This window comes from Marmota marmota, unplaced genomic scaffold, assembly GCF_001458135.2.
Source record: "Marmota marmota marmota unplaced genomic scaffold, marMar, whole genome shotgun sequence".
Classification (NCBI taxonomy): Eukaryota; Metazoa; Chordata; class Mammalia; order Rodentia; family Sciuridae; genus Marmota; species Marmota marmota.
Window position 1 is genome coordinate 491139 of NW_026000169.1, and position 288358 is coordinate 779496.

At 41.2% G+C, this 288358-nt stretch overlaps 1 protein-coding gene and 1 pseudogene across 2 annotated transcripts; both read left to right on the forward strand.

The window, feature by feature from the left end:
* Positions 1-26402: 26402 nt before the first annotated feature.
* On the forward strand, positions 26403-156712 carry Etv6 (ETS variant transcription factor 6). 2 transcript variants are annotated; one of them, XM_015498269.2, is made up of 7 exons: positions 26403-26532; positions 107345-107509; positions 119521-119655; positions 134022-134567; positions 147295-147437; positions 148801-148901; positions 152660-156712. In XM_015498269.2, the coding sequence occupies exons 1-7, from the start codon at positions 26496-26498 to the stop codon at positions 152763-152765; spliced, it is 1233 nt and encodes a 410-aa protein (XP_015353755.2). In that variant the 5' UTR covers positions 26403-26495; the 3' UTR covers positions 152766-156712. The 2 variants fall into 2 exon arrangements, with proteins under 2 accessions (XP_015353755.2, XP_048643152.1); XM_048787195.1 differs by lacking the exon at positions 148801-148901.
* A 21171-nt stretch (positions 156713-177883) lies between these two features.
* LOC125611781 lies at positions 177884-178831 on the forward strand (annotated as a pseudogene).
* The last annotated feature ends 109527 nt before the right edge of the window (positions 178832-288358 follow it).

Here is a 288358-nt window from a genome sequence, read left to right on the forward strand (position 1 = left end):
GGTGGACATAATATCTTTATTTTATTTTCATGTGGTACTGAGAATCGAACCCAGTGCCTCATGCATGCTTGGCGAGCGCTCTACCTCTGAGCCACAACCCCAGACCCTGTCCTGCCCTTTTAAAAAAAATCTTATCCCAGAATGGTACCAGACACTTAGTAGGTGTTTGGAGAAGATTTATTGCATGAACACTGTTATCCTACAAATCAAGCTGATTCCTTTCCCCATCAGGGTTCCCTTCTAGTTCTTCATCCTGTTCTGGCTTCTCCTTGAGTGACACATTTGTAATAGCTTCTGCTCTTTTCTTCCTCCAGCTACAGGGTCACATAAACCCAGATGAGGTGACATTGTCAACCATTTTAAAAGTGTTTTTTTGTTTTTTTTTCCAATGCCTGCCACCTGGACCACTCATTAAAATCTTAATAATAGGTAAACCTTGGGACAAAGCGTGGTGTCCTTGAGAACCACCAGGTAGAGTGCAGGACCATGGGAGGGTGGGGCTCACACTCCTGAGTGCCCCTGAAGGGAGAGCAAGCCCACCAAGACCACCCTGCATTCTCAGGTGGGATTGGTGCTGGCTCCTTCCCCAGCTCCCAACATAAGGGATGCTGCACATTAGTTCACGTCATTGTCAGGTATTGGCCAGTCACAGTTGGTTTAAACTCCCAGCCAGTACCTCTGGATCATAAGCAGGTCAGCTGCCCCAGTCTCTGGTTACTCTTGTAGCTCAGGTTTCTCACTGACAGGTCCTGATAGGAGCTGCTTTTGTACAGTTGATGTGACCAGGGCTTATACAAGGTTGAGGTTTCCACGTGCAGCCTTTTTGGCAGGCAGCTCTTAGAGAAAGGGAGTATATTCTGATGGTTTGGAAGGAAGCTGTGAGGCATTTTCACGGGTCTTTAATATTTGGAGCCAATCATGGAGTGGGGTCTATGCCCATTAGCCCTAGGAGAGTTTATATTCAGGGGAGAATCTGTAAACTATGTGGTGTTTCAAGGGTCTATTTTCTCATTGTTTCTTTTTGCTTACCCTATGGCTGAGCAGGAAATAAACATTGATTGAAGGTCTGCTATGCACCAGTTACTCTGCTAGATATTAGGGAGGATGGAGAGTAGGATAGAGAGAGAAAATCTAGTCCTTAAGAAACCTTTGTTATGCTCTATATCAATAGGGGCTTGGGTTGATGACAGGAATAAAGAGTTGGGGGAGAAAGGGGGGCAGAAAAATAATGATAAGCCTTGGAGAAATAGGCATAAAGTATTAACTAAGAAATTTGTTGCAACAGTTTCTTAAGATATTTGTGATGGATGTGTATCTATATATGGAGCTTGTCTGGCTGTGTGGTCCATGCATGAGACCCTTGCAAGTTTCCCAAACCTCTGACTCAGTGCTTTGTATTAGCATGAGACCTTCCTTAATATATCACAACAAGGTTTTGGGTAGAGGACAGTTCAGTATCTGTACAATTAGATCTTATAATCCTGCTGTTAGGTTTTCTAACTTCTCATTTGGGAATATTGGCTTTTCATGACCATTTTTGTTAGTCCAAAAAAAAAGAGGCTGGGCTGGGGCTGTAGCTCAATGGTAGAGTGCTTGCCTAACACATGTGAGGCACTGGGTTCAATCCTCAGCATCACATAAAAACAAATAAATAAAATAAATGTTAAAAATAAAGAAAAGAGGCTTATCTGGCTCATAATTGCAGTGGCTGGAAAATTCAAACAACATAGTGACTACTGACCCTCCTCAACCCAGCCACATTACAGCATGATAGAGGAACAGAGAGGGAATTGGCCATTTGCGGAAGGGACCAAGGTGTGGAGTGGATAAAGGGAGGCCACTCCACACCTTGGTCCCTTTCGCACATGGCCAATTCCCTCTCTGTTCCTCTATCATGCTGTAATGTAGCTGGGTTGAGGGGTGTCACTAGTCACTATTCATGAGTGTAGAGTCCCATAACCTAATTACCTTCCACACCTCTTAAAGGTTCCCCATTTCAACACACCACACTGAGGACTCTGCTCCCAGCACATGAACTTTTGGGGAATGAACCATGTCCAAACCATATCACCATGTATTTCTTTTATCATAAACTGATTATCATCCACTTCTCTGCCTATTTTCCCGATCATCTTCCCCTCGAGTCACGGGACATCTTTTCTCCCGGACCTAGTCTCTGCCAGGAATCGACAGGGAGTTGTTAAGACTTCTTTTTCTTTCTCTTTTATTTTCTTCAACATCTAGTATAGTGCTACATACTTGGATGTCATGCTGTGAATATGTATGTGAGTGGGTTGGTCAGAATTCAAAATTTTAGTTGTAAGAAAATTCTTTTGTTTTGTATTATGGATGGCTTAAAATGATAAAAGGCAGTGACAAAGACTTGGCAGTCCTGAGATTTTCTTTGGAATGGCATTTGTTCTAATAAGTTTTGACCCGTTTTGTAACAGGTTAGGATGGGATTTGCCTTTTATCTATTATTTCAACAAAGTGCACTGATGTTCTATCTCAAAGGCAACATATATATTTTTGAAGTTTCAGAGAAATCTTCTCAGAATGAATTATGACTCCCCTTTTACTCCACAGGATTCACATATGTGTCCTATACACTCTTACTTGAACACATATTATTTGGAGTATTAGTTACCTTCCCATCTGACTCCTTCTAGTTGTCTCAAGGGCAGGTAAGTAATTGTGTCTTACCATTTCTATATTCAATAATACTATGTCCAAAGTACCTCTTGTGTTTGGCTCATGGTATGTACTCGAGAAATGATCAAGTGAATGGATAATTTGGCTTAGAGATTTTCACGGCATTCCAAATGGCAGTGGGTATGTTTGGAAGAAGAGACACAAGGAGCCAAAGGGGTAGAGGAGAGAATAGCTGTTTCCAGAGCCCACAGTCTCTTCCCTAGAAAATGTTACCAGATCTTACTGGGTGTAGGGAAATGATCCACTTGTTCAGTAGTCTAGATTGGAGTTATTTGGTAGGTACCTACTGTGCACATAGCTCATACAGTGGATAGTAAAGACTTAAGTGATATGATTCCTTCATAATCTAGGTGGGGAGATAATATGACAACATAAGTAATTAAAAAGTACAAATCAGTTCAGGATTAAGCACCTGGGGAGTTCAGCTAGAGGGGCAGAACAATATCTCTCATGGTCTAGATGTATACAATATCACAGTAAGAATTTTGGCACACACCTGTGGCTTTCTGTAATCTGCACATATTTCAAGATAGGCATCTCCACCCCCAATTTACAGGCGAGGAAACTGAGGCCCAAGGGCAAATCACTTGCAAAGTCACACAGCTAGCACAGCTAGCACGTGTCCTTGCCAGGATCTGAACCTGGGTGTATCAGCTCAGAGAAAGGGGACACACAGTGCTTTTGCAGTCAGGGCAGAGACTTTGTCTATGCTGTGTATGTTGTGGGGCTTGGTAAGCTACGGATGGGCAAAGGGAGAAGAACTCCAGGATGCAGAGGCCTGGAGAGTTGGCCTATCCTTTACATGGCTATAAACACCACCCAGGACAGACAAGCTGTTGAAAGGGGAGTTTGTCCGACTCTCCCATAGAGAGCAGCACAGAAGAAACCTTACATAACAGCCATGCCCTGCATCCTTTGAATTCCCAGGCAAACGAATGGCACATCTCACAGCCCCAGCTTTTGTTGTATAGGTTAAAACTTGTGTCTTGGGGCCCTCTCCTTGTAGTGGCAGTGATCCTGGGAGCTCGCTGTTCTTCATGGTATCTCTGTTTTCCATTGCCTTGCTCCTCATCTCCCTCCTTGGTTTCACTTGTGAAGTCACTGAGAGGAATTATAAAGACAGGGAATAAGAACTAAGAACAGCCTCAGGCTTACTTGGAGCTAGTTTTGTGTTGAGAGGCCTGATTGAAAGTGTGAGGGAAATGAATCAGTGATATCCATCCTTCTAAGTGAAGAAAGCCTGATAGCCGTGTTCAAGCAGGCTGTGTCACACATGTGGGGAGGAAGCCCAAGTGTGTACAGGGTGCTGTAACCACATGTCCTCTGAGGTGCCAAAAGAGGTGACCCTGGTAGGAGAAAGTGGCTCTTCTTCCTGCTAAGGAAGGTGGTGAACTGTTCTTTGGGGGGTGGTGTTTATGCAAAGCTTCTCTTCCTGTCCACTCTTCTTTCAAGCTGGAAGCACAGAAGAGTAGATTAAGGAGGAGTTGTGCAATTGCTCACATGAGATGAGAGCAGTCTACCTGAGAATAGTCTGTACCTTAAAAAATCAGATTCATTATAGAGGAGGCAGGTCTGGCTTGAGGCTGTCTGGAGATCCCCTTTAAGCTGACGTTTACGGCATTAGCTTTACTTGTGAATTGCATATACACATTTTTTTTGTTAAAGGAACCCATTTAAACTTATTTATTTATTAAATATTTAAACTACTTTAAAAGATTTTTTTAAACTGTGCTTTTTATTTTGTTTTTACATAATAACTAACTTCCTCGCCCTGATTTCTTTAAGTCTTTAGCCTATGCCTAGATGGTGGTTCCATAATTATCAATGTTTATTTATAATTTCATGTTCTGTTTTTAGCACTATTTAATATAAAAATCGTATAATGTAATATTATATGTTGAGCTGTATAGCTTACAGAACACTTAAATATACATTATCTCTCATTTTTGATGGCTTAATGACATTGAACTGAAGCCACAGTTTAAAGCTCTCTTTCTAAATTGGGTTCTGCTCAACTGTGAGAAACCATGACAGGCAATATGAACTAGCTTTAGCCCTATCACTGTTTCCTGCTCAGGCAGGTAAAATCTGCTAAAGAAAAGAATGGTTGCCAAATGGCCAGGTGCGCTAGTTCACAGGGGCAGCTGTTGGTTGAACTTTGCCCATGCTTTCAGAATTTTTCTCTCTTCTTCTGGGTGTATTCCTGAGTATGCTCCTGTGGGTGGGAGCACTGAGATGGAAGCCTGTTCAGAGGCTTTGTGTCTTTCTCTGCATAATCTGTCTGAAGGTCTGCAGAGCTGTTAGGCAGCCATCTTGGAATGGGTTGGGATTGGGTCACAGTGTAGTAAGTGTGTGCTCATACTTGATGAATTGAGCCTCCTGGGATCTGAGATGGTTGTTCCCTGGGTCACTTTGAATGCAAAAGGAGAGGTGATAGGAGTGGCCAGTTTGCTAGCACTCTTTGGTGTGACTGTCAGCTGTTTGATGATTTCCTCCTTAACCTTGAAGCAATCTCAATATGACTGACTCATAGTATGGGGAAGGTAGTGCCCTTTGCAATCTTGACCTTGGTTAGTTATCATCTCGACCTCTTGGGGATAAAAATGTGCTGAGGGGTTACTGTTTCATGAATTCTTCTTTCTACAAAATAACTGGTATCTTTTAAGAATTTTATTTTATTTTTTTTTTACCTTGCATGTCTGAAGTAGAAGGCCATCTCTTTTGTAGTGAAAGAATAACCATTTTCCCAGGGTATGCTGGACTTGTGGGTTAAAGCAGGAAGACCAGCTGTCCTGGGTTCTATACTAGGTTTTTTGATTTGTGAAGACACTATTTAATTTCTCTCTACCATGTTTTCTAGATCCACAAAATAGAAAGAGAAGTTCATGACTGTTTATGTGTTACTGGAAAGTGTGCAAGTGAAAATTACTATTGATACAACCACAGGGCTTGCATTTTATTCCCTCTGGAAAGAGGCCAGCAATAATGATAGAAACAAAGTGCATTCGACTTTGACCTTACTTCTGATAATGCTTCCCTCACAATCCTTAAAAATATACCCCCTCATTTAAGAGTGTAACAGCAGGCATAGGCCTTTGGGATTGTAGTGAGAAAACCTTATCCCTTTCTTGTGTCCTGATATTTCAGCATTTTAGAGGCGTTTGGAAAGAAAAGTAGCAGAAAAGCAGCATAACCTGCTTGACAAGTCTTGGACAAACAGAGGAAGTCCAATAAGGCTCTGGTCTGGGATTGCCACACTCAAAGGAGCCTATTGTATTGTGCACAAAGGTGCAAGTCTCCAAGGCCTTGGAACTCTCCATCTACTGCAGCCCAGGCAAGAGCTGAGTTTAACCACTGTGGGCTCCTTGGTGAGGTGGCCCTTTCACTGGGTAGACGTTGTCCCTGCTCTGCTAACCCAATACCCACTCCTCTCAGCCCTTGAGACTTCCACTTACAGGTGCAGATGATGGTGTCCGCAGCTCTCCCCACTGTAGAAGGTGGGTGAGTTTGTGAGATAGATTTGATTTTCCTCTTTTGCTTTGGAAGATACAACAGGCAAGCCTTTAGAGAAGAAGCAGAAGGAAATAAAGCCTTTCCTATGATTCCTCAAAGGGCTACCATTTGCCTTTCCCCAGAAAATTACTCAATAGTATACCTGTAATGCCTCTAGTATACCAGAGAAGGTCGAGAATGCCTTTCCCAGACGTGTACAGGGTGCTATAGGATGTTTCTGTCCATAGGGCCGGGGGCACTCTCCCTGAGGACCCCCTCCTTGGCTTCACATCCTTCTGCCCTAGTCAGGGCCTTGCGCCTCCAGTGTCTTGGTGACCCAGAAAAGGAGAATGTGAGGCTGGCTTTGTGAATGAGAAGGGCTGACAGCCCAAGTGACAGGTGATTTGTAGGCTTTTCTGTTAGGGGCAGGCAGCTCTTTCTCCACCGCAATAAACAGAGTCACAAATAAGTCCAACAAGTCAGTTTTGATCTTTAGGAAACAGTGATATAGAATATAAAAATATATTCTTCTTAGTCAACGTTGTATTGCCAGCACTTAGCACAGTGCTTAATAGAGAAGCGTTTTTGATTGAATATGTAAGTAGAGGGATGACACATGAGCACTACTTAAGTGCAAGTTTATCTTTTCTAATCAGATGTTTCTCTGCTGGCCCAAAATTACATGTAACAAGAACTGAGGAGGCTTGTGGAGAAAAATGAGTGTTGTTTGTTTCTCCATAACTCTGCATAAAAGCAAGAGTCTGTTAAATGATTAGAAGTCTTTGGAGATTTTGAAATTTCCCACTGTTATTCTTAACAGAAGCGAGAGAGCATTTTTTTTTTTTCTTCTACTTTCTTGGCCTATAAGGAAAAGCAAATTTCAGAAAAACATGGGACGGAACAGGAAGTGTTCAGAGGTTTAGTCATACTTGTTAGGTATGAAAAAGCCCCACTGCGTTCTCATATTGTTTCTTTTATGGACTTAGCACTTCCTACTTTGAGAATACCTTCCTCCCCAAGGGCTCAAAGCCCTTTATAGTCATTAATCTTTATCCTGCTTCTTTTCTGAAGCGGAAAAAAAAGGAAAGAAAAAAACAAAACAAAACCAGAAATCTTAACTACCATTGCACTGGTGTTTTAACAGCTAAATGCATGATACCTGTCTGGGTTCATTAGCTCAGCTGAGAACACGGCCCTACTGAAGACAGGGTGACCAAGTTGTTTCATATTCCCTAGAGTTTCGTGGTTTTAACACCCAAAATCTCACATCCCAGGGACCTCCCCTAATTTCAGACAAATCAGGATGGCTGGTCACCCAAGAAGGTAACCAGTTTAGGAAGCTCTGCATAAAAAGACAATATTCCACCCTTCAGTTCTGACTTTCAACCTGGCCAGCTACAGTAGAACTGACCTAGACAGTAGCATGGGAATAGCTTGGTGCAGCTCTTAAATGCCGAGTGGTAGAAGACTCAAAGCACAGGGTCCGGGAATGAGGGAAATTTGAGATAAATAGGAGTATCCCTAAGTAAAATTTCTGGCATCTTGTGCTTCATCTACCCTTCTCTCTCTCTCTTTTTTTAAAATATATTTTATTTATTTATGTGGTGCTGAGGGTCGAACCCAGTGCCTCACACTTGCGAAGCAAGTGTTGGACCTGAGCTATAACCCCAGCCCCTACCCTTCTCTCTTTAGTACAGTGTAAAACAAAAAGAGGAACTGATAACTACCTGATTTCTGAAACAAGAAGTGTGATCTCAGATACTTCTGTTGGTCTCAGATTTTTCATCTGAAAAATGAGGATGCTGGTCTCAATTTCGAAGACCTCTTCCTGCCCAGACTTACCATGGGGAAAGAAGCAGGAAGTAAAAAGCAGGAGAAGTTAAAAGAAAATGGACTCCCTCTCCTTCCTTCAGCTCTGTGCAGGAAGAGGACATTTTCCTTCCATTTGAATAAACTTTTAACACACTTAGGGTATATTTTGCATCTGTCACCTTCCACCAGTCCTTTCCCACCAGCATACATGGGGTTTTGAAACCTACTTTTTGGTGCTGGGGCTGCCCTGGTGCTGCCACCTGCCATGCTGGACACCAACGTCCCTTCCCCCTTCTGCCTCCAGAGGACCTAGGATGACCCTTGCTGTTCGGACACTTTGCCATTGGACACCATCTATTGTTCAGATCACCTAATCCCTGCTTTGTAATCATCTTGTTAAATGCTACGACTTTGAAAAACATTTTTTAATACATTTTCTGCCATCTTCCCTAAGTCCACGGAGCCACTTTCATTTGGCCAAAGATCCTTCCTTCCTTCTCATTTTGGGAAGAAAAGGTAGAAATACCATAGCTTTGGAATCGGACATACTTTGCTTCAAATTCTGTGTGGCATTGGAAAGCAAGTTCTGTAACCTCACCAAGGCTCTGTTTCTCCCTTTGTAAAACAGAAAGGAAGAACTCCTTGAGTCTCTGGCACATAGAAGTTGCTCAGTACACTATTTTACCTCATTGTAATCTTTAGTTCTTCCCCTCAATTCTCACTGTATCATCCCTCTCTGTTTAACCTCAGAGGTCATAGGAAAGGTGTAAGCTTATAGAAAAGGTAAAGGAGAGTGAGTGGGTGATTATGAATCATTACATCAGGTTTTCCTCCTTACAACTCAGCCATGTTTCCCCTGTATGGTTATGGAACTCAACTATAAAAGAGGTATCCTTAACAAAGAACCAGGAACTTCAATGAACTGTGTTTATTATTAGAGTAATGCAGACACCTTCTCTACACACACCCCCTGCACCCCACCACTCACCTCCTATGCTCAACAATGCTGAAGAGTTGATTTGCCAATCCAGGTGAAGCTGATGCTGACAGATGGCATACTACACTCATTGTTCTATCAGACAGCAGGGAAACCTCTGCTCAGCAGATGACTTGATGTCTTACCTGTAGCCACTAATATGTTAATCAAAAGAAGCAAATGCCTATTCTCCCTTTGGGTAGAGCATGGGTAATGGTGTTACAGAAGTTGCCTTGAATTATTCCTCCTTGAATATCTACCCAAACCAGGATACCTAAACCTGGCAGCAACCGCTTTTCCTGTTCGGCTTCTTTATAGAAATCGGGCCTTTTGATTTCCATTTACCCATTTATCCTATTTTTTTCTCCTGCTTAAAAACAGATAATTTGCAGAGGAGCTTGAGAGTAACTTAAATTCTGCAACAGATAATAGTTTTACATGAGCATTGCATTGTTTAATTACATAGTCCACTATGTAAGTAAGTGATATCTTGAATCTGGCACTGGTAGAGTCACTAAGCCATCTCAGATATGACCAGGTCAAAGTAAGACATCAAGTGCCAGGGCCAAGATTTAAAATGAGCCTGGGTGCTTCCAAACCACTGAAATGAAACTTGAAAAGTTTTCATTCTTCATCTTCTACTTAAGAATGGGGGAAATGTCTTGTTAATTTATGGCGGATGTCCCAAACGTGGAAACGTAGCCCATTTTAGTAACACTAGTTCCTGTTTCTAAACCTTCTTCTTCCTTCCAGTTCCACCTGTGCCAGGGTTAATCTGCTACTTAATCCACCCACCCCTCTGTAGACATCTGTGGATCCACCAGCGTTCACAAGCCAGCTTCTGTTAAATGCACCTTCGCCTCAGCCTTACATAGAAAGGGGGTCGTGAACCTCTGATTGAGTAAGCCTTTGCCTTCTTGATGCCCATATAAATTAGAGCTGTGGAAGTTGGTCTTTGGAGTACTTCTAAGACTTTATCAGTGATGAGGTCAGAGTTTGTCACCTAAGGGTTTCTGAGTGGTATGGGGTAGGACTGAGAAGCAGGAAGATGTCCGTGTAACTGATGTCTCCTCCAGCTTTTCAAAAGCCCATCACCTTAAAGGACCATTTAACTGAATTGTACAACCATTGCTCCATATAGTCAAAGAAAGGACCAAGATTTTGTTGCCAGTAGGCCCTAGGTTACAAACCTGGCTTGTCACTCATTAACATTGTGCAAGTTATGTAACATTGCCAAATCCCAAGTTTTTGATCTTTAAAATGGAAATCAAAATGTCCTATTTATTTGATTGCTGGGAAGTTTAAATGAAGTAATATATCCTCTCATCACTTAAAAGTTGACAATAGATGATAGTTTCCTTTCCTTTCTCCTTAATATATTTTTTTAATTAATAAGTTCCTTAAATAAAATAGAGATTATTCTTTTCTTATTGATTTCCATATTCTCAGCACCTAGCAGTATCAGGCATATATTTGTTGAATCAAAGAAAAATATTTTATAAAAGTCTTCAGATCATTTGTTCATTTATTTACCAAATGATTATTGATGATCTGCAGTGTATCAGGTACTGTGCTCAGGTGAACACAATCATAATCAGTGTCCTCTCTTTGTTAGTCTAACTGGAAAAGACACATTACAGAGACCATTAGCATAATGAACAACTTTGATCCTTGAGGTGGGATTTAAGTTTTGGAAATAGCTGACATCATTTGTTGTCAAGTCTGACAAGACTTGTTCATGTTTTTGGTCAGAAATGGCAATAAACAGTTTTCTTTAATTGGTTATGAAAGTTCTAAGAAAGGTATTTCTAAAGTTTTTTTTTAATTTTTTAAAAATTGTATATAGACTTGATGCCTTTATTTGTTTTTATGTGGTGCTAGGATCAAACCCAGTGCCTCACACTTGCAAGGCAAGTGTTCCACCACTGAGCTACAACTCCAGCCCTCTGAAGTACATTTTAAGGAACAGTGGCATTATTGAAATATGTATAAATGCATTATGAAGTTTCTCTCCTGAGAGGCAGCAGACTTAATGGGATGGGATCATAGTAGGCAAGATGTTTCAGAAACTTGGAACAGCTTAGAAGCCTTAAAGATCAGTTAAAGAACTGAATAATAGGGCAGATAATTGCCTTTCCTGGACAGGATGGTGGTTGGTAGTACTTCCTGGTTTTTTGGTAGATGGTTGAGCTTCAAATCTTGTTAATAAGTCACCCAGGTGATCCTAAGTGAGAACACAGAACAAAAGATGAATTTGTGTTGTCAATATTTTTTGAGTGAACATTTTTTTTTTTCATATAATTCAGTGAAACTATCACATGAGGAGGCTCCTTCATTCCATAAAAGCTCAATGAGTGACCACTGTGAGTCCTGTTCTAGAGGTGAAGGGATATGGCATTGAACAAGACAGTCAAGGCCCCGCTCATGCTGAGTTACTTCACATGATGGCCTACCCTGCAGGGTGTGTGGAAGAGCCTAGGGCTCCTGTGTTGTTTGTGGGTATGAGAGGCAGATAAAGATGAGGTTGACCCCCAGTGGAAATATCAAATATCCAAACTCCTGTGAACCATCAACAGGTAAACAAGGAATTGGGAAGAATAAGACTTAGATCCAAACCACACTTAGATCCAGACTTGCCTGGTCTGCTAAGGCTGGGCAGGCGTTGGCAGAGACTTGGCCCAGGACACGCCAGGCTCCTGAATGGAGCACCTGAGGCTGAGTCCAGATGGCAAGGGATCTACCTGTGTAAAGCACTGAGCCAGGATGCTAGTTAAAACCCTGCAGTCAGTTTTCTGAACCTTTTATGAACTAGAGGGTTTTTATTAACAGTGGTCAAATGTAAGCAAGATTTTTGTTTAGGTTTCAGGATTCTCAGGGTCATAGACTTCTGTTCCCTTTGTGTTTTCCTTATAATCTAAAAGTGACATATCCAAGGCCAGTCTCTAAAAATTAGATAGAATGATTTTTCCAATCTGAACTGAGAACAATACTACCCATTCTTCAATCTCACAGGGACTTAATGTACATAAAGGGTAGAATGTTATCATGCAGTAAGACAATACACATTAGGTTTCTAAAGCACTTGACTGAAAGAGTGGAGAAGGGGAGAGGCATTTGCCTTTGAACCTAGGTCTGAAAGAAATGGAAGCTGTTGCTTAAGAATAATAGGTCAGGGTTTGCATTTCCCTTTTTCATGTTTTGACCTTATTTAATTTACTCAAAATCTTATCAGTCCACCAGCATAGTTGTTTCAATTTCATGATGATGATCCAAGGAAACTGAGACTCAGGTGGGTCCACACCCCTTTAGTTTTAGAGGGAAGAATCAGTGTGGAGGAAGTAATAAGGGTGTTTGTTCAGGCTCATACTTGTATTGTTTTTAGTCTTGAGAGGAGGGGGAAGTTATACTGATAATGATGGCTAGGACTGGTGAAAGACTAAATGCAAGAATAAATGTAAGGTAAATCTTAGAGATTGGTTGTATGGTGGGGGCGTATCTCATCAAGGGTCCTCCTGTTGCATTCTTCCTGTTCAGTGTCATAAGGCTCCTGGGCTCTGAGTACAGAGGGCAGGTGGAAAGTGCCCCGTTCCCTTATCCTTCTCTGTAAGTGGCTTCCGGTTTGGAGAATTCTAATGACTATTGTTAAGAGAAATGAAGAAGAGGAACATGGATTATGCGTAGTCATTGTCTATCCAGTCTAGGATGTTTCTGAAAAGATGGGGACAGGGCTTCCTCTTGTAGCCCCCACTCATCCTTGTAGGATGCTACAGTAGGATCTAGCCTGGGGTGTACAATAGGGTTACCATTTGTACTGGAAATGGCTAGTGCTGCCAAGAAGTGGAATTCTTTATGCAATTTTAATTAAATTTAATTTTAAAACATACTCAAATCAGTTATTAAAGAATATTTGCAGTAGCCTGGGTATGTGATTTTGCTATTTCAACTGTAAATTTTATTAAATCACTATGGGTCAAATGTTTGTAGTGAAAAGCTATTGTTCAGTTGGAAATGTGATGTAATGCAACTAGATGCTCACTTTCAGATGGTTTAAAAAAGGTAAGATCTCAGTAGTTTTATGTAGTGATTAATATTGAAAGAATATTTGTACTATATTGTATTTAGTGGAATGAATTACTTAAATCAATTTTACCTTTTTTTAAATGTGATGAGTAGAAATTGTTAGGTTGCACGTGACTTGCGTTGTTTCTATTGGACAGTGCTAGTTTATACAATGCCTGTGGAACTATCTGGAGGGGCAGCCAGACTTTCTAGGGAAAGTTGCTAGACTGCAAAAGCTAGAGAATCATTTTTCCTCTTCTATTAACATGCTTTTTTATGTGGATGGGTTTATGAGAATTGAGGGTTGGAAAATAGGTTTTAATAAGAGCAGGTTAATTGAGAAGATAGCTCTGCCTTGTGTTAATCAGAATGATTTTCAAGTGCATTTTCAAGCACTCAGAAACCACTGATTCTCCTGAGAACAAAGAACTACATTAGTGCTTTGTCATTTGTGTCTATTTGATCCTTTCACCTTTTCTCCAGGCAGAAATCTTGGGGACTGTCAGCATGGGTTTGATCTGTTGGTGCAAGGAATATAAAGTAATCCAACCAGAGGGGATTTCCATGATGTTGAAGGAAATACCAGCCCTTCTCCAGCTCCTGTTTCAACCCTGAGTGATGTTCAGTGTCCCTCCTTCAGCGTTTTGTTAAACTTTGCAGATCTTTCTCTTTGTAGATCCCAGTCACTGGCAGCTACATGTTAGGCCTGTTGGTGAAGCCCCTGGTGAGGTGTGACTGGTGTGATACAGCCTGCCGTCACAGCTTGGTTTGCAAGTTGCTTTCTGAAGATGCAGAGAGAATTACAACCCACTCTACTCGCTTTAACACCCAAGTGAATTTCAGTTGTTAAAGCCATATTCATGCTACAGTCCTCTCAGTTTAGAACTGAATTTTGCTTCAAGAAAGAAGAGATAAACTACTGATAAAATCAGGATACTTGGAAACTGCTGAAAATTTTGTTTTATAGAAGAACTTAAGTTTACAGTGGCTTTTTTTTTCTTACAAAGGTTTTCCTTAAAAAAAGAAAGAAAGAAAGAAAGAAAGAAAGAAAGAAAAGAGTAAATAAATTGCCTAGGTTCTTATGTAAACTACCCTTACCCTTTAAAGCCAATTTGTGTACAGACTTAATCATGAGGAACCAAGAGTTTAAAAAATGTTGGGAGTGAGGTTGTGGCTCAGTGGTAGAGCACTTGCTGAGCATGTGTGAGGTACTGGGTTCCATTCTTAGCACCACATAAAATAAACAAATAAGTAAAATAAAGTTATTGTGTCCTACTACACCTAGGATGTTAGCTCCATCCTGAAAGTTATGTGGTTTATTCAAGTTTTTTTTTTTTTTTTGTATTGGGGATTAAACTCGGGGGCACTTAACCACTGAGTCACATCCCCAGACCTTTTTAAATATATATTTTATTTAGAGACAGGGTCTTGCTGAGTTATTTAAGGCCTTATTAAGTTGCTGAGGCTGGCTTTGAACTCCCCAGCCTCCTGCCTCAGTCTCCAGAGTCGCTGGGATTAACAGCATGCACCACCATGTCTGGCCTCATTCAAGGATTTTCTTAACACTTCAGCCTCAATTTTTACCTCTGTCAAGTCAGTCTTGTGTTAGTTTCTATGGCCTGACTCCTACTTGTGGAGAGGATGTGGAGGCATGTTTTAATTGAAGGACTTTAGGCTTGGCAAAGAGCCCTTGCAGACTCAAGGTCTAATAGTTTAGGATTCTAAGTTAAGAAGTCAGCTGCTGGGGGTGGGGGGCGGGGTTGAGCATTGAGAGTGCTAACCATTAGAATAGAAAGGTATCTTGGGGGAAAAGATGTGTCCCACTGGCCACTTTAAGATGGCACAGGTAATCTCTGTAGCAGCCACCTTGGCGATCGTTCCCCTCACCAGGAAACAGTGGCTTTCCAGTCACCAAAGCTATTTGATGTGGGTCCTGTCTTCAGCAGGAGAAGGGGTCCTGGGGCCTGAGAACATGAAGACTGACACTGACCCTTCTGGGAGGGAGTGCAGGCCAGAGGGGGATGGGTTTCATTTCCTCTCCCTTCACCTCCATTAACCTGTCCTCCTGTCACACAGAAGTACAGCCAGTGCTGAGGATCAGCCTTCTGTGGTGGCCACAGAGGAACTCCAGAGGCAATTGGGAGAGAATAGGAACCCCTGCACTCACCTGTGTGGAGCAGTGGTTCATATGTAGGTCAGGTAGTCACCATTCAGGAACTTCCTGTATTACACTGATTACTGTTTTATGCTTAAAGGCAGGACAGTGGTAATTTACTCAGGAGGGAAGGACAATTAGCAAATTGATTAATAAGGTTTCTAAACTCTATTGTGAAAGAGAATCATTTACCATATGTCTTGATTTATTCTATTTTTTTTTTTTTTATGTTTCGTTTTAAGATAGTGATTCTCAACCTTGACTCTACATATTGGAATACCTAGTAAGTTTAACAATTATTAATGCCTGGCTCCCAACCCCACTCTGATTTACTTGGATACTGGGATTTTTTTTTTTTTTTTTTTTTCAGTTTCTTGGAATAAGTCTGACCTGTATCTAAGGTTCAGAATACCTGATTCAAAATGTGTTTCCTAAATTGTTATCTGATCCTGAGTCCCTGAAGTATGTGGAAATTCAAGCATTTTTTTTTTACATGTAAAATGAACTATTAGTCTCCACAAGGCAGCATGTAAGTTTCCTTATTATTTCAAGCTGCTTCATAGTTTGTTACTCACCCTTGCAGTCACACACACACACACACACACACACACACACACACACACACACAGGCTCTTGTATATTGCATTCTCATTCTCGGTTTACTTTTTTGAATATTAATGCCAGTGGAATTTTCATAGTAATGCTTGTCAGCAAAACTTGTTTTCGTTATTAGTTAACTAAAAAACAAAACTCCCAGGTCTTTCTAACCATGACCACAGTGAAGGGGGAAGAGACCTTTTCTGATCCAGAGTCTTGTGTCTAAGAATCAGGGAATGTCTGTGATTTTTTTTGGACATGTCTAGGTAGAAATGACTTGGTGAGATGGTTATTACTTCTGGAAAATCTAAAAACAGATGTGCAGCACTCCTGATCAGTGTAGAAGATGGTCTGTATGTTACTTTTTAGGGTCATAGAGCCTGGGAAGAAGTGAGGAGATAAATTCTGTCCTCGTTTCTTAGTTATATGGCAAGGTCGTTGTCAGTCTTCACTCTTGTTTTCAATTAACTTAATTTCCCATTTTACACCATTAATACAGGTGTAATTCTTAAAGCATGCATTGAAAGTAATGCTTCATGAGGGACTTCTCAAATTCCTGACATAATCATGCCTTGTGTTTATGGAGAGCCTTTGATTTAAAATATGGTACAACCTTCATCCCATTCATTTTTAGAATAACATGGCGTGACAGAAGAGGCTGAGTATCATCATTATTGCGGTTCCTCAGATAGCAACACTAGATGTGGACTCACTTATTGATTGAATTTGTGCTTGTTTCTCTAGGTATAGTTTGCAGGGCTTTTTCTTTTCTTTTTTTTTTAATATTTACTTTTTAGGTGTAGATGGACACAACACAATGCCTTTATTTTTATGTGGTGCTGAGGATCGAACCGGTTCCTCCCGTGCTAGGCGAGCGCTCTACTGCTGAGCCTCAATCCCAGCCCCTGCAGGGCTTTTTCTATTTATTTTTACTTCTCAGTTCGAAGTAACCCAGGAGATATCTGATAGGTGTAGAGCTAGGGCATCTCTTTAGTTTGACCATGGTAATGGTTGCTACTCACCTTCTTCCTGCTCTCTGCCCTGTGGGTGGGGGTGGGGGCATCAGGGCCTTGCAGGGTTTCATTAAAACAGCTCCCCAGGGGCTGCCTAGAGCCTGGGCCAGCACTACAAAGCACACAGCATCTTTCCGCATTACTCTGGATTACCCACATTTGAATTAGAATGCAAACCTTTTCCCCTTGCTCTGCTGTCTGGTCTTTAAAACCTAAAGTTTCTAATTAGGCATGGGTGGTCCACTTAAGCAATAAGCATTTTGAAAAGATAAATCACAGCACACACAAAAAAATCTTTTTCCTTTTAAAGGAGGTCTGACTTGCCTCCCTCAACTTTTTTCTACCACCTCGCTGGGATTGTGGGTTTGAACCATAGCTTCTCTCTTTCTCTCTCTTCCTTTTACCAGACTTCCAGGATATAGGAAGAAATAAAAAAGAGCAGAGCCCAGAGTAATGCTATAACCGAAAGAAGAAAGCTATTGGAGGAGGTGAGGGACTTACCAGGCCAGATAAAGCAGGTGAAGGGAGGGAGGAATTCAAAGCAACCCTGGAGGCCATCCTGGTCTGTAGGAGCCTGACCTTCGACCTCCTCTCTGCTCAGGTTTTCAGTCCCATGAGTCCCAGGGGCAGCTCCTGCCTCCAAGGGCATCACAGTGATGTACAGGAGCAGTCCTGTGGCAGTGGGACATGCCTGGAAGGTCTCTCTCATTTGTGGGGAGAAATTGAGAAGCTTTCTCTAATGGCGCCCTTGATGCAAGTAAATGGCAACTCTCTCAGTTCATTACTTGTTAGCCCCAGGCAGGGACAACGCAGATTGGCTAATCGTAATAGCCAAACCATTAAAGGGAATAGCATTAATGGAGGAGAAAACAGCTAATAAGGAGCTGCACTTGGCCACTTTGTTTTGCCAGGGATACAAACCGCTGCTAATTTAAGTACCTGTTCCTTCTGCTGCTGGAAACAGTTGGAAAGAAAGGATTCAGTGACCCTCTTTTAAAAGGCAGATCAAAAACCTAGGGACGTTTCTGGGTAAATCCAACAGCAAGCGTTGATTTTTCCAGAGGTACACATGATGGTTTGGTGTAAATGAAGCCACACCACCTTGTCCTGAAGTGAAGCTGTGACCCACCGTGGATAGCACTGGCCTGGCGTTCCCAGGAGTGGTGATGTGGTCTGCGGAGCTCAAATGAACCATGCTTTGAGCAAAAGCCACTGTCTACATCATGGCAGGGATGAGGGGTGTCATCTAAGGTTGTGGAATGGAGGGAATTTAATTTTCCCATGCAGGTCTGAAGCTTGTAACCTTGCTTGCTTGTGCCTCAGCGCTGGGTTCCAGCCAAATGAGCTAACCATCCGTGCATCCTTAGAGCTGGGCCAGCTCCAAAGAACTCCCTGGAAACTACAACCTGGCATTAAAAGGAATCACAGCTTTAGATTCTGCTTACTATTCATGTCAGAAATGTCTGAGAAATTCAGACAGAGGGAAAAAAACTCATGGCACTTCAGGAGTGGAAAGGATCTTAATGAAAATGTTTTAAAGTTGGGGCAATAAGAAATCTGTTTGAGTTTTTTTGCTTTGGTAATCCCAGTTCTAGAAACCAGTGCTTTTTCAGATTATATTTGATGGAACTCTAGGACATGGAGGGGACTTGGGAACTCACTGGTAGAGAAGGGGGCCTGGTGTTCATGTTACATTTGGGCCTGCCCCACCCACACTGTCATTAATAAGTTTTGCCTCACCAGGGTGTAGAAGGTTGTACAGAAGCGGCATCTTGGATTTCTAAGGAGCCTGCCTGAGCTCCTTCCCTGTGTGGAAAGCCCTTTAGAGTAACCTTCTCCCCTCCACTTCAGTTGGCTTTGGGGGACTTTAGTTGCCTTTGGAGGCTTCAGCTGTTAGGCTTTTCTTCTGGTACACCCGTCTGTGGCTGACTCTGCTCTCTTTGGGTATACAGGCGCTGTGGTTTGGATAAGGGTCTCCTTAAAGGCCCATGTGTTTTAAAGCTTGGTCCCTGGAGTGATGCCATTGAGAGGTAGTGGAACCTTTAAGAGGTGGGGCCTAGTGGGAGTTCTTTGGGTCATTGTGGGTATGCTCTCAAAGGGGAAAGTAGAACCCTAGTCCCTTCCTCTTTTTCTCTTTTGCTTCCCAGCCATGAGCTGAGTGAGTGGCTTTGCTCTACCATGTGCTTCTACCATGCTGTGCTGCCCAAAGCAAAAGGCCCATTGATTCTGAACTGGAGCCTCCAAAACTGTGAGCGAAGATAAACCTTTTCTCTTTATAAATTGATTATCTCAGGAATTTATTATAGTAACAGAAAGCTGACTAAAACAATAAATAAGCCTCAACTTTTACTTTTACCTGCCCTTCCAATATTTAAAGGCATCTCTGCAGACCCTTTAGTTTTTCTGCCCCACAAGCCAGGTATATCATCAATGCCTTCATTCATCTTTCATTTGGGAATGTGCATCTTCAGGGTGTTGATGGAGCTTTGCTTGGACTGTGGCCATTGCAAATTCTAGAGGTGGACTCCATGGCTTCTTGGCACACTGATCTACCCACTATAGACACCAAATAAATGTTGACAGGGTCTTTTCCTTCTCAGTGCTTCTATTTATCTCACCTGTACATTTAGATTTGCTGCCCTTAGATAAATGGCAAGAGTTGAGTAAGGGAAATGGTTTCTTGTTGTTAATATCCAAGATGAGATTTCTGTCCAAGGTAAAGTTATCGTTTACACAAGTGATCTTTAAATGTCCTAGTGGCCCTATTGATTGTGTCCTGCAGTAAATACACATCCTGGGATGAATTCTGATGCTCTCCTGTTCAGAGGTTGAAACAACTTTCCCATTCATCATAGTTAGTCCCTTTCCTTTAGCTAAATGCATTTACACCCTCCATCTATTCTCTTTGTGAGATAAGCAACAAGCTGAATAAAGTAGACACCCTGGTTTAGGCAGCTCTGCTGAGTGACCCTCAGGGGCCCAGGTGGAATTTCAAGAACAGATTCAGAGCCATGAAATATTCCAAGGTTGCTACAGTTCTTACAAGCTTGAACTTATCTCTTGGAATTCCCCATGAGCTGGGAAGCCATTGTTGACTGGCCAGCATGACTTAAATGCCATTTCTTATTGCTCCTCTTTATTAAAAACAGTTCAGAGGAGTGGAATAAGACTATCTGTACCCAAATACCAGCCGGGTCATGAGCTGGTGTCTGGAACAGGTTGCTTGAGCCCTGTGATCTTCTGGTCAGGTTCCCTACTGTGGAGTGGAGACAAGGATGCCTTCTTTGCCTCGTTTTTTTTTTGTTGTTGTTGTTGAGGCCCCTAAGGTCTCCACAGAAAGCACAGACCTCATCTTCCCTTAATGCTAAACTCCCTTTTCTGGTTGTTACAATGTCTATGCTTTCCAACTAAGATTAGGATGTAGTCTGAGTGGTATAAGTATGTATATATGAGTGCTCATACATATTTACCGGTAAAATGACACCGGATCTTTTGGGGGGGACCAGGGATTGAACTCAGGGGCACTCGACCACTGAGCCACATCCCCAGTCCTATTTTATATTTTATTTAGAGATAGGGTCTCACTGAATTGTTTAGCACCTCACTTTTGCTGTGGCTGGCTTTGAGCTCTTGATCCTCCTGCCTCAGCCTCTCGAGTCGCTGGGATTACCAGTGTGTGCCACCATGCCTGGGGAATTTTTCAATTATTTATTTATTTGCAGTGCAAGGGATCAAACCCAGGGCCTTGGATATCAGGCAAGTGCTTTGTCACTGAGCTACATCACCAGTCCCTGCACAGAATTGTAAATTTTGGGGCCATCATGGAAATCCTTAGGACTTATAGTTCTATAACTTGCAATGCCTCGTACAGGCCTGGGCTTATCGCGAATACAAAATGAATGTTGAAGTATTTCTTAATCATAGGGAGGAAGAAGTCTCAATGACCTTTTACAGCAAGGCTTGATTGCAGGGCCTGTTGCTAATGTTCTTTTTCTTTTCTAAACCTCACTGTGCATGGATAACAGATCTGGATAAAAGGAAAACCTAAGATGCTTTGATTTAATTGTGCTGTTTGGCAGATGCAATTCACTGTCTTCTGATTTTAGGATGTCCCTGGTCCAAAAGAGGAGACAAGGGACTCCTTGCCTTGTTTATTTCAGCTTTAAACAAGAATCCACAAATGTAAGGTCCTGAAACATTTTCATAAACTTACAGAAAAAGGGCACTGGAGAAACCAGGCTGGAAGGAAGAGCCCTGGCCTAGTGTTGAGTGTGGTTTGTCAGGTGCTCCCTCTCCCTGAGGGCCATTTGGGTAGCCCAGGGAGGAAGCTCCAGAGACCAGGAATGTGTTTCCCAACCACCGCAATTTCAACAGGGCCCTCCCATTTTCTTCCCGCTGAAAGTACTGATATACATCCTGCAAGCATCTTAAAAAACATTTTGTTTGAAAAAAATTAATGACAGTCTCCTGAAAGATATTTTTCTCAAGAGGGACCCTGGACACCAGGAAGAAAGTGAAATTGGATCCCTGGTTTAGGCATCTTCTAGAACCTTCCTGGGGTGGGAAGAAATCATCACAACTTTACTTCTGAATCTGGTCTTCTACTTCAGAACTTTTGTTTGAATACCTGGAGTATTTTTCCTCACCCCAGATCTTAGGGTATACTGTTCCTTTCTGGGGAGAATCCAAAAATTGATTATCTGTGGCCACATTTGCATCTTTTCTCAAGTTCTTTCTTTCACTGAATTTTGGGGTGGACAAAATATTCAATGAATTTCTTTTTCCAGTGAAAGACATGGACTCTCAGGAGCACATTAGTTTAGGTTCTCATGTCTGTTTGCATCCATGATGCCAAAAACCTAGAATACAGTGCAGGCAAATTTCTGCTTATTCAGTGTTTTGGTAATGAGTAGATATAGCTTGTTAATAAAGGCTCACTTAATGAAAACCTGTTTAATGAAAGCCAGCACCACCACCTTGGATCATTCTCCAGCCAGAAGAGTGTACTTGAGAAACTGTGTGTCCAGACATTAATTTAGTAAATCTCAATAAATAGCCTCCCAGAGGAGAGATTTCTTCTGTTCAGTCTATACAGGTTGATGAGAGTACAAGCCTCAGCTTTGCAAGCAGCTTTCCTGAAAACCTTCAGGGTGAGAAAGTCAGCCTCCCCTCCCGGGTAGAACGGGTAGAACGTGGCCAGTGCAAGCACTCTCTTTGCTGCCTGCTGTTTCCCATCTTGTCTGGGTTGCAGCTTGTCATTGCAGTGATGGGACACCAAAGTGCATCAGCATGGCAGGGCTCCTGTGGCATTCTTATCATACCTCTGTGACACTCTTCCTCCTCAGGACTGCCTACACAGGCTTCAGAAACCAGCATGGGGGAATAATCTGGGCATTTATAATGGGGATGGGGCAATTTCTAGAAATGTTTCCTAAATCAGGACATCTCGGCTCTTCAGTTTAGGAATCTTTGCAATGACCTGCAAAACATCTTAGTGGAAGTACACCAACTTTATTTCTGTTTGTCTCAATTGCCAAAATGCTTTATTTCCAGAGAATTAGTATTTAATTAACAATAAACTCCCAAGTTTCCCAATCCTTCAACCTAAAGGGTCAATTGTACAGGAACAAGTACATAAATGTCCTAGGGGGATCCTTAAGATATGTAGAAGTTCTATACTGAATAATTTTGAAAAGGAAAGACTATTTTGGTGATAATATTTTTTCTGTTTGGCTCTTCCATAATGTGCAGTCTGTGGTGGGGATGCCATTCCCCTGCTGAGCACAAAAGTGGTAAGCCTTGCCAGGTGTGGTGGCACATGCCTGTCATCCCAGCAGCTCTGGAGGCTGAGGCAGGAGGATCATGAGTTCAAAGCCAGCCTGAGCAAAAGTGAGGTGCTAAGCAACTTAGTGAGAACCTGTCTCTAAATAAAATACAAAATAGGGCTGGGGATGTGGTTCAGTGGGAGAGTGCCTCTGAGTGCAATCCCAGGTACCCCCCAGAAAAGAAGGGGTGGTAAACATGGTGGTTTACATGGGAGTCACAGGTTCACAGGTTGCTAGGTATTTAATATGAAAAGAAGCATAATTAGATGGGTACCTATCATTGGCCTTCATGGTTTGGAGAAGGAAGGAGGAGAGAAATGTAAGTCATTTTGAATTTGGTACCATTTGAATTTGGTACCATTCTATACCCTTTGCTTAAAATTATTTTTTCTTTTCTGAGCTTTGAGCTATTCTCTACCTCTCCTTGCCACTGTCCCTATAGGTATTGCGATTACCCTCAGAAATTGCAGTGCGTTTGCTTCTGTTCAGCCAGTTGGTTTAGATTGGGTTTACAAATTTGAGAGCAGCCTGTTTTACTTACGTTTTTCAGCATCTAAACAATAACATAACCACATGACTGCATCTTTAGTCACATCATTGACCTACACCTGCAGTTTATGCCCCTACAACACTCGAATGCATTAATATCACTGTCTGCAGCATTTTAATTTAATTAGAGCTGTGTTTATAATCCTCCTGGGAAAATCCTTACTCCCTTCTCCCCCACCCCATGTTAAAATAAAGCACCTCTGGTTTTCATCTGACTGACAGTTTGCTTTAGAGGTGAGTGTGCTGTCAACTCTACCTAGCCCCCTCTTTTGTTGGGATCAGACCAGAGAAGCAGTTGTGAGAATAGAGTTCCCTTTCTTTGGGACATTGGCTGTTAGTCTCCCTGAGTTCCTCTGTCTAGCTGTCTCCATCTGAGCAGGTGGTATTTGTATGATTTTTCTAATTGCTGGTAGTGTGCTGATGTGCCATTATAGAAGATAAGTACATGGTTATAGTAATCAAATAAAAAATGAGGACCACTAGAGAGTCGCAAAGAGAGACAAAAGGAGTTAACTCTGCAGTATGGGATTCCCAGCTGTGTGTTCTCTTCTCAGAAAAAAGTTTGTGCACTGGGCAACATCCTTCCTGGGGTCCCCTGGGGCTCTTTTGTCTGCTGAACCCAGGGTTCCAGTAGGTTGTGTTGGCTGCTGGCAGATTGCTTGAGGTTCTAGAAGCGCATTTTGCTTTCCTCCACATGGTCAAGATAAACTCTCTTCAGTGACTGACAGATCTCTTCCTTGAACCTTTTAAAAAGAGCTTCCTGCTCTCAGCTTGCAGGTTGCAATCCTGACTTTCACCATAGTGGAAGCTATCCTCAGGAATGAGTGGAGTTCAGGGTCACAGTTGTTCAGTCTCTGGCCTGCCTTCTGTAGGTTTCATTATGAAATAGTTCAGTTGTCTCTTACAATTTCTTGGATGGGTATGGGAAAGGATGACATAACATCCAGGCAGGTGCTCAAGTGTGCTATGTCAGTGTAGCTGTGAGGTGAGGGAACCATGTAGAAGTAAAAACTCTTCCTAAGAAACTTCAGGGAAATGAAGGCACAAATATAATGTCGCAAGCCAGCACCTAACACACTGCAGAGGTGAAGCCTCCCTGGATTCCTATCAGTAGGCGGGAGGCAGATTTCCCAAGAAATAAAGTAGAAGTAATTTTGAGGACTGGGCTTCTCCAGCTTGTCCTTGATGGAGTTGAGGAGGCAGGGATGAGCTGGCCTGGTTTTCATAGACAAGCTAGAGGACCTTGTTTCTCCTTGCTTTAAGGGAAAATTAATTGTATTATGAAATACCATCCTCTCTATTTCTTGTACTCATGCCATGCCCTTTGGAGACCCTTTGGTTGCACAGTGTTTTCTTCACCAACTGTTTCGCTTCTGCAAAAACCATAACAAAACAGAAAGCTACTTCTGGGAATAAAGCTAACAGCAAACATCTACATGTATGATGAGATTGGGGGATCATGTGAGGGTGGAGGAGAATGGAGAATTTAGAAAAAAAATTAATCTAGAAAAACAGATTATGTTTGAAATGCTTAAAAGCACATCTCACCTAGCAAAACCCCTAAATAAATTTAATGTTTCCCATACATGTGATTATGTATCTTTGCCTCTTAAACTATCCTAACACAAACACCAAAAAGTGTAACTCCTCCTTAAGTTAGAGTTGCTCAAACTATGTGTGATATTTGATAAAGTTCGAGAAAAGTGAAGTTGACAGTTTTGCCTCTGGGTGACCTTTCATAAGACATCTTGATTGACATAAAAATCAAATCTAGGATATTTGGGCCTGCCCTGAATTAACAAATTCACCAGGAAACTTTAAGATGTATGTTTAAACAGAAATATTCCACCCACCCTAGTTTCTGCTAGTGGATGCCTTAGGGAAGGTGTAGCAATTCCATCTGGAAATTGCAACAATATGTATATATTCATTTAAAATTGAAATTTCCTGCCACAACCACCAAACTTTCCAGGCCATGAGCAGAAGAGAAGTTTTAATTTGGTTGTAGGGTCAGGGGACTCCCCTGCTTCCCTTTGCACATTTGAAGAGATGTAAAATGTTGAAAGAACTATCCTTCCAAGAAGTAAATACCGTCTTCACTTTACTTTAATCTAGGATTTTCTTTTGCTCCTGGTTTTTAAAATTTTCATAATGGCATCTTACTGGTCTTTTCATCCCAACTTATTTTTGGACTTTGTATGTCCTACTTTGCCCAGTTAAACCGCAGAAGCTAACGGAAGTTATGTTTATGTATGTGACTGCAAGTCAAACTAGTTGGTGTGTAGATCTGAGATGCAAATTGCACTACTGTTCTATCTGAATATACTAGTTGGTTTCTTGCCATTATTTGCAATATTTTAACTTCAAACTAATAATAAAATAATCCTTCACACCCATCCAGTTTCTTTTAATTGATCTAGCAAACACTGCTCATTTGAATTCAAATGGTGAAACTACTGAAGCCCCTCCTACTGTCATTAAGCATCTTCATTTAAATAATGCTTTCCTTAGTCCAAATAATTCTTTGAAGATGTATGAAATATTTTAGAGGGAAAGGAAATACAGATTCTGATGGGAAATGAAGGAACAAAGAGACACCTACTAATTCTGCAGATCATTCTCTCTTAGGAAGGAAGAAATTAAATGTTGGATATTTTTGGTTATGGTTATTGTTTTGTGAGAGAAAGATGATAGAAAAACTTTGCTCATAGATTTATTAACAAAACCTAGGTCTTTTTAGCCATTACTTTCCACTTCGCCTATTTAATATACTCTTACTGGATCTGAGTATAGAATCATACTTTGATTAGAAGCTGGAGTTATCGCCAGAGAAGAGGAAATGTGGTGTTAATGCATTGGTGACATTGATATGTGACTTGGAAAAATAATTTTTGAGAGAGTTGCTTTTAAGCTATTCTCTTGGACTTTTTTCTCCCCATTTGCTCACCTGTGTCCCTCCTCATTACCTGAACAAACCACAGGGGTGCACATCTGTTGACCTCAGTCCAAAGAGCCCAATCAATATTCAACCTTTCCTGCATTTTTTTATAAACCTCAAATGTGAAGCATCTAAAGGACAACTTATGAACCAGGTGTTCCGAATGCCCCACCTCCCTTTTGCTTCCCACACCCCTGGGTAGTTTCACACCTCCATTCCAAACTTTCACTGCCTTTTTAACCCCCTCGCCTCTTCCTGCCCTTATGTTTAACAGCAGGAACGAATTTCATATACACCTCCAGAGAGCCCGGTGCCGAGTTACGCTTCCTCGACTCCACTTCATGTTCCAGTGCCTCGAGCGCTTAGGATGGAGGAAGACTCGATCCGCCTGCCAGCGCACCTGCGTGAGTGTCGGCTGCCAAGGGAAGGGGAAGGACAGACTGACAGCCAGGCTGCTGGACCGCACGGGGCGGGGGAGGCAGAGGGCTCCGAGCCATGGAGGGGCAAACTCTGGGGTCGTTTTCACAGGACTCTGCCTTGTTCGCTTTGGTTGCTTTGGAATCATTTGACCCCACCCCATAATGGCCATTTAAAGTTTGAGATTCTTGTCACTTATTTCTCAGTGTATTTATTTCATGTCTGATGATATGTCAAAAAAAAAAAATATGGAAATATGTACTATATGGCAGAGTCAATTCAGTGTCCTAGGAGGCAGATTATTATTGTTATGCCATGTTTATCTGTATTCCTAGATTCACCTACTCCCCTTTAAAGTTTTCTTTGATCTGAATGAGGCTTAGTTTCTGATTCACTCACTTCACTCCCTGCTTTGCTTTTAAGCTGGTGCTCTCTCTTCTTTGTAGACTCCCCCTCCCTTCTTTTCTCATGGCGGGTTACATTTTATATGCTGATATATGTCTTTTCCCTGGTCCCCTCTTTTCTTCTACTCTCTGCTTGGGTTTGCTTTGCCTCAGCAACTTTAGTTTGTAGTAGTTCCACCATCCTCTCCCAAATCATCCCTACTCCTTGCCTCCACCACCTTCCATCTGAATTTTCAGCTGCAACCTTGGCAGACATCGGGTCCAACACACCTGTGCTGCTGATGCCAACCTCCAGAGCATTGACATCTGCCAGTTCTGTTTTTGATCTGTCTTTCCTGTACTGCCACTCAGTCCAGGTGATAAAATGTGATTGGGGCAACTGGAGAAAATGAATCACGTGATTCCCACCCTGATCGTGGTATCCAAGAAAATGCCACATTCTCCGGCTTGGATGATATCCTGAGAGCACAAGTCCAGGTTCTGGAGGTTCCTGGGGACAACTTGACCCTTCCCTAGTTGATTCCCAGTGACATAAATGGTGGTACGGTCATGCTGGCCATCTCTTTCAGGCTATTCTCCTTTTGTTTCCATCCTTCCTCAGAAGGTTGCTTACTAAAAGTACAGAAAAATAAAACAGGAAACAGGGGACCCAGGCTCTCCTTTTCTCTCTCTCTGATAAATCAGAGAATCAGATGACTGATGCTAGGGGTCCTGGGAGACATTGCTGGTTTATCCCTTCTGCCTACAGTGAGGATGGTTGCTGGGATTTTTGCAAGGAACTGGCAACATGAAACTCCTTCCCCTCTTTAGTTTGCTGTGTCTGTTGGTAATTACAAAGTTGCTGCCTACTGTAGTGTAGACATTCCTGGATAGAGAGGTAAAGGACACAGCCCCATTCTACCATCTTTTCCTCTACAATGAACTTTTAAAAAGGAGGTTGGAACTTTAAAGGCCATGGTCTTGACTGTGGGCACTGTTGTCCTAGTAGACTGGAGTTTTAGGGCACCGTTGCAGCGGACAGAACTGGGAAAGAAATGGTGGGCAGACAATAGCAGATTTCTCTCCAGATAAGCCCCTATGCCCAGTATATTTACCTCAGGAATATTCACTTCAGGGTAGAACATACTCATGCCATGTAGGCAGAACACTTCTACCACCTAATCTCATTCATTTGTTCATTCCATTTGTAATTACTGATTATCTGCTTCTAGGATCAGGATACAGAAACAAAGACAGAAGACAAAGCTCCCTGTTCTTATGGAGCTTAAATTCTAGTACAGAGAGAAATGAGATAATGAAAATTGTCCCAAACAAGCTGAGGTTTCTTTCATAACTTTGTATTCTTATATTTTGCAACATCCCCCAAGGAGGCCCTAACTCATGGTTCACCTCTGAATGCCTTTGACATATGTAAGCTCTTTTGCTGTGGAACTCTCTCCCTAAAAAGTTATCATGGTAAAACAAAGAAGCAGGCAAGCAAATAGACAAGCCAAACCAGCAGTCAAGAGGTCTTAATTCATAGTGTTCTGCTGTTTGACTGCAGTCAGTTGTTTAACTCAGTTTCCCAATCATGTGGGACCACATTTGGAGTAGAAAATATTTAAGATCCTTACTATATTTAAAATATGCAGTTCTCATATAAGCTTTCCTTCTCCTTGGAACCATTTCTTCAATACCAACACGTTAATTTCTTCTAGTGTCAGTTCTTTCATTGAACCACTTCTGTGCCACTTACCAGTAATTACTTGCTCCCAGTATATGCCTAGGATACAATCATAATAGCTAATAACTGTGGGATTATCCTGTTCCTGGCGCTGTGAAATTCTGTATATATAAATTATTTTATTTCATTCACGCAATGTAAGGTGGGTCTTCTTTTATCTCCATATCACACATAAGGACTTAGAGAATTTAAGTAATTTTTTAAGGTTGATTGCAAAACTCATAAGAGATAAAGATTCAAACTCAATTATGCCTGATTCCAGAGCCTAGGCTTTTATCCATTATGCCACCATATAAGTATGTGTTTAATAAATATTTTTGAAGATGGGTGGATGAATTCAGGGATGATACTTGGCTAGACTTATGACTGATGTGGCCACAACATTGGTTTATGGCTGGAATCCATTCTAACTTGTTCTGTCTGTTGCTGAGTAGTTTGCATATTACCCTTGGATGGACATGTGCCTGGATCCTCACATAGACAATCATCCAGCTGTAGCACATTACTGCTGACTTTGGTGCATAATCAGTAGTTCGATTGTGGATTCAGGTTAGGATAATGGCTTTGCCTGAATGTATACTCTGGCAGTCTAACTTTACATATCTCTCCTTGGTAATCCGCATGAGTCCCTTTGTGATACCATGGCCCCAACATCTGGAACAAATCCTCTGAAAGTAGAGGTTCCCAGGCTCTTGCTGTTTGCCCTCAGCTGGGGCTTTCCGAGCAAGGCCCAGCTTCCTTCGTCCTGTTCAGGACTTGACTGCTTGTCATGCTGTTTGAAAGGCAAATAGAAGGTTAAGACTGGGGCCACACACTTGAAGATGCATCCCAGCTGAGTTTCCAAACCTTAGTGAAAATAAATATTCTAACAGGGGAATTGGGTTATTGCTGTTTTAATCTGGGATTCCAGACAATTCCCAGTGGAATGCTCATGGAAAGTACGGGGAAGAATCTGAAAGCCAAGACAGCAGCAGGACATTTATGGTATTACTGGGTTGAAAGCATTTTTAGCTGCTTGTTTTAAAGAGATACTCACCAGACTGGGATGGCTCCAAGTGGCTTTTTTTCTCCATTTATCACTTGATCTCCAGATAAAGCCTCTCTCTTACCTTTTTTGCTTTCTTTCATTCTTAAATCAAAATCTTATCCTTGGAGAGAGGAGGGCAGAGATCATAAAAGCTAAGATTCTCATGCAGAGTTTCTCACCAGTTTGTTCTGCAAACACAAGGCTAAACCTAAACTGAAGACACAGCGTAACAAATTAGCATGCTATTGAGAAGTAGAAAGTGATGCTCTCCCTTTTATTTGCCTGTGATAAAAGCCAAGTGATAAATGGAGCATTGTGTTAAGTGGTGATTGTGAGGGACTGAAGGGATGGTGGGGGCAGTCTGGCCCTAGGGAAGGAGAAGAGTCAAGGGAAGAAGGGCCAGGCCTATCATGCTGGACTGACTCACTGCCCAAATTTTCAGGATGGTGCCCTTCAACAGTCCTGCAGCAGAGCTCCGCTGCTCACTAGGGGAGCAAACACAAGTATGTTTGCTGAGAAAATAGAAAGGACATGACTTTTTTCTTCTTCTTTTATAAACTTTTTTTTTTTTTTTTTTTGGTATGCTTGGAGGTAGAAGGGCTGAAGTACAACAATTATAGCGGGCAGGTGAAAAAATAAGTTCCATCCTTTAAAGGGACCATCAGCCTTCCATCACAGCTTGAGAACACTTGAAAGAGCAAGGACCCCTCAAGGGTGCTCAGTCAAGGTCACTCTTGACCTTGCAAGCTGAGGAGGGCTATGGCCTGGAGAACAGATGCTGTTTCCCCATTCTCACCAGGGGCCTTGCTGTGTGAGGGAGGGACTTTTTAAAATTCATCTGTCCAAAGGCTACCTTCTTCTAAACTTGTGGGGAAGTAGGTGTTAAAGGGAGCAGCAAAAGTCACATCATGAAGTAGTGGCACCTTGCTTAGGGTAAAGATTCTGTGTCAGTCAGACCAAATACCTAACATAAGCAACTTAAAAGAAGTTTGGCTTACAGTTTCAGAAGTTTCAGTCCATGGTTGGTTGGTTCCATAAGTTTCTGGGTCTGGGGTTGAGGCAGCACTTCATGGTAGGCAGTGCATGGTGGAACAAAGCTGCTCACCTCATGGTGGGGACGTGAAAGAGAGGAAGAGAAGGGTTTAGGGTCCCAATAACCCCTTCAAGTGCATCCCCCTCCCCAATGACCTTGATTCCTCCTACTAGGCCCTACTTTCTTGAGGTTCCAGCACGTTCTAATAGCTCCGCAGACTGGCAACCAAGCCTTTGGGAGACTTTTAACATCCATACCATAACATGCTTGCAGTATGTTAACAGGGACTCTGTTTGACACTGGGCCTCCAACAGTGATGCCGATGCCAGGCAATATGATAACAATGTAAATACATTTCAGATATGAAGCAGAATTTAAATAATTAAATATATTTATTTTAAATTTCTTTTAAACATTATCATCCCACATCCAATTGATTTAATCACATCTAATCATAGGAGTATTATGCCATTGGCCCAAAGACTGTATCTTCAGTGTCCGTTTGGCCTTCTAAAATATCTGCAAATTGATGATTAAAAATTGAGACCCAGGACTCATTCATCATATTTAATAGGGTTACAGTTTACGATGTTGTGGGTTAATAAATAGTCGTAATAGCTGCTGGGAGTATTCTAGCATCATAACACCAGAAATAGTCCCCTGGCTCTCCTTCCTTTCCTTGTGAATCTTTCAAAATTCTTAGATTACTACTCCTGCTTGTGTGTGTTTAATAATTTAATTCAATGCCTTCCTTTGGATATGTTACCTCACTGCTCACTCATCCAGCCGTTTTGCATTCTCAGCAGAGTAACTGAATTTAAGACAGACGTGTGATAAGCAGAGGTATATTAGAACTTTCACAGAGAGAAGGCACTTACACAGTGCCTCTGTTTTACTTGACTAGAGCCACAGTTTTGTATCTTTGTAAGTTATGTTTGTTCTCAAGAAAGAGACATTGGAAGCTAAATATAACCATAGTATGTTTTATGTTGTTGTAAGTAACAAAATGTGTTCTTACCTAGTATCTCATTTAATCATGTGACAGTCTTTGAAGCAGGTGTTATGGATCCAATTTTATTGAGGAGGTGTCTGTGGCCCAAGTAAGTAAACTAAATTGTTCAGGTTCACTAGCGTGTGAAGGATCTAATGTGATTTCTACTTCAGAAAATCACCCTCTAACTTTCTTGGGAGAAGACACGTGGGCAAAGTCTCATGAACTTAAAAGTTAAAGTGCTGCTGACTCTTGGTGTCTAGGCAGCAGTGGGTGCAGGACAGGGAGCAGCAAGGTTCTAGAGATGCTACTTGACCATTAATATGTGCTGAACCTCCAACAGGCCCACATCTACCTTTCAGTAGGAAGGGGAGCCTTCTACAATGAATAGTTTATTCTGGTTTTACTTGTCAGTTACTATAGCTGCCCTCTCTTTATATTCTTGTGAGCTCAGGTTGAAATTCGATTTATCTCTGCAGCCAAAATGACAGGGCTGGTAGTAAAGGCTTTAGAGGACCAGCTTTCAGAATGGAGCTCAACCAAACACCACCTTCAACAGCATTTCACTGGGTTTGACCTCCTGGCAGCAGGGGGCCACTGCTTCTTGAAGTTTCCAAGTTTAAAAAAAAAAAAAGAAAAAACATGTTAGCGGAAGTCCAGATAGATCTGACTATGCTTGAATTTAAGGCAGCCTCTATCTCTTAGAAAGATGATTTAACATTAAATTAAGATAATTTAAGCCTCAAATTAGCAAAATAACATCTACTGAGGAGGCTTTCTCATCAATAGCAGAGCTTATATGTGTGACACCTGGCATGATGCCTGTCACGCAATGGCCAGATAACTCACTAGAGCTCCATTTCAGTTTCTAGTGCTGATGATAGCCAATTTGGAAAGTGGTTTCCCCATATTCAATGGCCAAAGGAAACCTGCATGTGCCTATGTGTCTGCTTCATTAAAGAAAAGACCTAGAGTTCTGTCTACATAGAGTCGAACCTGATTTTTCCAAGTCACAATTGAAGCAAGCTTATCTTACTACTGCCTGTGACAGCTGTGAGCCCAGCTCTGCTGTAAGGCCCAGAGAGAAGGCACTTACACAGTGCCTTTGTTTTACTTGACTAGAGCCATGTTTTGTATCTTTTAAGTTATGTTTGTTCTCAAGAAAGAGACAATGGAGACAACACATTATTGAGGAGGTGTCTGTGGCCCAAGTAAGTAAAGTAAATTGTTTACTTACAATTTAAGTAAGTAAATTACTTAAGCCCTGGCACCATCTCCAGGGCCTTTTCCTTCCTCACACCTGTCTCCAGTCTGGGACTTTGTCTTCACACTCCTGCCTGAATCTATGTCTCCTTCCTTGGCTCTTGCCTGTCTTCTTCTTCTTTTTTTTTTTTTTTTAAGAGAAAGTGAGAGAGAGAGAGAGAGTTTTAATATTTATTTTTCAGTTTTTGGCGGACACAACATCTTTGTTTGTATGTGGTGCTGAGGATCGAACCCGGGCCGCACGCATGCCAGGCTGCATGCTACCGCTTGAGCCACATCCCCAGCCCTTGCCTGTCTCCTAAGACCTCTCAAAGAAAGGACCTAGAGTCCTTTGCCATTATCAATGTTCCAAAAATGGCCTCTCCTCGCACAGCTGCCTGTGACGTGCACTGACATCACCAGCAGAGTTGAGGCAAGGACACAGGGAAGAGATTTAATTCTCAGTGTCTTTAACGAAGCAGTAATGCCTTCTATCAGAGTCGGCCAGCCAATGCCATTTTTCTATTTTATTTCCCCTTAAACCTTCTTTTGGGCACCTTCCCTTTATGCATTGAAATGCGTAAAGACTTTCTATTCTCCACTGCACACGGGGCTGTACAAGGGTCCAGTTAGCTGCTTCAGATGGCTTGAAGAAAAAAAAAATAGTCCATAGCAGAACAGCCTGGATGCTTTGGAAGGGAAATTTCCTTTTTGGGTTTGCTGTCTGAAAGAATTTCCGATGCAGGCAGACGTTAATTCCTAGCTCCGTGCTTCCTGATAAGGAAGCAGCTTCAATAAATGCAGCTATTTATAGATGTCTTTTTTTAAAAAAAATATATAACCAGAGGTTTATTGACCTTTTCTTTCACTTCACATTTCATGCAGTGAGCTCTGTGTACATTTAAGGCAGTTCCTCCAGCATGAACTCTGACAAAGTGGCTCTAATTCTGTGGGGGAGGGGAGGGCTGGCTCCCTCCTCTTCCATGTGGTGGGCTCTCAATTTCCTTGGCATTCTGAATCAGATATTTGGAAGCTGTTGGCAATTAGGTTGTCCCTACCTGGTGCTGTGGGTTAGATCCATGAACCCAGACATGCCCAATTCTATTCTAAATCCAACATTGAAAGTTGATAATAGACTATGAGAGTGAGCCATTAAAAAAAAAAAGACATTGAGAACCAGTTTTATGAGTTGAGTCTTAATAATAGGAAATAAGAAACCTTATTTTCATTTCTTCTTTCTCCTCTCTGCTATCTTCCCTTCGATTTTTCCAACCATCAGAACCTCCGTGGTCTTTGTCTTGGCACACCAGTGTTCTGCAGAGTGAGGGGTCCTGTCTCTATGTTCTGTTGTCACCTCACCTGCACCAACATAATACTTGCTAGCAGGTATGATAGTGATTCAATTTGATGTTGGCTTGTACCCTGCTTTCCTGAGTTTCTGCTTATCTCCTCTTCATTCTCAGAAAGCATTGGCTGAGTTGAATATATACAAATATGGTAGAATTTCCTTTCTCCAACGGCAGATATATGTTCTCCCATTTCGCTTCATGCCTGAGCTACACCTCATCAGTAGCTCACACTCTTGGAGTTTCTGGCAGGAATGACTTTGACAACTTCAACCTTAAGCTGTTCAGAGGTAAATCTTAGCAGAGATCTTCAGATGTTACTGATTTTACTGTTGCCATTGGTGGGTTCTCATTCTCAGTTCCCTGTGCTAGCTATGAGTGTTTTAGGGGTTCTTTTTCTGGTCTCTTCTGAATCAAGTGGAGAGCAGAATTTAAGAGATTTAAGTGTAGCACTGGCCACAGGCCAGTTGGAGATTCCCAAGTATAATTAGTCACCCTGGCCTGATATTTCCTGCTTCCATCTTAGGTGAGTGGAATAAGCTCCATTCTTTTGAAATTGTTCTCTGTTTCTGCTTCGTATAGATCATGGATACTAATAGCCCTCAAATGAGACTCTAAGATTCCAGTAATAGAAATACAAATTGGAGATACAGATAATGGATAAAGAACTATGGATGTGTAGTGGATGCAAATTGGGTGCCTGGAAGGAAAATTCTACTCATGCAGGCCTGTGCAGGGAATGTTCCATGTCATTAGTACAGCTGAGGCTGGATTTTCAACTCCTGGGGTTAGAATATTAACCAGAGCGGTTCACTGAGGAAATTGAAGATTTATACAGAAAGATGTAACAACCATTAAAAAAAAAAAAAAGGCATGCAGAACAGGTTTGAAGAAGTAAGTACCACCATCTTAAAAAACATTATAAGGATATCAGGCAACTTATGTAGCTCCACTTTAGAAGTCATGGTGATGATTTAAATGCTCATTTTTTCCCCAAGACTGGCTTACCTTGGCCAGTGAGGTCTTATGGAATAAGTAATAATGGTAACTACTATGCATTGAGCACTTTCTGTAAACCAGGAACTTTTCAAAATAAACACAATGCTGCAAAATAAATATTATATTTATTTTATATCTGAGACTTGGAAGTGGTCCTTTACTTCCCCAGGGGCACACGGAGAACCACAGCTTGAATACACATCTCATTCCAAAACCCAGGCCTTTTTTTTTTTTTTCCTTCCCACTTCATATTGCTTTTTAAAAGTGTGGAACTGGTGGAAGTTGTTTTATTTTAGCTGTTGGTTAGGTAGAGAAAATCTAAGTCAACATGTTGATTTATTTTTAAGAAAAAATTTCAAGCAAAATTGACATAAATGGCTGACAAGAAGGCCCAAAGGGATGAAATCAGAGATAGAAACAAATTATCCTTTGAACTTGGAGGAAGATAAATTTCCAGATCCAATCCTGTGGGCACAACTGTTATCTGTCACATATTTTCAAGTATCTGTATAAATTGTGGGATGTTAGAAACAAAATTAAATGAAGTAGAAAGAGATTTCTATTATACCTGATTTTCCTTCTTTTTAAAAGAGATGATCTACTTCACAGAATAGTACTGTGAATAGAGATGTCCTTAAAAACAGGTTATATTAGTGAGTGTACAAATCGAAACAGACTTTTTGTGTTAAGCTGATATGCTTCAGAAAAATTTTTTGATGATTTTGTGCCTCAGTTTCCCCACATGGAATACCTGCCAGGACACCATACAGTAGGTATGAAGTACAGGATGTTTCCTGCCCCTGGCCCCATGTGAATGCTACTTAGGTCATCCCATCATATTTATTCATTCCCTCCAGGACAGCAGTTTGTTTATCTGTAACCAAGTGTGTGATTCCTGAGGCTCTTTCCAACTTAAACAATTTATATTATTCTGATTCCAGAAGAAAAATTCAAGGGATACCAAGAGAAGCATTATCTATAAATACTACGTATCATGATTATTTCACTTGATTTCCAGTGTTGAACATCCAATTTTAGTGCAGACAGTGGTATTTTGATGATGCAGGAAATTGTCCTCCACTTCAGCTGTGATTGTTTTTTGAGGATGCTCTTCTGCAAAGAAATATGGAAATCCGGTGCCCAGCTCTGTGGGATACTTCCCTGGGATGCCTACGGCTGAGATGGGGTAAATGCTTTTGTGGGATAGGAACTGGCACCTACTCCTGGGCCTTGAGGGGTTATTGAAACTGCCTCTGCCACCTTCGTCCTGTACTGGTTCCCGGGAACTAATAGCCGAATCGCAGGCCCCTCCCCTGTTGTGAAGCCCTGCCCCCCTGTTCTCATACCCATCACCCCCGCTTTCTGGCCTGAATCTTGTCTGTGAGTTGGCCCTTTGCCCAGTGCATTACGCACAGGTGTGGCTTCTGGTAACTACGTGACCCCAATTGTGTGATTGGTGGGAATCCCCTCCGCAATTTGAGGCGAGTTTGCTCTTCCTGTAACCTTAACAGTTACACTCTGCATTTGTCTCCCTCTCAGATGTGTGTCCACTGGGTTTGGGGCTTTATAGAGCCAGCTGATCTGCATGGATAGGCCTCATGATCCTCCTTCAGCCAGCTTCATAGCCCATGCACAATTAATATTGCATTAATTAATTATGGGGAAAAAAAGCACAGTTGGCAAGGGAATGAAGGCTTTCAGCTTCTAAAGTGGAGGCTTTGATGCTGAGCTTTAAAGTACATCCCCATCCGCCCCAGCCAACAGAGAGAATCTTTGACACTTATACTGTCCCCTGGGTATGAAAACTCACACCCAAGAAACTATTTCTAAACAGAGGCCTGAACCAGTTACTTGAATCATTTCCCCGTTGCCACAGGCTGTGCAAAGGGGATGTAAGATTAGGGAGAAAAGAAGTGCCCCAAGCAGCAGTGATTGGTGCACAAAGCTGATAAGGTTTTTCTGCTGTCTCCCTCGGTGATGCTGGGATCCCCGACATGAAGAACTCTTTATATAAAGAGAAACGAGGAAACGATTCGGTGCCAACCTGCTTGAGGAAGTAAAACCACTCTTTCTCCTTCCTCCTGCCTATATAGCCAGCTTTGGGAAGAGCCCTAAGGCAGTCCGAGTTCTCAAACCTGTTATTCCCATGGGCTGGAAGGCTAATCTGGTTTTGGGGGCAGTTTTTTTACCAGATGACTACAGAGTCGGGAGGAAACTCTGTGTCCTTTCTTTGTCATTCTGAGTCCTTCCACAGCACTGCTCTTGAAATGCTGGGCTCTCACACAAACTCCTTTCGCTTCTTGTGTGTGGTAGTGGTGAAGCCACCACACAAAATCCCCTCCCTGGACACACAGTCCTTGTTCCCCTATTTACATCTCTGTTGAGCATTCTGTGTGAGGCTCTTGCTGACCTTAAAACTTGGTCGTGATTCACATATTCACCCTGAGATTTGGGGTTTTATTTAAAGATCTTTTAGGAACACAAGCCTAGAATTCCCCAGAGAAAGCTTTTCCTCACTTGAAACTCTGGGGTTTAAATGTCCTCTTAAAACTGGACTTTAGTGCCCTGATGAAGGGCCTGAGAAGAACTTCAGAGACCCACCAAAACTTAAGTAGAATTTTTTTTAATCAAATATATTTTTGGACCTTATGAAAGAAGTTTTTCTTTTGACTCTTAGGCAAAGAAAATTTTTAGTTCAGATGAATGTATGTGTGTGGTTGTGATTATTCCAGTTATTACTCCAGGTCTGCTTCACTGTCACCCAGGTGAGGGAATCCAAGGAAGAACTTGAAGAAATACAATAGGATATTGTGGTGCCAAGTGGACATACAGCTGTGTGGCTATTTGTCGGGTACTTCTTTGTTTGCAGAAGGAGTACCGAGATTCTGAAAGCGGTTGGTTTCTAAACTTGTATTGTCCAGCTAGCATTCAACTTTGGGCCCAGGACAGAGGGCTTATTGTCTGTGAACAGGGCCAATGTTACACTTGAGCAGGGAATGTGGTTGTCCAGTTGTAGTGATTCAGAGTGTCTTGAATGTAATTATCTCCCACAATGAACTACCTTGGTGCTTCAGATTCCCCCATTGAAGACAGACATTCCTTGAAGATCAGGCATTGTTTCTACCTAGCTCCACCTCAAAAGGTAAGGAGCTATGACCATAGTACCTTAGACAGGGATAATGAATACCTCAAGTCCCTAATATTTTAAATGAGAATTAGTTTACCAAGTCCTTTGGCTCTTTTACAAAGGAGGAATCATAGCCAGCAAGGAAGACCTAGGGAGGAGACAGAGTTGGAAGTAAACCCCATAGTTTTGCTGAGGGCTGGTTTTCTCGGTGGGGGATAAAAGACATAAAATTAGTTGGAAAATCCAGGTCCCTTGGTTTAGATGAAGCATTGTGAACCTGAACATCTGTGGCCACTAGGAGTCATCCTCTCTTACCATGCATAGCTGTTGATTTTCAGCATCCATCTTGGCCAAAGTTGGGCCTAAATCTGAATCCTTAAGCCTTTCAACAATTCTAACTATATCTTTTTGCCTCACAGATGCTTCCGGGGCATGTTAATCCAAATTTCAAGTTGAAGTGATCAAGAAAAATCCACGCCCGGGGCGGGGGGGGGCGCTTTAAGGAGCCACTAGAGCAGGGTGACTTATATGTGTGATGAGGAATAGGTGTGTGGAATTTGGGGGAAAGAGCCTTCATAGTTTTCCATGTAGAGTAATAACTTCTCTGTATCGAGTGCTTATGGTAGGCACTCGATATTATATCATTTGATCCTCCTGACAGTCTTCTGAATGGATTTTATTATCCTCACTTTACTGATGAAAAGTCAAGTTTAAAGAGGTGAAGGAACTTGGTCAAAGTCACAGAGCTGGTTGGCGGTTAGGCAGGTCTGTCCGTGAGACTCTTTCCTCTCTACACCTTCTCTCCCAGTATAAGCCAAAGCTCTATTCCCTAGACTGTGCTCTTGGAGAGTATGAAAAACAGGATCGGGCCCCCCTGTGAGATCCAACTGTGTTTAAAACTTCATAAACTTTAGAAAAACAGGGCAACTCACTATGGTAAAAAATTTAAAGCCATCCCACAGAAAATATCTACCATAACCTAAAACCTCAGGGTTCATATATTTGGCTTTTAGTGAACTATATGATTCTTGCTAGTCCCTTAAATATTGCTGTTTCCTGGTAAATAATATCCCTTCCAGAACCCTGGCTCATAAATAGTGTAATAAGATCAGATGTTACCATGCTACCATTCCAGTGCAGTCTAATTGCAGGGTGAAAATCCAGGGCTGCCTTAGTCCCTCATCTGTGTCTCTCTCTGACCACTGCTTGATACACAATTTGAACTTTAATACTGTTTCCACTTTTTGTGCTTTAGGTCTCTGTGTTGTTTCCTTTTCACAACTTTTTTTTAATGAAGTGATTTGAAATAGAAAATTAAAAACTTAAGTGCAAATCTGTCACTTCTTTGCTAAGAAACTTCATAAAATACTGTATGTTGCCATGCACTTCAGCACAGCTTTGCTGGACTCTTACCACTTAGGTATTCACAGCATTTTCATAAGGCTGTGGTCTGACATATCCCTTGCCATGTTGTGGGGGTATCATCTCTGGGAAAGCTGGTTTAGAAAAAACCCACTACCCCAGATAAAGGCACTTGGGTAATAGATGTGCTTGAGGAACTGTAATTGGCCTTTTGCTGTCCTGTGCTCTCTTCATCTGAAATACTGTAGTCTCTCTGCCAGAAGTTTCATGTTTGTGTGTGCTACCAGTAAGGGCTTTGTGTTGACCTGGCCCTGTGATAACTGGAATGCACATCTGTGAGTGTGAGTGTGAGAGAGGTGTGTGTGTGCGTGTGTGTGTGTGTGTGTGTGTGTGTGTGGCTAAGTCTCTCTCCTCATGAAAGCTGCAGATCCTGTTCCCTCTTGGTGAGTTAAAATTCTGGTGTCTTACAGGATGTGAGAGAGGGTAAGGGCACCTAGAGAACCAAGAAGGACAAGGAAGAGGCGGGCCAGCGTCAGGTTTTGGTGGGGTCCCCATCCGCTGGGTGAGAGCCCAGCTGTTTATGCCCGAGTCGCTCCTGTCCCTCCCGGCAGTAGCAGAAAGCCGGGGTGTTTTCAGGACTCAGCTGCCAAAGTTTCTTGAAACAGCTCTGCTCAAAGGCATATGCTGGGCTCACTTCTGAGGGAAATTTCCTTTTTGGGGAAGTTGAAGCAAAGGAATTTCCTGTGTGGGCAGACAGAGCTTCCTGACTTGAAGGTTTCTTGGAAGGGAAACAGTTTCATAATGAAATGACAAATTAAAGACATACCAGCCGGGTTCACTTCAAAACAGCTATTGAGAGTGCAGGCAAAGCCCTATTATACTCCCTCACAGAACAAAAATAAATCCCATCCTGACAGGTTTCTGTATGCCGGATTATATCCGTCCCCCACACCTTCCTTCACAGCCTCCTTCATCCTCCCTTCCTCCCTCCCCCGCCATTAGCTGCCACCATCCCTATCTTTAACTAGGCTCAGGAGCAGCCCCATGAGGCCTGTGCTCCCTTCCTGCTGCCTGTCCTGTGGCTTCGCCCATCCCCAACCTACTTGGAGGCCCTCTGGGTTATGGTACAGCCCTGTGTGCCAAGACTTGCAGGAATGACCTCCTTCCTTCCCCTGTGACATAAAGCAATGATTGAAGATGTCTTCAGCAGTGGAGGAAGTGCAGCCATTTCCCTGGGCTGGCCTTTAAAATCTTGTAGGCAGTAATGCAAGTAATATTCTGCTTGAGAGATGGGTCTAAAGTCACTTTGTTGAAGGAAATAGGGCTCAATGCTGGGCAGATGAGGTTTTCTACAGTTCAGTCAGCCTGCATATTGTTCTTGTTTGTTTGTTTTTTAGTTGACATGTGGATTCCTTATGAACCAATTTTTTTTAATGGAAAAATAATACTATCATCATTCTTTCTCCTAGTATTTAAGAACTTTATTATTAATTAGGCTTAGGTCAATAAAATTGAATAGACACAGAATTTGGAACTTAATGTCTAAATTCAGGTGCCAGCTCTAGCAGTGTATCACTAGCAGTGTAACTTTGATAAGTCGCTACACCTCTTACCCTTGGTTTTCTTGTCTCTAAAATGGGTATAACACATTATTATGTGGACAATAGTTTTTGATTTCAAAGACACTTTGTGAACTCCTAAAACCTTGGTACTTTTAATTAAACCACAATTGATTGGGATTTTGTAGAATTGAAATATAATATTAGACTGATAACAGAAAGTGTAGAATTTATGGATCAACTTGGCAAATATGAATTTTCTTTGTATGCATTGTTGCTGGGCTCAGTGGGGGAAAAGAAATAGTGTGAAGTTTAGTGACCATATAGCATAAAGCAGGAGGAATCTTGGACTTGGGGACAGGAGGCCAGACTTTAATCCTGAGTGCCTCTCAATAGCTGTGTTGTTTGTGGTGAATTATTTAACCATGATGAGCCTCAGGTGCTCATCTGTAAAACTGGCAGAAATCAAACTGTGACTTTAATAAATGCTATCCAATGCCAACATTGTATAATCTATTATAAGATTATCCCTGCCTTTTGCAATTGTTTATAAGATTAATTCTAAAGATCAGGGAAAAAATAGGCACTGTGTAACAACTTATCTAATGAAGAAACTTGCATCAAAAAGCTAGACATCTTTAATATCTCTAATGTAAACTGGATAGATTGGTGCTTGTCAGCTACATCAGCTGTAACAATTTATCTTTGGGAGTTTCTCAGTGAATGGGGACATGAAAATAACCAGAGTTATGGGTTGAACATGGAAGTTTCCTCAAGAGAACCTATCTTAGGTTTTGGTGTGCTTTCTCCACTTGCTACTGGACGCTGAGAATACAAGTGGTTGTTCCCTTAGGGCTTTCCCATCATAGTTAGCCTTGTCCAAACAGACCTTCAGGGTAGGGTCCTAGTGATTGATCCAGTGGTTTGATTTTATTATGTGCTGATACATGATTTTAGGACTGCCACACCATTCTGCTTCTAATTTTCAGTTTGTATTAGAAATGGACTTACTAATTTTGCCTCTAAACAGGCTTCTTAGCATTCCTTTTGACTTGGAAAAAAAAGGGGAGGTGTCAGAAAAATCCTATACTGCCTTTAAGGTCAATTTATTGGGTGTGTACTTTGTGTTACTTGTGCTTTAGTAAATTGCCTCCCAACAAGTCTGGCAGGTAGGTGATACTGTCTTCACTTTACAGATACAGAAATGAGGGCTGAGATGTGTTCAAGACTTTGCCTGAGGCCACAGAACTGGTTGGTGGTAGAGCTAGGGTTTGAACCCTAGTCTGTGTGCTCTGATGCCTGTATGCTTCATTCCCTTCTGTGCGTTCCATCTGTGTTGGTGACTATTATTAAATGGACCTCAATTCTTAGACATGAAGTTAAGCCCACACCAGGACTCTGAAAAGAAACAAAACAAACCTAATGGACAGCATACTTTTATAATGGCAGAAAAGTCTACAGATTTCCATTGTGGGAAAGAGTATATCTGGGTGGTTAACTAAGCAAACATTATCCTGCCCCTCACCTCTGAAAGAAAGTCTGTTCTGGTTCATCCTAGGACCAGAGTGGCCTGGAACCTCAGCTCTGACCACACCTTGCATATTAGGACAAAATCTCCTGATCCCATTCCAGATAGATAAGGGAAGTGGCTAGCACTTGATCTCATCCTTTCCCCAGTAAAATTCCTTGAAAATTCAAATCTTACTGTATTCAACAAGGATTGACCGAAGAAACACCATGCTCAATGCTACGAATATAAAGAAGAGCAATGTCGGAACTTGGTCTCATGTAGCAAAAACCTGAATAACCATTCATCAAAACCAGTATTTATTGAGTACACTCTATGCCCGGTAGAATAGTAATTGTAAGAGACAAATATGTAAAACTCAACAGGCCCATATATTGTTACTCTCCAGAGAAAATATATGTTTGTTCTTGATACTTTGTTTGAATTTATTTGCAAGTTTTTTTGTAGTATGTTAGTGTATGTCCAAATTTTTATTATTTTTCACTTATTTGACAATAGCATATAGTTCCAGAATTAATTTTTTCCTCATTCCTACTATCAATCCCATTCTTTTAAATTTTTTTTTTAAAATTTGTAATCTCATCCTTCTTTCCCAAAGAATATAGACTTTCAAAACTGTTTTTTAATCTAGACCAAAATATTTTTTTCAATTCACTATATTTAGAATACAGGTGACATCCAGGGGAAAATCTGAGAAAAAAATATGATTTTGATGGCACCTTATTATAAAAGAGTCACAGTACTAAGTTATTCTTTGGCATATGTAGCAAAACACTATGTGGGTGTCATTTGGAGTTCATAGTAAGGGGAGAAATGGTGTCATTTCTCCTGTAGAGAAATTTAATCTCTCACTTTAATCTTTCATTGGCCTTTAGCAACCAGTGGAGTCTTATAAAAAAAATTCCTTGCCTTCATTTCTCTGTATTCCCCATTTGACTTAATATGGAAAAAAGCAAATACTATTGAAATGCTATGACCAAATCTACACTTTAATATGCACCTTTGCTCCTCTGGTGAAGAAGTGACAGAGTATGGGGGGATTTATTTTGTCTGGAGGGGTAAAAAGGGAGGTGGTAGATGGTTTGGAGTAAGACTTGTCTTAAGAACTTGTGTGTTCTTGATCTCCTGGATCCCAATCCTGTGATTCCTTGGGTGTTTTTTGTTACCAGGAGCTTTTATGCAGCATTGTAATGGAGAAGATGTTAGGAGGAGGATTCTGCTAATAACAGTAGGTGCAGAAGCTGGAGAGATGTTAAAAGGAACAGGGTGACCTACAGGTGGATGGAAGTCAGTATCCTTTCCTTTTAATTAAAAAAAAAAATAAGTTGTCAATAAGTAAATCTAACTTAGACCTTTTTTCCCCATCTCTGCTCTTCCAACATAGGTGCTGGTAAGCAGCAGAATGAAGGTATACAGCTGGTGGGTGGCAAGGGGCAATCCCCCATCCCCAGGCCTCGAGATCCTCATGTAAATCACCAGGCCTTGGCTATTGGGAGTTGACGGTGTCTTCTCATGTGCCTAAGAGTTTCCCACACCATCAACACCCCAAGTGGCCCAGAGACTGGGGTGGTGTCCTGGGTTTCAAGCTGGGAATTCAGAAACAGAAAGTTTTGCTTTCTTCATTCACCTCATAGCTATAGATGCTGGAGTTGCCTGCACCTGTCTTAAAGGAACATTATGTCTCTGGGTGGTTCAGACCTGTCCTGAAGCCTGGGGGATTTGAACAGTGGTGCCAACCTTCCTTTCATGGCTCCTGGGAGGCCCAGTAGAGAGGATCCTATTTGGCACCATCTGTGTGGTGATAGACTTGTTTTGTCGGACCATAGCCCTCCCTCCTTTCCCTACTCTGTCTTCAGTAACCTTATACTTTAGAGGAAATTATAACAGACCTTTTTCTAGGAAAATACCAAGGTCCCTTCACAAGGATAACCTGTTTTGATGCTTGAGAAAGAAAGCCTTTTTGACTTCTGCAAATAAAGATTAAGTAGTGCCTATGCTGTGCCCTCCTGGATGAGCCCATGAGCTTGCATAAGACCCAGAGTGATTCTGACATACTTTAGCATGTGACCGACATCACGTCTATTTGTTTCTTCCTTTAGATACTGATTATGACAGCATTGCCATCGACCTGCCACACACAGGAACTTCAGTTTCTGAAAACGGAGTGGCACTTTTTAAGGATTAGTGCCAAGTAATGCTTTATCATTTCTCAGATCACAGAGATGAGCTGGATAATGTGTAAACAGTACATTGTAGATGATTAATGAGGGGTAGGCGGTACTTCCAGGTGCCCCAACCCCACATTTTACTTTCCTTAAAAGTTTTGTTTTTGTCAAGTAATGTAATAACTGAGTCCATAATTCAAACCTAGGGAGCAGTTGCTGAATATATGAATTTTATTGCTTTAAAATCTTGAGACACCTTTTTAGTACCTCCCTCTTTGTCTCTGGGTAGACATACTTTTAATGACATTTAAAAGTCAAACTCTAAACGCTTCAGAGCAAAATCCCAGCAGAGATGAACTTTCAACTGGTGGGTGTAGGGGTAGGGAAATACTTCTGGGAGTCAGAATGAGGTACTTTGTGTCTGGACTGGTGGCAGGTTTGTGTTACCAGAGTGATCTCCATGGTAACAGATCAACATGGCGCCAGTGACAGATCCACTCTCAGAGCATTGGGTTCCCTTGAGAAAGGGGATTCTCACAGCGAACAGGGGAGAAGAAATCAAGAAATGTCGATGCACACTTCTCTTCCTTGTAGAGTTCTGGCCATGAAGTTTCTTTTTTTTTTTAATTTTTATTTTTTCGTTGTTGATGTACCTTTATTTTTTATTTATTTATATGTGGTGTTGAGGATTGAATCCAGGGTCTCACACATGCTAGGCAACTGCTCTGCCATTGAGCCACAACCCAGCCCCGTATAACCAAGAATGCATCCATTTTAACTTCTCACATCCTTCTGAGTAAACCAAAACTCTTCAGAGACTGCACAGTATTCTTTCAAATTGTAGCTCATCTCATACAAGGTTTAAATAGCCTTACATACTAAAGAACTATGTTGCAGTGGAATAAAAATGTAACTTGGAGCCAGGACACCCAGGCTCCAGACCCAGCTCTGTCACCGTGATGGGAGGAAGTCAGCTCCTAGTTTCTTATTTTCCAAATTCTCAAATTCCACCAGTTCCATAATCTTCCAATTTTATTAAAAGCCCTTAGTGTGCTACATCAGCAGTGAAAAGGGTGACTGACTAAATATAAAACAGAGTGCCTTCCCCTCCACTGTCAAAAGTGTGACGATGATTATGTGCATGAAAACTTTTAAACCTGAAAAGTGGAAGGTGGGATTCATCTCTGTTAAAAATTAATCTCTGAACATAACCAAAATCTGGAGGTTGGACAGACAACAGAACGGTTAATTTTTTTGAGGCTTGGTCACAAAAGGTTATTAATTCGCAGGAAGAGCCAGCAAACTCTAGTTTATCTTAAACCACAAAATAACATTTGTGAATTCGGAAGAACAATTATGTAATTTGGTAATTTCGTGTACCTCTTCCCTGGGGAATCTTATGACTCAGCGATCAAAGGTGTCAGAGTAGTGAAGGTAGTTTTCAGTGGTCAGGTCTGTTCCACCGACTGGGCTTGGTTATACTCAGAAGTGAGATTTCTTTGATTGGGTGATGGTTTCGATTGTGTACGTTTAAAGGGATCAATTTTTTTCTTTAACGAAAATAATTTCTGAGGAGTTTAATCCTAGGGGAATGCGGGAATAAAAACCACAATGAATCAAATAATTGTATATTTCCTGTAAAAGGCAGCTATGGACTTATTTTTGAGGAAAAGAGCCTAGAAACTTCTTCTTACCACCAAGTTAGAGCATTTCTCCACCACTCTTTGATTTCAAGAACAACTAAGAAGGGTAGTGTTCCCCTGAAGTTTCTTTTGTGGTTCTCTGTGATCTGTCTTTAACCAACAAAAGTCTAAATGTTTTATTTTAGAATCATAATGTTCGATGATTTTTTTTCCCCTAGTACTGGGGATTGAACCCAGGGGCACATTCTCAGCCCTTCTTATTTTTTATTTTGAGGCAGGGTCTTGCTAAGTTGCTAAGGCTGGCCTCAAACTTATGATCCTTCTGTTCCAGCCTTCTGAGTCACTGGGATTACAGTTATGTGCCACCACATCTGGCCTTGAAAGAGTTTAGACTACCTTCATCATAACACTGCTTCTTAGATTGGTCTCAGAGAGGTTCGAGTTCAGGATTTAAATATGAAAATCTTGATCTTATTATTTCTCTTGTCCTATCTTCCTATTGTTTACTTTGTTGGCATAAAAGAATTTTTGTTTAATTCAGCAATATCTAAAAATATATATTATATGTCCTATTGTATATTTATGTATGTATATATGCACATAAAAGATATATATTCTTTAAATTACATTCTTTTAATTAAAATTTTTTCTTTCCAAGTCTCAACTAAGATTTCATTTGAAAATGGAAAAGTTCTTGAAGTAAACTCAGAATGAACAGGATAGAAAGGTAGAATTTTAGAGCTCGGTTTCCTTATTGTGCAATTCCAGATCCAGAGCATTAGATTATCTAGTTGAAATGTAAATATGTTTTATTGTTATCTGCTACTCTAAGTAGAATATTCTGCGGGTAAGAAGAGACTATTGAGAATGGTGAACCCTTTGAAAGGAAACTTCATACATGGCTCAGTCCTGCTAGGCTGGTCTTCAAAGCACTTTTCTTAGGCTCTGGCTGGAAGAGCTTTCAGAAGTAAGCAGGATTCTCATGGGAAAAGGAAGGCATGGGGGAGGCAGGGAAGCACAGTGCACTGGCCCTGAGGGTTGCCACTGCTGTGCTGGCGTCTGTCCTCCTGCACCTCCTGACATGGTGTTAAGAGGACAGTCCTGATTGTTGCCATCACATAGCTGAGGGGGGACCTGGAGCCCAGATGCCTGAAGGGAAAGACCTTTGGGAGCAGAGCCCAACTGCCAGACCAGTGGAAGAGGAAGTTGGCTAATCTCAGGAAAGGGAAGAAAAGAGAGTGGTTGATTGGTTTGGTTTTGCTTTTAATGAAAGGAGGGTTAAATGAAAAAGGAGGGAGACGTGGGGGCGGGGGGTTGTGGATAGTTGCAGGTCCAGGGCTGAGAGATGTCCTTCCAAGTCAGCAAATTGCCTGGATTTCATTTTTGCCTGAAAAATGTCCCCACTCCCTCAGGGCCTACATAGAGATCCTGTGTTTTAACCACCACAAACAGTTTACAATTAGAACACTGGGGGCTGGTGCAGACAGAGGAACTCAGAAGAAAGTCAAGGGCTGAGTTTGGGCAAAGAGACTATGGACGCCCTGCCTTTATGTCATTGGTTAAAGTGACCAGCACACCTGCTTGTCCTAGGTCCTGCTAGAATATGAAATAACAGGATGACCTGCATCTTAGAGTGTGTGGTCCAAAACTTTATTGGTACCCAGAAAAGTTTTTTTTCCTCCAAAAGAAATAATTGGTGTTCAGATTTCATTTAGCTCACAAAAGCAAACAAACTTATTGTCTGTCTGAAATATTTAACTCATTACTTTTTTCTAGCCAAATTAATTTGGTGAAATACAATGTATCTTCTGTATCCATGAGCTCTACATCCATAGATTGAACTAAGCAACTAACTGCAGATTAAAAATAATTGACAAAAATTTGTATCTGTATTGAACATGTACAGACTTTTCTTGTCATTCTTCTCTAAATAATATACTATAAGCATTATTTACATAGCATTTACATTGTTTTAGGTATTATAGAAAGTTAGAGATAATTTAAAGTATATGGGAGTATGTGTATAGGTTATAGGCAAATACTGTGTGTCTTTTTATATAAGGGACTTGAGCATCCTTGAATTTTGGTATCCACAGAGGTCCTGAACCAATCCAATAACCATATTCTAAAAATAAAAACCCATGTAAAAATTCACCAAGGGGTGCCCAGACTCATGACATGAGGAACATATCGTAACTACCTTCCTGCCCCTTGAAAGAACTTGGGAAAAATACGCAACTAGTAACTTATTAACTGGTCTTTTAAGGCTGCTACCTTAGACTCCCCCCAGGAATTCTGAATTTGCAATAGAAGATTATGGCTCTAGGCAGACTGGAAGACAGAATCAGATGTTTTTCCTTCTGGGTTCCTTCTAAGTCGAGTATTTCTTCAGATTTGAGTATGGCTAGATGCTAACCTTGGGTGCTGTGTCTGTAATTCTCAGCCTATGGATAGTCTTGTCCCAGAGACAAGTTTGTATAATTTTCTGTTGTCAAACTATGATTCAAGAGTTTTACTGTTAATGATTGGGAGTAAGGAAAATGTTGGGATGTGGAATGGTGAAGATGATGTTCCCAGGACTGTGACCTAAGGAAGACACCTGGATGGTAGCAACAGGACCCAGGCTGTACAACAGACTCCTTCACACAGTTCTGATCCTGGGAAGTTTGCTATAGAAGGAAATAGCCATTTACAACAAGTGCTTACCAAATTTATTCTGTGGCAGGCTGAGTGCTGGGGTTCACTGTGAAAAGATGCAGACTCGATTCTATTATTCATGACATTGTCTTTAGGTACATTGTGTTCATTTCTTCAGCAAATATTAATTGAGCACCTATTGTGCAGAAGGTAGCTGCTAGGCACTGTGGGTACATATGGAACAAGAACAGACATGCTTCCTCATCAATTTGTGGATTTTCGGTCTGCAAGGGAGACTCCACCTGCCCTACCATATGAGTACAGGGAACACCATCACTACCCTAGTTATAAGTCTTTCTTTGCTCGGGCTACTCCCCACATTGAGTCCACCTTTATGATAAACGTTTCTGCTATGTGAGCTGCTGAAGGGCCAAGGGAACCAGATAAACCATGCAAGCATTGCATCCAAGGCAGTAAGGGTTCCCTGCGCTAAGCATTATGTTCTTATGGTTATGTATCCATCCATATGTTATTGATTGCTTCATGGTGCTGAGCTGGTTTTGTTTTATGTAGTTCTTTGGGTCTGCCCAGGCTACTATTATCTGACTTCCACTGAGATTCTAAAGTTCTAGGGACTTGTTTAATCCACTTTCTGCCATGTCTGTGGCAGTGCCAGGCACCAGGTCTGCCAATTATGCTTGCTGGTGATGTAGAAAAGGATGATTATTAACAGTACTGAATTTGCAAACCGAGTCACTGTGAATGGCATTTTCAAGGCTCAGTCTGGCAGCTTATAGTCAAATGCTTGAAGAAGGAGCTTAGGACCAAGCCTAGGGAAGTTATTAAGTGATGGAAATTGATTTCTTATATTAAAATGAGTTGCCAGTGAGGTGGTAATAACATGCCAGGACAAAGTCCTACCATCATAGCAGCATTAAGAATATCTCAATATGGGGACTTGGTTTCTAGCTTAGCTTGAGCATCAAACTTAAATAACTCACCAAAGAATAACTATCAGTGAATACCAAAAATGCAAATTATTAGAATAATAAAACGCTAATTTTTGTTTTTGAATTGATGGGAAAAAATGTTGATGTTAATTCTCAATACAGGTGGAACTGTAGGGAGATAGGCTCGTGCATTTATGCTAATTGACACAATAGGCACTCATGGAGGTGAAATGAGGAAACACCAGCAGTGACCTGAGCATAAAAATATACCCCAGTGAGCATTACCTTATGGAAGCACTTTGACAACACGATTAAAGAACCTTAGAACAGTTTCGCTCACTGGCTCAGTAATTCGTTTCCTAATAATTCATCACTAGGAAGCAATCTCAGATGCTGATAAACATTCCTATATATGGGTGTGTGGCATAGCAGGGGCCACCACACGGAATTGATTAAACAAATTAGAATAGGTCATTAGCTAGAATATTATGCACTAATTAAAAATCTTGTTTTTGAAATGCGCATGTAATATAATTGAAAAAGCAGGATACAAATGTCTCTCCTCAGAATAATCCCAGTTTTTTTTTTCCCCATGAAAAGAAACGAAAAGGAAAGGCAGGAAAATTAGGTATTGCACATGTCTCTAGGCAAAAGGATTTTAAGTAGAATGTTTTTCCTCTTTCTTTTCCATGTTATTTTGAGTGGTGTCCAGGATTATTTTGTCCATGGGGACCTGAGAAGTGTTAGTCATTTCTGTATTCAGCACCTTGCACTTAAGATTTATCATTGTGTGAGTTCCTGCTTAGGAAGTGCCTAGTACAGTGCTTGGTGCTTGATAGAAACCCGACAATGGTGCTGTCATCCCACAACCAGGCCTGGCTCTCACCTGTGCTTAATGCAGCCCTCCCTGTCTGTTGTGAGTCACTTGTGCAGCGGTTTTCTCTGAAGAAGCTTTTTTTCTCCTAGAACATGAGATCTGGTTAGTGCTCATCCTGAGTTTCTGGAAGGCAATGGTTCATCTTAACCATCTTAGATTCCTAGGGCCCAACACAGTGCCAGATGCTTGGCAGGTATGTGCTGAATTGAACCAAAACCAGATTAAGGCACTGAGTGAAAACCTGTGTGTTCAGCCCTCTGCCTTCTCGTTGTTGAGGGCAGATCATTCTGAACTCTGCCTGGAACTATTTGATGCCTTAGTAGAAGAAGAGAAAGATGATTCCCCTGTGGGGCCAGAGAGGTCTCATTTTCCCTTTCCAAAAAAAAAGAAAAAAAAATCACTCTTCTTTGAAACACCTTTAAACTAGCTCAGTTGTGTATACTAGATTTGTATTGCATGCTGTAAAAGACAAGTTCTTTCTCTATGGTTGGAGCCCTCTATATGAGTGATTTCAGGATAAAGACGGGAGAGGATCAGATACATCATTCTTAGAGGATCAGATGCATGATTATTTTACACAACTGATTGTTCCAGCCACACAGCCCTTGGGCTGTACCATTATTGTAGCTTCATAACATTGTCAAACAGTCAGGCTTGGGATGTGGTTATTTTATCTCCCAAATATCCAAATCCAGATTTACATGGCATAGAGATGGTAGTGTGGCTTTTGTCTTCTTATTATCTGGGTTCTTTGCTCTATCTTTTCATAGATTTGGGTTTCAACCAAACATGAAAATTGGGCCTACTGACTTGCCTCTTGTGTATGTATGGTGTATCTCTGCGTATATCTGTGCGTGCTTTCCTAAATAAGACCTCCTCTAAAACCCAGCCTTCATCATTTAGAAATGATTGGCCATTTTATAGCTTGTGCTTTTTATGGTTCTTAGAGGATCACTGCTGCAAATATATTTGGCAGAAAGCAAGAACATTAGCCCTTCCCTAGAACTCACTACTGAACTTTAAGTTCCTAGCTTAAAACTGGAAATTCCTTTGACTTTTCATGTGATGTACTGACGTCTGATCTGAAACTGTAGTCAGAAGCTAGACTTGGTAATCATTCATATCAAGAAAGGGATGGATTGCTCAAAAAAGAAGACAGATGCTAAAAACAGCTTCCACACTAAGGCCCACTTACTTTTCTACCTAGGGAATCAGGACAGAAATGTTTCCAAGACTGAAATGACATTGTTCAAGTGATGCAGCCATTTGCCTGCCTGCTATTTTTTTCTTTTCTGCCAGAAGGAAAATATATAACACAATGTAGAAACACCCCCACCCCAGTCATTAAAATAATCAAATAACCTTTGGTGCTTAGTATATGGCACCCTAGCAAACGTGGATCTCTAGAATGATTCATTTCTTAGGTTTTCCAGAGAGTCAAGTTTTTATTCAAAAATTGGTTGGTATAGTTGGTTCCCACTGTGACAGTTCAATGCATTGTGAGAATCCTCCTTCACAGAAGTACAAAATGTAAACAGTGTTGCTGAGAAGTGACCAATTATCACCTTTTGCATTCACCTAATGTGCTGTATAATTGAGTAGATGAAGTCTATAAGAAATAAAGTTTTGTGCAATACGAAATAAATCATATGACATTTTTTTCTGTTTATAACATTAACAAATGTATTACCTTTAGTCTTCTCTGCTTTTACACAGATACAAAAAAGAAAAAAAAATAAAGAAAGAATTGAGCTTGGGGATCCTTTTAGCTCAGTAGTAGAGCCCTTGCTTGTTATACATGAAGCCCTGGGTTTGATCCCCAGCACAGCAGTAAGTAAACAAATGCATAAATACAAGGTTAATTAGGAATAATTTCTTTTTTCTCTTCCTAACATAGAAAATGTTTCTAATAAACATGTGCTGAATGAATGAATCATTCTAGAAGTTATATTTTATTACAAAATTGATTCATGGAAGTATAATTGTCATTTCCTCTGGTTCAATAGATGTAGCTGATTTTTTAAAATTTGAGATTATCTCTGCCTCCACAGAAAGCCAACTTTTTAGAAAAACAAACATCTTGGGTTCATATTAGAGTACATTTTTTAGGTTCAGTAGCCAGTATTCTTTTTTGCTGTATTGGGACAAGAGCAAATATTCACCTAAATGCACTCTGCAATATGATACTTTTAGAGGCATATATCTTCTTACTTGCAAATAGCAACAACAAAAAACTATGAACAACTTAACCAGCTAAAAGCTTTTATTGGATATATGTTAGGTAGCTGTTTGGCTGCACTTAAAAATAAAAAAGCAGAAATCAGGGAAGGGAAGTTTAATCACCAAGAGCTCCATCAGGACAGTGCCACAGGGATATCTTTCTCAGTATGCCTCCGTGGTATGACTGTTGGGAGCACATGAATCCATGAGACTGGTGCCAGGCCATGAAGGATACCTCACCGTCCCTGGGGAGTTGGTGACACCCTTCAAATGCACAGCCTGGGGAAATGGAAAGCTCTGCTGATCTTGGAATTCCCCCATACAAAAGAGGTGTGTGGATGCTGAGCAGACAAACATGTAGTCATCTAGGACAAAATTGTAAAGTATTGTGTAGCAGTGTTTCTCCTGTTCCTATGTCCCATGGCTGAATTAAGTAGTTCCACATTTGCATTCCCCACAGTCAGCACGCTGAAGGCAAATGGGTTATTGTCTCTCTCGGCTTTCAATTACATGTAAGAGGTGTTAGAAAATTATGCAAATCCCAATGAGTTTTTGTTTCCAAATTCTGTTAGCATGGCTTGCCTACATCATGAAAAAATGGCAAAGCCCTACTGCAAGTAAAAAGATGAGCCTGGCTTTTTAATATATTGGTGTCCAACTTTTGGGAAGTATTTATTTCCCAAATTCATAAAAGATGTTTTAAAATCGCTTTTAATAATTTCTGATATCAATTAGTCTACGAGTTTCAAAGGACCTCAGAGATGATATATTTTAGCTTGTCACCCAAATCATGGATATCTCTGAGGCATCCCATATATAGCAGGATGTCCAGCCTCTGATATGTTCAGCAAGGAGTGCGTCACTGCCTCTGACCTCATTCTTGGATGGTGCTGCACGTGAGAAGGCTTTTCTTAAATTGGGCTGAAATTCACCTTAATGTCACTTTGCTCTTTGGCTCTGGTTTTGCCATGTGGAACCAAACAAGACATGCATTTTCTACATTAATTCTAGAGATAGAACCTTGGGCTCAGATACGGGTGTTTTTGTTTTTACCATTTACCCAAACTGGGACTATTACTTCCTTTATCAGTATTTTTTTTTTTTTCTGATAGGTATGAACTAAATATTGGGTGAATATGTAGATAGTTATTTTATTAATACAACATAAAGTTGTGTTATCATTTTAGTATCTGTGTTATACTCATATTGATCGAATCTGCTAAGTCTCTAGCCATATTCAGAGTTTTCCTTCCTTATTCTTTTCCCCCTTTAGTTTAAATACAAGCCTTTACATTTAACTCTTTTAAATTTCATTTAAATTGATTAAGGAAATTCTGACTTATGGCTGTAATCTTTTCCATAATTTCTTATTATTTATATCATGTCATGCAGACTAGATGAGTATTCCTTTTATGCCTTTATGTTAATTATCTGGAAGGAAAAAGATTGAATGGGACAGGATCAGTGAAAGCTCTGTGACATACTACTACAGTCTTCCTCCCAGGTAGGAAGAGATTGATTTTTATCATTAACAAGTATATTACAGTTTTGGAATGTTTTGTGACATATAAATCTCTGTATGCCACATACCTTATATAATGCTATAAATGACACATTATCATTTTGCAAATATACCCAATGGTTCTTTCTGTAAGGAAATGCCAAGATAAGCTGTCAGATCATTTGCTGAGATAAGGATGTGCTGTTTGGCTCTCCTGGAAATCTATATCAAGCACCGTCTTGGTTTTCTAATCTACTCACAGTGAACCTAAAACCTTATAGTTAGGCTTTTATGCAAGAGTCTTCTTGGGTCGGTGGTAGTAAACAGATGGCTAATCCATTCATCTACTCTTAGTGCCTTCAAAAGGAAAAAAAGAATTTTAGTTTTATCTAAGCAGGGATTTTAACCCAGCAAGTCGGCTTAAACATCCAGTAATCTACGGAGGAGAGTTTTGTTCTTTCACTCAGAACAAACAGTGTGCTTTCTCTCATTGAACACTTGTGATAAAAGAGTTTTTACATTTTTTTTTTCTCTTTAAAATGGACTCCGAGGAATATTCATCAATGTAATGGAAAGAGAGAGGGATTTGGGGATCACTGGGAAGTGCTTGGAATTAATCCATTTTATAGATATTCACTGTTTAACAAGTTCAAAGTGGGCTGGGGGTGTAACTCAGTGGTAGAGTACTTGCCTAGTATGTGTGAGGCCTCAGCACCACATAAAAAGATAAATACATAAAATAAAGGTATGGTGTACATCTGCAACTAAACAACTAAAATAATAATAATAATAACAAGTTCAAAGTGGGACAGCTTTTCTGGGTTATGTGCTATCTCTGTGTGTGGGTGCATATATACATAAAATTCTCAACAGGTAATTGACAACCATAATATCCAAACAGTGTGCTACTCTGTCTGCATTTTAAATGATGTGTAAGCTAATGTCAGGGGTGTAGATACAAGAAATGAATCAAAAGGATCTCCGTGCATAAGAACAACATGGGAAGCGATGACTTCAAAAGGGAGTTGATATTTGAAGGGCCTAGATTATGCCAGGCTAAGAAGTTGAGATCTTCCCCTGAAAGTTGCAGGGGGAATTTAAATAGGGGAGAGAACTGATCAACTTGTGTTTAGAAACTTTTCATAAGTGGCAACACAGAGGATAGGCTGAGTGAAAAGGCTGTTGCAATGATCCAGGTGAGGGGAAAAAAATTCAAAGGCAAACTAAGGCTTGCAGTGGGGGCGGAGCCAGAGGGAGGTGTTCAATCGAAGTTAAGTAGATGGAATGGGCAAGGTTAGTGATCAGATGAGAAGGGAGGGGTGTGAAGTGGGACCGACTCCTCCCTGACAACCTAGTACCCAGGGTGGCAGGATGAGCTGGAAGAGCCTGGAGTGGAGACATGGGAGGGAATCCTGGAGAGACCAAGGAAGGGAAATTTCAGGAGCGGAAGAACCAGCCTGCGCCATCAAGTGCTGCAGAGCCTTCAGGTAAGATGAGGACCAAAATGTCTTTGGTTTTGACAAGAGGGAAAGTCATGAGTGGCCAAGGCAGCAATCTCTAGGCAGGGAGAGGCAGGTGGAGGGCTGATTGCTGGGAGTGGGAAATATGAAGCAAAGTGATTATAGCTGACCCTTTGACTATGGATCAATTGAGAGATAAGGTAGGAGCCGGCCAGCAACTGCCGGTGAAGGGAGATTTCTGTTTGATTGGATTTTTGTTTAATGGAAGATATTTTGCCATGCAGAATTGCTGGTTAAGAGTAGAGAGTTGAAAATATAGGAGGAATGGGGATTGTTTATGGGAAATAGGGTCCTTACAGAAGCGGGGGGCGGGAAATGAGAGGCAGTAAGCATGGAGGTATTATTTAGCTTTCAATAGCAGGATGGACATTTACTCCCCTGAAACTAGAGGAAAGGCGCCTGTGAACATGAGATCATTGTTTGCATGAGGGCAGCCTGAATAATTTATGGAATTCCCACTTCATTGCCTCCATTCCCCCACCCCCAGAAACCCAAAGATAGAGGAGGCAGCAGTGAAGGAGATGGGAGAGGGCACCGTGGAGTCAGAGAGTTATCACCTGGCACACCACGGGCCCAGCCTTACCTCCCAGGGAGACCATGGGTTTGTATTGGTACAAATTATCTCTGTGCTGTCCCACACCAGGCATGTTCTATACCACTGAGATACAGCAGTTCACAAACAGAAGTGAAAAGTGAACAACATGACTCTCTGGGTTAAAAGATGACAAGGAGAGAGTGCATTAAGAGCTGTGAGGAGGAAATATGTTTTGTGTATTAAAACAACCAGGGAGGAAGTGAGTGTATCTGAAGTGATTGACAGGTAAGAAGAGTTGAATTTGGAAGGAGTGGGGGCAAGGGAATTTGGAAAGATCTGGTAGGCCATCATAAAGACTTTGGCTTTTAATTTATTAATGAGAATTTTAAGCAGAGAACTGACATTTTGATTTTTAAAGGACCATTGTAGTTGCTATGCAGAGAATAGGAAGAGGCAGAATAGAAAAGGGGGTGTTTGTAGAAGCAGAGAGGCCTGTTGGCAGCCTGTTAACATTAAGTCTGGTAAAATATGATGCTAGATTGGACCACCCAGTGTCCTTGCCTACCATGTTCCTACCCCCAGGGACTTTGCACTTGCCATCTGGCTGGGATGGTTTTCTCCCAGTCACATGGCTGACTTCCTTCAGGTATCTGCTCACGTGTGAGGCCTTCATAGTAACCCTCAGCTCATCACTAGCATGCCCTTTCCATAATATATTTTTCCTCCATTTGACATAGTGTATATTTTACTTGTTTATTTTTTGTCTTCTTTTCCTGGCTAGAATGTAAACTCCATAAGAAAAGGGGGTTTTCTGTGTTTCTGCATTGCTGTACCCCAGATGCCCAGAACAAGGCCTATGCTGAGCAGTACTCAGTAACTATTCTTTAGATCAATTAGTGAGTGAAGCTCTTCCATCTCCATTATCACCAACACCACCTCCACCATTGTAGTCAGTAAGAATAACAGCAGTGCTAGTGTTATTTTTTTCTTTACCATATGTCTCTTTTTGGAAAGACTCAATACATCGAGCTTTGTGTATCTTCTGTGCAGAGTAGAAGTGTGTCACTAAGCCATGAAGCTGATTTCCTGGCTCCTGGTGTTGCGAGCAGCCTTGCATTTGGTTTGCGTCAGTCTTTGCATCTTTTTTTAGTCACGGTGCTCACGCTCTTCACAATCCTCCAGCTTAAACTCTTGAGTAACTCTGGACATTGGAGCTTGCTGGGAACTTGAGAACCAGATGAATGATGCTGCCAATAGCATGCTGTATGTGCTTGGCGTCCAATTTTGGCGCTTGTGTTAGCAGGCTTCGTTGCATAATTTAGCCATTGGCTACAAAAAGTGACCACGTATCCTCAGGAGGAAAGGAGGGTTCAGGCGTAGAATATGGAAGCTGTCCTAGGGCTTTGAGGATGGGTTAGAGTTCTAGTTTTTTAACATATGCCTATATTTTCAACACTCTTGGGATTATTCCAGACCTTATGTGTTAGCCTTCATTGAATATCCCTCCATTTACTGGGTACAGCACGCTGCTACCATTTCTGGTCATTTCATACCAAAACTCCATTTTTATTGTATTTTTCATGCCTAGATCTCATGTTTTGCAATATTTGCTCTACCACAAAGTCCATATTATCATGTTTTGCAATATTTTTGTCTACCACAAAATCCATATTAATTAAATACAACTTCATTTGTTTTCCCACTTTTGCCTAATTAAAGACATATGTAAACTTCTAAGTCAGAACTTCTGGTAAGTATGAAAAAATTGAAAATAGTATGTGTGATTAACATCATTACAAAATAAAAAGCAAGGAATTGGTAGATTTAGTCCTCATAGCCTCATGGTGGATTAATACAGGATTTCTGGTTATTTTCAAATGCACAAATGGCATACCTGATGAAAACCTTTAGTTTCTAAAGGAGAAACTTGATGTTTGTTTCAAATGTGTTGAATTAAGTTGTAAATGAAAAGAGCCCTTTTCACAGCAGCCAGAGACACACAGGGATTCATCTGTGCCTCCCCCTACCTCTTTATAGCATTCAGGGTTAATGAGGGCTGTCAGGATAAGGATGACCATGGAGGGCAATAGCTCATGTTAAGAGAGTGCCCTCTAGTACTGTCCCTGGGCAGATGACCCACTCCCTGTTTATTTCAAACCTTGAATATTTTCTGCTAAGTGTCTGCATAATTGGTATCATTGCCAGTGATCAGGCTCTGAAATGACCAAATGGTAGGGCTGAAAGAGACCACAAGGTATTATCTAGTTCACTTATATCCCCCAGACTCCTTAAGCCTGAAAGAATAATGAGGGTGGTTCTGCGAGGCAAATTTTTAGTATTCCAAATGTCCCATGGTAATGCCATACTTGGAAACAATATTGTAAGGTTAGGCAAGCTATGGAAGCCTGAGGTTTCTCTGATTAGAGTTAAAAATGTGAAAATAAACCCGTTTTTCCCAGTAACTGCTCTTGAGTAAGCAAAATCTTTCAGAAATAAAATATATGTAGCTACATTGTCAGTTGCCATTGGCCACATGTGGCTATTGAGCACTTAAAAATGTGGCTGATCCTTACTGAGCTATGCTGGAAATATGAACTGACCACCAAAATTCAAAAACTTAGGATGGAAGAAACGTGACAATCCCACTGATAATTTAATATCGATCACATGTTTGGCAATATTTTCCATATATTGGGCTTAATTCAAAGTACTGTCAACTGTTTCTATTTTTAACACATCAATTTTATTTTATTTTTAAAATTTGTTCTAATTAGTTATACACAATAGTAGAGTGCATTTTGACACATTGTACACAAATGGAGCACAACTTCTCATTTCTGTGCCTGTACACAGTGTTGAGTCACTCCAGTAGTGTAATCATACATGTATATAGGGTAATAATGTCTGTCTCATTCTACCATCCTTCCCAACCCCACTGCCCCATTCCTCCCCTCATTCCCCTCAGCACAACCCAAAGTGCCTTCATTCTTCCTTACCTCCATCCCCCTCAACTGTTTCTTTTTTACCATGGGGACTAAAACATTTTGAATTACATTATATGGGTCACATTATATCTCTACTGGAAGCACTGGTCTAAATCAAAAAGTTTCTGGGTAGTGAAAAGTTTGGGATGCACTCTTCTGAGCAAAGAGGCTGTAGTTGAGACCAGAGAGGTTAGACTGCTTGTTCAAGATCACACAGTGAGTGGTAACTGAGCCAGGAGTATACCACTGTCCTTTCCATTGCCAAAAATTGCCAAGGGATCATAGCAAGTTCTTTTACTTAGAGTCTACGAAACCTTTGCTTTGGTTACAAGCTGAGAATCTGTCATATTGAATACTAGTAGTTTTCCAAAGCACAAGTTCTAAGTTGTAATAATCCAATCCCAAAGCCAACCAGAAATATTTTGGGGTTGAGGGTATAGCTAAGGGATAGAGCATGTGCTTAGCCCTTGTTTCAATTCCCAGCAACCCAAAATATCTGTGTTATATACATACACATGCATATACATACATATGTGTAGGTGTGTGTGTATGTATGTGTACATATATAAAAAAACATTGAAAGGAGAAGTAAGAAAAGAAGTGGGGGCAGGTGAACTAAAGCCTTCCTATAAAGGATCTGGTGAGAAATTCTCCCATTTTCATTCTTGAACAGATTTCTTTCACCTCAACACCCTGGTGTGAAACATTAATTGCTGGAGAAAGGCACAATAAGAAAACATTTACCAGGAGTCCAACCTGTGTTCCTCATGCTTTCCCCTTCCACACAGCAAGAATCTCTTCCAAATACCCATTAAGAGATTAAGGCCGACCAGGAATAAATTGTTTCCTAGTCCCCAGGCATTTCATTTGGCCTCATTTCCACAGGATCAGGGACCCCAGCAATATGTGTTTAGCCTGGGCTGTTTTAACACCACAGCATCTTATTCTATAAAGTTTTAAAAAAATATTTTAAAAATATTGTGCAAATAAAATGTTAAATGTGGCTAGTTATCATAGTAATATTTTACCCACAAGTAGGGTCTTTTATTTGTCTCCATACCATGTAAGCAAACCCAACCTTTCTACCTTAAATAAAAAACTCCCCTGGGAAGTACAGCAGCATCATGGCTCTAGAGGAATTGTATAATTGAAATAAAGAAATTTAGTATCGAATGCTTTTGTTCTTGGTCCCCTTTCCTCTGTGCTATCCTTTCTCCTCTGATAAGTTTATTTAGGCTTTATAATTATTTTGGTATTATTACATATGAGCTCTTGAAAAATCTTAACAGTTCTACAAGGTTTGCTCTGAAACACTTCGGGACCCCGCACCTGCTCCCACTCCTGATTTCCTGCTCACCAGAGCCACGCCCTCTCGAGACCCAGAGCTGATTCTTGGGTCACTGACCTCCAGTTCCAGTTATTAAACCACAGGGTCGCACTGCTGCTCCTGAATTCTCAGTTCTAGACCTTCTGTGCCATTTCACTGTGGAAGGTGAGATGGTGTGTCCCCTCTACACCTATCCCCTCCCGCTCAATGGAAGCATCCTGGTCACCGTAATTTTGATCTCAACAATATTTAGTGTTTAACATATTACAATTGTACATAGATGTCATTTCAGATTGAGTCATACATTGAATTGTGGTTACTCTTCCTTTCCTGTCACTTTCCATCTTCCCTGGAGTTAATCACCATGTCACTCTCTCGGTGTACTTGGTTTCTGTAGTACTGCTGATTCTAACTCTGCCTCACCCTCCCCTCAGTAGATTATACACGATGGGTGCTACAAGCCCCAACGCTGGAGCGTTGCACCTACCCCAGCCTGGAGCCCCGTGTGGTGCCCAGCCGCCTTCTCAGGCATGTATGCACTTTATATCTCCTTTGAGTTGACATCCCTTTCCTCATTTCCTTGCTTTCCTGTTTTCTAGTTTATTCTCTGGCTTTAGTGGAGGACAGTTGCCAATAGCTTCATGCAGAAGGATAGAGGGGAAGTAAATTTCTTTAGAACTTGCATGACTAAATAAATCTCTAGTCTTTCCCCATACTTGTTTGATAATTTGAATATAGAGTTCTGGAAAAGCAATAATGCCCCCCAGAATTCTGGAGGCATTGTCCCATTCTCTTTTCCTTCAGATGACCGCATCCTCCTGATCCTGAAGCCTTGCTGTGAAACATTTTTGTTGGATTGCTTATTTGTCCTCTGGAAGAATTTTTACTCTCCAAGTCCTAACACTTCCCAGCTATGCCCTGGCCTGGGCCTATGCTCAGCCACTGATGCCTGTTCTTTCTGGGTGTTCGATTCCTTCTGTCTTCCCAGTTCTTTCTTGGGAATTCAAGTTATTAGGATGTGGGTCTGATAATTTTCTTGCTTTTATTTTTCACCTGTGTGTATTTTAAGCTCCTTTTTTGGGAGATTCTCCATCCTTTTCTTCTAACACTTCTGAGTTTTTCTTTCCAACATTAGCCCCTGACTTGGTTCATCATTATAGCATCTTTTTCATGTTTTTTATTTGTAATATCTCCTTTTATTTCTCTGAGGATAATTTTTTTCCCCTGAATTTCTCCAAGGTGCTTTTTCATTTTGCTCCCTGCCTATTCTGATTCAGTCTGGTGATCTCTGCCTGTCTGCTCATATCTAAAAGTTAAGGGAACCCAAGGCACTGATTGGAAGTTCTGCCTGCATCAGAAGACCTGCCCAGTAGGTAACCCACCTGCACATTTTCTTTGTCTACCATTGGGTATATATCTCCAGGTCTTTTGTCTTTGACTGTGCACATTCCATAGAGAAGGATGTCCCTTCCTAGAGGGTATGAGTTAAGCTTCCAGCCTCCTGGGAGCCCAGTGGGAGACACAGGTTGAGGGGGCAGCTCTCAGTGGCCAACCCCCATGAGTTCTTTTAGTCCTCAGTAAGTAAACTTTCAATTAATTCCACTATTTTGCTGTACCTCATTCTCTTCAGAGCATAAGCTTCTGATAGGCTATGGTAAGGAAGGAGCAGAAACTTGACTGTCTAGATTTGGATATAACTGGTGCCACCAGTTCCCAACCTTTTTGAAGTGCTGCCATGCAAATCTGTAAAGTTATTTCACATCTTTCCTTGCTATGAGTTTAGAATTCAACTTGCTTGGGTGTGCTAAGTAAATCACCACTGGTTCATCTGCTTTCAAGTTCCTGGTTTGTTTTTCTTTCTCCTCCTTCTTCTCCCCCTACCCCCACCCTGCTCTTATCTCTTCTGTTGTCTTTGTCCTTGTGGGTTTGTGCCTTCTGAAAAATCTCTTTACTGTTATTTTAGAGGAGTTTGGGAAGGAGAACAGAGCTAAAATTAACTTCCTCCTCTGATGAATTTTGACAGTCTCTCTGCCATAGGGAGATTGTCCCAAATAGATGTGTTCTTGTTTATGTCAAACTAGAGCTTCTCGGGAAGAAAATCCTTTGTTCATTGGCACTATTATTACTATTGATATTACTTTTTTTTTTTTTAATCTTTGAACAAGTTCTGCTTGAGTCTCATGTTGCCCTTGGAAAATTTCTGTGAGGTGCTACTTAAGAGATGGGTACTTGTTGCTTTTAATTCCTGTGTGGGATTGATGGGAACAAATTGTTACATCTCCTTTTCTACAAGAAATCAGTGAAAGAATCTGGGTAAAACCCACTTAGTTAGGTTTTTGTTTTATCTTTTACACTAAACCCTATAATTTTAATAAAGCATACATATGTGACTTAATAATAAACTAGTTAATACATGTAAAGCTCTCAGATCCATGACTGGCACATAGGACTCTGTAACTGTTAATTGCTACTTTTACATACTATGGCTTTTATAATAAATTCTCAAACCTAAGTGCATGACAGATCCACCTGGTGATCTTTTTAAAAAGATTCCATATCCCTTGTCAGTCTTAATCAGAGTTTTCTGGGGTGGGTTCCAAATACATAACAAACTAGAATCCCAATTTTCTAGGGAATAGGGAAGTAAGACATTTCGAGAACCTCTGTGGGGGTCATCACATCACTGATGGAATTTGTCATGTGGACAGTAGTGTAGGAAGACAGAAAGGTGGAAGAAGCAAAGGTGCCAGCTCCGAGAGCCCAGATGAATGGCAAAATATATACATAGCACATAAAAAGATAAATAAAACGTATTAAAACCATATGTAGTATATTTACTTAATATATATATATATATATATATATATATATATATATATATATATATATATATATATATAGTATAAGTAAATTACATTTGTATAAAACTGGAACACAGGCATTATGCCTGGCTCTCTTATACAGAATGTTTAGGCAGCATGTTGCCCCCCTTCCTTTCTGATGTTTTTGTCCTTTGTGTAAATCAGATTTTGCTGGTTAGGAGAATCTGCAGAAGAGCCCCGTGTAGGTGTGCACTTACTCCTGCTCTTCCCGTGTCAGACATTTTTGAAGTGCTGGCCAGAGTCAGCTAGCATTTATTCAGCTCAGACAAAATCCACACCCCTGAAAGGGACCCACATGACTCAGAGATGAACTACATTTAAATTAATCCTTGTTCAGATTCAGGTCTCATCTGTTAATGGGGCTCAGTTTTCATTCATCTTCTGTAAATCCAAGCCACCTTTATTTGCAGCTAAGCTAAGTTGGAAGAAAAGGAGGAAATAAAAAATATTAAGTTTTATTTGCATATAAGTGGCTTAGAAGGCTCTAAATGATTATTTTATTTGAGGATTAATAGCAACTTTTGTTTAACTAAAACAAAATGTAAAGCTGGGAGAATAATTTGATAGAAACTTTTGCTGGGGACTAAGAGAAGGCAAGAGATACAAAACTTCAGAATGACCAAATTCATGTCCATGACTATTTACATTCAAAACTTTTAAGGCTTGATCCTAAGGCATAATCCTTTATAATTTTCCAAGTGTTATTTCAGATTCTGTCAAAATAGTGGGAAAAATCAGAATAATACTAGAGCTTTCCATTGGTGCAATAATAGCTGATGCTTCACCAAGTGCTAACCACATGCCAGATATTGTCCCAAGCACTTTCCAGCCACAGACTTGTCTTGTCCAGCTCTTTGAGAAGGATCTGTTTTTAACCCTAATTTAAGATGGGGGAAACCGAGGCACAGGAGGCCAACCTACCCAAGGTGGTACAGCGCCTGTGATCACTTGGGCACTTTGGACACTGCTCTGAATTTCTTCCCACAGGTGCTATCTGGGCAGGGCTGGGCTGTAGAAGGTTTAGACTCAGGAAGCCAAAGGAAGCCATGCTGTTCTTCCACACAGTCTCATTCAGAACCAACAGTGGCTGTATCAGGAGGCTATTAGGAGAGGAGGCTCAGAAAACTCCATCAAGTTACACAGATGGACAGTGGCCCTAACCCTCAAGTAAAGTTCAGTTTAGGTCAGAGTCTACAGCCAGTCAAGCACCTTCCTTCTCCTAGTATAGATGAGTAGCCCTTATTTAAAATTCTTCGAACTATAAGTGTTTCAGATTCAAATGTTTTTGGATTTGGGGATATTTGCATATACACAATGAGATATCTTGAGGAAGGGACACATGAAATGCACTTATGTTGCATATACACCTTCTATACATAGTCTAAAGGTAATTTTAGACACTATTTTATGCACCTACATTTTTATTTTAAACTATCATGAGTCAGGTGTGGAATTTTCTTTGTGGCATCATGCCTTCACTCAAAAAGTTCTGGATTTTGGAGCATTTTGAATGAATAGAGCATTTTACATTTTGGATTTTTCAACATAGTGATGCTCAACCTACTTTAACTTTTTTTCCCTTTTTATTTATTTATTTTTTGTGTGTACCAGGGATTGAACCCAGGGTACTTAACCACTGAGCCACATTCCCAATTTATTTTTATATTTTATTTTGACATAGGGTCTTGTTAAGTTGCTTAGAGCCTCACTAAGTTGCTGAGTCTGGCTTTGGACTGTAGATCCTCCTGCCTCAGCTTCCTGAGCAGCTGGGATATAGGCATGCACCTCTGTGCCCAGCCTGTTTTAACTTTTGCTATTTCCCACTGCAGAGGCAGGAAAGAAAGATCAGGAATGAGTAAGTCTATCTATTCACAGTTACCTTGTATAGAGTGCTGTGTGACTATCATGTCAATTTCCCAGGCAAGAACCTGACTGCATGACCAATAGAGCCAGAAAGGCAGAGTTCTCCTTCAGTGTATGGAAGAAAACAACACTGTATTGTATTGGCAGCAAAGAACTATGTCTACTCTGTTTATGCCCCACTTTCTTTCTTTTATGTTTTTTTTTCCCCCTTCATCAAAAAGATGTAAATGCTGGTCTGAGGTTGTAGCTCAGTTGGTAGAGCATTTGCCTAGCACATGTGAGGTACTGGGTTTGATCCTCAGCATTACATTAAAAAATAAATAAAGTTATTGTGTCTGTCTACAACTAAGAAAAAAAATTAAAAAAAAAAGATGTAAATGCTGAGATCATCCCAGAGAAAGCTAGAATAAATACCCTGAGAAAATGGTCCCTCTGGAAAGCATCACATTCTGCTGTTTGCAAAGTGAAAAGCTCAGCAACTGGGCAGCTGGATGGTATAAATATAGCCCACAGCACTGACGCCCGATGAATCCTACTTTCTTAGAAGCACACCGGGAACCCAGGGAAGTCAAGAACAAGCAGTGGAGCCCAGTCAGTCAGTGGGCCTTCTTTCTTTCTTTCTTTCTTTCTCTCTCTCTCTCTCTCTCCCTCCATCCTAGACCTTAGTGTGGGTGTGAAGTAGCTCTAAAGTGCACTTAAAATAGCCCTTGGAACTGGATGCTGGCTAAGCTCAAAGACAGCGAAGATGCTTCCTTATAAACCTGACCCCTTCTTGACCCTTAGACCTGGGGCTATTTTGACCATTCTGTGATCTCAGGAGTATGCTCCTTCTCGGCTCAGCTGCTTGGGCACGAGCAGGTTTTCCAGTGTGAGCTCCAGGCCCTGGCGCCTCTCTGCTGTCTCTGTACTCTGATATCTTCTTCTAACTGGACTCAGCTGTCTAGAGCCTGGGCATTAAAAATAGCTCTTGGTGTTAGTGGTGGGCCCAAGGGAGAATACTCAGTGGACACGGAGGTCGGCTTCCCTTAAGGCACCAGACTTTCATACCTGTGGATTTTATCAATCCTGAGTGTTTACTCTCTTGAGATTATTTTAGTTTTATGCTATGATGTGGACCATTTCTTACAGTTACATAAGAGAGAACAGTCAGATTTGTGGGTACTAATATTGTTAGGGGTCTGGGTTTGGGCAGGAGAAAGCCATTATTTTACTTGGTGTTCTCAGAATACTCCTGTCTAGTTATCTTTCCATGCAGTAAGATACCTTTCGGTAGTATTTACTACTAGTACATACATTTACTTGTTTGTTCTTTCTCATTTAGTAGTAAATACGTCAAAGAAAACAAGCATGTCCTCTACTTCCATTTTAAGTGCCCACAAAACTTAATAAATCATCTTCTACGTCTTAATATGTCTTGTGACTGTTGAACTGACCGTAAAAACCTTTCTTTAATGTCCATGGCATTCCATTAGCAAATGGTATATATACTATATTATTCACCTAATTTTTCATTCCTTCAGGTGTGTGTTCAACAATAGTCTGAGTACTCAGTGTGTGTATGTGTGGTTTTAATTGTTTCACTAGATATGAGCTGCAGTTATTTTTAAAAAAATTTCTTAGAGTGCTAACTTCAAGTTGAACCTCAGAGTGCATTTGTAAAAATAAAGCAGAAGTTGTTATTCAGTTAATCAGAATATATTTAAAATAATTTTAAATATGAACTTGGATGCATCAGACAAAGTCTTGTTGAAGAGATTGTTTCTCTCAGGTTTCTGGTGGCTGGATTGCTTCAGCACAGTTCCTTCCTTATAGAGCATCCTGCCTCCAGTCCCTGTCCCTGGAATAGGAGCCTACTCAGAGAACAATACTGTTTTGGCCTTCATGATAAAGCACTGGGGAGGGACACTGTCCAAGGAAATCAGGCCACTAGAGCCAAGCTGAACATCTAGGGCTATAGTTGGGACCCATGCAGATCATGCCAAACTCTAGTGATTGCTAAACCCAAACTACTCGCTTAGTCTTTGAGAGTCAGCCTTAGGTTTATCAGCTTGCCCTGCAGGCTTCAGTCCATATTAATTGCACCACTACACTTCTAGTCCACCCATATTCTAGAGAAAAGTGTCCAAGGTATAAAAAGGTGATATTGTGCCGTGGGGAATTGCATTTGGAATTGCTCTGTCACTTTCTACTTCCGAATAACTTGGAAAGTCACTTAACCTCTCTAAAGGATCTGCAGGATCCAATTAATAATGCAGCCCACTTCATAGGGCTGTTTGAAGAAAGAAACGTGAACATAGATGTAGAACTTAGTACAGCCTCTGACACATAGTAAAGGCTCAATAAGTGCAGGTCACAATGGAAAGGGCCTCCCACTTCTTGAGAGGCATTTAAATATCATTTCTTCAGTGAAAGATTCTTTTTCTTCTACCAAGAACCTAGAAATAATTTGTTAGTCTTTGCTCCGATGCTCTTAACTAAATGATGTCATGTGTAAGGCTCAGTTTGGGGGAGGCCATTCATCCTTTCAGATACCATGATTTTTATTTGTAGGGTATTCCTAGCACTAGTCTAGGGACTGGGAATGCAATTCTCAAACCTCAGCTGTGTTCACAAAGTCAGGGTCATTGGGGAAGTTGAGTATCAGATTATGGGAGGGGGGGGAAAAGGTCAGGACTCCAATGTAATGAGTGAGGCAGTGTAATGAGGCAGCGGGGGAGAGGGGGTGTCACCTCAGAAACAGGGGCTCCAGGGAGGTTGGCAGAAACCCAGACACAGAAATAGGGATTCAGGTATATGCTTTTGTTATTGAGAAAGACCAGGAGGCACAGCTAGGTGGGGAACTTCAATAGGAACCCCTTCTAGCAAAGGCTTGTTTTCAGGTGGCAGGGCCAGGCACAGTAAAGCCTGCTGTAGGAGTCCCTGATTCCCTGAGCAACTGGCCCTCAGCTTCCTCTTGATAAAGCATGGGATTGGGCCCAGAGTCTGGGTGGAGTTGAATTTGTAGGGGATGGGTGGGTCATGTAAGCCCCGTTGAAAGGTAGGGCCATGGTGGCAGACAACCAAACATTTCCTTACAGATAAAATCCAAGTAAAATAAATAAGATAAATGTACACAGATCTTTTACAGTGGACAAAATTAACATTCCAAGTCCATGTAAGTTCAAGAAAGGATTTCAGTTCTGTGGGTCTTATAGGCTGTTACTAGATTGTGTGATCAGTTTGTGGATATGATGGTGGAAACAAAAGAGAATTCCTTTACTTTTTACCATACAAGGATAAGATTTCAAGGTTACTTTTCCAGCAAATACTTAATTAACCATTATGTGTCAGGCACAGTATTCTGTACTGGTATTCCAAAGACAAATAAGGTCATTCTTGCCTTCATGGAACTTGTCATCCATTGGGAAATCCACAAATTAGAATGTAGGCTGATTATGAGTGCATTTTATGGGTCACTAGCCCACAGAAGAGAAGCAATTGAGTTGGGAAAGGAGAAAGTATTTAAGCTAGGTCCCTAAGGCAAGTAAAAGGAAAGAAGGAACTGAGGAAGGGAAGCAGAAATGAAGGGGTGTGCTTTGTTCAAGAAACCAGTGCTGGAGTTAAGGGGGGTAATGGAAAATAAAACTGGAAAGACAGGCCTGAAGGCTCAGTGTACTAAGGATACACTGAAGGATAAATGTTACCCAAAATCAAAGGGGAGCTATGGAAAGATTTCAGGTAGGGACGTGTGATGAAGGATGGATTATGAGACAGGAGCAGACAGTCCAGTTATGAGGGAAAATGATGAGGATCATGCCCTAGTACTTGCATTTTTCTGATACCTAACCTATAGTGGCTTCCAAAAATGTAGACTGACCTACAGAGAAGCAACACGAATGTGAAATGCTGGCTTGTGAGCCATGTGAGCAGCTCTCATTATTCAGGAAAGGGTGTTCTGGTGCCTAGAAGTGGAGGAGATTGAAATAACTATAATGAGATAAGTTATGTTAGGACACATTGTAAGGAAATTGCTAAAAAAAAAAAAAGAAAAAAAAAGAAAAGAAAGAAAAGGAAAGGAAAGAAAAAAAGTTTAAATTTTCAGTCACTGTGTAGCCATAATATTAAAAAAAAAATGTTAAGAGTATCTCTAAATGCTTTGAAGTTGGCCCTGAGAAAGCCTGCACACCTTCATTTTGAGTCACAAATAAAATTCAAATGTTGCACAGCTGCATGAGTGGTATTTACATTCTCACACGTTTTGGATCTCTGAGTCCATTTTGCTAGTATTTGTTTTCCTTTGAGATAGGAGTTAATTCAGTCACACTTTCTTCCCCTGACAATAACTGCACTTTTTTCCCTGAGGTAGCTTCCCCCCAACCGTTTCTTGTTGTTCTTACCCAAGACCCAGTATCTGCCAAAACAAATGTATGTGAGTGATAAATGCTGAGAGGAATGTCTGTTGGACCACAGGAAATTTCCTGTTCAGGAAGAGATCTTGGGAACTTCCTGTGGAGGAGTGCATTGTGGGACTTTTGGCCGTGGGCCCTTGACCACAGCTGCAATTAACTAAAGGCAGAGGGGGCGGGGAGAGGAAGAAGAGGAGACAGCTACCCACAGACGTTTATTCCACGGAGCCTGAGGAGAGAAGGAGCCAACACAGGTTTAGAATTTTTCAAGTGAACTAACTGGCTCCTGTGTAACAAGGTCACTATGCCAGGCTCCTTTGTTGCCTCCCATCTTCGACAGCATCCCAAATGCTTTCTTAGGGATCCCAAGAACAACCACTTTCATGTCATCCATGTCACATGAAGCATCCCCCTCCTCTTGAACCCTACCAACTTGGAATTCCCTACTTGGCATCTGAACCACTGGCTGTTGGTGTCCAGGTCTTGAAGTTGTCTGATCTTTTTCTGTCCTAAGTGTAAAAGAAGAGAACCCTTGACTCCAGAGCCTAACCTCATTTGACTCTGAAAACATTAAAGAAATGTTACAGAATTATGATGAAAAACTAGATTAATGCATTTGGTTTACAAAAGTACAATCAAAACCGGGAGGAGAACCATGCATTCTTGTCCTACAGTTTCATTCAAGAATAGTACTGACTAATGCCTTCCATCCTCCCCCTGGATCCCCAAACTGGCCCCTTCTGCCCTGCATCCAAGTGCCTTTTCATTGCTGCCTTCTTCCCACCTTTAAAAACAAGGTTTAGGTTTGAGTTTCAGAATCAAGAGTCTCAGCTTGGTGGAAGATTATATCTGATAATCTGTGTGACTTGGGGTCACACAGGAGGAGAGATAAGTGACCATGAAAGCACTGAACCATGTCCCAAGCCATCTTCTGGACCACGTAGAAGTAGGCTGATGTGCTTGTCCTGTCCTGCTGTGCATCGTCCATCCACTTCCCACCCTGTCCCTCCATCCTAACCTGAACGTCCCCTGTACATATCTGGGGCTGATCACTAATGTGAATTTACTGCTGTGTTCCAGTAATGTGTGTCTACATCACCTGCTAGAGGGACTCCTTGAGGGCCTCATCTGCCACATGATACATGCTTCATAAATGCTTACCAAATTGAATCAAATTGATTTTAGGGGAAAGAGTCTAGAGAAGCCTTTAACATGGGACTTAAACAAAAGATGCCGGTGGTACTATACAACACCACACAACCAGGCTGAATATCCTTTGTTATTAAAAATACATGTTTGTGTGCTCTGCTGGCCACACACATGTGTTCTCTTTCCTGTACTTGGCTGAGGTGCATTATTATGTCTCTGAATTTTCGTTTTCAATGCCCCAGTGTCTTCAAAAATAAAGTTTTATTTTTATCCTCTTTTTCTAATTCTCCTCTTTTCTGCTTTTGAAGCTTGAGACACAGGCCTGTTTTTGCAACAGGGCTGTAAACAAGAGCTATTGTCCCTTAATATAGTGATCCCCCCACCCCATTTTATTGTGAGAACTAAAAAACAAATTTTATTTATTTTAAATTTCAGTTAATTTTTAAATGGACAAATAAAAATTGTCAATATTTATATATTATATGTACTTACGGCAGACTGCATGATTTTTTATACAGGTATGTATTGTGAATTGGCTGGATCAAGCTAATTAATATTAATGAACTTATCTCTTTCTTTTGGATCAGGGCTTTTTTATTTTGGGGCTGTGGATTGAGTGATGAGGACATTTAAAATCTTCTCTCTTAAGTAATTTTCAAGTATGAAGTACATTGTTGTTAACTACAATCACCATGCTGTACAAGAGATTTGTAACTTCTAACTGAACTTTTACACCTTGACCAATGTCTCCCTGGCCACGGCTCTCTGCCCAGCCTATGATCACCTCCATGCTACTCTCGACTTCTGGGAGTTCAACTGTTTTAGATTCCACATACAAGTGAGATCACACAGCATTTGTCTTTCTGTGCTTGGCTTATTGCTTAACATAACGTCCTCCAGGTTGATCCATCATGTTGTCATAAATGAGGCTTCAAACTTTAAAATATTCTTCAAGAATATGGGACCAGTTTTTCACTAGAAAGTATTAAAAAGCAAAAATATTTTGCAGCGAAGATTTTCTGAGCATTTTCTGGATACTGTTTGGTTCAGTCTACCCTCTGAAGTTACATATTACATCATGGTTTTAAATATTAAACCAAAAATTCAAGCGAAATAAAAAGTGAGCTATTTTTATTGAAGATTTGTCCTTACTCATTCCATGTGATTTTGCTTCACGTTATTCTGAGGAGGCTTCCAGCACCAGAATGTCAAATATGCAAACAAAGAAACATAAATTCACTGGAAGAGAACAAAATAGACCTTTCAGCCAGCCATTCTTTTTAACCCTGACCTTGGCTTGGGAAGAAAAAGATAAAATTAAAAAGGAAAAAAAAAAAGTTATGTGATTTAGGTAAAGAGGCAATTCTCTAGCTATAGCTTAGATATATATATTTCATGCACTTTGAAAATGCTTGCATTGGTTAGAAATATAAAATCTTGGTTTGTTAGTTTGTTTTCAGACAGGGGCTTGCTCTGTTGCCCTGGCTGGCCTCGAACTCCTGGGCTCAATTGATGCTGCCGCCTCAGTCCCCTGAATAGATGGCACTATAGGTGTGCACCACCATCCCTGGCCATTATCTTGTTTAATTAATCTTGATCTAGCCAAAAAATTTAAGTAACCAGAATGCTCCATCTCTAGAGCATTCTGGTGAGCCAAAGTACAGCTCATGCTCTGTTCAATTTGGATTGTCTTGACAAAGACTGGGACGTAGATGGATCCTCCCAGGGTCATTGTGTAGATCACACACTATGGTGCAGGCACTTGCTGAAAACTGAAAATATTGTTATGGCTAAGCTATGCCTTACCTTTTACTTGTATTAATGCAATGTAGCAATCTTTCTCATTTAATCATCAAAATGTCATTTAGTGTACAGAAGGGAATCACACTCAGGTTAAGGGTGAACGTTGACCAGCAAAACCTATACCTACATTAGATCTTCCCTCACCAAGTTCAGTCTGGCCTGTGGGGACACTGCTGGCCAGGAGGTGAAAGCCCACCCATGACCATGATTAAGTAGCTTTCGGACAAAGCCAAGGCCAAGGCAAGTAAAATAACTTCTTCCTCATGCCCTGTTTCTTGCTATGCGGTCCAGCCCTCAACCTCCTTCCCCCTCTATCTCTGTTCACACCCACCCCCTTCTGCCCACGCTGCCTAGGCTCTGCAGTTTCTGTGGGGGGCTGAGGGTTCTTTGTTTGTGCAGAAAGGGCTTCCTAACAGGAAATTTCCTGTGATGGAAACTCTGAAACTTCCTGTTGGTTAGGCCACTGCAGGGGGCTGATAACATGAACCACTTAAAACCCCAAGCCTCAGCTGCTGAAGAGGATGGGGTGGTCCTTCCCTGCTTTCTCATAGTCTGGGAGGGCAAGAAAGGGCAAGTGTGTAGAGGCCCCAAGAGTCTCATTCAGGTGGTATTTTCCAGAAGCTTAAAGCTACAGCTGTGATCAGCCAGTTCTTAAATCAGCCATTTAACCCATGGTTAAATGATCTGCTTAGATTCCTAATGAAAGTGGTATCTGCAGGGACATACTGTTTGCAAATGCCTTAATGGGGCTCTGGAAACCATCTCAAGATTCCAGGTCTGATTCTTTCTACATCATTTTAAAACATGTTCCTATTAGTCGTCAGCATTATGGGTTTATGAGTACTACAAACATTTATTTTCAGCTGTCACTTATGAGCTGGGAATTTTAATTAATCCTCTCACTGTCAGACGTAGTTGGCTACACATGCACTGTGGTTCAGGGAACACCAAGTGTGAGTCGTTTTCAGTATGTATTACAGGATAGCCAATCCTGAGCTGGTAGCACAAAACTCATCATTTGACCTGGTCTAGACCTCTAGTGGATTATTTTATTGTTTGCCAGCACTCAGGTAAGATGACTGTTCCTAAATCATCCCTTAGGGTCAAACTTTGTTTGAATATCTCCAGTGTTAGGAATTTTATAGTTTTCCTTAGCAGCTCTTACGGTTCATCTCAGTTTAAAAGTTTGGTCTCCTAATAAGCCTGAAGTTTTCCTCATAACCTGTAAGCTGATTACTATTTGCCCTGCTTTTATCGAATAGTAAAAATAATGGTCCCTTTGTCCTCCATGTCCATATAGGTAGACAGTTACTTGAATGATGTCTTTTAATTGCTTCATTTGCCCCAAGTCGGTATCTCTGAGTTTCTTAATAGATGTTGTTTTTCTGGTTTTAGGGGCTAACATAACCTTCCTTTCTAAAATGCACTGGATTTCATGGAAGCTTCTACCAGACCCATCTCTCCAAACTTCTGCTACAGCTTGAGATTTATTTCTTATCTTTGGGAAATGATCATTTTAACATCAGGATACATCAATGAACCGGGCATACATTTAGGTGGTGGTTTTGTGGTTGTATCCCTGGTCCACGTTGCAGATTAGGGAAGCACGAGAGAGATTACAGTTAATCAGGAAGACCGCGGTTGTCCAATAAGAAGTCAGCCCCATTGACTTCTAGAAGATAGTAACAATTTTCATCTTTAAGGGTCCACGGTATTTTCTAATTTGGGGGCATATAGTCTTGGTACATATTTGTTCAATGAATGGATCCTAAGAGTCAAAAAGGAGCAGGTTATTGGACTCAGGTTGTCTCTAGAACATGTCACAGTTGTTCCTTTTTTCAGCTTATTTGTAAGAACAATTAGCTTTCATCATGAATTGAGTATTGATCCTCAAAATGGTGACTTTTCAATGATGAGTGATGCTTCCTATATGTACTCACAAAGCCTAGGAAAAAGATCTTTGTAAAAATGCCTTAGGTTAAACTTTTAATATGAAAATGCAAATCAATGATTTAATTCTGGGCAGTCAGAAGAAGAATAAGAACAGGGCCTATTTAAATGTTTTTCAGCATGGCTACTTCTGGTTTTACATTTGATTTTATATCATAGAATGAGATTAACTGAAATGTGTTATAAACAGAAGACTGTCATTATAAAAACTAATTAGCACCATTTGGCTACATAAGAATAATTGCCATTTTCAATACATACTTGCTCTAAAATAAATCACAGTGATGTCATAATGTTTATTGGCTGAGCCAAGGTACCTTCATCATCATGATGATCATCATCTCACAGTCTTCTCAGGTTACCACAAAGTACTTTGGGACTCTCTGCTAGGTCCTGCCCTCTTTTTTTGGAGGTCTGGTTAGTATAGAAGGACCAGGGCTTTGGGCTCTCTGACCTGATTTCTAGTGCTATTTTTGCCATTCTATAAATTCTTTCACCAGATATTTATTGAGTGACTGCCGTATACTGTGAATTGCTAAGATATTTTAGTGTCTAAAACCTGTGAGGTCCCTGCTTTCTTATTGCTTATGGTGTAGTAGGGCAGAGAGATGCTTACCAAGGAGGTAATGCCAGAGCCCATTTCCCAAACAGCAACCAGGGGAATCCATTATGAAATATAAATCACATTGTTTATTTCCCTGCCCAAAACCTCTACTGGCTCCTGCTCTGAGTTCTCAGTATGAACCACCAGGCCCTATGTGACCTGGACCTGTAAACACTATAAACCTCTCACCTCATTTTCTTTCATCTTTCTTTTCGCACATTCCTCTTCAGTTATTCTAGTCTTCTTTCTTTTTTGGTGAGGGGGTACTGGGGATTGAACTTAGGGGCAACTCGACCACTGGGCTACATCCCCAGCCCTATTTTGTATTTTATTTAGAGACAGGATCTCACTGAGGTACTTAGCACCTTGCTTTTGCTGAGGCTGGCTTTGAACTCACGGGGTCCTCCTGCCTCAGCCTCCCAAGCCTCTAGGATTACAGGTGTGCACCACTGCATCTGGTAACAAATGTTTTTCTTACTGGTCCTGGAATACTCCAACTATGCCCTTGCCTCAGGACCTTTCTTTGCACTATGCCAAGCTGCTCTCTTCGATGTTCACATGTCACAGGATGTGCTTAAATATTCTCTTTAGAGAAGCTTCCCTGGCAGCTCTTTCCAAAATGGCACCTTCTTTTACTCTCCATCCCCCTCTACCTTGCACTATTTTCCTTCTTGCCAGTTTTCAACACTTGATGTATAATTTTTTTTAATTGGATGGTAAGCCTTAGTGTCTATTGACAATGTCAGTTCTGTCTTCACAGGTGGGGCTTCATATCTGGTAAGTCCAACTGAAGGATTACTGCATGGGGGCCTGGCACTCATGGGGGGACTCCAGAAGTCATAGATGAGTTTGAAATAGATATCCTGTGATCTCCCGCTTGGAAGGTACAATATGGGAAGAGGCTCAAGCTCTTATCATTCATCTTGTACATTTCATGGACGTCCCCTATATTTCAGGGCTCCTTGCCTGTGCTCTCTCCTGGGCCCAGTGTTTTCTGACTCAGCCTGATTCCAGTGAGTCAGTGTCCTACCATCTGCTAGGAGGAGCAGTTGCTAGGCCGGGGAGGATGGAATACAGATCCTCTTGTTGGTGGCCTTCCCTGCTTCCCTCTTGCCTTCAGAGGTACTTGGGACCTGCCTTTTCTGAGGTTTCTCTGAGTTTCTCTCAGGAAAACCAGCTTGTTTCTTGGCGTCTCCCCCTGCAGGCAAGCTGGTTCAGCTTTTCCATTCTGCTAAGTCAGACACCAATTGTTCACCGGCTTTCCAGTCTCCAAACTGTTGTGTACCTCACTCGACTGCCATGATTTTCTCTCCCATTCTACCTTCTTGTGGTTTTGCACATTTGTTATTCCTTGACTGTGGTCTGGTGTGACCTTGGGCAAGAGCAAGGATAGACACATGCATGTCTCATTTGCTTAGTTATGCATGGGACAAGTGCATTGATGCAGGAGTACCAAATGCTTTGAAAGCACAAAGTGCAGGAGCCTAGTCTAGTCTATAGCATACATTTAAAAGGGAACTTAAAACCTTAGTAGTAGTTAATTGAATAAAGGAGACATAAGATTACTTCTGGGAAGTGGAATAGGGTGTATAAAGACCCTGAGTCTAGAAGATTTGTCCCGTAAGGAATGGGAAGGTCAGCCCAACCAGCATGTGGTAAATTTGCTGTGGAAAACTAGAGTATTGCACCATAGATTTGTAGGAGGTGACGATAATGAGGAGGGGTGGGATGGTTACATTAAGGATTTTAGTCTTGATCATAAAAGCCCAAGCAACCAGGACTATGTCACTTGTGTAACCCTGGATCTCACAAACCACACCCAATAATTTCTACCTCCCAGAGTTGTGAGCCCTAAACAACATCTTGATCATACTTAATCGACTTAACTATCATGATTCTTTGCTGAATTTAGTCTTCTTGAACAATGACAAGCCATGCTAGCCCCTTTGGAGAAGAACAGTGTAATCAAGATATCAAAGTAAAGAATGATCTTTGTGATCACCTGAGTGAAAGGTATAAAGTCAGAAATAATTGAGAAGCATTGTTCTGGGATCCAGAAGTCTAGGTATAGGGAAGTTCCAGCTGTCTATGCCTGGGACTAAGCTAGATTTGGAAGACAGTGTAAGGGTTCAAAGGACAAGAATTGGATAGAATTCCACCTGTCCTGTAGGTTGAATGCTATCTGACAGTTGATCAAGGAGCTTATCAATTGTTTGCTGAGAACAGGCAGCAAGGAAAAATGGGCATCTCTGTATGCCTTTGTCTTGGGTAATTGAAGCTGATAATGAAGCCATCAGTTTAGATTTTCATGTGAAAAGAAAAAAAGGTTTCCAAGGGGGCTGGGGATATAGCTCAGTGGTATAGTATATGTTTAGCATGCATGAGGCCCTGGGTTCAATCCCCAGGTTCAATCCAAGAGGAAAATGAAAGTTTTCCCAGTGATGTGCCTGGCTCAGAATGCCCTAAACACTATAGATTATCTACAATGAGATATTAAAGAGGTAGCTCTTGTCCTCAAGGGACTTTTGATCATTAATGCATTTTTTTAATTTGAATTGTAATGTACTTATTACTTTAAAGAATTGGCCAGAGGGCTACAGCTTTGGTGTAGGGATAAATTGGCAAGTCTCTGGCCTCTGAACTTACTGGCGCACATATGTGGTACTAACCCTGCAGTTGCCAATCAACATCATAGAAGCTATTGATCCCAACACTGTGCCCATACCCTTTGAACCTAGGAATCAGCCTTATTGTGTGACCTCACAATTCTGAACATACTGAACATTTCCTCAAAGAAAACAGTGACTTTTAACAGGTTGTATTGATGATATTCCCCCAATCAAGTCCATCAAGCAAAATTGTCACGTTGCAGAATTGTGTGGGGCTTGTAGAATTTATTCTGGGTAAAGGTGCAGGCAGATTCTGAGGCCCACACATTTCCAGTCATCAGTGTGTTTAGTTATCCACAAAAAAGGCAGTGTGGTTCATATGAGATTGATGTGATTGAATGTAATTGTATGGCTTTTTACGGCTCAGTAGAAACTTGCAGTTGTAAATTGCAGGAGAAGCAGGCATCTACCTAATTTTGATCTTAAAGAACTTCAAAGAAAATAAATTCACACTATAGAGTAGGTGGATTTTGATAGCCTGTTTCAACTTCACTTTTTATTTAACATATTGCAGACGTGTGTAGTAGTAGAGAAAACTGGTCAAGCGAATGAAAACATAGACAAAGCCACGTCAGCTTTAAATGAAGACATGCATGGTCAGGCTTCCAGTTGGGAAGCAGTGACTCTGTGCAGGGATCTTTTAAGTTTTCAGGCTCATTAGGCAGCAAGCAGGTGAAGCCCACGGCAGTGAGGTTGACAACTGTGTCATGAAGACTTAAAAATGAATTTATTTCTTCTTTTCTGAACCTGTTAGTAGATGAGAAGGAAAAGGGCAGTCTTATAATAAAATCAAATGTAAAGACTAACCAAATAACCCACTTTAGATTTTACTCCTTGGCAAGCAGTAACATATCATATTTAAAGTGGGGAGGCTTTGCCTAAATGGTCCTATGTAAACTGACTACCTTCTCAGTGAAACAGGATGCACCTGTCCATAGGTGTCTTTGTTACTAGAGCAAGGGATGTTTGATTAGACTGAGAAATTTTATTTCCCTTTTTTTCTGGGAGGGTAGGGGCTTGTAGGTGGTATCAAACCACCTTTTCTCTTGCCCCAAGTTTTGCAAAATAGGAATTCATTCTTGAAATCGAGAAATCAGTTATTTGACCTACAGTTTTTAATATCTCAGCACATTATTCTAAAATAATAGAAGTGTATGTTTTTCTTCTTCATAGCTTGTAGCCACTTCTGCAATGATCATCAGCAGTATACTCACCCATAAATCAATGATGGTATCAAGAGAAAGAAACATAAAATTCACTTGAACAAGAATACCCTACTAGGTATTTCTAGAGTTTTCAATATAATTTTTTTCCAACATGGGTAATTGTTCTCAAATATTTGATCATAAGGGTCGCAGGCATAGTTCATTTCAAACTCTCAACTGCGTGACAGGTGCAAGAGGTATGAAATTGCGCCCCGTGAACCAGCATTGTCATATGAGTGACTCCAGTTTTAATGTGAATTCCATACTTTTCTCCCTAATTTTAGCCATCATCACCTCTCCCATCTAGTACCTATTTTCTCCACGTACAATAAGAAAAATGGAAAGCAAAGTGTAATGGAAAAGCAAAGTGAAGTATAATGGAAAGCAAAGTAAAGTTACATTAAAGAAGATGGTAGCAGGGCTGGGGTTGTGGCTCAGTGGCAGAGCACTTGCCTAGCATGTGTGAGGCACTGGATTCGATCCTCAGCACCACATAAAAATAAATAAGTAAAATAAAGGTATTGTGTTCATCTAAAATTAAATTTGTTTTTAAAAAAGTATTTTTTAGAAAATAATATGGTAATGGGCAGTAAGGTACTAAAAGAAAATGATAGTAAGGGACCTGTGAAAATCAAGCAGCACATGGAAGAGGAGGGATACTAGAGAAGGGTGAGATCCAGGGATTCATTGGTAGCGGGACTGTATACTTGATTGTGGTGGGAGGTGGGTGAACAAGGCTACAGGTAAGGGGGTAATGGAAAGTGACCTGAGGAAGGAAAGCTCAGAAGGAGCAGGGGAAAGCACAGTAAGAGGAAAAGGAATGAAAGAGATGTAAAGGGAAAAGGAAAAAAGTTTGTAAGCAGGAGGAATGAAAATCAACAAGTAAAGTAGAAATCAAGTTTCATATTTATTCAACCATGGCCACAGAAGCACATCACTGTTTTCTGTTCTAAGAAGGAGAAATCCAAAATAGTGATTTTCCAAAGTTTTGAAACATTTTGACCTAAGGTACATTTTAATAATTACCTTGAATATATATTTGTTCTTTTCCTGTGTGGTTTTAAATGTTTTTTAATAAAGCAGAGAGGCCACGAGGTGTATGCATGATTCAGTACAATCAGCACGTTAGTCTAGCTCCTCCTGCAGCCTCCTGTGGGCTGGGAGGGATCCATATCTGCAGATGGTCTTTCATTGGTCCTTATGCCATATGCCTGGATCCTCCCAGTCTCCCTGTCCACCCTAAAGCCTACTTTCAGCTATTGCCTGGAAATTGGGGATGAAATCTACACTTTACTTAAAGACTGTCCTGAGCTGGTCCTGAGAGCAAATAATGAACTCTAACCCTTTCTTTTTTTCCTGATTCCTTCTGGATTATGGTATCCTAGAGTAAAATTAAAGGTAACGGAGTCATATCTTAGGTTTATGTTCATTGTAAACCAATGAAGAAAAGCACTTTTTTTTATATTAGAAGGAGCACAGAAAGCCAGTCATTCAGGTGCATTTCCAGAGACCTTGAAAGGGAGATTTGGGGGGAGGCGCCCATATGAGTCCTGGTGAATGCCCATAGCTCTGCAGCTCAGAACCCACATTGTGTGTCACCATCCATGGCTTCTAAATGTCACCAGGAGAGAAAGTGCAAGTGTAGATGAGTTTAAGAGAAACCACACTAAAACAAAAACACCTCTGATGTCTCGACATTCTGGCTTTTCAGATCCAATCTAAAATAAGTGGGACTATCACAGTAAGATCCGCGTGTCAGATTTTCCTTGTTCTTCTCTTCCCCATTTGGCTGAACTGGGCCCATATTTAATAACAACCTACACCTTCTGGAACATTTGTAGTATTATTTTGTCTTTGCTGATGCTTTTCTAGATTGATAGTAGGACTCAGACCGACGCTCCAGATCATCCAGTTCCTCCCTGCCCAGTGCCAGCATTCCTTATGCAGCATTGACAACTGAGGACTGCTCAGACTCTGCTGAGGATGGGGATCTCACTATCTCACAGGCAGCCCTTGCTTTTTTTTTTTTTTTATACACCAATTTCCAGAAAGTTCTTTCAACTCTTGGATACATGACATTAATTAAAACAAAGCCTCACACTATTTCCATAACAGTGATGTAGCAAATTACTGATTCTTTTCATGTTGTTTTCCCCGCTGTGTGTTTTTTTTCTTTCCCAACTCTGTTCATCATCCAATACCCTGGATGTGGATGTTATGACAGGAGCTCAGCCTTAACTAGTCTTCCTCTTTGCTTCATGTTCTGATGTGATCTAGTTACCAGACTCATTTAGAATCTAACTAAAAATGACCAGGGCTCTGTTTAAATATAAAGCTTAGCAATCAGTAGGAAGAGGAAAAGCAATTTAGCAAAGTCCAGTGATAATTCCAAGAAGCAGTGTCTTTTGGAACATTCTATGATGACCCTGACATTGGAGTTATCTGCTTATCTGTCTGCTTTCAGAGTTTCCAGAAAAGATTTGCTGCCTTCAAAATACTTCCCGAACCTTCCTTTTCGTGCCTGGATTTTTCTACCATTAGCAGTTTACTCCTTGAGCATGAATTTTTATTTTAAAAAAGAAAAAAAGGCACACAGGTCAGGGAGATGGTTCATTAAACTCTTGGTGGTCATTTCACTACAACATTAATCATTTTTAGATCCTTTCCTGGAAGCTTGTTTTAATGGGGGTGACGGTTGTGAGAGGAAACAGGGATATGCGTGCAGATCACTAAGACCCAGGCTCTGGGGGCGATGCAGGGGAGAGTTAGGAAGTAAAGAGGAAAAGAAAGGCAACATTTTTGAGCACCTGCGGAGGACCAGCACTTCACACACACACAACTCTTACAACAGTATCTATGATTCGGGTGCGCTTTTAAAGATGAGAAGATGAAGACCTGAGACTAAGTGACCTGCCCAGGGCATGGGCTAGAAAGGAACAGGCTGGGGCTCAAAACCAGAGCTGCCTGATTCAAAGCCTGGGTTCCCTCTGTTATTCAAGGAGACCTCGTACCATCCTCAAGGCTAAGGGCAGAGAACTATAACCTGAGATGGAATTGCTTACTTCAGAGTTTTGCATAGGCTAACCCTGTCTAAAAGTGTCACTTTAAAATCATCCACATGGGATAAGAAAATTCTCCTAGTGCTAATTCATTTTAATCCTTGGCTTTCTTTCAGCCCAAAATTTATGCAACACCAAAAAATACCTGTAATAAGGTATTTGTTTATAAGGAGTCTTTCTCCACTTGTTCAGAGTTTTCTTTTTTTTTAATTATTATTTTCTTGCTCATTATTGTAGATAGTCCCCCATTTTGGAAGAAATGAACTATATCTACACTTTTTGCAGAGTCTGGCACAAATCTCATTGCCACCTAAAGGCTGGTGAGGGTCCATGAGGGTCCCTTCCTCTTCTGGCTGTATGCTGTTGTGCCAGATCACAGCAAACGCAGGCCCCTTAGGGAGTGATATGGGAATAATTCTTAGATATTTCCCCAAATTAGTCGTAGCAACCAAAGCAGCAAAGCCCCTTCAACTCCAGCCTCCCCAACATTCACACTCAGGGGTAGCCCTCAGGGGGAGTGATGTACCTTGTTTTGGGGTGGGTTTCCCTGTTTTTCTGTAACAAGCTGCCATCAGACTTTGGAAGAGGCTCTTCCAGCAGGCGGGTCTCCTCTCCCTAGTGTTCCCTTGGTATTCTTTGACAGCAACCACTAAACCTTGCTTTTTCTATTAAGTACACATTCCTAGGACTATTATAATAGAAGGCTTCTGTGAGTTGGGAGCAGCAGGAAGGGTACAGTATGAAGGCCTGAAGATTTAAAGGGTTTCATTTCTTCCGTGCTGGGCACTGTGTTGTGTTTGAATGTAGTTTGGAATCTGCTTCTTCCACCACAGGGGGAAATAGAAATCTGCCCTAAAGCTGCGCTGGGACCCCAACTGGTCTTTGTCCTCATAGCTTAGTGATTTCCTGCCACCCAAGTGTCAGCGAGGAAGCTCCCCGACGATCAAGAGGCCTTAGGAAACTGGACTATGGCTGCTTCTGACCAGGGAAGGGCGCCCCTATGGGCTCTGAACCTCAGTTCACCCAGAACGGCTTTGTTTCGCTGAGCGACTACTTGGTCAGGCCTGTTCTTTCCAGCCAGAGCCCACAACCAGGGCAAACCTGCCCTCCAGGAAATCAGAATTTTCCATCCTTCCTAATGGGGAGAATTGGATTCTAGAGAATATAATGCACTTAAAGACTTAAAGATTAAAAACAAACAAACCCCTCTGCATGCCCACCTCCTCTGCCCTGCATTGGCGGGAGCCTGCTTCCCTGCCTGGTAGCTCCAGGCACTGTGAGCCATGAGGTTGGCTGCACTGCCAAGCTCTAGCTGTTCAGTAGCACAGTTAATGTGGCCATGACTCAGAATTATGGGACCCCAGATGCTAAGGAAGTGAGCTAACTTCTTTTCAGCTCACAGTGGACTCATAGTCAACAGAATAGGTTTCATGTTCTAATGAAACAGTGTGGAAACTCTACCCTTGGTGGCCCTGCAGTGTGTCTTCCTCCACCCACCTCACTGTTGGCTGGCTTTATTTTAATCAGGGCTGAGAAGTCCAACTCCAGCCCAGTTGCTTTAATTGATAACCCCACCCTCTTCCTCAAATAGGACCTTGAAAGACTTGTTGGAGGCCCATCCAGGGGTAGGTGTTGATTCAGGAAAAGCTGGAGAAATTTTTCATTCCAGTTAGAGGAGGGAACCTTGGGTACAGGATTAACAACCACAGCAATAATACAGAGAAATACGCATGCAGAGAGAAAACTTACTAACGAAGAACAGCTTACAATTATATAGCATCTTTCTTCTAAGGAGCACCAAGAACTTCCTTGTAAATTCTGCTCTATTCTCACAGAGCATGAATTATTTCCTAGAAATGATTTAGGCTCTTTTGGAAAATGCATTGATTCTTTTAACCGTCATGATCCCACTTACAGTAAAACCTCTATTATCTGATTTTCTGTGAATTGTAAAGCTATTATTAACGGGCACATCACATATTTTACCAGTACAATGACAGCTGATGTTTATAATGGTGACCCCAAAGTTCTATAAGATCCTAAATTACCCACTCAGGAATCGAAGAAAGATTAAGTTGTATTCAATAGAGTTTTTCATGTTAAGGGTCTGTTTTATTATATTCCAGATCTTTTTTGGAGGAATCCAAGTGTCTGTCCACCATGATTTTCCAGGGCAGTACCAATTTAAAATATTTTATCCTTTTTAGTTCTTGTAAATGAAATTTTATTTTTAAAAAAAGTTAATACTTTGGGTCTAAACTACAAATGATTAGATTTCAAACTTGAAGTGGAAACAAAACAAAAGTTCACATGTCTGGCTGCAGAAGTTGCATTATGCTACAAAATTCAATAGTTCCTTATTATTTAATAGTGTTTTATAATGTCAGAGACCCTTCATGTCCAGTCCCTCATTTGACAAAGCACTAGGCTTCAAATCCCTTTTTGTGATTCTCTAATGCCCCCACTACTCTGATATATAATAAGGTATAGGATCATATTTTAAGGTGACCAGTCCCCAGGGCTTGGTTTTAAATGGTTGGATACACATGAACAGTCCTCCTAAAGGACACTAACTCATAATGCCACCTTTGCTTGGGGAATTTAATGTATTCAATGATCCCCAAACTGAGAGCTAGAAAACTTCTCAGTTCTAATCCTGAACCTGCCTCTAACTAGTTGGGCAACTTCCATCTAGCCCCTTAGCCTCCTTCTCTTTAGGTTGCTCAGCTGTAATAAGAACAATCCTGTCCACACGGCTGCCTCACCTGGCTGTTGGGAAGACCAAATGAGATAATGTGTATGGAAGCACTTTACAAACTGTGAAGTGTCACCAGCCATTTCTCAAGATTTGTTCAGAGAAGGACATCCAGGAGAAGAGCTCTGTGTGGCTGTCCAACCCGACTTAGGCTGGGGGATATTTGGCAACCAACACAACAAATAAATTCATTTGACAGGGCAGAGGACAGGATGCTGCAATTGTTGAAGGGTGAGAAACTCAAAAATGATGCAAAAGGCAGTTTCATTACAGTTTTTACTTTTTAATATTCTTTTCTCTGCTTTTCAACATCTCCGAGGATGGTAGGTCTAATCTTTCCTGGGTATAGGTTATTAAAGACTTCACAAAGAAGGTGACTTTTAAGGAATAGTCACGTTTTGAAGTATGCATGGTTCATCTGATAGAAAATAGAAGCGTCCCATCCTGGGCAGAGGGTATAACACGAGCAAAGGCCAGAGAATGCGGTGCCTCTAAGAACTGTGAGCCAGTCCGGGTAAGTGTATCTACCAGAAGGCAGTGTGGGAATTGAGGCAGGAGCTTAAGAGGCCTTGGGGGGCTTCTGGAAGAAAAGGAGCAACGTGATCCACCTTACATTTTTAAAAGATTGCTATTTCCTACTTGGTTCCCAGCTACCTGACCCTCTCAGTTTTTATTGCATAGAAGAGAGATCTCAAGACATGCAGAGACTACTGAGCATTAACTCAGAAGCCCTGGCTCCTCCCGCTGTGCACCTGCAGTCAGCCATGTCTCCATCTGTGCTAAAGGGTAGGGTGTGCCACATGGCAGAGAGCTGAGTTAGAAGGGGTGGGAGCTGGTGAAGGGCCCACGCTGCAGCTGACAATTTCTTAGAATTAAAGTCACTCAAATTAAATGGTTTCCTGCTTTTCCTTTGATATTTCCCTATGGCAAATGGAAACTAACCAGACACCAACTTCTTTCCATCACTTCAGTGGACTCACATCCTACTTAGAATTCAGATGTCCAAAGTCCCCAGCCAGGGATAACACATGCCATTCCATCCTCAGGATGGCAGTGGGGATGTTGCTGTCCAACCTTAAGGAACATCTGTGAGGTGCTGTGACATGGTAGGGAACCTGAATTTTGGAGTCAGACAAGCTGGACTGCAAGTCCTGGTTCCGCCATTTCCTGGACTTGGGACCTTCACAAGTTTGACTGTATCTACATTTTCTCATCTGGAAAAGGGAGTCAGTAATATCTGTCTTTCTGTTGTTATGAAGATGAAATAGCATCTTCAGAGCACTGGGTATATGATAGAATCTCAATTATAGTCTTGCTAGAAGTTAGTATTCTTTCATTTCTTATTCTCTGGAGGCATTAGAGATCCTGTTTGCTTGATGCCCTTACAACATCTGATGTATTGTAATGTGGAAGCTCAAAAAATAGGAATTAGTGATAAAGCATATCAGAAAGAAAAATGTCTCTCTGATTCCAAACAAGGAAAATGTAGGAGGAAGAAGAGCCAATAAATAAATCAATTAACTGGAAGGGGGTAAAAAATGTCTCCCACACTGGCTTTGTATTACAAATCTAAGGACTGATTTCCACTGACGATCTCTATGTCTACCCAACTAATAATATAGTTTTCTAGTCAGAATCATGACCCTGTAGGGTGCTTTTAGTTTTAATGCACAAATCATTATTATCTGTCAAAGTCTTTTTGCTGTTGCCACCAACAGAACACTTAGGCCTGGCCAGCTCCTGTGCCATCTCAAGTGCATGAACCCTTACCATGCTGGGTTCCCTGGGGACACAGATAGGCTTGCATTTGGAGCTTATTGCCTTCTAGGGAAAAGTACATATGCACTGATAACTTCAATAGTGTCTAGAAATTCTGTACACATGTTCAAAGTGCTGCAGAAGCAAAAAGACAAGAATACTTTTTTTAGGTTTCCTGGAAGGAGTGACTTCAGGAAGGTCTTAAGGAAAAGGTGAGTTTCAAAGGCAAAGGTGGAGAAGAAGCGTATGTCTGCCAGAGGGAGCATGTCTGAGAGCAGAGGCACACTGAGGAATGCCGATCAGGACAGCTGTGGGGAAGGGTTGGGTGGAAGTTCTGGAAAAGTGCCTCGATGGGCCAGAATGTTCCTTTGGTGGGGAGCCATAATGCACTTAATCAAAGGAGTAGTAGGAATAGTTCTTAAGGATGATTTCTCAAGGAATAGTGTATGTTCTCACTGAATATTTGCTACAGTTTTGGTTTCATACCAATTAAAATATGGAGCTTGGTATCTCAGAACCTAAAATCTGTGCTTCCATAGAAAAGCGGAAATGCTTCCCTCATCTGGGCCCTCTACACTGTTTATCATGGTTTGGATCTTAAATATCCCCAAAGGTTATGTGTCGAAGTCTTGGTCCCCACTCTGTGGTACTGTTAGGAAGTGGTGGAACCTATAGAGGTGGGTGTGGTGGGAGGAAGTTATTGGGGGTGTGCCTTTAAGGGGGATATTGAGACCCTGACCCCTTCCTGTCTCTCCCTTTGCTTCCTCCTGCCATGAGGTGAGCCATTTTGCTTCGCCATGTACTCATCACCATGATGTTCTGCCTCACCACAGGTCCCAGCAATGGGGCCAAGTGACAGTAGACAGAAACCTCTGAAGCGATGAGCCAGGATACACCTTTCCTCCTTTAAGTTATTTTTTTTCTCAAGTATTTCATCACAGTAACAAAAAGCTAACTGATACACTGTTTGTATAGCTGTAGGGTGCCTCTTGTCAGCCCACTCCCTGCAGTTATTACAGATGGGCACCATGTGGTCTGGCCTACAGTCCTACCCATTCTTCTGCATGTCCTAGCCTCCTCTTTCACAGGGGTCAGCCTGCACTCTTCATGCTTCTTACCTCCTGCTTATCTGCATTGATTCCCAACCTTATCACTCCCTCCTATCATAATGAAAGAGGGCTTCCCAACCCAGGATACAGGGGTTCTTTCCCAAGCTCTGTCTCCTCTATAGTCAGCCTCTTTACCATTTGCATGCAGTTCGCCTTCATCTTGAAAGAAACCTGCCTGGATTTTACATCAGTCTTCCCCGACACACCAGCTCTTCATAGCCAAGTTTTGGAAAGAATTATCCACACATAATCCTCGTTTGCTTAACCATTAATTCCTCAACCCCTGCTGCCCCTCTGCTGTGGCTGCAGTCTCTAGATGCTACATTTGTGGGACATGCCCTGACTCTCTGTCTGACCACTGCCTGTAGCTCACTCTGTCTTGGCTCACAAGATGGTCACTCCCACACTCTCTTTTCTCCTGCTGTCCCATCACCCTTCAAGAGCACACCTTTTTAAAATTGCTTGCTTCTTAAATGTTTTTCTGTTGAAGCCTGTGTATATCCCTTGTTGCTTCAGCAACCATCAGTATCATGGCAATGAGCAAATTATTTTTTTAAACCTGTATCCCTAGATCTTTCTCTTAACTACCAGATACACCAATCAACTGCCTGCTGGGCTTCTTTACCTAGATATCCCACAGTCACCTCATATTCAACAAAACATACTATATCTTAGCCTCTCCGGGCCCCTGTGGACCAGGGTGGATAGGCACCACCATCCATCTAGTTGTAGGAATCAGAAGCCTGGATTTTGTCATTGCTTCCTCCACATTGAATTAATCTCCAGGTTCCATCAATTCTACCCCCATAATATCATGAACCCATCCTTTCTCCATTCCTTCTGCTTTTGTTCAAGTTAACAATATCTGTCATCTCCATTTCTGCAATAGCCTCTGACCAGTCTTCTCGTACCAGTCTTACCCTGATCTGATTCATTCTCCATTCTGCAGCTGGAACGATCCTTGGAAACAATATCTGATTATGTTACTCCTTTGTTTAAAATCCTTCAATGACTCCATGTAGCCTTAGGATACAGTCTAAACTCAGTACAGCAGACAGGCCCTTCTTAATAACAGCCAGCATTCATCAAGTGCTCAATCTATGCCAGGTACTGTTCTGAGGGCTTTACATATAACCCAACATGTTTAATGCTCTGTTTCCTGATGAAGGTTCTGTTACTATCTCAAGTTTTACAGTTGGAAACTGAGGCACAGAAAGCTACTAAGTGAGGGAGCCTAGATTCAAACTCCAGTCACCTGACTCCAGGGCCACCCTCCTAATCGCTATACTACACTGTCTCCTCTGCGTGGCATAGCTTCTTATTCATTCAGAAATACTCATCAAGGATCTAGAATGTGCCAGAGACTGCTTGAGGCATTTGAAGCTACAGCAGAAATCAAAACAAAGATTTATTCACATTCTAATGAATAAAATGAGTAAGAAACAAGGTATGTAGTAGAACAGATAGATTAGGGGTAAATGCTAAGGAAAAATATACATGAGAAGATAAGGAGGAGTCAGAGAACAGAGATTTGTGATTCTAGAGTGGAATATCCAGGGAAGACTTAAGAAGGGAGGCTATCTAGGAAGGGAATGCTGCAGCTGAAAGACAAAGGCCCTGGGGTAGGAATGTGCCTGGCATGCTTGAGGAACAGCTCAGAGGTCAGTGTGGCTGGAACAGGATAGGGGAAGTAATTCAGAGAGGGGGTCAGATCATGTTGAGCTCAAAAGATCACCTTAAGGACTTCGGCATGGACTCTGAGATGAGAGGCCACTGGGGGATTTTGAGCAGAAGAGGGACATGTTTTAAGGGGATCACTGTGACAGGTGTGTTGATGATAGACAATCAGGAAGCAGTGGTAGAAGCTGGGAGACCAGTTAGGGACTGGGAGAGAGTGGATGGTGTCTGGGACTCACTAGTTGAGGCAGCTACAGATGTGACGAAAGCAGTCAGATCTGGACATATTTGAAAGGGAGCGTCCACAGCATTTCCTGGTGGATTGGAAGGGAATGTGAAAGAAAGAGCAGACGAGGATGATCTCCAGGTGCAGGGCCTTGGCAATCGAAAGAATGGAGCTGGCATTCTTGAGACAGGAAAGACAGAGTAGCAGATGTGGATGAGCACTGTCTGAAGGTCAGTTTGGGAGTGATCAAGTCTAACATGCCTATTAAGCATCAAAATGGAGAGAGGCTCTGTCGCCTCCACCCCATCCCCATTTAAACACACACTTGCATGCATCTCATGTTCTAGTCCTGCTGAATGACTCAGAGTTTCCCAGACTGGTAGTGCTGTTTCATGCGTGCATGCCTTTGCATCTGCTGTGCTCCCTGTCTGGGAAGCTCTCACCCAATCCTTCAGTCTTCCCCGGTTGTGTACCAGTGCCCTAATGGGAAGCCTCTCTTTACATTCCTTGCTTCCTTATCAGACCATAAATCCAGGTGTCATCCCCTTGACAGTCCCTGTCCCTAATAGGAGATGCCATGCACAGTGGGTGCCTTCTACATTAGATGGACAGGCACCTGGGTGAGTGAGCCGAGGGATGGACAGATGAGCACTCTGCACAGTTAGACTACACTGTGTTTTGATGGTAATGACGGGAATTCCCCTGGAACAGTGCCAGGTGAGATGATCACCCAGATTTAAATGAAAGAAACAGCAGATGTCAGGAAGTTTGTGTGCTAATCCTGCCGTGTGCATTAGAACACTCCAGCATGAATCCCCTTTCCCGAACACTGTCCCCACCTTCCAACCCCAGCGCTGACTCCTGGTCTTGTTAATCTCCAGCATCAGTAAGCATGTTCTTTCTACTTTTGCACATCCAGGTCTGTAGGGGAAATTTTGATTATAAAACCGGAAGAGTGTTTAACCTAATGACGTGCTGCGTGCTTGCTTTCCCCAGGCCTCCGGGCCTGCCAAAACCATCAGGCCTCATTATTTAGGAAGCCGCCGCAGCCAGGCATTACTAATTTGGGCATTACTAATTCCAATGCCTATTCAGGCAAATGAGCAATGAATGTAAAGTGCTTTTGTCAGTGAATTGCAGTGAAGGGGGATGGAGGGAGTCAGGGGAGAGGGATAGAATATTTGAGTTTTGCTTCATTTCCAGAAAGGACAGCCATTGCTTCCTGGAAGCTGCGCTTGGCAACGGGCATGGAGAATGGGAAAGATTTATTTCCCATTGCCAAAGCTCCATAATTCAGCTTGAGTGTTTCAAATCGATATATTCCTTGCAAAGTTTCCAAGGGCCGCATTAAAAAAGCTGTTTTTAAAAATTATCAGTCCACGACAGCATCCCCTGGTGCTACTGGCAGGTTGGGAATGCATTGGGTCTTCCAGACGGGCAAAACCCTGATGGAGAAAGGAGGCGGTTAAAAGTGCAAAGGCAGGTTGGAGCCCGAGAACAAGGCCAGTTGCACCTGCAGGGCCCCCGGCAATGCACACCTCACTGGTTTTGTGGGTTCTTTCTGAGAGGAGCAGCTGACAGGCTCCTCCAAAGGCTCGTGTGTGGAAGTCAGTGACTAAAACTCTATATTTCTTTGACAGTGCCGTCTGTCACTGAGCCCGGGACTCACCTAGGGAGGTCCTCACCATGATCTAGGGGGGGCCTGAAGTGTCCAGCCAACAGACTAAACTCAAGTTTTTGTGAATTTTTAAAAATTTTATATTTCTGACATGAAAGATAGCAAAAGGTTGTGTGCCTTTATTGCTGTTGTTTTAAACTCCACCAGAAATTCCCTCCATTGGGAAAGTTTATCTTCACTGAAATCATTCCTTAGTTCTTCAAATGTGAGAAGCCATGCATTCCCACCCTTGACTCCCAGGCCCCCCTGGGCCTCGCAGCCATTTGATTCTCATTATGTTCCCTCTGGATGAGCTCTGTGCTTCCTGAATGTAGTGGTTCCTGCACTTTGGGCCGTGACCCCATTTACTGTGTCCAGAGACCCCTGAGATTAATTATCACATTTCTTTTACTTGCTGTCACAATACACAGCAGCGGTTCACCAAGAGACACAGAAGATTGGTGCTCTTTTTTTTTATAAGACACTGGAGGCATGCTGTCCTTTGAAATATGAAATATTCTGGGACAGAGTCTGGAAAGACAGCACAGACAATAGCATAATTCTCAGAGGCTTCACATAAGAGCACAGTAGCTCGATAACAAAACAAAAGCCCTTGGGCAATACTTATAAACAAAACTAGGTAAAAGTATAACCCCAAGATGCAGTGCAGTTTTCAATGGACCTTCGAACAGAAAACCCAAATAGCTGAGAGGTATTCAGTGGAAACGTGGAGGAATGGTGAAAAGCAGTAGTCCTGTAATTTTGCTCTTTCCAGCAGCAGAGTGGGGGACCTGCAGGGTGTAGTTCTGGGCACCTAACCAGCTGTGTCCACCTCCCAAGACAGCCCTGTGCTATGAAGAAACTACTGGGAGTGGAAGCAAACGGAGCAGGATAGGTACAACAGAAACTTGGGAGAAAGCTCCCCAGAAGAAAACAGATGGGAAAGATTTCAGAAAGCCAGCCACCATATATTTTTATCACTACGTGATAAAAAAAATTGAAGAGAGAGCCAGGTTAAGTTGGAAACATGCCATTTCCTAAAATTTCAAGGAAAACAAATGCCACATGAAAAATGAGTAATAGGAAAGTAGTGAGGTCAAATCCCATACACAGTTTTTATAAGTTAGAAGGAAGAGAGTACGAAGCAGAAGAGCATCCCTGCATGCCCAAACCACATGTCTTTGGAACAATCAAAATGGTCACTCACCTCTAAATTTGCTAGAAGAAATTAAGAAAATGATCTAAAACACGGGAGGGGGAGACAATGTTAAATTAGAATTAGAAAAAAACCTCGATATGAAATGGCAGAACTTAGGAAAGGCTTAATAAAAGAAAAAAATATGTCAGAAATGAAGAAGAAACTAGTAAGAATATAAAGTGGATCTGTTTTAAAAGGTAGGTTTTAAAGAGAAACAAAAGGTGAAGACAAACATTTTTAATAAAGAAATATAAACAATTCAAGAGAAAGTAACACGTATTAAAGGCAAAGGAATTTCACCCTATTGCGGATGATAGGATTCTCCGTAGCAGAAAACCAAAGCAAGCTCTTGTCTGTGTAACTCCAGTCTGGGCTCTGTCTGCACATGGCCATCTCCTCTGCTCTCTCTCTCTCCTCTGTTTCCTTATAAGGACACTTGTCATTGAATTTAGGGCCCACCTGCAGAATCCAGAATGATCTCATCTCAACATCCTTGATTAAGTTACATCTGCAAAGACCCTTTCTCAAATAAGGTCACAGTGACAGGTTCCAGGGATTAGGATATGGGCATATCATTTTTTTTTGGTGGGGGGGAGGTGGCCCACCATTCAACCCTTTGTAGTTATTAAGCTAGTAGGTAATACAAACAGGATTCAAATTTGAATTTGGACTCTATTTTATAAAAAAGTTGGCTAAAGGAGACTTTTAATAGTCCCATCAAGTCCATAGTTCTTGCTAAGAAATGAAAGTGGCCAGCATGCTTTGATAAGCAGTAGGAGAATAGATGGTCAGCCTGCAAATCTGCTGGAGACCTCACCTGAGCAAGAGCTCTGCTGGCCTTGGGAAAATGTTTTTTGTTTTGGGGTTTTTTTTTAATATATTTTTTAAGTTATAGGTGGATGCAATATCTTCATTTTGTTTATTCATTTTTATGTGATGCTGGGGATTGAACCCAGTGCCTCACATGTGCGAAGCAAGCGCTCTGCCACTGAACCACAACCCCAGCCCAGGGAAAGTGTTTTTACACTATGTGAGTGAACATTGCTTGCACCATCAGCCATGTGCCGCTCATTCTCTTCCCAGTTTTCTCAGGTTCCCAACTCAAAATTTAAAAAGAAAAAAAACAGAGGTCTCTTTCCAGAACTCAAACTCCATATCATAACTTATACCTCTTGTCTGGTGTAGAATGAAAAGGACCTTTGAACAATTGTAAGCCCTAAGCACCTTTGGGTGAGAGTAAGTCCAGGACTCCTTTCTTTGGCATCTTGTGCCATTATGTGTCCTGGCTGTCAGGGTCCCCTGCCAGCTGAGGATCCATCCTTGACACTGAAGGGCCACCTGGCTTCTTCCCAGACTGCCTATGAAAGCCAAATAGGAACGGATCACACTGACTTCAAGTTTTCCCCTTTACCAGCTTTCTCTTCCGTAGGATTTGTCATGCTTCATCCACAGTTTGAATAATGTAAAATTTAGATAAAATAATGGAGTAAGAGAGCTTTCAGGTGTCCTTGTGACCACTGATCTGGCCTGAAGCAGTGACAGAATTTGTGTTGTGTTGTATTTTTTTTTTTTTTTATTTTCCTGACTCCAAGGGACTACTCCTGCAACCAGGGTATCAGTAACCTTTACAACTCTGGAACTAGTAACAGAATGTTTTATGGACAAATTTACAGAAGACATTTCCCAGTGAATAAAGAAGGATGGAGGGGGTGAGGAACAGAAGATAGGCGCGCGCGTGTGGCGTGCATGCACACACATGCACATGCATGCAAATACAACACAATCATCTTTAAATAGCAGTTGCTTGTCCAAGTTTGATTTTTTTTTTGTTTGTTTTGTTTTGTTTTGTTTCATGAGGCGTCAGCATCGCTGTTAAAATGATTTCATCCTGCCTGTGCTGTCATTCTGCCCCTTGGATGCTGATTCAGCGTCAGCTCAGATGGCCTCTCAGAGGAGACTTGACTCAACACCCAGAGGCCACCAGCAGGGCCCTGGAGACACTTGGAGTTCCTCTCCCAAGAGTCAGTGGAGAGGAGAGGAAGGAGGCATGGAGTGGAATTCTCCTTAAAAGGAGACATTTCAAGAAAAGCATTGCTGTGGAAGTGTTTTAAGTTGCTGTACACCCCTGGTTCAATCTGTCTTTGGGGCCCTAATATATATTTTCTGGAGTTAGTGTTGTAAAAGTTAAACACTTCGCATCCTTCTTCAATCTTCCACTGCCTTCCCAGACCTCCCTCACCTCCCATTCACCTCTGGTGTTCAGTGATAGCAGGGGATTGTCTCCGTCCTGAGAAAAGGCAGCTTGCTTTTTCACATTTGCTAAGAATAAAGGGAAGCCCAGGAGGGAAGGGGACAGGAGCAGCTGAACCACACAAAGGACAGCCTCTCCCATACCAGCAATTGGGCTGAGCTGGTCCCCGTCCAGAATGAGAATGAGTTTTACTCTTGTTACACTTTGCAGAGAAATGTTCTGTAGACTGTGGCTGTGGTGGGCACAAGAGATCATCTGTGTGTGGCTTAAAAGAGCAAGAGGAGAAAGAAAGGATATTCATTCTCTTTTGTTCAGAAGCCCTTAGTACTTCATCCGTGTTCTGTGAATCATGCACATCCAAGAGGATCTTTGTGTCTTCTGTACCCTGTCCATTTCCACTGAGAGTTCAAAATCACCCTCACACCGGCATTTCACTAGCGGTTTTGATTGCTCACTAAATCTGTTTGAGGAACATCCAACTCTTTTTTTTTTTTGGTTGGAGGAAGTACTGGTGATTGAACTCAGGGGCACTCAATCACCGAACCACATCCCAGCTCTATTTTTTTTTTTTTTTTTTTTTTTTTTTTTAGAGACAGGGTCTCACTGAGTTGCTTAGTGCCTCGCTGTTGCTGAAGCTGACTTTGAAGTCATGATCCTCCTGTCTCAGCCTCCCGAGCTGCTAGGATTATAGGGATGCACTACCATGCCTGGCTCCGACTCTTAATATTTATTTTTATTCTTTATTTTTTTTCTTTCTTAAAATTGACCTTCTTGTGGGCATAAATTTGGTAACTTTTTGCACTGCAATATGGGAAACTCTGCCCCTTTTGCCTCTTTGCTTTAGAAGCACCTCTTCCAATATTCTCTCTCCTTGTGTACCTATATCGCCTCGCTCTTCATAGATGAAGATAATTTGCAGTGATGAATCTCTACTGGTATGAATAAAAACTTTCAGTATGTTATCGATGGTTTCTAATATACCCAAGGAAGGGGCATCCTCCCATTTAAGATCAGGTGTACTTTCCAGTGACACCCAAAGTAGCTTTTATAATTTCATGTTCCTCCCATTTCAGAGTAAAAAGAGAACACCTTTCCTGTCTGCCTCCCTCTTCTGTTTTTTTCCCCATAGATATTGGGAGAGATATGTGTATATATTTCTCTTCTTAAATCTAACTTGTTTTTGCACTGTGTCACAGGCACATGCTTTTACTCATTTGCATACATGATACTGAAAAATGCTAAACTGATTCTCCAATGATCCATGCATAAACTTGAGGTGGTCCGTAAATGTTGAAATTGCAGACAGATATTTCTGAGCCTGTGCCTATGCATTTTAAAAGAGGGTTAGTTTCTTCCCTGAACTCTCAAAGGGATTATTTGCCTCCAAAAGTTGAGAGGTATTGCTCTAATCTATTCCCCCTTTCCATTAACACTTTACCCTCCCCCATCATTTCTCTTTTCAGTATGACTTCAATTAAATTGTTGATGCTTAGTTCTTCATGAATTTTTGCATTAGCTTTAATTTTTAAAATATAATCAACCCTTGGTGTCTGCAGAGGATTGCTTCCAGGACCCCTGCAGATACCCAAATCCAAGGTGGCATAGTATTTGCATATAACCTACATGCATCCTCCCATATCCTTTTTAAACATCTCTTGATTCCTGTCAACAACTAATACAATGTAAAGGCTATATAAATCCTGGGTATTCTGTATTATTTAGAGAATAAAGAAAAATATCTGCATAGGCAGATGCAGTTTTTAAAAAATATTTTCAATCCACAGTTGTTTGAATCCATGGATGTGGAACCCATAGATTACATAGGGCTGACTGTTTCATTAAACTGTTATTATTTATCTTAATTGCTTAATATTTATCTTAATGCTGAGGTTGTTAAAGTGCCCCTTAAATGTTACACCTAAGGCAAATACTTCACTTGTTTCCCTCTTGTCTGGGCTCTGGGTGGGCTTCTGCTCAGCCCTTGTTCTTCCACCCTCTCACCTACTACATATCATTATTCATGTCTCCCCTTCACCCATTTTCCTAGTCTGGACCCTGATGATGCCAGCCTCTTCTTCAAGTGCTGCATAGGCCTCAAAGCTCTGGGAGAGCTTCACACAGTTGACAAGAAACCTTGCTCCAGCTTTTGACATTCCAGTGAGCTGTAGAAAGTAGTTGGGTCTCCTGAGATACATGGCAAGGTATAACTAGTCTGCTCTCTAGGCTGTGCTCTCTTCCTGACCCCCCAAAATGCACAGCACTACCACATATCTGGTATGGTGCTAGTCTTTATAAGGACTATTGCATTTCATACTTAAATTTGCCTGAGAAGGTGAAAACTATTCTTGGCCCCATTTTTATATGTCTCTTCCCACATCAGGCTTGCTGTCCAAAAGTGGAAATGAGAAGCAGCCTCCAAAGTCATGTTTGTGAGGGTCAGTTGCAAGCCATGGGCCAGTTTTTTGATCTAAAAAGCACACCTGATCTGTCAACAGGTTTTCTGCCCAAACCCCTTTGAGGCTAAGTCAGAAAAATCTGCAAAATGAAGTTAAGAAAAAAATAATTCAAGGGAATTGTATATGATTTTGGATCTAAACATGAGCATAAAGAATCCCTGTTCTTGGGTATTTGACATGAGGAGAACCTTCCAGCCTCCACTTAGAAACTGAGTGCTGAGATTCATGGTAACCTTGAGGACAAAAATAGGAAGGGTTTGGAGCTTCCAATTCCCTAGTGACAGAATTTGCGTACAGAAAGCAGTTTTGATCAAAGAGCACATCCAAGGTTAGAGACAGGCCTAGAGGATGAGCTGCTGGAGCTCTTTGAGATGCGTCCTCTGGAAGCAGCTCCAAGACTCAGAAGATACTTGGTTTCCTTTTGGAGGGGAAGAATGCTGGTAAACCCTGCCTGCTGCAGCCCCTCTGTGCAGGTCAGAAAATGCTCTCTGGGCACTGTATTCAGGATCTACAGCTAAACTAGGCCTGAGAAGTCAAGTTTATCATTCATTATTCCTAATCCTTTATATTTTTACAGTGCATTTGAGAGTGCAAGGGGCTTTTATATCATTATTTCCTTTGACCCAGAGGAAATTCACTGGACTGATACAGATAAGGTGGAGCTGGAATTTTGGTCCTAGACTCATTGTAACCTTGGGCAAGTCCCTCAACCTCTCTGAGCTTCAGATTCTTCTGTAAATGTCTTTGTGCCGGCTTTAGCTCCTTCACAGAGGATTTGCTGAGATGACATGGGTATGGAAGCATTTGGTAATGTTTTGAACCACACAGATCTAAAGTGTCCTGACTGTTCAAGCCACAGCAGGATTAAATGATGAAAGGATAAGGGTGGCAGTTGCAGGCTGCAGAACTAGCCCGGAGGTGGGTCACCTAATAATGGGGATCTTAGACTGTATAGTCTAGCATTACTGGAGGACCATTGTATGCCTAGCCCCATGAGCAATCACTGAGAAACCCCCTTCAGCTATATGCACACACATTTTAATTCTTAATATCTGTGCCTAAAGATTAGCAACTTTATATTGTTATGCTGTGTGCATGTGCGACAGATCCCATCAGTATGTACAACTATAATGCACCAACAAAAAATGTAGGAGGAAAAAAGATTAGCAATTTTATCTCTTAGGATGTAGAAGAGGCAGTGAGGGGCACTGCTAATTTGGACTCAAGACTGACAAATGATGAATTGGTTAACAAAGTAGAAATGATGAGGACTTTTGGTAAAAATGAAAACAGAATTAATTAGGGAAGGGAAATGAAAGACATGACCAAGTGTTGTTTTTTTTTTGTTTGTTTGTTTGTTTGTTTAACTTAAAGATAGCAAATTTTAAAAGTGTAGAGAAGTTCCTATGATCCCATGACCTGAAATGCTACATCACAGCTTACCACCCTGTAAAATGAAACTCGGACTCATCAACTGCATATGACTTGTTGGAATGAGAAGGGGAAGATAACGAAAGAATATGATGAGTTGTTTTTAACTAGAGTTTTTTAAAATATAAAAACAATGCATGCTTTATATAGAAAATAAGGAAATTAAGAGAAAAAATCATAAGTATCACCTATAATTTTACTATTGAGTGACAGTTGCTGTTAACATTTTTATGTTTTATTATAATGTGGTTCTGTGCATGACTTTAGCTTGATCACATGAGTACACACAACTATTTTGGTTTTCAATATGAATATGTACTCTTTATAAAGGTTATGTTATTGGTTGCATACTTTTTATTATAGATGTTGTTAATAGTTTACTTAACTATTCCCTGATGTATGTTCTCAGTTTTCCACTATTAAAAATAACCCTTGATATTAAAAATAACAATGAACATCTTTGTGCATGAAAGATTTTTCTGTATACAAAGTTATTTCTTTAAGGTAGATTCTCAGAAGTTAACATTCACTGGGCTCTTAAAATATCACTCAGTCGTTTGCCAGAAAGATCATGCCAATTTATCTTCCCACTGTTTTGTACCAGTCTAATGAGCTTGGATTTTTAAAAAGATGTATATAATGAGTGAAAAAAAAACAAGTTACTGAAAAGAAAAATATAAAGGCGAATTTCTTAGATCTAGAATGTTAAAACTAAGTGAGCTGAAAACTATGAGAGGCGCTTAGGAGAACCATGAGTGATGGGCAGGATAAGAAGAAGCATGGTATCGCCTTCTGATTGGGTCAGATGGGGTAACTTTAACATATGCAAAGGGAAAGCAGAACTGTCCAACTTTTTCTTCCCTGTCTTCCACCAACAAGACTGAAACAGGTAGTGCACACACTGACACAAAGGAATTGAAGCCCAAGACGGGTGGATTCAAATCCAAGTTCTTTTAAGTAACTTTGAAGCTGTTAGCCCAGACATATGTGATTCCTGGCCAGAGAACTCACAGGGGTGAAAGTCACCCTTGACAGTGACCCTTAAGGGAGCAGAAAATGGAAGAGGTAATTGCAAAAAAGATGAGCCATTGTTCCCTGGTGTTAGGATTAGAAAAGGGTACCAGAAATAGAAAGTATGTGGGGGTGGGGAGACTGGAAAGAGTAAAACAACTGACCTGATATAGCATTTCCAGGTGAAGTTCAGCGCAGATTTTCAAACCTTTGGGTTTCAAGCACTTAGGGAAAATGTATCACTCTGGAGTCAGACACCTGCTCCTGCTCTCCATCCTCATCTTCTTCAGTAAGGTTGCTATAAATTTTATACTTATGTTGTATTTCTGGAGACCAGGAAAGCATTTTGTTTAATTTCTAAATGTTTTATTAATAATATTGGGAACCATAGTCCAATTACCAGACTACTTAGGTAGATTGATAAGAGAAGGACCCTACCCCGAGGGAGCCAATCATTTGATCAGTATCCATTTGGAAGGAGGTGGCTTGGGTGTCTTCGGAGTGTCCCCAGATCAGCACTTTGTCAGTGACCCGTTCAGGTGGCAGATGCTTATCAAAGCTGCAGAGTAGAGATGATCCTAGAAAGAGATTCAAATCTGGAGATACTGCAGGAAACTGGAATGATGAGGTCTAATGTTGATTAACGTGCATTCTTTTTTTTTTAATCTTATTAATGAGTTGCAATTGAGTTAATTAATGGGTAATCATTTGGGTACCAAGATCATTGCTAAGAAGATAAGAATCCTGCAGTATTGGTTATCAAGCATAATTTTAAGCTTTTGTGAAGTTTTCAATTCTTTTTTTTTTTATTTTTTTATTTGTTTTAATTAGTTTCACATGACAGTACAATACAGTTGGGCTCCAAGTACCAGGTATACAAGTACAACTCAGGGTGAGAGAAACATGGTCACAGTAATAACAATAGAAGAAAAGCAGTAGCCGATATGTATTAAATGCTTGCTTTATAGGAGATATGGGCAGATCTTTTATATCATCATTATTATTTATAGGATTTCACTTTATACTGGCTTTATGTCATCTAAAAATTTGATAAGCATGTCATCAGTATTCAATGGCACTTAATTCATATGTTGAAAGTTTTCCCTATTTTTCTGTTGAAGCAAGTCAGACATAAAGAGGTTAAGTGACTTGTATAGATCACACCGCTGAGAAATAGAAATTTCATGTGATGCTCAGTGCCTGCAGTCTTAACTGCTGTGAAACATTTTCCTTTTTGTCTTTTCTTTCTTTTCTTTTTTTTTTTTCTGAGTTTATGAATTGAGCTTTCTGTCCTGCCAAAATGTAAATAAGCTTAGACAGAGGTAATTAATGATATGGACTTTGGGTCTGACCACCTGGGCTCAAATGTTGGGTCTTCCATTTCCTGGCTGTTGAACTTTGGCAAAGTCACTTAACTTCTCTGAGCTCCAGTTTTCTCCTTTGAAAACATGGATAGTGATACTTCCTGCCTTACAGGGTTAGTGTGGGAATTAATGAGTTATGAAAGTAGTGTGGCACACAGAAAGCTCTTGTGCTTGCTGTTACTGTTAGGCTACTTGAGAGGTCATATGGTGGATGTTTAGAGTTAGCGCCAGAGGGCCTATTGTCCCAGCACCACCACTTCAGTTTACACATGCTACAGTTTTCTCATCTGTAAGAGAACAATAATCATTGTCATGACTAGATTCAGTGTCAGTGTGCAATAATTGCTGACTGTTATTGATAGAACTATATTATTTAGAAAAGGAAAGGTGCAACCTACATTATTCCTGTAGTTTGTGTAGGAATGTCTGCCCAACAGCATCCTCACAGGAGATGTGCAGGTTGACAAGGGTCTAAAAACTCTAATGCAAAGGTTGTGTTTGGACCTTATGCTCAATCCAAAGGTAGGATGACTAAGCAAGGAAGTGATAGCTGTCCTCACTGTGTCAAGGGTTACAGAATTGTGTGTCATCAAGTCAGGTTTTGAGAGAACATAGGATGTTGGAAAGAGTCAGGGTACCTGGGGGCAAGTTCATCAACTTTTCCAGGCTTCAATTTCCTAATCATTAAAATGGAATAGGGTTTGGACAATCTCCGATCATCTCCTGTCTCTCTCACTTTGTAATTCTGCCCTCCTACCCATAGAATCTAGAGCAAATTCCTGTTTATGCATAAAGTTTGGGATGAAGGATGATTTTGCTAAGTGGCTACTATAATGAAAGAACTTTGAACTGCCTATTGCTCAAACCACATCTACTGACTCCATTACTTCATCCATTCTATTGACACGAGAATCTAACCTACTTTGCAGGAGTTACATGAGGTGATAACATGGGGAAGCATCTCATCAACTCCAAAGATGTAAACTGCTGTGTTGATCACTGCTATGGCTGGCTTACAAATTTTTCCAAGAATGAAAATATAAGACGCTCTTAAACACTAATCTGTTTGCCGTGACTCAGAAGATCCTTCAGGAAGTTACAAAATCTCAGGGTCATGATCATGAACATGGAGTAATTTTGTAGAAAAATTAAGGACCTGGCAGTTTGTAGTCTTTGGTTTTTAAGATTCAAACAAAATAGGAGCATACTGACTGTTCTAATCCCTGAAGGGAATAGAGCTCTCATATTCTCAGTCCATCATTTTACAGATGAAGCCCCTGAGCCAGGGAGAAACTGAGCAGCCTGCCCAGAATCACATGTTGTTGTTATTTTTAATTTCTTTTTTCTTTTTTTTTTGTTTAGAGAGAGAGAGAGAGAGAATTTTTTAATGTTTTTTTCTAAGTCTTCGGCTGACACAACATCTTTGTTTGTATGTGGTGCTGAGGATCGAACCTGGGCCGCACGCATGCGGGGCGAGCGCACTACCGCTTGAGCCACATCTTCAGTCCCAAGAATCACGTGTTAATCAGTGGCTGATCTGGGAATAAAATCCAGGCTTCTGACTCCCAGCACACTCTCCATCTTTAGTATAAGCATAACTCAAAGACTGAAATGAGGGTAAGATTGCCCTGATGAATGTGGCTGTCCACTTTGAACATGGAATTAAAGATATCAAGAAAGTTTAAGAGCCTGGGTGTATCATAAGGTATGATACCATGAACTTGACTCGACTCCCCCTGGGAAAAAAGTGCAGTGGAATTAGGCATGATTTTCTTAATCATAGCAATTCATTTCCTCTGTGCAAAATTCTTCTCAAATAGTCTCTGAAAATTAGTTGGCATTAAACATGCTGGTTTTAGTAAATCGCTTTCACTGGGTTTGTTATGTGCACAGGAAGTAGTATATAGGTGCAGAACAATACAGTGTCTGTCTCGGGCTCCCCAGCTAATAATCATTAACACCTATGTTCCTTCACTGTGTTGAGTCAAGGTTTCAGGAGACAACTGTACAACAAGTTATACTTGTTCGCCTCTCACCTTGCTCAGGCAGCCTCTGTCCTGTCGGCAGCTGTGATGTCATGTGAAGAGTCCAAGCAGTTGAGTGCTGTGAGCAGTTGAGTGCAGTGAACAAGCAGCCCAGAAAGTAGTGCTTTGTTTCTGGAGGCATTAAAAGCAGAGTCTCATCCATACCTCCCTCCTCTTCCCATTTATATATCTATTTCTCTGAGGATCTAAAGATTTTTTTTTTCGTTATATTTCTGTTCTCTTGGTAGCTTGAGAACGCCTCCAAGGATCTCAATCTTGAATAGGTAGGAGTCAGTTTCAGTCTTTTTTGAATCCTAAGAGGTGTTGAAAACCAGTCTCAATTCTGAATCTGGAAGGGAAATGTGTATGTACACGTAGAGTGATGGACCAGAATGTAGACCCTGGGATCAGACTGCCTGGGTTGGAATCGGAGCTCATCTTGTTCCTAGGGCCGTACAACCTTGAGCAAATCCCTTAAATGTACTGAGCTTCAGTTTCCTAATCTTAGCCCCTATCTTAAGGGTTATATGCACATTCAATTAAATGAACTAATATTTATAAAGTGATTGCAACAGTGCAAGGTGTATAAAAGTGCTTAATAAATGACTGTTTAGTCAATTAAATGGTTTCAGTTAGACCAGAGTTGCCTCCAGGTCCTATTCTCTGTTCCACTCAGAAGCTTTAACACACAAAAGGATAGGTTTGAGGGAATGGCTTCTTTTTCCTCCATTAGAATTGCAAAGCACATCTTATACCAAACCTTTTTATTCTGTGGAATTAAAAAGGAAATCGCTTGGGGACTTGACTTCCAACACCTAAAGTGTAGCAGACCTCTTTTGAGATCAGTGAGCTGTCCACCTTCTCTCTTATGCTAATGGAAGAGCAGTTGACTGATCCATTTATTGAGTGGCCTCGAGCAGGTAGATTTCTCCATCAGGGTCACTTTTGTAAAACTGCTTGGATTGCAAAGTATTCTCTGTCACTTTCTGGGTCCCTTGAGCCTCAGGTGGATTCCTAGTGAGGGGTTCCCACCTGGCTGGGGTCCTGGTTGCCTCAAGGACTGGGCTGTGGGAGCAATTAATGGGAAGTGAGAAGAGAAACAGTTGTTCTTAACCAGCAGCACCCTTTGCAGTGTGTGACTCTTCTTGTATTTAGGGAAAAGATTACTCATGAGTATTTTCTTCCATAGAATATAAAGAACCTCAAATTACTACTTGCATCCCCCCGCCCACTTCTCCTCACCTCCCTCCATCTCAGCGTGTCCTCCGCAGAAACTTCAGCATTTTGCTTTCATTTCCCCTCCCGTGCAAGATTCAGTTCTGTATCTGCTTTGGCACCGGCACTTCCCACAAGCTGCCCCGTGCTTTCCCTGCTTGGCCTGAGCATCCTGTACTCTCTGGCCCTCTCTCCACCAGGGGCTTTCGTAGGCCAAGCTTGACTGGACTTGTCACTTGTCCCATAATGGCCACTGTATTCCTGCTCCTTGTGTGAAGGACAGAAAGGTAGACATCTGTAACAGCTAATCACTGTGCTGGTCCCATTCAGAGGGGACACCATGGACTGTAGGAAATGTGAAGGTTTTCACTGGCTCAAAAATTGAGACTTTGCTGAGCAGCTACCACCTCACTATAATTCCCCATAGGGATTTTCGAGGTCACTGTAAAGAGCGGGGTGCCTCCTATATCCTGGACCATTTTAACAGGCATTGCTTTCTAGCTCAGCCAATAGTCAAAACCTAAACTTTGAATCCTTTAGTGGCCATGTTTTAAACTAATGGTCATGAAACAATCATATACTACTCATTATTCTATAATGCTACTTGGTTTTTTTCCATGTGAAAAAAAATAACTCCCCTTAAAAAAAAAAAAGAAAGAAAAAAGAAAAACTCTTAATTAAATGCCTGGCTCTAATGATTTTGATGCCCAATAGTGTTTTATTGCTGCCTTACAAGATGGCTGGCTTTAAGTGGACTTCCATAGAGTCAGAGGAAGCCAACTACCTTTCTTCAAAAGGATATTCCAGGGAGGAGCTACTTGGAGCCAACATCGTGCCCAGACCCTGGATATTCTCCAAGGAATCTCAGCCATTTGTTCCCCACTCCAGCAGCCCATTAAGTAGACTACACAGTTCATTGTCATACCTGTTTCAGGGTAAAAGGTGATTCTTTCCAAGATCTAACTGAAGGATACTTTTATGACACACTCAGGGAGTCTCCTTAGGAAGTTTAAGTAACTTACACTGAGAGACTGAAGCTTCTCTTAGCCAACATTGATTCCATTGTTCTCTATTTGAACTACTGAGTCATAACATGTGATTTTAGAGACTGAAGCTCTGTTGAGCTTCTAGCCTCTTCTGACCCAGTGGTTCTTAAATTCTTGCTGTCAGGATTACTTTTAATTCTTAAAAATTTTTTGAAGACTTCCCAAGAACTTTTGCTCATGTGGATTATATCTTATCTCTATTTGCCATATTATAAACTAAAACAGAATTTTAAAAATACTTATTAACATTGAAAAAGAGTAAGCCAAGTGTACATTCATATAAATATATATTTTTAAAAAATGTTTTCTAAAACAAAAGAAAATCAGTGCAAAAAGTAGCAGCATTAGACAATTTTACAAGTCTATTTAATACCTCACTTTATAGAAGATAACTAAATTCTCAAGTCTTCTGCATTCAATCTGTTGCACTATCACTTGTCATGTAGCCACTAAAGCATTCCACTATCTGGTCAGGAAAAAAGAGAAAAAGAGGCAAAGAATCTCTTAATATTATTAAGAAAAAACTTGGTACTACATAGATATCCAGCAAAAGTCTTGGGAACCCTAAGAGGTTCTTTAGTTCAAACTTTGGGAACCATTGTCCTAATCACTTGAATGATATATCAAAGGTTTCCCACAGCAGCAGACCAATATAAAAATATAGGACTCCCAGCCAGGCTCCCAGAGACCCAACCTGAGCCACCCTGGGCCTCGACTCCAGACCTCCCACCATCCTCTTCTGATCCTTCTCAGAAGGACCTCCCCAGGAAGCTCTGACATCAGCAAGTCCAATAAAAAGGCTAAAGATCTTTCATCCTTACCTTGCCCTCTTATTCCCAGAGGCTAGCCTGATGGTTTTCCAGGGGCTGAGTAAGTCTCTCTTCCTGGAAGAGTTTTCAGGGAACACTTCATTATTTGGCAGCTCTGGAAGGTCAAGGCCAACTTTGAAACTTTCTCACTTCAAAAGGGCACTGGGCTATAGTCAGATCAGCTCTGATTCTAAGATCCCCTCCAAAGCCTAGCTGAAGTTTGTCTTAAATCTGTGCCCCTGGGCTACTTTAGGCTGGAATTAATACAGACCCTGGGGCAGGGTTTTAAGACTTACCATCCCTCAGACACTTGAAAAGGGAGGGCCAAGGTTTCCTCTTAAAAAAAAAAAAAGAAAGCAAGAAAAAAGATAATCTGACAGCACTTAGGAAGCCTGAGTTTTAACCTGGGACTTGGAATCTAGCAACGGGGCTCTTGAGACATGGAGACTCGTTTTTTTTTTAACTCTTCAGAGATCTTTATTCCTTATACCAACTGTCCAACTGATAAGACCTCTTTTCTCTGCCCTGCTCTCTCTCCAACAGGCTTGCAGCCAATCTACTGGAGCAGGGATGACGTAGCCCAGTGGCTCAAGTGGGCTGAAAATGAGTTTTCTTTAAGGCCAATTGACAGCAACACATTCGAAATGAATGGCAAGGCGCTCCTGCTGCTGACCAAAGAGGACTTCCGCTATCGATCTCCTCATTCAGGTGAGAGTCTGGACTCTTCATATGGGCTCCATGTGGAAAATCTGTAAGTCAGTGGTTGGTCTTTGCCACCACTCTTCCAACCTGTAGAACCTCCACAGTCGGTCATCACAGGCAGATGACAGTAACACTTTTGTAAAAGGAAGATTCCACTGACTTAAGCCAGTTTTAGGGGAGAAGTTTCCAGATCAAGGGGAGACTTGAGGTTTGGAGAGGTAACCCACTTATGACCTACAGACATTGGAAATTAAGGGATCTAGTTGTGCCACCAGACAAAGAAGAAAATGCCATTCCTGCCCTTGCATCTGTCTACCTGGCTCCTGATTCTGAAGACTTTTAAGAGATGGCTGAGAGAGAGTATAGGTTGTGAACTGTTCGTTTAACAACAAGAAAGGAAGGGACATGGACATTGCTGAGGCCAGATGACAGGAAGGAAATAGGAATGAGGGAACTGGAGGTAAGGGCTGGGAAATGTGAAGCTACCAGTAGCCAGGGCAAGTTTAGCAATAACTCAAAGGGCCTTGAGTGATTTACCGTGGAGTCCGCACGTTTTTTGAAGTAAGACTTGTAGAAATCCTGAAAAATAAAAGTAGAGTTTCCTAGAGACTATCTAACTAGGAAGATTTGTCACAATATGAACTCCTAGAATGACATTAGAAGGTTTAATTGAATAACAAGCATTTGCACCTGCAAAATATGTTGCTAATGTAACACTTCAGATTTGCTTCTCAACTTTATTTTTCCCACTTTATGGATATGGAAAAGATAGTTGTCTTGAAACTGCATATAACAAAGGGGAACTTTCATCTCGGGTTTATTCTCTTGAGGGGTCAGTTATGAAGCACAGAAGGTCCTCATCCTTTTGAGTTTCCTTACAGACCCGACTTCCATGTGACTTGCCTTATTCTTTGGCAAAGGGCAAAGATCCTGCATGAGGCTGTGGCATAGCCTCTAAGTAAATTCAATCCTATTTAACCCAGGAGGCCTGCCAGAAATTAATAAACTAACTGTCGTCAGGAAACATCTCCCATTTTGGTGGGGTGAGATAAAGCTTTAAAGTAGAATACCATCTCCTCCTTTTCCCAATTGCTGCAGACCGTTTGTATGAAGAAATGCTAAAGAGGAAGTTTCCCCAAGTATAGATGTTATTGAAACTTGAAAGTTTATATCTCTGAAACAGGTAATTTTTAAAGTTTAATCAGGGACTCAAACATACTAGGAACATTTTGTCTCAAATCATTGATTTTTGGAGGGTGATCTCAGAACAAGAAAAACTATAAAACAACCATATATGTAACTAAAACTATCCTAAGTAGTTCCTTTGAGTTTGTTGCAAAATACTTCCCTTTTCTGTTCCAGTGGAAACTCAGTAGTGTCATGCTCAAAGAGGCAAAGTTATATATTTGAAGGCAAAAACCCCTAACTCTTTAGTGTTCCAGTGAAGCCGCTTGCGTAAAACAAATGCAAAAAAAAAAAAAAAAAGAAAAATGCAGTGGTGTGTCTGACTGGATTTGACCCTGGGCAAGCCTTCCTCCCAAGACCCTATAAATTTCCCCTGCATCGTAGCTCACATGCTCATCTTTATTGTGGGTCTGTTTTTCTCCCCAGTGACCTCTCAGTTTTCTTGGTTCTCTCTGCTCAAAGCTATGAATAAAGATATGTGAAACCAGTCAGTGGCTCCTTGCCACTCTGTCAAGTCTTTGCTGGGGTGAGCCATGTGGAAGATGGCCCTGCTCCCAAGGAAGTTAGTGTCCAGTTAGAGAGGCAGAATTGCATTGACCCTAAAGACCAAAGACAGCTGGAAAAGGGAGAGAGCAGATAGGGATGGGTCACATGAGAGAAGAAATGGAGTTGGTCTAGAACATGAAAGGTAGGTGGAATTGAGTAAGCAGAGGTAATTGGAGGGGATTCATCTCATAGATTTGAGGGATGGTTAAAAAAGAGGAAGAAGAAGTCCACTTAATACATAGAAGAGGCAGGAGACAAGAAGGCCAGCTAAGGCCAGCGCCCTAAACCAGACACAAGGTACTACAGACCACAGATAGGTGGTAGCAGTAGAAATTCCCTCCGTGAGTGCTTACTGAGCAACTCTGCAACAGTGGTATGGAGTTCCAGCTAGATTATTAAATGAAGCTCAAGGGTATGGCAATGGAGATGAACTTTGAAAACTTGGAAAGGTTAACAAGAGGGAAATAAGGAAGGATGTTGAGGAGGAGGTGGTATGGGCAATTTTGCAGGAAGAAGAGTTCAAAGATAAGGTGGTACATGCTACATCCTCCATTTGAAACTGTGCACTATCACTCATCATCCCTCCTCTCACTTGTTTGATTCCCTTCTCACGTTTCAAGTTGTGTGACTTTTCCTGAAAAGTTTAACTTGACTCACAACCCTATTTCCCTAGAATCTTATTCCCTCACAATCTGGGTTAGGTGCCATTCCTCTTTTATCCCAGAGTATTCTCTGCTTCATGGCCCCTCACACCCATGCACACACAGAGTATATACATGACTGGTTTCTACCCCATATCCATCTCCTAGAATAGAAAAGTTCAGTGTGGACAGGGGTTTTGTTCTGCACTACCTAGCACAGGTTATGGCATCCAGTTGGCACTCTAGTGGAATGATGATCCAGCTTGAATGCGCCTTAAAAGCCCAGGTGAAGAAGATTGGATCTCATTCTGCAGATGATGGGTGACCTCTGGAAAGTTTTGGTCAAGAGAATGACCTGATTGGAGGTCTTCCTTTAGGACAGACACTTACCATCAGTGCAGAGGGTAGATCTACTGGGTCATGGTCACTACAAGGAGGAAAGCTAGAGAAAGTGCTGTTGCTATAAATTTAATGCAAGACAGTGAAGTCCAGACTGGGATTGGTGAGACGCAGCAACCAGTAGTGCTTCAGACACAACATGGTCAGCTATGGTGGGGAGCTGATTTGGAAGTTGTGGAAAGAGTTCATTTGGGAGCAGGCAGAAAAGAGTAAAGAAGATGTGTCCTGTGAACGAAGAACAAAGCCAGAGCTGGGGATAATAGATAGGAGTATTGTCCCCAGTAGGTGGATTGTTGTGAGCTGGGATACAGGTGAATTTATTTATATTGTGGCTAATATAATTATAGTATCAGCCAGAAAACCATGGGCAGAATTGCAAAGTGACACCTGCTAGTAAGGGCTGCAAGAAAGCTTATCAGATTACAGAGGAGTATCATCCCAGGCTCTGAAGGACAGAACAAAGACACACATAAAAGAGCCATCTTGTGAAGTGACCAGCAACCCCGGCTAGCCAGATGAGGTATGATGTGGGCACAAGTGTTCTCCTCAGGCAGAGACATGGTTTGGATAGAAAATCTTTTTTTTCTTTCTCAGAAGGAACATTTGCCATTGTTTCTTCTGATGTGGGCTTTCTGCGTTAGCAGTTTAGTGGCTTCTCCACCTGGCTTGTCACAAATCACATCACTTACTTTAGTTTCTTCATCTGTAAAATGAGGTTTTCACCATGTATGTCCTAAGCTCCCTTCAACCACTAACAGTTTGGCCCAACTTCAACACTGAAACAGTGTGAAGCTTTAGTGAACAGTAGGACCACCCCACCCTACAGGCAGTCTCCCTCCACCCAACCAACTTGTAAAATGTAGACTTTACACAGTTGTTGGGTTTTTTTTTTTTTTCCTATCTTTGAATGTTTTTTGCTACTTAAGCAGAGTTGGGAGTTTCTTCTCACTATTGGAATAAAACCAAAGTACCTGGTGGCCCCATTACATAAAAAGAGGACCATATCTTCCACCCAGCCATGTTTTCCACACCTGGTCTTTCCCAAAGCTGGGCTCTCCTAATTCATCTACACTGTAGAGAAGAGAGCTGACTCCATACATTATAATTGCCTGAAATATGAATTTACCTTAAGCTCAAATACAAAAGCTTCTCCAAATGCTGTGTGCTGTATTCTTTGGTTAGCTTAACAAATCATCAAATCATACTTATTCATGTTAGGAGGAGAGTCGTCCTTTCCCACCCCTACAATAAAGCAAGGAGCACTTGGGCTGTGCTTTAAATAGCTAGATGGTCTCTAAACAGAGAGTATCACAGTTGAAGACAAATGGGGTCTTTTTTTTTTTTTTTGGAATAGTCTCCCGACCAGAAGGTATAACAAGATAACAAGCTTATGACACTTGCAAAGTTAAAGAATAAGTGTGAAAGGATCCTAATTTTATGAAAGCGTCGCCCAAACAGAATAATTTTTCCCTGGGTTACTAGGTAGTTACCACAATTAAATGGTTGTGGGGCGATTTGAACTCAGAGAGATATTTGGTTATAGGACTGCTTTTGGACTCTGAGAAAATACACTAGTGAGAGGGAACAGACAAGATATCATTCATATTTACTCTTATTTGGAGTTATCCATTGCAGGGCATTCAGGTGGAATGGATTTATACACCCTTTATTTTATGAGAACAAAAACCCTAAGTTAGTATCAATTTAATTCATGTTGTACCCTCATTCAGTGCTAAAACAAAAGGGGGGGAGAGAACCATATTTTCAAAATTCCTTCAATTCAATTTAAAAATTTATTGGAGATTCCAAAACACATTGGGAATTTTAGTGTACTAAAATTCACAGTCTTTTAGTATTCCAGAGGGTGATTCTGCAAATTATTTCTACCCTTGTCAATCCACCAGAACCTTTGTCTTTGGAAATATGTTTTGCTTGTATTCATAAATATAGTAAAATCCCATTTCAAAGTTAATCTGAAAATACTAGTCATGTACAGATAGTTCCTTGGACCAATTTGCCTAAATTTCTGTTAAGCAGTGACAAGTAGTTTGCTGAATTAAATGGCTGTGTCTTCAGGCTGCTTTAGAATTAAGTCAGAGAATCCATGGATCCAGATCACAGAAGGGGAATTATCGCCCAGAAATGTGGGAGCTGCCCAAGTGCTCCTTGCTCCTTGAGTGAAGACACCCAGAGTCAGCTCTTCCTTCTCATACTGTGTCTTTGAACAAACAGCAAAAAAAAAAAAAAAAAAGCATGACACATCAGAGAAATGCTTAGAGAAGTCACTTATGGGAAAGTCATTTAATTTGTTAGTCCTTCACTTGTCCCACTTGTGAAATGGTGACAGTAACTGATCCTTCTGTTACATAGTGATGTCTTGAGACCAGATAAAAAAGACCATTCGGCACTTCCTTTAATAAAGCACATAATTATTTCACAATATTTCTGTTTTCTCAATAGCTCATTATTTATCTTACCTTATATTCTATATCCGGCTCAAGGTAATTTTCTTATTATATTTGTTTTCTAACTGCCCTCCCCCTTCTTCTCATCAGGATCCCTGTGTCAAAGACATACCTCTAAAGCTAAATTTCAAATATTTGTTCCTAAGTAAAAAAACTAGCTTATTTTTATGTTCACAGAAGGCATTCCATATTGAATAAAAAGTTTGTAATTCAATTAACCTACAAAAATGTGTTGAATGGAATGCTTAGAAACTAGGATCAAGCAGAGTCGAAAAGCCAAGCAGTTCCATTACAGGAATGGTCATGTTTTGGCCACCTATGGGATCCCCCTCGGCCTGTGACTGCATGGGTGTTCTTTCTGTTGAATTTGTGATGAGATACAGGGGACTTCATCCTGAGCCCATCATAGGCAGGAAAGACCCAGCAGAGAGAATTTTCTGACACATCTGAAAAATATCCCTCCCACACCAGGCATGCCTCTTTTAAGAATTGGTCAGAAGGAAACCAAAACTCTCTGAATAAAAATGAAAGAGAAGGGAGAACTGTTTGCAAATTTAAGAATGTGTTACTTCAAATATTCTTCCTAGGAGTTTATATACATAATAGATCATCACCTGAAAATGCAAATTTTTAGCAATGTTGAAAGATTCTTCTTTAAACCTACTAAAACTGAGAAATTAAAAGTTGTGGAACCGCAAGGAGGAGGCTCTCGGAAGCATTGCAGATGACGCTGAACATTGGCCCAAGCCTTCTGAGAACAAGCAGTGATAATGAGAACTTTAAAATTAATCATACCCTTTCACTGATAATTCTGTGTCTAAGAAAATATCCCAAGGAAATCATCCAGAAGTGGGCAAAAATAAAATGATGCCCTTAGCAATTCTATTTATAACAGTAAAACTGGAAATTCCCCAGCCACCCCCAGTGTAGGACCAGCCAAGCAAACTCAGGGAGGGTAAACAGAATGGAATACACTGCAACTTTACTACCATTCACCTAGTCACTCATTATTTCTTCAGTAGATCGCGCAGGGCTTGCAAAGTGTTACAAGATTTTAAGCCGAGGAGTGGCATGGCAAGGTACAGAGGTGGAGGTGGGCCAGTCTGTTTAAACAGGAGGAACAATGACAGTGACTTGAACTAAAGTACTCCAACAGAGAGAAAAGAGTGACTCCAGGAATATTTAGAAGGCTGTCTATAGGTATTGATGACTGGATGTTAGATGAAAGGGAGAGAAGAGTTAAGAATTACTCCCAGGGGCTGGGGATGTGGCTCAAGTGGTAGCGCGCTCGCCTAGCATGCGTGCGGCCCGGGTTCGATCCTCAGCACCACATACAAACAAAGATGTTGTGTCCGCGGAAAACTAAACAATAAATATTAAAAAAAAAAAAAAAGAAGAAGAATTACTCCCAGGTTTCTGGCCTGATGAACTAATGGAGCATTTACGGAACTAGGGAACTCCCTCAGGTTTGTAAAGATTTTTATGTCTGGCACATGAACTGTGTGGAGCCTGTGTGACATCCAAGGGGAAGTACCCAGAGTTAAATGAATGTGGTCCTGTAATTCAGAAGACATGCCTGCAGGAGCAAATTTAGCATAGGCTGGTTGAAGCCATGGGAACAGACAAGATTGGCCAAGAAAAAAGGTCAGTGAGAGCCCCGGGGAACCTTAATAGTGAAGAATTGGAGATGGAAGAAGAGCAGAGGTGAGGGAAGAAAGCCAGCAGTAGGACTCTGTGTAGCCTAAGAATGTTTTAAAAAGGAGGTGGTGATTCCTGGTGATGAAGGTTGCAGAGAAGCCAGGCAGTTCCCCAGGACCAACCACTTTGATAGCAGAGGGATAATTTCAGGAGGACCCTTTTGGAGGAAGGGTTAAAGGGGAAACCAGAATAGAAGTAAGTGGAGAGAGCAACAGTTGGTAGCCTGTCCAGGAAGTTTGACTACGGAGGGGCAAGAGAAAGAGAGCAAGACCTGGAGGGGATGAGGACAAAAAGAGAGGAGGGGGGCTTGCAACTGCTTAAAAACTAAAAGAAAAAACCCAAAGAAGAGATTTGATGAGATGACTGTGAATGAGGGGAACCATGGAAAGTGATGACTGTAACTAGAAATGCCTATATGAATCGGCATTTAGTCAACTGGGACCAAAAAAAATGCCATTCATATGAAAATGACTGTGAAACTTATGCATGTGCTTTCAATACAAAAACACTGAAGCAAAGGGAGTATTTGAGATTTGTCTGTTAACAATTATACTTCCAAGGGATACCATCTACTGAGCATCCATCATGTTAGGTACCTGTGCTTTGTACATGTCATCTAATTTGGTTCCCATAACAGCCCTGCCAAGTCCATGGCATTGTTCTCGTTTTACACAAAATACTGAACTAAGCCTTCAGCTGAGGTTCAAAGAGGAATATAACTTGCCTAAGGGCATGCAACTGACAACAGAGGAACCAGGACTCAAACTTGGGACTACCTCACTTCAGAGCCCCAGTATTTTCCTCTAAAAGTAAAAATAACTTAAATGAATTTTAACACCCCCTTCTCAGTAGCATCTGTACGTTCTTGGTATCCAGACAGTGGTAAGGTTGATAAGACAACTTATTGTGGTATTGTTCACTTTATCTACTATCCATTTGAAACAAATTTCAATAAAATAATAGAGTCTAGGATTCTCAAAGTACATCCTGGCTTGTCACGTCAAGATACACATGTCAACATGGTATGTGTATTATGTCTATTTGTGCGGGCACCCACAAGAATATCTATATTTTAGGACCTGAAGCTTATAATTTGGGGGATACAAATACGTCTAGGACCCTTTGCAGAGATTTATGCAAGTGAAGTGCCCCGAAACTTGCTAACTTCATGACAAATCCCCCTCTACATGTCACATGAGTACATGAACTATGTATGTATGCACAAAGATATTTGGAGGGACAAATAAAAAGCTATTGTCCTTTGACCTACAGCCCTGGATTCCATTGCTTAGTGCAATAAAGCATTAGTTAGTATAGTTACATCTTTTCTGGGATGATGGAGAAGATTTTACAAGAACCAAAGGCACAAAGAATTTTTTTAAATGCCACTTGACTTTAAGCCAGTGGTCATTTGCTAAGTTAGATATATAAGACTATGGCTCATGCTCTTTGTTTTCAGTAGGCTAGTGAATATAACTTTTAAAAATTATCTTCTATATACCAGAGAGCCTTTTTGTTCATATACTTCTTAGATGTGACCTCCTGTGTATATGAGGATTTGAAGAGTGTATTGGTAGAACAGGCTGGGTGTTGGAAGAGCTAAGGGGCAGTGGACAGGAGAAAGTTGGAAGGGCATCTTCATTTAGAAACCTGTTATAGATAAAACACATGATTTGTGTTCTCCAGAAGCCAAGACTAAGAACTTAGGTACAGGGATGGCCAGATTCCAACTCAACAGAATTTTCTACCAACTATAGCCATCCAAATATGGTTTGCTTATGCCATGGCCAGCTGCCCATCACAGGACATACTCGTCCAAGGCTACTTCTTGGCAGGGGAAGAGTAACTGGGGACTCATACCAAACAGAAGTTTGAGTCAATGTAAGAAACCACTAAAATCCTCTCTAGGCCTAAGATGCCATGTCATTACAGGTACACACCACCAGTCACACGCATGGTTCTTACACAGCTCATCTGCCCCACACCCCCATGGTAGTGATATGTTTATGCTAATCCAGTCACATTCCCTGACCAAGATCCTGATTACTGAGAAAAGGTGTCTTTGAATGGATTGGTCTAGTCATGGTCACACTCTAGAGTCTTAAAATTAAATTTTTTTCTGGCCAACCACCTGGGACTTGGGTCCATGCTCACTTGATAGCCACCCCCAATAGATGGCATTTATGACTGTTATCTTAGCAGTAGTCAAAATAGGCTCACAGTTTAGGTATGAAACTGGCAAGAGTCCTGCTTGGCTCAACCTCCTCCTGCTTTCTCCTACATGTTCAGGGAGAAGCTTCACTGTCTGGCATTCTTGGCTAGCTCCAGGATGAGAGTCCAAAGCCAACCAGCCAGCAGGCCTGGGAGAGTGTGAGGCAGAGCACATGTCAGTGTCACTGTGGGCATGACCCTGCAAAGCAGGCTGCGGGGTCCTGGGAGCCCACAGCCATGACCCAGATCCTCCTCTAATGTTTTCCATGTGAGACATCTTTAGGGGTCTACAAAGCTGATCTAAGCCCCTTGAATACGAATATTAATAACAATAATGTAGAGTGAGTGATGGTGGTGGTGACAGCCATAGCTAGGAGCGCTTACTTTTTGCCTGATGCTGCATTGAGCTTATTGTTATTGACTATGTCACTCCATGGAACCCTGCCAAAAATCCTGCAGAGTGGATGCTGATTACCATTTTCTAGATGAGGAAACTGAGGATTGGAAAGGTTAAGAGACTTGCCTAAAGAAGTATCAGTCAGCTAAGCTTCAGAGCATAGACCAAACCATTCTGTTCTCTTGCCTCACTTCCTTTATGAACAGGAGGAGAGTGACTTCCTCCCCTCCAGCCCCTGTTCTGGTCCCCACCAGGGAGCTTCTCCAACCCGGAGCCAGCCTCCAAGGAAGACCTGAGGGTAAATATACATTAACCCTGCTCCAGGTACTTCTAGACATTTCCCTCATGTAACCCTCACAGCCAGCATCTGAGATAGGTGCTACAATTTCATTCTGCAGAGAAGCCCTGGGACTTGCTCAAGGTGACCTGATGCCCAGGCGGCTGCCTCCGCAGTCTGTGCCCCTCACTGCACCTCAGCTGCCTTGCTGCAAGAACAGCCTCCAACACCCTCACAGACACTAAATTTATATTTCCTGGCCTCCCCTTCCAAAATGGATACACTAATTACAGACCATTTTTTTTTAGTAATAGTAATCATCAGGAACACATTTTTTAATGTTTTCATTTTCTGTTTGCAACTACTGAAATAAAACATTGATCAAACCCACAGGATCAAACCCAGCAAGTGTGAGGCCATGTAAATTAGGAAAAGTTCAGGAAGACATTACACTAAACCAAAAAAAAAAAAAAACCACCCAAGTGTTGATTAGGGACTTATTTTTATATGAGATTAAAATACGAATCATTAAAATAGGACTGTATTTTGGGCTGCGCATCCCCATCTCATCAGAGCCATCACCATGACTACTAGATTTGGAGTCCATGAGTGCCAAAGCCCTTCCCAGCTCTCAAACATGGCCACGTGTGCCAGGTCCTCCCTCATCCATGACATTTCCAAAAGTGTGGTCAGAATACCTTTGCATTTTCCTGCCTGTTTCCTTTTAATGAAACACCCAAGAGACGGGGCATCTTCATCTCTTTGAAGCCTTTTCTTAATCCAAATAGTAAGTAGTGGCAGTAAGTTACACTATTAACAACCAAAATTCAAGGGTGGAGGAAAGAACAAAGTTTTTAAAAACAAGGTCAAAAGGTTCTCCCAGGAATTTCTTGGGATCAGGTAGCCATGGAACTTCATATGGTACAAACAGTGGAGTGGAGATTTGCAGAAAGAAAGAAATTAATATGGAATTCAGATACATGCTAAATTTGGAGGAAAAAAATAATATAGCAATATCTATAGCCCAGAATATGCAGTTAAAGTTGTTAATTAAAGTATCTGTTAAAAAATGGCTAAAATTAGAAACAAAGGCCCATTGTTTGGTACAATTGTTGACTGCATATCTCTGTGTAGGGAAGGGCGTAGGGGGGAACAGCATTTTAAAGATTAATCACCCATCCTTATAAGGTTTTGAAGCACCCACCTGCATTTTGAACTTGGATTTAAGCCAAAGGGGTAGACCAGACCATGACAGTTACTTTGCTAATTAACTATTCAGTGGACACTTCAAATACCAACTATATCAGAACAGAGGGGCCTCCGCTCAAACCAGCCCCCACCATCTTCTGCCAGCGGCTGACATCTTAAGATGATTCTCTAGAGCTTGTAGAACCTTGGCATAATGCCTATATGTATTTTTAAAGGAGGGAAGCATCCCAGACTGTGCCAGTTCCTTATAGAGCATCGTCAATAGTTAGCACCTCTGACCGGACTTGTGAATTTTGTTCATTTTTATTCTCTTCCTGCCCAGGGTTGGAGTCAGTTAGAAAGGCATATTTGTCTCTGTTGGGAAGGTTTCTGTAAAGAATCTGAGTTGTCATTGGAACATAAAATATGTTCATACATAATGACTTTGTAATTCTTTGAATAATCTGAAGTACAAACAAAGAGATATGTAAAAGAGGATATTTTCACAAAAATAATAGGAATTAAGTTGGGAAAATTTAAATTCCCCCTAATGTCTGGGATGTTACTCCAATAGGCTATCATTAGCCAGCTCCTAAAGCAATTCAGTAATGTGGGAACATCCTCAAAACCTAAGGTAGAGGGGAAAAAGTGGTTTCTAACTACTAAAACCAGATCCTCACTACATAACGGTAGACATCATTACCAGGGCTTCTCTGACTTCGTAATGGAAATCTAGGTGGTTTTGTTTCCTTTCTGGTTTTGCACATTTTTTAAAACTATTCTTATATATTGCTTTCATAATCAAAAATGTTTAATTTTTAAAAAATCACATGGTTCTGATGTCTTGAGTTTCAAGGGCTGTGTCCTGTCCCTGTGAGCTCCACGAGGACACTTGGCATGCCCATTATTTTTACCGCATGTCCGTACCGAAGTGCCAGGCACGTAGCTTCAGCCCAGTCAGCAGCAGTGGAATAAGTATGCCGTCTCTCTCCCATTTCTTTTCTTCCCAGGTGATGTGCTCTATGAACTCCTTCAGCATATCCTGAAGCAGAGGAAACCTCGGATTCTTTTCTCACCATTCTTCCACCCTGGAAACTCTATCCACACTCAGCCAGAGGTCCTACTGCATCAGAACCACGAAGAAGGTACTGGACAAGGCTGCTCTTTCCTTACCTGAGGTTTAGACAAAACCCTGGGGTTTAATTGTTAACTTTATTAGCTGTTCTTATTCATGCAAAGTCATTTTTCAGTCAACAAATATTTATTGAGTGCCTACAATGTGGAAGGCACTGGGGGAAATGCCTAGATAAATAAGATGTGATGGAGTTGACTCTCTGAGGCTCACAATCTAATTGAAGCCATGAGACAAATGTACACATGAGAATAAAAGTCCAATTATAACAGTAGACACCATAGAGACATAGAATAGAAGGGGAGGTTATGTCCAAGTACAGGAAGCAAAGTCAGCTTCATAAAGAAGGACTCTCTGGAGGATTCCTTGAAGGTCCAACAGGGTTCTAAATAAGCAATGATGAAGTGGAGAACATTCCAGGCAGAGTAAATGACTAAGAGTGGGGCTAGACCTTGAAATGCAGCAGTTAGATAATGCGGGTGCTGTGCCCACCCCACCTTTTTATTATGAAAATTTTCAAATATATATACATATATATGTGTGTATATAAATGTGAAATGGTGAGGGACGGCCTCTTCACATCACCTCTGTGCCTTGGACAACTCATTTGATACTACCTCACAGAGACCTATGCTCCTACCTTGTTGTGTCCACCTGTTAACCACATTTAAATAGTATACACGCAGATACACACACACAGACACACACACACACAAAAAAATACATGTACACGCACCTACATATGTATTCCAAATAGACCAAATTAAATACATAGACCCCTGCAAGCCACCACCCTCTACAATAGTGATCAACATCTTGCCTTTGCAAAGCTTATCCAAGGAGGTGAAACTGGAACCAGAGAGTGGAGCACTGGGATTTCCAGGCTAGTAAGGAAAGTCTTGGGGAAAATGATCAAGATTTTTGAACAATAGGTAATGAAACAGGAAAGAAAAAACCCAGACCATGTGGACTCAGTGTTGGGTTGGGGCTTCTTCATCAAGCTTAGGGGGGTTTATTGGCCTGTGCTCAGTGCCAGGGCTTCTTGCTGATGTCCCAGCTGCTGCTCCTGTTGTGATTCACAGGAATCATAAAAGCACTGATGGACAATGGGAAGGCACTGGGGGAACTGTGGTCCTGGACGTAGTTTGATAGCAGGTGTTCAGGTACAGGAATTTGGTATAAAAGCGCTGCTTTCAGCCTGATTCCACAGAAGAGCTGAGTTTCACCTCTGAGGACCACTGTGTCTATATTCTCCTGCCAGGTAGACCATGCAACACTCCTAAATGTACAGTGGTGCTTTTTCACTGTGCTTTCCTTAGGACCAGATTTCCAGGGCCTTAACTCCCCTTGGGGAATTTTCTTAAATTGATTGATCATCTCCAAGGGCAGGGCTAATATTTTTGTAAGTTTTGTGTTTTCTTAACACTTCACCAAAGAGAGCCTGAGTCCAGGTGGCTCACGTGGCCTCCTTGTGCCAGCATCTCACAGCAAGTCCCCTCACTTCCATGATGGAGAATAATAAACGAGCATTTCTGGCACAGTCCCTGCATCTTTCTCTCATTGTTTCTTCCCCGGGCCTTACCTCTGCTAAATTTAGCAGCTTCTCCCTCCCCCAATTCAGTTTTTAATGTTCTTTTTGCTCTTCTTGCTGTGTTCATTTCCGGACTGCATAATAGCCAACAGTCACTCTAGAAAAGAGGAGGTGGGTTTACTGAAGCTTGACACTGTCAAGAATTACATTACCTAGTCTGCCCCTTCAGATACAGAGTGTGATGGGCGTCCCTCGCTTTTCTTATTATTTAAAAAAAAAAAAATCCCATTTGGAATTTCTGTCCCCATTTTATTCCCAAATATGATTGGAGGCATGTGGATGCACCTTATCATAAATTTTCCTCCTTTCTCCTTGGCCTGATTTGACTGATAAGTAGGTATGTTTGTTGTTCTCATTTGCCAGAGCTCATCAATAGAGAAAGCTGTCTTACTCCGAGAACTACTCTCAAACCAAGTAAATACAGATATGTCAGTGCATAGGTAGTAATGAGCTGTGCTCTCAAGTGTTATTTCAGTGGTGAGCTCAGTAGGTAAGAGAATGGAGCTAATGAGGCCAAGGTCAAAGGTTTCATTACCCTGCAGACCAGTTGGCTCGGCTTCAGAACCAACCTTAAAATACCTAATGCATTCTCAGAGACCTGTCCTTAAGGCTGACAGACAGGAAGCAGGATCTGAGAGCATATGCCCTGCCCCTTTGTCTATTTAGATGTGGTGTACAGATGGACACAGCAAGGTAGAAGCATAGGTCTCTGTGAGGTGGTATCAAATGAGAAGAGCTGTCCAAGGCACAGAGGTGATGTGAAGAGGCCATCCCCCACCACCACTTAATGTCAGACAGACCAAGTACAGTGGTGAAAGAGGCAGTACATGTGCCCCACCTCCAACCACCGCCAGCCTCTTTCCCTTCTTCTCCGAAAAGAAAAACATCCAGCTCAGTGTGAATTGTCTTGAGAATCTACAGTGTTGTATTTAATTGTGAAGGGTAATAAATGATTGATGTGAGCATATGTTAGCATATAGAAAGACCTGGTCCTGAAAAAGAGTCTGCAATGGGAAATTAGACACATCCAATATTACTTCCTCAATGATTTATTTTACATAATTAGGGATACATGCAAAAGCATATTAACCCAAGACTCTTTATGTTACTATTGACTTGGCTCTGAAAACACACACACACACACAAAGTTGAATATGCCTTATCCAAAATGCTTAGGACCACAAGTATTTCAAATTTCCGATTTTGTAATATACATAGTGAGTATCTTGGGATGGGACACAAGTCTAAACAGAAAATTCATCTGTGTTTCATATATACCTAATACACATAGCCTGAAGGTAGTTTTATACAATCTTTTAAATATTTTTAAAGTTTTGATTTTACACAATTTACCAGTGTCCTACATTTTGGCTGCAACCTGTCACGTGAGGTCAGGTGTGGAATTTTCTACTCATGGCATCAGGTCAGCATTCAAAAGTTTTCAGACTCTGGAGCACTTTGGATTTCCGATTTTGGATTAGGGATGCTCAGCCTGAATATGAAAGAGAGGATAGGAAGAGAATGGGGCCAGCAGAGAGGGCCCAAGTCAGCTGCTGAGCAGCCTGGCGCAGTGAGGCCTGGAGATTGAAATGCAAAAAGGGGGCTTCACTCAATCCCCAGCCCACCATTTACCTGATCCCAGCCACCAACTTAACCAGTTCACACAGTGATCATTTCACAGTGGAATTTACATCACAAAACACATGTGTCTTATTTAATCTAGCAGAGCTCCCCCACAGATACCCTCTGTGAGGCATTACTTGAGATCTCACCTTCCTTGCTAGCAGTCACATGGCAGTGCCAGAAGCTAGGAAGCCTGTGTCAGCTTCCCCTTCCAGTCCTAGAAAGGTTGATCACACTGATTCAAACCCTTTACTTTGTAAGTACTTGTTATTTCTATAATGTACTCTGTTCTGAAATTCTGTCAGGCCTTGAGCAGAGCAGTCATCAGATTACTACATACATCCAGGAAAACCTGTATTTCTACTCTTTTCCCTTATTAGTTATGGGAAGGGAGGGGATGTTATATAATTAGGTCAACAGTATTTCTTCTGTTCTGAGACACAAGGACAAAGACCTAGAGCATTATTATGAAGCCCATAAATCAGAAGCATCCCAGACAAATGGAATGAGAGAGAGAGAGAGAAATTGTTAAACGGTGGGATCTAGAAGTCAGGAAGTCAGATTCAAATCCTCCTTTCTGCCAGAACAAATCATGACGCCAACATTTCTCATTTCCCTGGCTTTCAGTTTCCCCAGGTGTAGGATGGGGTTAGACTAAACAGTTTCTAATTCTGTGATGGCTCCAAAATCCTTACATTATATCCAAGCGGTGTGAAGGTCAATAACACAGATTCTTCACCCTCAGGGTCTTGGGCAACAGAAATTCAGAAAACCATGACAGTCCTGCCTGACACTACTCAGAAACAGTAGAAAACCTCTTCTGTTCTCATTTGTCACACCTTATCAAGAGCTTCTAATAATATTGCCCCTCCCAGCAGCCAAACCAAGATTGGCACCATTCATTTCATAATGAAAAGCTCAGTTTAAGCAGGTTTCTCTTATTTTACTATTATGACTCATTTTACCTACAGAATGCGTTAGATGGGGGCTGGGTGCTTATGTAGAAAGGAGACAAAATAAACAATGCTGCTGCTTCTCACACAACAACCAGAAGGCACAACATCTTTAGAAATCTTGGAGCCACAAATGATTATAAAATATATTTATTTTACATATATTTGTTACGACAACTTCTTTTGATAGCTTAGTCCAAATTCGGTTGTTTTCAGGTCCCCTAGAGCTAAAAGTAACTTTCAAAGATAGACTTTATTACCAGTTGCCACTGGTTATTTGGTATTGGGACTACCTGAATAGCAATTCCCTAAAAGCTCATTGGGCCATGCTTCCCATCAGTCTGAAATCACTAGATGAGCCAACTCCGCCTGTAAGAGTGAGCCCTGTAAGACAGGACAGACACACAGTCTGTAAGGAGAAGACTTACATAAAAGGTCTGTTTGTCTAACATTCTCTTCCCGTCACCTCCTCTGGGGCCCCTCCTATCATTTAGACTCTCAGTCTCACCCTTTCCTTTGCTCAATCTAAGAGACTATTATGAGGGGTAGTTTTAATCACTTTAACATGAGAATATTCACACGTGAGGTGCTGTGATTGTCTCTGCAACAGCGGATGCAGATTTAAGGGGGCAGTTCTGCTCTGGTAGCAGCTTTTTTCACCAGGTAGACGTGGAAATCTGAAGCATGTTAAGAAATTTCAAACATTGAAATACTATGGGTCTCAATTTTCCTTATCTCTAGCACACGGGAATGGCCCAGATGGTAGAAAGCAGTCATTTCGAGGGCGGAGGTGGGGAGGCAGGAGGGCCACATGCATCCTGTGATGGCCCTAAGAAGTTTTCTTCATGAGATTGCCATCTTGAGGGAAATGTTACCCATCTCACCCCAGCCACCATCACCAAATCCAAGTGCCCAATTGGTGGAAGGAAATTTTTTACAATTTTAATGAGATGATTAAAGAAGATGAGGCATGTGAATCTATTTCATAATAACAAAATAATAGCTAACATTTATTGGGTCCTTCTTATATGCCAGGCCCTTCTAAGCTCTTAAACATTTAAATCATTTAATCGTCACAATCACCCTATTAAAAAGGTAATATTATTATCCTCACTTTATAGATGAGGAAATAGAGACTAAGAGCAATAAAGTAATATGTCCCCATATTAAGTAGCAAAGCTAAGATTTAAATCGACATAGGGTTGCCTCCCATGCTGTTTTCATGCAGTATGAATGAAGAGACCAAAATAATAGTTTTACAAAGTTTTATTGTGTGAGTGCCTTAAAAATAGGGAAAATGATTGAAAGATGAGTAGGCATTGTGGAGATAAGGATGCCAAGATGATAAGATCACCTACCGGAGTACAGCATGGTAGGTCCCAACACTCCTGTTATGGTACCAACAAATGGGAATTAACAAAACAATGGCAGGGAACTTTTGAGATCCCAAAGTATGTCTTTAGTTCATGATTTTAAGAACCCATACTAAATTGGACAGAATGAACCTGATAGTTCAGCTCCTTTAGAATGAATGGACTCAGCCTGATAGAAATCTCCCAGCCTGTGAGACAGGTGGGTTTTGGTGCCTCACTGGCTTCTGTGAGTGAAAGTGCTGCCCTTGGTTCCCCATTGGACCTGGGGCCTCAGTGCAGAGCACTCCCTAGAAGTTGGCCCTGGTGACAGCTGCCCGGAAGGCACCAGTAAAGGAAGTTTTCATCTGCTCAAGCCACAGCTTCCTACTGGCTGTTGTAAAAATCACCTTGATTCTCCAGTCTTGTGGAATGGTGCTGATGACCAAGTGTCAACGAGGTCACTGACTGGGGCATTGTAGCCATGTAACACATGTAGGAGCTACAGATCGTAAGGTACTTGTGTGTGCTCTGGATCCAGACCACCTGGGTTCAAATCCCAGCTCCCTGGTTCACTAGCTATGTGTCTTTGGACAAGTCACATCACATCCTTGTGTCTCAGTTTCCATCTGCAAAAGAGGAAAAATAATAGTACCTATCACATAGAGTTGATGTAAGAAAGAAATGAGTTAATATGATAAATGCCCAGGAATGGCACCTGTTGGATAGAAAGCACTTCATAAATATTACTCATTGTCATTTGAAATTTCTTACATTGAGTATTTAGGTTTAGTTTTTTTCTATCTTTTCTTTTTCTGGATTTTTTTTTTTTTAATACTGGGGATTGAACCCAGGGGAAATTTTCCACTGAGCTACATCCTCAGCCCTTTTTATTTTTTATTTTGAGACAGTGTCTCACTTAGTTACTTAGGCATCTGATAAGTTACTAAGTTGCTGAGGCTGGCTTTGAACTTGTAATTGTCCTACCTCAGCCTCCCAAGTTCCTGAGATTATTCATGTGTACCCAGCTCTTTTCTGCAAATGTTTGGAGTTATGATAAAATACACATAAAACATTTACCATCTTATTATTTTTTTTTAGAGAGAGAGAGAGAATTTTAATATTTATTTTTTAGTTTTCGGCGGACACAACATCTTTGTTTGTCTGTGGTGCTGAGGATCGAACCCGGGCCGCACGCATGCCAGGCGAGCCCGCTACCACTTGAGCCACATCCCCAGCCCTACCATTTTATTAATTTTTAAGTGTACTGTTACACTTTAAAACACTACTGTTTTCAGTAGTGTTAAATATATCCACATTGTTGTGCAATGATTGTTTTTTGTTTTTTACTTCCAATTCCAATTTTCTTAGCCACTCATTTTTGTGACTTCATGCACTTTATGCAAGCACCAGATTTGTGCATCCTGTGCCTAGGAAAGGCCTGTTGCCTCCTTTAGAACACCGTCGTGGATTAACTAGGCACCTTCTATAGCACAATTTCTACAGGGAAATACATTTAAAGCACCAATCTTATTTGCTTTCAGAACACAGCCTGTTTTGAAGTAATCACTGCTTGTATTACCACTCAGTACCTGACACCTGGTGAGCCCTACATGACCCTTTTGAAACCTTTTTGGTAATCTTCTTTCTGTTCCTCTCACATTCAAGGACAAGATTAACCTTTTTGCCCCTCTCCCCCACCCAACCCTTCCATTCTGTGATTCTTGATTCTGGCAGCAGATAATGGGAAATCCCACCAGAAGAACAGGTCCAGATCTTGACTTCCTGTTCCTACTCTGTAGATAAGGAAATAGAGGCTAAGAGCAGGTCCAGATTTTGACTTCCTATTCCTACTCTGTAGGTAAGGAAATAAAGGCTAAGAGCCTCTTCTTCCTATGTTTCAGGGCCTAGGGCAGTATGACCTTTTACCTCTGACCTTTGTCCCTACTGCAGCATTTGTTTGCCTTATCAAAGTGGAGAGCACTGGATTGTGCAGAGGGCATTGGTGTCTCATCCGAGCCTTCAGTCTTCTGCTCACCCTCCCTGCCTCCTCCAACTTCCTCCAGTGGTCTGGAGGCTGCTATTAGCTCTAAGGCTTGCTTACCCTTTTAAGCCTGAAGTTTTAGGGGCAGTAGATCTCTACATGCATGAATAACTCTCTCAAGATAGGCAGGAAGTCTCCAAGAAAGTTCCTTTAATACCTAGGGAAATGTCACCTGATCTCTTTGAGATAAGGAACTTGCAGGCAGTTTGATTTCATCTCCAGAGAAGGAAGACCTCTGTTGAGGGGCTATCTACTGTTTTCCCCATTCCAAGACTCTCGGCCTTATCTTTGTGCCACCATGACCTCAGTCTCTATAAATGATTGACAGGTTTACCCCCACAGGCCTAATTGGCTCATTTGAAATCTGATCCTTGATTTTTTTTTTTAATTCACTTCTTGCGGCTACTTTCTTGAGATTGAAGGAAACTATCCTGCCAGTGAAGAGCAGGACGATTTATAGCCAGGAGCTGGAAGCCAGCCCCATCTCTGAGTGCAGATGTGCAGATGCTGTCTGCACTGACCCACTGGGAGGCAGTGTGTGTGGAGGCAGTCCCCCAGCCCGAAGAAAGGAAGACTAAGCCTCAGCACCATTTCATCAAATGCTTACAGAATTCTAGGAGCTTACCTACGAGTTTATTGTTTATAAACGTAGATGAATCGGGCACTCCAAACTTAGGGCAGTTTTCTTCTCAGGCCCTACAAAGGATTTCAGTGACATTGGCAACTTATTGAGATGTACAGGTTAGAATGAGCCAGCAAAAAGTCAGTAGAAGGTCCCCAAATCAATCAGAAGTTGAGTCTTGAGAAAAATGAGTCAAAGAAGAGGGATTTATTAGTTTGCTAGGGCTGCCCATAACAAAGTACTAGGTGACAGAAGTCCAAGATCAAGGTACAGCTGGGTTGGTCTCTCCTGAGGGCTGAGGGGGAGGATCTGGTCCAGTCCGCTCTCTTAGCTTCTGTATGATTGACAATCATTGGTTTTCCTTAGCTTGGAGATCTGTACCCCCTTCATAGAGTATGATCCCTGTGTATATGTCCCTGTGTCCAAAGTCCCCTTTTCATGGAGACACCATTGGTACTGGATGTTAAAATGACCTTAGCTAACTTATATCTGCAGGAACCTAATTATACTTGGGGTTAGGATTTCAACATATGATTTTTGGAGGGCCATAATTCAACCCACAGTGGGGGTAAAAGAACTTGAATGTACATGTAAAATAAATTTTTTAATTCTACTTAAGAGCCTTCAACTGGAGCCTTTAGCTTTCATTTAGCTCTTTATATCATTCTTGTTCCACTAGTCTTCTATGAAACCACTGGGACATGATCCCTTCTGGAACAATGTGAAACACAGTGGAGCAGGCTAGTGAGTGAGAGTTACTGGCTGGGCTGGGGACAGCATCTCCCTGTGTCACTCCTTCTCTGAGCTTCATTGGTAGCCTAGGGAAAGCATGAAGGTGGAAGTGCAATCCTGGTGTGTGAGATATAAACTTGAGCTTAACTTATGCTCTACCTTGTACATTGCCCAGTCAAAACCCAGGACTTTTACCAATGACATATTTTTTGTTTGTTTGTTTTATGTTAACTAGTTATTCACTATAACATAATTCAATTAGGTCAAATTTTGACAAATTTCAAATAGAGAAACTTTTCTAATAAGTAAAAGGAAAACAAGGAATCAAATCTTTTTATTTAGTGACCACATTAAAGTCCTGATTTATTTCCAGTTATTTGGCAGTGAGAAGAGAATTATTTGTGTCTGAAAGAGGTCTATAAAGAGAAAGGTTTGGGATCAGAAAACACTTTTAGCCAGAATGACAGCCCTTGCCAGTCCTTGGGCTTTCTTCCTCCATCCTTCCGTGTCCACAGTGACTACCGTGTGTGGCTTTCCCTCCCTCTTCCTTGTGCATTTCCCTCCCATATCAAGACCTTCAGATCGAGGGCAACGTGGCCCATTTCCCATTTTTCCAGCTGGGCAACTCACCAAGAACAAACCCAGACATCAAGGCCAGACCAAAAAAATCTTCTTGTTTTAGACAGAAGACTCCTACATCTGGGGGATTTAATGCACCCACTGTCCGCGCAGCGCATTTCCTGTGTCCGGAGCTTCTCTGCCTGCCGGCTCTGGTCTCGCAAGTTTCCATACCCTGCTGCCAACTTATAATAACAGAGGCAGCAGGCAGCCGGGTAGGAACGTCATAGCCCACTCTGTATGTGGGCGCATGCTTTGCAAACTGAAACAAAGCTTGGAAGGTCTTGTTGCAAACCTTTAAGCCTTGACAGTGGTTGTACCCAGACCACCAGGAGCCTGGAATTAAATACCCTCAGATCCAGTTCTCAACCATTAATGTTATCAACTCCATCAAGTACTTCCTCTTTGAACAGTGTCTGCAGAGAAATAAATAAATCAAGCTCCTCCAAGTCCTGTTCCTGCCCGGATCCTGAGTCAGAGGTAAAATCTGAGTTGAATTATCTAGAGCACTGTCTCCCTCCCTCATTGTTCCCAAAGATCTGGGCAGGAACGGAGAGTGAAATCTCTCCAGGACATTACATCAGTTCCTCTTTTACCCTCGGCATGAAAGTTCTTCCTCTCATAGTCCTCCCAGACTTCCTAAGGCTTGCCCTGAGTGCAGCCCACACACTGAGCCTTGAAGCCCAGGACGTCAAAGAAAGCCTGCAGGTAACCAGATTACTGACCAACGCCTTTGTCCATTCTGAAATTTATAAGACGGGAAATGGATTCAGGAAATGGGACTTTTCTTCAATATATGGTCTTCATCATCCTTAAGTATTTTTAAACCTTAATAAGCTTTTAAGTAAAGAGAGACATTCTGTAAATGACAATTAGAAGAAAATATATGAAAGTTCTAGTTACTGACAATGATCATACTCTGTGACCGATGAAAAGTGAACCATGGACAAAAGATAAATCCATTTTTATGGGAAGAAGAATTGAGATCTAAAAGAGGTCCATGTTAGCCATAAAAAAAAAAAAAAGGAAAGAAAGAAGAAAAAAAAAAAACCTTACTTTGTCCCCAGAAGATTACAGATCATTTCTATCATAAGATTATTCTGATAGTTATCCATTCAAGTTAACTCCATTGGCATAGTCAGTATCCTGTAAAATGAGAAAGTTACTGCTTGTTATTCCAACCTGTGTCTTTGTGAGGTTGATTAAGCACTTAAAAAGGAAATCTTTCATAATGGAAAGTATGAAACCTATACAAAAGTAGAGAGACTTGGATAAGGAAGCACCACATATCCATTACCAGTTTTGATTATCAATCACAGCCAGCCTGTTTCCTCTGCCCCCCACTTACTCTCTCCTTACCTTCCCAGATTATTTTAAAGCAAATCCCAGATATATATTTTCCTCTGTAGAAACATCAGCACATGTCTTAAAAGAAAAGGACTCAATAAAACCATAATCATAGAACTAGCACATCAACCAAAAACTAGTATTTCCTCAGTATTACCAAATGTCCTATTAGAGGTTAAGTTTTCCCAACTATCTTGTAAATGATTTTTACTGTTTGAATCAGAATCCAAACAAGAGTTTATACAATGCAAGGGGTTGATGTGTCTCTTAAGTCTCTTTCAATCCACAGTGGATCCTTCTTGTACAAGCCTTTGAGAGCTCTCTCATGCATGCTTATGATCTTTCTTTCCTTGGTTTTTTGTTTTTTAAGCTAGCCATTAATGGCATAACTTTTTTCATTATATATTACAGATTGAGAGTATCCCCAACTTAAAATGCTTGGGTCCAGAAGTCTTTTGGGATTTGGGATTTTTTTTTCAGATTTTGGAATATGTACATATATACAATGAGGTAACTTGGTGAGGGGATGCAAGTCTAAATAGCCTGAAGGTTATTTTATACAATATGTTTAATAATTTTGTTGATGAAGCAAAATTTCATGGTATGGAATTTTCCACATGTGGTGTCATGTTGAGGCTCAAATAGTTACAGATTTTGGAGCATCTGAAATTAACATTGATGCTCAACATGAATCTCCCTCCTCCCCCAACCCCCCCCACACACACACACTCACCTATGTCCTTCCCCAGCTACTTTCAAACTGCTCATTTTGTTTTTTAATGGTCTGTTTTCTCTTTTCACAACTTCTGTCATCACTCATTATGACCACCCTTTCCTTTAAGTGTGTGAACTTATTTATAATAGCTACGTCATTTTTGCTAATTCCAGCATCTAGATTACCTCAAGATCTGTTTCTGTTGATTGCCTTTCTTCTTAATTATAGGTCACATTTCTTCTTATGTCTAGAAGATTTTTATTGGATTCTGAAAATTATAGATAAACACATTTTAGAGACTTTGGATTATGTTATATTCCTCTGAAGAGTTTTTTTGTTTTGTTTTGTTTTGTCCTATCAGGCAGCTAATTTATTAAACAGTCACTTCAGAGTTGTGGAGGCTTGGTCTTAAGTTTGATTGGGCCAAATCTGTTTCTTTGTTGGCTTTAGCCCTCAGCAAGATCCCTTTGTCTTAGAGCAGAGTCTACTCCTAAGATATGGCGGTTCTGGGCTAGTAGACAGCTAGAAGTGTTTACAGAGCCTTCTCACTTGATGAGAATCAAACTCTGAACTCTGTTTCTATTGTCATAGCCAGTTGCTGAGACTTCTGCTTATATCTACCAACCATACAACTATTGCTTTTGAGTGAACTCCTTAAAGCTACCCTGCACATATACTGTTTAGGAATCAGACAAAAATTAGAACTCTTACATGCCAATTCAGTAGCTTTCCCTCTGAGTCTCCCTCCTTTATTAGATTTGCTTCTGTAATTTTCTGCCATTTTAACCTCTACATATCTACCTCAAGTAACTTTCTGTTCATCTAAAGTACTCTCAGGGGAATAGCTATATTAATATTGATCTCCTTCTGTGCACATCCCTTCTCTCAAGAATAAAATCCTCTTCAGTTTTTGTCTGCTTTTGGTCATTCACTAATATCTTCAAATGGGTTTTTGGTTTTTTGGTTTTGTTTTGTTTTGTTACCAGGGATTGAACTCAGGGGCACTCGACCACTGAGCCACATCCCCAACCCTACTTTGTATTTTATTTAGAGACAGGGTCTCACTGAGTTGCTTAGCACCTCGCTTTTGCTGGGGCTGGCTTTGAATTCACAATCTTCTTCCTCCTTCCTCCTCAGCCTCCCGAGCTGCTGGGATTCCAGGCTTGTGCCACTGCACCCAGCTCAAATGCTTTTTTTAAACATTTCTTTGAAGAAAGGGTAGTCTCATATAAGCTACTCTGCATTACTGAAAGTAAAACTCCTCTTTATTACATAAGTGGTAGCAGATCTAAGATCTGCTTTTCATGGCACCATTTACCATGGATATCAGTCCTTAGCAATGTATTGAGATGCTCCTAATTCTTTTTTACAGTTTTATAGTACTCCATTATTTAGAGATATACTATAATTTATTAAACAAATCTTATAGTGATAGCTATTCCATTGAATGCCTTCAAGATGATCTTGTAATATCATGAACAATATTTCTTTTGTTTATGTCTCATGTGATAGGTGTGATCTAATAGAACATAAAAAGCAAAAAAATTCTTTATTTTCCTGATAATCCAGTAGGAAACATGAAGAAAATACCCCCTTCTGTCTCTGTTTACTGACTCTATTTGATTCCCATATCCCTTTTATGCATTCTTCCTACGCAGATTGTCTTAGTGGAAAAAGATGATATCTCTGTCTTTACTCAGAATCATAGGCAAGTCTTTGACCAGAATTGGAATCAGCAAGTAGGCACAGCCTTTTGGTGAGACAGTTCTGGGAACACATGTGGCCAGAGACCTCATTGAGATGGATGTGAGATTCTATAGAAAGCTCCATTTTTCATGGGTGGATCCCTGTCCTTCTGAGCCTTAGCAGGAGCTCCTGAAACCACACATGTGCTGGTCCATCCCTCAACCCAGTGCCCAGAGCTGCTCCTGTTGATGAGCTGTGCACTGCTATCCTCACCAGCTCATAAGTTCAAGTAGGATGGGGTGCATGTGTCGTTGGGGTATCCACCCCTCCTCCTTCTGATTTCCAATCTGAGCATTTATGGGGTCTATGTACTTGGAAAGGTGCTACTAAAAGTTCTTTCAAGGGCAACAAGATTGTCATTCTGTAAATTAGGGCCACAGTGTATGCTGAGAGCAAGTTTTGCTATGACTTTGTGTCCTAGTTTCTATGTGACAAAGTGACAGATATTGTAATGAGAGAGTCTGATTCTAATCTGCCAACTGGCTGTGTGACCTTGGGTAAGTTGCCTATATCTTGGTTTTATCATCTGCAGAATAGGGGTGATAGTGATGTTTCCCGCTGAGGAGCATTGTAAGTTTTAAACAATAAAATCCAGGACCAGGACCTAGTCATTGTTAATCATCATCATTATTATTAGCAACAATAGTTCCTGGAGAGAGTATAAAAATTGGGTTATGAAAATGTGAGTCAGTAAGAGCATCTAGAGAGAAACCCCTAAGGACCCGTCACCTCTGAAACCTACATGGAAGAGTCAAGTGAGAAAAAAGTAAAGCATAGAAATTGGGCTCAATTGTGTCTCTCAGCTACTTCTAGGTGAGGAATTGGAATGTTTGAAGACATTCCTAACTTGTCTAACATTGGGGAAACAATTTCAGGTATGTGTACTTGCATTTCATTTAAGCAATGGAAAGGATGCTCTGCATCCTGGGGAGAAAGCAGCCCCATTGACATACACAGCTGCCTGTAGATCCCCCATGAGACCCACCCCTGGCCTGCCCGTTCACTGGGGTCTGTGATTGTGTTTCCCTCTGCCCCACAGATAACTGTGTCCAGAGGACCCCCAGGCCATCCGTGGAGAGCGTGCACCACAACCCTCCCACCATTGAACTCTTGCACCGCCCTAGGTCACCCATCACGACAAACCACCGGCCTTCTCCTGACCCCGAGCAGCGGCCCCTTCGATCCCCCCTGGACAACATGATCCGCCGCCTCTCCCCGGCCGAGAGGGCCCAGGGACCGAGGCTCCACCAGGAGAACAACCACCAGGAGTCCTACCCCTTGTCAGTGTCTCCCATGGAGAATAATCACTGCCCGCCATCCTCCGAGTCCCACCCGAAGCCCTCCAGCCCCCGGCAGGAGAGCACCCGAGTGATCCAGCTGATGCCCAGTCCCATCATGCACCCTTTGATCCTGAACCCCCGGCACTCCGTGGATTTCAAACAGTCCAGGCTTTCTGAGGATGGGCTGCACAGGGAAGGGAAACCCATCAACCTCTCTCATCGGGAAGACCTGGCCTACATGAACCACATCATGGTCTCGGTGTCCCCGCCTGAAGAACACGCTCTGCCCATTGGGAGAATAGCAGGTGAGTGAGCTTGCCCATCCCTCCCACGCCTCTCCAGCATCAGGGGCACCTGACAAAGCTCTGCTGCCCTCTGAGAGTCTCACAGTTGGCCTCACCATTCCCAATTAGGTGCCCACAAAGGCTCTGGGAGGGCAACTGGAGGCTTCTGCCTAGATGAGGCAGGATCCCTAATGGCCTGGTTAATGAGCCGCTGGGATGGCGTAGTTAATGAGCCTCAGAAATGTTAAGAAACAAATGTCCTGCACACAGCTTACAAGGAGAGTCACACCAGAATCATGGCTAAGCGAAAACATTTAAAATAAAAGGTTTATGAGCATGCTAATGGCCCTGTCCTGGAGTTTCCAGCAGCTAATTAATGACCAGACACAGCATAAAGAACCTTTGTCTCAGAGTCATGGCCGTAATTCCATCCTATAGGCAGTGACTCAGTGTAACTTTCACCTTGAGAGCAGGGAAGAGAGGAAAACTGGATTGTGGTAGTAGATGCTAGTGTTGTTAGGTCATTTGGGCAGAGGAAACCACTCCCAAATTCTTTTATCTTCTATGATGACAAGCCCAAATTTGCTTACCTAAGAAGCCAGTGGAAACCAGTAGGGGGAAAAGAAAAAATCTACGCCTTGCCTTTTTGCTAGTCTGATAACAATTAACATACAATCACTCTCCAAAAAGCCTCATGCTCTGTTGAGCAAGGCAAACTCTTCCCAGAATGTCTGTCCATTCATGGGACATTTGTTGAGCACCTACTATGTACAGATAAATGCATTAGGTACACAGCATACAGGGCTGATTGTTAACACACAGTATCTTTTTGCTCAGGGAATTGAGAACTTAGTGAGAGAAGCAAAACAGGAAAAACACTGACATACAAGGGCAAAAGGAAATAAGTTCAACATCTAATTTTTTTCGGTGCCAAGCATTCATTGAATACCTACTGTGTGCCAGAATAATAAAGCAAAGCAGAAAGAAGGCACATTTTGACTAGAGGGACCAAAAAAAGGCTTTGCATGGGAGATACTGATGTGATTATGCTTTCAGTAGTGGGAGGGAGGCCTGGAGGAAGAAGACATGTCCTTCTGTCCATGAGCTGGTGCTCCAGCTAGCCATATGGATGCATAGACATTTCTGCAGGACTGCTTCACCTCCACCTTGACTCATTATCTCTTTTTTATTTAAGCTGTTTGTTTCTTGAGTTTTCTCTGGTCCCAAGTACACCTCCCATGTTGCCTCTTTTTGTTGTTATAAGTGATTTACATTAGGAATGTTGAATCAAGAAAATAAAATAGAGGCTGGAGGCGTAGCTCAATGGTAGAGCACTTGCCCAGCATGTGGAAAGCTCTGGGTTTCGTCCCCAGCACTTAAGAAAAAACAGAAAGGAAGAAAATGAGGGAGGTCAGTGGGTCCTCGTGGACCACTCCTGGAGGCTGTTAACCTACAAGAAATGGCTCATATGTTGAAAAGAGTTTTTTTTTTTTTTTTAATTGGAATATTTTTGGGATTCAACTGAAAATCCTCCCACAGGTTTGGGGGATGGGAAGTGGATGGGGTAAACAGGACAGGTTAGCCAGGAGCTGGCTGATAGTTTCATGGTGATGGATGCACAGGGGTTCTCATTATTGTTCTCTCCACTTTTACACATATATTAATTTTTGTGTGTGTGGTGCTGGGTATTGAACCCAGGGCCTTGTACACACAAGGCAAGCTCTCTACCAACTGAGCTATACCCCCAGCCCTACATTGATTTTTTAATAATATAAAAAGAAACTATGTAGGGGGGGAAAAAGGAACAGGAGATAAAGAAGCAAAGAGCCTGGGAAAAAACACATGAATTTCCTCAGATATTGGAGACAGAGGGGGGTTCAGAGTATTGCTATGAATAATATAAAGACCTCTCTTGTGCTTTCCAGGTAAGACCCCTTTTGTTTACATAAACCCTTCTCATACGGTCTGTACTACTTGATATTTTCACATCTTCTTTACTCATTTATTATTCTCAGGGCAGCTCTTTGAGGTAGATTTTTACTGCTATATTCATTTTATGTGGAAAGGTTCTTTGTACAGGGGAAACCACAGAGAGAATTGAACCACAGAAGGAATTGAGACCCAGAGAGGCAACATCCTTTGCCCAGGACAGGTGGCCTGCTGCCCCATTGGTGGCTGTCCATAGTGCTGCCCTCGAGAGGTCTGACTTCCTCATCAAGAGTCAAGATCTGTCATGTCCACCTCCTCTGTGACCCCATCTTAACCACAGACTTCTTAGGAATCTAAGATTAGCCCATATATTCGGAAAGCTATACTGTTTAGACTTAAGGAGTTGTTTCCCCTTGTTTAATAGGTTTGTCAACTTTAAATCATCTGTCCCTTAAAATCATTCCACTGTTTTTTTTAATTAATTAACTTATTTTAATTAGGTATATATGACAGCAGAATGCATTTTGATTCATTGTACAATTGCAGCCAACTTTACATTTCTATGGTTGTACATGATGTAGCATCTCACCATATGTGCAGTCATACCTGTACCTAGGGTAATAATGTCCATGTCACTTTTTTTGTTTTTGTTTTGTTTGTTTGTTTGTTTGTTTAATCTCATTCCTGGACACAGCATTGTTTGTTGATGGATGCAGACTCATCAAACTTTGTACCACCCAAGCAATGAGCCGTGGTATCTCTGATGTCCTCTCTCTTTGAGAACACACAGAGAGGAAGAGCCTCTGATTTTCTTTATGGATCTCGGAAGTCAGAATGTTCATGTAAAATAATCCTGGAGCCAGATCATATGGGGCAATGCATTAACTCCTTCAGTAAGACAGATTATTAACATTATTCTAATGATATATTCAAAAGTTTTAAAATCTCCAAATATATGCATTAACTAATTGAACCAAATCCAAGATGAACGAATTTAACTGCAAGGCATTGTTTTTCTCAGAGGTCAAATGACAGATTTGGAGAGGGAGAGCTCTGAAGTTCCTTCCCACTCTGCAAGTGGGCAATCTAGCACTATCTTTATTCCATAACCCTCTGAAGAGGTCTTGTCACAGTGTTAGGTATCTCCAGGTACCCCTGCCTCCCTACCCCATGCCCCTGATGTCTTTCTGGACAACTCAGATCCTTGAAAAACTGATCCATCTCTTGGAGGTCGAATTCCTTGAGTGATCTCTATGTACAACTTAAGGTTCTGTCATGACTGAGCAGCCACAAGAAGCCTTTAAATCTCTATAACGCAGCTGTTAGATGAGAAAACTTAGTTCCTTAAGGCTCTTTAAATGAGCAGAGCACAGAAAGAAATGAAGATACTGCCAAATGTCACACTGATGAGTGCCACAGCTGGAGGGTATAGATGGCAACATTACTCACGGATGTGGGTCAAAAACAAAGTCGGATTCCCACCATTCACATATCATTTGCCTCAATACACTAGGACTTCAACATTCAGACACCTTCTGTGTTTATGGGACTGTACTGCGCTCCTGTGAGGTGGGAGTTCATGAAGGTGTAAGGCACAAGCTCTATCATGAAAGAGCTGAGCAGAGTTAGCTGTAACAGTAAAGCGGTGATGCGTGTCTTAGTACTGGAGGAGGTCAGGGCGGCCGCTTGGAGGGCAGCCTTTAGCTGGGCTTGGAAGAACACTGAAAATATAGACAAGAGGAGATTAGAGAAGAAGAGGTCACTCCAGCTAGAGAAAACTCCCAGGAGCAAACACAACCTAAGGCCCAGTGTATTTTTTTTTTTTCCTACTTCAGGTAGAGATTTAAATTTACCATTTAACCTGGTCAATTAAAAGGATCAGTTTTCATAAAATTCTCTTTCTTGTAATGTTTTAATATTTCTGAAATTATGATGCATTGTACAGTTAAAAGACTATATGCAAAGCTGTGACAGTTTACCTTGGTATTTACCATGTGGAAAAAAACAAAGTAATTAATAAAGGAAATTCAGTAGATGGTTGACAGATCACAAATTAGATCTAGTTAAATATAACATGTAGCTTTTTTTTTCCCGAGAGGATAAGGACTATTATTAAGAGCTTAACAAGTTGGAGTGACTGGCAAGAGAGAGAGACAAGTTCCCTGGGATCTGTTTTTTTATTGAATAACCAATGAGTAACCTGCTTCTTCCTGTGATATTTTCTATTTATTATCTTCAGGAAAGGATTGCTGGAGGGTTAGTGGAGGAGTGGGAAGCATAACTATCTACTAGAACATTTCTCTATCTACAAAAGTCTTACTGTAGACTGTGTCCCACCTGTGTTTCATAGGCAAAGGGACTAACTGGCCATGAGCAACCACAGATTGATGAGCTGTGACCCTAGTAATGCTGGGAGTCACATTTTCAGTATGCACAGCAGTTTCCCCTAGCCCACGGTTTCAGTTACCCGTGGTCAATCAAAATCTAAAAATATTAATGGAAACTTCCAGAAAGTTACAAGTTTTAAATAACTTATTATAGTATATCAGTATAATTGTTCTATTTTATTGTTAGCATTGTAACCTCTTACTGTGCCTAATTTATAAACTAAACATTATCTTAAGTATGCATGTGTAGGGAAAAGCAGCATATCTATGGTATCCTGTATTAGTTTCAGGCGTCATCCACTGGGGGTCTCAGAATTTATTCTGCATGGATAAGGGGAACTACTTGTATTGAAATTCCTTCTTAAGATTAGATAATTTCAAAGCTAGAAGCATCCTTTACACATGAAGGAACTGACATTCAGACACATTAGTATTGCACCCTCCAGCCTCTGTCTATTGCTTTTCCCAAAATGCTGTTTCTTTCTGCCCTGGGTCTCTTGTCCATTCCTTGGAGCAAGGATTAAAGGTCTGGCTAAATCCAAACACCACCTGTTTTTATAAATTAGGTGTTAGTAGAAAATAGTAGGTGTGTGTCCACTTTCATGCTGCACTGGGAGTAGAATTGAGTAGTTCCAGAGATTGTGTGGCCACAAAGCCTCAAGTGTTCACTAATTAGCTCTACACAAAAGGCTGCTCCTGTGCTACAGCATTGTTTACCTGAATGGTGAGTAGGCTGCGAATCACAGGCATAGTGCAGGACGCGTATATAGGAAACCCTGTCCCTGCTCTCAAGGAATGACTTGCACTTTGGATGATGAGACATGTCTAAGACATGTCAAGGGAACAATAACAAATGATGTCAGAGAGTAGACAAGTTCTGGACTGCAGGCTACATTTGCAGAACAATCCAGAATAGTTGCAGTAGCATCATTAACATAAATAAAATATGGCTAAATAAAAGAAATCATGTCTTTGCACTTTTGAGTTATGTAGTTATTCATTCTTTCATTTATTAAAAAATAATCATGGATCCACTATGTGCCAGGCATTGTTCTAGGCCATAGAGAGATATGGTGTCTGTCACCAAATGCCAAATTGTGTGTCTTTGCCTACATAAGGCAGTATCCCTCTTGCTTTATGCCATCAAATAAACCAAGCTCCTACTTTGGTTTTAACTATAGAAGCTAAATCTTTTTTTTTTTTTTTTTTTAGCTACACGTGACATTACAATGATCTTGGCAATTCATGCATTTGAATCAATTGGGGTATAATTTCTCATTTTTCTGATTGTACAGATTGCAGAATCACACTGGTCATAGAGTCACCTATATACATACAGCAATCATAATGTCTATTCTATTCTGCTGCCCTTCCTAGAAGCTAAATCTTAAAAAGAAAAATTTTAAGTCATTTTGGTTTTCTTTTAAATAAATTTCTTCCATTCCCTTAAAACCTGAGCTACCAGACTTCTTGTCTGATTGTCCGTCCGTTCCTTGGCCCAAACAATGACTCAGGAAGAAAAAAAAAATTATTGGTAGACTGAGAATTGTCATATAATCCATTCTCAGCCCTATGTGTGCTTCATGAAAGTGGAGATTTTAAATGTCCTCACAAATTTGGTTGTTCAAAGACCATGACCCGCCCAAATAGACAGTATCTCCTTTCTTGTGTTTATCTCACAACTTTTGCTGAAGTCTCTAAATCCTTCTTGGAAAACTTGAACTTCTTCATGCTTTGTGAGAATATCGTTAGTTGGTTGGTTAATTGATCCTACAGCAGATAAGATATAGAACTCCCTCCTGGTTCGTGATCCCAACCCTCTTATACTTCATGTCAATCCTTACAGGAAACCTTTAAACATGTTTATGATCCACCAAGTGTACATCTTTAACAGGCACAGAAGCTTCTAAGCAGGGAGACATGAGCTCCTAATGCTCATTCACCACCTGACTCAATGAGCTTTCGTGATTTGGTTTTATTTTGACTAGATAAGGTATGTATGCACAAAAACTCCATCCTGGAAGCCTCTAATCTTAAATCAGATGAAGAAACCCGAAGGATGGGACTAGGGAAAACAGTGGGAGACTTGTCCTCAAGGGCGTCCAGGGTCAGGGGATATCACGCCCTACTCTGACTTCTTGCTTCCATCTCTACTTCCTCCCCAGCAGGATTTAGTGCTGGTGAAATTAGCTTCAGGTCAAATACTGGATTTTTTTTTTTTTTTTTACCTTTTGTAAATGAATCTTAGGAGTAGACTTGAAGACAAAAGGATGTCATAAAAGAGAAGTCTAAAGCAATTGTATGAAAGAGAGGAGGATGTTCCTTAGTAGTAAGATGTGGGGGTGTGCATACCTTTGCACAATTGTGTATATGTGTAAATATCTATGTTTGGGGGAAATAAAGGATAATATTATGGGATGCCTCCATCAACCAAAAGAATTCCAGGTTTTTAGTATCTGCTGAAAGAGCTGTTTCCCTACTATCCCAGGGAACTTAACCCTCTGGAGACCCCTCAATCCAGAGTCCTCTTGAGCTGGCGTTTAGTTGAACTGGCCTTGGGTGTGCCTATGGAAGCAGTGGCCTGTGGGAAAGTCTGGGCTCTGCAGTTTAGTGCGCCTCTGCCTCACTACAGAGCTACCATGCTGTGGATCTCAGAGGGGTCCTTGCCCCACTTCCCATCCCCCAACTGGCAGGGGCATTGACAGGCAAGGTCTGTATGTGGCACATTTATTTCAAGCAACTCTAACCTGCAAAGCATGCCCCTTGGGGGTCACCTTAGCCCCCTAATTCCCTTGGAGCGTCAAGTGCTCCTCCCTCCCCTCCTCTGAGGCTTTGCTTATTGTCCCTATTGGAGATGCATAAAATGTGACTGGGATCTGATGAGGACTGGGGAGGGGAGGATCCTTCATTCCAGCTGGAATATGCCTTGGCGCTCGGACTTCTCACACCCTAGCTGAGTCACAGCACTGTATTATCAGCGTGAATGACTGAAAAAATCAAAGAGCCCTAAAGAGAAGGAAATTTCAGGACAATGTTTTTAAAAGATAAAACAGCAACAGAACTGTGGCTGGGTGGAAAATAACAGAAGGGGCCTGAGGAGACTGGAAATTCCAGTTTGTTTAAGGGTACACGTGTCTGTAACAGTGTCCCCACCTCTCTGCAGTCCCTGGATGTGAAGTCTCAGGCTGCACCCACCCCTGAACAAAGCAGAGGCTGGTGTATTGTTAGATTCCAGCTGTGGCTGAATCTCAACTGGAACCTGAGTTTGAGGCCTGTGTCCCCAGCCTGCCCCACACCACGTGTCAGCAGAGGTGGGATGGTCCAGCCTGTATGCAGCTGCAGACCTGCTGCTCTGTGAAAATGGGGAACCATGGATTTGTATTCTTTGCTTCTACTTCTCCCGCCCCCAGCATGCCACTGTGCACATATGGTTTCTGTTTTCCTAAGCTACAGCAAAACACAAGCAATTGCCCATTGTAAGCACACCTCTACGTATCAACACAGAGTTGGCTGCACTGGATTTATCAACTTTCTGCTTCTAGGTAATAGCCAATCTAGAATGGAAAAGGGAAAAAAAGGACTAGGTAGCAGATGGTCCCCTGAATGTTATAAAACTGTTTCTACAAGCAATTTCCCAATCTTAGCACTCTTGATATTTGGGCCAAATAATTTTGATGTGGGGGCTTATCCTGTGCGTTAGAAGATATTTTAGCAGCATCTCTGGCCTCTTCCCACTGGATGCCAGAAGTTCTCTCCATCTCTGTCAGCTTAAGCAAAAATGTCTCCAAACATTTGCCGAATACCCCCTTGAGAGCATAATTGCCCCTCTGGTTTAGAATCACTGGTTTAAAGCATAGTAGCAAGTTTTTAAATTTTGTATGCTACTTTACCTGTTTTGTTGCTGAACTGGAAATAAATTTATCAATTCTTAGGTAATAAATTTTAAAAACATAGAGATCCTCAGCCTCACCCTATTTGTGATTATATTCATGGTACTCTGGTTTATAAGCCTTTTTCTAAAATTTTATTTGGGCCATTAAAACAACATAAAATGATTTTCTTAGAAGCTTTGCTGAAAGTTCAATTAGCCATTGTCCTTATACATTCCCTCTGTCCATAACTTGACCTACTCAAAATTTTTAAACATCAGCTTTGTCTAGCATATATTTTTTTTAAACTATGTTGGTTATGTGAAAATTGCCCATCTTTTTTACGGTCTCTGCTCAATGAGTTTATACAATGAGTCTCTGGTAGGAGACATACGTGGGAGTGAAAATATTTCTCCTTTAACCACAGGAAGGGATTTTTTTACAATGCCTTTTAGCAGCGGATGCCTAGGGTACCTCACCCAGCAGGAAACAGAGAGAACTCTCTTTTTGCAATTGGAAAGTAGAACTTTATTCTAGCTAAACCCTTTCATAAGCTTCCTCTCCTGGAAGAGACAATCCAAGTAATGGACGTTTCTCTAAATAACCATGTCTTGATATAGAAGGCAGCCCTTTAGTTTAAGAGAAATGCATTTAAAATTAGTGAATACTATGTGATTTTTTAAAAAGTCTTACACATGCATATTCAGTTGTTTTATAGTGAGGTGAGTTTTATTAAATTGTATTAAATATTTTCATTGATGATCAAAGAAAATTGTATCTGTACAGACATAGAAGAGTCCAGGTGGACCCTGATAACAGCTTCCAAAGGATCCAGGGAATGAAAGAGGGCATACCTTTTATTTAGTAGAAATCTTAAAACCAAAAATAACTTGCATGGCTTTAACTTCAGTAGTTTAAAAAAAAAAAAGAGTTGGGGGGGTGGTTGTGTGATTAGGCAGATATTTTTAACATCTGGACATAATTTTTAACTAAAAAAAACAGATAGTGTTGTAAAAGCCATTTATACTCTGAGCTTGAAACAACTTCTTTATGCCACAAAATTCCTGTTGCTACCTCCATTAGTGACAGCATAATTCAATATGTCTTGAATGTCAACATATTTTTTATTACTCAACCAATGTTGGCTTTGCTGGATTAAATGTCATTTAAAGTGATCAATTGGAAGCTTGCTCCGTTTTAGTTTTTTGGGTTTTCTTTCCCCCATGTCTATGAAAGAAAAAAGTGTGTAATATACAAATGTCCATGAAACTTATAGGTAAAGTTCGTTTTCTGGTAAGCTTTGTCCTTTATTTGTCACCCAAAGAGCAGATAACATGATAACAAGACCCACGTTCGATGCCTCTGAAAATCCAACATGATACCCCAGTGCTGGGTCGCCCTGGCTTGGAGAAATCGTCTGCTTGACATTTTACTATTTTATGAGAACTAGTAAGCACTATAATGTAAAAGAGAGAATAGAAACAAAGCAGTGGAAACCCTGTGCAGATGGTAATGGATGTTAGAACCATCAGCAATGGGTTTCAGCTCACAGTAGGCCTCTAGGGTGCAAAGCCTTCTGCCCAGAGCCCAGAGCATCTCACTCACCTTTCTTATGGGTAAAATTTCTTTATGTAAAATTGTGTTGAAATGAATGCACTGGAGAATTCATTCTCATTCCAGAGGCATCCAGGTATCCTCAACTCTTTGTAGTAAAGGTGATCCTAACTGTATGAGGAGACCTGGGAGGGGTTAGATGCAAACCACCTTTGTCCTTCCTGACTTACTGAAATTTTTATGATAATATTTGATTTTGTCAGATGTTTTCCAGTTGGAAGAAACTATGGAAAATGAAAATGTGCCTGCCATTTGATGGCGGGACAAAGAGTGGATAATTGAACCACAGCTCAGTTCTTGTCTTAGTCCATTGAGGGTACTGTAACAAAACACCAGAAACTGGGTGGCTCATAGATAACAAAAATACATTGCTCACACTTCTGGAGACTGGTAAGTCCAAGATCAAGGTGCAGGTAGATTAGAGGTCTGGTGAGGACCCACCTTTTAGTTCACAGAGAGCACCTTCTTGCTGTGTCCTCTCATGATGAGAGGGCATGGGACCTCTCTCAGACCCCTTCTATAAGGGCACTAATCCATCTCATGAGGATGGAGCCCCATGGCTTAACCCCCTCCCAAAGACCCACCTCTTGATACTATTACCTTGGGGGATAGGATTCAGCATGTGAATGGCAGGGTGCATTTGACATTCAGACCATAGTAGTTCCCTGTTCCCTTTGTAATGAAAGTGAGGCAGGACAGGGAGGTAGCTGAGGGGTAAAGACACAGTCTACTTCTCTGCTTTGCTTAGAAACTGGAGTCATCCTCTCCAAGTGTTTTAAAAACGAGCTAGATTATTCTGTCTGCAATAGTGTGGTACCAACTTCTCAGGGTACTTACACTGACACTAGGGTTGGTGGCCCGCTTGCTTCCCCCACCTCAGCCCACACTGGGGCAATAACAAATGAACCCTCAAGAAGGGGTGTGAACAGAAGAAGGGGCCCAGCAGCTTCTGATGTTAGAATGGGGTTCAAATTCCAGGACTGTGGAATCATTGTTTCAAGAAGGATGCCACTTGTCTTTTTCCAAAACACAACAAATCACACATTACATTAATTTTTAGGCAGAGACAATACAAAAGAAATGATACACTAAGGGATACTAAAAAGATTTAGGGTCAATTTAAGCTTCATGGTAGTTCCTTAAAGGATCAAGCTTCCTGGAAAACCCCATATTTTTTTGCCAGTTCCTTCTGCCCTTCAGAGAGAAAGCTGGATTTCACAAAGGATGCACTACGTGGTTAAACTTTGCCCTAGAAAGTCCTTAGGTTTTTACAGATATGTACCCATTGTACAGCGTCTCTGAGAATAGAAGTCGAATCCGAAACTGTGGCATGGCACAGGCTTTACAGACAATCAGAGCCTAGCATCATGATGTACCCTGAGTGAGTAAATTACCAATCCCTCTTGGCCCCAGCTTCCTGGCCTATTAAATAGGAATAGCAACAGCACCTGCCTCATGGTAGTGTAAGGGCCAAGTGGAACCACGCTCGCAGAAGATACAGTACAGTGCCTGCAAACAGCACCCAATAAATATTGCTGTTATTTTTATTACTTTCCTTTCACCCACATTATCACTAATACAATAATCCTGTAAAGTAAGTGTTGCGATTCTCATTTCATAAATGAGGAAATAGAATCTCAGGGAGATTAGTGGTTGCCTGACTAAATTCCCCTTGTAAATATACTCTCTCCAAAGAAGAGTGACTTCCTGTCTCTGGCATGTGAATGTGCCGACTATAAGATATTCCAAGTCTCAACTGGACATGCCCTTCCCAGGTGCGCCAGGCCAGGCCCTTCCCAGTGTACCAGATAGCACATTATAGTGCAGGAGCCAGGAATTCAAATCCCAGTGACCTCAGGCAAGCTCTTGTGACCTCTTTGAAGATTAGAAATAATACCTATACATGCCAAACACATATTTGTCATTCAGTGATCTTCCATTACCAGCTATTCTGGCTAGGGCCAAAATCATACAATGACACCTGGAAATGGCACCTCTAATTCTCATCTGGAGGCCAGTCCTGCGTCATCTAAACCTAGAAGGTACATATCTATGTCCACCTACCTATCAAGGCTCTGTACAGCACAAACCCAAAAAGAAACAGAATAGGGGAGGGGTGTACATCCCATGTCTTCTCTTTTAATTTGCCAATCCACAGCCAAAAGCTTTGGCTTAGCACAGAACCAGGGCTGTTCTAAGTCACTTAATAAATATTTGTTGCCTGACTATATAATAAAACATTGGTTCTGCCAGTAGAGAAAGGATTTTCTGCACCAGGTTCCTCTCTACCATGATTCTAGTAGAGTAAAGCAATTTTAAAGGTCTCCAAAGCATGATATCATGAGAGTTATCTATTTCTTTTTAAAAACCCTGCTAGCCACAGTTACCACTGTCAGCATCACCAAGCTACATAGGTTTTCACTACATAGGTTTGCATTGCTTTGGGGCCGTGTCTTGGCCCAGCCCAGTCTTCTCATGTTTATCCATTCAGTGTCTCCACCAACATCAAAAGAATCTTTTAACCCCACCATTTTTTAACACACCACTTTCTCTGGAACTTTAAAACATTCTTTCCACCTTTCACCCTGCTAGCCCGTTTGCAGGCGTCCACCAAAGCCAACTCATTCCCAGGTAGAGCTTGTTCTATCTTTCAATGAACTGTGTTCAAGTTCAAGTTCTGGCCATGACCAAGGATAAGTCTTTCCCTCATTCTGGGTCATGATGTCCTCATCTGTGAAAGGGGGTGGTGGGCCCAGAGGATCTCGAAGCCTCCACAGGTCAAAGATCATACTTCTCCAGCATAGTCTCCCTCGCTCTCTCTGGACCTTAGATTCTTCACTGTAGTTCACACCTGGCAAAAGTGATTACTGAATTCTTTTCTGATTCTCGTTGTTCATGCCTCAACAGGAAACATTTTCAATGCTATTTTCCCTTCATTTTCCTCTGTAGACTGTAGACTGCTTTGGGATTACGTCTATCAGTTGCTTTCTGACAGCCGGTACGAAAACTTCATCCGATGGGAGGACAAAGAATCCAAAATATTCCGGATAGTGGATCCCAATGGACTGGCTCGACTGTGGGGAAACCATAAGGTAAAAGGGCAGCAGATCCTTGCTCTATGAACTAGTGCCCCCCCCCAAAAAAAAAGTGCATCTCTAGATTGGAGGGTCATTGTCTGTTCTACTTCCTAAGTCTGCCCATTATCATTTAGTTTATTCCTCATTGGAAGACCGTCACAAAGGAAGGAAATAAATAAAGATGCCTCTTTCCATGTTACTTATGCCAAATGCCCACTAACTCAGTAAATCTCAGTTTGATAGACTGCATTGTAAGTATCCCTCAGTGCCACTGCCCTCCACCTGGCCCTGACACCCCTGCTGTCATAGGAACTGGGTGACAGGGAAGTGTTATGAGCTCTATGACTCATGGGGGACCTTTGGGAAGTGTCACTTCTGTCCTGCTCAGTTGGAAACTCCCATGTTCACAGAAGTCCATTTCTACATGGAAAAATATGTCTCTGGACTGTAAAACCTTGTTTTTACAAGAAAACAGTGCAGCAAGTTTGCCCCACAGTTTTCCAAACTAGGAGGAAATGGAATTTACAAAGGAAGTCTTTTATAGAAAGGGAGACTGTTCCAATGTGCAGATATAATAAGTGGAGAATCATGATCCAGGTCAGACAATACATAGGTAGCTCTGAGGTCAAGCTGGAGGTACCCTGGTGGCACCGGGTGGCACAGCCTCAGCTCAGGGACTGAAAGGGCAGGGATGCACAGCTGAGCCCTGCCAGGCCTGCAGCCTCCTAAGAAGGCAGTCCATGCTCTGACTGGGTTGAGAAGGACCTGATGCAGGCCATGACCAAATATGGCCAGGCCTCACTGACAGACACTTCAGTGTGTGAGTCACTGAGAAATACTTTCTGCAACTCCCAGATTGTACCGTGGCTCAAGGGCTCACAACCACTGTATTCTTGCTGCCACAATAGGAATTTAAACAACAACAACAAAAATCTCTTCCTTAAAATGACAGACCAGAAACACATTTAAGAAAGGTCGTGGCAACAAAAAAAGAAATTCTGTATGGGTCAGGAGGTGAAGGAGGACCCAGATTGTGGGAATCTTCAGGAAATCGCTGGGGCATAGCAGAGAGCAGTCTTGGAGGAAGGACCTGAGGGAGGTGGCTGGGGTTTTATTGGCCAGAGCTTCAGGCCTTGTGACAAAGGGTGGTTCACCCTAAAGGAAAACCTTGGCCTCAGTGTATGTGAAAGCCAAAGGGAAGGAAGAGGAACGAAGGGGTCTGGAAGGTGGCACGTTAGCAGGTAGTGTTCCCAAGCTGGCAGGGCCACGTGGACCAGCTGAGGAGCTTTTATTTTAATAGCTCCCCCAGTTCCTTTTCTGAGGTTCATTTCATTGTGTCTTTGTGCTTTTTTTCTCTCTTCCTCCTTTGAACAAACAGAACAGAACAAACATGACCTATGAGAAAATGTCCAGAGCCCTGCGCCACTACTACAAACTAAACATTATCAGGAAGGAGCCAGGACAAAGGCTTTTGTTCAGGTAGCACTTCCGTTTTCTTCCTTTCCTTCTTTTAGGAGGATATTGTCTTCTTTAAATAAGGGGGAGGAGGGAGATTGTTAAGATCTCTACCTGCCTATCTGATCCCCAAAGCCATTATTGCAAATATTACAAATTGGATACCAGGTGATGGTTTGTTGAGATTGAAGGGGGGAAAAAACTTTTTATATTGATGTCTGGCCTCTAGTAAAGCCAAAACTAAATATAAACACAGTCTGACTCACCTTTAAAATAATGCAGTGGCCAAATAGTATTGTCTGGCTTTAAAGTCCAGTATATGTAAAGGGAACAATCAGAGTAGCCATTGTCAATGTCAAAGTAAGGAATTAAACCTGAACTTCCAGGTTCTCAGCCTCATAAACCAGGGTTTGTCAAACTGCAGGTCATGACCCAGAGTGAGTCATGAAATAGGCTTAATGGGTCAGTCTCTGTTTTTTTTTTTTTTTTTAATGCAATAGAAAACAGGATAAGATAGAGATGAAAATAACAGACTGCATCACATGAAGAGTGACTGTTGATTCACAAAGATTTGGTTTCAGCCGTGTATGTGTGTGTGTTTGTGTGTGTGTGTGGGTGGGTGGGTGTGTGTGTGTGTGATGAATCATGATGTAAAATATATTTCTTCTAATGCTTCACAGTCAAAAAAGTGTGAAAGCCCCTGCACTAGATATTCTTCTTTTCAGAATTCCCACAGCTAATGAGTTCCAGCCATTTATCCTACCATATATATTATGATTTCAAGAATTAGAAAAGAAAAAGAAGGTATATAAAGGACCACTCAGGAAAGATAGAAGTAGTCCCCCGACATGGTTAGTAATTGATGCAGTGGCATCAAAGATGTGGGAGAATATGCGAGCAACAAATATGACCTTAGGTTAAGAGTTTGGGCAAGTGGACAAAGAAAAGAGCCACAGTTGGGACTAGAGATATGGATTTGGAGTTGTCTGTATACAGGTAGAAAATAACACTATGGATGAACACATGAGCTCTCTGGGATGGTGGTAATTATTGGAAAGAGCAATTAGGCTTTAGCTTTGAGAAGGAGTGGAAATTAAGGAATAGTAAAAATAATTGCAGTCTTCCACAAAAACAGAAAAGGCTATTCAAGAAATGAATAATGGAAGAATGGAATAAATACAAAAGAACCCTCCTAACTCTGGCTCTGTTGATGTCTTCTCTCCATCTTTCATCCTAAACTTAATCCTTGGGTCCCTGTTCTTCCTACTCTACACTTTTTTTCCTGAATGAATTGATCCCATTATATGACTTCATTTGTCACCTCCATTTTGTCACCAAACTTAGATCAAGCTCTAAAAATTTCCCAGAAATTCCAAATGTGCATGTTCAAGAGCTTCTTTTAACACTTTAAGGACTCCCACTTAAATATCACATTAGATTTTCAGACATATTAAGAAAGAACTAGAAATTCCTCCCAGAATTCTTGCTATTCATCATCCGCATCACCATTCTTAATTGGTCTTGAAACTAGAACTATTTTTAATTCCTGTGTCTAAGTGAGGCATGGTACTGAATTGTCCATTCTGTGTTACTGAGGCTTAGAAGCCTGGGAACCACATTTCCCAGGATTTGATGCCACATGGTGCCAGGTTGGAGTCTACTACCAATGACAGGCTCTTGCATGAGACTGGGAAGGTAGAGGAAAGGCAAAAGCATTGTTCCTGCTTCCCTGGCAAAGAAAGCTGATGTCTGTGCTTTGAACGTTCCCACCAGGATTAATTCAGCAATCTCCTTCTATGTCTGGTCCACCATTCCCCTGCCTCCTGAATTCATAATACACACTTCTGGTGTTCCTGTGACACTGATATGATTCCTTTTGCTTCAAGTACATATCCTTTACCTTTAAAGTACACATGCCCTCAAGGCCCGCGTCAGTTCTCCTACCTTTACAAAGCCTTCTTCAGCTCTCCCAAATGCTCTTCCTCCATCATTTCTTGAGTTCCCTTGGCCCTTAAACACACCTTGATTCCTATTTTTAATAGGTGTATGTATGAAATCCTTCTCCCCACAACTGGATCATAAGCTCCCAGAAGGTAGAGGATTGTACTTTATTTTTTATTTATTTTTTTAAAATATTTATTTATTTATTTATTTTCAGCGGACACAATATCTTTGTTTGTATGTGGTGCTGAGGATCGAACCCGGGCCGCACGTATGCCAGGCGAGCGTGCTACCGCTTGAGCCACATCCCCAGCCCCAGGATTGTACTTTATATAACTCTGTTTTATACCTTAGGGAGGGTTTCAATAAATATTTCATGACAAACTTGGTATAAAAGACCAGAAGATTACTATGACAAAGTAGTCCAAAGGAGAAGGCGGTAGTTTCGAGAACCAAGTACAGTCTATCTGTGGAGTTGGCCTAGAGGGATCGTTAGTGACTTCGGGATGTTGAGGGAGAAGTTTTAGCTAAGGGATAAAAGCAGAAGACTGATGCTACACATCACACTGCTTCAGAAGTTTAGCAATAGTGGGCAGAGAAGAAAATCAGTAGTAATTGGAAGGTTCATAGGCTTCCAGTAAAAGATTTTCAGCAAGAAAAAAGAATAGTGCTATTAGTGAGGGAGCCATTGGTTATTTTTGAGGAAATGAGTGTTGAAAGCCAAACTTGCTATAAAATGATGGCTTCTTTATAAGATTTTTAGATATTAAAGGGATTTGGGGTGTGGCTCAGTAGAGCACTTTCTTAGCATGTTCAAGGCCTTGGGTTTAATCCCAAAAGAACCAAAAAAATTTTTTAAAAAAATTAAAAATGAATCAAAGAAAAAGAAGTTTAGGTTTTGAGTGAAGGTAGATTTCAGTATGGACTGACACATTAAGCAGCTCTTTGATGATAAAGCAAAACACAAAGAATGAGTAGCGAAAGGAGTGAATAGGGTTCAAGATAAGGACAAAGCTAAAGATTTATGGGAAGACCTGAACAATGGTCTATATAAGAAAAAGACTGGCAGACTGGAATGGAGGGTTCATGGAAGTGAGCAGTGGACGATAAGAATTTCCTGGGTAGGAATGATAGAAGACCCAGATAGGCAGGCCAGAGAGTACATCTTTGACTTGATACATCTTAGGCTTTTTGAACAAAGATGATGAGAGAAAATGTGTGTTTTAAGGTAGTTTGTCTGCTGCAGGCAGTGTATGGAAAGGGAACAGCATGCAGACATGCTGGGGCTATAGAAGGAGCACTCCCACTGAAAGGACATTTATAACCAGGCCACCTTCCTGAACCATGTCAATCATAGTTGACACAGGTCACTGATGGTATTTCCAAGTGAGCCATTTTTTAATTTAATAGTCAATTGTATCCTTCATGTTAAATTCAAGTTTTGGATACCATTCCCTGGCCCCATGGTCTGGAATAAAATGGATATATGACTCTTGTGGGTCTTTGTAAAACCTAATTCTCTAAAAAATCAGAAACACAGATACATGAGCTGTACCTAAGTTTCCCCGTGGTCCTGCAGTAACATGCCCCATAGATCTGAAGGGTGCTGTCTACCCCACCATAGTCACACTAGACGTTATAGTCATTTTGCCACTTTTTAGGCAATCAGAGGAAGGGGTACCTTTTGCTAATTTGCACCATGTTGGCATTAGCGTTTGGGATCAGCACCTCTCCAGCTACTGTAAGATGACAGGGCCTCGCTTTATGGGTTGGAATTCAGAAGTGTAAAGATAGCTTTGAAGAAATGTGCTCTCTTGACTCCTCCATTTTCTCTCCCAAAGGTTTATGAAAACCCCAGATGAAATCATGAGTGGCCGAACAGATCGACTGGAGCACCTTGAGTCCCAGGAGCTGGATGAACAAATATACCAGGAGGACGAGTGCTGAAGGCAGCCACATGCCACCTGGGCGGGCTGAGGGCGAGGGAGCCCCTGCCCACCAGGATCACTGGAGGCTTGATAAAGCTGGTGGGCTGAGGCCGGCTGGAAAGGAAGAGACCCAGCGATGGCAGGAACACTTCTCTTGCAGACCAAGAGGGATCCCAGAGCACCTTAGACAAACCACCCGGCAAAGGCGGGGCTGGAATTCTGGCGGAGGGCACGAGCCTGGGACTCACGAGTCACATTTCCTTCTTTGGAATCTGTCCACCTGTAATTCCTCACCCTCACCCTTCCACCTGTTGTTAGTCTTATGGTGTTTTTGTTTTTTGTTTTTTTTTAAGAACCTGCAGTTTGACTTTTCATCGTTCATATAAGGGAAGACATCGGAGGTTGTTTTCCTATGGAAATATATATCTATTATATATATTTTTTTTGCAAATCTCACAAAGTACAGCCAGCCCAGCTGGTCAGGAAAGAATACTTGCAGAAGGGATCAGGTTCCTCTTTTTCCTGCCACGTGGATCAGGTTTGTTTCTGTTGCAGTTGGGTCTTGGCTGAAAAAAGAAAAAAAAAAAAAAAGATGCTTTTAAAAAATGATCACACGAGAAGGAGAGCTCTCTTTTTCATTCTTGCTCACCTTCCTTTTCTGGCTCCCCTGTGTCCCGCCCCCCCAACCCCTCCGCCTGCTGTTGCACTTCACATGCCTTTCAGCCGAGTTCAGTCTCCTGCAGAATCTTGGGGATTCTTGGCACCTAAATAGAATCAGTGACCTGGGTGCTTTGTGTCCAGCAGCCAAAATTAGACCCCTATGCCAGCATCTGGCCACCCATCTGAGGGAGGCCAGAACCCTCACAGATGCTGCTGTACTCCAGAAAGATAAGTGCTATTCCAGCAGGCCGTCCCTGAGATGACGGTGAGAACCAACCAGCTACAGCGTCAGATAAGGCAAGTTGTTTGGAAGGCCCCCCCGGCTGCTTGGGATTAGCTTTGCAAGTGCTGCAAATACAAAAAGACCACACAGGCCTGGCAGTCCAGAGACTGGGCAAAAATATTTCTACAGTGGAGATTTGTTTTTGTGAAACAGGTTATTGAAAAAGAAAAGCTCCTCTCTGCTCCATTCCAGAGGCCATCTTGTGGTCAGTTTCCCACAGCACCTGATCTCCCCACCGCCCACCCCCACTTCCTAGCCTTTTTAAAGTTTCCTGGTCCCCACTGAACACAGAACATTTGTGAGGGGAGTACTCCAGAATGGAGTCCCAGATGCAGCCAGGGTCTGCCCGGCCTGGGCAGAAAGCAAGTTCCTCAGATCCATTACTTTCTCCTTCCTTCACCGTTGTATTTCAGAACGGATCCATTCCTGGCTCTTTTTCACCTCTCAAAATAAGGTTGGTAGTGTCTTACAAAAGGAGGGTCGTGCCATCTTAGTACTTCTGTTGATAACAGATTTTTCAGAAAACTGTTTTTAGATTTTTTTCTTCCTTTTCTAGCCATCCACATTAACTCTTCCATTATAGATTCGAATATCCAATTTGGGGAATACCGTCTTTTTTAATTCAGAAAATTAGACCTGCCTTGAAAAGCACCCCCTCCCCATTCCTCCCTGTTTCCTTGGCTCCTCCATTGGGTTAGCGTCTCTCAGCTCTCTGAGGTACTTATATGCTCCACCAGCAGCAGTTCCCTGTGAAGCTGGCAGGCCCCAGGCTTGTCCTCCTGCCATTTCTGAGTTGAGTTGGGGGCACACAAGCAAGAGGAATTCCCCCTGGGCCTTACTGAAAAGGATACCAGCCTGGGGTGGGGGGCAATAGATGAACTATGGTTCACAGACACTGGAATTGAGGAGCCGATCTGGGCTCATTAGTCTCGCTCTGTCCCTGCCTCTTACCAGACCACAGGTGGCGGCCAGCCTCCTCTTACTGTCACTTCCTTCCCCCATTCTGCTTTCTGTGTGAGCCTAGAGGGCCTCATTGTGAAGGGTTCAGTCTCAATCTGCTTGAAGGGGGGTGTGATTCTGCTGGATTCCAGCAGCTGTGAATGTCTTTCAAGAGTGTTCAGGTGATATATTTTCAGCCTCTAAGATGACTGGTACTATATCTCAAATGGAGAGATTAAGCCGAATACCTGGTGTGATCTGAGAGTCACCAAGTTTAAGAACTGGAGAGAAAGGATGGACTTTTTACTGAGGTTCTTATATGAATATGAAAACAGACCAGGGCATGATGTTCCTCTTCCCTGAGATGAGAACATCTCATTCTGGCCACTTTACCCAAGTTTCTGAACTCAGTCTCTTACCATTCCAAGTCTTACAGATGAAAAATGGAGGGAAATGCCTTTTTGCCCCCTAGGATTTCTGTATTCAAAGCAATATCTTATAAATATGTAAGACTTAGGATGACTTCTCCAGCCACTTGAAGTAGAGATGCTAATTCCAATATAATCTTAATTTCCCATTCCAACATTGCCAATAATGATTTTTCTCTTGATTCCCTTCACTGCAAAAGTCCTTGTTCTTTGAGAGAAGAGCTGGACAGTCCGATACCAGAGTTACAGTATTGACGTACTGCAGATCCTGAAGATTTCACATTCAATTTATCAAACCTCAGGGAATCGCCTAACAGACATTGTGAGGGATTCAAAGATGAACCAGGCACAATCCCTCCCCTGAGAGTTTAGATTCTACCTACAGGATCGTCCAGCGTGAAATTTCTCAGTTCAACACTAAGGACTAGCAGTGATGAAAATTTCACCCCAGACTAAATTAAAAGTTCATGTATCATCTGAATAGTTGGCCTTTCTCTGTGGCCGTCATGGGAACTCGTAGCCCACAAAATCTGAAGTCAGGAAAGGAAAATGCAGAGGGGCACTGCTGTGTGAAAGGTGGACGCTCTCGCTCGTGTCTTGGAATTCCCTTTCCCCAAATCATGAGTTCACTGAGCTGTCTCCTTCTGTCAGAAGAGAGCAGTGGTAGCTGGCTACATGGGTCCTGTCGAAGGTAATAACATGTCTCTCAGATATGCTTGATCCAAGGCCACTTGGTCTTGCCCTTAGGCAGCATTGCCAATGTTCCAAATCCCATTTGGAGGTCCCCCACAAGAAAAGAGGAACTGAGGGATTTTCTCCTTTCAACCATCTCTTTAAAATCCTCTGATCAAGGGCTGATACCTTATCCAACTAAAAATGTCCCTTTAGCTGAAATTTAAGTGGCTACAACAGAATTGGTCAAAATGACTAAATAACCCCCATGTCCATCCTTCCCTGCCTAGGCTCCAGCCCTGGATATGTTTTTGAACCATTAACTGCCATTTGCAGAAAGGAAGCCTGAGTATCAGAGAGGTAATGTCACCATTGGAGCAGATAATATGGCAGGGACAGAATTAGGATTGGGATCCAGCTTGACCACTCCCCCATTTGACCCATTATCACCCAGGAAACTGAAGATAAGAGATTTGGAAAAACAGACAAAGAACAAAGGGTAGTTTTCTTTCCCTAAGCATTCGGTGCTAGTCAGAAGCTTTCATTCACTCAGTCTGCTCCTTTTCTGAGCATAAACCTAGAATAAAGGAAGTGATACAAGGAAGCCAGAGGGATGGGGGAGGGAGGGACACCCAATAATCCCTGTGTTGTCAGAACCACAAAAGACTAACCTGATACTCTTTTGGCCCCATCTGCATCAACACTAAACAACTGCAAACTCCCTGCGTCCTTCACACGTCAAGTGAACATTCTCTGTGACTACACCCACCTGCAAACCAGAACGAATCTAGAATGAATTTTTTTTTTTTGGTCTAGTTTCTAATCTCTTGTTTATGAGGTGTGGGGTTTATAAGGGACTGAATCAAATGAATGTAACAAAAAAAGAAAAAAAATGCCTTTTCTCAGGGCCAGTGAGTTGCAAATAATTTTTAAAGAAAAGCCTATAATTACATCATCTCAATAAATTTTTTATAAAAAAAATAGTCCTGGGTCTCTGTTTTTGATAATATGAAATGGAGTCAGGCAAGGTGCTCTGATGAGGTAAATCCTGTCTCCGCTCAATTACAGTGTAAAGGGCAGTCACGGGTTTGCACTGGCAGGAAGCCTCTGTTACCTAGCAGTCTGCAGACAATCTCTAGACAAGTGGCACCAAAAAGGTCAGAGAAGATCATTCAAAGCTCAGCAGCTGCCACAGGTGGAAAAATTTCACCCAAAGAAACCCGGATCAGAGATGCCTGGGCCCTGTGCTGTGTGGAAGATGTTCATTAAGGTGGTACCAAGACTTACAAGAACTTGGTCCTCACATGGTAGCATTCTCCCCTTAGGGTCTGAGCCTACAAGGTACCAAGGGTGTAAATGTAATTACAATGACCTGAAAGTCACTAGTTCAGAGCCAGCCCTATGCTGAAGGTCTCAGCCACAGAGGCCACTGATCAGCCAACCAGTGGGCACTTAGGATTTCAAGATCAAACACGGTGTGATCAACTATCCAGAACTATCCATCTGCCATCAGAGGTAGGCAGAAACGAGCAGAGTAGGAAAGGAAGAAAAACTACATTGCTTTTTAGCACCTTAGATGTAACTTTGGAACAGAAGGGTTTGAAATCAATGGTCTCAGAAAATGTTGTTAGATTATTCCTATAAATGGCCCCAGGTACTCTGTATCCCTTGACAACAGATTGCTGAAATTTGGCCTTCTATTCTGTATCATCAGAACATAGTGCCAAAGAAGAGTCTAGATCCTGTGGTGCCAAAAATGCATTTGAAGGTACTATTTCTAATAATTCATCATTAGAATCAATCACCTGGGGATTACTAGAAATGCAAATTGTCAGTTCCCACCCCATAAACTAAATCAAAAACTTTAAAAGTTTATGTATAATTAATTCAAATACATAAATAAATAAGAAAATTTTAAAAACTTTAAAAGTGGGACAAATCTGATTTTAACAATAACAGATTGTTACCAGTCTGTTTTAACAAGATCTCCAGGTGATTCAGACACACACTGGACTTTAAGAGCCACTGCTATCAATCTGCTCATATTAGTATGAAAAAAAAAAAGCATGTGGCATTTTAAACAAGTACTCAGAATAATGGATGACAACCAATTTGCATTAATCCCACCCACAGACAATAATGCTACATTTTCCTAAAAGTAGATACTCTGTAGAATGAAGGTAAGCAGACAGGGAATCACACTTCATCTTGTTTCCTCCAAACCTTTTAAGCAGTTTGCTATAAAGATGAGCTGTTTTAAAGTGTAACTCAAACAGTTGACCTGCCCTTGCAAATTACAGCGCAGCAATTTATCCACTTATGCCCACTTATCTGCCTAACCAGCCTGATCTAAAAAAAAAAAAACTAAAAGGACCATTCTCATCTGCTGAATGACCTTGACTATCTGTCCCAGGAATTATTAAGCAGAGCTTGGATGAACATTTAGCCAGCGTATTTGCAAAGGACTCCAAAACCACTAGAGGAGATCAGCATTTTGCAAGCCTAAAAGTGCTTGCAAATCACCTGGGGATCTAGGTGCAAAGTAGATTTTGCTTCTCCTCTTGAGAAAGTATGGCCAGAAGATCTGTTCTTCTACCCTACTCTCTGGGTGGGGCTCAAGAGTCTACATTCCCAATAAGTTCAGGTGGTGTGAATGCAAGTGGCAAGAGAGCAAATAACCTCCTGTCAAGCCCTGAGATTCTGACACCAAGGCAAAACGTAAGCCTTTCTCTTTGCTGTAGTTTCTTAAAAATTCCTTCTTAGAATAGTCCTTAGGGTCAATCTTGCTGTCCGACAAGTTTGCTTATTCTTATTTAGGATAGAAACGAGTAAATGCCATAGTTAAAATCTTTGCCAAATAAGGAGCAGCCGTTCACGTTCACAACTGAACCTTAATACTGGAGGCTCATCACCAGATGCCTCACGGTCACCAACTTTAAATAAGAATGAGAATCCAGATGTGCCACCCGTGATGTTTCAAAAGGCATGGGGAGGGGATGAGCAGGTCTCCCACACAAACTATAGAAGATGATAACGTTAAAAGAAGATGATCTTGTGTCAATGCCCACACTGTCAAAAGTTACAGATTCTCTCTCTCTTCCTCTCTCTGTCTCTCACTGTGTGTGTGTGTGTGTGTGTGTGTCTCATTAAAATGAAGGCGCTCAGCCCACTAGATTGAAGACAGCAATCACTCCTAGTAAAAACCACTAGGTAATTCTGCATAATGTCTTCTGAGGCCACAGAACACTATTTTAACCTGTCTGATCTCTGAGGACTCAACCAGAACTTTATCAGACCATCCACCCAAGCTGACCTTTGCTTTTCCTCTGAGCCCTCATTTTTGCTCCAACTACAAACATTTCTGTAAAAGCAACCAAATGCTTCCTCGCTTGTGCCTCTAACCCTGCCAGAGCTCCTCAGGCAGGGGGAGCACTCAATACACTTGTTCAACCATCAGCCCCCTCCTCCCATGGCACCTGGCACAGGTTACATCTTATTAAGTGCTTTGAATAAGGGAATGAAGTTACAGACACTGTGACCCTGAGTCAGACAAAGATTTCATGGATATGACACCAAAGAGGTAATCCATGAAAGGAAAAAAAAAAAAAGATAATAAACTGGACTTCATCAAAATAAGGGACACTTTTAAGAAAATGAGAATACAAGCATAGACAGGGAGAAAATAGTTGTCTAAGTCATGTGTTAAAGAACTTTTGTGGAGGATTTATAAAGAACTACAATTCAATAGTAAAATGGACAATCCAATTAAAAACGATCAAAAGATTTGAATAGATATTTCACAAAAGAAGGTATTGGAAAGGCTACTAGTACACAAAAAAAGATGCTCAACATCACTAGTTATAAAAACCACAATGAGATGACACCACACACAAAAATGACTATAATAAAAGACCGTCAGTACCAAGTGTTGGCTAGGATATGGAGACCCTGAAACCCTCCTCTACTGCTAGTAGCAAGATAAAATGGCAGTCATTTCAGAAAACTTTCATTTAAGAAGTTTGGCAGCTTCTTAAAAAGTCAAACATAAATTTACCACATGATCCAGAAATTCCACTCCTAAGTATCTTTCTAAGAGACATGAAAACAAATGTCCACACAAAGACTCATACACAAATGTTTATAAACACAACTGGAAACAGTCCAGATGTCCACTGTTAAGTGCATAAATAAAATAGAGTATATCCATGAAATGGAATACTATTTAGCAACAAAAATGGAACAAACTCTTTGTACATGCATTAATATGAAGAAGCCTCAAATACACTATGCTAGGTTAAGAGAAATCAGATGCAAAAAACACCACATGTTGCATAATCCAATTTATATAAAATTTCCAAAGAAGGCAAAGAGCAGGGACAAAAAGCAGAAGAGCATTTGCATGGGGATAGAGGTTGGAGTGGGGATTGAACAGAAACTAGCAGGCGGGAACTTTTGGAGATTATGGTTTATGACAGTTGCAGGAATCTAGAAATCCACTGACATTCATTGAAGTATAGTTTTATAAAGACTATGCTTTATGGTTATAATTTCACTTCAAAAAAGCTGTGAAAATGCAAAAAAGAAAAAAGAAAAATGAATCTAATCAATTCATGCTGGTTCTATAGTAGATGGATATTTTAGCTTTTTTGTTGCTCTGAGCAAAAGACCTGACAAGAAAAATGTAAAGGAGAAAAGTTTATTTTGGTTCATGTTTTCATAGATTCAGTCCACAGTCGACCGACTCCCTAACAGAAGATCATGGCAGAAAGGTGTGGCAGAGGAAAGAGGTTCAGGACATGACAACCAAGAAGCCGACCTGCTCACCATGGATAAAATATATACCCCAAAGGCATGTCCCCAGTGACCTCCCTCCCCGAGCCACATTGTACCTACCTACAGGTATCATCTAGTTAATACTTTTCAGTGGATTAATCCACTATTAAGTCACAGCTCTCATAATCTAGTCATCTCATCTCTGAATGTCCTTGTAGTGTCTCACATATGAGCTGTTGGGGCACATTACATATGCAAACCATAACAATGGGGCTGCCTTCAACACTGAGACATAGGACTCAAAGAAACACTGGGAAAAAATACATTAATAATGTAAAAATGCAACATTGAGAGAACATCATTACGGAAGGGAATCATTGTCCACATCCTGTTCATCCAGCAAAATCCCCAGATCTGTGAGTTTCAACAGTCTGCAATTCTCTCAGAAACCTTTCAAACTATTGATACCCCAAAAGGAACCCCAGCAGCACACAGTCCTCAATTCACTCTTGGCCATCATGAAGTGACTCCAGCAGCATATAGACAGTGGTGCTAACTTGAACAGGTGGCTTTGGACATTGAAGGTCATTTGGTACTGAAATTTCAGATTATGGATTCGTGGCACTAGATGGCAACATCAAGGTCTTGGACTCAGTTGGCTGTTAGCTATATTGTGTGTGGGCAGGGGACTTCCCACAGGGACTGGGGAAGAAGAATGTCTCAAAAATGAAGCCGGAAAGCTAAGGACCTGTCTGGAATCAAATGGTTGAACTCCATAAGGAGAATGAGTTGGCACACCTTTGAACCATTAATATTCAACTGTTTAACATTTATTTACTTGGGATGGAGAGAAAATAATTTTCTAATAAAAAGATGCAACTCTTCTTTGCCCATAAAAGGTTCATCACATGCACTGAACATACCTCCACATTTTTACTTTATGTAAAAACTATCTTGAAAGATAACTATCTTTCCATTCAAAATGGGGTAGTGTCAGTCACTCACGCATAAAAGAGATATACTACATGTCTATTGTAGTGAAAACCATCTTCAAAATGTATTTTAAAATTATTTCTTCTGTCATGTTGGCAAAACACTGCTCATGTTCTGTAGTTCATTGCCTTCTTCCCTTCTCTTTGTGGATGTCTGAACCAGAAAGCCTCTTGGGGAAGCACAGAAAAGTATCCTAGAATTAGACAATAAGAATCAAGCATTCATTCCTGGTAAAGGACACTGCATACTGAATCATTCAGTCTCGGAATTTCACTGATTGCAACTATAAGCAAAGTAACGTTTTTCGAGAGGAGGCCTGGAGGTTGAGGAAGCAGCCTGCAGTGTCCACATGTGTGACTGGCTGTGTGGGGACTAAAACTGTCACCAGAGATGGGACAATACTTGAGGAAGGTGCTTTATTTTGTTCAGTTGAGAGAAGCCTGTCTTCTTGGGCTTTCATATCCCACTCCTACTTCACCAGTTACATCAGGAATTTTAGACAGCCCTGAGTTCAAGGGCACCAAGTTTCTGATTTGTTCCTTTCTAATTCAGTGTCCCTTGTCTAGCTTGGTACCCTGCACAGCTGACAGGCTGGCCCCAGAAAGCTACAGAACAGAATGGAGAAGCCCGTTCTATCCATGGCCTGAGCACCTGGATCCAAACCCACAACCCCTCTCATGGGCTGTGTGATTTTGAGAGATTTACGTAACCCCTCCGAGCCTCTTAATTATGTAAACTCAGGATGACGGTGATAATGGCAGGCTGTGAGCATCACAGAGAGATTCCAGAAAAAGGACATGGAGAAGTGCAACTGTGATAACTATCAATTGTTATTATTTCTACACTTTATTCTGGATCTGCTGAGCTACCAACTGCCACTTCACTCAGAGCAGCTCTGCTTTTATTATTTCTACCTTTTGGGATTCCCCAAGATGCCTTCTAAAAAAAAAGTTTCCACTGTTTTTGTTTCATTTTGTTTTGGTGTGAACATCACGGAACCATTGCAACCCCCTCACTTTACAGATGAGCAGTCTGAGGCCCACCCGGAGGGCCTGCCTGAGCCTCCCACGCCCTCTGGAGACTGAGCCCAGGCCCCACCTGGCGCTCACTGTCCCCTTCTGGGGCCAAGGTCTCTGCCTCAAGAAACACCTGGGCAGGCGGGGATGTTTACTTTTGGTGATGGACTCTACCCAACGGAAATATTGGTTCAATTCAGGTTTACTGAGAATATTTTGATCTGGTTTCGTTCCAGTTCAATAGCTTTAGGAAATGTGTAGGTTTCGTTCCACTTTAAATGAGTTTTCTGGGTTCTTTGATTTTGTTTTCTCTTTCTTTTAAAGGATGTCCTGGCTCAGCATTCCTATGCACAAAACAATGTTAGTGGGGTTCCATCTGGGGACTAGTTAATAAGAACATTACTTTTAAGAACAGCATGAGGGAATGACTACAGAAAACCCTAGAACTCTGGATGTTGGGGGAAGGAGGAGGTTGGGCCAACAGAATCTCCTGACCATCTTGCTACCTGTTGGGCTCCTACTGTTTGGCTAGAAAAGGTAAAGGTGCCCTGGGGCAGGTTGACTCCTCTCTTTCCAGTTGGAGATGAAGCGCCCTATGCACCAATAGGAAGAACAGCAGTCCTACTGGGTTCTAGTCCCACGTCAACTCTATCTCAGACAATTCACACCTAGGGTTGGAGCCCTGGTTTCTCATGGAATTATTTTCTTCAAAGCACCATGTAGAAGATTCAAGAAGAAAATGTATAGGAATCCTAGCACCTAGCTCCCTTCCCTCCTTACTACCCCTGCTTGCTCCTCCCCTAGCCCATGCCCACTGTCCTTCCAGCCCCAATTCTGTCATTCTGATTCTATAGAATAAGTGAGAAAATCACCAATGACAACTGCTGAGCTATCTCACGCCGTTTGTTTCTAGTCACCTAAATACTTTGCCCTGAAGACACTTACTCCAAGACTTTCACTAATATCGGGCAGGTTACCTTTCAACATGACATTAAAGTCAGAATATCCTTCCAGAGGAAGAATCTCCCCCCAAGACTCTTCTCCCCAGCCTCTCCCCTCTAGTGAAAATCTGTGTGTGCCATTTGCATCAGCTTGGAGCTGGTTAGTCAAATCAGTACCTGAATGCAAATCTCTAAGGAATTTGAAATCAGCTTTAGGCAGTTGGGTTTGGAGTTCTTTCCTTTCCCTTCCCTGCAGCCTCAAACTCTGGACTCCCTGGCTGAGGTAAACCTAAGACATGAGGGCAAACCCCAGAGATGGCTGTATCCCCCAACCAAAGATTTTCCATTTAATGAGAAGTTTTGGTTTTGGTTTAGCCTTTTGAGGTATAATCAGTGTTTGAAGCAATCAAACAAATCTCCCTTACCAGTTCAGTAGAGGCAAGGGACCAGAGTAGAGAAGAGGAAAGGTAAAGGGGAAATACTGGGGAACAATATCGACCAAATTACATTGTTATATTGTTATAGTGTGCGCATGTACAAAAACGTAACACAAAGCCCGCTATATGTATAATTATAATGCATCATAAATATATGGAAAATGTAAACAAATTGATTGAGAATTCTAAAGTAAAGGAGTTTTCTAAGGATTTCTTTAATTGCAGGAGGTTAGACTGGAAAACAGGGGAAACAGGGTGGAGAGACTGAAGTTGACATTTTGGCAAATAAAAATTGCACCATATCTCACGTAGGAATTGTTAGAAACTCCAAACACCAAAATTTAATTTACCAACTCTAGCTTCACTTTATTAACTTATATTTGATTTTAAGTATCTGGAAACTGGAATAAAAGTCAGAAAAAAATGCTTTAATAAAAAAATTAAGATTTAGAGTATATTAAAAATATCTCCCTTATAATAGATACTTAATTCTGATTCCAGGGTTCACCATCATGGTCATCTTCAATATTGCTTTGGTGCCAATGATGACATGTGCAAGAGAAATCTACCCTTATGGGTCACGAGCCTTCCTCATGAAGAGTGAGGACTGAGGAAGGGGTGGCTACTTAAGGGGCTTCTGGGCCAGGTCACCTGGCTGGGATATCTGCCATGAAAAACACCTCCTTCAGTTCTATGATTACCTACAAAGTCTTCCACTTCAGTTATGTAGGGTGGCCTTTAACCAGCAGTCAAACAGGAATTTCACCAATATAAAATAATTACATAGTGTCATGATATAGCTGCTTCTTTAGTCTCCCACACTTTATAATCTTGAGTGCCAACCTTTGGATGGGCTCCGACTTGCCAGAGCACAGTGCCTTTTCTATTGGGTGCTCCATACAGGACCCAGTTCTGAGGCCACTTCTTAGCTAACAGCACGGTTCTAACAGGTCCTGCCAAAGGCCTTCACACCAGTCACTTTCAAATTACTTGGGAACACACCTGCCCTTTGCTTCTTGAATATACTTCGAAGGAGACCCAGGTGCCCTGGTGGCATATGGCTCCTGGGATGGATCACTTCTTGGGGAAGAGCCATCTGGTGAAGGGAGCACAGGCCTTGGGATCAGACAAAACTGACTTTGGACCTTGGCTCTTCCACCTGCAGGAATATGATCTTGTAAGAATTACTCATCTTCTGTCAGTGGCTATTTCCTTCTCTATAGTTCCAAAAGGTTGGGTGTTCTTGAAAAGTAGAGGCACTGTATGCAAAGCACCTGGCAGAGTAGACATTCAATAAATAGTGCTCATTGTTATTCAACTGGGTGGGTCCTTTCTCCAGACAGGATGCATAGCTGAATTAGAAATCTTCTATCCAAGAAAATTGTTTTACACTCATCAAATCTTACCAGCTTCTCTGTTCAGTTTGTTTTCTCCCTCTTATTGCTCAAGGGAAAAAAATATATAGAAACTATTCTAATGTAACTTTTTGTTGTTGTTTTGTTTTTGTTTTTGCAGTATTAGAGAGTCAACCCAGTGATACTCTACCTGAGCTACATCCCCTTTTTTATTTTTCATTTTGAGACAGCATCTCTCTAAGTTGCCCAGACTGGCCTTGAACTTGTGACTCTCCTGCTTCAGCCTCCCAAGTGGCTGAGATTACAAGTGTGCACCACAGCCCACACCCCTGATCTATCTTTTTCCAAATAACCTGATCTCTTTCCCAAATAGTGTGTGTGGTTAAGCTGAGAAGCATTTTTTTTTTAAATCCCAAGTAAACAACTTTTACACTTGCGCAGTACTTACCAAGAGTGTTTGCTCACACTCTATCCAAAAACCCCATGGAAACATGTCCTCTCTCATTTTAAGGAAAGGAAAACTGAGTCAGCTCTAGAGATGGTAAGTTACCTGGTCAAATTCACATAGAGAGAAAGCAAGAAAGCTTCGTTTCAAACCAAATTTTTCTGGTTTCTTTTTTCTTTTTCATATTCTGTCATATTATCCAGGAGCAGAAACTTCAAACCATTGTCAGCCTTTGATACAGATGTTTCTTGATTGCCTGGCAAAGAATAGAGAGGGTCTTGAGCAGTGATCACAGGCTGGCCAGTCTGACTGAGGGGAGAGTGGACATGACAGTCCTGAGAATAGATGTGGGTACCGGGGTGCAGGCAGTGTCTACTAGGAAGGCGGGCAGCAGGGGAGCACTGGACATTGTGGAGTGTGGGATGCCAAAAGAAGGAAAGGCACATGGAAGAGTTCTCAAAAATAAACTTCCCCTGCGTTGCCATTTGGTCTTGGCCAGTTCCACCTCTCTTCTTGACCACAATGACTTCATAAACCTTTGTGACAATTGCCACAGCCTTTTCTCAGGAATCTTGTCAGCCTCAAGAATGTAGTCCAGTTCATTCCTACCCTGGAAATGGCTAGGGAACAGCAGAAAGCAAGTCCTCTGGGCTAGGTGAGGCTGTCTGGTAAAAGAAAGTGTAGGGAAGGGACGAAGAAGGAAAATCTGGTGACTCATCAGGTAAAAGTAGATCCAAGACCAGGAGCAGAACTGTGAGGGTTAGCAGGTAGCTGAAATGAGGACAAGACAGATTCAAGAACATAAGCCATGAAGTATGTGAAACGAGGGACAGACAGTGAGATGCAGGTGAGAATCAAGAGATTTATGAAAACAGTTTCTAAGAGGGAGAGTGATCAAAGCCAGAAGTGTCAGAGGATAAAAAAAGAGGAGGGCACGTGTATATGTTTGCACCTGCATGTGCATACATGTGCGACAGCAACTCCAGCCCCACTTGCTGATGGAGAGAGTTGGTGTGCCTTGCAAGGTGCGGTTCAGGTTGTAGGAACACAATGTGTTGGGCCTAGAAATAGTCTTGAATCGTTTTATGTGAACTGGAGATCACAGGGATCAAGCAACTGACCTAGTCACATAGCTGCTCAGTGGCATTGCTGTCTTGCTTCAGTATGGTTCATCAGCTTTGGTCAGAGTCAGGAAGGAAAATACCTCAGCAAGGAATTACAGGTAAAGAATAAAAAAATCCTCAAAAGCTACCAACCAACAGCATAAATATGAAGGCAAAAGGAAGAGAGGTCAATATTCTGAAATCACAAGTCCAGATATGAAAATTATCACACATGAGAGGACTTAGGAAAAACACACAGAAAGTAGAAAAGGCGTAAGATGCTGTCTCAGAAACGAGTACAAAAAACCAAAAAGGTTAATTTTGTGGACCACTTGATGCCAGAGTGTTATAAGGAAGTAGATGCCATAAATATTTGATCTTGCACAAAGAAATACAGAGAACCGGTTTGTATGAGAGAAAGAAGGCTTGATGCTCACTGCAATTTAAATTTAAAAAGAGGATGAATAAAAATAGTTTATTAGGTGAAAGCCTGCAATTGGCTATTCCAACAAAGTGGCTTCCTGCAGGCTTCTCAGTGATTTATAAATACATGTAGACAGTTTCAGAAACAAGGAGTCCACTGGGGCTATAAACTAGGCCTTGGTTTTCACTCTTATCCCAGAAATTGTTCAGTAGACTAGTGACCAAAATTGCAAAACTCAAAATGAGATTAGAGAGCAAAAGTTACAACACTGTGGTGTGAGTTTCATAACATACAAACATGTAACACATATGACAACCAGGGCATAAATGACACAGGGATGGTGGCAAAGGATCCTGTGTGGTTAACAGGGTCTTATTTTTTACACGAAGTAATACAAATACTAATTCTAATGACCCTAAAATGTTAGGGATATATATTGTAAAGTTTAAGCAATTTTTAAAATACAAAAATCTTTGCTGAAATTGTAGCTAAGTGGCACAGTGCTTGCCTAGCATGCAGAAGCCCTGGGTCAAGTCCCCAGGGCTGCAAAATAAACAAGTAAATTAACTAAATGAAAACTACAGAAAGACTAATAGATAAACTTAAATGGAATTTAAAAACATATTCAACTGATCCTAAAGAAGTCAAGATAGGAATAATAGAGTAAAAGAACAGGACAAACAGATAATAAATAATAAACTGTAGGAGCTGGGGTTGTGACTCAGTGGTACAGCACTTGCCTAGCATGTGTGAGGCACTGGGTTTGATTCTCACCGCTGCATATAAATAAAAGAATAAAATAAAGGTCCATCAACATCTAAAGATTTTTTAAAATAAATAAAATAATAAACCTTAGACTTGAAGGCAATCAAATCAATAAGTATAGTATATGTAAAAGGATCCAATATCCCAAATAAAAAATTAGAAATTTTCAGAATGGGTGAAAAAGCAAGATTCAACTATATGTTTTCTATAAGAGATCTGCTTTAACTATAAGGACATGAAAAGGTTAAAAATAAATGGATAGGGAAACAGTACCATGAAAAAACAGTAGACAAAAGGAATCTGAAGTGGTTATGTTCATATTAGATAAAGTAGACTTCAAGGAAAAATGTATTAATAAGATAAACAAAATGGGAACCCCTAGAAATAGTCATCAGTTGCCTATCCACATAGAACCTAGAGTGCATAAAAAGTCAAAAGTCAAGGACAGAGCATGCACATCTAGTCCCTGAATTCCCACTTGAAAATAAGACATCTTGGTTCAAGCACACTCAAATTTACTGGTTCTCACTAGGAAAGATAAAAGAAAACTTCTCAATAATTCAAATAGGCTCCTCTCCTCAAAGAACCTCGTGAGCGCTGAGTTATGTGTCCTCTCCAGCTTTATGTGTGATTGAAATGAATGGGTAATACGAATCATTTGTTTAATGACTATTTATTAAGTTCTTTCCATGTGCCAGGCACTGAACTAAGGTTTTTGTAAAGGATGGAAACATGTATCGATAAAACAAATTTAAAAATCCACACATCACAATACCAGTTAGAAATAGTAAGAACCATTGTGTGAGTCGAGCTTTTGCTACAGTTAACAAATACCTAAGGCAACCAACTTATAAAGAGAAAAAGGTTATTTTGGTTCGGTTTTGAAGATTTAGTCCATGATCAGTTGGCCTGTTGGATTTGTCATGTGGTAAGGTAGCATCTCATGGCTGGGAAGCCAGAGAGAGAAAGAGAAAGAGATGGAGGTCTCACAGTCCCTGTTGAGGGCATGTCCATAAGGACCGGGAGACCTTCCACATTGCCAGGCTCCACTTCCTAAATGTTCCACCTCCTCCCAGTGGCGCAGTAGGCTGGGTCCCGCCTTTAATACATAGACCATTGGGAGATATACCCAAAGCACAGCAAATTCAAGAAAACATTCATGATGTTGAGATAGAGAAGGATGAACAAGAGGGAGCCTTGGCTGAGATAAAAGATCAGAGTCAGGTTTCAGGTGAGGTGACATTTAGGAAGAGCCTGTCTGGGGGGTAAGGAGAGTGGGGAGGTCAAGGGAATAGTATGTACAAAGCCCCCGGGAAGAAAGAGCTCGAGTGTTTTTAAGGGACTGAAATATGGCCATACTGGCAGGAGTCCAGAGGAAGGCAAACAAGGATTAAATCCTGTGGGAAAGTTCTACCAAGCCTTCCAGGAACATAAAATCCAATCTTATATAAATTTGTCCAGAAAATAGAAAAATATGCTTATTTTCTTACTCATTTACAAGGCTAACATAACCTCAATACCAAAACCACACAAGGATGATTTTTTAAAGGGGAACTATGAGATAATCTCACTCATTAAATGTATATAAAAATCCCAAATCCAGTAAATAATAATAATACTGATGTGAGCTCCAGGAAGTATTATGAAATAGCCCAAAGCATCTTTGAATACTGGCAAAACAATTCACTGTTGCTTTTCATAATGCTGGAACATTTGCAACTGACTAAGATGCAAACAAGCTTGTAATGCGCAGTGCTTGCAGTCCTGGAAACATCCAGTTTTCAGATTTCATATTGCAGAAGAGAGTTGGCCCTATGCAAATTTGTAAACAGGTAAACTTTGCCTTTGGAACCTAACCTGCTGCTTTTCCTATCCCTAGCCCACAATCTCACCATGAATGCTCCTACCGTTTTTCAAATTGGGGAAAGATTTGGGGGTTGAGGTTGACCTTTTATTCACTATATCACTTCTTTATAAAACCTAATTCTTTCAGCTGTTGTGGGATGACTGAATGAAATAATTGATGCATGGTAGATGTCTACTATGACACGTAGCCAGAATTTACCCTCTTTTTTTCTGTCTGTAGAAGGGAAGTTTTGCTTATCTTCTAAGTTTGTTGATCTTTCAGGAGTACAGAGAGGGAGGGTATAAAATCTCAGTGAGTTATACATTATATAATAAACCAGATGCTGAAACATACTTTGAGAGGCAGGTGTCAATCATGGGCTTAATTTTATTTACTCCCAAATAAAGTCTGAATAACATCTGGTCAGTCCTTTTTATACCCTATGAACAATCTCTTTCTTTTAAAAATCTTAACTGCTTCTATCCAACAACACTATCCACAGACTTTCTCTCAATTACTCAATAAATATTCACTAGATTGAATGAACCAATGTAAACAGACTGCTCTTAAAGGGCATCTCTTTAAGGTCACTCCTTGATTCATCTCAGTTATCATTAAGTCTGTACCAAAACCATCTGCCATGGTGTGAATATGGTTTGTTCCCATCAATACTCATGTTGAGGTGTAATTCCTCTGTGCCACAGTGATGGGAGGTAGGGCCTCAGGGGAGTTATTTGGGGCATGGAGGCCATTCTTCACTAATGGATTAGTGGTATCTTGTAGTGAGTCACTGTTTCTTTTTGTGGGGGAGGCTGAGCCACATCCCCAGTCCTATTTTGTATTTTATTTAGAGACAGGGTCTCACTGAGTTGCTTAGCACCTCACATTGCTGAGGCTGCCTTTGAACTCATGAATCCTCCTGCCTCGACATTCTGAGCTGCTGGGATTGCAAGCATGCGCTGCTGCAGGCGGCATGAGTTGTTTTGTGGGGCAAGATTAGTTACTGCAAAAACAGGTTGCTATAAAGCAAGGTTACTCCTCCTGTTCTGTTTCTTTTTTGTGTGTCTTCTTGCCCTTCTGCTCTTTTTCTGCCTTATTATGATGCAGCATGAGGCCCTTGCCAGATGCAGTTGCCCAGTCTTGAACTTCCCAGCCTCCAGAACCATGAGTTAAATAAAACTCTTTTTTTCAAGTATTCTGGGATAGTACTGGCACCACCTAACATTTGACATCTTGGGTGTTCAAAATTTAGAGTTGGACAAGTATCATCCAAAAGAAAAACCAGATTTCTCCATTCAAAAAGAGCTCTGTCTGTTTCACAGTTTAGACAAGCATACTTGGTGCCTTTTTGAGCCCTCTGTGTTTAGTCCCCTACTTTCCATTCTGTAGTAGAGGGGAAACAATGGAGTGAACTGGGAGCATCTGACATAGCTAAGCACTTAGCACAAGAATCCATTTCCATGGTGAGGTGTACGTCACCTCACAGGAAGTGACTGCTCATCTTTTCCTATAGCTCTTCCCGTTATAGCAGACACTCCATGAAAGTGCACCAGCCACAAAGAAACAACATCTTTTTTTAGTACATACCCAGAAACTAGATTCCAAACCACAACTAAGCCTCAAATCAGTCCTGATAAATAGTGATTGAATGAATAATCATTTCTTTCTATTAATATCCGTTCTCAATGGTTTCTGACTTGACATCTACTGAATTATGCACTTCTTAGCTGCTCTTCATCCCACCTCAATTTCTTAAAGATGGGATTATGAACAGCTCATGTCATCTATGCTTTATTGCCCTGAGAGCTTTAAAATATTCTCAGGAAAGAAGGATCAAGATTTGGCTGTTACAAGCTCGGGCTATAGCTCAGTGGCAAAGCGCTTGCCTAGCATGTGTGAGGCACTGCATTCAATTCTCAGCACCACGTTTAAAAAATAAACAAATAAAGGCATTCTGTCAATCTACAACTACAAAAAAATTAAAAAGATTTGGCTGTTACTATTCACAATAGCCACAATATGGGATCAATGAGGTGTTCATCAACAGAAGAATGGATAAAGAAAATATAAGATATATGTATATATATGAAAAACAAGTTAGGAACTAATAGATAAGTTTTGCATGCTGTCACTCATATGTGGAAGTTATAGAAGTTGATTTCATAGAAGTAAAGAGTAGAACAGTGGTCACTAGGAGATAGGAAGATAGCAGGGAGGGAGGATAGAAGAAGGTTGATAAACAGGTACCAAAATATAATTAGATAGGAAGAATAAATTCTGGTTTTCTACAGCACAGTAAGGTAACTCTAGTTTACAATAATTTGTTATGTATCATTTAAAGAGGAGTTTGAAGTTTCCCTATGAAAATAAATGATAAATGTTTAAAGAGGTGAAAATGCTAATATCCTGATTTGATCATTGTGCATTGCATACATGTATCCAATTATCACACTATATCCATAAATATGTACAATTATTATGTGCCAATTAAAATTTCAGTAAAAAAAATCCCTGTGGGAGCTCTAGGGGAATGAATTGGGGCAGAAAGTCTGATCTGATCATCCAAATCACCAAGTTTAGAAGGAGAGTGGTATTCTGGGACCCAAGCTGTGCATGAATCAATATACAAGAAATCATTCCTGGTTGGTAAGATCAGAAAGGAGGAGGGATGCTCCCCAAAGGTTTATGTTCCTCCACATCACCACAGGGTGACTGCTGAGGTCTTTTTTGTAGGGCAGTTCTCTCTGATTGTAGAAACTTAAAGAAATGAAAAATCAAAGTCATCCCAATTAAGAAATCCCGTTAGACCCAGGACCTTCTCTTAAAACTGAATAAATACTTGGTAGATGGAATGAATGAAATGTAAACATGGTGTCTTTAAAGGCCACTTTTATTATTCCTGATCCATCTAGGAGGACTTTCTACTGGAAAGATTTACCTACATGGTACCTGAGAAAAAGCAAGAGTTGACCCCAACCAATCAAGTTGTTCAGCTACTTATTGGACTGACTGGTTCCACAATGACTAAAGCAGTCCACCAGCCTCATCAGGTGGGTGGGTAGACCCTGTAGCCCCACAGCCATCTTTGTTCCTCCCTGTCATTTTCTCCCTTTAGAAACAGAGATAGAGTGTCAGGTGCAAATGCTACCATGGAATCCAGCTCAAGTGGCAATAATATGTTCAGCTTTGCAGAAGAAACACCTGTGTCAGTCTCTGTCTCTGAAACCCACTTACAGTTTTAATTACAAGTCATCTACTGGAATCTTCTTTCTTCCACCTTGCTTCTCTACTTTCTTCCATGGTCTCACTCTTCACAACTAGGTCTTCCACTGGGGTGCCCTCCAGCCTCTGCCAAACTCAACCTTTACCAATGAACCCATATTCTTATCCCTGGCTATACAAAGACTCATCCCAGATCCCACCAAAGCCTTTAGTGGAGACATTGCCCAGGTAACAAACAGGGCAGAATGAGCTATCTAAATGCAGCCCCTGTGGAGCTCCTTGTGGTAACATCTCCGTCTTCTAATGCAAGGCCTTTGCTTCTTCACACCAATCACCAATTAAGTTCAGCTCCTGGGGTAGCCACTCCACTCTCACTTTTGCATAGTAGAAATCTGTAGCAGTGGGAGGATCTAGGAAGCAGGGAGTCAGAGAATATGCTTCTTTTCTCTAAAAAAGGAAGATACATATTCCCTGGCTCCAATAAGGCAATAACTCAAGAAGAATTTTCTGAGTCTCTCACCTCATATTCATAAGATTCTCTATTGGATTTCTGTAGCCTTCATGAAACCCAGAACTAGAACATTTAGTAAAACCCCCAAACTTGTTCTATTCTTAATATTTTAGAAATCCAGTATATTTAGAAATCCAATATTGAAATTGTGTTAAAGAACTCATTCAATTTTGCACATATTGATGATATAGAATGTTTATAAAATTTCAGAAAACATGGGCTGGGGATGTGGCTCAAGCAGTAGCGCACTCGCCTGACATGCGTGCGGCCCGGGTTCGATCCTCAGCACCACGTACAAACAAAGATGTTGTATCCGCTGAAAAACTAAAAAATAAATATTAAAAATTCTCTCTCTCTCACTCTCTCTTTAAAAAAAATTTCAGAAAACATAAATTACTATTTTAAAATCTTAAGTGACTTTTGATGGATAGGAGGCTAACAAAGGATTTTTGGAGCAGTTTTAGGTGTGCAACATCCTTGAGCAGAAGGTACAAAGATTTCTCATATACCCCCTTGTCCCAAACATGCATACTCCTGTTGTCAACATCCACAACCAAAGTGGTGCTTTTGTTACAATTAATGAACCTTTATTGATGCATTGTTACCACCTGAAGTCTATAGTTTACATTTGGTTTCACTCTTGGTGGTGTACATTCTAAGGGTTTTAACAAATGTATTAATGACACCAATGTGGTATCACACGGAATAGTTCCACAGCCCTAGAAATCCTCTGTGTTCCCCTATTCATCTCTCTTTCCTCTCAAATCCTTGGCACACACTGATCTTTTTAGTATCTCCAAAATTTGTCTTTTCCAAAATATCATAGAATAATTAATGTGTAGCCTTTTCAGATTGAATTCTACTTAGTAATATGGATTGCAGTTTCTTCTAGATCTTTTCACAGTTGACAGCTTGCTTACTTGTTTATTTATGTATTTATTTGGTACCAGAGATTGAAGCCACATCCCCAGCCCTGTTTATAATTTATTTAGAGACAGGGTATTGCTGAGTTGCTTAAGACCTTGCTAAGTTGCTGAGACCTGGCCTCAAAATTATGATCCTCTTGCTTCAGCCTCTGGAGCCACTGGGATTACAGGTGTGCGCCACCATACCTGGCTCATTTATTTTTTTAAGGCTGAATAATATTTTGATATCTAGACGTCCCATAGTTATTTATCTTTTCATCAGCTGAAAATTATCTTGGTTGCTTTCAAGTTTTTGCAATTTTGAATAAAGCTGTTATAAATTTCCAGGTGTAAGTTTTTGTGTGGACATAGGTCTTCAACTGTCTTGGGTAAATACTAATGACTGCAGTTGCTGAATCATATGCTAAGAGCATGTTTAGTTTTGTGTGAAACCACTAAACTATTTTCCAAAGTGGCTGTACCATTTTGCATTTCCCCTAGCAAAAATGAATAAGTGTCCCTACTGCTTTGCATCCTCACCAGCATTTGAAGTCAGTGCTTTGAATTTGGCCACCACCTTAATAGGAGTGTAGTATATCTTGTTTCAATTTGCATTTCCCTGATGACATGCTGCATCTTTTCATAGGCTTATCTGCCAAGTGTATATCTTCTTCGGTGAGATGTCCAAGTCTTTGCCCATTGTTAATCAAGCTTTTTGTTTTTTACTGTTGAGTTTTATGAATTCTTTGTATATTTTGGATAACAGTCTTTCATCTGATGTAAACTTTGCACACATTTTCTCCTTGTCTGTGGCCTGTGTTCTCATTCTCTTGAAAAGTGTCTTTCAAGAGCAGAAGGCTTTAATTTTAATGAAATCTACTTTATCATTTCTTCCATAGATGGTGTTTTCAATGTTATATCTAAAAAGTCACCACCAAACCGAAAGACATCTAACTTTTCTCTTAGCTAATGTTCTAGGAGTTTTATGGTTTTGCATTTTACGTGTAGGACTGTGTGATTTTGTTAAGAGTGGAATGTCTGTGTCAAGTTTCCTTGTTTTTTGCATGAGAATGTCCAGCTATTTCAGAGCCAATTTGTTGAAAAAACTATCCTTTTGCCATTGTATTATCTTTGTTCCTTTGTCAAACATCAGTTGGATGTTTTATGCGGCTCTATTTCTAGGCTCTCTATTCTGTTCCATTGATCTATTTGTCTTTTCTTTCACCCATAGGATGCTGTCTTGATTACTGTAGCTTTGTACAATATTACATTGTCTGGAAAACTTTTTAAAATTAGTTAAAACTTTTCAGATATAAACTTTACCAGCTTTCTGAACAGCTGTTTATATTTTTTAATTTTTTTTGATAACTCGGACACATGTTTATTGCTCTTTGCTCCCACAAAAAAAATGATATTAAATTGCATTATCTTTTGGTGATTCGGCTTTCTCTACTTTTTCTCTTCTTTCTGTTCCTTATCTCCAGTTCCTTCTCTCTCTCTCTCTCTTTTTCTTTTTTTTTTTTTTGGGTTAGTGCTAGGGATTAGACCCAGGNTTTCTCCCACTTCGTGTTTACAAAAGTAAGCAACTTAAGCTCCTTCAGTGCCTTTAAGTTTATCTAGGAGATGCTGCTATTGATAATCACCAAAACCTGCATCTATCAGTGACATATTCCTCCTCAAAACCCTCACCCAGACACCTGCATCTGGAGAGATGGGGAGGACTGTAAGCTTGGGAAAATGACACCGTTCAGGGATGAGAATTGACCTGCTGAAAGTTAATAAGACTCCTTTGCCTGGGGTCATTGATTCGCAGCCAAGCCCAGCTCAATGGGTACAGTTTCCAGCTTATCACTTTTCACCCTTCACCAGGAGCAGCACTTAGAGGGACAGCTGAGTGCACAAAGCCAGTATTGTTGCTTGTGATTTAAAAGAGTGTGGGATTCACTTTCTCTAATACAAGGGAAACAGAAGCTGACTCAACTAAGAGGGCAAAAGGAATCCTAGCCAGTGTCACCTCACCTGGAGAGAGAATACAGAGATGACTGGGGTTTCCATTCCACGGTGCCCGGGGAATGCAAGAACAGGGCTCTCATTGTTCCATTTCTAGCATTTAACTATCAAAGATGAGAGCTTCCTTTCTACTCATTACCTATGGTCCAGAGTTGCTGTGAGAGGAAATCAGACCACACTGCCACATCCTCTGAACTCCCTGGAGAGTTCGTGCTACAGTAGAGCATGGGGGATCCTTATCAACTCCAATTCTCTTGGGTCATCCTCAGCCATCTTTATCCCCTGTGCAGTCTCTCAGCCTCGTTCAGTCATTCTTCATTCTTTGCTGTTGTTGCTTGTCCAAAGTCCAAGAGAAGCTTAATCTAGGAAGTAGAAACTAACACAAAAACCGATTTCAGCCTCCTGAGCTCCAAAATACAACCTGGCACAGTGAAGCATGAAGTCTCTTTGCAAACACTGGAGTAAAAATAGCACTCGCTGACTCTGCAAACTGGAAACCATCAAATAGGCTTTGGTCAGTATTGTTGTGCCTACGTTGACCTTTCTAGAAGCAAAGGCATTATTTTTTCCCTTCTACATTCTCTACAAATTATTCTCCTTCATAAACTCCAATTCAGGAGTTTGGTTATTTTTCACATCAAAAAGGAGGTTTTATGAAAGGGTCAACAGGTTTTAAAGATTTTGGCAAGAAAGCAAACATGAATGGAGACACTGCTTTCTAAAACTAAATTCTCTTCTAGGAAGATCTGAGAAATGTTGGCATCTAGAAGGATATAGGACCATTTCAGAATATACCTTGTTGGATTTAATCTTCAATTATGAGCAGCAATTCAGCCTGATGATTAAGAATCAGAGAAATTCAGAAATGGATGGATCCCATTTTCCCGTAAATAAAAATGATTTTCCTGAAACATGCTTTGTTGTAAAAATATCCACCTTTACAAATTTTATTTTATTATAAGATAAAATCTAGATAAGATCTCTTTTTCTCACTAACCTACAGAGATGTACTGTTTGTATTTTCCCCTAACTGGTCAATAAATCTAAAATGCAAAGACTTACACCAATTTTATGTTTCACAGTAAGTCTTCTAAAAAGGTATCAGATAAAACTCTTAACATAATAGGAATAATTGAGTACTTCCTTGACAATGTTACATACATATACATATATACTGCATATATATAACAAGGAAAATAAATACATAAATTATTCTCTGTTAATCATAAATAATACAAGGTCTTCAACTATTATTTCTATTTCTGTTTAATATTATTCTGTAAGTTTTATTCAAATCAATTAGACAAGAAGGAAACAATGAGAAATGAAATCATTGATAATACTATGATGTTTCCCTGCAGAACAACAAAATTCACTAATTTTTTTTAAAAAATAAGAAATAGCTATCTGGGAGCCAGCATGGCGGCCGAGCGCAAGACCAAGTTGTCCAAGAACCTGCTGCGCATGAAGTTCATGCAAAGGGGACTGGACTCGGAAACCAAGAAACAACTAGAGGAAGAAGAAAAGAAGATCATCAGTGAGGAGCACTGGTACTTGGATTTGCCAGAGCTTAAAGAGAAAGAAAATTGATGCTTCAGATGAATACTAAGAACAAAGCAGAAGATGAAGATGAAGATGAGATAGTAGAGCTTGATGTGTCAGATGAGGAAATGGCTAGAAGATATGAGACCTTGGTGGGGACAATTGGAAAAAAGTTTGCCAAGAAAAGAGACCGTGCCAATTACGAAGAAGATGAAAATGGAGACATAAAACCAGTTAAAGCAAAGAAGATGTTCTTAAAGCCCCAAGATTAAAAATGATGCCTTAAAATATGTCTCGGGGTGGCCATGAGAACAGCAGACTTTGGAGCCCATCCCAGTGGCATCTTTCAGCTATTAATACTTGATATTTATTTGTAAAGAGATGTGTAATTTTAGAAATAGACTGTGTTTGAAACAGATGTGTAATGGATGTTATACATCCTTTTCCGAATCAGGTTCATCAGAAGCGGAAGTTGAGCCTGAATCTTACAGATGTTCATAGGCACAGCATTGCTTCCTAAAGATTTTACCTCAGTTCTTTTTATATAGCTCTCCAGTGACTGACCTTGAATGGACTCCTATAGATTAATGCCAGTGTTTAAATTGCCTTTAAGATTATATTTTACTTTAAATTATTAGTCATATAATCATGTCCAGCCGATTCATACATTCATTTTGGAGTCAAATGTCTTAGGAATTTATTATATGTACATTCATCAAGAGCAAACATGCCTCTCCAACCTGAAGTATTTGCATGCTACCAGGTCTATCACTTTATGGTATTGTTTTTTGTTTAAGGCATTTAATTTTTTTAAATGTTCTATAATAAATATCTGTTTCCACAAAAAAAAAAAAGAAAAGAAATAGCTATCTGAATACAAAATCAATATTCAAAAATCAAAAGTCTTTGTGTACACAAACAATATCTGTTTAGAATTTATAATGGAAGGAAAGATACTGTTGACAATAGTAAAAAAAAGATAAAATAATAATACACTTAGGAGTAAATTTTAAAATGCAAGAAAATAATAAAATGTCAATGCAGGAAACCCTGCTCTCCCTAACATATCTTGAGCAAATATGTTCTTAAATGGAAAGACTTGACATCATAAAGATTAATAAATTAATCTAAAATGCATATCATTCTCTTAAAATATTAACAGAATTTTTTTGAACCAAACAAAATTATTCAGAAGTTTATTTGGAAAATAAACATGCCAGAAATGCCAGGATAATTCTGGGGCAAAAAAAAAAAAACTATTTTAACAAAATTTAGCTGACTAAAATAGTGTGGTACTGGTTCATAAATATGTCAATAGAATAGAAAAGTACTCAAATTCATATAGGAATTTTGTGTAAGCTAAAGGTGGAATTTTGCATAAGTGAAGGCAAGCTAGATTACTTTATAAATAGTGTAGACAACTGGGTTTTCCTCTCAGGGAAAATTTGGATCTATGTTCTAAAATTAATAAGTGGATCACAGATATAAGAGTGAAAAATCAAACCATAAAAATGCAGCACAATTCACAATAGCTAAACTGTGGAGACAACCTAGATGTCCTTCAGTGGATGAATGGATAAAAAAATGTGGCATATATACACAATGGAATTTTACTTAGCATTAAAAAAAAATCATGGCATTTGCAGGTAAATGGATGGTGTTGGAGAAGATAATGCTAAGTGAAGTCAGCCCATCCCAAAAAAACAAATGCCAAATGTTTTCTCTGATATAAGGAGGCTGATTCATAGTGGGGTAAGGAGGGGGAGCATGGGAGGAATAGATGAATTCTAGATAGGGAAGAGGGGTGGGAGGGAAAGGGAGGGGGCAGGGGATTAGCAAGGATGGTGGAATGTGATGGACATCATTATACAAAGTACATGTATGAAGACTTGAATTGTGTGTCAATGTACTTTATATACAGAGATATGAAAAGTTGTGATATATATGTGTATTAAGAATTGTAATGCAAGAAAATAACAAAGTACATGTATAAAGGCATAAATTGGCATGAACATACTTTATATACATAGTATGAAAAACTGTGCCCTATATGTGTAATAACTGCTGTAGTGTATTTAAAAAAAAAAAAAACGTACATGCTAAAGCTAAACTCCCAACAGTTTTTGCATCAAACCAGATCTTTGGTAACTTAACAAAATGAAGAGGTACTTTTCTCTCAATATTGTAAGTATGAAAAAAAATACTGGATGAAAACATGGGAAAATTGCTTTTATAATCTCATAGAGGGGAAAGCCCTTTCTAGTATGCCAGAAGATTTGAGTTGCCTGCTCATCATATCCATAACTTACCTCCCTCTTCCTCCCAACTAAATGAAACTCCAATTCTGTTCAGGGTGGCGAGAGACCCAATCCCAAAAAATGGGTCATGGTAACAATCTTGTTCTCTACTTCCCCAGGCTGTCTTGAAGCTATGGTGTCTATGTGGATTGATTTTGGCCAGTAAGACATTAGTAGAAATGTGCTGGGAAATTTTCTTGCTTTCCCCTAAAAATGGACAGACACACTGGCGCACATCTTCCCTGAAAGGCTAGTCCTGTAGAATCCTCTTGGGACTCAAGGGAAAGGCTGAGAGAGTAGGAGAAGAGACATGGACACTGACATCGTTGAGCTGCTGAACCAATGCTAACAACCATCCATTGTTAGACTTCTCCTTATGACGTGAAAAAGAATCCTGTTTCCTTGATCAACAACATTAGTCAGGGTTCTCTAGAGGAACATGACCAACAGGGTATATATAAGTATGATTATAAATAAAGTTAGGTTGGCTTATATGATCAGAAGCTGAATGGCCACAATGGCCATCTCCAGGCTGGAGAGCTGGAGGAACCAAGAGCTGCTCAGTCCAAGAAGTTGGAGTCTCAGAACAAGAGAGACCAATGACGCGGCTCCAGTCCATAGCTGACGGCCTGGAAACTCCCTGGAGAATTGCTGTGAGAATCCACACTGGAAGAATAAAGGATCTGGAGTCTGATGCCCATGGGCAACGGCAGCCACAATGGACATAGCCCCTCAATATCCTGTCCACTACAGCTTCCACCTTTCTCCACCTTTTGTTCCTTCCAGGTCCCCAACCTATCAAACAGTGCTACCCACATTCCGGGAAGTTCTCCCCCCTCAGTTTGCTGTCCCACATGCCAATCATCTCTGGAAATACTCTCATAGACACACCCAGAAGTCTGTTAATCCTAGGCATCTCTCAGTCAATCAGGCCAATGATCCAGATCAAGCTTCACAGCCACTGTCTTGTTTCTCACAGTTGTATGACACTTGCAATGCTATGTGACACAGTAAGAATGCCATATAATTCAGAAAATCAAAAAGGAAAAGATTGAACAATTTGACAGCATGAAAATGTTTAAAATTTGGGGTAAGGGGAGAAAAAAGTGTGAAATTTTAAATTTTACTTCAAAGGCTTACATCTTTACTATATAGAGCTCAATAAATAAAAAGTTAAAAGACCATAGTCCAGTAGGAAAATGGGAAAGGGTTATAAATAGCATTGATCAAAAAAGAAATGTAGATGGTTCTTTTTTTGTTTGCTTGCTTTTTGGTGTTGGGGCTTGAACCTAGGGCCTTGTACCCAGTCTCCTGTTGGATATGAATATACTGAAAAGATGTTCAACTTTACTGAAAATAAATAACAAAATAATTAAAACTATAGTAATATATTTTTATTACTCTATGACTTTGTTGGGCAGATATTTAAAGTAAATTTGACAATACACAGTGTTTGTGAAGAAACTGATACTCATAGGCCTTTCTGTTAGGAAGAAAACAGAAAAGAAAAAAAAAATGTCAATGTCACCAAAATTACAAGGGCCATACCAGTACCTCTTAATTAAATTTAAAGATTGAAAATCACCTAAATGTTCCTGAATATAGGGCTAGTTATTTAAATTATGATATGATTAGATAGTAAAATACTGTGTAATCATAGAAAGAATGGTTTCTATATGTACAGGTTGTAGAACTATCTTCAAGGTATGTTGTTAAATGACAAAAAAATCTAAGCGTAGAACAATTTGTTTAGTATGCAACCAGTTGTACTAAAAATACATCAAAAGGAAAAATCTGTGATTGTGTCATCTGTAGAACACACAAGAAACTGGCAAATGGTGGTTGTCTCTAAGAAAAAGAACTAATAGCTGGGTATTTCAGTTCTCTGTAAAAGAACCACTCCAAAGCTTAGTGGCAAAAAGCCACATCCATTTTCTTATGCTCACAGATTCTGTAGATCAAGAATTTGTAGCCAGGTGCAACGGCACACACCTGTAATCCCAGTGGCTCGGGAGACTGAGGCAGGAGGATTGTGAGTTCAAAGCCAGCCTCAGCAAATTAGCGAGGCCCTAATCAACTCAGTGAGACCCTGTCTCTAAATAAAATACAAAAAGATCTGAGCATGTGGCTCAGTGTTTTAGTGCCCCTGGGTTCAATCCTCAGTACCAAAAAAAAAAAAAATTCGTACACAATAAGATGCCTATCTCTGCTCCTTGGTGTCTGGAGTCCCAGCAGGGATTGACTGGCAATTTGTGACTCAACTGACTGCGGGCTGGAAAAACATGAAGGTTTCTTGAATGTCTGGCACTGAGGCCAGGATGATTCATCTGGCACTTGGTGTGCCTATACGTGATCTTGGGCTTCCTCACAGCATGGTGGCCTTGGAGTAATCAGACTTCTCACATGTCACCCAAGAGCATGTGTTCCAATGAATAAGCTATTGCTCGTAAGGAACAGCCTCAGAAAGTCCAGAGCCTAACTCATTTCTCCCTTTCTCTACTGGCTGAAGTTGTCCCCAGACTGCCTGGATTCAGAGAACAGAGAAATAGAAATTGATAACATCAACTTGATAACTCTAGGAAGTGGAACTTGGGGATGGTTTTCATTTTCTTCATTTTTTATTACCTTTATTTCCTCATTTCTCTAAATAAGTACCACCTACTATTAGTGTTTTAGAAAAATCATGGGTCTCTCTTAAGATTCTTTTCTGTATGTTACAGCAAACCATATTTTTCATGCATTTTCCTTATGAATTTGAAACAGTGACAGAGTTAGGAAATATGCCCATTTATTTCTCATGAACTCCCTCTACACATGATGCATCATGGAAGAAGCGTTATAACTCCATATGACTGAGTGAGTGAAAGTGCAATTTTTATTGGTGGCACGTTCACACGAGAATCCGGTTCTGCAAGTGTGGAGAAATGCTGCCTCCATTGGCTTTATCTGGACCTTCTCCAGCTGTGTGGCTTTCTTGGGGACCCACACCTGGGGTCCTGTCATATGCTTGTAAGCAAGCCCAAGACAAGGAGCAGCTGACCAGCCTGTCCTTGTGCCTGGCTGTTATGCCTTCAATGGACACTTTTCTCCCTCTGGTTTTTCCCCCTCCCTCCTTCTGTGTTTGTTCTTTCTTCTCTCCTCACACGTTTGCCCTCCTCAGATTCTTCTTCTTTAACTGACTCATTCTCCTACCCTTGCCTTTTATTTCCTCCCCACACCACACCTACCTTTATAGGGATGCCCCAGAGTGCCGTGGCCAGGTGAGGCTGGCGTGGGGGGAGACCCAGACAGAATTAATGCAATAAGCAGACAGGGCTCTGTTGCTCTTTCTCAGCAACCCATTTTGGTTTCTTTATCATTCTGTTTTATTCCATCATTGATCTTTGCATCACCTGATACTTCTTGATTTCCTTTCTTTTTACTATGGTAAAACATACAGAACATGAAATGACCACTTTAACCATTTCAAAGTAGAAAATCCAGTGGCTTTAAGGCCATGCATGTGGCTGTATGACTATCACCACCCTCCATTCCCAGAACTTCATTCGTTTTCCAAAACTGAGACTCCATGTCCATAAACACCAACTCTGCATTCCCTACCTCTCCTCCCAGGGCTGGCAACCACATTTCCATTTTATAGATCTCTAAATTTGGCTAGGTTAGGTCCTTCACATAATGGAATCATACTGTGTTTGTCCTTCTCTGAGCACAGTGTCCACAAGTGCATCTGTGTTGTAGCCTGTGTCAGGATTTCCTTCCTCTTTAAGGCTAAATAATATTCCCCTGTATGTATACACCACGTTTTGTTCATCCTTTTTTCCATTAGTGGACACTTGTTTTTTCAGCTACCAGTTCTTTCCAAAGTGTGGGAGACCTTTCTCCTCTACTTACCTCAGAGGAGGGACACCCTCCCTCCTTCCACTCTTGGCTTCTAGCCCACAGACTCCCCTATTCCAGTGCTGGAAATATTCAGAACTGGACCCTGCACATCCTCCCCTCTTCCCTCCCCTCTCTGGAATGATGGCCTCCATTTCCATGGCCTTAAATGCCCTCCAGGGCGATGACTCCAGGCTTATCTCTCCAAAGTCTTCTCAAAGACCAAACCTAACAACCCACCCACATGCTTCGAAACAACTATACAAACATCTCATCACACGTTCAAACCTTGAGTTCCTGACTTTTCCTGTCCATCCATGCTCAGGATAAAAGTGACCAGAACCCTTCCCTGAGCCAGATGAGAGATCAAAGGGAAAGGGAAGCTTTCTTCTCGGACTCCAGACAGCAGGCATAGAAAGGAGTGAGGGTGGGATTAAGGACCAGAAATAAGTGTGGACAGATCATGCTAGGAAGCAGACCCTGCCCGACTCCCCAGCTGTACTCTCAGAACAACAGGGCATGTGCCCAGGAAAGAAGTTAGGATATTCCTCCTTAAAGAACTTAATGAACCCACAGAAATGATCTTCAGACGTGGCACCTGGGCTGACTCACTGCCTGCTCCCTCCTGAGAAGCCTCCTAGTCAGCAGGAAGAGGCCCAGATGTGTACATGAAGCTTTAACCCATGCACCTCCTTTTATATGTAAGTACATGACCAAGGATCAACAGACATTTAAGGAAAATAGCTATGTACACACATTATTTAGAAACTGAGAAATAAATACCAAGAAAATATCCACAAGAATTGCAGATAGTTGCCTCTGGGAACTGGATAGAAAGAAACCAACATGCTTGGTTATACATGCTTTTAGTGCTATGCAATGGTTTACAGTATCCCTCAAAGGCTCGTGTGTCAAAGACTTGGTCTCCAGCCTGTGACACTACTGGGAAGTGGTGGAACCTTGGATAGATGGGGACTAGACGGAGGTCTTCTGGTCACTGGGAATATGACTTTGAAGAGAATATTGAGACCCTACCGCTTCTTCTTCTTCTTTTGCATCTTGTCCATAAGATGCTCTTTTTATTATTGCTCTTCCATGTGCTCCTGCCATGATGTGGTACCAGGCCACAGGCCTAAAAACAGTGAGGCCACTCAATCCTGGACTGAAAAACTCTAAAACTTTGAGACAAATTAAATATTTTTCTTCTATAAGTTGACTTATCTCAAGCATTCCTCATAGTGATGGAAAGCTGACTGACATGTTGCCTGATTTTTAAACATATATGTGTACATAGTACACGAGCATGTACACACAAGTGAAAATAATTTTATTTTAAAAGAAAATATAAGTGCTACCATCTATTAATTTGCTTGAGACTGGAGACATTTGGAAATTCTCTCTGATTACTTCCTTTTTCTCACCCTACAATATTTGATTTATTAACTAAGACCCATCAACCTTTTCTTTTTCTTTTTTTGCATTTTTAGTACTAGAGATTGAACCCGGGGGCACTTAACCACCGAGCCATATCCCCAGCCCTTTTTAAAAAATTTACTTATTTTGAGACAGGGTCTCACAAAGTTGCTGAGGCTGGCTTTGAATTGTCAATCCTCCTGCCTCAGCCTCCCAAGAGGCATGCACCGCAGCCCCCAGCCCCAAAATACTACTTGATCCACCGGTTTCTTTCCCTTGTCAAACATGCCTACCAACACCTCTTCCCCACAGCTCAGAGCTCATTATTGGTTACCCTCTTTTCAACCCTGCCCACTCCAAACAGTTCACCTCAGGGCAATAAAAGTGGTCTTGAAAGCATAAATCAGGTCACCAAAAAAACCCTCGGATGTCTTCTCATCTCTCCAGGAAGGTGACTCCAGGGTAACCTCCAGGCCCTGTCTGTTTGGACCCTTGCTACCCCTTTAACCACATCTTGCTTGCTTCAGTCTCTTCCTTGTTCATTAAGTTCCACCTTCATTATTTTCCTTTCCTACAATTCCTTACTGAAAAAAGCCAAGGTCTTGCTGCCCCCTATGTTCTTCCACAATCCCGGGATGTCTTTTGTCCAGTTCTTCATCTGGCTGGTTCCTTCCAGTTCTTCAGGTCTCAGCCTCCCCAGGATACCTTCAATCAACCTAGCAAAAGGTCACTGTTATCATTATCTAATTCACTTATTTACTTGCTTCCTCAATAAAATTTTATTTTTGGAACTAGGGATCGAACCCAGGGGTGCTTAACCACTGAGCCACATCCCCAGCCCATTTTATTTTTGAGACAGGGTCTCACTAAGTTGCTGAGGCTGGCTTTGAACTTGCGATCCTTATGCCTCAGCCTCCCAAGCCACTGGGATTATAGGTGTGCATCACTGAGAGCGATTCTTCTTCATAAAATTTTAAGTTGTTTTTACTGTGTTATATAGATAAAACATTGGTTTTACTTTTCTTTTCCCCCCATAGATAATTATTTCCATGAGGGCAAGGACCATGCTCTATCTCTAGGATCTGGCACAGTACCTGTTTGAATAAGTTACATCCTAAAGGGAATACAAAGATCATTGGCATCTCTCTGGGCAGTTTTCCAGGTTGCACATTTTTCAGAGTAAGCACAACAAACTTAGTGAAGGATTAGGGATGTATGGCAACAGCTCCCTAATGTGTGACACAACATGAGCAGCGCTCCACACTGCTAGCACCTGTCCCTGATGGGCTTGGGCAACAGTTTATCTGTTTATATTGCAGGGAGAATAGAGCAGTAAAAATACATACAGACATTGATTCAGGGAAGGAAAACTAGTGTTTTTAAAAAATTTTTTTTGTAGTTGTAGATGAACAGAATTCTTTTATTTTATTTGTTTATTTTTATATGGTGCTGAGGATCGAACCCAGTGCCTCATGCATGCTAGGCAAGCGCTCTATCACTGAGCCACAACTCCAGCCACGGAAACTGTTTTATGAAAAACTTGATCAAAAACATTCCTTGGATAATAATGTGGAGCCTCCATCTTTGCAGAATAGTAATAAAATAATTTCCATTTGAATCAAATTAGTATGGGGGCCATAATAGCTCAGTAGCACATTGCTATGATGACCAGTGGAACCGCAAGGGAGTCACAAAGCAGATGACAAAAAGAGATGGGCAGTTTAAACACCCTCAGCTGTGTTCTTCAGGCACTTTAGTCGACATGACTACACCATAATCCTCACAAAAACATCTGCAGTAAATGAAGACAATTCTATTGATCAGGCATTTGCACTTTATTTGACCTGAGAAGAAATAATAACTTTGTTACCTTAAAATTTAACCCCTTCTGTTCAAGCCATGGTGACTTTTACTATTGCACACATATTTGAAAAGAAATATGTACACTGAGATGATGCTGAGATCTGAAATCATGAAATCCTCTCTTCCCTCACTCTTACAATGGCCCAAAAGCCCCAGTTCTGCCTGGAGAAGAGGGACCAAATGATTCCTCTAAGATTCAATAATTAGATGACCTCATTTGCTAAGAAAAGTTAGCCTAGGAGATCTGGCAGTGCGTTAAGCTGTGAAACTCATAAGCTTGGTCATGCATACTAACCGGCTAAGTCTATAGGTTAGCATCTTTGAAAAAGGAAAGTCCAGAGAAGATAAAGAGAACATGCCAAATTTTGTATCAGCAGAAACAAAAAAGGATGAACTCTCATTTGCTCATTAAGCAAATTTTATTTAGTTCTTACTGTATAAACTGACCCAGTGCCTGAAAAGGAGGGCAGATATGTAAAACAAGGGTTTGAAGACTAGTGGAGATGGTTTTTAAAATAAACAATTACAGCAAGTCTGATGAATGCAGTTTTAGAAGTCAGTATTATAAAGTTCTGTAAGAACCCAGGAGAATCAGTAGCTCTTCTTTGGGAATTAAGAAAGACTTTATCAAGGAACTGGGCTTTGAAGTATGGATAGGGGTTTTTCTAGTAAACAAGAGGAAGGGGATTCCAAAAAGAAGGAATGACATACAGAAAGGCATAAAGATATATTTGCAATGAGTGGAAGAGGGGTACTTGCAAACAAGAAACTGGATTTAAGGCAGACAAAGAACTGATTAAAAGAGTTTTGTACGCCATGCTGAAAAATTGAGATTTTTTCCCTAAAAACAATGGGCATAATTAAATAATTTACCAAGTATGCTTCATAATCAGATTGATTTTGTTAGAAAGAATTTTCTAGTGGGGCTACAGAAAATTAAAAAGGAATAAATTCAGGGAAATCAGTCAGGAGGCTACTGCAATAGCCCAGTCAAGAAATGAGGGTATGCCTTAGCACATGGAAATATACAATAATAGGAGAAATTAAAACTCAGTCGACACCAAAATATAATTTCTCATCTATCAAGATAACAAAAATTCAAATTCTTGAGAACACATTCAGTTGATAAGGCTGTGAGAAAACAGACATTCTTCTATTTTGTTGGTTGGAGTACAAAATAGTACAATTGATGTGGAGAAAAATTCAACAATTCACAATAAACAATGCATGTTCTTACTCTATGACAAAAACAATCATGCTTTTAGGAATTTACCCTGAAGTTGTACTTTTACAAATACAAAACAGCATAAGTATGAGGCTATTCAATTACAACAGTTATTTGTATTAGCAAAGTACTGGAAATACCACAAATACCTACTCAAAGGAATCTGGTTGAATAAACTAGGGTAAGCACACACAACAGAATACTATGCAGCTATAAAAAATGTGAAAGAGCTGTATAGTTTTAATAATTTCCAGGTTATATTGTTAAATGGATAAAGCAAAGGGCAAAAGAGTATATAGGACATGTTTTCCATTTTTTAAAGAACAACAGGGAAATAGAAGTGTGAGCAAATATATTTGTTTACTTCTCCAATGGAAGGAAAAAATAGAAAATTAAGTCAGAAATAAATAAAAATTATTGACAAGGAAGGGTGGATAAAAAAATAAGAGTTATGGGTACCTAGAGTTGTAGAGTGCTTGCCTACCACATGTGAGGCACTGGGTTCAATCCTCAGCACGACATAAAACTAAATAAATAAAACAAAGGTATGATGTCCATCTACAACTAAAAAAAAATTTTAAAAAGAATGATAGGCATAGAGATTTTTTTTCAGTAATGCCTAAGATCAAATGCAAATACCAAAAATTATGCTTTTTACATTATACTGGAAGTTCTACTAGTAAAATAGAGAAATAAATAAAATGTATAGTGATTGGAAAGAAAGAAATGAAGAGATGACACAATTTTCTAGGTAGAAAATCCAAAATATCCAAGAAGGACTAAATGGATAAAGAAATAAGCAAGAAAGCAAGGTTGTGGGAAACAAAGTTAATATACAAAACTCAACAGTTTGTCCATATGCCATAAATGCATAAGTAGAATTTTAAATTAAAAACATAACCATTTACATTAGCACCCCCCAAAACTGAAATTCTTAGATATAAATCAAACAAAATATGTACAAGATCGGTAAGAGGAAAAGCACAAAGCACTAATGAAAGACATAAAAGAAGAACTAAATAGAGATATTCCATATTCATGGATAGGAGACTTAATATTGTGAAGATGTCAGTTCTTTCCAACTTGATCTACAAATTTCACACAATTCTAAAATATCCAAGTAGGTTATTTCATGACAATTGATAAACTGATTCTAAAGTTTATATAGAAAGGCAAAGATTCCAAAACAGTCAACATTACAATATTGAAGAAGAACAAAGTCAAAGAATTGACATTACCTGACTTCTAGACTGTAAGGTTTTATCAATCAACACAATTTGGTACTGGTATAATAGACAAACAGATCAATAGAGCAGAATTAAAAGTCCAGAAATAGGCCCATATGATTTTTGACAAAGGATCAAAAGCAATACAATGCTGATCAAATTATATTATTATATTGTGTACATGTAGAAATATATAACAACAAATCCCACTATCGTGTATAGTTATAATGCCCCAAATAAATAAATAAAAATAAAACAGACACACACACACACACACACACACACACACACATCAGTACAAGTACATTGAAGCAAAGATAATCTTTTCACCAAACAGTGCTGGAACTACTGAAATCCACATGTAAAAAAGAAAAAAGAAAAGAAAGAAAGAAGAAGGGCTCTCAATTTAGTCCTTTCACTATTCACGTGTCTTTGAGAACCAAGTTTTCACTGTGATAAAAGAAACAAAAATTTAAAATTAAAACACAAGTAAGGATAAATTTCAATGATAAATGCTAGTATGAACTCATCATTTATTTTTAATTTTTTAAATTTTTGATACAAAGGACTGAACCCAGGGATTCTTTACCTCTGAACTACATCCCCAGTCCTTTTTATGTTTTATTTTAAGATAGGTTCTTGCTAAGTTGTTGAGTACCTCACAAAGTTGCTGTGGCTGGCCTTGAATTTGCAGTCCTCTTGCCTCAGCCTCCAGAGTTGCTGGGATTACAGGCATGTGGCACCGCTCTTAGTTGAACTCATAATTTTTAAAAATATATTTGTTATCTCTTCCATTGAAAGGGCCTAGGTACAAAGATATGCCAATAGCAATGAGCACACCTAGCAACCAGAACTTGACTTCTAAATACCATTCTTTATTAAAAGGAACAAGTGTTCCTTGGAGAAATATCTGTTTTTAGGTCTGGAGCTGGAAAACATAAGCTGAGCCTGGGATCTCTCCCCTCCCTGCAAAGTAAAGGAATACACAAAGACCAAGGCCTGAAGGGACTCACACTGACCGTGTTTGGTCAATTCGGGCAATTTGTAGAAAGTAAAAGAAGATGCTGGGACCACTGGGTGAGCTTCACTGGGAATCAGGATATTCTTACAATCTCCCCATATTATCCACAAATTACTAATTACAAAGTGGGAAAATGACTTGTACAATTGAGAACTGTAGGTGATATTCTCTCTTCTAGACTTCCCTTTCCTAGGATGCTAACCAAGCGTAGTATCTGTGGTAGCTTTATGCTGTGTCAATTTAGCTAAGCTGGAGTCATGTTTCCCAGCATTCCCTTCCCCATGTCTCCTTGAGTAGAGCTGTTCACAAGAGAAACTTGTGAGAGACTTGTAACGTGGACATGAAGCAGCAAAGCCAACGAGGTATAGGGTTCTGGGGCTGTAATTTCTCTGATTTAGGGACCATTCCACTCCTCTGTTCCTCCATCCCTTTCCTTCTGCTTCCATTTCTAGGACATGAGATCAAAGATCTGGCTTAGAAAGTAGAAGTACAGGAGGAGTTGGTTTTCTTATCTTTTTCCTTATCTTCTGCCATCATACCACAGCTTGTCTTGGAAGTCTTGAAATGAAAAATAAAACCCCATATTGATATTACACCTCAGCCACGTGTGGTCTCCAGAAGTTTCATAAGGCCCCTCCCTCTTTGGTCATGAAGAAAGAGAAATTTTCCATTTAAAAATCTATGGAGCAGCTGGGCAGTGGTACATGCCTATAATCCCAGTGGCTCCTGAGGCTGAGGCAGGAGGATCACAAGTTCAAAGCCAGCTTCAGCAATTTGGTGAGATCCTATCTCAAAATAAGAAATAAAATGGGCTGGGGATGTATCTCAGTGGTTAAGCATCCTTGGGTTCAATCCCTGGTACCAAAAAAAAAAAAAAAAAATCAATGGAGCTGATATCAGTCAAATAGACGGACGTGGCATTTTTAGTGTAAGATGCCTTCTAAGCCCAACAGAAAAACCATTCAGCCCACTCACCATGTGCTAGAGGTTCATGAGTGTCAGTAGTGACTGTTCATAACTCTACTAAAGATACAGCCAATTTCTGCTCATCCTCAAGTAGGTTATTACTTTGCAAAGTATTTGCACAGTAATTTGTCCTGGCTTGGACTACCACTCTTGGCCCTTGCTTGGAGTTAGAGCCAAATAAAAGAATGTGAAGGGAATACAGAACAAAGGAAATATTATTCATCTGTGTCATCAAATATTTACTGACCACCTACTATGATTGGTACACTATGTGAGCCAGGAGATATTCAAACACTATGAATTGGGTTTCTAACTTCAGAAATCTTATATTAGACTTTAGGACACAAACATAAAAATATATGTGTGAAATATATATTCACCACTAATGGCAAATACTCTGGTGTGCTATATAGACAATCAAAAACTGAGAATTATCCACAGTGGGATAAAGAATTGAGTGATTTCTCCAGGAGAAAGGAGCAAAAAATGTTTATAAAGCATCTGCTAATGATACTACTAACAGCTACTTTAGGGAGCATGTAATAAATGCTGGGTGCTTTACCTGTGATTTTTCATTTAATCTTTGTAATCATGTAACAAAGCAAAATTATTGTTTCCATATTGTAGTTAACTAAGTGCAAACTCAGATAAGTAATTGCCCCAGATTCACAGTTTGTTAATAACAGAGACTTGACACACAGATTTTCCAACTCAGAGTTCATGCTCTTTCTGTTTCAGGGCTGGGTTCTTTCCTCTGTATCTTTCTCCTCACTAGGAACACGTCATGTGTGCCATATGTAACATCCATAGCTTCTGCTTTCAAGGAGCAAGTCCCAAACACGAGATGATGGAGGACAAGAGAATGCCAAGCCAAAGGGGACTGAATGCCTGAATATACAGTAGAGGGTGTTTGTCCTGAGAGGGGTAACAGTTCCATGGAGAGAAGATACCCATCCTAAAGCTAGGTCTCTCTAGCTGTCTCCATGGAAATCTAGCACTCCCAGAACAAATTCTGGGTACCAAATTCCAAATGGCAACACCAGCTTGAAATCTCTTGATGCTACAACAATGAGGCATCCTAACAGTGCTTTAATAGCAGAAAAAATGGCTCACGGGTGGCCTGGCTGCTGGTAGAGTATGGACATAGGAAGCAGCTGCCATTCCCAGCCTCTCCCCTCCCCCACAAGCCTCTCTGAGGGGTGGCAGCTCTCCAGGGGCAGAGAACATTCTCCTGCCTATAATATGCCTAATAGTGTCAATATTTACAGAGGGACTCAGGGAACAGATAGATGGGGTGAACCAAAAGACAGCCACTTCCCAGTCCTCACAAAGTCCCTGTTGCAGTAAGGAGGAGCAAATTCAAGCAAAGAGGTGCCCATTGTCACCTGAACAAACTTGGTAGCCTCCTGGTAAACATTTGAGTAACCACCCAGTGAAAGGTGGATACTAAATGGTAAGAGCTGCATGCAATGTTAGTGTTTCTGTCTTAGGTTAAAGCAAATCTCTCCTCTCCCCTCCCCTGGATTGTAATTTTTCTCTGTATCGTTTTCAAGCAATACTTGGCAGGTTTTAGAATCACTAGCACGTGGTCTTTAGCTGGAAAAAAAATAGTATTGGATGATACTGAGAGTCCAGAGGGAAGAGAATTGTCCAAGAAAAATCCTGTGGAATGCCAGACAACCTCTAAGGTTGTGATGTGGAGAAGACATCTGGACAGGACCACCTTTCAGTGATCACGGACATACGTGGGAAAACCAGGACTGTTGGTTACCTTGGGAGCCCCCAAGTGTCAAAGGCAACAGAGAAATTGAGGAAGAAGATGAAAAAGTGTCATTTGTGCCTGGTGTATAGGCCACGAGTGACTTTTGCACAAGAGTTTGGGTAGAGTTGGAAAGTTCAGAAGACAGACCTATGTGGAATAAGGAGCCAAAGGGAGGCAAGTGAGTGAACATGGGGAGGAGAGGTGAGTGTTTAGAGAAGTCTGAATACAAAGCTGGAGGCTTGCTAATGGGGGAGGAGGGTGTCAAGGGAGAAGAACTGTTTTAAGATGAAAACCATTGAGGGATTGGGAATGTGACTCAGTGGTAGAGCACTTGCCTAGCCTGCGTGGGACTCTGAGTTCCATCCCCAAGACTGCAAAAAAGAAAAAAAAAATTAACATGATGAGAGGTTCAGAGGAAAGATCCAGCGGGAGGTGGGTGGAGTCATCACAAAGAGAGCCCAGGACAAGAGCTGCCCAGCCATACTCCCAGACTTTTCTGGAGAATCTATAAACACCTGAAATGGTGTTCTTTGATATTCCTTTTTTAACCTCTTCATGGACAAGAGGCCCTGGCTGGCCACCTGTGTTAGTTGCTAGCTAATCAGTTTACCACCCCCAGCAAAAAAAAAAAAAAGTGCTAATAAGATTTACTTGATCCCCACTCTTTTTATAAAATCCTTCATTCATCTTAAGAACTGGCTCCCTCACAAATGAGGAAACAATTTGCATACAAAATAATTAGCTGTCAAGCAGGCTAAATGTTTTTGTATCATTTTTGGGCAAGAGAAAGAACACAGGAGACAGAGGAACCAATGGCAATGACCAGGGAAGCAAGGTCCCCAAGAAGGTGGGAGGCAATAGGATCAGAGGAGAAGGTTGCACAGGAGATGCCCGTGCTCTGGTCTGCAGGAAATTTAGGAAGTAAGCACACAGATAGACTGGGTGTGGGGTTGAGGGTTCCGAGGGGGTGTGAGGCCACTGGAGCAGGAGGTTAAAGGACTGTCTGCATAGAGTGAAGAAAGCTGTATATGCAGGGAAAGGGGGAAGTTTTGAGTTGTTGAGGAGAATAGAGGATAGACATAACAAGAGAGTAAAAGAATTGCTGAGTCTACGTGAAGGACCAATTGAGGCTGAGACATAGATGGTGGCACTGTGCATGGTTTTGTGATTTCTGCAAACATTGCCCAAGAGTAAAAGGAAAGGAGAAGAGGGGAAGGGATCTCATTGAGTGGGTGCAGAAGAAAGATGGGGAGGGAAAGCAAAGACCTTGAGGGTGACAACAGGAGAGTGGTTCAGATGGCTGCAGAACTTGGGCTGGGAAGGTCTCTTGGCAAAGAAGGTGCTCCTGTGGGCCAATGTGCTTGTTAGAGAAAACAGAGTCCATTGCAGCTAGTTTAAGTAGAAAAGGATATAGATAGCTCGAGAAAATCACTGAGAAATATAAAGAAACAGACTCTTGGCTGAGCTTCCAGGAATGACTCCCCACCACCACCAGCACCCACTGTAGAACTGGCCCATCAAAGGAGCTGTGCCTCCACCATAATTATGAAGTTTTGATTCAGAGATGGACCACCACAGCTGCCAGCTCTAGAATCAACTCCTTATGCCACCATTGTCCCAGTAAGCTGATGCCCCGCTCTGCCTTCCCTGTGCAGCTCAGCATTGAGTCAAAGTCTCATGCAGGAGCATTAGGTCAGCGGAACCTAAATCACATAGCTGCTTCTGGCAGCAAGAAGGGCTGAGAAATTAACTGTGTGTGTGTGTGTGTGTGTGCATTTTATCCCCTGCCCCTCTGCACCCCAGCTGGGAGGTTGTCACTGCACCATGGAGAAGCATCACAGTATAGAAAGAGCTCACACAGTCCAGACAGTCATCCACTGAAGGGTATATTAAGGCGGCTGCTCACCTACATTGTGCTCCCTGAATATTTTTTAGAATGTCCTGCAAAACAGACACCATCCTATAGGCACATGATTCTGCAAGCTCTGTAATTTATGATGAAAACAGTGTTCCTTGTTCCAGAGGACACCACCCAGCCCTGGTGCACAGCTTGCTGAGCAAAGGGCCACTTCGATTTCAGCCCCTCCCTCCCTGCTCAGCCAGACTCCCAGACTTTTCTGGAGAATGTATAAACTCCTGAAATGGTTTTCTTTGACATTCCTTTTTTAACCTCTTCATGGACAAGAGGCCCTGGCTGGCCATCTGTGTTAGCTGCTAGCTAATCAGTTTACCCCCAAAAAAGTGCTAATAAGATTTACTTGACCCCCACTCTTTTTAGATAAATCCTTCATTCATCTTAAGAACTGACCCCCTCACATATAAAGAAACAATTTGCATACAAAATAATTAGCCGAGGTGAGCTAGGAGGCCCCTTGGCCTCTTGGCCTCTTGGAGTCTCCACAGTGAAAGGGCACATGTAGTGGGAATGAGAGGTGGGGGAGACAAAGGAGAGGCATTATGGTCACAGCAGGAAGCCTAGGAGTCTAGAGTTCTGGCAGGGAGCTCGCGTGTGTGTGTGTGTGTGTGTGTGTGTGTGTGTGTGTGTGTGTATGGCTCCAGCAAATTCCCAGGGGATGATGGGTAGCAGTGTTAAGGAATCATTTGAGAGATAGATCACCTACAAGGAGGCTAAAAATCAGTATGGAGCAAGAGGAGGAAGAAAGCCAGATCCCAAAGCTCTCAGTGAGAGGGCTACAAGGAGGCAGTGGGTGGAGGAGGAGGTAAAGCCAGGTGGCCGTGACCTTGAAACAGGAAGGACTTCACGCTAGGGTGGCAGTCGCAGCAGGGAGCAAACAGATAATGACAACAGCGAAATCCCATCCTTAGTCTCCTGCCACATGGGACATGAATGTATTTATTCAAGCAAATAATGAATCTGCATGCCTTAGTTGGTTCAGGCTGCCACACCAAAGGTCCAGGGATTAAACAGCATAAACTGATGTCTCCCAGTCCCAGAGTCTGGAAGTCTGAGATCAGGTGCCTGCAAGGTTGGATCCTGGTGAGAGCTCTTTGTGGCCTGCAGACGACCACTTCTCACTGTGTCCTTACATGGTGAAAACAGAAAGAGCAAAGAAAAACGTGCTCTGGTATCTCTTCTTTTAAGGACACTAACTCCGTCATGAGGACCCCACTGTCACCCCCCCATTAAACACACTCACCTCCAAATACCATCACCTTGGGGACTAGAACTTTAACCTATGAACTAGGATGGGGTACTAATCAGTTCAGAGCACTCCATTATTTATGGATAAAACAAAGTCTATTCTCATGGAACATACATTCTTTTTTTTTTTTCTTTTTTGTGGTACCAGGGTTTGAACTCAGGGGTGCTTAATCACTGAGTCATATCCCTAGCCCTTTTCTATACTTTTTTTTAGAGACAGGGTCTTGCTCAGTTACTTAGGGCCTTGCTAAATTGCTGAGGCTGGCTTTGAACTGTCAGTCCTCCTACCTCAGCTTTCCAAGCTGCTGGGATTACAGGCGTGCACCACTGCACCCGGCTCATGGAGTGTATATTCTTGTGGAAGGAAGCAGAAAACAAAAAATAAATAAATACATTGGGATAATTGGGTTAGTGGAGTGAGGAGACCTGCTCCAGGCTAGGGCTGAGGCCCAATGTGGAAACCAAGGGGCAAGTTCTCACAAGGTTTCAGGATGTTTGGAGGCACATGGGGCAGCAGGAAACCTCTCAGAATGTGAGGACACCCTCCCCTTCACACACACACACCCGGATGAGAAGAGGATCCAAGAAACTTCTGGTTAACAACTACCTAGTAGTTAATTTCAAGAGGAAAAGTTGAAAAAAGTGGAAACCTGTCCAACCCACCCCATGAGACCTGACTCAGTCCACAGGTTCTGATGGCCTGGGGATCAGGGAGGGAGAGCAGGCAAGATGAGAGGTACTCATGGGGGAAGGCAGACCAGGAAAGCAAGGGATTGCCCCGGGAGCTTCCTCCTTTGTGGCTCTGTCCTCCTGGTGACCTGGGCCTACAGGAGATAGGGCAGGGAGGTGGCCAGGGATTGGTGAAAGAGAATCAGCCACAAGGTAGATCTAATCAAGAGCCACTCTGTATTCTCATTGGCAATCCTGTTGCTCCTTTGGCAAAAGGCCCGGGGCAGCTGTTGGCCCTGAGAACCTTTGCCAGGTGAAGAAGAGGGCCCGGCAAGATGTCCTACAGCTGCCAGTTGCAAGCCTGGGGACTTGAAGTTTCCCTCACTCCCAACTTTCCTAACTGTAGGCTAGGAGTTGACTGGGAGAAAGGGAGGAGAACAGGAGAGAGCAGAGGCTGAGGGACAAGCAGGAGTGCTGGCTCTTTTTCCCTTTCCCAGTTAAAGCAAGACATAACGTGCTCTTTGATCGGTGCACTCCGCCAGTTCTGAAAGGGCTGTGTTTGCCTCTGCTCCAAAAAAGAGCAGGAGGTTACTTAGCTATGGATGAATAATAATTGGGCATTTGTCTAACAGCAACTGTACTGATTAATAATTAAATTTTTTATTACAACTGAGGCGAAAATCACTCTACCCTCATGGATGGGGGTCAGCTGTGCCAGGGGAAAAGCAGGTAATCCAGGAGCACCTTCCAAATGCTGAAATAAAGTCGTTATGACAGTCAAGATGTCTGGGAAGAAACTAGGAGAAGTTATAGGTGAAGTGGACCCAAACAGCAAGGTCTTTTCCTTTTTAGGATGAAGTAAGATAAATCAGCTTGAGGTAACCTTGGGTATACAAATGGCTGAATTTGCCAGGGAAAACTAGAGAAAACCAGGAAACAACAGAAATAAATAGAAATATAAAATAACTCAACAATACAAATATTTTTGCATTTGGCTGATGATGATGATGATGACTTTGATGGTGACTGAGAGGGATCACTGGAGAATAGTGGGAAAAGTTCAATAGCTTGGCTACTTCTTGGCTGTGACCTTGGGCAAACCCTCTGCAAGCCTCCATTTCTACATCTATAAAATGGGGATAATACTACTTAATTATTGTCCTAAGGACTCAGCAAGATTTTGTTAATAAAAACATCCAGCAATTATGAAGACAAATAGAAAATGCAAGTAATTATAACACAAAAAATAGAATTAAAGATAAATGAATCTGAACAGCATATACATTAAGGCAGGTTGAGTAAATTAGGATAAAGACAAATGTAGAAAAGAACATGTGTGGTGTTTGGGTTGGATCATGTGAAATTACTAATAGAACTTAAATGGTTCAACTTAGATGCCTTACATGAGGTAAACAAATGTACCTTTAATTGTCAAATACCATTTTATTTTTCTCTGGTTTATCAATGAGACAGTCCATTTGAAAAGAGGACACCACATGACATTTGGTTTGATGGGAATGTGCCTTTAGAATTCTAACAATTCATACGGCAGGAAGTGACCATGGTCAGGAGAGACTATTGTGTCCCCTATTTGAGAGTGTGTCATGTGCAACAGAACCTGGACAGACTTGAGAGATAAATGCCAAGAATGTCCCAACTCCCCAGATACAGAAGGATAATAGGGATGGGAAGTGGAAGTACTCTTCTCCCCAGGGACCAGCCTTGTAGTCCATGTGATTCAAGTTCATGGTCAGAAACAAAAAGGTTAATGTATAAATGCCAATTATCCAAGACACCTTATCTCACTTAATCCACACAATATTCTAACTATCCCAAAATCCCAAGGCTACCAATGCATAGAGCCAGGATTTGAAACTTATTATCTCTGAAAAAGCATCAAAACATTCGCTATAACATTCCCCTTCATAGTTCATGTGGCTACTGCAACATTGGCCACAACACTATCTCTTTCCCTTACAATCTGCCAGGAGAAATGATGATGAAAAAGATTAATTCACTTTCATGGGGTGCCTATGTTCAAGGTGCTGGAGATCTCCTTTATCAAGGGGAGAAGTGAATCCCTATTCTTGGGAGCAACCATGAGTAGAGTGTCATCTCCATGATGCCCAGTGCAGGAGGCTTGAGGGGCTACCCCGTGGCTTCTGGTGGTGAATCCCCTCATGTTCATGCCATTCGCCTGTCCATAGATGCAGTCACCACCCCAACATCCCCCTACCAGAACTGAGTGTTCAGAAACTGGGGGACAGCAGGCAGTCTGGCATGGAAATGACAGAATGGGGATTTGAAAGTAGGACTCTGGGTCCAGTTCAGGCCTTACCATCACTAGATCTGTGACCTTCTGTAAGCCCCTCAACTGCTGAGTTACTTTAATATTCTGAAAATGATGATTATTTTTAGTCAAGAGGCACAGGTGAGAAATTACCCAAAAGTGCTTTGAAAATAATGCCAAGTAAATATTAGTCTTTATTCTCCTTTACATTCCTGCTAATCAAATCTCAGATAATTTGCATTTGGAGCAATCTGTGTGGCTCCATTAAATACTATATTTGAATATTCCAAACTTCTCCTTCTCTGCAGGAAGGATTAATTGTGTTGCATGCTTCTGCCTTGAGGGTGGTGCAGTTCTGCAAAACGTGAAGAGCCACAAAGAAAGATGAGTGCCAAGCATCTTTCCAAGCCAGCTCCTTCTTTCCATTTCTTCTTGGGCACAGATGTGTATAGCACATGCTGGACCCTTGCGTAGTTTCAATTATCAAAGATCCAATGAGTAAGAAAAGAACTGCTCATATTTTTTTTTCTGGAAGTCCTGAAGTATATTACTGCACTGAAGCTATGTAGGGGTGCTGCCATCCCCTCTGTGATTCTGCCCTGTCTGCAGGCCAGACACCATGTCTGAATGACAGTGCCCTGATCGCTGAGCTCCAAGGGTCTGGAACGCTGCTACAGATCATAGGATAACAAAGCAGCAGCTTCCAACCATCTGAGTATGCCTGGACATCTGGTTGGTGACCTTCCAAAGGGCCCCGTCCTAAGCAATGCTCAGGCAAATACTTTAACTCCCACGTGGACTTGGGCCAAGACCCTGTGCTAGGCTGTTGGCAGCCAGCTGCTGCGCTCCAGATGACACGGGTCATGAAGAGTTGGGCTATTAGCTCAGTTCTTTCAACAACTAGATCAGTTATGACAGGTGAGCAGGCAGATTTACTTGCTCTGCTCTAAACTCTTGTACCTATCAAAAAGAAACACAGCCAAACCCAGAAAGGTCAGTTTGGGGTTCTGTGTAAACACTGTCTTCACTGTGACTTTTGCCTTCCCTCTTAGTGATCTCAAGTCATGTAAAGGGGAATTTAGGTAATTTGCTTACAGGTGTCCAGAGATGGGCATCCAATAACATTTTGAGGAAACCTCAAGGACATTTGCAGTCAGCTCATCTCCATCTGTAATGTCCTTACTGTGTCACGGTGGGGAGGCAGGAATATTCATGTTATCCATCCTCAGGGAGAATGCTCTCCTGAGCTGGTGTCTATGGGACGGTAAGGAGAGGAGAGAGAGCTGTGAAGACAGTGGGGAAAGCTCCACCCTTGAAGTTAGACCTCCCTCCCGAGGGCAGACCCAAACCACCATGACCTCATTGATGCGGAGCCTCCCAGCTTGCTGCCTTTAAATCTCCTTAGCAACCACTGCATGAGGTTGCCCCTTGCTCTGATAAACATTTAATTATTTGAAGGGGGAAAAAAAATTCCTTAAATTGAAATGAAACTAGCTTCTCTAGAACTTTCTTCCGAGGGTCCAATGATAGGCCATGTTTCTATCATGTCTTCAGAAAATACAGGGCGGTCAACATGAGAGCAACAGGTGCCTTCACTCTGTCTTTTCTAGATCCTTCCTCCTAATCTATCCCAAGAGGTACTTTAGCTTGTTTTCTGACTTGTTTTTAAAGTAAGACACTTAGATCTCATATCTTGATAAATTACAAAAAGCTTTTTGCAGCACACCTGTGCTCCCCATCTTCCCATCTTGCGTGTGTACCATGTGCCTGTGACATGTACCACACAGAATGTGAGGCAGACACCTTCTAAATGCTTATTAGGGAAAAAAAATAAATTCCACAATGATAAACTTTCTAGTGGGGGAGCCACCAGATATATACCTAAATATCACTACATACATACACCTAAAGAAACAATGGATCCAGGCACGGTGGTATACACCTGTAATTCCAGCAGCTCAGCGGGCTGAGGCAGGAGGATTGGGAGTTCAAAGCCAGCCTCGGCAACTTTGTGAGGCCCTAGCTAACTTAGTGAGACCCTGTCTCAAAATAAAAAGTTAAAAGGGCTGAGAAGGTGACTCAGTGGTGAAGGACCCCTGGGCTTAATCCCTGGTACCAGGAGGGAAAAATAATAGGAAGAAAGGAGAGAGAGGAATTTTATTTAATTTTTTTTTTTGTAGTTGTAGATGGCCAGCATGCCTTTGTTTTATTTGTTTATTTTTATGTGGTGCTGAGGATTGAACCCAGTGCCTCATATGTGCTAGGCAAGCACTGTGCCACTGAGCTACAGCCCCAGCTCTTTATTTTGAAATTTTAAATAAATTATGTAATATTGTATGTCCTTATTGTGAGCTTGGTTTTTTTTTTCTTTTTTTTTTCATTCTGCATTACACTTTTGAGATTCACCCATGATGTGTGAACTCTAAATCATACATTCCAATGGCTGTCATGGCTATCATTTCTTCCATATTGAAAAAAAAAAAAAAAACCTTCCACTGACTTTGCCAGCCATTTACTGCCATCTTTTATTTATTTTTTCCCCCAGTACAACTCCCTGGAAAGGGCTGTCCCAACTCGGTAAGTATTTCTCCTAACTCTCTCAACCCACTCCATTAAGCTTTTACATATAGCAAGAGACCAGGGTATTATAGCAAAGAATCCTTCCTCTTGAGAATTCCTGCCCTGACCCATGAGCAGCCAAGAGAAGCCCAGTGGTGGTTTCTGTGATCCCCCACAGCTTGAGAGTGCCTGCCTCAGTTCATCTGTCCTGAGTGCTGTGACAAAGGTTGAGTACCTTCATGAATTGACCCACTTCAGGAGGGATGGCAACTCGGCTGCATCTGCTGCTATGTGAGAGTCTGAAGAACCTTGCACATATAACAATGCCCAGTCTAGAGGCCCTGAAACTCCTAAGGAGATGCATAAACTTCCTGTTGAGCTGTCCATCCCTTGAAAATACTCCCAAGTAATAGAAGAGGAAACTACCAATAACCCCTCTCCACAATCCCCACCTTTGTGTGGCCCTTGACTTCCATGCATCTCACAGGCAGATGAGATGTAGGGTAGAAGAGCCACAGGGTGGGCCAAAGATAGCTTTTCAGACACCACCTTCTACCCATGAAATCATACCTTTTTGGGGGTTTGCTGTAACATCTATGAATGAATGTTTTGATCCCCAACCTCTCTCCCCATCCACCATCCACTAAAAAGTGTGTGTATATATATAAAATTTCATAATCCTTACAAATCACATAAACACACAAATCTGACTCAAAAAAAAAAAAAACATTTCTTTCTTTTGTCGTATTCAAGCACTTTGTATCTAGTTAAGTACTGAAACATCAGTGCATACGCATGAGTTCCAAACACCTCCCTATTCTGTTGAGGAAATGTGGACAAACAAAACAGACACCCAACACCCCCAGATGAGATCCTTTCCTGAACCCAGCACTGAAAACAAATTACCTGTACAGAGAAAACCACAAATATCCACTGCTTTCTGTGTTGCTATATTTTATAGACTAATTTTTATTTTGCATTATGCTTTTCATACAATTGCCTCATAAAAGGATTTTCACAATAAACTATGTAAATGTAGTAATGATTGCAGAGAGAGGTAAATACTAAAAGGTAGAGGCAAAGAGTTCTACCAAAGACTTGGAAAAGAAGGGTTGTTGAAGAAAAATAAAATATTTTAAAATGGTTACTGTACAATTAAATGGTCAGAGAAATAACTCAAGATGAGTGAAGTGACTTTCTTCTCTTTTCTTCACATTTCCTGTTCTGAGATACTTCTCACTCCAGGGTTGGAACCTCAGCTCTCTTCTTACTGTGTGATGTATGCAATTCATTATATTTATTTTACCTTTGTAAGCCTCAGTTTCTTTATCTATAAAATAAAAAATAATTCTGCACCCATCTCTTTAGCAACTATGAATTTTATTTTTAAAATTTTAAACTTATTTATGGGGTTGGGGTTGTGGCTCAGTGATAGAACGCTTGACTAGCACATGTGAGGTACTGGGTTCAGTCCTCAGCACCACATAAAAATAAATAAATAAAATAAGGGTTTTGTGTCCATCTACAACTAAAAAATATTTTAAAAAAATTTAGGGCTGGGGTTGTGGCTCAGTGGTAGAGTACTTGCTTAGCATGTGTAAGGCACTGGGTTCAATTCTTAGCACCTCATATAAATAATTAAAAATAAAGGTCCATCAGCAACTAAAAATTATAAAAAAGAAAAAACTTTCATTTGTTCTTTTTAGTTATACATGACGATAGAATGCATTGACATATCATACATACAACTATGAGTTTAAAATATAAATGCATCACCTAGCACACTACTCAGAACTTGGAAAGCATTCAATAATATTAGCTTCTATTAATATCAACAGCTCTGCATAAATTCTTAATATTCACTCCTTCCCATCCTTTTTAAAAATATCTTTTCTAGTAGATGGACACAATACCTTTATTTTTATGTGGTGCTGAGGATCGAACCCAGTGCCTCACATGTGCCAGGCAAGTGCTCTGCCAACTAAGCTATAACCCCAGCCCACTTCCTCCCATCTTAACTCCCCTTGGCCCTCAGTCCACCTGACCAGGCTGCCACCCCTTCACTGCCTGCATTCCCACCTCCCTGAGCCAGGTTCATCATCTACTCCAATCTATTTTCCAGCTCCTGAAGTCCCCCTGCTGTATAAACTCACCATCTATGCTGGCCACATGGATGTTCTCCCAGGCCCCCATGAGGGCAGTTCTTTGGTGCTTCCCACTCCTGACTTTCTCTGTGCCCTTTCCCTGGAATGTTCATCTCTAGGGTTGTCCTACCAAAGGCGATCAGTCTCTTAAGTCATCACTCTTTGAACCCACCTTTGACATGGTACTTGCCTCCTTGTGTGGCCAAGTTTTGCCTACGGAACAAACTTCTCAGCCATCCTGTGAGCTCCTCAAAGGAAGAAAGTGTGGCTTATTTATCTGCATGTCCCCACCTGGAAGGTCTTCAAAGCATGCTTGTGGCATGAACAAGTGAAGATACTGTTTCTTCTGAGATGGTTCCAGTCTTATTAGGCCACTTGGAAGAATTTCTAAGGACACTTGGAAGACAAATGGCTGCCTTCTTTTTCCACATAAGAAAATTTAAAAACTATAAGACCCTCAAAACACTCAGGCAAATTTTCCAGAATACCTGGAAACTCAGAGTCTGAGTGTATTTGACTTATCTTCTGTAGATAAAATGAAGATGAGGGGTGAGACCGCCAGGGGCCCCCATTCCTTGTCACATCCTCTTGTGATTTAAAAGCATCTTGGGAAGAATTCTTTGGCACTTGCCTCAGCCTTCCTGGCCTATGATAAAATAAAGTTCTCAGTGGCCAGTGTGCTTTCATATTAAGGAGCACCCCCGCCCCGTACCTAGTGTTTTGTTTTGTTTTGTGTTTCTGAGGTGGGAGTTTTAGAGCAGAAATTCCTTGGGAAACCCTAAAGATCCTTCATCATCTCACTATAGCAGTGGGGAACCCAGAAATGATTCACAGTTGAAACCGCTGTCCCACATCAATACATCATATCATGTGGTCATTTAAACTGGACACAGCCATCTGGACACACAATCAAGCCATATTTTTGGAAGTTGTAAATACAGTGAGTCCAGTAAAACTGGATTATAACGTTAGTGCTGGGAGCCACGAGGAACACCCCATAATAGACATTTCCTGATCTGGCAAAAGACATTTTCCCTATACAGAATGGAGGACAGGATTCCACCTGCTAGAAAAATAAATCCAAAGGGGAGAGAGGTATTTCCCAGTAGGTTTCTTATTCCAGGGCTCTTTTTGGTTGTTTGAGGGCTCTGTCTGGTTTTGAAATAGCTCAGTGCTGGTGGGAGATGTGGCACAATTACCCCGAGTTTTAGTAAAAGTCATGTTAAAAGTGTGACCTCCAGGAAGACTCAGAAAAGATGAATCAGCAAATGAAAACAAATCAAGTGAGGAGAGGTAGGTGGCTCTCCCAAGGTCATTGGTGGTAGAGCGTGAACCAGAACCAGGTGTCCTGACCACTCCTTGCCCTACCCAAAATTTCTTCTAGGTCAGAGCTGAGAGATAAGGAGATGGCATCATAGGGAGTGGGAAAGGCAGAAAGGGTAGGGAGGAGTCTAGAGAGAGGCAGTTCCAAACCTCACTCCAACAGTCTATCTTCAAAACCCAAGATGGCTCTGTCAGTTCTGAAACATTGGTCCATTCCCTAATTTCCCTATTCCTCTAATTCCTTATCTGGAAAATGGGATTCATGATAACATGGGCCACTCCAAGAACTCAATGACATAGCAAAGCTTTAGGGATAGGGCCCAGCAAGAGTAAGGACAATTCTAGCTGTTATTACACAGATGGAAGCTTCTCTAGGAGCATAGAGTTGTTTTTGTTTTTGCTGTTGTGAATTTGCTGTGGCTCCAGAACTCCCAAAGCAGAATCCTCTATCAATATCCCCAGGCCCATGACCCATCTCTGCATGGAAAATGTTCAGTAGCAGTACTCTCTACCTCTCAAGAACGTCCTTTACACTGTAGACAACAGCAGCTCTTACAAAGATCCCTCTTGCATGGAGATAAACTCCGATCTGTTCCTGTAACTTCTCCCCTTTGGTTAAGACAAAACTGCTTTATCTCTCCTGCCGGGATCAATGTTCCCCCAGAGACTCTTGGTGATGTGCTGGGGATCTGTAAATCCGTAAACTAAATATGGCCTGTTTTCCTGATGAACCAGATTAAAACAAAGATTTAAGTACTTAAATGTAATTTAAGTTACTTAAATGTAATTAAATGTAATTTAAGTACTGCATCGAATGTCTGTGCTTTAAAAAATATTTTCTAATTTAAAATGTTTTCATTAAAACAAATAAGCTTGTTTTAGGATATCATATAAAGTTCAAACAATTTTGTGCAGACTCAGATTTGGCACAAAATTTTGCTTTGGGCAACCACTGCCAGCTCTACCCCAGACCTCCCCAGAGTATCTGTTCACTTGTCTTTGACATTGGGGATTTCTAGATGGAATCGTCTGAGAAATGCTACTCTATTGAACAGAGCTACAAAGAACAAATCTAATTCTTTTCCCACAGGACTGCCCGTCAAGTTTTCACAAGATCTTACGGTTGGAAAGAGACTCAGAAGTTGTCTAAATCGATCTCCCTTCTGCAGCAGTCCTAACAGATGGTCACCCAGACTCCGCTGGATCAGGCTCAGCGCAGAGAAGAGACCACATGGTAATCATTGCCATTCCATCCCTGGCCAACTCTAATTGTTAGAATGTTCTTTTCTTAAGCCTAGCAGCATGCACGTGGGCCCTAGAATAAGAGGCAGACCTGAGTTGGACTCTTGGACCTTTTACTTAATCCTGCTTTCTGTGGGTTTTCTGGTTGTTTGGTTTGCTGTTTTGTTTCCCGATAGCTTAGTTCTACTGGTAGCAGAGGGGGATTCCACCATGTGGTACAATCTGGGCCTCAGTGTCTTCAACTGTAAAATGGGATGAATGGTGTTAGCTATATCACAGGAACTATTGAAAGAGAAAATGCACACAAAGCTTTAGCGTGTTTCTGGACACACAAGAGTTCCGTCATCTTTCATCATTGCCATCACCTTTTCTCTACATAGCTTCATGAGCTAAAATTCCAGAGCCTGTAATGCCTCTGCTCCAAAATAATGTTATAGATATTTAATAACCGTTCATGTGCTCTCCTTTACTGCACCTGAAAAGCTTTTTTCCTAAGTTAAATAAGCCCTGGCCTTCCTCAATAGAATAACATCCAGACTTTTCTGTTAATGTGCCTTTCCCCTCACCCCTCCCCAGAAAGCCATTAAAAGTATGTTAAAAGGCCAGGCATGGTGCATGCCTGTAATCCTCATAGCTCGGGAGGCTGAGGCAGGAGGATTGCAAGTTCAAAGCCAGCCTCAGCAACTTAGTGAGGCCCTGAGCAACTTAGCAAGACTCTGTCTCTAAATATAATTAAAAAGGCTATGGATATGGCTCAGTGGTTAAGCACTCCTGGATTCAATCCCTGTTACATGCCGCCCCCCCCGCCCCCCAATAAAGAAAGATTCTTACAGAGGCACTGGAGAAATGTAAGAAGATGAAATGTGCCATAGAAAAAAGAAAAGGATCAGAGAAGGGGGTGGAAATGGCTAGGATTCGGATGGGGGTGCACATTAAAATACAAGTCAGAAGCTCTCACTGAAAGAATTGCATTTTCTCATAAAGGCCAATTGGAGAGCATGGTTTGGGCCAAATGCCCACAGCGGGGCTGTGGAGGGGGTTTTGGCTCCTTCTTGTTGCCTCAGATAGACATATCTATAGCACAGCACTGGCCTGACTTCGCTACCCAGCAGCAAATAGTAAAGTAGGAAGCCACCAAGCCAGGCTTAGCTAGGACAGCTTACATTAGCTCGCTGTCCTGCTCACTCAGTGTGGCCAGAAGCACAATGTCAGCCCATAGGGCCTTGTTAGGGAAGCTGGAGCACCAGGAGCCCGCATCTTTATATTACGCCTGGCCCCTAAAAGTATGGCCAAATGGGTGTATTGGGCTCCCACCCATCCTTGAGATAGGAACTCCCTTGAGATAGGAAGATGGTGTTAGGAACTAAACTGTTTCCCCAAAATTCCTATGCTCAAGTCCAGACACATAGATTGGGTTCGGAGATAAGGCCTTTCTGGAGGTAACAAAGGTTAAATGAGGCTTAATGATAAAACCTTCAGGCGCTGGGTCTTGTATGAATAGGAAAAGACACGGGAGAGCATGTGCTCTTTCTCCACGAGCTACAGAGGAGAGACCATGTGAGCACCTGGCAAGGAGGCAGCCATCTGCCAGCTAGGGACAGCACCCTTCCCAGGAACAAGTCATCCCACATCTTGATTTGGGGCCTCCAGCCTCAGGACTGTGAGAAAAATAAATTTCTGATGTTCAAGCCACTCAGTGCAGGATTTTGTTCTGGTAGCCCAAGCCAACTCAGATGTGAAGCCTAACAGCTCCTCAGGAGAGTGGTATTGCTAGTGGGAGTTTCTTCCTTTATGGGTTAAGACAGAACAGGGGAAGAAAGAGTTCCCCAATATAGGTAGATTTTTTTTAATGATTCAATATTATAATTATAAAAGACAAGAATATAAAACTGAAGTCAAGTAGAAAGTTACTTATTGTGCCCCTCTATGTGTATAGTATAGTAGTCCCTCCATGTTCTAGGTGGGTTGGTTCCAGGATGCCCTGCAGATACCAGAATCTGAGGATACTCAAGTCCCCTATATAAAATGGTGTAGTGTTTACATATAACCTATGTGTGTCCTCCCCAATACGTTAAATCGTCTCTAGCTTACTTACAATAACTAATACAATGTAAATTCTATGTGAATAGTTTCTATACTGGATTGTTAAGGGAATAATGACAAGAAAATAAAAGTATGTACATATTCAGTACAGAGGCCACCATTGTGGACTAACTGCATAGTACACAAAGGAGACAAAGGCAAGCAATGTTTACACAAGGAGCGCTGGAGAGAAATCATGGAGCTGTGACATGGCAGAGAAGAACGGCAGGTGTGCCTGATATCACTTCATTCTCAGGGATTAAGTGCAGTGCTTGGTGCCTGGAAAATTTGACTTTTGCTTTTTGGAATTTTCTGGAAATATTTTTCCAAATATTTTCCCCAATATTTTCAATCCATGGTTGGTTGAATCTGTGGATACAAAATCCACAGATATAAAATACCAAATGCATTAACTTACTCTTGGAAAAGGAGGAAATGAAATAGAGCCTTGGACAGGTGGAAGAGTAAAGAGGAAATGGTGGTGGTGGGGGGAGTTGGAGGCTGTTTAGTACTCTTTAGATCCAAATTCAGATGGAGCAAATCCTAACTGAAGGCATGAACATTTGTGGAGTACTTACTGAATGCCCGATGTATTCAAAGTACTAAGTAGGGAAGGTACAATAAAAGGTAGGCTGTAGATCCTGTCCTCTAGAAACTTATATTTTAGAATACAATACTAATAATATCCATTGAGAATCTTAGAGACCACTCCTACTTACCCCAGTCACTATTCCCTGCTAAGATCTGGAAGTTAAGCAGGAAGTTAAAGACTCTAACAATAAGAAGGAACAAGAGGTTAGCTAAGGAACAATGTCAGCTAAATGTGGGAAAAGTCGAGGCATTTTGAGGGCCACAGCTGAGAACTGAAAATAGTCCCAAGATTTGGATCAGGTCAGGGCCATAAATGAAGAGGAACCTAACCAGCACTGTGCTCGCAGCTGGGGATGAAATTTCAGAGAAGCCATCTGGGTCCAACCCCACAGACCCACATGGGCGTGGAGCACAGGATCATAGATCTGGATTCTCATGTGAATTTGCATGGGTTCCTTCTTGTGGACTTCCTGAGGTCTTTGATGCCACAAAAATGAACAGGAGCCAAGGCTTGGAGACTGGGTTGGAGCTCTTGGAAATCTCATCCAGCCCCTGGATTTGGCTGACGAGAACAAAAGGAAAAGATGCTCAGAGTGGTGGTTAAATGCTTTGCCCACACAGAGGAGCATCTCCAGCCCTCCATTGCTCTGCGTCGACAGCAATGGAGGGCTTTCCAGGTCCAGAGGAGGTGGAGGCCCCTTCCTCCTGGGATGGGGGTGCTGGCAGGCCATAGATTATGTAGCATGAAAACGCAAACGACTTCTCTCCAACTCCATCTGATTCTCCTTCATTCTGCTCTTCCAGAACTTGGTGACAAAATGCTTCACCACATGTTTTATGATTTCACAGGCTGTCTGTCCTCGATCGCATTCCCTCTGAGAATAATCTCTCCTGAAGAAAGAGTGCTACCTCTTTAGTCAGCCCTTCCAAATGTGAGAAATTAAAGTCCTACCAAAGCAATGGTGAAAAGTAGGCTCACCCTCTCCCTCTCTCCCTTCATTTCCTTCCTTCCTCTAGAGTTTGCCAAATATTTTTTGAACCATTTCTCTGCTAGTGATCACAAAAGGCACGTAAAGATAAGTTCTAAGTCATGCTTTTGTAAAGCTCAGAGTCAGGGGGAAAAAAAGATACAAGTTCAAAATTAAGCCAGCTTCACAGAGGCAATGAAACTAAAAAATGATTCCAAGTCCCCCAGGTGGAACTGGAATAAAATATTCTGAGCAGAGGCGACTGAATTCTGATTTTCATTCATTCTTTCTTTCTTTCTTTTTTTTTTTTGGTACCAAGGATTGAACCCAAGGAGGACACTTTTACCACTAAGCCACATCTCCAGCTCTTTGTAGTTTTTATTTTGAGACAGGGTCTTGCTAAATTGATGAGACTGGCTGTGAACTTGCGATCCTTCTGCCTCTACAGAGTCCAAATTCAGCCCTGGGAGCTCTGGGTGGGAGGAGTCCACAGCTCAGTGGAGGTTTCCTCTCCGTCTTCAAAATACTTCTCAGATGTGATTTTTGTCTTGAGTTACTCAGCTGAAAAACAAGCCAGAAATACCTATTTTGCTAAAAATAACCAGTCCTCCTCCCTACACCAGGTTCTCCAAATCTGCCTTGGATGCCTCTGCCCCATGCAAACCCCCATGCCTCCCACATCCGTGACTGGTGATGTAAGCAGAGAGTCCAGAAGGGAAAACAACAGCTCGGCTTCGCTGCCCCTGCTTCTGAGGCCCATTTTAATCACAGTTTCCCAGATCCTCACGTCTCCCACTCCTGCTAAGTCCCTAACGTCTACTCATTAATGGTTTCCTTTTTTGAGTGCTAGGCACTTTTCATGCATTTTTTTTAAAACACTCTTCAAAACAAGTCCAAGATGTAAGTATTATTGCCCTATTTACAGATGGGAAAACTGAAGATAGGAGAAGTTGTTCCGTTTGCCTAAGGTCACAAAACTAGTTAACAATGGAAATGTAAAACCAGATTGCCTCAAGAGTTATAGTTCTCAAAGGGTGGTCCCTGGACCAGCAGCATCAGCAGCTCCCAGAACCCATGAAAAACCTCCTGAATCAGAAACTCTAGTGGGTCAGGCCCAGTAAGCTGTGTTCTAGCTCAGCCTTGAGGTGATTCTGGTGGGTGGTGAGGACAGAGAACCACTGCCTCAAGAATGTACCCTCCACCGCTGTGCTGTGTAGCATCTCCACCTTGCTGTTCTCCAAAGGCAAAAATATCACAGAGGCATAGGAGTAATCATCCAGAAAGATAGGTGGTTTTCACTTCTCCCCATATGTGTGTCCAAGAAGTTAAAGGTGACTCTTCACTCAAGACTCTTAAGTTGGCCCATTTGACCACTCCAGGTTCATTATCACACTGATCAGTCCATTGTTAGAGTTCAAAATTAAGCTCTCTCACCCTATAAGACATTCTTGGGTCCTCTCCATAAAGAAGGAAATCAAAGCTTAGCTATTGACTACAGCTTGATTTAAAAAAAACTCTCTTTGTGACTGGGCAATGGTGCATGCCTGGAATCCCACCAACTCAGGGAGGCTGAGGCAGGAGGATTACAAGTTTGAGGCCAGCCTCAGCAACTTAGGAAGACCTTGTCTCAAAGTAAAAAACTAAAAAAGAGCTGGGGATGTAGTTCAGTGGTAGAACTGGGTTCAATCCCCAGTACCAGGGCAAAGGAGAAGAAGAAAGAGAAGAAATTCTCTCTTTGTTCAATACAACCCTCTTCTCCTTCAGACTAATAGCTCATTCCAGTCACTACCTGGAAACATCACTGATCACAACCACCAGCCAACACTCACTGAGTGCTTGGTCTGTGTCTAACCCTCTGTTAGGTACACAGGTGAATTCTTTCAATTGTTTCTCATAACAACCCAAGAGGTAGATACTTATTAGTAGCCTACTTCAAAAAGGGGACAACCAAGGCACAGAAAGATGGAGTCATTTGCCTCTGATCACAGCAAATAAACTGTTGAGACTCATGCTTCACTGCCTGGCTTGGGCCTTTCTCAAGACAGCCTTCTCTCCCCAAATACCCAACTTCCACATTCCAAGTTTGAGAGGCCTCTTTGCAGTCATGCAAATCCAGCCCCTCGCTCTGCCTTCTTCTCCAGCACCTCCTTCAAAGCTGTCTTCTGTCACCTCCCGCCTGGGTTAGGCTTCCTGCTGGCCAGCATCATTTCTTCTTCTTTCAGACCAGCTTCCTCTCCTTGAAGTGCTATTCTGCGTGGAATACACTGTAACTCCTGCCAACTCCCAAGTTTCTAAGGCAGGCTTTTTTATCTTACCATCTCCGCTTTGACCAGACACTTGGTACAACTTCAAACATTGTCGCCTGTGGTTTGGCTGCCTAACAGGGAGCTCTTGGAAGCCAGCCTCTTTTGAAGCCCACCTGACATTTAGCACCCTTAATATAGACTTTGTCTACCAGGGAGCAGGGTACGCTGAGAAGTTAGATGAGAATCCGGGAGGAGGCTATTTCTCTGCTTGTGATTTTTAGCCTGGTGGTGGAACCAATGCTAAGACTAGTGACATAAACTGAAAATGTAAAAGCCGGAATGCAGGGTGAGATGCCAATGTCGCTTCTCAGAGTTGGCTCATTAGCGTCCAAAGCAAGGCGTCTCTAGCAGAAGTGGGGAGGCCCCCTGGAGGGTCTTTTCCTCCCAGAACGACTGGGGGATAGGCGGGCTCAACCTTCAAGGCAAACAGGAAACTCGGCCAACAAACCAAAGGAAAAAGGAAGCTCCCAGATTCCTGTTCCAAGTAGCCTCCTGAGAAGGACTTTATCTTTGGGGAAAATTTTGCCGAAGGAAATTTGAACTGAAGTTGCAAGTTTCCTTTGTTAAGAAAAGCAAATAACATGAAAAGAGAGAGAAGCAACAAGGCAAAAGAATGGCCATTGCAGAAGCTGATCTAATCTCTGGTAACATAAACTGGAAAGATCTAGACTTAAATGCACTCACAGAGAGGGGAGGAGGGTGTGGCAGCAGCGGTGGTTTGAGCAAAAGGGCTGAGCAGAGAGAAGGGCAGTACAATGATGCTTGCTAACCTCAGGAGCCATAGAGAGCTTTGTGCTCCACATACCTGGGAAAGGAGATAATTGAAGCATATTAATAACACCAGTCAACTTTACTCTCAGCAGTCACCATGTTTTTAACCCATACCAGAATCATCTTAAGTTCCTCGCATACATCAACTGATTTAAACCTTACAACAACCCTAAAAAGTAGATACCATTATTATCACTTCCTTTGGGAGGGCTCAGAAAGGTCAGATACCTTGTTCAATGTCACACAGTTCATAAGGCTCATAGGTAGAATCCGAACACAGGCCATCTGGTTTGAAGGTTCCTAGTCTTGCTACTATACAGCAGCTGCAAAGCAGCCCACAGAATTAGTAATCTCCGGCTGGGATTTTTGGCTCAGAGGTAGAGTGCTCGCCTAGCATGCATGAGGCACTGGGTTCAATCCTCAGCATCACATAAAATAAAGATATTGTTTCCACCTATTAAAAAAAGAATTAGTAATCTCTGTTCTTTAAGAATTTTAATAACTCCTAGAATAGAAATAAGGTACAGAAGAAAGAAATTTGAGTTTGACTTTTGACTCTACGACTGAAGAATGTAACTTTTGATGTGGAACTTCATAGATGATTGCAAATAATAAGTGAAATAATGCATATGTCAGATACACAGTAGATGCTCAGTAAATCTTCACAAGAGCTTATACTCATTGACGCTTATCAGATGTTTGGCATGTGTTCAGTCCTAGATACATGCCTCTTGAATAAAGTTCAGTGGGACTATAATATGGGTTTTGCACTCCTGCTTCATTATAGGGCATGAAGAAGGGTTATGGTGTGTGCCTTAAGGAAAACTTCTCATAACTTCACACTAGATTTGTGTAGTAGAAGCTTGAGCATAATTCAGATGAGGTTCTTGTTTTAAACAGCTTTTTCATTACTGTGACCAAAATACCTGACAAGAACAACTTAGAAGAGGAAAAGTTTATTTGAGGTCTCAGTCCATAAATGGCCCACTCCATTGTCTGGGCCCAAGAGGAGGCAGAAGCTGCTCCCCTCGAGGCAGCAAGGAAGCAGGGGGCTTCCCCCCACAGGAAGTACAACCTTTCCAGAGCACACCCCTAGTGACCCACCTCTTCCAGCCACACCCTACCTGCCTACAGTTACCACCCAGTCAGTCAGTTCAAACTAGGATGATATCAGGATGCTCTCTGAGACCAAAAGGGATGCAAAACTGGCCCCTGGTGGGAGGAAGTTGCAGGTTGCTATGGGAACTTCCAATTCAGTCTCCTTAACATGAGGCTGACTCTATGTCCTGTTTGTTGGGACAGTTCCAGTTGAAGTCTGTTGCTTCAGCAGATGTGTCAGTGGAATCTCTTTTCTTTCTTAAAAGTATCCCCATTTTGGAGAAAAGTTATAGTCATCCTACTTATCATGGATGAGGCTTCCTTCTGGATGGCCAAATTTCAGTTTCCCCCAGATCTGTCAGCTCCTGGTGGTCTACTCCCTCCAGGGCATCTTCAGGGACAGAGTTCCTTCAAGAAGACTCCAGGCTGGTTCCCCTCCCACAGGCTCATATCTGGTATCCACAAAAAGACGAGCCTTTTCCTCCCCTCTGTCTAAGAAACTGCAGCTCAAGCCTACTGCAACTCGTTCTCCTTCCCTCTCTATTTTTAAAGATTGAAAGTAGATGACTATGAATGCTAGCAGGCTTGGTTTTATCATTTCTAACATGTCTTTAACAGTAGTTCAATATCCTATTCTCTTATAATGTGGTGTTACTTAGCATCTATTTTAATAGGATCTGACTTTAGGACTCTGTCCATCTCCTAAACAATAGAAAGAGTTGAATCTAACATCTAATCATATATAATTTCATAAAAGAGAAGCAGAGGTGGTGGGGGAAGAAACCAGATCTCCTACCAAGCAGGAGGTTCTAATAGCAGTAGTCTATGACCCCATGCCACAGTGGATTCCAGGAATGTAGGAATATAGCTAAGCAAGGACAACTGTGGCTAGGAGTTCTCCACCATAAAGAGGAGAGAGATAATCCATCAGACTTCTATCCGTCTCCTCGTGTTCCTTCTTTGATGATGCCAACGCATGTAGCATCTCAAAATCTGGAGCATTTCTTTGTCACTAGTGCACTGGATAAATAGTCTGGGCAGATTTTTCCTCAATTTTGAATGTGTAAAGGAAATTCTGCCTTAGAATTGTCTCTCTGATTGGGGACACCTGGCCTCATTACTGGGTGGAGCATGCACGGACCTGTTAGCCTTGCTGGTGCCAGTTCTTGGTCCTCTATCCAACCCAAAGAGTAGAGAAGCAGGCAGAGGCAAACTTGTTCCTCTCCACATCTCCAGAGAGTTGACAATGGTATCCTCCATTGCTGAAGGGTAGAAACTGAAGCATGTGGCCATACGCAGGATCACTCTTCTTGTCCCCATTTTTCTTGGGTAACCTTGTTAAGACTTCTGGATCTTCCCAAGCCACAGGCTACATCAGGGGCTTAGCCAGGTCTGACTTTCAGGTCCTGCTGGCTGCATAACTTGAGCTCTATGGAGTAGAGTGCAGAAACAAAGCAAAGCTTTTTAGAGTAATCACACCTTTTCCCACAAGCCATGTTTTCATAAGAGGTTTTGTTTTTTCCCAGCAGCAAGGTAAAGCAAGCAATTGAACTAACTTGTTCTCCGATCAATGAATCCATTGTGTGCTTCAGGTAGCAAAAGGGTTTTTGTTGTTGTTGCTTTCCCCTTATGTCCCTCTCTCTGTCTTTCAATGTTGGTTTGGAGCCAAAATTAAATTTGGCCATGGGCTAGGAGGGAAAAGAACTGGTTAGACAAACCTTTCTTTGGTTGGGATTTAGATTTCCATACAAGTTTATAGATTTATAAGTGAAATTGCTACTAGATATGTATTCATTTGTACACAAGTACTTAGTCAAGCCTCCTTCCCCCCGCTTCCTCACACCAGCTGACCTCCAGAACATGGGAACACAGGCACTAAGTGTATTGCACCTGACGTGGCTTGATTATTTCACCAATATAAAAAGATGTAGGGTTACTGAGGTACTAGCCCATGCTGGCCAAGAAAGGGAGAATCAAAGATTCATGCTTCCCATGGACAAAGCTTCAGATCAAAATTCTAGAATGTCCTCATCTGCTTACAAATGAGGATAGAGGAGTGGTGTTATTTATTTCACTGTTTCTCCTCAGCTCACAGATGATTTGGACAGATTCTATTCTCAGTTCTGAGCTAGTTTAACAATAACTGGAGCCAAGACAATTTAGTGGAAAAGAATAGTCCTTTCACTGAATGATGCTGGGACAACTGGTTAGCCACGCACAAAAGAAGGGTGTTGGACCCCTGTGTCAGATGCAGGGCTCCCATGACAAAATGCCACAGAGTTGGGGCTTAAACAACAGGTATTTATTTTCTACCAGTTCTGGAGTCTGGTGTCTGAAGTCCAAGATCAGGATGTCAGCAAGCGCGGTTCTGGTAAGGGTCCCTCGCCTGGCTTGCAGATGGCCACCCTTTTGCTGTCCTCACTTGGCTGGGGTTGGAAAGACAGTGAGAGTTTCCCCTTCTTTTTTTAATATTTATTTTTTAGTTGTAGTTGGACACAATGTCTTTATTTTATTTACATGGTGCTGAGGATCGAACCCAGGGCCTCGCATGTGCTAGGCTAGAGGTCTACCACTGAGCCACAACCCAGCCCCAAGAGTTTCCCCTTCTTAAAAGACTAACAGATCTGATTAGGGCCCCTACTTTATAACCTCACTTAGCTTTAATTACTTCCTAAAGATCCTGTCTCCAGATACAGTCATATTGGAACTAACTGGAAATAGGCCAAAGACCTAAATGTAAGAGCAAAAACTATAAAACTTTTAGAAGAAAATATAGTAAATATTTATGACCTTGGGTTAGCCAAAGCCTTCTTAGAAATCACACAAAAAGCATAAATGACAAAAAGGAAAAAAAATAGATGAATTTGATTTCATCAAACTAAAACTGTGCTTCAGTGGATACCAAAAGACAGCCCACAGGTCAGGAGAAAATACCTACAAAAGGTCCCTATAAAAGACCTGTGTCTAGAATATATAAAGAATTCTTACAGGGCTGGGGATGTGGCTCAAGTGGTAGCGCGCTTGCCTGGCGTGCGTGCGCCCGGGTTCGATCCTCAGCACCACATACAAAAAAAACAAAGATGTTGTGTCCGCCGAAAACTAAAAAAATAAAATAAATATTTAAAAAAAAAAAAAGAATTCTTACAACTCAAAGAGTAAAAGGACAACTCAACTAAAACATATGCAAAGAGTATGAATAGATACTACCTCAAAGAAGATACAAAAATGGTCAATAAGCACATGAAAAGGTATCCATGATCATTAGCCATCAGAAAAATATTAATCAAAACCACAATGAGATACTACATTACCAACCAGATGACTATAATCAAAAAAGGTAATTGCAGGCATTGGCAAGTTTCTGTGGAGAAATCAGAATCTTGAGATATTGGAGATAGAATATCAGTTGGTAAAGCCATTTTGTGAAACAGTCCAGCCACCCATCAAAAGGCTAAAGCTAAAGTTATTATGTGAAAAGAAATTCCACTCCTAGTTATATGCCCAAGAGAAATAAAAACATATATTCATACAGAAACTTGTATATGATGTTCATAGCAGCATTATTCATAATAGCCAAGGAGGGGAAGCAATCCAATGTCCAACAACTGATGAATAAATTAATACAATGTGGTGAATCTATACAATAGAACATCATTTGGCCCTAAAAGGGATGAAGTACCGATCTATACTACAATAAGGATGAACCTTGAAAACATTAGGCTAAGTCACAAAAAAACTACACATTATGCACTTCAATAAAACCCAAATAGGCAACTCAAAGGAGACAGTAAGTGTGGATTGTCTTGGTAGGCTGGGTGAAGTGGGAGAAACGGGGAGTAACTGCTAATGGATACAGGGTTTCTATTTGGGGTGATGGAAATGTTCCAAAAATAATTGTCATGATGTTTGCTCAGCTCTGTATTGAATATACTAAAAACTATTGAGTTGTATATTTTAAAAGGGTTGAATTGTAAGGGGAATGGGTGCGTGCGTGTGTGTGTGTGTGTGTGTGTGTATACATGCACATGTGTAACTGGAAAAATTATCTCACCAAAGTTGATGTGTGTGTTAAACTAGAAAAAAATATGACCTGAGATTTGAAACAAAGATGAAATTATGAGAAAAATGTGGGGGTTAGACCCAACATATGGGCTTTCGTTCATTCTGGAGAAAATACCAAAATGTCTAAAAGCTAGAAAAACTGAATTAGGAAAAAATATGCTCAGGAAACCAAGCCAAAGATCAGACTGTGTTAAACTGAACAAAATAGTAAAGCACCATCTTATTTAAAGGAGTGAGAGCCCAGGGAAGTAACAGTTACCACATTCAGAATGCTTCTGGTCAGGAAAGGAAATGGAACCCCCAAGGACCAGCCACATGTTCTTTCCCTGGAAATGATCTGATGAACAGCAATACTTTTACTAATTACAGAAATAAATAATATAATTTATTTATTAACAGAAATAAACATGATTACAGAAATAATATGTTTAAGATAACATAAAAAGTACAGAGAAAAGAGGAACATCAATCTCACCATACTCCTATAAATTCTGATATTTGGTAGTGATCTCTCCTAAGCACATAGGTCCATTTATTAGAGCTCATACTATACATACAATATATAGTCAACATTTCCTGTTATTTAAAACATTCAGGGGTATCACTTTCAATCAGAAGAATAAAACATAATTATTTAATTATTTTCCTGATAGAAGGCATTTATTTCTTCAATCTTTTACCTTATAAATTTGCCAAGAAAATGTTGAGCTAGATTTTTGTTCATATTCAAATTTTTCCTAAATAAAATAATAAAATAGATTAAAAGTTATAAAAGTATTTAACAATAACAGTTCTTGATAGAACTGATAAAAAATGACCTATTATATATATACATATTAACAGCATTATGTGATATGCCTATTCCTCTACAAAATATGAGAAATCTTAAAAATAATTCCTATTGACATCCTAGGAAAGAATTCTCACAGCATTATTCATAATGGCAATAATTTGGGGGAAAATAAACAGCTGTCAATAGCAAAAAAAAAAGTTAAATGGCTCATGATTGATTATGTTTCAGTAATTTAAGTTGAATTGTTTTGAAGACAAAGAAATGACAAAGAAAAGCAATTTCACAAATTCTTAAATGATGTGCATGACAAGCATCAAATTCTTTGTAAGTTCAGACAACAAAGAAACACCATAGGCCAGGCACAGTGGTGCATACCTATAATCCCAGCTGAGGCTGAGGCAGGAAGGTTGTGAGTTCAAAGCCAGCCTCAGCAAAAGTGAGATGCTAAGCAATCAGTGAGACCCTGTTTCTAAATAAAATATAAAATAGGACTGGAGATGTGACTCGGTGGTCGAGTGTCCCTGGGTTCAATCCCTGATAACAACCACCCGCCCCCCAAAAAAGTAAATAAATAAAACACCACAAAGATTAGTCTGGGTTGTGGTTTTGTTTTCTTATTTATACTTTTCTATATTTTCCAAACTACTTATACTGACAATTTATATCATTATTTTCAAAAGTTTGTGGATTTAAATAATTAGCCCATGAGTTAATCCACTTTCAATGAGTATCTGCACAGGAAAGCTGGAAGTCTATGGGGACCATTGAAAGGTCTTGCTGCTTGGGCTTCCAACTCCAGCCATGTTGCTTTCTACGTGTGCTTTGTGTCCAGGCCTTGAATGGCCTTCATTTCTCCTGTGACACATGACCTCCCTGTGCTCATGTCCCTGAGTCTGTATTTCTCAAGACTGCTTGCCCGGGACTGTGCTGAGCCATCCAATGAGCATTAATGCCGGATGCACAGGAGGCAAACATCCAAGAAAGGAGTTCTGCAGTTCTTGCCAAGCAGTGAAGGAGAAGGTGAACCTGGATAAAGCTTGCATGAGGGAATCTAAACATAATCCTGACTTCAAGGACTCCCCAGATTGCAAAATTCTACAGACAGGAAGCGAAATACAACCAACATCCCTGCCACACCCACCTCTGTGAATCTCTGGTTACCATTCTCCGCCATGACCTCTGGCTTGTCCAGCAGCCTGCTAGATCTCACACTAAGAACAAAACAAAAGTAGGAGGAAAGAGCTATTTAAAAAAGATAGGATTGACAGAAAACTCAACTGTCAATGGAATAGTCTGGACTTTCTGGTTTGTAAGCCATTCACTCACTCACTGGTCAGGCAATGACAACATGCTGAATTACTGTGGACCTAGAGCCATAATGCTGGTGAGGTGATCCTTAATTTCAGGGACTCAAACAATGCTAGGATGCATGTATAATCAGATGGAAAAAACTAGATCAAAAATCAGTGGCAGTTGGCTTCCAAGGATGGGAAATCAGGTTGACCATATTCCTTTCCTCTCCAAGGAATTGTCGTAGCATGTCTGTTTTCTCATCCCCATATTCACAAGTGGCCAGAAATCTCTTCCTAGCCAACAGAGATCCAGAAAGTTCTGTTATTTGTTATCCAGTCTCTCTCTCTCTCTCTCTCTCTCTCTCTCTCTCTCTCTCTCTCTCTCTCTTTTTGTCTTTTTTTCTTTTTTTGGTGGGGGGTGGGGAACTGGGGGTTGAACCCAGGGCTTTGCGAATGCAAGGCATACACTTTGCCACTGAGCTACATTCCAGCCCTGTTATCTATTCTCAATGATGCTCCAAAATAAATTGTTTCAAAACTCAGTGACTTAAAAAAACAAACAAGAATTTAGTCTCACATTCACAAATCCTCATGATTGACTAGGGCTCAGCTGATTTAGACTGAGCAGGCTACAGCTCCCACCTGTCATTGGTTCTAGCCTACCGGCTGGGCAGTAGGTATGTGTGCTCAATTTGGGGCCCAGGATGAATGAGCAATTGTTCCTAAGGGAAGTTCTCACAATGGACCACCTTGACACAAAAAGACGGAGTTTTGATGTACAGGTTCATTTCAAACCTCTGAAATGTCACATCCACTAGTATTCTCTTTGGCCAAACTCAGAGTTAAGGGACAGAAAGTGCACTCCACCCACCACAAGACCATAGCAAGCATGTTGATAAATAATCCTCTTAGAATACTATGAAGAATTGAGAAAAGTAATTCTATTTTGCACAGTGATGATTAAATTTCCAGGATCAACCAATTCTTTCTCCTCTGACTACTTTCACCTTTTTTTCTAGGTTCCCAGATAATGTTTGCATCCCTGGGGGATGGTAGGGGGCAATTCACCAGAAGATCAGTATTATCCACCTAAATGGAGAAGGAACAATTTTTCTTTGGGAAGGTTTTGCCCAACCTGAAATGTGTCAAAACATCTCCATTAATTGAAAGGGGACACAGTTATGCAAAGCCACTGAGTGTAAAGAACTTAGAGGCAAAAAGGGAGTGAAGGGAGAAAGCATATTTAGCAAATAGAACTAGAAACGAAGTTCAAATCATTTCAATTTTTTAAGATATTCAGGAGAATGTTCTCCTGAATCCCTTTATTCTTATTTCACTATTTTTTCACAGAGACAATTGTAGGGGGGGGGGGAAATCAATCTAATGAGTAGAAAATACAACTACCCATAATTCTATCCCTCCTAGTTAGCTATTGTTGAAATTTTTTATACATGGACAACTACAGAGCCCTGGAAATCAAGGTGATCCTACCTAAGACAATGCAGTAAAAACGTAAGGCTCTGGATCCTGGGGGCTTGAGTACCAGAAATTCTTGTTCTCAACCCTCAACTACAAATGTCTGGGTCAGTCCTCTCTTAAGGACTTGTAAAAAATGTCTATTGCATTTGCAAAAGTACTTTTTACTTTTGCAAATGGAATCAGATATCACAACTACCTTTCACAGCAGAACAGTTTTTCTTAACAACAAAGATTCGATTATATAATTTTAACTTCTGCTTTGTGTTTCATTTATGAATTACCACAAACTTTTAAACTAATGCTCCATTGATGGAAGTTTAGGTTATTTCCAAATTTTCAGAATTACTTTCTACATGCATAATAACCCACATCTCTTCATCTAGAAACTAAGGCATTTATTTTCATTTTCAGGTCTAAGAAATCTGAGCAGTGTCTTATTGACAATAAATAGAACCACCCTTTTGGTGTTAGAATGTGGGCAGTAAGAAAGGAAATTGTGTGGCTGGGTGGAGATTAGTCATTTCTGAAAGGGCATGTATGTTGACAGCAATCCACTCAAAATTGTATAGATGCGGGCTAGTTCCAGAACCCTGTTCAAGCTCTGAATCAGCATTAAACACTACTAAGTTCAGATGTTCATCTCTGCTCTCGGGTCTGCCAATTAGAGTAGAGACAAAAACAAGGCCAGACGCCTGGTGGCCTCTTGGCAATCCTGCCCCTGGAGTCGCTTCTGGAAAGACAAAAGAATTCCATGGACTCTTTTGCCACTAGGACAGAAATGCCACCCAGCTTCTCAGCCCATCTCCATCACCACAGCAGGGGAGAGTGGCCCAGGCATTATCACTTTGGTCAGGAACAGCTTAAAGCCAGTATCATGCTGGTTGATGATAAACTAAGCCAGGTATTCGAGAGAAAGCTATTGGAGGAAATAAGCCAGAAGACAGCACCAGAAAGCGAAACACCATTCCTTATCCAACTCCACCACCCAAGAGACATCAAAGCACCATTGCCTAAAGCAGGTGTTGAAATTATTACTGCTATGGAGCAGCATCTTGGCACCAGAAGAACATATTCTCTTCCATCAACCCTGCTTTCCCCCAATTTTATTTCCACTCCTTCCCATAGTAAATCAAGACTGTCCAGCAAAACACATACTCCATTGTGCCACATGACTGCAGTGCCACTCAGAATCAAGCCGCTCTCCTGTTAGTCCAGTTCGTGACTTTGTATCAATCCCCCGACCTTCTTCCACTCTAATGTAGGGTCAAGATAATAGATTCATAGAAAACTGAAGCCTAGGAGGACCATGGAGATTTTTTCCAATGTCTTCACCCTCCAGTAAGAGGGCGGATGGCCTCATGGCCCCTCAGAGCTCGTGACAGAGTCTAAGACTTTTGGCCCCCACCACTCTGTCCAGACTCCAAGCTGGTCCTCTCGCCAATGCTCCACACTGGTAAAAGCCTTTTCGCCTGAGTGCCTCTGGGGATGTCATGAAGACAAATGACTCTCTAGCTGTATGGTCCTTTAGTCCTTTGGATCAACTTGTGCATATCAGTGTAGCTGGCAGGCCTTCATGCACACAGAAGCTGGGAAGAAATGAAGCAGCCCACTTGGGTTAAAACCATCAATGGGCTGGGGTTGTAGCTCAGTGGTAGAGTGCTTGCCTAGGACGGGTGAGGCCCTGGGTTCAAACCTTAGCACCACATAAAAACGAATAAACAACAACAAACAAATAAATAAAATAAAGGTTAAATTCTAAAAAAAATCAAAAGAACATTCTCTCTAATGTTTCACTCTCTAGACAGCTAAAGAGGTCATTTGTGAGGCATTATAGAGAGTTAATCCCCACATATCAGCTAGGCTAAAAGAACAGTTTATTTCATACCCTTAAACTTTACAAGAATAGAACACAAACTACAAGGCAGTAAGAACAAAGGAACAGACTAGATACATATTTTTTCAGAAATTTTAAGCCATGGAAGAACAAAAAAAAAATTTTTTTCTTCAAATAAAACTTAGGGGCAAGGGATTGAATTACATGCAAAGCTTATTTTTAGTGCCCTTTATGGATATAAAGTCATGCTGTTAGTTTAGGAACAAAAAATGCATTATGTATAACTTGTTTCACTCATAAAATTACCATGTTTTGTATATTGATATATTTAGACATTGGGAGGACTGAAAAAAGATTTTTTTTTTTTCTGATTTCTTTCCTGGTTATTTTCTTGGGCAAAAGAGAATTTTTTAAAGTCCTCAGTGGGAAAACTTTTCTTGAGTTTTCAGAACATTAATAGATTTTTAGAATGTCTTTTCTTCTCCCAAGCTGATTTTAAATCGTCAGGTTCTCAAGTCAGGGCACTCACATATGTTCAAGAGTGTCCTCTTGGCTTCTGTCTGGGCAATTGGCACAGCCTGGTTTTGTCCTGGTGACCTGTGGTGGAACTTCAAAAAGCCCACCAGCATACAAGAGGAAAGCACAGATCATATATTGCAAAAGAGGATATACTATGCATCTTTTTCTTCTTCATTAAAGTGTCATAATGGCTAATTTTAAAATTACTTAATGAGTCAAAACCACAGCCTTAGAGTCAATCCATCTACTCTTTCCCACTGTGGAAATCCCACAGACTTGAAATTCACTTGGCCCTCCAAGGCAGATCTCTTCTGTTCTCCCCAGGGCTGCACTGCATTAAGCACATTTCTAGAAATGAAACAGGAGAGACCAAAAGTCATTTAGGTTACACCCCACAACAGCACAAACCCTCCTTCTACGAAGCCTACAAATTGTCAACTTTCCCTCACCTCCCCCACAATCAATGGTTTGAGACCCTAGTGTTATACTTCACAATAAGCATATTCATATGTGAGCAATACCTGTCTTCCTCACTAGATTGTAGATTCATCCGAGCAGGAACCCAACCTTCTCTGCTGACTGTTTTGCCCTCAGCATCTATCAGCAATGGGAACAGAGCAGTAAATGTCTGCTCACTACTTTCTAAGATGGCTCTTGTCAGAATTTCCCTCTATATAGAACTTAGGTTACTCTCCCTGTAACTTCCACCCACTGACCAGATTCTCCCTTCTGGTCCATATAGAAACTAGGAAGCTATCTTTCACAAAGATAGCCCTTGAAATATGGGGAACCATTTGGTCATCATCAAAGTTTCTTTCCTCTAGGCTAACTCTCCTCAGTTTCTCCAGCTGTTCTAAGAGTGGCAGGGGTTTTTAGTTCTTTCATTATCATGAATACTCTTCTCTGAAGATATCATTGCTCTAGTTCTATAGACCCACGTGGCTAACAGGGAAGAGAAGTAGTTATTGGAATAGAAGGTTATTGACACATTAAGTTATTTCCCCCAAAAAGGTTCTGAGGTCTGAGACTAAAATAGAAATCTGTAATGTTCTTCACCAAAAAGCTGATTGGTAACCAGGACTTCAGGAGGTCTCCTTCTCTCTATGGCAATAGAACCCCACAATTTTAGCTGGATATGTAGCTACCTAGAGTAAAGACCATGTTCCTGGCCTCTTTTGTGGCTATGGTCATGTGAAAAAGTTCTTTTTGATGGGATTAGTAGAAATGAGCAGACTTCAAGAAGGTTCTCAAGAACCTTCCCAAGAGACAGCACACCTACACCTACCTCTTCTATTCTTTTTCCTAGAATGTGAATGCCCTGTCTTAGACCATGAGCCCAGGTCACACCTAGTTGAACAATAACATAGACATTAAGGGCAGTTCTGAATCAAGAATTTTTTTTTGTCTGAAACAGAAGGAAACTGCTATCATATTTAAACCATCCTAACTCTGGGTTCTTTGTCTTGCACAGCCAAAACTAATTGGATAGTCTTTTGCTCTCTCTTCAACTTTAATTCAACTAGTTTTATAACTGAAGCAGAGTATAATGTGATTAAACATGAACTTGCAAGCTAAAAACTTTCTCATTGATTGCTACCTTGCCAAGTGTGAGGGAGAGAGGGAAGCACAGGATATAATACAAAAAGCATTATAGAAAGGGTGTCTGTGACTTGCCTGGAAAGAGCTACCAAGAGTTGACTCTCTGTGTAATAAAACATACAAAGGAGGAAAAAAGGGAGGAGATGCCAACATACAAGAGAAAAGCACAGATCATATTTTGCAAAAGAGGATATACTATGCATCTTCTTCTTCTTCATTAAAGTGTTGTAATGGCTAATTTTAAAATTATTTAATGAGTCAAAACCACAGCCTTAAAGTCAATCCATCAACTCTAGAAGATCTATAGAGATGCTCACAACAAGTTCACTGGGAAGATGAGTGGCAGAATACCACACTGCTGTACACACCACCAGGCCAGGGGAAGGACCAGTCTCAGTGAAGACTCTCCAGGAGTGAAGGCAATAATAACATGCCACAGCCTGGAATTCTACCTCCATGTGCTGCTTCCTGGATTACTGTCTATCTTACTAGTTCTTTTTAAAAATCAAACTTCTAGGGCTGGAGATGTATCTCAATGGTAGAGTGCTTGCCTAGCATGTATAAGGCCCTGGCTTCAATCCCCAGCCCCCCAAAATAATTTTTATTAAATTAAATTTCTATTCTAGAGATTGGGATTGTGGCTCAGTAGTAGAGTGCTCACCTAGCATGTGTGAGGCACTGGGTTCAATTCTCAGCACAACATAAAAATAAATAAATAAAATAAAACAAAGGTATTGTGCCCATCTGCAACTAAAAACAAATCTTTAAAAAATTTCTATCACAAAACCATAAAAATGGTAAAAGTATTAGCAACAGGCAGGTTCGGGTAGCTCCATGTTTTAAAACAGCCCCAGGTATCATGCTTTGATTTAGAATGTAGACAATCACAAAAGACCATCACCCTCCCCTATATTAAGGATAAGCTACATAAGCTTTAAAATTCATCTAAGAGCTGAAGACACAACGAAATTTGAATGAATTCCAGAAAAGTGATAAACACTTCCTCGAAGAGATCCATGGCTGCTTTCATACTGGCAGAATGAAGAGGAGGAAGGTGTCATAGACAGCAATAAGGGGAAACTAGTCAAACTTTTAATAAATATAGCTATGTATGAACTAACATGACAGATTAGAATACCAAGGAGCTGCTGCCACAGAGCGAGTTGGCACCTACCCAACCCTTCATAGGCCTTCACTGAGTACATGAAGCTGGTAGGCAAAAAGTTGAGGCAAAGCAAGAGACCTCAGAGATACCCGCACACGTTGTTCCACCTCCTACCCCAGCAAGATACAGAGAGCTGTTTCCAAGTGCAAGACAGCAGCTAGAGGCTGAGGGCAGGGTGAGAAAGCAGGAGACATTGCATTCAGCAATGCCCTGGGGGCAGCAGCCTTCCTAAGGTTTGAAGTGGGGCTGGCGAGCTGGACATATTCCTCCCATGTTTTCCAGGCCTTTATTGATTGTGAGACAGCATCTTCCAAAAGCTGGAGATGGAGCAGGAGAGCAGAAAGAAATACCTCCAAGGCACGCTAAGCCTTTACCAGCTGTACTTCAGCAGCACTCCAGATGCTGGGAGAAGCACAGAAAGCCGGGAGGAATCCCTGCAAAATGTTCTAATTTGAGTACACTGCCAGGGACAGGTAAGCCAGGTGGAAAGAGATCTCCTGAGGAGCTGGAAGCTAGACAAATAGTAAGCAAAGAAAACTCCCAAGTACCCAAGAACTGGCAGTTAAACACAACAGTGAAGAAAACCAAGTGCTCAAATCCTAAGTGCTGATAAAAGGAAAATCCTGACAATAATCATGAGTTGAGTCCAACTAAACGGACAAAGCTCAGACCCAGTCTGACTGCAGAATATGTTGACCCAGTCTCCACTCCAGAGGCCTGGCAAAAGGAGTACATATTTTTTTCTGGGGACAAATAGCATTTATTTTAATCTACTGCTCTTTGACACACAACATCTAACATGCAATCAAAAATTTATAAGATATGTGAAAAAAGCAAGAAAATGGGACTCATGGTCAAGAGAGGAAATTGTCATTAGAAACAGACTCAGAGATGACCCAGACATTGAAACTGTCAGATATGGACTTCAAAAGACTTATGGCACATATATTAAAGGATATTGCAGAAAAGCTAGACGAGAGTGAACAGATAGGGAATTTCAGCAGAAAGGTGATTTAAAAAAAAAAATAGAAATCCTAGAAACAAAAAAATTTGACCCCTGAAATTAAAATTTCATTGAATGGGTTCAAAATGTTGGGCCTCTTGACTGGAGGTAATATGCTGCTAGGACAACAGTTATCTAAAACCAGCTTGGGCCACCAGAGAGACAGTTGTTCCAAATGCTCTGCATCCATTTTTTTTCATGACAAATTGAATCTGACAAAAGTGCTAAAGTATAGCCCTACATCAGTTGGCCACTTTAGAAAAAACGTTTTCCTGGTGAGTTTCTGATAAAGCCAAAATACAACTGTTGATATGAGACTAGAGACAGAGGTAAAAATAAGGGTAAATGGGAACTATTTTCTTATTAGAATACCCCTGCTCATGTCCCGTTGTTCTTAAGACTCAAATCCCATTATATGGCCAAAAACTGTGTGATTCGGGGCTAGGTTGGGTTTTTTTGTTTGTTTGTTTGTTTGTAGGATTTCTACTTTTTTTTTTTAAAGACTACCTTTCTGCTGAAATTCCCTGTCTGTTCACTCTCATTGTCTGATATTTCTGCAATATCCTTTAATATATGTGCCATAATATCTTTTGAAGTCCATATCTGACAGTTTCAATATCTGGGCATCTCTGAGTCTGTTTCTAATGACAATTTCCTCTCTTGAACAAGAGTACCATTTTTTGCTTTTCTCATATATCTTATAAATTTTTGATTGCATGTTCTTAAGACTCAAATCCCATTATATGACCAAAAACTGTGTGATTCAGGATGAGGTTAGGTTACAAAGGATGGTTGTGCACATCTGCTCCTTATTTTGCTTATTCTGTTTTGGTAGGGGAGGTTGAATCCTCTTTGGTAAAATCAAAAGGCAAAAAGAGCAAGAAAACAACAGACTTCCACTCAGGAAATCTAGTGACAGACTAATCCCCACCCCCACCCCCACCCCCAAAAAATGAACACTTCCATTTCCTAGGCCAGGATTTCTCCCAAACTGCCACGCCAACTGGCAGGACAGATAGAGCAACGGAGTCCATGGGTTATTTATGTTGCTTCGTCCACACTAACAATGTGACCTCACTAACAGAAATGACCTCACACACCATGTCCAAAAGACTCTTGAGTTCTCAAGAGTATCTCCTTTTATCCCAAACTTGAACACTTTTCCACGTAATCTGCCACTGACTTCTACACAACCCCACCCCACAAGTCCACCTCAGTTCTTTCCTTTCTCTAGGGTCGCAAACACATCAAAGCAAGACGATCTTTTCCTTTTTTATCACCTTTGCCTCTTTAAGATCCTGATGATCAGGTCATATCAGTCTAGTTTCACTGGTTATATCTTATTTGTACCAGAAACATAATATGTGAAATACTGCCAAATAGACAGGTTGTGGAACATATTGGAAAAGTATATTTCCCATATACTGCATGTTACTTAAGCAAACAATTTTAAATCATATTGCAAAAATTTAAGACCCTACCACTTATAGTTGCATCATTATTTTAGTGCCACAACATATGGGTAATGTAATAAGAAGAATAATACTGATATATGAAGTAAACACACTAGCCTCTTGTTTTCTCAAAATATGAGATTTGCTTATTTCTCCTGCCTTATTTTGCACTGGTCAGTGTGCAATAAAATATTGGAAGATATTTCAAATCACAAATTCAACATTTGTATGACTATCAATGAGCATAACCTAAGCAAAGTGTGGACACCGTGAGAAGCTTTAGAAGAAATTTACTCATGTACAATGACCACATTCTGACTGCTGACTGGCCAACAGTGTTTTTGAGACACCTCTGCCTTTAAGATATTTCCTGATTTCAGAAAGGTTAGTATGAGCTAAAAATGTGCATTTGAGAATCATTATAATGTGAACCATAAATTTCCTTCCTGATCAGTACTACCTTTGGCTCCTCCATCTGTTATTTGTGTCTTTCTGAAAGTCTTGCATTATCTGTAAGAAGATACTTAACAGTATCTATGATAATGATAACTATACAGATAACTATGATATACATAGTATCTTTATATAGCCATAGTTATCTTTTAATACTCATCAGCATGTCCATTCAGAGTTCTGTTGCTCAATGGGGATGTTTTTAAAAGTAGTGACAGCTGGGTTCAGTGGCCCACGCCTGTAATTCCAGTGGCTCTGGAGGCTGAGGCAGGAGGATTGGAAGTTCAAAGCCAGCCTCAGCAACTTAGTGTGACCCTAAGCAACTTAGTGAGACCCTGTCTTAAAAAAATAAAAATTAAAAAGGGCTAGGGATGTGATTCAGTGGTTGAGCGCCACTGGATTCAATCCCCAGTACCAAAAAAATTAATGAGGGGCTGGAGTTGTGGCTCAGGAGTAGCACACTTGCCTGGCATGTGTGAGGTACTGGGTTCGATTCTCAGCACCACATATAAATAAATAAAATAAAGGTCTATCAACAACTAAAAAAGAGAGATCTTTTTTAAAAAAAGTAATTATATGTGTGTAGATAAGCTAAAGATATATTCCATAAAATATGAAGTTATCTGTGAGTGGTTATTTAGGAGTGAAATGTAGTGGGTAGTTTTTATTTTCTTTTTTGGGTTTATTATGTTTTATAATTTTCTATTGAAAAACTAATATTACTAGGTAGTTTTTAAATGTTTAAAAGATATAAAACTCATACATAATTTTAAAAATATTTTTTGACAAAAGTCAATGGTAAACAAAGTCAAAATACAAATGAGAGCTGGAAAAATACCCATAATATACATAATGACTAAGCCCAACTCATCACAATAGAGAAAGCAATTCAAAGATGGAATCCAAATGGCCAATAAATCTATGATATAATGCTCATCTAAATTAAAACAACAAAGATGTCATTTTTCTCATCCTTCAGATTGACAAAACATTTTTAAAAAATTTTTAAAGTTCTGGTATTCTGTACCAGCAAGGATGAGGAAAAAAATCAAATCATGCTCTAGATGGTGGTGCATACCTTTAATCCCAGCTATTTTGGAGGCTAAGGCAGAAGGATCCCAAGATTGATGCCAGCTTAGGCAACTAGGTCATTATCATTGGTTACCTTAGGGGACCAAGGGTAGAAATGCAGAAATGATGCTTAATTTCTTTTCCTTCCTTCTTCATGTTGTTTTACTCATGATAAAGAATGTGTGTGAATTTTCCAATTTTGAAAATGGGCTTTAATAAAAATTTTTGTAACTAAAAAATATACACTGTGTATTCTTGTTCCCCTGGAATGGCAGAGACTCAAGATTTGACCTCCTTCCAGGTGACAGAATGAATTCCTCCTCTGCCTAGATGATTGATAACCAATAAGTTTCCTCAGGTAACCTGCGTCTTTGACTGATCTTTTGATAGATGAATGTTTTTACATTTTTATTTCTTTTAAAAAGTCATAGTGTAGTCATTCCATCATGAGGCTAACTGGACAGAGCATCCTGTCTAAATCATGCCACCTCATCACATGCAGCCAATGATTCCAAGAAGGATGTTTTATGGTTGAGAGGGAGTCATCAATCCTTGGCAAGAATGAGGCCACGTTCCCAAAAGAGAATATAGGATGATGATTTGAGAACCATCTGCTATGGTTTGAACATCCCCTGTAAACTCATGTTTAAAACTTCATCTCCAATGCTGGTGTTGAGAGGTAAGAACTTTAGGAACTCCCTCTCTTCTCTCTCTCTCTCTCTCTGTGTGTGTGTGTGTGTGTGTGTGTGTGTGTCTGTGTTTTCCTCTTCTTCACTCTCTTTCTCTCGCTTTTCCCCTAATATACTCCCCAAACAAAAATCTGTACCTGTTTCCAGGAAAAGATGGAATGGATGCTAAGAAGGCACATGACAATTGCATACTGTCTCTAAACCCAGAGGCCACTGTTCTAGGTCCTTGTTCTCTGGGCTAACTTTCTTGTCTGGAATGTATTCAGAACATGTGGGTAGAAAAAGATTATTGAGCACCTTCCTAAAGGTTGGAAGCCAGCTAACCCCAAATTCTTGCCCCTCTTCTCAGCAGACAGCTTCCTGGAGGTCAAGGTTGGTAAAAACAGTAATTTTATATGTTCTTCTGAAATATGAAGAGAAATGTGGGCTCAAGTTATCTTTGAACTACCAGGCACATAACAATAACCAGGTTCCCATGATCTCTGCCTCCCAGTGGGTGATACCTTCATAAGTGGGTGCTTATGCCTTGTCAGAGGTCCCTACTTATCATCTGACCATTTCCAAACCTCTGCCTTCTCTTTCCTTCTACTCTTTGTCCCCAAATGAAAGTACAGGAGCCACAATATGGTGTCTGACGATGACTTTATCAACTAGGAATCTGGCAATGATTCTGCTTCCTGGTTAGATAATAAGAATGCTTTAGGCCATTTGATTTGGTAATTACTGAAAAACAGAGGAAAGTGATTTTTGCTCTATATTCCTGGGAAAATGAACACATAGAAGAATGTCACTCTATCCCCTCAGGGTTTCCTAGTCTTGAAAGAGGTTTGACCACTGTTGGAGTCACATATTTTTTTTTTCACATAAAAACTGGGCAGACTGCAACAAGAGTTTCTCTTGATTAATTATCTCTTAATTAGATTCTGATAGCCTAGTTCCACTGGATGCTATGGCAGCTGTGAGGTCTTTCTCACCAACGGCTGCTGTGCTGGAACAGGCGTACAGCAGCTGCTGGCGTCTTCAGGAGCACTGTGGGCAACACAGAAGACAAACTTGGGTGACACTTTAAATCTTTAGCAATGGTACAGCTGTTTGGTCCAACTGAACTCCAGTGGTGACTTATACAAACAAGGAGAATGAAATTATAAAGGGAGAAACCAAAGAGATGCTATTTGGATGGTGTCTTGGTCTTGTTTTCTGCTGTCAGAATACACAGACTGAGTAATTTCAAACAACAGAAGTTTATTTGGCTCCCAGTTCTAAAGACTGGTGAGTCCAAGATAGAGGGGTCACATCTGGTGAGGGCCATGCTGTGTCATTATATGGCAGAAGGTATCACATGGTAAGAGAGCCACAGCGTGTGTGTGTGTGTGTGTGTGTGAGAGAGAGAGAGAGAGAGAGAGAGAGAGAGAGAGAGAGATTGATTGATTGATTGATTGTGGGAATTAGCTCATACAATTATGAAGGCTGAAGAATCCTACCATCTGTTATCTGGCCAAAGGCCTGAAAACAGGATGGGAATTGGTTGTGTAAATCCTAACATCTGAAGGCCTGAGAACCAAGAGCTCCAATGTCCAAGGGCAGGAGAAGATGGATATCCCAACTCAAGAAGGGAGTGAATTTGCCCTTCCTCTTCAGGACCTCAAATGGATTGGAAAATGCCCATTGGTGAGGGTACATCTTCTTTATTTGGTCTAATGACTCAAGTCTTTATTCAGCCTAATGATGGCAACTATCTGGACATCCCTTATTTCAACCAAGTTGACACACAAAAAAATAATCATCATAGGGATCCACCTCTCCTTCTTTCAGTCAATCAAAACATTGCTTTCTCTGCAATAATCCAATAGCACCAATAATATAATCCCATAGTACAAGGAGATAATTGAGACTTTTGCTGAGACAGATGGAAAACTAGTCTGGTGTCTTTTCCCCTGAGATTTGAAGGTAAGAAGAGGTGGGCCTGAAGCTGTGCAGTCAATGACCCCAAAGGGAGAGGCTTTGAGAATGGGGCCAGGATGAAGGTGAGCAGTCATGGCACATATAGAGGGAAAGGGAACACAATGATAACACTATGACAAGGAGCCTCTCCAGGCCTGGGACTACCAAATAAGCAATAAACTCCCTTTTTGCTTAATCCATGTGGGGTAGGATTGTTTTTGTCACATGAAATAGAGACATGCAATGGCAAAAGCCACAGGTCAGAATGAGGACAGTTGCATGTTCTCTTTTTCCATTTTAAATTTCCAAGCCTGGTGCTTACCATCCACATCCCTGAGGAAGGTGTTACATCCTGTTATAGTTTACATGTGGTGTCCCCCAAAAGCTCAAGTGTGAGATAATGCAAGAATGTTTGGAGGAGAAATGATTAGGCCATAGCCTTAACCTCATCAGTGAATTACTCCTTTTTAACTGAATGGTAACTGGAGGTGGGTGAGGTGTGGCTAGGTGGTTCATTGGGGGCATGACTGTAGGGTATATATTAGTATCTGGCCAGTGGAGTTTTTCTCTCTCTGCTTCCTGATCATTAGGTGAGCTGGTTCTCTCTGCCACTCTTCCCCACCAATGATGTCCTGCCTCACTTGAGCCCTGAGGAATGGAACCTGCTGTGTATGGATGGAGACTTCTCAAATCATAAGCCCTTAAATAAACTTTTCCTCCTCTACAGTTGTGCTGGTCAGGTCATTTAATCACAGAGTGAAAAAGCTGACTAAAACACATCCTCACCTTGGGGGGGGGGGGCAGGGCTCCCTCCTGTCTGTTCCACGTCTTCTGTAGAAGGCATCTATTTTCCTGAACAAGAAATCTTGGTGGGAAGTCAATGTGTTGTTTACCATCATTTTATTTTGAATAATAGTAATTATAATGCATCTATGAATACTCAGAGAGTATTTATTTGGTCCAACATTGGAAGGAAGTTTGTTCTCCAGTTGTGGAGAGAATCTCCACATTCTTATATTGACCCCATGATAACAATGGTATACTATTATGCAACGACTTATCCAGATCCTCCCTAGTCCTCCTGTGTGCTTTAATTAAATTGGCCACTGAACACTAGTTACTTTTAAAAAATAGAGTTATTGAAGGTTTTAAGAAAAAAAAGGAAATGATAGAAAAGATATGGCTGTATTCTCCCACTCCTGGTCCCCACGCAGGATATTCTTTCAATATGGCGTAGGATCCACCCCCTTATCCCAGGCATATACATACAAGAGCCCCAATGGATGAGTGAAATCATAGGCAGTACTAAACCCTATATTTAATGCCTTTTCCATCTTAAGTAAGCACTTCTTATATACCATGACCATAAGTTTTGCAGTTTGAGGTTCCAATGCAAAATTATCATGAATTTCTTCACAATTTCACAGAAAAGTCATTTTTACTGTAGATCTTAGCAACCTCAGGTCAGATGATTTTTCTTTCCTTCTAGATAGAGAACTTTAACCTTTTCATTTAAAGGAAACACTTTATGGCTTCTCTTGTATATACCCAAATTGCTGGAATCACTACTCCTGTACTTTGGGGCCATTATTAAGTAAAATAAGGGTTACTTGAACACAAACACTGGGATACTGCGACAGTGCATCTGATAACCAAGACAGTGCTAAGTGCCTCACAGGAAGGTAGCATATACAGCATGAATACACTGGATGAAAAGTTTTACATCTTAGGAGGGAAAGAGTAAAAATAGCACAAGAGTTCACTGGGCTACTCAGAATTGCATGTAATTTAAAACTAAATGCATTGTTTATTTCTGGAATTTTCTATTTAATATTTTCACACCAAAACTGACCACAAGAAATGATACTACAGAAAGGAAAACTGTGGATGAGAGGAGACCTCTGTGTTCCTTAGTCTGGATAAATGAAGTATGAAGATGTTAATAACCTCCATTAGCTTATGACCTGGCTGTTCATGGACCCCTATTTCTTTCTTTCTTCTCCTTCTTTTTATGAGGGATGTTCTAAAAATCATACTAGGACTTAAGTTATCAGGCAGCAAACAAAACATTCACCAAAGCGTTCATCCCGACCAGAGCTCACAGCGCTCAGGGGGCTCTCACTCCTTCCTATGGCTAGGACATGGCCAGCTTTTGGCTAGCCCCTTTCTGCTTGACTATGCTATCAGAACAGGCACTGACACTTCATTGTCTGTTCCCCTTAATATCCTCCCAAAGGAATAGAGAACAGATTGTTAATTGCTGCACTTGCTTATTGTACTAAGGTTCTTGTTACCTGAAGAAAGAGAATTTTAGAGGGTTTGGGTCCCTGTATAAAGGACAAAATAACTACTAAGAGAGTCTTTATTAATTTCCAAACCAAATCATAGTTAATATCTATATAACATGGTCAATGTAGCTTTTCTTTCCCCTTTCTCCAAGGGCAAAATTCTAACAACAATATCCTGTGGGAAATTTCTGGTCCTGAACTGACATTCGTGTTCCCTTTTCCTTACTCTCTCAAGGCAAGACCATAATAATAAGAGTTTAAAGAAACCTCACACATTGGCAAGGTGGAGGGTGAGGATACACAAGGGGACAGAGGAAAGAATCCAAGGTTCCCTTCCACCTGGATCCATGTGTCTTCCAGCAAGAGAGTGTGCCCTGGGTGGGCCCAGCTAACTGCTTCCTCATGAGGGGACAAAACACCTGATGTCTTGCAGCTGAACTTGTGGTTATATTACAACAGAACTTATCAAAAGAATGAATCCAAAAGGTGTCATAATTGAAATAATCAAAGGAATATCAAGAAAATAATTTTAAAAAATCGTAACCAGTGAGCATCAGTGCACAGTGAACAGCATCAGTGAACAGCATCAGTGAACTAAAATAGACTCCTTTCCAAAATCAAAGAATCATTGTATAGGTAACGTATCCTTACTTGTAAAATATTGAACAAAACAAAATGTCAGGGGTTCGTGACTATGGCATTTTCTACTTTAAATTCTGGAATTACTTCAAGGTCTCTGGCTCTATTTCTTGATTATGTCCATCAAAGTGTGTATGTGTGTAACACTGACAGCATTACCAACACAAGCAAATAGGCCAGGTTAGGAACTAAAAAAAAATTCTGAGATCTGAGATATGTCAACTTTATGCCAATTTCTTCATTTGGATAATAAAAATTAAATTCACAAAAATGCAGCCAATTAAAGTAAATAGAATATTTTTTAAACCTTACCATTTTTAACATATCTATTATGGGTTATATACAACTATGAAACCTATTAGGATCTACATATTATTTTATAAGATATAGTAATATCTACTCAAAAAGGTATATATTATTATCTCCCTTTCTGCAAATGGGGAACATTAGCTTCATGGAACTTCAGGACCTTAGCTAAGGACAATAGATGATAAGAAGTTTGCTGGATAGAATCCAAACCTGGGTCTGGTTCCAAAATTCGTGGTCTATTGTACAGTTGTTGTCTCTTTTCAAAACATTTCTTTCTGCTTGAGAAACCCCAGCCCATTCAAGCCCAAGGAAAGAATCTAGGATTTCCAGTTATTTACAGTCTCTTGAAGGAGAAAAGTGTCTTCTCCCACCTAGAGCTTCCTGAGGAGGATCTCACCAAACACCACAGAACAAACTTTCTACAAGGTCACCTGCTCACTTCCACTTGGAGGAATCCTGGTCCTCCCGGCCATGAATATGCTCCAGCCTAACCATCCTCGTGGGGGCGCCAGTGTTCCTGCATGACTTCCTGACCAGCCAGGGCTTTTCCATGGCTCCTGCCTCCTTTCTTCTTCAAAGCATCCTTGTTCCATTCTAAGGAGAAGCAGCCTTGCTCCTATTTGGGCTGGGTCATCCTTTTCTTGGGTTTCTCATACTGGCACTCCCTTTCTTTGGATTGATTTGACGAATTAGTCATTCCCACCCAAATTAACTGCCCTCACCACTTCAAGTCTTCATATTCACACACAAAACTCCTCGGGCTCCACCTGTCCTTGCCTGATCTTCCCCAGGCCCATCCCAGTTCAAGTTCCATCTTTCTCTGCCTTAATCTATATACTAGGTTAAGGTCCTTGTCTAACCTGTTTCCTCCCTCCCTCCCATGTCCAGAGATGGAACTGGGATCGTGGCTTAGCGGTAGAGCACTTGCTTAGCACTTGCTTAGCACGTGCAAGGCCTGGGTTCGATCCTCAGCACCTCATAAAAAATAAATAAACAAACTAAAGGTATTGTGTACAATGTCCAGAGATGTTTTAGAACATTTTAATAAAACAAGTGAGGAACTATAGACTTCTGATTAAAGTTTAATAGATTTACTTATTTTTTAATATTTATTTTTTTAGTTGTAATTAGACACAATACCTTTATTTTATTTATTTATTTTTTTAGTGGTGCTGAGAATTGAACACAGGGCCTCGCACATGCTAGGCGAGCACTCTACTGCTGAGCCACAACACAAGCCCTAATAAATTTACTTATTAAAGATTTGTGAGAATATTCAGATTTTAAAATAATGAAATGTAAAATAAAAGCAATGAAGATTAATAATAAAAATCAATAGATATTCTAACATCAAGAAAATTATAACTAGATCATATCAAAGGCAATAAATAATTCATTAAGAGGAGGGAGACCTTTGAAATAGAAGTAATAATAATAAACTCTTGGATTATTTGATAATCCAATTAACGAGGAGTGAATCATAAGAATACATTAGGAAAAGATTTAAATTTTTTGCTGAGTTGACACAAAATCTTGGCATTAATGAAGATAACATAAAATTCATAGTGTATCATGAAAATGAGGATACAAATGTCATCAGTTCAGAGTATTCGATATAAAAATTCAACTGGGCCTGGTGGTGCATGCCTGTAATCCCAGCAGCTTGGGAGGCTGAGACTGGAGGATCAAGATCAGCAAAAGTGAGGCACTAAGCAACTCAATGAGACACTGTCTCTAAATAAAATACAAAATAAGGATGGGGATGTGACTCAGTGGCCAGATGCCCCTAAATTCGATCCCCAGTACCCCACCAAAAAATATTCACAAGAAAATCTTAAAAGCCCTGAAATCTTACAGCTCATATATGAAAGAAACTTGACAGTGGTTTGTCCAAATTTGTCAATGCAAAATATTGCAAAGCTGTTGGAAATTTTTCTAAGATATCGATAATAAAAATAGTAATTTTTATCAGTTATCCTAGATAAAAGATTGAATACAATCTTTCTATTCTCTCCACAGAAGATATCACAAGGGCCAGTAATGGTAACACATGCCTATAATCCCAGCCACTCAGTAGGCTGAGGCAGGAGAATTGAATGTTTAAGGGCAACTGAGTGAGACCCTGACTCAAAATAAAATGTAAAGGGCTGGGGATGTACTCAGTGGTAGAGCACTTGCCTAGCATGCACAGGCACCTGGGTTCAATCTCCAGTATATCAAAGAAAAATTTATATCACAAAATTACAGTCATATAAAAATAAAACCAATGGGGAGAGATTGATTAATGTGTATTAAGTTATAGTTAGATAAGAGCAAGGAATCATGGTATGCTGCTTCACAATAAAGAAACTATAGATAACAGTAACCTAATGTACATTTCAGAAATTTAGAAGAAAGGAATTTGAAAGTTTTCACTATAAAGAAGATGAGATACAATTCACAATAGCTAAACTGTGGAACCAACATAGATGTCCATCAATAGATGAATGGATAAAGGAACTGTGATTTATATATATATATATGGAATATTATTCAGCATTAAAAGAGAATAAAATCATGGTATTTGGAGGTAAATGGATGGAGTTGGAGAATATCATGCTAAGTGAAGTAAGCCAATCCCCAAAAACCAAAGGCCAAATGTTTTCTCTGATTAGTGGATGCTGATCCATAAGGCGGGGTAGGGGATGCATAGGAAGAATGGAGGAACTTTGGTTTGGGCAAAGAGGAGGGTGGGGCAGGAAAGATGGTGGAATGAGATGGACATTATTACCCTAGGTACATGTATGACTGCAAGAATGGTGCAACTCTACTTCATGTACAACCAGAGAATTGAAAAGTTATCCTCCATTCGTGTATAATGAATTGAAATGCATTCTGCTGTCATATATAACTAAGTAGAATAAAATTTTTAAAAAGAAGAGAAGATAAACAAATAACCTGATTTAAACATTATACAATGTATACATGTATAAAATGTATACACGTATCAAAGTATCACATATCCCATTAATATTCTGTTATTATGTTTTGTTAAAAATAAATTTCATTTGAAAACAGCCAAAGTATATAAAATAATGTTATGAAAATGTTACTAATAACTAATAAAATATTATGATGATTTCTGCTTTATTAAATATTCACAGTTCATACCAAATTTTGCATTCTTTTACTTTAAAAGGGCTCAAAATATTGTCTAAATTTCAGCTCAATAAACCCTAGATCCATTGTCTAAATTTGGGGCTGACCCCTCTCCAGGCAGATGGACAGTGGCCAGGACAGAGCCAGAGCAGGAAAAACAGAATTTCTACTCGCGTGGGTTTTCTCCTTCAAGTCAACAGGATTCATTCACTTACCAGTACAAAGCCCACAAAAATGCAGGATGCACAGAGACTCAAGGAGCTATTGTTCTCACCAAGTCACCTATGAACTCCAAATGGATAAGACAGCTGGGTAGAACATGTCCAACCCAGCTGCTGTATGGTTTTCTTTTCAATTATCCTGCATTTCAGACGTAAATATGCTGCTGACATCAGTCAGCAGAGTAAACATAGGGCTTTCTTTCCTTGCGTGATGAGACCACAGGTGACTGAGGAGTTCAGACACTCGAGGAAGCTCTGACAACCTCCTCACCTAACATGAAGCAGGCTATTTATTTGAACTGTGGTCCCTGTTCTAAAATGAAGCTCTTTGTTTCTTGAATAAGCATTTGTTGGTACAGTAGAAAAACTAAAATCATTTCATTATAACTCTTTCACTAAAGCAAGAAGTGTTTCGTTTTGTTCCATTTCATTATATCTTTGATTCTTATTTGCCCATAGTTAGATCTTAGGAATTGTCTATTTTATTTAATTTAAAAGGTAATGCTTTTTTTTAAAAAAAAATGTAAATCTATATTCCATTGATGTGATTTTCACATAAGTTCCATTCAGCTCTGCAAACACTGGCTGAGACCTTTCAGTGTGGCAGGCACTGAACTGGGCACAGGGAATACAGGAATGAAGACAAAGAGTGCTTCCCACAAATGTGTCAAGGTGATATATGCTGCTCTGATGATAAGATCAAAATGTTGAAAGAAAGAGAGAGTAAGGAGCAATTAATCCTGCCTGAGCCAACTAGAAAAAGAAAAGTGAATTTGAAGTGTTGTTGTTTTTGTGTTTTGTTTTTGTTTGTGTGGGGAGGGGAGAGATGCAGGGCCCCAGGGCTCCCCTTATTACTTCAACCAAAGCATAGCTCCTTCCATCTGTTTTATTGAGTGAAAGTCTGCATTAGATTTCTTTGACAAAAAACTTCTGCTTTGTAAAAATATATTTTTTAACTTCTAAATGAGTCCTGAACTTCAAAGGTTGTAGAATTTATACAGTGGCTTCAACTCCCTTCTGTATGTTAAAAATTCCCCGATCTGCATCTTTAGCCCTAACCTCTTTCCTAGCACTAGTACCCCTCTTTTTCAATCTGTCCTCTATTCTTTGTAGCACACGGTTGATGGCTCCCCATTGCCTACTGGATAAAGTCCAATCTCCCTGGCATGGTCTGCAAATTTCTTCTTAATCTGGCTCTAAATGCCTTCTACCATTCATTATCCTCCACTTACCCAAAGATACTGTTGGGAAACAATTCTACATGGGTCTGTCACATTTCTGTACTTCTTGCAAACAGAGACACTGACAAGTTTTGTTCCAGATTATCTTTTCAAGAATGTTTGTGTAGTGAGCAGCTTTAGAAAATAAAGAGCAGAGAGAAGGTTTGTTTGCCTTCAGTATAGTCGAGATAATATCTTCCTCCAGGAAAAGGTTGGGCAGGTTTGCTTACAGTTCATTAGAAAACCTTAGGTTCTCATAAGTTTGGGGTTCCTCATTTGAGACACAAAGCCACGGAAGGCAACATCTGTCTGGGCCACTGAATACATGATGACACTTGAAGGATGAGGGAATCAATGAAAAAATGGAACTCATGCTGCTTGCTTTGCTATGAATAAGAAAATCCATTGTCTCTGATTTAGGAATCCCATGCCTTCTATCAACATTCATGTAACTGTGACAGGCTAGCTTGTTAGCTTACATACAATGTAAAATCTCGGACCCTTCACAGTTTTTGACAGATCTCTATACCAGTCAGGTTAAATTACATTATGCTACTATGAAAAATGACTCCCAAATCTCAGTGGCTTACAACAGAACTTTGTTTCTTGCTCATCCTCCATATCCATCACAGATCATTTCGTGACTCTGCTTCCATAATCACTATTCTCATTCTAGGTCACAGACTGACAAAGCATCTCTTCTCTGAACATCTTCAGTGGCTAAAGAAGATGAGAGTATGGCAAAGAAAGCCGCAGCTTATAACTCTTCTACCTGGAAAATAGAAGATATCCCTTTTGCTTATGTATTTGCCCACATCTAAACTCAGGTCTGCTGGGAAGTGCAATGCTACCACCTGTCCAAGGAAAAAGAGGGAATATTGCTACCCATCCCTAATGACTACCGGGGCATCCTGATCTATCCTCAACAATGACTGTCGGTATGTCAATCTGCTATGCTTGCTCTTGCCTGTGTATTAGTGTATTCCCTCTTCCCAAAATGTGCCCCTTCTCTCTACCCCCTCATCCCATCCCACACTTCTTATTGTTTAGATAACCCCTACTATTCATATATGTGTGCACCACAGTGCTGGGAATCAAACCCAAGGCCTTGCACACGCTAGGTATATGCTCTACCACTAAACTACACCCCTAGACCTATACTATTTTCAACACCTAGCCCAAATATTACCTCCTTTCTGAAGACTTCTCTGACTACCCCTCACCCAGAAAAATACCTCATTTCCTTAAACTTCCATGACACTTTGTATATCATTAGAATAAAACACTGAACTCAACGGCTCCAAACTTGTTCATGGACTTGATGCCTATCAATCAAGATCTCTCAAGGACAGAGCATAGAGAATGAAGACTTGATTTTTTTTAAATACACCTATATATCAATATGACATTATTTTGATATAAATATTACAGATAATTTCTAATTTAGATTTAAAAACAAAAACAAACAAGACCATTAACAAAACCTTTGAAGTCCAGTATGACCATCTCCAGCCTCACATGTTCTCTCTGCCTTCAAGTCCCACTACATTTCTTTCAATTTCTCAAAAGTGTTACCTTCTCTCCCTCCACAAGATCTCTGCCTCTACCTGAAACCTCCTCTTCCCCTATCCCCTAACTCACCCTAAAAACACCGCCTATCTGGCACATCTGAGCAGAGACATCACTTCATAAGGGAAGTCTCCCTACCACCCACCTGCCACACTCCCCAGGCCCCAGTCATCACTGTGTGCTTCTTCTTCAGCTAGTATTTTACTTAACATAGTTAGTATTTGACAATTATTTGTAGGATCATTTTCATGTGTTTCTCCCAACACTTGACCTTAAGCTATGGGTTCATGAAGGCATGAATCCTGTTCTTTGCCCACCTTTGGATCCCTAGTTCTTAGTATATGTCATATAGTAGAACTTAATAGTTATTGAATGAATGAATGAATGAATGATTGTAATGACATATTCAAGCATATGGACTGAATGGAGAAATTTCAATAGAAGAGACAATAGTAAAAAAAAAAAAAAAAAAAAAAAAAAAGCATAGAAATTCACATGGTCTTTAGGACAAATATTTTTATGAATGACAAGAAGAACCTGAGGGCAAACCAGATTTTACATAGATCTTCCAATATTTCATCTCAGTTTAGAATCTGAATTATGAAAGTTCTATTTAGTAGATGCTAGATTTCCAGGAGAGTGTAGGAATACAACCTCATTACACTTTAACCTTTGTCTCTAGGTAGGATTGATATCTAATCATTTAAATAAATGGAGATCTTCAAATCCTGTTATTACTCTCATTATAAAACATTTATTTGGTGATTTATGGTTTACATAGCAAAGGAAAACCCTTATGCTGCCATATTTAACACCAAACAACACTATTATAGTCAACATTAGGGCTGGGGGTGTAGCCCATGGTAGAGCACTTGCCTGGCATGCACAAGATCCTGGGTTCCATCCCCCAAACTACAAAAACATATAGATAAGATTAACGTCATAGAGTCTAACTTTGACATCTGTACAGAATGACTTTTTTAATATATTTGTGGACTAATAAGGTGCCAGGTAAGACAAGTAGAGTGACGGCAGAGGACCAGGGAGGGAGATCAGAAGACAGAATAAAAAAAAGGTAACAAAAGAAAGTATCACCTACAAGGAATGCAGTAAAGGCCACAAGGCAGGGGAGAGATGGTGGTAATCCTTGAAGGTAGCATCAGTGGATCCTGGGAATAGAGAAATGAGTGGGAACCTGTGGAGGGGCAAGTCCCCAGGCAGGGATGACATGGGAGTCTATTAGGGCCCCATGTCATCCCTGGGGGACCTAAACTTGTCAACAAGAACATAAAGGATATTCTAGGTGTAGTTGTCATTAAAGGATTTCTTACATGGGTGGATGGGAGATAAGGTTAGAGGAAAAAATGGAGATTGGGTAATAAGTCACAGAAAATGGAAATTAGTCATTGTTGTTTGTCTTTGAAATTCTGGGCATGGTCTGGGGTTGGCCTAGTTGAGGAAATGAGTATCTTTTTTTTTTTTTTTTTACTTGTTCTGATTAGTTATACATGACAGCAGAATTCATTTTGAGACATCATATGTAAATTGAGTATAACTTCTCATTTGTCTGGTTGTACATGATGTGCACATATATGTACATAGGGTGATGAGGTCCAATTCATTTTACTCTCATTCTTACCCTCACACCCCAACTCCTCTCTTCACTCCCATCTGTCTAATCCAAAACATCTCTATTCTTTCCTAACACCCCACCCTTATTGTGAATTAGCATCCACATATCAGAAAACATTCAGCCTTTTGTTCTTTGGGATTGGCTTATTTTGCTTAGCATGTTACATTCTCCAGCTCCATCCATTCACTGGAAAATGCCATAAGGAAATGAGTATCTTGAGTAGGGAGGATTCCTGGAAATCTGAAAGTCTGACAAGCTACAAAGAATGCATAAATGCCTTCATTTTGTACCAAGGTGAATCTCCTTCCATGATGCTCTGAGAGGAGCTGGGGGTACCCACAGGAGACTTGCCTAGGCTCTGGGGACTCCATGCTGCCTGCAGAGGCTCTCCTGGGCCTGGGCAGCTTCTGGGATTCTGTGTGAGCCACCATTAGGCAACCCTACCCATTCATACATACCGGCTCCTGCAGAGCCCAGCCCAGAAAATTAGTATCATCATCCACTGGTTGCCCACGAGAAATGCCTTCAAGTTACACTTGACCCTTCTCTCACAAGGACTCCCCACATCTAGTAGACCATCTCTTGCTACCCCACTGCCACTGACGTGGTTCAGGAAACAGTCAATGAAGCATGCTCTGACTTCCTCCCTACCTCCGTCTGGCTCCCTTCCTATCTGTTTCTCACACTGCAAAACTGATCACAGCCCTTCCTCTGATCATAATTCTTCATTAGCTACTCTCACCCTTGCGATAAGATCCAAGTTCCTAACATTGCCCTCAACATCCTGTGTGCACTGGCTTCTGGCCTCAGCTCCGGTCTTATCATTGGGCGTCCCATCCAGCTTCTGGCAGCCACACTGAACCACCTTCAAACCCAGGCAAATGCCTCACTCCCTTTCCCTCCTGTACTCTGAAAACGCATCCTACTTTCCCTGGAAGTCATCTTAACTTCACCTCAGCCCCATCAGTCCTGATTCACCTGGTTGATTTCAGCTTTTGAAATCTCAACTGTGATGTTTCCTACTTCACAATATCCCCCCAACTCTTTCTAGGCTGAATTAAGTGGCTCTACTTGTGTGTTTCCATAGCATCTGGTATTTACCAAAATCAGAGCTTGTAATACTGTGTTGTAGTTTGGGGGTTTTGGGGGGTTTGTTTTTGTTATTGTTTGTTTTGTTTTGTTGGTTTGTTTGAAGTTATATGTCTCTCCAATAGATTGGTGATTCTCTACTTTGACTGTTCATCAGAGCCACCTAGGACCTTATTAAAAATGCTAATGATAATTAAAGAAGAATCTCTTAAGGTCAAGAGATCACCTGCCACCCCTCCCCAAGTAATTCTAGTGGGCAGCCAGAAATAGGCACACTCAGAGACTGCCTTTAGCTTAGAGAACATGCCAGATTGGTGCATGGGAAACAGCCCAGAGTATTTGCTACACCATTGGTTCCACTTTGGTCCACCAGGCAGAAGTTCTGCTGAGAGGATACAAAGAAGAAGCAATGTCTTGGAGAAGAGCCCGACCCTGGGGAGGATCTACATCTTACCCTTGACTCTTCAGTAATTTATGCTCCAAAGTCACATGGCCGAGTTGTAAGTAGAGCCCATGGGTATGCAACACCTGCATGCAACTGCCCTCTTGGAAAGGTTTTGGAGCCCAACAGCCATTTCCTCCTATTCATGGAGGGGAGTGCAAATTTGGAAGTAGAAATTTACTTTTCAGCCCTCTTTAGATTTTATTACCTCTTCAGAGCAAGTACATAGATAGATAAACTGAGGCCCCCATGACTGTAAGAAGCCCTCACCTCATATCCTATCCAAAATAAGGCAGAGCAGAAATCAATTGGCGACTCACCAAAAGTAGTACATAGTGGATTGCTTCAACACTGACCCTATGGCTCCTGCCTCCTAGAGCAGATAGAGGGGGCCCACTGCACAGTCCTGCCTCCTGGTGTTGATGGATGTGCATCTGCAGACCAGGCATCAGAAAGAGGAAAGAAACATCAGAAAGAGGAAGCATAAGGGCACTTTGGAACCTGAATAACCCTTTTCAGAAGAATGGGATCGTGTTCATTCCTACTGAGAAAAGGGGAATTTTATCAAGAATCCAGCACCCTGATTTGTAAGGGAAGACAGAGGTCTTTACCAACAATGCACTGACTGATCAGTACTCACCCTCACCCCTTTCTACCAGAGTGCCCAGTTGGGATCCACTCAGTAGTGTTTGTCTACCAAACAATGTAACAAAAGGTGGGCAAGGAGGTGGGGCTTAGGGCTGCCCTATTAGATGTCTAGGGCAGGACTGGCTTTGGCATCCAATTCTCTGGGTTCAAATCCAGCCTGGCTTCTAACACTTAGTCAGCTCTCAACCTTGAGCATGGAAAGACCATAAATTTGAACCATTACCACTAAACAAATCTGAGCCCTGACTATTGTTGTTGTTGTCGTTGTTACCAGGAATCCACTGAACAGCTGCCCTGAAAACCCCTCAACCTTACAGGGCAACAAGAAATGGGGAAGAACCCAGTGACCAAGGGAAACTGCAAGTGAAACCAAATGCAATTGCCCTGGTTGTGGTTTGCGGTGTTTGACACTCTTGCTTTGTTGATTGTCTTGGAGGGGGTTAAAAGGCCTTGATTGGCTCCTCCTTACAATGGACAGCCAGGACTCCATTCAGAGTCACCCACCCTGCCAGGTGGCCTCCTGGGCTCTGAAGCTGTGGTTCTAAGTGCCTGGGACACAAGCATCCCAGCTCATTTCCTGCCTGCCTGTCCCCACAAGCAACGACTCCTAAGAAAGAGGAACCAAGTACTATCTGTTTCAACCCTTTCCATAGCTGACAAGATTTGGGTTCCCATTCTGAGCAGCAGAGCGGAGACTATCCTCCTGACACTGCTGCTTCATTGCTGTCAGTGAGCAGACTGAGGGGAAGAGAGCCGCCTATCAACCCAGCAATCAACAAAAGAGATGGTGTGCCTTTAAGATGAAGGTGGTGGGCAACCATCCATCTTCCCTAAACACAGACTCGCCTTGTTCTTCCATTTCTGGCTGAGTGATAAAAACGTTAAATGTCATTTCCTGTATCAGTGGTTAACCACTAGATGCTGGATCAGAGATTTACCAGAAGTGCTGAAGTTAAGGAAAAAAAAAAAAAGAACCTGCTGTTTTCAATAACCCTTTCTTGTACCCTGTGGGAACTATTTAACCTTTGGGGGAGAGGCAAGAGGGGTTCCAGGATCTGGCCAGAGCCATGTGTTTAGTGCTAGATTGGCCCCACGCTTTCTTATGCATCCTTCAGGAAGAGGAGAGAAGCATGTTTTAAGCTCCTGTATCTCGCCCTGCGTGACTGGACACAGGGGCGTGTGCAGGAAAAGCAGGGAAAAGCAGGAGCGAAACTCGTCTGCGCCCTCTTTGCCACTTCACTCTCAGGATACCACAGTCATTGACTTTTATTGACCCAGTGTTTTTATAGAGGACAGTGGCCCTGGCTATTTGGTGACTTTGGCTTCCTGCAGCAATGAGTGTCCTCCAGTGGCAGGAAGGCATGGGAGTGGGGTGGGGGAGACAATGCTCCTGGGAAACTTCTGCATAAAAGTAGCTGTGGTCTGAGGGCTGGAGAGTGAGCTTGATCCTGTTGTGTCTTCTCCATTCATTTCCTTCATTCAATTAAGTGCTCAGGAAAGTAAAGCTGGGGAGGCCTGGCTCAGGCCTCAGGAGACATGGCTGGATCAACTACAGATGCCCACAGCTTTGCTGGAGGCCCTGCTACTTGGCCTGCACGCCTGCCCCGGGGTGACCTTCACTGGGACTGCAAACACTTGAAGCAGCCCTCGGCTCCTCCCTGCTGCCTCACAAGCCCTGTGCGCTTCTTTGCTCAGCTACACTTTGCTCCAGCAAATGAGTTTCCTCTCTAATGCCACCCAGGATGTTCTGTGCACACCAAGTACCTAGCCTCTCCTGATCATCTAGGGTGACAACAGCCTTGTTTGCCTGGGATTGATGGGATTCATGGAGCAGGACTATCATTATAAACCAAGAACGTTCCTGGCAAATTGAAATGAGCTGGTCACCTACAACAGAATCAATGGTGTGCAGAGGCATATACACACTCTACACTAACACTGTGCAAAAGTTTGAGAACAGACTGAGCCAGGCCACGCCAAAGAGTACGTGTCACGATGTACAAGTTCCCAGGGAAGAATGGAGTTCATTGCTGTTCTCCCAGCTCGTCACTGTTCTCTTGGCCTGCTCCCAGAAGTCATCTTCTCCTAAGTCAGGAGCTTTCCGGAAATAAATCAAGATCAGGACAGGAAAGGAAAGAGCATGGAAATAATATATTCCACTGAATCTCATGTAGGCCTCTGAATCTCAGACTCATTGTTTCCTCCTCGAAGTCTCCCAGAATAGCACCACCAGCCCCCGGTGCCCGGGAAGAAAGCCTAGAGCTGGAGCACTACATCATCCCTCCCTCTACCTCAATCCTACTTTTCAACCACCACCGATGTGGCTGCCACCTCTTCTCCGTCCTTTCCTTTCCCACTGCTACAGCCTGGCTCCAGATCTCACTGCCCCCCGGCTGTCTCCACTCTGAAAACCCCTCTTCCCCTTCAAGCCTCCATTTCATCTGCTGCCTGGCCTGACCTGTTAGATGCTCCCTCCTTCTTCAAATCCAATTCCAGAAACTCTGAACAACTAGACCAGGAGGATGCCATAGGTGTCATGTGTAGATTACGGGTGACATTGGAATCATCATCCACAATGTCTTCTTGACTAAGAAAATCTCCTTCCCTGACACCCCTGGGGTAAAGTTACTCCCCCCTGGGACTCCTGATTTACATTTCAACCCTGTCCACTAGCTGGGAACCCCTTCAAGAAACTTCCTTGACCCAGGTCAATCCAAGACCTTGACAGAGAGTAGTCATGAAATAGGTACAGAAAATGAGTAAGTTTGGAGATAAGAAGGGAAAATAATGGATGGATGCTATTGTATGTTAATGGTTCTGTGGCCATTGGAACATATACAATTCAAAGGCCAGGCTGCTGTAGCTCAGTGGTAGAGAACTTGCCTAGCATGCGAGAGGGCCTGGTCAGCACTGGAAAAAAATTAAAAGGCTCTTGATTATAGTTAGGCTAATTTGAGAACAGTCTTAAAAGATACACAAAAGAATGGCAAATAAACCGAAATTGAGAAATATCACTAATATGTAGAAAGCTAAAATTTATATTCCAAAATTATCTTGGCTTACTAGACTGATGGGCTCAAACTAAGAAGATAAAAATTCACACTTAGAAATGTAACTGCTACCGTCATAGTAGCACCATGCACTAGTACAACAAGGAAGATCTGGGTTAGCTGCAGCTCATAGGAAAAAAACCCTACTATTCTCAAGCTTTGAGCTAGAAGAGAACTTACAGACTATTTAATGTAGACAATCCCAAGCTCTTTTTAAACACGAGAATATTTTCATCAATTAAAATTTCACACAGAGGCAGATAGGTAAAAGAATATTTGAAAGGTGCTGCTCTTGTTGGGTAGGGGTAGATGTCCTGACTAGTCAGCTCTCCACCATTTGCCTCTTAGTGATGCCACCTTAGGAAGACCCTAATGCTCTGGTCCAATTTCATCACTCTTCTGAGCGCTATTGAAAACAACAAATCTGAATTGATCTCTTGCTCCACCAATGCTATACTACCTACTTACACTGAGTAGTTAGTGTCAGAACTCCTGGAACCCTCCAATCCCTTAGCCAGCTCTATTTTTTATTTCTTTTATTTGTATTTATGGTTTTTGTTTCCCCCAACACACATTATATTATACGTTTTACTATTTGTACTTCACCCAGCTCTCTCTAGAGAGAGAATATTTTTCACCATGTAGTCCCAACACATGGTGGGAGATCAGTCAACATTTGTTGGGAAAGTTGAAAGAACTGGAGAAGAACCCAGATGTCTTGACCTTCAACCCCAGTGTGCGTTTCCAGGAATGTGACTGTCCCCAACAACCACAGAAACCAACATCACATTAGTCTGATGGAAATATAATCATGATAACTAAGAATGGTTTTCTGGTCCACATCAAGAGTCACCTTCCTCCCACTCTGCCTTTTGATTAGAAGCCCAGGTTTTCAACCACAACCTCCTTGAGGGTCTGAATGCCACTTCTGTGGAAGTGGATCCAAACAGGATAAAAAGGGGTAGGAACAAGTGCTGAGGAAGAGATGGAGAATCCACAAGAGAAGCAAAGCTGAAAGGGCAGGTGAGAAATCCCCAAAAAGGAAAGGTGGAACCCTGTCTAGAACATAGAGGTTCAAGAACCTGGAGGGGTCATCTAGGCCAATAGTAATTTACTTAAGTTGGCCAGCCACATGGTATATCCATCCTAATCTCTGAACAAAAGCAGCCACAGACCATACCTAATAGAATGGACAGGGCTGTGCACTAATCAAATTTTATTTATAGATAACAAATTTTGAATTTCCTATCATTTTCAGATGTGATGAAAAATGTGATTCTCATTTTCATCATTTAAAAATGTAAAAGCCATTCCTAGTTCGCTGGCCTTGCAAAAACAGGCAGTGTGCTGCATTTAGCCCTTGGGCCATAGCTTATCTGTTCCGGTTTGTCTAGTCCAAGCCCTTCCTGGGACATGAGAAATCTGACTCCCAGGAAAGGAAGGGACTAGTGGCTCAGCATAGGATTAGATCCAAATATTTGATTCTAGTGTTGTGCTCTTTCCCCTGCAAAGTGATACGTCTGCTGCCGCCATTTCCCTGGGCCACGATATGCCTCCACTGCAAGGGCAACCACCTGGACCAAGCCCTGCCAACCATAGCATCTGATAGAGAACTTTTGGGCCTGACAGTCTCTGTTTCTATCCCACTTTTCTATCCATTCACAAGATGACCTTGAGCAGGTCCATTACCCTGTCTGGACCTAGGAGAAAGTACTAAAATACGTCCTAGACTCAGCCGTCTCGGAGATTGTTCTCCGTCATTGTCCTCCCTTTCCACATCCCACTCATCTCTGCCTTTCTCTTTCCTGGGATGACAGTTCAGTATTGGCAGGCCTAGCACCCTCTCCAGTTGGCATTGCCTGCTGTCCTCACCAGCCACCGCCCCCTACATCAACCAGCTCTGGTGCCACCAAAGGATAATGACTTCTGGACAGGAACACTAGAAATGGAAGCAGATGAAGTGTCTATTTTCATACAGATGAAGGAGTGGGAGGATATATGATTCATGTGTTAAGTGCTTTCTGAATAGCATGTTTCCATCATTTTCTGGAAGGCAGCAAGTTAGCTTCTTCCGAAGTGTGGGTGAAGATGTTGTTTGGGGTTTCCTCTTATAAGGGGGGTAGGGGTTGATATGGTTTCTGATGTTGTTTGGTTGGTTTTTAAAATATTGATTTTGTTTTATTGGGACTTGTTTTAATGAGGACTTAGAGACAACTGTCAGAGAAAGTTTTTTTGGGGAAACAAAGACAGAGCCCATGTACAATGCCTCTGGAGTTTGATCATACAAAAGTCAAGGTGATTCAAAGTCACAGAATCAGACGCCTAGAGATCTGCCAAACACCAGATGCCTTGGTTAGGAAATTAGTGACAGTTTGACATCTGGGTTTGTATGACTGCCACCAAAGATAAGGAAGGAAAAGGAGAGTCCTGGTATGGAGTTCCAAGTAGGCTCAGAGCCCTGGGCTTGTCTCTGCCATCACATTAAAGAATGTGGCCGCTCTGCCCCAGAGCAGTTCCTTCTAGTCACATCAAGATGACGGTAGCCAGGATCCTGGAGCAGAAGGGGCCTGACCACTGTCCAGCCCATATATTCTCAGTGTTGGCTTTCTCTGCCACTCTCCCAGATACTCAATACGCCAAGAGGGTGGGTGACTTGGATTAGGGCATTAGGTCCTTGGATCTTCTTGGGAAGTTCTAGGCCTCTGGGAATTTTGATAGAAGTCACTCCAAGAACTAGTCTGAATCCTGCATCCCCTTAGCTAGCTAGCAGTGTGCTGGTAGACATTTAACAGCTAGATGTCCCAAAACAAAGACCCTGGATTTTAGCATTTGCTGGCTTCCAGGATGTGAATATTCCACTCAGCTGATTTCAAGTTGCCAGTGGGATGTAACTGGCTCCCGAAAATTGACATTCAGTTCAGAATGAGCCAGCCCTAGTGCATCACAGACCTGACCCCTTTGCAACCCAAGGAGAGGGCAGAAATCAGAGTGGGCTGCTCAGGTACCACAGTGCACTGTGAATCCTGGGGAAGCCTAAGGCTTTCTGAGCCTGAAGCACATCACAGTTCAGGGACCCTCGAGGGGGTAGACGGGAGAAATAGGGGCTGGCTAATTAGAAGTCCTAAAAACCCACAGAGACTGTCTGTAGGATGGATAAGGGAGCTGGGATAAATGGTAGAATCTGAAGATGCATCAAACCTCTGTGTGATTAAAAACAAAAAAAATCTGTAAAGTATTTAACTATCTCCCCTCCCTATTTCTTGAGCTTAGTCCATCATTTTAGAAGCCTTACCCAAGGACATTCTTCAGTCACACAATAGCCCTGAAAAGAGCTCCCCTGCTTTTGCAATGTTCAAAGAAGAGACAGTCACTGACATCAAAGAATCTGTCCCCTAAACAGATAGCTGCTCTGTCCACCTGGCACCCAGGACAGAATCTCACTGCCCCACGCCAGGCTCCCGCCCTACTCGTCCCACCAACCTGCTGCTTCTAGGTGAAAGAATGAGGAAAGCCTCATCTATAATTCCTCAGATTCCTCACAGCCCACCCAGACCTCTGTGTTAAGAGTGTCGAAGGATCCATGGATCAAGGAAGGCCCCTTCCCTTGGGCAGTTTCGGCTCAGCAGGCATTCTGGGAATGGAGCCAAACAGTAACTCACTTATGAAAGACTTCATTCTGTGCCCTGCCCTCCTGCCCAGCGGCTGACACACAGAAGATCCACTCATTGCCAGCTCCAGCACCCCTGGCCTTGCATCTCACCTGGCCTGAGATGCTCACATGATCCTTCCTGCTGCCTCTGCTCTGTCCACAAAGGACAAAAGACCATGCCTGGGTCACACATTGCCTTAAACACTTTTTGAACCTTTTTGAACTATAATTTCCTTATTCATTATAGAAAAAAGACAATATTGGACTTTAAGACAATAAAGTACCATACAAGCTTTATTAAAAAATAAGATTCATATGGAACTCAAAAATGAACAAGTACTTCATTGAGTGGTTGCAAAAAAAAAAGATATAAGTAGTAACGTTAGATGTTAGGAATATAAAAAAGCTGAAGTTCAGACAGTAGAATCAATTGGACATAACTTTCCCATGTTCATATATGAATTTATGGCCAGTGTATCTCCACATCATGTACAAGAATGGGATCCTAATCAGAATAAGTTGTACTCCATGTATGTATGATATGTCAAAATACACTCTACTGTCATGTATAGCTAAAAAGAAAAAAAAAACTAGGGGAGAAAAAATGAAGCAGAAGTTCAGAGGAGTTGGGAAATATAACCCATGTTACCTAGATGAGAGGTAACCCAGCCAGACCTGAGCTCATTTCTCTGATGTGTGCCCCTCTGTGTAGACCCCTGAGCACAACACTTCAAGTAAGATCCTACCATCAGAGTCCCAGCTTTTCCTCCCATTTGACCCAGCTCTGCAGTTGACATTTGTGTCTTTCTGACTCACCAGTTTGACCCATCGTATACTACTCAGATGGTTCCCATCGGCAGGCTGGACGACTACTATGAATGTGCTCAACAAAGAATTCCCAATCCCATGGATCTGGAAACTGGAAAAGATGGGGAACCTCATCTGGGTGCAGTTTGTCTTGTGTGCCCTCCCACCTCCTGGCCCCAATTTCCCTTCCTCTACCTATGGAATCTAGCAACTCATCTTTGTCTTAATACTGCCCAGACCCCTCCAAAAGATTCAAAGAATATTATAGGATATCCCACCCCACCTGCTGCAATAGAGCAAATGCTGACACCCACCCCTCCTCAAAACAAGAGAGAGGACCCCTCTCACCTGACATATGGATTTCTTTCCACTTCTGTCCTATGCTGTCCTCGTACTGCCTGTGGAATTTTTCTACCTGCTCTTAGTCCTTTATTTTTATAATCATCCTTTGCCATTTTCTATGTTATATCCTGGATGCCAGTCATGCTCCACACATGCATAAAGAGGAAATGAAGGCCAGACAAAGAGACCAAAAAAAGAACCAATTACTACCATTTACATAACACTTTGTAACAATAATACACTTTCAAACCCCTCGCTGAATTCTGAAAATAATCCAATAAAGTAGATATTATTATGCTCATTTTTCTAGATGAAGACAATGAGTCTCAAAGACATTATAGATCCTTCAGCAAGGAAGAAGAAGAGACAGGATGGGATCCATGCTTCATCTGACTGCAAAGGCAATGGCATGACTAAGGTAACCCCTAAGAAACTATTGAATCAGAATATTCAGAAATATTTGCACTTGAACAACAATGGCTTGAAGCTAGAGCCTCATAATCCAGCCAAAGGCGCTCTAAAGGGCCATAACCAATATTTGCTGATGCAATCTTACAAAAGACCCAGTGGCAATCTCTTATGACACCAATTAATCACCATTTCTGCTGAATATAAGGCCAACCATAAATATAAACAAAGAATTCCCAATCCCATGGATCTTGAGACTGAAAAAGATGAGTCCCCCATATGAATCAGAACATCTAAAACTTTAGGCCTTGATTCAGATCCCATAGGGAACTGTAAGTAATAAGAGAGTCCCTGATACTGCCTAAGCACTGGGAATAGCAACCATATAGCACATTCTCCAATCCCCTACAGTCAGAGACCTATGGGGAGACCCCCATTTCAATTCATTATGGATGAACCCAATGTATAGAGTTGTGCTTCATAGAAATGAGCAGTATGTTCAGACCATAGTAGAAATCTGATTTCATCCACAAATGGATCGAAATACTTTAGAAACTTTCTGGTGATTCCCCTTGGGCAGGTCAAATCTAAAGGCTTTATTTACAAAGACATTACAATTCAGTTGATGAAACTCAGTGAGGTATTAAACACTTGGAAGAGCCAAAAATGATCAACCATTATGGAATTTGACCAGAGAAACAGAAAACTGAACTGTTCAGAAAAGTTTGACACTTTCCTATATTCTTTATATAGGATAAAGACCTATAAAAGACGAGGTTCAAAAGGTATGGAAAAAACATAGGTGCTCATCAACAGTTGAGCAGACAGAGAAAATGTGAGCTGTACACATGTGTAGATGTCTACACACACACACACACACACACACACACACTCATACATACACAGAGTTGAATATTATTCAACCTAAAAAAACGTGAATGAACCTAGAAGACATTATAGGAAATAAGCCAGACATAGACAAATATTGAATGGATCTCACTTATATGTGGATATTAAATAGTCAAACTAAGAGAGTAGATGAGTGATTGACAGGGTCCAAGAGAAGAGTGGAGATGTTGGCCAAAAGGTAGGAAGTTTCAGTTACATAAAATGAATAAGTTCTGGAAATCTATTGTACAGCACCGTGACTGTCTTAGTCAGATTTTTCACAGCTGTGACAAAAAGAACTAATAAGAACAATTAGAGGAGGAAAAGTTTATTTGGGGGCTCATGATTTTAGAGGTCTCTCTCCATAGACGGCTGACTCCATTCTCTGGAGCCAAAGTGAGGCAGTTCATCATGGCAAAAGAGTGTGGTGGAGGAAAACAGCTGGGGACAGGCCACTGTGGAAGCAGGGAGAGAGCTCTGCTCACAAGGACAAAATATTTACCCCAAAGGCACACCTTTCAATGACCATCCCTATCTGCCTTCAGCTACCCCAAGTTAATCCTATCAGAGGATTGATGCACTGATTGTGTTAAAATTTCTTATAACCCAATCATTCCATCTCTAAACTTTTTTGCATTGTCTCACACACAAGCTTTTGGGAGACATCTAGTATTTAAACCATAACATGACTATAGTTAACAGTACTGTATTGTATGCTTGAAATTCACTGTGAGGTCTGAGTGTTCTCACCACAAAAAAAAAGAAATGTTACTATGTGAATAGGTGGCAGGTATATTAATTATTTTGATTGTGGTGATCATTTCATAATATATACCTATATCACAATCTCAAGTCCTACACTTTAAATATATACAATTTCTATTTGTCAATTATACCTCAATAAGAGTTGGAGGAGACAAAAAGATGAGGCTGAGTGTGCCAGGAGGTCAAACTTCAGGTATTGAGAGAAAAGCCCTAATTACCTACGTGTGGCCTTTGTTGGAGGAAGACTGGGCAAACTGCCCAAGAGCAGGTCACACCAACAGGAGGCTGGACCAGCTGGGCTGTCTTCAGTTGTGCAGAGTAGAAGGAGAAATGACAAAGGTGAGCTGCGAACATCTGTTCAAATGGATTCAAGGAAGCCATCTGGGACCAGGAAGGACAGGAAAGGGGATGAGTAGAGGTTCACGGAGAAATGGGGGAAATAAAAAAGATTGACTTCAGATGGAAGTGGGGGAAAAGGAAGAAGACAAAATGCCAGGGCATGGTGACCAGTGCCCAGAGCCATTATCTAGGAGAAGGTAACTTCTAATGAGTAAAGGGCCAAGGCAGGTAAGCCTGGCCAGGGAAACATTGTTTGAGATCAATGAAACAGAAAACTAAGGTGGAATAAATCGCTGCTGAAACTGACAGAGGAAGAGACTTGGCTGACTCATTATGGATGGATCCCAACTCCTGGAGAAAGGAGGCAACAGAAGAGAAATGGAAAAGAACCCCTCAAAGACTAAGTCAAACCACAAAAATGGGGGGGGGTTGATAAAGAGTAATTAAAAGTAGAAATGTGAAATTGCCACTAAAAGGAAGGCCATCATTGCCAAGTAAAGGACTTCAGGGAAAGAAAAACCCAGACATAAATTTGTGCATGAAGAAGTCTAGATGTTAACCATTTGGCGCAGATTATTCACCAGAACATGGAGAGGAACTGAATCTATGGGTTTCCTCACCAGCTTTCAAAGAGTGAGATTTTTGTCTACAGTGTATAAAAGGAACTCTGCAAAGATAGATGGGATCTGGATCTTATACATAACTATGCCTAGAAATGGAAGAAGCAAAACTATATCCTCATTCATGGACACACATGTCCCCTGAAAGAAATGCTTCAAACCACTGTTACAGTTTGGATCTGGAATGTCCCCCAAAGGCTCATGGGTTGAGGGCCAGGTCCCCAGTTGGTGGTGCTATTAGAGGTGGGGCCTACTTGGAGAAAGCAGGTCACTGGGAGCATGTTTTGGAAGGGTTTCCCCAGTTCCTTCCTCTCTCTCTCTCTCTCTCTCTGCTTCCCCAACGCCACAAGGTGAGCATCTGTGCTCTACCATGCGCTCTCCACCATGATGTTCTGTCTTGCCAGAGGCCCACAGTGATGAGGCCAAGCAACTACAGACTGACACCAAGAGCCAGAAGAAATCTTTGCTCCTTTGAGTTGTTTATCAGGTATTTTGTCACAGCAATGGAAAGCTAATACAACCACCAAAATAAATTTGAAAAAGAAAAGCCATACATAAAAATATAACTCACTTCTTTAACAGGACAAGGGAAGGGGTGGAAGGTGGAGAGCAAGACTTCCACTGACTCTCAAGAGAAGAAGGAAACAGGTGAACTAAGAAGTGTGTCTGACAAACCTAATAACCCAGGTGTAGGAGCACAGGAGTGAAAGGTGTTTACTCAAGCACACGTGCCAACAGTTAGCTACCAAAATGAAAACTGAGCCAGGGGAGCTGACACTGTTTATGTACAAAAAAGAATAAAGCCTATGACAGGTAATGTGAATGATGTTCCCATTTTTTAGTTTCTGAAGGAAGTAGCCAAAATTCAACTTTCAAAAATGAGAAGTTTGGCAACGGTATAAAGAAAGGAGCAAATTCCTGATGGAACAAGAAGAGATTTAAAACAAAAGAGGAGAGATGAAGGAGAAGCCAGGCTTCTGATCCTCCCTGGCTGGCAGTGGTAGGTGCCTTAGAAAATGATAGGAGCAAGTGTTCAAGGAAAGTGGCCCCCAAATCAAAGGTTTTAAAGAGAAAACCAAAGTCTCTCAAGTAGAAGCAATAAACAGATCAGGATGAAGAAGCTGGGATAGAAATGATAAAATTTAAAGGACCCCAGGGAGATTTCTAGAAGAGGTTGTACTGAGAAAGAAATGAGGAAAAGAGAAAGAGACAGCAAAAATAGAAAAATTCATACAAAATTCTGGAGTGGACTAGAAATGTAGGGGGGAATAGAGTGATGGTAAAATTAAAAGAGAGAAGTAGAGGGATTTTATTTGCATCATTGAAGTGGATAATAAAGGGGTTCTTCTTGAAATGGTTTCCAAGAGAAGTATAGAATGAGGAGCAGTGGGCTGATTTCTGTATGCCAAGAATAATAAAGAAATGCATGAATTGCCAGCCAACAATCCATATCAAGAGAGAAGCACGGCCAAGCTGTGTGTGGAGAAGCGCACCAACCTCAGGGATCTCCCTGCTGATGCCTCTGAACTCTGGCTCCTCACCTGAGGCTGGCCAACCACCTGCTTTCAGAGGCATATGGGGAAGAGGGTGAAAAGATGAGTAAAATGTTACAGAACAAAGCTTCTGTCAAACATTTATAAAGAGATGACTGTGTGCCAGGCACAGTGCTCAATACTTAGAAGGTACAAAAATAAATAAGAAACATTGCTGAATATTCTGACCAAAAAAAAAAAAAAAACTGGAACAGCAGAAGAAGGTGAATATTTAAAATATAAAATTTGCCAATTAAAGCAGAGAAAAATTCAAAGCCATGAAAATTAAAGACAAGATGAAATATGATAAAATTGAAGATAGGAAGGTAGACAAGAGATTACTGTATGTTCTCTTTGAAGCGGAACAAGATAGAAAAGGAAACTGGGAAGCCCAAAAGGGAAGCTGTTAAGAGCCTGCTCTGTAAGCCAGGGAGGCTGGGACTCTAGCCTGAGGCCTAGCCAAGTTCCTTGCCAGTTTGGATGTGGTCTTGAACAAGGTGCTTATATACTCTGAGCCTCAGTTCCCTTGACTCTAAAATAGATAACAATCTCTGTCTAATAACAGAAACTTCTGGTTGTTGCCAACCATAAGCAGCAATAAAACTGGACAGAATATATAAACAACTGTTTTCAGGTACCACACTACAGATGATGCAGGGATGTGATCCTTGAGAGAAGAAAAGCACATTAGGTAAAAATCCGTATTTCCTCTGTTCCTCTGCCTGAAGCCTATCCAACCACAGCACAGGGAAAGGGAGCTTGAACCTATGATGAAATAAAAGGAGATCAAATGTTAGGCCTGCTCAAGGGACTGAATTTGTGGGGTAGGGTACTAGAAAGGAAGGAGATGTTCAGAGTAGAAATCTGCATGGGGGCCACCTGAGTCTTTGGCTGTAAACGAAGCTGCCCAGGTGCAGGGTAAGCTTTCCCAAGGCCTAGTAGAGATGGATACTAGGGGCTGCATACTGAACAGAGATTCCAGAGATCACACAGTGGGAAGAGACTCTAATGTCCTCAGTGTCCACAGTGGAGAGAACTTGGTGGATACTCTGGGCATTCATCTGAGATCCAAAAAAGGCCACACCTTTGTAATCTTCACCCCCAGCCTGAGAGAGGGACTGCACTGCACCTGCCATGAAAAAAACAAAACCCAACATGCCATAGCATCAAGCTGGTTCACCAGTAGATCAACTGCTGCCAAAACAAATGTTTTTGATTGGTCTTTGAAAAAAGACAATAAAATCCATAGTGTTTGGCATATAATTTAAAAATGACTAGATATGTAACAAGGAGAAAGAAAAGAATCAATAGAGAAAGTCCCAGAGGTGAGACCAATGGAATTAGCAGGAAAGAACTTTAAAGTGACTAAAACAGATATTTAAGGATTTTCAAGAATTTAAAGAAAAAAAATGGACATAAGGAATGAATCAATGGATAATCTTATGAGGGAAGAGAAATTATAAAAAAGGACCAAATGGAAATGATATAAATCAAAGTATACAATAACTGAAATAAGTCACAGGATGGACTTAACAAGATATTAGACACTATAAAAGAAAAGATTCATAAACTTGACGACAGAACAATAGAGGCTGAGACAGGAAGATCACAAGTTCAAAGGCAGCCTCAGCAAATGGTGAGGTGCTAAGCAACTCGGTGAGACCCTGTCTTTAAATAAAATACAAAATAGGGCTGGGGATGTGACTCAGTGGTGGAGTGCTTCTGAGTTCAATTCCTGGTATCCCCCCTGCAAAAAAAGGATTGAGGGGAAAAAAGAACAGGGCTGGAATATTAGCTGGTCTAATTGGGTCAAAATAAATATTTTTTAAATGACCTGCTAATGTGATCAAAAATACCAATACAGAAATTAAAAAATCTCAATGCACCTTAAACAAAATAAAAGACAAAACCACCTCTAAGTGCATCATTGTCAAATTACTGAAAAACAAAGATTTTAAAAAAATGGCCTTTTAAAAAACCCTTACTACAAGGGTGCAGTAAGAAAAATTATCACTGACTTCTCATCAGAATTAGGATAAGTCAAATGACATCTTTGAAACTCTAAAGGAAAAAATCGTTAGCCTATAATTCTATCTCCAGCAAAAACATCCTTAAAAATGAAGGCAAAATAAAGATATTTTCAGCTAAACAAAGTCCAAGATAATTTATAAGCAACACAGGTACACAGTAAAGCTGGGTGCATGCCTGTAATCCCATCAGTTTGGGAGGCTCAGGCAGGAGGACAGCAAATTCAAAGCCAATCTCAGCAAAAGTGAGGTACTAAGCAACTCAATGAGGCCCTGTCTCTAAATAAAATACAAAATAGGGCTTGAGATATGGCTCAGTGGTCAAGTGCCCCTGAGTTCAATCCCTGGTACCCCCACCCAAAAAAAATACACAGTAAAAAATATTAAAAGAGTTGGGTGCAGTAATGCACACTTATAATCCCAGCAACTTGGAAACATGAAGCAGGAGGATCACAAGTTCAAGACCTCTTGGCAAATTAGCAGGACCCTGTAACAAAATAAAAAAACAAAAGGGCTGGGGATATATCTCAGTGTTAGTGCACTTCTAGGTTCAGTCCCCAGTACCATAAAAATAAAACAGCTAAAGGAAGTTCTTCAGGCCAAAGGGAAATGATATTTGGTAGATCTACTATATACAAAGGAGGGCACCAGATGGGGTAAGTAGAAAACATTTTATTTTTAAATGACTAAACTACATTGAATATATAAATTGAAAATAATGACAATGTGTTTCAGAGTTTATAGCTCGGGAAGAAGTGAAATGTATGACAACAATAGCATAAAGGGCAGAGGAAGGGTGAGAGCAGGCTATAAGGTTCTCATATTCACATAAAGTCTTTCTGATTGAAGTCAGACTGTGATGAGCCAAGGAGGCATGTCAGCAACTACTAAAATAGAGTTGTAGGTAAAAGTCAGTAGAGAAGATAGAGTGGGATACTCGCAAGCACAAGCACTTCACTAATCTAAAAAGAGACAGATGGGAGTGGGATACAGGATAGATGGGGCCGGGCTCCGTGGTTCCCGCAGGTAATCCCAGCGGCTCGAGAGGCTGAGGCAAGAGGATCACAAGTTCAAAGCCAGCCTCAGCAATTTAGGGAGGCCCTAAGGAACTCAGTGAGACCCTGTCTCTAAATAAAATACAAAAGGGGGGTGTTGACTGGGGATACAGCTCAGTGGTTAAGTGCTCCTGGATTTACTCCCCAGCACCCCATCCCCAGTACCCCAAAATAAAAAAAGAATAGATGGGGAGCAGGGCACGGAGGCACACACCTGTAATCCCAGTGACTCCGGAGGCTGAACGAGGCAGGAGGATCACAGGTTCAAAGCCAGCCTTATCAATTTAGTGAGGCTGTAAACAACTTAGCAAAACCCTGTCTCAAAAGGGGGTGGGATGTAGCTTGGTAGTTAAGCTCCCCTGGGTTCCATCCCTGGTATCAAAAAAAAAAAAAGAAGAAGAAGAAGAATTGGGGAAATTAAGAACAAATAGCAAGGTAGTAAGTAGCATGAGACTCAGCCCCACCAGCCCCACCAACACAGCAGCTGTGGAGAGAATGAAATTGTGAGAGTGGGCTCTGTGATAAAACTGCCTTGGTAACAGACGTGAAGTTTGGCACTGGGTTCAGGATGGAGGGGAGGAGATGGCGGTGAAGAAAGTAAAAGAGTAAACTGGGGAAAATGGAAATTTTGACGAATAGGTCCTAAGTACTCGTGCTGCTTCTCACACTGGTTTCTGAGGCCCACGCTGCTCTGCACTGCTCTCGGGGATGGGCTGTGCAGGCTGATGGTACCACGTTCATGACTTTATGGAACACCAGGTGAACCTGGGTTGGGTATCGACCCTCACAGGAGGGGAAGCTGAGCTGGTTTGCAGTGCTGCTGTTTGAGATGTTTGAAGGGAAGAGAATGTCCTGCTAAAGAAAACAGAAGAAAAAGGCTCTGTCCCCTAAAGAGCAGCAGAAGACAACCAAGACTCAAGACCTAGACAGGAAAATTATAATCAAACCCATGACATGTGGGGCGCTAGGGCTCACACCTGTAATCCCAGCAGCTTAGAAGGCTGAGCAGGAGGATTTAAGTTTAAGACCAGCCTCAGCACTTAGAGAGGCCCTAAGCAACTTAGCAAGACCCCTCTCAAAATTCAAAATAAAGAGGGGTGGGGATATTGCTCAGTGTTTAAGCACCCCTGGGTTAAATCCCTTTTACCAATTTTTTAAAAAAATGACACAGAAACAGGGTGAATGTAAAATTAGATTTTCCAAGGTTTTTAACAGGCAACAGATAAAAGATCCATTAAAACAGAGCTTTCATGGGATAACAACTTACAACATCAAACTTGGTTATTTGGCCCAGTGAAGACCTGCACACACAGCAACATTTGGTCTGAATGTGTCATTCCAACCCACATTTGTAGCTGAAGGACAGAGAGAAGTTGTGGAGAGTAATTCAGTTCAGTTCAGCACTTGTTTTCTGAGGACCTTATGACACCAGGCTCTGTCAGGAGCTGGGAGTATAAAAATTACTAAGACCAAGTCCATGCCTTCAAGAAATACCTAATGCTTGTGGGAAAAAGAGGCATAGAAACAAATAAGAAAGTAGTGTGGCTTGGTCTTTGTATCCATCTATCACCAGCTATGAGCTTTTAAGAAAATTACTTAACCTCAGTCTGCATCCATAAAATGGGGGTAATAATACCTACCTGGATAGATTGTTGAAAGCTTCATAGACATAATTTTTAAATGCACTTAGCACACTACATACTACTCTTTACTACAAATCTCTACTCGAGAACAAGACACATATTAGGATCTGGATGGCAAGTGAAGACTGTTTCTAATTATGCCCTTCCTTCCCCCCCTCCCTTCTGGGTATTCTGCTCCCCCAGGAGAATGTGCCCACCTATTCCAAACCCATATGGATGAAGAAACACTATGAGAGACGCAAACTATGAGAGTATGTGAACGGTACATAGACAAAAACAAGTTTGAGAATCATTGAGTAAGCATTTGTCTTAGCTCAACATTTGTGAAGCACTTAATATGTGCCAGGTTTATTTAAAAAAAAAAAAGTTTAAATTATTTCCATGTAATAATAACATTGTTTTAGTCTGTTTTCTGTTGCTTTAACAAAATACCTGAGGCCAGGTAATTTATAAGAAATAGAAGTTTATTTGGCACACAGTTCTGGAGGCCAGGAAGTCCAAGAACTGGCAACCAAATTTGTTCAGCATTTACTGAAGATTGTGGGAAGCCGTTCTCACACGTGATTGGGCACCTCCCTGACTGGGTGTGAGGCGTTCTGGCTAAACAGTGTCAGAACTAATCCCCACCCTTTCTAGGTGCAAGAGCCCATCCGTGTGGGGGTGTGACTGACCACTGACCCTGAGACCAATCACTGACCCTGACCTTGGAATGCTGTCCCCCTCAACCTTCATTGGATGGAATTTTCCCCTGAATTTATTGTTGCCCAATAAAAGACCATTCTCTGGCGTGCTCTCTCTCTCTCTCCTGCTAGTCTCTTGTGTAAACCTCGCTGCCCCACTGGGTGGCTCGAGGCAGGAGCCAGAGGGGGAGCCGTCTCAGACCTGATCAAAGAAAAAGGTAAATTGAGTTTATGTGTGTTTATTTTGATCTCACTAGTTAACTTCTATGCTTAGAACCTCTAGTATGAAGCTAGCGTGCTGGTCGCGCGGTTGAGAAGATTTTCTTAATGCATCATACATGGTGGAAGGCACTGTATGATGAGAAAGAGCAAGTATGCCAATATGGGTCTCTTCCTCCTCTTCTAAAGCCACTAGTGCCATTATGGAGACCCCATCCTCACGACCTCATCTCCTCCCAATTACTTCCCAAAGATCCTACCTCCAAATACCATCGCCATAAAAATTTGTGTGTTTTCAACACACAAGTTTTTGGAAGGCACATTCAAACCATAGCAAGGATGTGCAAAGTGCTAAATGAATTTTAAAAAGAAAGTACTCAGTCTGGGGGTCTGAAGGACTCATAGGCCATAGCTATTACCAGACAGGCAAAGTTGAAAAGAGCATTGCAGGGAAACAGAAAGGTGTGATCTGGCAATAAAAGGGAACTACAATCCAAGTATTAAATATGGCTGGGGAAATATATGTCTGGGAGATCAACAAGGGCAGGTTCATAAAGATATGCCACAAAACACATTTTATCCTGTAGGCAGTAGCACCGTGGAAGAGCTTGACAAAAGGGAGACCCAGGTCCACTCTGTGCTCAAGGTCAGTCTCTCTGCAAGTAGTTTCCAAGTTGGACTTAATAAGAACACATTTAGCCGCTGAGATACCAGCTCCAGGAGGAATTTCTCAAGGACAGAGTCCACAGCGCCCTCTGTTTTGCTTCCGGAATACCCACCAGAGTCCAACCCCCACAGTATATGCAATCTGTTTGTGGTACAGAATTGAAATTAATCAATTTCCTTAACCAGAACCCTGTGCACGTTTAACCTTGTCTCCAACTATAGGATGTGTTCCATCACAAAGTTTTGTTAGCCCCCAACCCTCCATGTACACCATCAAGTAGGGAGGGAAGAAATTAACACAAAGAATTTCAGTTAAATAAAGGTTGTGATTCAAGTGTGTCCGAAATGCTTTAGGAGATAGGAAAAGGGGAACTGAACTGGCAGGGGAAGCCAGGAAAGTCTTCACCATGGAGGAAATATTTGAACTGGGTCTTGAAGGATAAATAGAAGTTCAGTTATCAGAGACCAATGCAAGAGTTTGCCAGCCTGGGATGGGCAGAAGCAGGGAAGGAGAGAGTGCCAGGACTTTCAGGGACAGGTGATTATCTATTGCCCTCACAGGGGATGGGGATTAGACATGAGAATGCAGTAAGAGCAGACACTAGAACCCTGGTTTTTCAACCCAGGCTGCACATCAGAGACACCTGGGGAGCTTTTAAAACTTCCAATGACCACACTGCATTCTGAACCTATTAAATCAGCATCTCTGGGGCTAGGAGCCAGAAATCAGTATATTTTTTTAAAGCTCCCAAAGTGATTCCAATGTGCTGCTAAGTTTCAGAACCACTCGTCTAGAAAGAAGAGATAAGGATTTACAGCTTCCCCAGAGGACCAGCCCTCTTGCCGACCCTGCAGTCCTGGCACTCACAGCCCCCTGGGGAAAGGGCCAGCCAAACCACAGCCATCAGCTTTTCCTGAGGTTCCTCCTCCCACCCCACCAGCAATCTGCTCTGAAATAGTGGTTCTCAAAGTGTGATCACCAGACCAGTAGCCTCAGGGGAAAACTGTTTTAAATGTCCAGCTGCACCCCAGACCTACTAAACCAGAAATGCTGGAAGTGGGACCCTACAACTGATGCATGCCAAAGTTTGGTAACTACCGCTCTTCAGCATTGATCCAAAAGTGCAGCAAAGCACGTGTCTAGGTGTGGCTTTAATTGCACAGGGACTCACATTGGACCTGGTGGAGTCACTGCTTAGCTATCAGAGATGTCCAGGGAGCCAGCCAGGGTTCCATCATATTGGTAGTCAACAGGGCCCAGTGGCCCTTGGCCTAGAATCGAAGCTGCCAGAGGGTTAAATTAAGGCTTTAGGGTTGGAGGCATGGGATTCTTTCGTTTATCTCCTTTTAATAAAAAGTAGCCCTTTAGAAGCAAATAGCCAAAGATATTTTAAATCAGAACTGACCAAAAAATTCCAGGTTGTCAGAACACACGGGTACACCATATGCACTTTACCACTGGGCGGATGGGATCAGCGCAGATGCCAGAGGATCTTACACAGGGGAGGGTGCTGCTGTTCACTGTTTGTCCATCCCCTCCTCCCAGGCTCCAGCCCAGTCCAGGGAGGAAGAAATAAAAGAAGCCATAAAGGAAATAGTTTCCCATACAGAAATAGAAATTGCCTTTCTCCTTAAGATCAGACTGGTGGAACCTAAAGGAATAATACACCTAGTGACAGCCACTACTGGAGGGCTTGCCCTCAAGGAACAAGTGGAGCAGGCTGGAGCCAGCCACCTCCTATAGACCAGCTCCACATTTCCCCAAGAAATCTGAAGAACACTGAGTGGACTCTCTGGTGCACAACTGGACGCGGCAAGTTCTTTGGGGGTTTGCCATTCAGCCCTACTGTTCTGAGCTGAAGTGCTGGACCTAAAAAAATAAATAAATAAAACAGGCCTGGGAAAACTCGTTAGGTTTGACGTGTGTATGTAGCGCCACCTGGTGACCATAGCTTATCAACACAGCTTCCTCCCTGATTTTCGGAGTGGTTATCAAAGGCTCAGGGAACACATTGCTGGTACACATTGCATTCTCAAGCATGGTCTGTCTGCTTTCTTGTGGGAATTTCAGCCACTTCAATGTGCACTGACTGAAAATCACCTTTATTTTCACTGGCATGAAACACAAATAATACGAACAAGCAGTTTTTTCTTAAGTAACCAAGCCTTTAAAATCTAGGTGACAAGAGGAAGCAAGAGAGAAATTCCTTACTGTACTTGTAAACCATGACAAATGGCAGGAGATACTTCTCCCTAACCATGATTCTTAGGGTCCCAGCATCTAGGAGATGTGAGGTGCTCCCGACACTACAACATCTTGGGTTCCAATTCTCTGAAGCAAAGTTTGATAACCAGGATGGAACATAGGTGGTGACATTAGTATAATGTCCTCAAGGCTCATCCAGGTTGTTGGGTCTGCAGAGGTGCAATAGGTTAGGGGAACATGCTGATGCCTAGGTTATCAGGAGAAATAAGCTCTAGTCTTGCTGCTACTAACAAGCCAAGGTCACTGTGTGACCTCTGTCCAGCAAGTTACTTTCTGGATCTCAGTGCCCCAGACTTATTACCTTCTTCATTATTTTCCCCATAAATTCTATGTTTTTAAGAGATGTTGCCTACCAACATTTATTTATAAACTGTGATATTAATGTTTTCTGTCCTTCATAATCAGATGTATGAATGTCAGACAGACCATTTGATCATCATGAAAGCACCCAGAATTACAATGAGTTTATATCACAGAGAAAAACAGACACTTGATCCCTTCTTATCCTAATCCCAGGATTATTGCAGAGGTACATGAATGATCTCTTGGGGGCTTTTAGTATATTAAACTAACACAAGACCCCTTTTTCAGGTCCTAAGGGTTTGGGAATCAACAGACTAGAAAATCTTGAGAGTAACTCAAGCTGTGTGTGTGTGTGTGTACAGGTAGAACCTCAATTCTAAAAACAGCATTACAAGGAATTAACACTGAAGGAATGCCAGCTCTGGCCAAGCAGGGTGGAAGACACCTGTAATCTTAACGACTCAGGAGGCTGAGGCAGGAGGATCACAAATTCAAGGCCAGCTTGGGCAGCTTAGCAAGACCCTGTATCGAAATAAAATTAAAAGGGCCAGGGATATAACTCAGTGATCTGATTTATAGCTTAGCAAGCATGAGGCCCCAGATTTAATTAGAAAGAAGAAAGAAGAGAGAGAGAGAGAGAGAGAGAGAGAGAGAGAGAGGAGAAGGAGGAGGAAGGAAAGAAGGGAGGGAGGGAAGGAGGGAGGGAGGAACAGGAAGGAAGGAAGAAGGAAAGAGAGAAAGAAAGAAAGGCAGGCAGGCCGGACAGGATTTTTTTTATCATATAATATAGATCATGTATGAAATGATGTTTTGAAATATGTATGGTTATAGTTTGAATCTGGACCGTCCCCAAAGGCTCATGTATTGAAGATTTGGTCCCCAGTTAGTGGTACCATTAAGAAGCAGTGAAAACTTTAGGAGGAGAAGCCTAGTGGAAGAAAGTAAGGTTGCTGGGGGTGTGCCCTTGGAGGGGACATGGGAAACACAGTTCCTTCCTTTCACTCTGCTTCCTAGCCACTAGGAGGAGCAGCTTTGCTCCACCATCACTCCTGGTCACCACAGGCCCAAAGCAACAGAGCTCAGCCACCAGGGACTGAAACCATGAGCCAAAATAAACTTTTCCTACTTTAAGTTGATTTTCTCAGGTATTTTGTTACAGTGACAGAAAGGTGACACATGTGCACATTGTGGAATGGCTCACTTGAGCCAATTAACATATGCTTTACCTCACCATTTTTTGTGGTGAGAACATTTAAGATCTACTATTTTAGGGACTTTCAAGAATATATTATTATTTAGTATAGTCATCATGTTTTACAGGAAATCTCTTGAACTTATTCCTTCTAACTGAAACTTTGTGCTTTTTTGACCAACATGTGCCCCACCCCTACTCATACTACCTCCAACCTCTAGGGACTGCTATTCTACTTTCACATATTAGCAATTTTTATCTTTCTGTGCCTGGTTTATTTCAATTAGTATAATGTCCTCAAGTCTTATCCAGGTTGTTGTAAATGATAGGACTTTCTTCTTTTTATAGCTGAATGGTATTCTATTGTGTATATCTGCCACATTTTCTTTATCCAGTTATCAGTTGACAGACACTTAGATCATTTCCATTTCTTGGCTTTTTTGTGACATACTGCAATAAACATGGAGTACAGATGCCTCTTCAACATAGTTTCATATTCTTTGGTTATATCTCCAGTAGTGGGTTGCTGGATCTGATGGTAAGTTCTATACTTAGTTTTTTGAGGAATATCCATACTGTTTTCCATAATAATTTACATTCCTACCAATAGACTACAAAGGTTCCGCTTCCCTTCTCTTGACATCTTCACCAGGACTTGTTTTCTTTTGTCTTTTTTATAATAGTCATTATAACAGATGTGAGGTAATAATAGCTCATTGTGGTTTTAATTTATATTTGCCTGATGATTAGTGTAGAAGTTTCAAATAATGAATCCTTATTAGTCCTCACAATAACCTCTGCCGTAGCTCTGCAGATGAGGAAATAAGTACAAAGAAGTCACTTGCCTGAACCTTACAGCTAGGATCAGAACCAGACCTGTTGTAAGTATATAAACTTCCAACATAGCTAACTTTTAAACTAAAGCATGGCAATTACCAATATGAACTCAGAATAAAGTCATTTTGTTGAATACCCTTGGTATAGCTATCTTCTACAAGTTACCATGTTTTTAAAATATAGCATGTTTTTTTGGTTTAGCATTTGTTGAAAAGTACTTTGAATATTTATCCAATACTAATTCCTTTTACAATGTGTTATTTTATTGCAGTAAAGCCAAATTCCTGACCTCTGGCACATTTATCTGAAAGTAAACTATGAAGCACTTCCGTTATACATCCTGGTGAATTTCAGTGATTTAGTGCAATTGTGTTAATCCAAATTTTATATGTTGGAATTTAACCCCCAAGGTGATAGTATCAGTAGATGAAGCCATTGGCAGGTGATTAGGTCATGAGGGCTCGTGAATGGGATTCCTGCCTTAATTCAAGGGCTGAAGGGAACCATCTCTTCTACTATGTGAGGACACAGCATCTGTTCCTTTCTACTTTTTTGCCTTTCCCATCATGTGAGGACACCAGAAGAACCTGTCATCATGGGATGAACCCTAAACGAGACCTACCAGATCAGGTAACCAATGGTCATTGGTTACCTGGTAACCAATGGTTGTCTGATTGTGATGTAAACCAAAGTTCTAAAACTATGGGCATCCAAGAGAGGACCAAGGATCAGCACCAGCAGGGTGCTGGTCACAGTGACAAGCAAGGACTGTGCAAGGCCCAGTTTCAACAGTGAGACTTCAGGGTTGCTGGTGCTCTCAGCCTCTCCACTTCTCTGCCCCGTGTTGAGACACCAGTCTGGCCTCCTTACGATGAACAAACCCCTGGGACAGATGATGTGAGTAGCCTGGATTTTCTCCTCTCTAGCAGTAAAGAGGAGCCTCCCCACTCCCCTGTGGGAGTCAGGATGCTCACTACCAACCGTAGCGTCAGGGGAGACTCGAGGACCTGTGGGACTATCAAAAGCTCTGACGTTCAGTTGTCAAAGAATCCCAGAAGGAAAGAAGCAAACAAGCACAGCCGGAAAAGCATTCCCGCAGAAATAATGGTTGAAAACTTCCCAAATTGTCCAAGAGACACAAACCCACACTTTCAAAAAGCTCAGCAAACCCCAAACATGGCAAATCCAAAGAAGTCCACACCAAGTCATATGATAGTCAAATTTATAGAAACCTCAAAGAAAAAGACCTTGAAATAAATCAGGAAAAAAAAAATAAAGGGAAAACACTTAGAATGGCAGTAGATTCCCAACATAAACTATGTGTGCCAAAAGGAATATTCTTCAAGAGCTGCAAGAAAAGAACTGTCAACCCAGAGTCCTATACACAGCAAAAACACCCTTCCAGGATTGTGGAGAAATAACAATATTCTCAGATGAAGGAAAACAGAGAGCTTATCACCAGTAGAACTACCCTAGGAGAAGCTGGGCATGGTGGCGCTCGCCTGTAATCCCAGAGGCTCAGGAGGCTGAGGCAGGAGGATCATGAGTTCAAAGCCAGCCTCAGCAACAGCAAGACACTAAGCAACTCAGTGAGACCCTATCTCTAAATAAAATACAAAATAGGGCTGGGGATGTGGCTCAGTGGTTGAGTGCCCCTGAGTTCAATCCCCAGTACCCTGCTCCCCCAACCCCCGCCAAAAAAAAAAGAACTACCCTATAAGAATGGCTAAAAAGTTCTCTAAACAGAAAGGAGATGAAAAGAAGCAGGGACCATCATGAAGCAAGAAATATGGGTAAGTGGAATGGCTTGAGACTTTTGTTATGTTTGATGATTGAAACAAAACCTGTAACACTGTCTGGTTTGATTCTCAATTGATGCAGAGGATATATTTAAGCTATAAACAGAGAACTAAAGACATGGAAAGAGAGAAAACATCTCTATTCTTCACTCAAAAGGGTAAAATAATGATACAAACTGACTACAATAGCATATGTATATATAATGTAATACCTAGAAGAACCTAAAAGTTATACAAAGTGATACATTTGACAATCCTATGGATAAATCAAAAGGGAAAATGTTCAATTAACCAAAAAAATAGAGGGAAAAAAGGTAAATAAAAAATGAAAAACAGAGAACAAATAATATATTGTAATATATCAATAATTGCATTAAATGCAAATAATCTAAATATAACAATTAAAAGAGATTGACATATTGGAATAAAATACATAACCCAATTACATACATCATCTACAACAAATTCACTTCAACTATGATGATATATATACTGACAGTAGAAGGATTTTTAAAAAAGATATATCATACTGGGCTGGGGTTGCTCAGGGGTATAGACCACTTGCCTGTCATGTGTGAAGCATTGGGTTCAATCCTTAGCATCACATAAAAATAAATAAATAATATAAAAGTATTTAAACTATATATACACACACACATATATATGTATATAAATATAAATATATATATATATATATATATATATNATATATATATATATATATATATATATATATATATATATATATATATATACACTTACCATGCAAACATTTTAAAAAGGGGAGCAGGATTGGCTTATTAATATCAGATAAAGTGCACTTCAGAGCAAAGAAAATTACTAGCAAGAAAGACACATTATGTAATGATTAAGGGGTCAGTCCATCAAAAAATAGTAGCAATACTAACTATATATGTACCAAACAACAAAGCCTCAAAATATGTAAAGCAAAAACTGAGAGAACTGACAGGATAAATAGACAAATCCACAGTTAAAGTTGGAGACTCAAACCTGCCTCTCTGAACAATTGATAAAACAAGTAGAACAAACAGCAAGGCTATAGAAAAACTCAACAGTATCACAGATCAACAGGGCTTAACTGATATTTATAGACAGTTGACCTAACAACAGAATATGCATTCTAATACACATTCTTTTCAAGTGTCCATTGAACATATACCAAAATAGATCATATCTTAGGCCATAAAATAAACCTAAGGAAATGTAGAGGAATTAAGATCATACAGAATGTATTCTCTGGCAACAATTATATCAAAGTAGAAATAAAAACAGAAAGATAACAGGAAAATATGCAAACAATTAGACATGCAACAATATACTTCTAAATGACTCACTGGTCCGAGAAGTCTAAGCTGAAATAAAAATTACATTGCACTGAATGAAAGTAAAACTATAATATAAATATTTGTAGGACAGAGCTGAATCTGTGCTGAGAGGAAAATTTATAGAACTAAATGCATACTTTAGAAAGGGAAAAATCTCAAATCGATTATTTAGTCAACAGCCCTCACACACAAGAACTTAAAAAAAAAAGAACAGCAAAATAAATCCAAAGCAAACATGGAAATGATGTAGGTAAGAGTAAAAATCAATGAAATTTAAGACAAAAACAAAAGTCAAAAGAGCTGGTTCATTGAAAAGGTCAATAAATTGTCAAATCTCTAGCAAAACTAAAAAGAAAAAGAACACACACATTGCTGATATTGGAAATGAACAGGTCTTATAATTACAGATTCTGAAGACATCAAAAGGATAATAAAGGAATACTACTCTACACACATGAAAATAAAGGAAACAACTTTATACACATAAATGTGTAAACTTCAATAAAATGGGTCTATTTTTCAAAAACAAGAACAAAATTACCACAATTCACCCAATATGAAACAGATTGTTTGTTATTTTGAGGTGCTGGGAATTGAACCCAGGGCTTTGCACATGCAAGACAAGTGCTTTATCATTGAGATACACCCCTAGCCCCTGGGGTAATAGTTGGAAATAGATGGTTGGAATAGCCCTACAACTATTCAGAAAATTAATCTCATAATGTTAAAACTCCCCTCAAAAATATATAGGCTTAAAAGTTTTCAGTAGACAGGGGCTGGAGTTGTGGCTCAGTGGTAGAGCACTTGCCTGGCATATGTGAGGCCCTGGGTTCAAATCTGAGCACTGCATATAAATAAATAAAATTAAAGTCCATTGACAACTAAAAATACAAAAAAAAAATTTTAAGTTTTCACTAGACAATTATACCAAATGCTTAAAGAAGAATTAACAATTCTACAAATCTCTTCTGGAATATGAGAAGGGAATGCTTCTTTCTTAGTCCTTTTATGCTGCTATAACAAAATATGTGAGACTGGGTAATTGATAAACAATTTAAATTCATTTTCTGTCATTCTGGAGGTTGGCAATCCAGGATTAAGGTATCAGCAGGTTTGGGGGTGGTGAGGCTGCTCTCTCTGCTTCATGATGGCACCTTTTAAAAGACACTGATCCACTCATGAAGGCAGAGCCCTCAAGACTTAATCATTTCCCGAAAGGCCCTGCCTTATAATGCCACCACAATGGGGATTAGATTTCAATATGAATTTATGAGGGGGGTCACAAAAATTCAAACCATAATACCTTTGTTATATATTCTATTTATACCAAAAACAGACAAAGCCAGAAAACTACAAAAAATAAAAATAAATAAAGATGAAAACTACAGACCAATATCCTCTTGAATCCAGATACAAAAATCCTTAGCAAAATACTAACAAAACTCAGCAAAAGTTTTATACATCCTGACTAAGCAGAGCTTATGCCAGGGATGCAAGGCTGTTTCAATATTGCAAAAAGTAATCAGTGTAATCAGCCATATTAACAAGCTACAGAAGAAAAATCAGTTGATTATATCAATTAATGTGGATAAAGTATTTGACAAAATTTGACACACCCATCCATTATCAAAAATAAATAAAACTCTTGGAAAAAGAATGAACAGAAGGGAAATTTCTCAACTTGGCATCTACAAAAAATTATACCTAATGGTGGAAGCTCAGAACTAAGGCAAGATTATTCACTCTCAATCTCTTGTTGAGCATAATGTTGGAAGTTTAAAGCAGTGCAAGAAGGCCAAGCGGGGAGTGAGGGTAAGGAATGGAATAAAAAGGAAAAAATAAAAAGGAATGTATGACTGTCCATATAGAAAATCCCAAGGGGTATACAAACTCTTGGTACTAATACATAAGTACTAACAATGAGTTCAGCAAAGTTACAGGACATAAGATAAACATTAAAAAAATCAACATATTTCTATCTATGGACAATGAACATGTAAGCACCAAAGTCTAAAATATGAGAGATACCATTTACAATCGCTCAATAAAGAATGGAATACTTAGCTGCTAATCTAAAAAAAACATGCCCAGGATTTTTATATAGAAAACTACTCAATAATGAAGGAAGAAATTAAAAGACCTAGCTGGGTGTGGTAGTGCATACTTGTAATCCCAGCAGCTGTGGAGGCTGAGGCAGGAGAATCACAAGTTCAAAGCCAGCCTCAGAAACTTAGCGAGGCACTAAGCAACTTAGCAAGACCTTGACTCAAAACAAAAAATAAAAGGGCTGGGGATGTGGCTCAGTGGTTGAGTGCCCCTGGGCACAATTCCCAATACAAAAAAAACCCAAAAAACAAAAAAACCCTAAATAAAGAGAGAGCCACATAATAAAAACATCAATTCTCCCCAATTGATATACAGATTAAACATAATCCCTATCAAAATTCCAGAAATATTTTTTGTAGATCTAGACAAGATCATTCTAAATTTTTAAATTAAAAGGCAAAGGAACCAAAATATCTAAAAACTGTATTGGAAAAGATAAAAAAATGTGGGAAGAATCAATTTATCTGATTTTAAGACATACTATATAACTACAGTAATCAAGAGTATATGTCATCAGTGGAGGGATAGATCAAGAGAATAGAATAGAGAATAGGGAAACAGATCCACAAAAATATGCTCAACTGATTTTTGACAAGGTGCAAAAGCAATTTAACAGAAGAAAGTTTTGTAGGGTTTTTTTGTTTTGTTTCATAGATTGAACCCAGGGACACTGAGCAACATTCCCAGTCCTTTTTATTTTTTAGAGACAGGATCTTACTAAGTTGCGTAGGCCCTAGCTAAGTTGCTGAGACTGGCTTTGAATTTATGATTCTCCTTCCTCAGTCTCTCAAGTTACTGGAATTGTAGGTGTGCACAACCATGCTCAGCTGAAGATAGTCTTTACAACTGTTATGATTTAGGTATTAGGCGTCCCCCAAAAGTTCATCTGTGAAACAATGCAAGAAACTTTAGAGGCGAAAATGATTGGGTTATGAGAGTCTTAACCTAATCAGTGCATTAATGCCCTGATAGAGATTGGCGAGGTGGTAACTGCAGGCAGGTAGGAGGTGGCTGGAGGAGGTAGGTTGTTGGGGGCATGGCTTTGGAGCATGTATTTTGTCAGTGGTGAAGGAAGTTTCTCTCTCTCTCTCTCTCTCTCTCCACCTCTCTTCCCCCCTCTTTCCCTCTCTCTCTCCCCCTTTCTCTCCTCCCTCTTCCCCCTCTCTCTCCCACCTCTCTTCCCCCTCTTCCCTCCCCCTCTCTCTCTCTCCCTCTCTCCACCTCTCTTCCCCCCTCTTTCCCTCTCTCTCTCCCCCTTTCTCTCCTCCCTCTTCCCCCTCTCTCTCCCACCTCTCTTCCCCCTCTTCCCTCCCTCTCTCCCTCTCTCTCTATCTTGCCTTCTTGCCATGTACTGAGCTGCCTTCCTCCACCACATACTTCCATCATGATGTTCTGCCTCAGGCCCCAAGGAATGAAGTCAGCCATCTGGGGATTGAGACGTCTGAAACTGTGAACCCCAAAATAAACTTTCCTTCCCTAAAATTGCTCTTATCAGATCTTTTGAGTGAGAGAAGCAAAAAGTTGACTAAAACATCAACAAATGATACTAGAGCAATTGCACATTCTTGGTCAGAAAAAAGGAATCTGAGAAGTCTCACATCTCAGATTAACTCAAACAGCCCAGGCAGGCCCAGGACACCCCGCCAACCTGCAGACCAGTGCCAGAGCCCAGGCCCAGGCCCAGGAATGACCAACACAGAGTGGAGGACTGTGCTATGGCTCCCAACGCTTGGCTCTTCCTGGTCTTCCTTCATCTTAGGACACTGCAGCCATCGCCCTAGGTCTCTCCACAGAGTAGCCTCCACCTTGGGACAACTGACAGGGCTTGGAGGCAGCTACCCCCCACAGCACCACACACCACAGCGCTACATCTCTGAACAGGCCTCCCAAAGCCATCCTAATGCCCACCTTCTCTTCTTCAGTCCCTTCTCTGAAAGTGGTCGTTTCCATCTTGGGACACCTCCACCACCGTCTTGGGTTACCCCCTCCTCTGCCAACACCATCATCTTCAGTTGTGACAGCTGCCATCTTGGGACACCAGTGCAGGACTGGAAGCCCATCACCAAGGTACTTACAGGTTTGGTGCTACTGCCACCACCAACTAAGGAAGAGGCTACTTCCATCTAGGGACAACAGACAGGACCTAGGAGACCATCACCAAGGTCCCTGCAGGCTTGATTGCACCAATGGTATCTCTGCCAGGTGTGATAATTGCCACCATTTTGTTTCAGAGGCAGGAGAGAGCCTTACACTGGGTTGCTTCTTTCTCTTTTCTCCTGTTAACAGCCAACTTCTTTTGATTCATCTTTCACTCTGCCTATGATCTAATACCTCTAAATTCTCACCTCCAACCTCATAAACATCACACCCTACACCCCACTCCACTTCTGTCTTTGTCCACAGGTAGAAACTGTAGGCCCATTTACAAACCTACTATTTATACTTGCAGATTATGACTGAACACATCATTTCTGTTTGTTATTACAAAACTGTAATTGTCTAAACAGAACTAGTTGGTTTAAAGCTGTATATCATTTGCATTGGGAGCAGTTAATATTGATCTCTCCCTTAAAGGTGAGACACCAGAAACTTGCAGGGATGCTTTAAGATAATAGGGTAGAAACTGTAAGACCTAAAGATCTACACTGCTAGAAGGTCAGATACATAGAAAGCATGAAAAGACAAGGGAAGAAAGTGCCCCAAACAAACCAAGATGATACAATAATAGAATCCTTTGACAGCACAGTAGATGAAATATCAATGAAGGAATTCAGAATGTACATAATTAAAATGATCTGCAAATCAAATAATGACATAAGAGAGCAAATACAGGCAACAACTGATGACTCCAACAAAGAGATAAGAGAGCAAATACAGGTAGCAGAAGATTACCTCAAGAAAGAGATAGAGATTCTGAAAAAAAAAACAGAAATCCTTGAAATTATGGAAGCAATTAACCAAATTAAAAAAAATTCAATAGAAAGCATCACCAACAGACTAGACTACTTGGAAGACAAAACCTCAGACAATGAAGACAAAATATACAATCTTGAGAATAAGTTGACCACACAGTAAAGATGGTAAGAAACCATGAACAGAACCTCCAAGAATTATGGGATACCATCAAAAGACCAAATCTAAGATTTATCAGGATAGAAGAAAGCACAGAGATGCCTTCCTTTTTCTTTTCAGACCGAAGAAAGACATAATCTCTTTGATGACATAATATCAGAAAAATTCCCAAACATAAAGAACGAATTGGAAAATCAAATACAAGAGGCTTACGGGACACCAAATGTGCAAATTTACAACAGATCCATACCAAGGCACGTTATAATGAAAACACCTAGCATGCAGCAAAAGGACAGAATTTTACAAGCCTGGGCATGTTCTTGTGGCTTTGACAGAAGATGCGCAAGAAAACAAGCTCAAATAGACAAACACTTCCCAGGCCTGGGCTTGAGGCATGGCTCCTACATTGTGGTGGCCCAAGCAAGTCATGCTACTGAGTCCAGAATCAAGAGTCAGGGCGGGTCATTCTACCCATGATGGGGGGGCACTACAAAGCTACCCGGCAGCAGGCATTGATTCAGGGAAGAACAAAAAGCTGGGGCCCTGGGGCCTCTACCACACCATCCCTGACCACCCATGACTAAGAACTGCTACCACCACAGCTCTTACCCGTTCTGCCAAATTCCTGCCTGATCTAAGTGAGGGAGGAAATGAGAAGAGGATGAAGAACAGAACAGGATGTGTGTGTGTGTGTGTGTGTGTGTTGATGTGTTGGGGTGGTCCTTGGAAATCTCCCCTTAGTGGAACCTGAACCTGAGCCACTGCCATGTAAATACTTTCCTTTTCATGGCCAATTGTGACTATCGTCCATTGCTGCAAAGTCCACACAACAGGATGTGGGTGTCCCCTTGCCAAAGCCAAGTCCCAAGGGAGCGTGCACCTACAATTCCCCTAGCCTGAGGTAAGATGCCTCTGCCTTGTCCCACTGCCCACTGCCTCACCAGTCTGACCAATCTGTAATCCGTCTGCTGCCCCATCTCTGGTTCTCTACTCAACCCTTCCATCTTCTAGAATCTGATTTTTTGCCCAAGACCTATCACATTTCATTTTACTAGAATTCCTGCTCCAGTCACTGAGAGCAGTTCCCTTAGTTTGATTTCCTTGTCTGCAAAATGTGGGCTATAGCAAGCAATTCCTACCTTGGTCTTGATGGGATGACAAAACAACATAACTCATATACTGATTTTACACTGCCTGGTGAGCAATAATCCCTTAAAAATTGTAGGGTTTTTTTGTTTTGAATATGGGAGTGGGGTATGCTCAGTCTCACTACACAGGTAAGTTGGAACTTCAGAGAGTTCCAAGTTGGAACTCTGAAAATATTTCTCCATGGAAATACTGTTCTACATTGTGATTGTGTTCTACACAACTATTATTACTACTAAAGATCTCTGGCTCCAGTACTTCAGCTTAATCCTATAGGTTAAATGGGCTCTCTTCCACCAGCCTAGGAAAACTAACCACCATGAAGAACATCACTGCAAGGAGAAAAAGTAAGTTCTGTGCAAGTTCCTCAGGAACAAGGCTTTGAATTAGGACCCACTTGTCCATTAACTACTGCTTAGAATTTAATGGTTAAGGGAAGATGCTTTGGGGACAGTAGGTTATCAGGCTGACATATAGTAAATAGTCTTCTGATCCCACTGAGAACCTTAAGAATGAGGGCAGATGGTAGAGAAGCTCAGGCCAAAGGTAGGAAGAAAAACTACGTTGTAAAGAGAGTTAGGTGAAAGAATGGGAAGTTATATTCCATGTATGAATAATATGTCAAAATACATTCTACTGTCATGTATAACTAAAAAGGACAAATAAAAAATTTTTTTAAAAAGAGAGAGAATTAGATGGACTTGGGAGTGTTCAGTAGGGGTCATTATCAGTACCTAGGTCTGCAGAGGCTGAGGATGAATCTTGGAAAGGAGCCTCAAACCATGGAAAATAAGCTGGGTATGTAGCTCGGTGGTAAAGCACTTAGGTCTCTGTGTCCTCTATTCTGTACCATTTGTCTACCCGCCTGTTTTGGTACCAGTACCATGCTGTTTTTGTTACTATTGCTATGTAGTATAGTTTAAAATCTGGTATCGCTATATCACCTGTTTCACTCTTCCTGCTTAAAATTGCTTTAAGTATTCTGGGTCTCATTTTTCCAGATGAATTTCATGATTGCTTTTTCTATTTCTGAAAGGAATGCTGTTGGGATTTTGATTGGCATTGCATTAAACCTATAGAGTACTTTTGGTAATATGGCCATTTTAATGATATTAATTCTGCCTATCCATGAGCAAGGTAAATCTTTCCATCTTCTAAGGTCTTCTTCTATTTCTTTCTTTAGGGTTCTGTAGTTTTCGTTGTATAGATCTTTCACCTCTTTTGTTAGGTTGATTCCCAAGTATTTTTTTTTTTGAGGATATTGTTAATGAGGTAGTTGTCCTCATTTCCATTTCAAAGGATTTGTCATTGATATACAGGAATGCCTTTGATTTATACGTGTTAATTTTATATCCTGTCACTTTGCTGAATTCATTTACTAGTTCTAGAAGTTTCTTGGTAGAACCTTTTGGGTCTGCTAGGTATAGGATCATGTCATCCGAAAACAGTGCTAATTTCTTATTTTCCTATCTTTATGCCTTCTTTTTCTAGGGCTTTGAGATGTAGTGTGAGATCATTTATTTGTTGACTATCTCTTCTTTTGAGGAATGAACTCGATGCAATGAATTTTCCTCTTAGTACTGCTTTCATAGTGTCCCAGAGATTTCGATATGTTGTGTCTATGTTCTCATTTACTTCTAAGAATTTTTTAATCTCCTCCTTGATGTCTTCTGTGACCCATTGTTCATTCAGTAGCATATTGTTTAGTCTCCAGGTGATGGAGAAATTTTTATTTTTTATTTTGTTGTTGATTTCCAATTTCATTCCATTATAATCTGATAAAATGCATGGTAGTATCTCTACTATTTTGTATTTGCTAAGAGTTGCTTTGTGGCATAGTATATGGTCTATTTTAGAGAAGGATTCATGTGCTTCTGAGAAGAAAGTGTATCCACTTGATGCAGATTGAAATATTCTATATATGTCAGTTAAGTCTAAGTTATTGATTGTGTTATTGAGTTCTAAAGTTTTTTTTTATTCAACTTTTGTTTGGAAGATCTATCCAGTGGTGAGAGAGGTGTGTTAAAATCACCCAAGATTATTGTCTTGTGGACAATTTGACTCTTGAACTTGAGAAAAGTTTGTTTGATGAACATAGCTGCACCATTGTTTGGGGCATATATATTTATGATTGTTATGTCTTGTTAGTATATGGTTCCCTTGAGCAGCATGTAATGTCCATCTTTATCCCTTTTGATTAACCTTGTCTTGAAGTCTACTTTTTTTGATATGAGTATAAAAACCTCTGCTTGCTTCCACAGTCCATGTAAATGGTATTTTTCCCAACCTTTCACCTTCAGTCTGTGTATGTCTTTTCCTATCAAATGAGTTTCCTGTAGGCAGCATATTGTTGGGTCTTTTTTTTAATCCAATCTGCTAGCCTATGTCTTTTGATTGGTGAGTTTAAGCCATTAACATTTAGGGTTTCTATGAGACATGGTTTGTATTTCCAGCCATATTTGTTTATTTTTGTTATTTTATTTGAATTGGTTTTCCTCTTTGATTAGTTTTTCCTTTAGTTTATTACCTCCCTCTGCTGATTTTCATGGCTGTTTTTCATTTCCTCTTCATGAAATATTTTGCCAAGAATGTTTTGAAGTGCCAGTTTTCTAGCTATAAGTTCTTTAAGCTTTTATTTATTGTGGAAGGTTTATATTTCATCTTCAAATCTAAAGCTTAATTTTGCTGGATACAAGATTCTTGGTTGGCACCCATTAACTTTCTGATATATGTTGTTCCAGGATCTTCTAGCTTTCAGGGTATGTGTTGAAAAATCTGCCATTATCCTAATTGGTTTTCCCTTGTAAGTAATCTGATTCCTTTCCCTTGTGGCTTTTAAAATTCTCTCCTTCTTCTGTATGTTGGGAAACAAGGAGAGAAATGAATTACAGTAGATGGGGTAGAGAGAGAAGATGGGAGGGGAGGGGAGGGGGGATAGTAGAGGATAGGAAAGGTAGCAGAATACAACAGTTACTAATAGGGCATTATGTAAAAATGTGGATGTGTAATCGATGTGATTCTGCAATCTGTATTTGGGGTAAAATTGGGAGTTCATAACCAACTTGAATCTAATGTATGAAATATGATATGTCAAGAGCTTTGTAATGTTTTGAACAACCAATAAAAAAAAATAATGTGCCTTGGTGCGAATCTGTTGTGATTTTGTACATCCAGCATCCTGTAGGCTTCTTGAATTTGGATTTCCAATTCATTCTTCATGTTTGGAAGGTTTTCTGATATTATTTCATTGAATAGATTGTTCATTCCTCTGGTTTGGACCTCTATGCCTTCCTCTATCCCAATAATTCTTAAATTTGGTCTTTTTATGCTATCTCATATTTCTTGAATGTTCTGCTTGTGGTTTCTTACCATTTTCACTGTGTGATCTATGTTCTTTCAAGATGATTTATTTTATCTTCATTGTCTGATGTCCTATCTTCTAAGTGGTCTACTCTGTTGGTAATGCTTTCATTTGAGTTTTTAATTTGGTTTATTATTTCTTTCATTTCAAGAATTTCTGTTTGGTTTTTTTGTAGAACCTCTATCTCCCTGTTGAGGCGATCTTTTGCTTCTTGGATTTGTTTACATAGCTCATAGTGGAAGTGATATTTCACTGCCTGTATTTGTTCTCTTGTGTCTTCTTTGAGTTCCCAAAACATTTTAACTATGTATATCCCCAAATCTTTCACTGTTATTTTTCTGCTGTACCTGCTGATGCTTCTAATGATGTGTTGTCTTGATCCTTTCTTCTATTGTCTTTTCATGTTGCTCATGTGTCTTTCTTTCCAGCTCTGTGGATCTGGTGTGTTATTGTTTTTACCCTATAGATTTGTAGTGCTCTTATAGGGTTCCAAGATCTCTCCTGCTCAAATGGCGATCCCATCTGATAGCCACACCCACCACAAAATGGCAAGGAAGGTTTTCCAAGATGGAGTCGGTCTGCCTCCAGCTCCAGGGTGTCTGGTGATATGGGAGGAGCTGGGCAATGGCCTTGTTCCGTGGATAGGTAGCAGCCGAATGACCTCTGTGGGAGTGGAGTGCAGTCTGGAGTTCTGCAGAGGTACTGAGAGGTGGTTCTGCAAAGCTGCTTGAGAGCAGTGTGGGAGCTAGAACTGCGGGCTTTGGGTCCAGAGTCCGGAGACTTACTTGAGCCCAGAGGCTCTGATTTCTGCACAGTTGGTCACAGCACTGGTGATTTCTGTGAAAATCCACTGTATAGGGGTCTTCTCACACTCTCTGAGATGTTGTATTCTGTCTAGGTGAGACCTTGTGGAGAAGCTGCCTGTCTGCTTTCTTGGTTTCATGTCACATAGCAGCCAGAAACAGGACTTCCTCTATTCTGCCATCTTCCCACCCCCAAAACAGGTTTTAACCAGAAACTTAGAGGAGCACAATCTCCTCTCTGTCCACACATTCTGCCTTCCTGGATTCAACCAACCACCTATAAAGTATTGGGGTAGGGGGATTGCATTTGCATTGAACATGTATAGACTTTTTTAACATTATTTCCTAAGTGATACAGGGTACCACCTTTTCACACAGCATTGACATTGGATAAGGTGTTACAAGCAATCTAGAGATGATTTAATGCATACAGGGCGATGTGGGCCAGGTATGTGCAAATATTATGCCTTGACCTCCAAGGATTTTGGTGTCCATGGGGGTCCTGAAACCAACCCCTACAGATCTTGAGAGACAATAACTTCACACCTGTGTATACAACAGTAAATGCAGAATTACACCCATGATTTGAGAGTGAAATAGAAGAGCAAGAAGAAATACCAGACTATAGTTTCAAGGCTGAGTGCCTAGAAAAGTCAGATTTGGGGCCGTTTTGAGAAACTTCTTGGTAAGGATTGAATAGCACTACAACTGAAGCTGAGCTGAGAGATTTTAGAATTCAACAGTGGAATATCCCAAATTATTTTAGATGAATCTCAGGACTTTTCACTGTAGTGAAGTTCAGCATGAAATTGGCCTTCTGGGCACACCAGCCAGCAGTGAGCACTGGGGCAGTGGGCAAGGGAAGTGGGGGAGTGGGCAAGGGAAGGGAGGAAGTGGGGAAGAGGCTGGCTTCTTGTGGAGCACAGTCTCTACACCCTGAACATGCAAGAGCCAGGACAAAACTGAGACTCAGGTCCGCCTGGCAGAGTCAAGCCCCATCTCAGCCCTGTTGCCCTAATGCCCCAGGCATCCCATCTAACTGCTATATCTGTGACTACATGTGAACCCCAAAATGTCACCAAAACCCTCAGTGATGTCAAAACCCAGTAATAAACTGGTCATCTCAAGAGTACATCCTATTTTCCCTCTGCCAAATCCTCAGTCTACTCTTTGGGTTATGAATCTAAATCTAATTCTTCATCCCCACACGAGTGGGTTCCAGTCCTCCTACACCTTCTCTCTTCCAGGGTAAGTAGTCCACCTCACACAACCTCAATCACCAACTCAAGGAGTATTTCATGATGGCTGATGTAGCCCAAGCACCATGCATGTGCTGAGTGGGATACTAAAATGAGCCTTTTCTTTCTCTTCAGGCAAACAGGATGAAGACAGAGGCATGGACAGCAGACACTAAAGAAGACCATACTCTAAAGTACTGTAATAAACATTCAAAACTTACTATGCTATAGGTATGGAGAAAGAGTAGACCCACTCAACTTGGAGGATCTGGGAACGCTTCTAGAAGAGGTGGGATTTGAGTTGAAGTTTTGAAAGACTTCAACAAGCAGATGTGCGGAAGGGGGCAAGGGGGTGGAAAGAGCTCAGGGCACCACATGAGCACCTTGGTGCCTCTGTCTCTCTATATTTTCAAAATATCAATTTTCTCTTTGCTTTATTTAATTTTTGGGTTTTCTTTATTTTTAATTGACAACGAATAATGTATATATTTTGAATGTATATATTTGTGGAGTACCATCAATGTTTTGATATGTGTTTATAATGTGGAATGATGAAGTTAGGCTAATTAACAAACCCATCAACTCATGTACTTATCATTTCAGTATGCTGAAAAACATTTAAAATCTACCCTTTTAGCAATTTTGAAATAGACCATGTTCTATTATTCACTTTATTCACTGTTATAAAATCACCATTCTGTGTGATTGATCACGAAAGCTTTTTCTTCCTATCTAACTTTGGCCATCTTCCCTTTCCCCAACCACCACCTTCCTCATCATCTGGTAACCTTCATTACCCTCTCTACTTCTACGAGATCCACTTTTTTAGATTCCATATTTAAATAGATCAAGCAGAATTTCCCTTCCTGTGCCTGGTTTATTTCCTTTGCCATAACTCCTTCCGGATTCATCCATGTTGTCACAAATAATAGGATTTCTTACTTTTTAAGGCTCCATTTTGTTTATATACCACAATTTCTCTGTCTACTCATGTGTTGATGAACACTTGGCTGATTCTACAGATGCTGGCTATTATGAATAGTGCTACAGGGAACATGGGGTGTAGGTGTCTCTTCAACATACTGATTTCATTTCCTTTGGATAGACACGCACAGGCATGATTGCTAAATCTGAACCTTGGGCTCTTAACTTGTTTGACCTTGAGAATATCTAAAGTGGGAGGATCCTGAACTTAAAATCTAGTGATAGAGAACAGAAACTGTAAGTCTAAGCATTTCAACTTAGATAAGAGTCCCAAAGTGTAAAGTTGGCTCATATCAAAGGAGTATGGTGTGTATCAGAAGCAAGGAGAGTGCAGATAGTGTTAAGGTTTGGATCGAGAATGTCCCTCCAAAAGCTCAGAGGTTGAAAGCAAGGTCCCCAATGTGGCAAGATTCAGGGGTGAGGCTTTGAGGAAATGATTGGATCATGAGGGCTGTGACAGATTAGTAATTGGAATGGACTACTACGTGGTGCCTGTAGGCAGGTGGGGCATGGCAAAGGAATTAGGTCATAGAGGTAGTGTGGCCTTGAGGACTATATTTGTTCCCTGTCTCTCTCCCTCACCCCACCCCTCTGTTTCCCAGCTGCCATGAGTAGACAGCACACCTTTCCGCCATGATGTTTCTGCCATGGAGTTGTCCAACCAGGGACTGAAACTTCTGAAACCATGAGCCCAAATAAAGCTTCCCTTCTCTAAGTTATCCTTGTCAGGTATTTTGGCCACAGGGAGGAAAAGCTGATTGACACAGGAAGGGAGATCAATGATTCGATATTCTACCTGATGCACTGATACAGCGCCCATCGCCATTCTGATCGTATCTCTGTGGGACACTGACCATTTCCATCTTACAATGATGATGATGGGCCTGTCATGGTGGCACATGCCTGTAATTCCAGCCACTCAAGAGGCTGAGGCAGGAGGACCTCAAGTTTGAGGCCAGGTTCAGCAACTTAGCAAGACCCTATCTCAAACTTAAAAAAAAAAATTTTTTTTAAGGGCTGGGATGTAGCTCAGTGGTAAAGCATCACTGTGTTAAATCCCAAGTACCACAAAAAAAAGAAAGAAAAAAGAAAAAAAATTGGTGATGATGGTCCCACCAGCACAACCAGCAACATTCCTCAGGCCAGTCTGTGAACCAGATACCTTTTGAAACACTCTCCTTCTTATGGAAAGATCTGCCTTGTTCTTGGATAGGCAGAATTAATATTGTCAAAATGACCATTCTACCAAAAGCACTATACAGATTTAATGCAATTCCAATCAAAATCCCAATGACAATCCTTATAGAAATAGAAAAGGCAATCATGAAATTCATCTGGAAAAATAATGGACCCAAAATAGCCAAAGCAATCCTTAGCAAGAAGAGTAAAGCTGTTGGCATTACTATTCCTGACCTAAAACTATACTACAGAGCAATAGTAACAAAAACAGCCTGGTATTGGCACCAAAATAGACCTGTAGATCACTGGTACAGAATAGAGGATACAGAGACTAACCCACATAACTACAGTTATCTTATATTAGAAACAGGTGCCAAAAACGTACATTGGAGAAAAGATAGCCTCTTCAACAAATGGTTCTGGGAAAACTGGAAATCCACATGTAACAAAATGAAATTAAACCCCTATCTCTCACTATGCACAAAACTCAACTCAAAGTAGATCAAGGACCTAAGAATTAAACCAGAGACCTTGTGCCTAATGAAAGAAAAAGTAAGCTCAAATCTCCATTGTGTCGAATTAGGCCCCAACTTCCCTAATAAGACTCCTATAGCA

Excerpts from the sequence above, each read along its gene's own strand:
- Etv6 (XM_015498269.2), top strand. The coding sequence starts at position 26,496 with ATGGAGGAAGACTCGATCCGCCTGCCAGCGCACCTGC. Across the intron at positions 107,510-119,520 it reads CTATCGATCTCCTCATTCAG|GTGATGTGCTCTATGAACTC; the intron begins GTGAGAGTCTGG and ends TTTTCTTCCCAG. Across the intron at positions 119,656-134,021 it reads GCATCAGAACCACGAAGAAG|ATAACTGTGTCCAGAGGACC; the intron begins GTACTGGACAAG and ends TCTGCCCCACAG.